This window comes from Trichosurus vulpecula, chromosome 4 (genome assembly GCF_011100635.1).
Source record: "Trichosurus vulpecula isolate mTriVul1 chromosome 4, mTriVul1.pri, whole genome shotgun sequence".
NCBI classification, from domain to species: Eukaryota; Metazoa; Chordata; class Mammalia; order Diprotodontia; family Phalangeridae; genus Trichosurus; species Trichosurus vulpecula.
Genome location: NC_050576.1, coordinates 2,624,696 through 2,913,053, shown reverse-complemented (window position 1 = coordinate 2,913,053; position 288,358 = coordinate 2,624,696). Strand labels below are relative to the sequence as shown.

The following is a 288,358-nucleotide window of genomic DNA, read 5'->3' as shown; positions in this document are numbered from 1 at the left end:
ATACTGGGTTCTGTTTCCAAAATTCAGTCTATGCCTTTCATGGTTAAGGAATTCTGTGACTCTTAATGATTCGCCAAGACAATGGAAGACAGCAAATACTGGGAATTGTAGGCGATATAAAGGAGATCAACAAAAAAATAAATAAAAATATAAAACAAAAAGTTGTCCCCACGCAAAAATAAGAGATAACCGGAGTGGACATTTATAGTCACCAGAGGAGGTATGCTAATGGTTTACTATGAGAGTTCATAAACTATTGACATTGTGGGTTTTTTCCCTTTGATACAGAAGGAAGGATCCAAATATCCCAGATTTCTGCAGTTATAATAAATCATATCTATAGCACTTTAATGAAGAAGGTGCTCTGTTCACAATAATAAAATTAGCCATGATAGCTACATGGACAAGGGATTTAAAGAGCACTATACATAACAATGGGCGCTAGGGGGCGCCATGGTGCATAGAGCCTCAGGCCTGGAGTCAGGAAGACCCATGTTCCCAAGTTCAAATCCGGCTGCAGACACCTCCTAGCTGGGTGACCCTGCTTGCCTCAGTTTCCTCATCTGTAAAATGAGCTGGAGAAGGAAATGGCAAACTGCTCTAGTATCTCTGCCGAGAAAACCCCGAATGGGGTCATGGAGAGTCAGAGAGGACTGAAAAACCAACAACAACAACCACACATGACTACAATGAGTTTGAAGACTGGCCCAGCATTCTCCACAAGTCATCTCATCCAGTCCTCACAAGGTCCCTGGGAGGTAACTGCTGTTATGATCCCCATTTTACAGTCAAGGGAACAGCGGAGGTGGAGGCCAAGTGCTTAGCCCAGGGTCACACAGCTGGGAAGGAACTGACGGAGGATTCCATCTCAAGACCACTGACACTAAACCCAGAACCAAGAGCTCTCCCCCTGCCACCCATCGTGAGCCCCTTTGGTCGAATAGCTGCATCTTAAATTAAGTCCCAGGGGTGGAGTGGACAGAAAGGGGGCTCCTTCCACTCTGGGGCCGCGCTGAACCCAAACCTGCCTCCCTGCAGCTTTCCCTCTGGGTCCTGTTCTGAGCTGTGGAGCCTCACGGAGTCTCGATAATAATGAGATAACAATAACTGGCATTTCTATCGCACTTTAATGTTTGCAAAGCTCTTCACAGAAGCTATTCCACTTGGTCCTTACAACGACACTGAGAGAGGGGTGCTATGATGATCATGGGGATGATAATCACAGATTATCACAGATGAGGAAAATGAGGCAAACAGGGACCAAGTGATTGCCCAAGGTCACACAGCTAGCAACTGTCTGAGGCTGGATTTGAACTCAGGTCTTCCTGACTCCCGACCCAGTGCTCTATCCACCGCACTACCCACTGCCTCTTATTCCCCTTCTACCTGAAAGTGCCTCATCCTTGCAAACAGTCGTCATCTCCTGGAAGCCTCCTCCAGGCTCGACATCCTCATTCTGCCCAGTCTCTGTGGCCCGGTGTCCAGGCCACTCACCCTGACAGCTGCTGTCCCAATACACAAAGGACCTGTGATTCATACAGAGGGGTGCATACACTACAGTGTCCACACTGCCTCCATCGATGCAGATGGTCAGTCCTAGGCACTGGACAAATGCTTTTTGAGTGACTAACTGACAAATTCCAGGGAAGTGTTTAAGGCACCACCTTTCTTGCCTAGGGTCCCACGGCTGATAAACGTCAAAGGCGGCATCGGAACCAAGGTCTTCCTGACTCTAAGCTCCTGGTCTGTGTTCTAGGTCACCCTCCTTCCAAGGCTATCACTGTCCTTTCTAAAAGGGGCACCTGGCAGGAAGCCAAGACTGGGAAAATGTTACCACATGCTGTGCCGATGGTGATCACAATGCCAATGACGGCTAACACTGCAAGCGGGCTTTGAAGTCTACAAAGCACTTTCCCTGTGCTGTCTCATGAGCCGGCCGCCGGCCAACTGTGAAAGTCAGGATTGACCCTCACACCTCAGGATGTCGTTCCTTCCTCCCACTGTTTTCATAGTTGCTATCCGACCACGGTCCTCAAGGTGGAGGCAGGGTGGCCTAGCAGCCAGAGCTCTGGGCCCTGAGTAACAACGTGTTGGGTTCTGCAAAATTGTCACTAAATAATGGTCACCAGCAGTCGCTGATACTTGTACTGCCACGCTAGGGTTTGCAAAGCAAGTGGCTCAGAGTGTCTGCTTCCCCGGGAATCATGTGAGTGATAAATGCCTTAGTGTGGAAGGCGGCGGACTTTGATTCAGATCCCTCCGGCTACCAGCGATAGCTCTGAAGTCGGGTTAAGCAGCAGCCGGGGAGGCAGCCCAGGCAGCAGAGCGAGGGGCCTAGAGTCAGGAGGACCCAGACCGAAATCCTTCCTCAAACACTCCCTGACTGCGTGACCTTGGGCAAGTCCTCTAACCAATGTCCACCTCCATTTCTCAACTGTAAAGTGGGGATGATTATAACGTCTACTTCCCAGCACTATCGTGAGGATCATGGGACGTAACCGCAACTACAATAATAATAATAATCGGGTTTATAAAGCGCTTTAGAAATGTTCAGTCATTTTATCTTTGCAACAGCCCTGGGCAGGAGGTGCCGTTATTATCCCCATTGTAAAGACGAGAACATTGAGGATAAAGCTTCCAGACCAGACCGGCTCTCGGTGCTGACCGTTAGGAAGCAGCTACCCCTGTGCGCTGAAAGGCCTCCAGGTGAGCATGCCATCAAAGACTCAGACAAGCCCTGACATCACAAGAGGCCATGAGGTGACCTGGGAGGCAGGCTCCATCTGACATTCAAGGCCCCTGGTCAGAGCCCTTCTCTACCGTGTGGAATCTATGTGACTTTCCAAGTCCCTGACCTTTCTGGGCCTGAGGTTCCTCATCTCTGATATGAAGGGCCGCATGAGGCGGGCACTAACTTCCCTTCAAGCTGCAGATCGATGACCCTGCACCTTTCTGGCCACAGGGACGTAGGAATGGGGCAAAACTGCAAAACAGCTCTGTGTCGTGCCTTGGGGACAGAGAGAGTAGGAGAAAGGAGGGCAAAGGGAGGGTGCTCAGAACCCCACAGATCTGAGCAAGAGAGAAAGCATGACCATAATTGTCAACCCACTCTATGATGCTCCCTCTTTATCCAGGCACCAACAAGCTGACCTGCTTCTGGAATAACTGACCCACATCCACAATGTTGTTCTCCTCACTGGGAGCAAAGCAAGCAGACTCAGGGCAGAGAGAAGGATGACAGCTTCTCCTCTGCAGGGCTGGACTCACAGGGCACCCAAAGGCAACAGGAAGCAATTTCATGGGCCACTTAGTCAGCTCACCTGGAGATTCTCACAAGGACCATAAGCCAGCAGACTCCAAGCATAAGCCACAGAGCTCATCAAAGCTTATTTCCCAACAGAGCTTGCCCTGGCTGAAGACGTAGAGAAATTCTGCAGAAAACTTGGCAAAAACCTTTGTGACCAAGTCAGCATTCATCTAGTGCGATTCTCAGTGACTTCGGTAGGAAAATGGGCACAGAGGAAACTGGAAAATGATTTGGAAAAATATAGCTTGAGGTCAAAAGATGAAAGAGGCCCTTGGATTCTAGACTTCAGAAACCTCATGCTCACAACATCATGAAGACTTTCTACCAGAAGAGCTAAAGAAGTGGGACTCAGTGATTCCATCTCATCAGATCCTCTGTGTCAGCCTCACCCCTTTCTTCCCTCCCTCCCCCGATCCAATCAGCTCCAAGTCTTGCCATTTCTCCAAGGTTGTCCCCTTTCTCTCTACTCAGCAACCCCCAGCCCCAGCCCATGTCCTCATCACCTGTCTCCTGGACTCTGGCAACCACCTCCTCACTGGGCTCCTGCACCAAGTCTCTTATGCCTTCATACAGGTCTTCCTCTAGCACAGAACTGCCCATGTCATTCTCCTGCAGCACCTGCCTCCTGTCTATGAGAGAAAACACAAACTCTTCTATGTGGCTTTTAAAGTCCTTCGTAACTGATCCAGCCATTCTGGAGAGCACTCCGGAATGGTGTCCAAAGGGCCGTAAAATTGTGCACCCCCTTTGACCCAGCAATACCACTATTAGGGCTGTATCCCAAAGAGATCATAAAAAGGGAGAAGGACCACATGTACCCAAATATTTACAGCAGCTCTTTTTGCGGTGGCAGAGAATTGGAAACTGAAGGGATGGCCATCCTTGGGGAATGGCTGAACGAGTTGTTATACCGGAAAGACTCACATGAACTGATGCTGAGTGAAGTGAGCAGAACCAGGAGAACATTGGACACAGTAACAGCCACATTGTACGATGGTCAACTTTTATAGACTTCTCTTCTTAGCAATGCGAGGACGCAGGACAACTCCAAAAGACTCAGGATGGAAAATGCTAACTACATCCAGAAAAAGAGCCCTGGAGTCTGAGCGCGGATCGAACCAGACCGTTTGCTCTTTTTCTTTCTCATGGTTTCCCCCCTTTGTTCTGATTCTTCTTTCACAACATGACTAATGTTGAAACATGTTCACCTTGATTGTACCTGCCAGCTGGGGAGGGGAGTATTTGGAACTTAAAATCTCATAAAAGTGAATGTCAAAAATTACCTCTGCATGTAATTAGGAAAAATAAAATACTATTAAGTGGAAAAAACATAAAATGCTTCATAATTTGGCCCCAAGCCTACCTTTTCCAGGTAGGGCAGCTAGGTGGAACAGTGGATAGAGCTCTGGGCTTGAAGTCAGGAAGACTCCTCTTCTTGAGTTCAACTCTGGCCTCAGACCCTTGCTGGCTGTGTGACCCTGGGCGAGTCTCGTCACCCTGTCTGCCTCAGTTTACCCATCTGTAAAATGAACTGGAGAAGACAATGGCAAACTATCTCTGCCGAGACAACTCCAAGTGGAGTCATCAAGAGTCAGACACAACTGAGAACAACAACTCCCTTTTCCAGGCTTCTTTTGCATTAATTTTCCCTATGTTCTATCCCAGGTGGCTGACTTGCTCTTCACACACAAAACTCTGCCTCATCCCTACCTCAGGGAATCCCTGAGCTCTTCCACCTGCCACAGAATGTCCGTCCTGAGCCTCTCCCCAGCAGTCACCTCGTGGGGCAACCTCATAGATGGGAAGCTCCTTGAGGGCAGGGACTGTTTTAGTTTTCATCCTTGCAAGGAGTGTGGAAGGAGCACTGGCCAGGGAGGCAGAAGACCTGGATTCAAATCCTGCCTCTGACGCTTAGTGCCTGTGAAGCCTGCAGCAGGTGATTCAACCTTCCCGGGCTTCAGTTTCCTTATCTGTCAAAAGACGGGTTTAGGTAAGATGCCTTCCAGCTCTAGGTCTGAATTTAATTAATGCTTATTGAATGAATGAATGAACGAATGAATGAATGAATGAATGAATGCATATTGAATGAATGAATGAACAAACGAATGAGCAAATGAATGAATGCGTATTGAATAAATGAATGAATGCTTACTGAATGAATGAATGAATGCATATTGAATGAATGAACGAGCAAATGAATGAATGAATGCATATTGAATAAATGAATGAATGCTTACTGAATGAACGAATGAATGGAGAAAGGAGAGAGGCAGAGAACCAATGAGGCGATCGTTCCAGAGTCCCTTAGCTGGAAGCGTTCCAGACAATGTTTGGTTAGCAGAAAAGGTCAAAATAAGGATAGAAATGGCAAGAGACTGCATGAGACATAACGGGCCCCAACCCAACTTGTTTCAATGAGCTTTCAACTCAAGCAGGAATACTGCCTCAGATGCCCATGATTTCCTCAGGAATTTTAACTGATGAAAAGCAGAGAATACAGAAAAAGAACACAGGAAACCCAGAGCTGAAGGGCCTGGCAGTCCTCTGGTCCTGCCTCCGCCAGAAAGAAAGTCCTGACCAGTGGCCATCCAGTCTCTGCCCAGAGACCTCCGGGGCAGCCCTTCCCCCTCTCCCACAGGGCTAATAGCTCAGCAGTTTCTCCTTCTAGCATGATGGCCAGTGACCCTCCCTCTGTCCTCAGGGATGGAGAAGTTTAATCCAATTTCCACAGGGCTGCCATCCTTGGAAGACTGCGATTATGTCATCCCCTCCACCCCTAAGGTCTCAATTCTTAAAACTACACATACCCTGTGACCTTAGAATTGGTCCAAACCTCTTCACATCCTGGCTGACCTTGTCTGAACTCACCAGCTTACTCATGTCCTTCCGAAAACATGGCGCCCAGCACTGGATGCAATAGCTGAGTCATGGTTTGAGTAGGACAGTGTACAATGAAGCTCTCACTTTTTTAGTTCTGAGGGCTATGCCTCCATCGAAACAGCCTACATTAAACTAGCTTTTTTGGTTACCGTGTCACTCTTTTGATTCATACTCAGCTTTCAGCTCACTAAGACCTCCAGATCTTTTTCACATAAACTATCATATAACCTCTTATCCCTCATCCTTTATATTTTTAAAGCCAAGGATAATACACACGTGCTCTCTCTTTACATAGATACACACATACATACACATATATGTTTATCTTTATTGAATTTCATCCCACTACACTTGGCCCATAGTTCTAGTCTTTGAAGACAGAGAGTTTGGAAGGTCCTCAGAGGCCATCTTGCCCAGTGTGAATGAGAGAGCCAGTCTTTGCTTGAAGACTTCCAGCCAAGGGAATAAGCCATGACCTTTCGAGACAAGCCACGGACTTTTAGGTGGCTCTGACTGATAGAGACTCTCTCATTCCTTACACTGAGCCCAAACTACCCTGAGCTCCTATCCATGGCAACTTCCCATTCTGCCTGCTGGGGCTGAGATGAGCAAGATGACGCATGCTACCACATGAGAGCCCCACAGATCTTTGAAAACAGTTATCCTGCCTCCCACAAATCCCCAAATCTGCCATCCGTCTGCCATGTTAGCCACCTCTCCTGCCCAGGATCACATCATCTGCCTATCTGAGAATTATGTCACTCCCACCTCAATGGAAGAAAACCCTCTAACAGAACATGTCCAAGGACACATCCCTAGGACATTCCCTCAGGGCCAGAGCTTCTTTATCTTTTCTGTGTCAGTGGCTTCTTAGGCAAGCAGGTGAAACCTATGGAGCCCTTCTCAGAACACTGTTGTTGAATGCATAAAATAAATACATGGGATTACAAAGGAAACCAGCCAATGATAAGGAAATAAAAGATGTGATTTTTTTCCCATCCAAGTTCACAGGCCCCTTGAAATCTATCCATGGACCCCAGGTGAAGAACCCCTGCTCCCAACTAAGGTTATTCCATTAATTATCATGCTTTGAATCTGGTGACTTAACCAGATCTGAATCCTACCAACTGTCCCTCCATCTCCCATCCAGCCATCCTAGTCAGCTCTTATCCCCTATTAGAATGTAAGCCCCTTTAAGGCAGGGACGGCTTTTTGATCTTTCCTTGTATCTCTGTCACTTAAACCAATGACTCCACAATAAATGTTTACTAAAAAGAAGTATCGTGTAGCAGATATCTTGCCAAAATCCTGGCCAACCTTCCAAGTGAGCCCTCATCTAGCCACCCTGAGGTCACTCCGGCGACCCCTCATCCAGCCACCTTGAGGTCACTCGGATGACCCCTTGTCCAGCCACCCTGATGTCATTCAGGCACACTTGTCTAGAGATGATGCCGCCATGCTGGTTCTGAGGGCTGGTCACATCCTTCTCTGCATAGCCACAAACCACCTCATTAATAACAATAATTATCTCCAAGAACATTTTCAGATGAAGCTGGAGGGAGAAAGACAATCAGACCTTGAAATTGAACGGCGCTGCTGGGTTTTTACCATGGCCGGTCTTCATCTGTGACATGAGCCATACCTCCCACCTCAGTCTGCCACCGATTCTAGACATTTTTATGTCAGACATTAACAGTGACGCTTAATGATAAGAGTTGTCATTTCTACAGCATTTTAAGGTTTACAAAGTACTGTGCATGTTTCCCCTTTTACCCTCACAACAACCTTAGAGGGAGCTTCTATCCTTGTCCTTATTTCAGGGATGAGAAAGCTGAGGCTGACAGATGAAAGGACTTGGCCAGGGCGGTCAGATTTGAACTGCTCCGTGCACTGAGCAGCCTCAATGCTTCTGTATCAAGCTGAAGTAGAAGAGGTAAGAAAGAGCCCCCAGACCCAATGCACTGAATAAAGAAAAACCCCAGAGAAAAGAGAACTCATTAGCTTCCCTCCTCCCCCAAACCAAATCCCAGCCCTCTCTTCCAATGGCCATCATTTCTGTCACAGACACATCATCCTTCCAGTTGGGCCACTGTGGCACTATCCTTGACTCTCTGCTGCAGAGTTTGAATGCTTGGCAGGTCAGCCTGAGAAAGGACCTCAGTGTCTGGTGCCCTATCCTGTCAGGTCATCTTCAGGACCTTCCTAAGACAAGTCAGATGGCAGCAATCCAGGTTCCTGGCATGGCGCTGGTAGACTGTCCAAGTTTCACAGGCATACAACAATGAGATCAGCACAAAGGCTCTGCAGACCTTCGGTTTGGTAGTCAGCCTAATGCCTCTTCTCTCCCACACTTTCCTTTGGAGCCTCCCAAACACTGAGCTAGCTCTGGCACTGCGTGTGCCAACCTCATCATCTATATGCATGCCTGTCCCTGGAAAGTGTCCTGTCAAGGTAAGGGACCTCATCCACAGTGAGCGGTCAGTAAATGCTTGTTTTGGTAATTAGTGAGAAAGCTCCTTAAGTGCAAGAAAAGATTCCACTGTTGTTTTTGTGTTACTAGTGCCTAGCTCCGTGCCTCACACAGAATAGGCACGTGACCGGCAGAAACAAATTTGCAGGTATTCAGAGACGTTTCCAAGGTATCTCCAAGAGGAGAAGAGTCCAAAAGACTAGAAGAGCAGAATTCAGCAGTGAAAGGACCAACAGCAGGCATCTTGTCCCAGCCTCTGCTGAGGAAATCACAGGTGGCACTTCCATCAAACAAGAGGGCCTTGGAGATGCTGGCAATGACTAATCCAGACACCCTTCTCCTCTCTGTGGATCTTTGTGGTCATGATCAATGCTCCCACATATCGAGGGCACGCTTGATAAAAACCTGAGAAGGCGGTGGGTAGACTTCTTCCAATCATTTTCTACATTTGGCCAAGCTTTTCTGGTCCCAAATCTAACAGAGAAATTTACCAAAGAGATCCTGCTTTATCTCCTGTTCAAGATTTCCAAGTATTTGACTCCTTAGAACAAAACACAGTCTGGCAGACTCTCCTCAGATAAGGAATCTCCCCCACACACCCTAAATCTGTTGGGTTTCCCTGCTAAAACATGGGATTAGAACTGTGATTTTGTTCAATAGTCTGGTGAGTATTTGCATTAAACAGGTAGAATAGAATCATCAAAAGCCAATTCCACTGTGACCTCCTCCATTTCCAACTTAGGCTGAGCCATGGCCCACACCCAGAGGCTCCTCAGATTGGTGTTTTCCTTAGTTCAGATACCTAATGAATTGGCTTGGCCTACACCCAAGTGATCCACCAACCTCTGCCTCCCCTGAAGCACAGATTACAGTCTCAGACCAATATGTGCAGTGAACCTCTTTCAGAATAATATTCTCTAAGTGCATAAAATAAAATACATGTGATTTCAAAGAAAGCTAGTTAAATAATAATAAGCTGATAGCTAGCATTCACATAGCATTCTGGGGTTTGCAAAGCGCTCTACATACAAATAACTTATTTTACCCTGACAGTGACTCAGGGAGGGAGGTGTCACAACTTGAGTATCACCAATTGAGATTCGATTATCAAAATGTATTTTTTTCAAAGTTCACAGACCCCAGCTTCCAAACCCTGCTCCACACCATAGCTCATATTTATATAAAGATCAAATAATTCAGTCAATGATTCAGCTTTTTAGTGTCCCTGAGCCAAAACATCCAGATGCTGGACAGAATTTTCCAGTGTCCATGCAGGCACAACGCCATCATGCTGATGCAGCCCATGGCTCACAAACCTCATAGGAATTTGTGGCTCCATCTTCCACGGGGGTAAGTAGAGATTCAGATTATCAGTGGAAACTGCAACTCCCAGGATAGAGCATGGGGCCTGGACTCAGGGGGGCCTGGACTCAGGGAGTCCTGAACTCAAATCCAGCCTTGGCCATGCACTGGCTGTGTGATCATGGGCAAGCCATCTCACCTCAGTTTGCCTAAGTCTCCTGGTCTGTAAGACAGGGACAGTAATAGCATCCACCTCCCAGAGTTGTCATGAGAGTCCAATGAGTCAATATCTGTAAAGAGCTGACTTGGCACAGTACCTGGCAGGCACTAGGAGCCCTAGAAATGCTAGTTATTATATCATCGGAGATCCATTGCCACATTACTACTGTCAAGATATTAAACTTTACCCTGTAGCCAAGAGATTAAATACTTCTCTATTTTGATGAAAAAAGAAAGAAATTATTAGCTCAATTTTGCTTTGAAGGCAGATGATATAAATGACGAGTTGGAGGTCCTGGGTTTGAATCCTGATTGTGTGCAGTCCCTTGGACAGGCCCTTGGCCTCTGGAGGTGACCGCCAAAACCTCTCCAGCTCCCAAGATGTGGGAATAGGATCCAAACCAGGCCCTTTCCCTATGGCTCAGACCACTTTAAAGATGACTTTCTCAATCACCAGAAGCAATGCATGCTAATGATTCCAAACAGCAGCAGCACTTCGGGCCTATGAATAAGAATCGGACTTTCTCCTCCTTTAGGGAAAATGCGTTTAATATTCATCGCTCTGAATTCATGCTGGACTCATCCACTTGGGGAAGAAAGAGTAAATTTGATTTTTAAGCATCTGAAGGCTAGGAGGTTTGGGGTAAATGAATCAGCCTCCTGCTCCCTCCAAGGAATTCCAATAGGTAAGAAGTGGACTGCAAATGAAGACTTGAGAAGGGAGATGGACAATGAGCTCCGAGTGGACGAGGCACCATCTAAGCCTGAACAAGAAGAACCGGGCATCGGCCAGAGCTACCACCCTGAGCGCCAAGGAGAACGCTGGAAAGACTAATACTGAGTTTGAAGTTAGAGAAAGTGGACCCAATTCAATTCAGTCCAACAGAACGAATGAGGAAAGAAAGAGGAATAGATAGATAAAAAGGAAAACAGCCTGTGATTCCAGGAGTTTACATTCGCTGAAATAACACACGTACTATGCTTTGCTCACCTTAAAGTGCTCTATTAATGTGAGTTACGGTGACTGAGGCAGCTAACGGATAGACTACTGGGCCTGGAGTCAGGAAGGCTGGAGTTCAAATCCCACCCCAGATGCTTGCTAGCTGTGTGACCCTGAACAAGTCCCATAATCTGTCTGCCTCAGTTTCCTCATCTATAAAACAGGGATCATGACGGCACCTGCCTCTCAGGGTTGTTCGGAGGATTGGATGAGATCATATTTTTTAAACATTTGCAAACCTAAAAGCACTCCATCAATGTTAGCTATCATTGTTATTATTATTAATTACCACTACTACAAGAAAGTAATACATCCACTGATGGCTACATGTAAAATACAGACCAATGAAGATCAGTAGTTTTGGGGCAGAGGGGGTAAGCACTAACCATTAGGGGGATGGCCTCAGGTAGAGCTCAGCCTACAATAGAGCCCAGATTCTAAGCCACTTATGACCTACTGGACCCTGGGCAAACTACAGACTGACCTCCTTTGGACCCCACTTTTCTCCTCTGTAGCTGGAGAAGGTTGGGCCTTGAAGGCCCCTTCCAGCTCTGAAGCCATGAAACCCTGAGCCCCTGACCATCGAGGAGGATCAGGAAGTCTCAGCATCTCTTCTGTGAATCAAGTAAAGCTGAGGAAAAAAAGGCCACTATTATGGAAGGCATGGAGAGCACTGATGGGCTCATCTCCAAAATATTTCACACGATCTCAGTGGGAGATGAAGGGACGTCTACTGACAACAGTCACACTCTCCCTAAACGGTAAAATGTGCACGGCCTCACCCGATTGTCCTTAGCGCTCCCTGGTACGATGGCAGCAGTCTCCCTCACTCCTCGCCAGGCCCTCACAGAAGGGCACAAAGCAGCCACACAAAACATGTCGATGATTACAATGGTCGAATGTTTTCCAGGGATGGCAACATGGCACCCAGTGCTGGGGAAGGCTGCAGCTAGGCTTCATCCCTGACAGACTGAGAGGCCCAGCACATTGCTACAAGTCCTGGGCAGAAGCATCTTTCAGGATGGTCCTAATCCATTTTTACTTCTACTCCACATGATTCTCTCCCCTTCCTTCTTCCTGTCCTACCCTGTCTAGAGTTTCAGCTGTGGTTAAAATACCATTTCAGCAACAAACTTCAAAATTTTGGGTGATTCATTTAGACTTGAAGCACTTGAGTCTTAAAGACCTGATTTTCTGTGGCCAATGCTTTATTCAGAGCCAAAAAAGAAGACTGACTCTGGCTAACTCCTTGGCTGCAGAGAGTCATCACACCATTTTTTCTGTTCTTTGTTAATGAATTGCAAACATTGTTCTGCCTGCTACTAGTTTCACAAAAATAAACCAAGGCTGTGGGATCATAGATAGATGGAAGTGGGCGAGAGGTTGAATAAGGGGCATTGTGAGGCTGGAGCTCCCCTAGAAATATCCAGGGGATCCAGGGAATGATGACTTAGTGTTTGGTCCTTTGGGAATGAACCATCCCTTCTGGGAAACCATTCAGGGTCACAGTGAGGAAAGGGCTTAGCTCCTGGAGATGACAAGACAGTCCATGCTGACCACTGAGCTCAAGGGTGGTGGATGTTTAAAAGGGAGTGGTCCCTCCCTCTAGACTGTTGGTCTTTCCTTCCAGCTATCTGGAGTCACTTCTCCTCAGGGCTAGGGAGAGGAACAATTTGCTCTCTTCCTCTTCCCCCAGCTACTATGTCCCCATGAGCCCATAGTACGTAAAAAGAAGTATCCTACCTGGTTGACCATGAGCCTGGGTTTCTGGCTGAACCTTTGGCTGAATTTTTGGATGAATGACTGTCTATGCCAAAAATGGATGTATCCAGCGTTGGAGGGAACCTCCGTGAGTTCGGAGGTCTGGAAGTCCTAGGTCCTTTGGGTTGAAGCCGACTGGCCCCCCACCAATGATGCCAGCATTTGAGGAGAAGACAGCCACCAACAAGAGAATGGGTCCAAGCCTGGCCTGTTTTATAAGAATATAGGAACTGGATGTCATTCTTACAGGCTCGGGCCCAGGTGAAAGAGGGAACACCTATTCACTGGCCCCACAATGAGGGTATAAGTTAAGGTACTGAGTCCTCTTGTGAGCTGTTCCATCAAAGAGCTCTGGGAGCCTTTGGGGTCTATGGTCATTTCTTTTGTGTGTAGGAAGTAAAAACCTGATTTATGCTGTAGGTTGAGCATCTTTTTTAATTACCCACTTTGGGGAAACCTAGACATAAACCACAACCTAAGCTTTAAATAATGTTCTCCAGATCACCAGAATAAGGGTTTAACAGGCCAATGGGGATAAGAAATTGGAGGCGAGTCTGCCTCTCAGTGGAGGCCAGGATCCCTTGGGACTGAACTTGGTGCAGGACATGTGCATGAATACAAAACAGAAAGACCCCTTAAGGAGAAAGAAGTAGGTGCATGGGCCCAGATGCAGTTTTTATTGTTAAATGCCCATGACTCGGGATGGTCCTTTCACTCCCACTACAGAGGTCATAGGTTCCTAGATTTAACCCTGGGAAGAACCCTTAGATATCATGTCATCCAACCCTCTCATTCCACAGGTAAAGAAACTAAGGCCCCAAGGCCTCAATTACTTGACTTATCTAAGGTCACTCAATGAATGTATTGGCTCTGACCAGGACTTGACGAGCCAAGTCCAGCAAAGCTTTCCACTGTTGATGCACACATGGGCACAAAGAAGGAAGGTGGGAGATGGCAAAGCCAAGAAACATCAAGAGTAGTTGTTCGGTTTGGCTTTGATGTAGTGTTCATTGAGAGAAGTAGTCTGAAACAAGGCAGCAAAGGCAGGTGAAAAAGATTGTGGAAGGCCTGAAGGAAGAGTTGGCATATTGTCCTTTGGGCAATAGGGAGCTAGTGAAGATTCTTGTACAGGTCAGTGGCCTGGTCATACTTGGGGAAGTATAAACGACACGATGCCTTCTACTGACTGAAGGAAGGCAATCCACCGGAACCATTTTGAGAAGAAACCCAAGAGGGAAGGGGGACACAATCATAGCCTGTCTGTACCTGGATTGTTTTCAGGGCCTCCCCCCTGCTCAGGCCAATAACACCAGCATTTCCTACCTGGAAGCTCTGGAAGAGTAGGAGATGGGCCAAACCTGAAGGAGGAGGCACAGTCACAGCAACTCTATCTTGGGGCTCTCCAGCCTCTAACAGCAGGCTAGGAATGAGGCCATCATACGTCACAATGGTAAATGGAATGATGCTCTGTCCCAGATGGAAGGTCATTCTTGGCAGCTCAACACATCATCATGGGGAGGTGGCTGCATGTGATGATACACAGATTGTTATGACCTGTGCCAATCTAACAGAGATGGATATGGGGCCCCGAATGTCCACTGGGGAGATAAATGTTGGGAAGGATAGGTGGGGCAGCTCAAATTTTACTGAGATGTGTTAGAGAAAGCTGAGTAGCCTAGTGGATGGAACAATGGTCTCAAAGTCAAGAAGACTTGGATTCAAATCAAGCAAAATCAGCAAGCATTTATTAAGTACCTACTATGTGCCAGGCACTATGCTAAGTTCTGAAGATACAAACAAGGAAATAAAACAACAGAATATAGTCCCCGATCTCCAAGAGGTCAAAGGTTGAAATCCTGCCTCAGACACTAAGCTCTCTGACCCTCTCTCAGACTGTTTCCTCACCCGTAGAACGGGGACAATAACATCCCCTACCTCGTAGTGAAGCTGTAACAATCAAACGAGATAACATCTGTCAAGTGTTCTGCAGATTTTAAAGCTCTATGTAAGCGTCAGCAGCGATTATTATTACTAAAAACAACAGCCCTTTCTTCTGTCAGCAGAATGGATTTGGCTCACTAGGGAAATGTAAATGCATGAGATGCAACCTGCCTGGGACTGGATTTCCAATGAATCTAGGCATCTTGGCCTTCACCCTGGTCACTTCCAAGCCCCTACCCAGACTTTAAAGGATTTATGGGGCTGGACATGTGGGTCACTGTGGGTAAGCTGGAGCAATGCCATCTGGGAACCATGAGAACCTCTTGGGTCCTTATGGAAGAACACTGGATGAGGATGTATTCCCACTGGTGCCATCCCATATACAAAAGTCCCTTCAGCCAGGAGGTACAGTAGAAAGAATTCTCTACAGCAAGCCAGAAAGAATGGAGTTCAAATCCAGCCTCAGACACTTCCTAGATCGTAAACAAGGCACTTCTCAATTTTTTTGTCTGTCAAATGGGGATAATAAAACACCTATACACCAGGATTGTTGTGAGAATGAGATGAGAAAATATTTGCAAAGTGCTTTGCAAATCATAAAGAATTCCATAAATGCTCGCTATTATTGGTAGTGATCATCACCAGCAGGAGCAATTGGGATTTGGAGGCCTGAACCATGCAATATTTTTGGTAATGCCAGTTTAACTATTACTTTTAATAATAAACTAATTGGTTTTAGCATTAATTAATGCCATAGTAGGGCAATGCCTTAAAGAAACCACCCTCAGAAGAGTCAGTCAAGGTCACAGATTGTGGTCAGGACACTCTGGGAGAAGCAAGGCATCCATTTTGCAAAAGTCATGCCATCATCATTTTAGAAGGCAAAATGTTTTGGTCTCAGAAGTTTAGGCTCGAAAAATGTCACAGCATAATTCCTCAAAAGATACATGCCTTTCTGGATACGTTTCATCTAAGGCAAAGCCATCAGGGTGGGATTGGAGGGAACATGATTCAAAGACTGACAATTTGGGAAGAAAGATACAACTTCAAGTTCTAACTCATCGATCTGACCATATGACCCACCAATTCAATGAATGGCCCCCAGAGTCAAATATAAAATCCTCTGTTTGCTCTGTAAAGCCTTTCATAGCCTGACTCCTACCCACCTTCCTAATCTTTATGCCCTTTGCTCCCCCTCCACACACTCTGCAATCCTGAGACACCGGCCCCATGCCGTCCCTCACAAAAGACATCTCCTGGCTGCCTCGACACCCAGAAGGATCTCCCTCCTCATCTCTCCTCCTGGCTTCCTTTAAGGATCAGCTAAAATCTCACCTTCTGCAAGAAGCCTTTCCCAGCCCCTCTAATTTCTGGCGCCTTCCATCCGTGATTAACTCCAATTGATGCCGACTTCATCTTGTCCCTTCCTAATCATTTGCAGATTGTCTCCCTCATTAGAATGTGAGCTTCCTGAGAGCAGGGACCATCTTTTGTGCCTTTCTTTGCATCCCCATTACTTAGCACAATGCCTGGCATTCAGCAGGTGCTCAGTAAATGCATCTTGACTCTGAGGAAGATGAACAAAGAATGAACTGAAGCAACATCACACTGAAGGGATTCAACAGTTGCCACGAAAAGGGCACAGCTATGTGCATTATAATGAATAGCCACAATGGGACAGGATGAGGCTGGGCTGATGCTTGAATGGTGAGAGGATGTCAATGACCTCCATAGGCTGGGAAGAGAATGGGAAGTGGCTTAATGACAGAAAAGCAAGCATCTAAGAGGGGAGCTGGATTTGAGCCAGCATGAGCAGCAAGCCTGCCTCCATTGCTGGAGCCTGAGCTATAGACATGAGCTCCATTGAAGTAGCCAAATGCAAGCTCCCCTGTATTATATTCCAGAAGCCCCAGCAGGGAGGGGAGGCTGGGAGCAATGCTGGTTCTATGTTATCAATATGCATGTGACAACTGGAGTGTTTCTATGAGATTCAGGAATCATCTGGATGAGATTAGATCATCAGTAGGAGAAAGTAATTACTTTTCTCTCTCAAATGGCAGATGAGACTTTGAGCTATTACGAATACGCTCTGGTTTACCCTGTGGCTCCAGTGGAGTGCATTTATTTTTATTCTTTCTTAAAGCAATTTCAAGAAGTGGCATAAAAGACATCATCTGGGAAATGTATGATTGGGAAAGAAAGTGGACCAGTCATACAGTGAGAGCGAGGGATAACAGATGGACAGTATGAGGGCTAGCTGGTACAGACAACTTTCTAATGGGCCTCCAGAGGCCCAGGGAGATGCTCAGAAGGGGAGTGCCACAGGGGTATGACCAGGGACTGAACGGGATGCAATCCCTACCATTGGAGGGAGCATTGCACAAAGGAGCTCATGAATCTGCCAAAATCTAGTGTTTGCAGCCATGCAAATATCAACTGAGCTACAGTGCTGAGGAAATTGGGAAAAGAAAACATGCCAGTGGAAAGCAGAAATTGTCATTAAAATGGAAAATTTAGCCAAAAGCTCTGAACATTTTTATTGGCTACTGGTACACATTTTAGCAGAGTGTGCCTTCCCATTCACTTAAGCTGAAGTCTTTTGGAATATGGCAATTTAAAAATGAAAAGTCACTTTCAAAGAAATGATATTAGAACATTTAAAACGTTCTCATGATAAGCCATTAATGTGTGTGTGTGTGTGCTTCAAATCACTGATAATAAGAGAAGCACACATTAAAATCCTGGGAGTTCCATTTCACAACCCTTAGATCAGCAAATATAAAAAGGGGAATGGCCATTGTTAGAGGGGCTGAAGGAAAAGAGAGACACACCAATATACTGTTGTGGAACTGTGAATTTGTCTGGCCATTCCAGAAAGGAATCTGGGACTACAGTGAAAAAGTCATAAAAATGTGCATCCTCTCTGATCCAACAACATGTACCTCAAAGAAGTCTAAGACAGAACAAAAGGACTGAGCCACATGTACAAAAATATTTATAGCTGCTTTTTTATTGTACAAAGAGCTAAAGTAGATATCCATCTTTTGGGGAATGGCTTAACAAATTATGGCATATGAATTAATGGAATATTATTGTTTCATATAGAAAATGATGAAAGAAAATTTCAGAGAAACCTGAAAAGACATGTATGAACTGATGCAAAGTGAAGTGAGAAGAACCAAGAGAACAATTTATACAATGACTACAAAACTGCAAAGGAAAACAACCACGAGAGAGTTAAGAACAGTGATCAATCAGTGCAATGATCAATCAGAATTCCAAAAACTTAATGAGGAAGTTTGTCACCCCTTTGGCAAAGGGGTAACAGATTGGAAATGCCAAAGGAAGAAGTGCATTTTGAGCCACAGCCACAGTATATGATAAATATACTTATTTGCTAAACAAGACGATGTTTAGTTGGGGGGGGGGAGGTGTGGGAACAACTTATGGGTATGAATGGGTGGGCATTGACATTGATGGAAGGATAAAATGAAATAATTTTAAAATGCATAGAAGAAAATGATAAGAAATTCAGAAGGTGATGAAGACAAATGGGACAGTGTTGGTACTATCATGTTCATTTTAATATATACTTTTAAATAAACGAACTGTACGTAACAGGGATTCATTGCCTCATATACAATCCTCTTTTCCTGTTCTTCACATATAGAAATGTTTGCTTGGTGGGTTCTGTTGCCCTTCTTTGTGTACCCAGTACTGGGCATGCAGTAAGTGTTCACCAATTGATTGGCTCATAACAACAATCACAAAAGCGTTCTGATGAGTTGCTTTGTTGATAGTAAGAAGGAGAGGCTCCCCCAGACTCAAAGAGACTTCTGGATGTTAAAGAGAATTGAGAGCATTTCTTTGAAGGCCATCAATTGGGTATTTAAGTACGCACTTCAAGAAATGGCAGTTATCTGCAAACATGGCGATGTTCAGCCTGGCTCAGAGCACTCTCCTGCTATTTCCTTGATGGTCTAGATTTTACAAGGGGTGAAGTATCAGTGGCCACTGACCCCTTCATTCTACCCCTTTAAGAGAGTAGGAAACTGCCCCCAAATCTTGCAGAAAATGCAACTCCTACCTGCAAATTGAATGGAACTGCTCAGCTTGCTCCGCAGCAGTGGTGGAAATCCAGATTCTGTCATAAATAGGAACATCTAAAAGGCGACGTCCTAGAAGATTGCCAGTGGTGTGAAAAATTAATAAAGGTTTGGGTGTTCTCCAGGTATGGAGAAGCCTGTGAGTACTAACTCCTGATGCCAACCCCCTATGTGCAGGAGTAGAATTCCTAGAGAGAGCATGCTTACTCCCATCTCTCTATAAGAAAAAAGAAGGGAAGCTGAGGGGGAAGTACTGTTGGTGCAAATTGCTGATCTATCAAGGTATCAGATAACTTGGGGACCGTGGTGACACTTGTGCTGGTCATTAAGAGAGCCCGTGACCTCAAGAAAATGTGTGAAATAGAATGACTGCCAAAGGCTCTGATCTGAATACCCAGCTGATGTGCAGAATGTTTCTAAATGTTGAAAAGTTGTTAAATGTAGGGACGAGAACACCAGCAAGATAAAGGGTGATTGGAGCATCCTCCCCTTCTGCGAGATTGCTGTTTTCAAAATTAATTTTATTGCAGCCAGAGATCCAAGGGGGAAGAGAAGAGAATGTCAGCTCCTTATTACAGGCAGAGCAGCACCTCATAACCTATGAATGTGGGGTCATGGCTGCCCTGGAGCTACAGAAATGAGCAACACCCAGTCTTCTGACACAGCAAAAGCACCTGTAGGTAGACATGGGAGCCAACTAGTCTATGGTTTGGTACCCGAAAGCTCGCAAGGAGGCAACAGCCCCATTCACTCCGTTGTGTGGATTTTCCCCCCACAAAAAAATGTAGCTTTCATCCTAAATGGCATGATCAATAAGCATTTATTAAGCACCTTGTACATACCAGACGCTGAGGATGGAAACCCAAAAATGGATTTATTTTTATGAAAGCAACTGTTCAAAATATAATTCTATTCAGTAAGCATTTATTATGCACTTTTCAGGTGCCAGACGCTGTCCCAGATGCTATGGATACAAATACAAAATCAAAAACAGTTCCTGTCCTCAAGGAGTTTATGTTCTACTTGGCAGAAATAGCAGGGACCCAGATATATCAATATAAAGAACAAGGCAATTTCTGAAAGAAATGTTGACTAGACACACATTCCAAGCAGGGGGCATAGCCTATGCAAAGGAAAGGAAGTAAGAGATTAAAATGTACGCTCTTTGAGGTCACTTTCGCATTTGTAGCTTCAATATTTAGCACAGCTCTTGGTACACACTAAATGCTTAATAAATGCTTTTTTTTCATTCATTCAGGAAATGCAAAAAAGAAAATAGAGTCTCTATTGGGCAATTTGGGGACTTTAAGGCCCTTGTACTTACGTTCAAAGTGACATTCTCAAGAAAGTGTGGCTTTATTACTCTCCATTTTTAAAAACTACCGCCTCTGAAGCCGCCTTTAGGGATTGGCACAGAATGAGAAGAGGGAGAGAAGGAATTGTTGGTGGCGTAATCGTCTCGGCCTCCATTCTCATGAGGTTTGGGCCACTCTTTTCCAGGTCTTCTGGAGCTCACTGAGGGCTCTGCTGAACTACTGGGATCAGAGCTGCAGGAACTGTCCAGTGCAAGCACTCACAGACCCCTGTTGGTCTTGTAGGCCATTGGCGTGGTGGTAGATGAGTCTGGGCTGTCTCCCTGACAAGGGCAGGGTCTGGTGTCCTCAGTCTCTCACACAATAATTAATTCAATACTTGTAGATTTGAGGTGGGTAGGAGGCATGGAGTCGCTGGATCTGGAGTCATAAAATCTGCATTCAAATTCTGGCTATGCTGCTTAAGCTTGGCCAATAGGGACCTTCCCTTTCTCGTTTGGGGTTTTGTTAGGTTGGGGTAGCAAGTTAGTGGGAGTTCAAAGTTGTGCCTTCTTCAGCCTCAGTCAGCACAGGGACACGAAAAGCCCCTCAATCTGGCCAACAGGCCCACCTCTTCCCCACAGAAAACCTGAGAGACTCTTCCTGGCGTAGTGGGTGAGTTTTTGTCATCTCCCAGACATCTGCCCACTTTCCAGCTCCCTTCGATTGTAATGGAACGTCAGCGCCAGCACAGCTGTCTGGGGGGCTTGTTTCTATTTGTATCCCCCAGTGCTTAGCACAGTGCCCAGCACAAGGTAAGTGCTAAATAAATGATTTCTGATGCACAGCCTGACTGACTGAAGGACGGGAAGTTCTCAGGAATGAAAAGAGATTTTAGTAAACCTATTAATCCACTTGGATGTGGCTGCTCTACAAAGAATCCTTTTATTGGGAGAGAATGGAGGCAGGAAAATGAGCTAGGAGGCTTATTACAACATCTAGACAAGATATGATAAAGGCCCGATTTAAAACTCAGATTTTTTTTAAAGCTGCGTAAAGAAAATTCAAGATGAATGATGACCACAAATGCTTGACACAGCCCAATGAGGATAGTGTCCAGAGCCAGAGCAAACCCAAGCCAGAGGGGGAAAATCAGGACAACAAAAGGAGCTGGGGCTTCAGCTACTTGAAGGATGAGAAGGAGACCAAGCAGATGGGACAACAGCTTCAAAAGGACAAGAAGGCAGTGTTGTGCAACTTCTTTCCTGCTTTTGTCTTCTCTGCATAGAGGTGTAGACTTTAAACCCGAAGAGTCAAAGCCAAACTTACTCACACGGAGTTAGAATTTTGAAAAACATAGAGGGACAATAAGAGGGAACTTAACTGCCCTTGATGAGCTCAAGCCATTTATACCTGTTGAGCTACATCCTGGAGGGAGGTCTGAAAGAACTGGAAGGGCGTGATTGATGAGGGACCATCAGCAACCTTTGAAAAATGTGTCCCAGGATTAGAGGCAGGCAAATGAATGTTGATGCAGTTAAGATTAGAAGGGAAACAGTTAACTTGGGGGAAAAATCTTTGCAGCAAGCTTCTCTGATAAAGGTCTTATTTCCAAGGTACATAAGGAACTGATTCAAGTGTATAAGAATAAAAGCCATTCCCTAACTGATATGATCAAAGGATATGAACAGGTAGTTCTCAAGTGAAGAAACCCAAGTTATCTATAACCATGGGTGGGGCATGGGGGTGGGGATGTTCAAATCACTAATTGTTAGAGAAATGAAAATTAAAGCAACTCTAACCTTCTACCTTATGCCAATCAGACTGGAGAGGCTGACAAAAATAAAAGTAACAAATATTGGAGGAGCTACAGGAAAACATGCCCATTGGGAGGAACTATGAAATGGCATACCCATTGTGGAAAGCAATTTAAAATGACACCTCAAAACTTAGGAGGCTGGGCATGCCCCTTGACCCAGAAATCCCCCCATTAGGACTCTACTCCAAAGAGATCAAAGAAAGAGGAAAGAATCCTCTACTTATAAAATTATTTATAGCAGTTCTTCTGTAGTGGCAAGTAAAGCAAAACTAAGAGGGTTCCCATCAATTGAGGACTAGATGAAAAAGTATAGATGTGTATAGATGTAATTATGGACACATGAAATTCTATTGTGCTGCAAGAAATAAAGAAAGAGATGTTTCAGAGAAACCTGGAAAGACTTATACGAGCTTATACAGAGTGAAATGAGAGCCAGGAGAACAATTTATATTAAAGCCTCAATATCATAAAAATGAACAATTCTGAAATCCTTTAGAATTCTGATCAATGCAGTAACAAACTCATTTTTAGATATGACCAATGTGGGAATTTGTCTTGTCCAGCTATGCTCATTCAATACAAGGGTTCTGTGTTTCTTTTTTCCAGTGGGTGGGGGTGGAGTGGGAAGGAAAAAAAAAGTAAATACCTAGTAATTGGGGAAAAGTTTTTGAAAAAAATGTAAACTCAGTAAAATGCAAATTCACTGAAGGCCTGGACCAGTTTCTGTTATCGATCTATCCCCAGCACATAATGCAGTACTTTACATTTAGTAGATGCTTCATAAAAACTTGTAGGATTGGATTTGACTTGACACTTGATAAAATGGAAAGATTTCCCCCCTTGATATGAGGGAAAGAGAAGAATCAGAGATGCCCCTCTATGTGACAAGGAGATCTTATATCCTGAGCTAAAATATTCTGCTGGCATCCCTTCTCCAGATAAATATTTTTGCTGCTATAGGAGCTGTAATTTTTTTAGCATGTGGAGGTTCAGAAAGTGCTTGCATCTTATACATGGATACAATATTTATGATAAAGATAATTATACACCGTACGCCCGAGTGCACCTAATGCCTCAGCAAATATGGTAAACCTTCAGATTGTCAGCAGAAGTCTCAACTCATCTAATTTTAGGCTTAGCTGAATTAAGCTTCACGAGGTTGCAAGGAGAGAGATAAGTTAGCAGAGACAGGGCCAAGTACATCCCAGTGAACACCTGGAATACAATGAGACCGAAGGGCAGAAAGATGACATTCTCGGGTGGCTTGTCGTAAGAAGGAGCCAAGACTGGCATTCAGCCCTGGCTCTTACTTTGGAGCGCCCTCCCAAACTGCCCCCAGTAGCCTGCCCTGTGGTGACTGACTCTACTGATAAGGAAGGAAGGAAGGCAAGATGGAAAATGCACATTGATTTTTTTTTTCCAAATGACACTTGGATGCAAGAAGTTGTATTGATTTCACTCAAACTGGCTTGAGACATAAGTGGAGTTGGTCATATCAGTCTAACAATAACAATAATTAATAATAACCGCCATTGATATAACCCTGTAAGGTCTGCAAAGGGCTTTACCATGTTACCTCACTGAGGCACCAGGATCAATCTGAAGAGATAAAAATAAAAATCTGGATAATCAATCAACAAGCATTTATTAAGTGTCTACTATATACCAGGGACTGGGGATACGAAGAAGGTAACACTGCCCCTACCTTCATGAGCTCACATATACAAACAAGAAATGTTCCTGCTTCTTACCTACAGCACAGTAGTACTGCCCGGTCACAGTGCTCTATGGCACAAAGGCAGAAGCTTCGGAAATGGGGGCCAGGAAGCCCATTACAGACCATCTAGTCCTAGAATCATAGAGCTTGAGCTGCCAAGTGACCTCAGAGGCCAACTGCTTCATTTTACAGATGAGAAAACTGAGGCCAGAGAGAGGAGTGAAAGGCAGTGCTAGTCATAGACTGAGCCAGAATGAGGGGGCCCAGAATCTTGCATTTTTTCAGGAAAAGAAACAGGCTCAGAGAGGCAAAAGAATTTAAATGAGGTCACACAGGTAAAGGGCAGAGGCAGACTTCTAGCCCACGACCTTCACCTCCAAACTCAGCCTTCTTTGCTCTGTTCCTCTCCCCCCAGGTCAGACCACTGTCCCCTCCCCTTTCCCAAGTCAGGCCACTGTCTCCTCAGCCCAAGTCAGACACAGTCTCCCGACTCTCAGTCCAATGCCCATTCCACTTCACTACCCAACTCGGGGATGAGAGATAATTAGGGATGAGACAATGCTGTCTTCACAGTTCTCCATCCAACCGACTCTTTGGGTTTAGGTGCCTCCATGACTCTCACCCTCAGCTGACACTCTGGAAAACAAATCCACAATCTTTCTAAGGCGATGTCCCCAGGTCCCTCCCTTGCTCAAAAGTCTGCAGTGACTCCCTACTCCCTGTGATCTGTGAATTCTGCTTCCATTTTAATAGCTATTTTGCTATTATTGGTTTCCTTCAGAATCCTATGTATTTTATTTTATGCACTTACAAAGATGAATCTGAGAAGGGGTCCCTAGGCTTCACCAGACTAAATTGGCCAGGGGTCCATCACATAAAGGGGGTAAGAACTCCTGCTCCAGAATAACAAATGACTCCCCTCAGCATTTAAAGTCCTCCAAAATCTGGCTCCAACAGACCTTTCCAGGCTCAAGTCCTATTATCTTCCTTCACAAACTCCATTTTATAGATGAAAAAACTGAGGTTCCGAGATGCGAAGGGATCCAGAATCACAGGGGTAATAGTATCAGAATCTCCTTCCTTGAGTATAGTGCTCAGCCCACCAAACCATGGCACCTCTCTGAAAATGAGGAGGGATCTGACCCAGGCTCTCCCGGAACCACACCACCCTCTATCCACCATATCACTGGGAATGTCTGTGATGTAAAAACAAAACACAAAAAAAGAAAAACTATCAATGAGACACTTTCAGGAACTAGAACTTCTGGATTTCACCATTGTTCATCCGTTCATCAAGGATCGTACCTTCCAGGCACATGTGGCTTCAATCCAGTAGAAGATTTAATTCCCTCCAATAGATCATTTTATTCCACTAAACACTTCCAATCAGGCATATTATTGTGTCAGTCCCAAATAAAATGAGTTGAAGCTTGAATGTTTTGGTTTAATCACAGGGCAACCTAGCTCGCCCCCGGAAAGAGAAGGAGTTAGCATCTCCTAATAGGGCACTTTCTAGGATGAGACCGGCCACTACGTGATAAATGAATCTTACTATTGACTGGACACTACACTGGTATTGATTCAGGGAATGAACTGCAGGATGCTTAATGACATGTCAACTGTTCATTTACCGATACATATTTTCTAGAAAGCCATCACAGAGTCTCAAGAATTCCTATGAGCCGAAAGGGAACTTGGCTCAGATCAAAAGAATTGGGGGGAAAAGCCACCTAGGAAAATGAACTTCCCTGTCCTCTGTTCTGTGGGGATGGATGGATCATGTAAATGCTGCTGTCTCATTCAGTGCAACAGGGGCTGCTTTGAAGGGATCGGTTCTGTTTGTTTTGCTGAGCTATGCAACCTCTGGGCTGAACCAACGAGTGGAGGAGAGCAGACAGTGAGGAGGAGCCCTGCTGGCTAGCTCTGTGCTGACTGATCGCTGTAACTCCAACCACAGCAGACATGAAAAGACTTTAGGACCTGCAGAAGCACAAGCCAAGACACGGCAGGGTTACAGGTCCAGAAAACCAGAGGGTCAGTTGGACACCTCGAAGCTTCCCGAGATTGAAGTCTTCTCAGCCTGGCTATATGTGACTTGCCTTCACGTGTTCTATGGTCCTGCCAAACTGGCCTTTTTACCTATACCCTAAACAGATCAAAGTTAGTCAGCAAGCATTTATTAAATGTCTAATAGGTCTCCTCCTTCACTGCGTGGCACGTGAAGCAGAGCCCTTCTCCTTGCCAAGGCAAACCCCTGAAGACTCCCGCGGATCAATCCTCTCTCATCTCCAGTCCTCCAGCATATCTCCCCCTCCATTGCCTCCCACTCTCTTAACCATCTTGGTTTTCTCCCTGTTTTACTCCCCGCTGCCTACAGCATGGCCATACTTCTATCCTTCAAACTAGCCTTCACTTGATCAGTCCATCTCTGGCACCTGACATCCTATCATTCTCCTCCCATTAGCAGCAAAGCTCCTTGGGAAAGACATCTAAAATCAGCTCTTCTTCCATGCCTTTTCCTCTCACTCTCTTCTTTCCCTGCCATCTGCCTTCCACCCTCATCATTCAACAGAAATCCCTCCCTCTCCAATTACCAAGGATCTTTTAATCTCTTTGTTTTCTCAGCCCTCATTCTTCTTGACTTCTCTTTGACACAGCTCATCGCTGGATCCTTCATCAGGTGACCAGCAAGATGTGAAGGACTTTAAAAGATAAACTGAGGATTTTATAAGAGAAAGACTCTCAGATGCAAAAAAATTACAGCAGATTTTTTCGCAGCTGCAAAGAACTGGAAAGAAGGAAAGCTCATCCATTGGGAAATACCTGAACAATTATGCATTATGGATGTAACAGAAGATTATTTCTCCAAAAGAAATGAAAAAAAAAAGATAGTTGAAAAAAAAAACAACTACTTGGCAACATTTGTATGAACTGATAATGTTTACAATAAAAATAACTACTAAAGAAAAACAAAGCTTCAGAACTGATCCATGCAACCCCAACCACAAGCGGAGGACCAATGGCGAAGTTTGCTCAGCGTGTCTTGATAATAAGGCTTTAGACTCAAAGCGCAGAATGAGAGGAGATATTGGGGGGCGCTAAAGTGCATAAAGCATGCGACCTGGAGTTGGGAAGACTCATCTTGAGTTCAAATTTAACCTCAGAGACTTCCTAGCTGCGTGACCCTGGGCAAGTCGCTTCACCCTGTTTGCCTGAGTTTCCTCACCTGTAAAATGAGCCGAAGAGGAAATGGCCAACCACTCCAGGATGTTTGCTAAGAAAACCCCAAATGAGGTCACAGAGAGTCAGACGTGACTGAGCAGCAACCAAAAGCAGAAGGAGATATCCATCTCCCTATGCGACCAATGCGACCATTTCTTCTGCTTGTAACATTTGGTACAAAGGTATGGTTTTCTGATGTCTTCACTGGAGGGCGGAAGAGTCAAAGAAGGCAGCGCGCAGTAGGCATGCTAAAGAAAAAAAGAAGGTGCTCCTTGAAGTAGGCACACTTAGGAATGCCCAGGAGAGAACAGAAGGGAACAGCCCAGCAAACCATCGTGAAAGCGCGCGTTGAATTTGTTACATGCGTGCGATGTACACCTGAATGTGACTTAGATTTAAATGTGCCCAGTGAAACGGGAAATCAAGCTGTGTACGCGAGGGAGTTCAGGCTCAGGGACACTCCTCTTTTTTCTGTTCTACTTTGAATACAGAGATGGTCATTTTATTCTGTTTGTTAAATTCAGACTAAGAAAGATTTGAAACTGGCCGTCTTGCTGTTCCCCACATACAATATTCATCTCCCATCTCCGTGTCTTTGAACGAACTGTTCCCCATGCCTGGAAGGTGCTCCATCCCAATGCCCTCATCTAAACTGCTTAGAATTCCTAGTTGCCCCTAGATTCTACTTCTGAACTAAGGTCTTTCCTGACTCTTCCAGGGACTCTAAAAAATTGTCTAGTATTTATTTTGAATATAATTTGAGAGTCGGTGAGCACAGTAGCTAGAGCGACTCCCTCCGGGTCTGTGAAACCCGAACCCAAGACCCATCTCAGAGTCCTCCTACATGAAGCCTTTCCTGAATCCCCCAGGGTGACTTCCCTCTCCCAAAACCACATCTTATCCCTCTTTATCTATTTTACATAGTATACGCTTACGTGTTCTAGCATGCATGCTATCTCCTCACTAGAATATAAGCTCCCGGAGAGGCAGAATGGTGCTGCTTTCACCTTTGTGTCCCCCATGCTTAACATAATGTGTGGTTCAGTCGTTTCGGTCACGTCCGACTCTCCGTGACCCCACGTAGGGTCTTCTTGGCAGAGATACTGGAGCGGTCTGCCATTTCCTCTCCGGCTCATCTTACAGACTAGGAAACCGAGACAAACGGGGTTATGTGACTTGCCCAGGGCAACCGAGCTAGTAAGTGTGTGAGGTTGGATTTGAACTCAATTCTTCCTGGTTCCAGGCTCTTTACTATCTGCACTATGGCGCCCCTTAGCTGCCCAGTGCTTAACACAATGCAGATCAAATAGTGCCAGCTTCACGGTGCCTGCCGCCTGCTTGAATGAGTGATTGACTTGACGTCTCAGTGCCCAGAGTCAGCTCCCCAAGACTCTAGCCCTGATTCCTCATCAAGGCTTCCTTGTTGTAGTAAATCCCACCTCCCACATTCTGTGCACACTTACTTTGGAACAGAGGGAGGCAGCTGGTCTTGCACAAGCGCCCGCGCACACACACACACACACACACACACACACACACACACAAGGATTGATGTGTTACTATATTAATGAGCTGTTTAACTGTGAAGATGCCTCTCCTCCCTGTGTCTCCTATAAACATGGAAATGTTTCTCTGAGTTAGAAAGAGAAGCTTGAAATGACAATCAGCCACCTAAAAACTAAGGCTCCCGCTGAGGCTCGCGGGCCCTGCAGTGAGTCGATGTAGTTTGAGAGCTGGAGCCAATCCAGTCCTGCAGCAACCACTGGAGTGGGGGGCAGGAGTGGGAGAAGGGAGGGAGAAAGGAAGGAGAAAGAAAACCTCCTCCTTCTCCCACAGCCCACAACCCTTTGAAACAGCCACACAGCCAGGAGAAGACCCCGTAACCAACAAGGAACAGAGACCCAGCCCCTCGAGGGGGCAGACACAAACACAGCAAAGGGACCCTGGCAGCCAAGGAGAGAGCCAGGTCCAGATTCAAGACAGTGTGGGCCTGATGACCAAGAGTCAAGCTGTGTAGACCCTGGGAGTCCTGCTGAGCAATCTACTCAGAAGGGCTGCATTACCCAGAGGAGAAGGTGAGGACGACCCAAAGAGAGAAGCACCAGCGAGGACAGCCATCCATGAAGACGTTAGGTACCTGGGGCACATGGGCTGCCTATGCATCTGATTTACCGGGATCGGACTCCAGGTTCTCCCATTGCTCCACCTCTTTGTGGGAGACTGTGCCCCAGATTTTGGTGACCCCTGGCCTTGCTGTGCCCTATTAACACTATTAGCCTTCACTTTGAGCTCTCTGTGTCTGCTGACTGCTGTTCATGGGAAGCCCAGCAACGAGGGTCACGAGCTCTGCAGTTTTCGGGGTGCAGACCTACAGGGCCCTTCAACCTACAAGAAACAACATCCTCTGGTGACCCAGCCCACGGGCATGAATGCAATTTAGGTAAGCTGCCCAGAGGAGCACTACGTGAGCTTGGCGTCTGAGCCGGCGGAAAGTAACTGTCCTGAGGGCAAGAGCTGTTAGTGTCTGTCTTTGCCTCCCTGGCAGGAAGCGCAGTGTCCGGCGCTGAGGAGGAGCTTAATAAATGTTCATTAACGGACCAGAGTAAGTCTGCCTGCGCAGAGAGGGCTGGAAGTCTGAACACGAACAACATCCTCGTATTGTGCCACCAGCCACCACAAGTGCGTGCAGGAAGATGGCACTGGTGTTCGAGGCGCCTTCTAAAACAAAAAGGATGATGATCACTGGCATGGATGGAACACTCTAAGGGAACAAAGCATTTTACATGTTCTCCCTTACAACCTCACAATAACCCCTGGGGGGGGGGGGAGGTGCTATCATTATGCCCGTTTAACAGGTAAGGAAACTGAGGCAAACATGCTAAGGGGCTTGCCCAGAGTCCCATAGCTAGTGAGGCCGGATCTGAATTCAAATCTTCCTCTTTCCAAGTCCTGCGCTCCTTCTAATTCGCCAGCTAGTTATGCCGTTTGGAGGGAGAGGGGCAGAGGTCCCGAAGAGCACAAGATCCGCCTTCTCCTGGGTTTAATCTGTTGGTCTTTTCCATTTCTCTGATTCTCTGAATTAACTAGACCATAACCTAATCAAAAAAACAAACCCTCAATGTATTCACCGTGGGTCCATCTATGTGACTGATCTCAGTTCTTAAAGACCGCCCCAAATAATTTCCGTTGCTGGCTACATTCACTTTCAAAGACAATTCTGCAATGACAGATTCGTTAAAACGTCTCTTAAAAACTAACATAACAGTCTAACATCGAAAGCACACCGTTGCCCAACTCCAAAGATGTTCATTTACATGACGCTCTATTAAGGGCTTCTTCTATTTAATGAACACTAAAAACATATTTACATAATCTTCGTTTTGAGCGGGCCTGAGATGCATCTTAAGTAGTGGACAACTACAAATGTCTTGGGTAGTATGCCATCACATATGTATTTCTTTGGAGCTCGTTTTCTGTGGCTTATTAAGAATAACTAGCTAAAAACGTCTAACTAGCAAATTAAAAGTGTTCCGTCTAAGATGAACCATCCAAGTCATTTCATTGTAACAACAGCTCACACGGAGAGCACAGATCACTTCTCTGGGTCACCCTGGGAGGCAGGTGCTAGTACCGTGTCCATTTAATAAATGAGAGAGTGAGCCTAAGAGAGGTGACTGGCTTTCCTGGGGTTGGGAGGTATCCGAGGCAGGATTAGAACCCAGGACTTGAAGTCCAGCCCACTAGCCACAACACCAGGTTGCCTCCCCTTCCCATCTTTTATCTACTGCTACTTTCCTCCTCCCTCTCACCAATCTTTTCTGCCCCGACATTGAAATAAGTACAAGCACACGGAATCTCCTCTGCAGCACCACGCCCCTCCATTAAGAACGGCTCTGCTAATAAAGCCCTCGGCAGACACATGTCTAAAGGCAGGACCACTGGGGTCACAGTTGGCAACATGGTGTAATAGAGTGAGGGCTGCCCAACCTCCATGTTGGCTCTGAGACCCTGGGCTAGTCACAGAATCTCTAGGAGTCCCGGTTTCCCCAAACGCCTAAGGAGAATGATACCTGTCACCCCGGCTTCCCAAGGTCGGTGGGAGAATCCCAGGAGGGCTCCCTGCAAGGCTCGATGGGATTGCAGAGCTCAGCCCTGCTCATTTTACAAGAAACAGGCCAAGAGAAGGCACTGCCCCTGCTCCCGGACAGGTTCTAAGTGGCAGGGCCCATATTCAGCCTTGGGTCCTCAGATTCCAAATCCATTGCTTCTTCTGTTAACGTCGATGCGACAATAAAAAGCCCAAGGCCCGCTGGACAGACAGGACAGGCTAGCCAGGTACAACAGGGTGAGGCTGAACAGCAAGCCCACCCCCTCATTCTCAACCCCAGCATTCTCTTGGAGGAACAATGCCTGCGATAGAACATGGAGATATGCAAGAAGCCACCAGCCAACTCAGAAGCTAAATGCCTAGAAAGGTAGGGCACAAAGCCAGCTCCCAGGTTGACTAGGCCTGGTATGTTGTGTCTCGGGTAGTAATCTAATAAACCGCCTTTTAGAGCTGCAGCCCAGGAACTGAACTTCCAGAGAGAGATTCTGGAAGGACCTAAGCAGGGCTTGTCTTCCATGGGACAGCCTATGGCGGATGACAAGGTCAAGGGCTTTCCCTGCCCATAGACACAGCCTGAGCTTGAAGGAGCCATGGGGGAGGATGAGGAGTAGACCCACTGTCCAGGCCTAGAAGTCTTGGTGGCTCAACACATTGCACTTTTACAACTGAAACAAAATGGAGTCAGAGATGTAAGAAGAAAAAGCCATTTTGTATTGTTCAAACCCAAATATAAACTGCATCCCTTGAAATGAAGCTAATTTGAAGGAAAATACACACACATATCTGTATTTGTATGCATATATGTGTGTGTATACGTGTGTTTATATAATATATGTGCATATGCATATATAGTGTTGGTAAGAACACTCAGAGGTAATGTGTCATGAAGTGGACAGCTGGCTGGCCTCAGAGTCAAGAAGTCCTGGGTTCAAGCCCTACCTCTGACCCAGAGTGGGCAAGTCTCAGGGTACAAGTCACTCTCCTAAGACCAAGTCACAGAAGCTACAGGTCTGCGTTGGTGAAGGAAGTTTCCACCCTGGAAATTCCCATACCAGTAAAATCACAGGTACAGACAAAAGTAACCTTTTTTTCATCTAAGTACCTACTAAAACCATAATCACACAAATTCCTGTTTGCCCGGGCTGCCACCCACATTGTTAAAGGGCATCCCCGCATCAACAGGACCAAAATCAGTTGAAACATGTAAGTCCCCTTCAACATCATTTTAATCCTGAGATTCCTCTTACCCAAGAGCTGTAGAGAAAAGTGTGCATTTGCATTGAACGATTCCGTTGCTGGGCACTGTGCTGAGGGCTGGGCACACAAATGCAAGGAGCTTAAGCTCTAATGGGGAAGACACCTCACAAAGGAGAGCAGAAAAGTGGGGGAGGGTGGTACTAGCATGGCAGCATGATCGAGTCCAGCCCAAGGAGCACGGCTGGTTGGAAAGGAAGAGAGGGCTGGCTTGGGGCCCTTGTTAAGTGGAGGCTTTGGGAGGAGGTTTTGGCTCCGCCCTGCAGTCCGGGGGCAAGCCTGGTGACATCTCAAAGGATACGCAGTCTCCTGGGGCCATGATGGGTCCAGTCCGGAAGCAGGCAGCTGGTGGGAAACAAGACTGAGGGAACTTCTTCCCTGAATGTCCAAGTGAGCTAACTGCCGTTTCTAATATTGAAGGAAAAAAATATGGAGAAATTACGCAAAAAAAAAAAAAAAGAATTCTTGAGAAAACGGATGAGGGAATCAGCTCTCGTGTCTGTGGAGAAGCTGGCAGCTGCAGCGTATGGCTAGAGGTGATTGTGGTTTGAGCTTTCTCACAAGTGATACGTCGCTGAAATATTTAACTGCGTCTTTGTTCAAACAATCAAACATTTATTGAACACCTACTGTATGCCAAGCACTGTGCTAAGTGCTAGGGATACAAAAAGAACCAAAAGACTGCTCCTGCCCTCAAACAGCTTAGTGGGAGAAAACACGCTAACAAATCCACACAAAGCAAGCTATGCAGAGCTACGGAGAAACCGGAGATGATTAACAGGGAAGGCACTGGAATTAGGAGGCGTTGGGAAAGGCTTCCTGGAGGAGGCAGGATTTTAGTTGGGATTTAAAAGAAGCCAAGGAAATCAGTGGGCAGGACAGAGAAGGGAGAGATTTCCAGGCTGGGAGACAGCCAGAGGAAATGCCTGCATCTGAGAGAGAGAGAGTGCCATGTTCATGGAATGACCAGGAGGCCAATGTCGCTGGGTCCAAGACTACTTGGGCAGACATAAGGTATATAAGGGCATGTAAGAATGCTGGAAAGGTAGGAGGGAGCTAGCTTAGGAAAGGCTTTGAATGCCAGACAAAGCATTTTGTATTTGATCCTGGAGGAACAGAGAAGCCCTGGAGTTTATTGAGTAGGGGGATGGCATGGTCACACCCAAGGTTTATGGGTCACTTTGGTGGCTAGATGAAGGAAGAGACTCAGGGCAGGCAGACCCTGACCCCAGCAGCTATTGCCACAATCCACATGTGAGGTGATGAGGATCTGCACCAAGGTAGAGCCTGTGTCGAAGAAGAGAAGGGGTATGTTAAAGGGATGCTGAAGGTGAAATCGATAAGCCTTGGCACCAAACTCTACATGTGAGTGACAGATAGTGAGGAGTCCAGGACGATTCCCAGTTCGTGAGCCTGAGGCACTGGGGGATGGCGGTTCTCTCTACAGTAACAGGGAAGGTGGGGTGGGGAGGAGGTTTTAGGGAGGAGGGCAATGAGTTCCATTTTGGACATGTTGAGTTTAAGGTTCCTACGGGACATCTTGTCTGAGATGGCTGGAAGGCAAAGTTGGAAATAGAAGACTGAAGGTCAACAGAGAGGCTGGGCAGAACAGGTGGATAGAGAATCATTAATAGAGAGATAGCAATTAAATCCATGGGAGCTAATGAGGTCATCAGGGGAAGTAGTTTAGAGGGAGAAGAGAAGAGGGCCCAGGACAGCATCAGAGAAGTAACAGGAGAAGTAGGACGATGGTGTCCCAAACATTTAGAAAGAAGGGAGGACCAAGGAGGAGTGGGCAACAAACATTGTCCACGGAGCAGAAGGCTCAAGGAGAATGAGGACTGAGAAAAGGCCATGGGATTGGGCAACTAAGACATCCCTAGCGACGCTGGAGAGGGCACTTTCAGTGGCATGATAGTCAGAAGCCAGATTGTAAAGGATGGAGAAGCAGGAAGGCAACGTGAAGACTGGTGGAGCAATTGATAGGCCAAAACCGATATATGCTACATACGAGGTTCATCAGAGCCGAAGACACACCACACACACACAAACACATGCACACACACACACACACAAACACATGCACACACACACACCACACACACCACACACAAACACACACCACACACACCACAGACAAACACACACCACACACACACCACACACAAACACACACCACACACACACACCACACACAAACACACACCACACACACACCACACACAAACACACACCACACACACACACACACCACACACAACCACACACACACCACACACAAACACACACCACACACACACACCACATACAACCATACACACCACACACACAAACACATGCACACACACACCACACACACACCACACACAAACACACACCACACATACCACACACACCACACACACACACACCACACACAAACACACACCACACACACACCACATACAACCACACACACCACACACACAAACACATGCACACACACACCACATGCGCATACACACACACCACACACGCATACACACACACCACACACACATACACACAACACACACACAAAACCACACACACCACACACACAAAACACACACACCACACACGCATACACACACCACACACACAAACACATACACACACACCACACACACAAACACACACAAACACACACCCATATACACACACAACACACACACAAACACACCACACACGAACACACACCACACACAAATACACACAACACATACACATACACACAACACACACACACAAACACACACACCCATATACACACCACAGACACAAACACATGCACACACATCACACACACAAACACACACACACCACACACAAATACACACATACACACACCACACACAAATACACACAACACATACACATACACACAACACACACACACACAAACACACACACCCATATACACACCACAGAAACAAACACATGCACACACATCACACACACAAACACACACACACCACACACAACCACACACATACACACACCACACACATACACCACACACAAACACATACACACACACCACACACAAACACACAACACACACAAACACACAACACACATACCACACACATACCACACACCCCACACACACAAACACATACACCACACACACACACACCACACACACAAACACATACACACACCACACACACAAACACATGCACACACATCACACACACAAACACACACAAAACACAAAAACACACACCACACACACAAACACATGCACACATATCACACACACAAACACACACAAAACACAAAAACACATGCACACACACAAACACATGCACACACACATACACCACACACAAACACACAACACACACACAACCACACACAACACACACACAAAACACACACACACCACACACATACACACACCACATACACAAACACACACCCATATACACACCACACACACACAAACACATGCACACACAACCAAACACACCACACACAAACACACCACACACACACACCACACACACCACATACAACCACACACATACACACACCACACACACAAACACATGCACACACACACCACACACAAACGCACACCACACACACCACATACAACCACACACACACCACACACACACAAACACATGCACACACACCACACGCACGCGCACACACACACACACACACACCACACACAAATACACACACCACACACACAAAACCACACACACCACACACAAAACCACACACACACCACACACGCATACACACACCACACACACAAACGCATACACACACACCACACACACAAACACACACACCACACACACAAACACACACCCATATACACACAAACACACCACACACACCACACACACGAACACACACCACACACAAATACACACAACACATACACATATACATACAAACACACATAAACACACACACCACACACACACACCAAAAAACATAAACACACACACCACACACACCAAAAAACACAATCACACACACGAACACACACATCCATATACACACACACAAACACACACACATATACAAACAACACACACACAAACACATGCACACACACCACACACACAAACACATGCACACACACACAGCACACTCACGAACACATACATACCCACCACACACACACAAACACACACCACACACACAAACACATGCACACACACACCACACTCACGTACACATACATATCCAGCACACACACACAAACACACAACATACACAAACACACCACACACATAAACACACCAAACACACACACCACACACATACACAAATACACACAACACATACACATACAAACACACACATAAACACATACCACACACACACCAAAAAACACAAACACACACGAACACACACACACACAAACACTTTGCAAACTTGTAAATTCTACATAAAATGTTGACCATTATTAATATTTAAAACCCCCATGTTACAGAAAATCAAAAGAACATCACAATGAAATTCTTTAAAGGAATCTAAATTTTAAATGAGCTTATTCACCAAATTCACCAAGTGTTTGTCCCGTTTACTGAACTCGTGCCCCTAGAACATCAAGAGATCTAGAAGAGGGTGGCTAACATCTGGAATGAGATAGTGGGAGAGAGCGAATGAGAGAGAGGGTAGTGAGGACAAGAACCTCAGAGGAAGAGAGGGAATGCTTGGGTCACCGTCTGTGTCGCCAAAGGAAAGATCTGCTGCCTTAAGACCACAGATGAGCCGATACAAAGAAATCTTTTTCACTGTCATTTTAACCCCCTAGGGTCGCAAGACTTCTCTTCCTGTTTTATCTTCCTGTTTTATGATTTGTGAATACTGAACAATCGGCAAAGTTGTTAATTGGTAAGTGCCACCTAAGTCGGCAGGCTTCCTCTAATTTCACACTGAAATATTAGCACAAATGCTTCCCCATTTCTCAAGTGCATGTCTTTCTAATAGTGCCTATATATCTTCCAGCATGTTACTGCTACTGGAAAAAAAAGGTTTTTTTATATTTTCTACGTATTATTATTATTTTCATAGAGTATATTAAAGCCCTGCTAATGTCCCACTCTGATGCCTCTGGCGGAATTTCAGGCCATCCCCTCAGGCAGATCCTGGCCACTCCTAGGACAACCTGGAAAGGTTTCAGCCACAGGTGCAAAGATGGCTTGGATGTCTGCCTGAGGGCCAACCTAACAGTTCAGAAGGGGAATAATTCATGCTTCTGCTGCTGCTGCTAAGTCCAGTCCAAGTGACCGTGACAGATACTTGAGGGGGGCTGGCTTCTAGCCATGCAGGACTGGGTCACATCTGAGTCCTCTCATTGGCTGTGGAGCCAGACTGGATGACTCAAAGGTTGCCGAATCAGAGCTCAGTGGGTATACATGAGGAACAACCTGCCCCTTTGTCCCTTTTCTCCTTCTTGCTGTGGCTGAGGCAGGACCACTGAGGCAGGGTTCAGTCAATACCTTTTACAAAGCCTCATTGAGTCACGCCGCTCAGTAGGAGATGGGAAAGGACTAATGATATAGCCCCCACTAGGTGCCTGGCCCTACCCTAAGCACTTTACAAATATTATCTCATTTATCCTCACAACAGCCTGATGGGCAGAGGCTGCTACTATGCCATTTTTACAACTGGGGAAACCGAAGTGAAGTGACTTGTCCGAGGTTTCACAGCTAATAAGTGTCTGAGGCCAGATCTGAATTTGAGTCTTCCAGACTCCAGCAATGGGAAGCTCGGTACCAGAAGTATCCAGCCCAGGATTACCTAGAACGCTGAGAGTAAGCAGCAGCTGCCTTTCTGGGGTCCACAAACCAGAGAGTGAGGGGATGGCCCCAGAAGGGTGTAACTCCAAAAACAATAGATATGGGAGCAGCTGGGTGGTGCAGTGGATAGAGCACCGGGCCTGGAGTCAGGAGGATCTGAGTTCAAATGCGGCCTCAGACACTTGACACTTACTAGCTGTGTGACCCTGGGCAAGTCACTTCACCCCAATTACCCCATAAAAATAGACCAGTAGGTAGTTAAATAGATAGAAAAAAAACAATAAATATCAATTTCAACAAGGCAGAATAAGACTGGATGACTTCTTTGCAATTAAAGCAGCCCGGAAGGACAGGACTCAGCTGGAAGCAGACGGGAAGCTGCCTGCGGGAACTCTGAAGGGGACATTCGATGCAGAGCCAGGTTGGGTTGGAGGCCCCCCGAGGTCCTTCTCAATGGAGAGCCTAGGAGCCCATAAAGGGATGGAGGAAGCAGGGCCCTGCCCCTTGCTCTGGTAACCCGTGAGCCACGGCTTGGCCTGAAGTCATGGTCGCAGTCACACTCCACCTTGGTCAGGTGCTTCGTGGCTTATAAAGTGCTTTCCCATCGATGATGGAGAGGCAGCCCGTGGTGCCACGAGGGCTACACCTAGAGGCGACTGGGGAGACCTGGGCTGAAATCTCGCCTCTGAGCCTCAGTTTTCTCATCTGAAAAATGGTAATAATCCAATATTCCCTAGAGTCCAACTCCATTGACAGAACGTGCGTTCATGGAGCACTTTGCAAATCTTAATGAACATCTGAATGTCTCTCCTCTGGTTGTTATCCTCCCCCTCCCACACACACCAGGCATACACAAGTGCACACACATACACAAGCATACCTCAGGCACACACATGCACGAGCACGTGCACACATCTGCTCAGCTGACTTCCTCATGCCTGGGTGCCTCCCACAGCCCCCTGGGGTTTTCTTCAGCATCTAAGAGTCTTCTCACCTTCAGACACTGTTTTGATGCTAATCCATCTATTTTCATCACTTCCATTCCGTCGTGTGTCCCCGCTATTGTTCTCGTGGGGCTCACCTGAGATATTAATGCTCAGCGTGGGTTAACACCCTTTCTCCTCCAGCTAACTGGGATCTCATGAAACCAAGCTGGCTTCAAAGCCAAGCAGCAGAAAGGGGATCTCCAAGGCCTCCTCCTCCTCTTCCTCTGTCCCTTCTTGGTCCTTCCTCCGGACTCTTCAAGGCCTTCCACCTCTGCAGAGTTCTCATTGCCTTTCATACTCCCACGCTTTCTCTACCTACAGGCAGCTAAGAGGCACAGTGAGGAAAGTCTTGGTCTTGAAGTCAGGAAGAAAGACCTGAGTTCAAATCCTGCCTCAGCCACTTACTAGCTGTGAGACCCTGGGCAAGTCACTTGACCATTATCTGCCCCAGTCTCCTCATCGCCCCCCGGGCTTACTGTGAGAAGAAAATGAGATGACAGTTGTAAAGGGCTCGGCACACAGTAGCTGTTTAATATGTTCCTGGTTCCTTCTTTCCCGTTTCTAAATGCAAGCTCTTATGACGATGATGATGTCACGTTTGAAATGCACTAACAACCAAGCACATGGGTCACCATAAATGTAGGAGGCGGCAAAGGAAACTGATATAATTGGAAATGGGTCCGCTTTGGAAAACTTCAGGTTTGAAGCTCTGCAGGGAAGAGAACCGGCTGAACGAGGCCCAGAGTGCTTGGCCAGCCCCAAATATCATAGGGGCCTGGAATGGAAAGAGACCAAAAGAGACTGGAGATCTCACATCCAGCTCTCCTGTGGTGGAGACGGTGAGGCAGGGAGAGAGAGCCAGACCTGGCTTGCCCCCACTCCCCCGACAGACCCGGCCCCACTCCCCCGCCAGACCTGGCCCTGGCCACCTGGCAGCCCTCCCTCTCCATCTCCCAAATGAGAAGAAACAAACACTCAAGGGTGGCCCTCCTCCCCACCCCAGGCTGTGGAAGGGTTTTGTTTCCTGTTCCTATACATTAACTTAATCATGTGCCCCAGTGTCTCCTGGAAAATGCTCCCGAATTTACTGGGAAGTTAGGGTGTGGTCGTCTAATAAAAGATAGGTTTCCTCCCTCCAAGCAGGTTCTGATGGTGGAGTGGAAGGAGCTGGGCATTTAGAATCAGGGCGCCTTCTAGGCATTTACAAAGCACCTACTATGTGCCAGGCAGTGTGCCAAGTGCTTTACAAACATCTCATTTGGTCCTGACAACCACCCTGGGAGGCAGGTGCTACTATCACCCCCATTTTATAGTCGAGAAAACTGAGGGGATTTATGCAGGACTACACAGTAGTAACTGTCTGAGGTAGGATTAGAACTCAAGTCTTCAGGTAGGGAGGCCTCCATGTTGGGGAGTAACCTAAAACATACTCAAATAGGCATTTCTGAGACAATATTTAACCCTGAACATCAGTTAAACCTGCAAGGATAATTTGCATTTAACCACCCTTAAAATGACACCTGCTATTACAACCTGGTATTTCTACTGCATTTTTATTATAAATGTTTTATTAAAGGCTTAATATCGAACATCAATACAAGCAATTAAACTTGCTTAATAACCGTTTCCATTGAAATGCATTCATTTAAATGCTAAAGCATCCTAATGCATTTTCAATCCCTCCTTCCAATTCCTCATTAGGATGTGCCATTTGTCCATTCATTCTCATTCCCTTTTCCTCATCTGCATTCTTATCTAGCGTGGGCTCTATTCTTCTAGACCAGGACAAGTACCATTCCTGGAAGTCACCACCAGACACCATGGACCTTTCCAAGCCCAACCCCCATTGCCCCTTTGCCACTGGCTGAGGGGCGCTCAATCCCCCTTCATCCTTGTCTCAATCAGAAGCAAGCCAGGGTCCACTCCACCCTGATCCTCGGATCTTGGCCAAAGCCCATCGACTCTGCTGCCGCCACTAGTGCCTAAGGTCCTAGGGGCTGGTTGCCTTCTCTGCTATTTTGTCTGCCAAAACCTAAGGCCCACCTGGCCTTCGTCATAGTCTGGCCCCTCCTTAGTGTGATGACTCCTGTAATTAGAATCTGAACTCCCAGATGGTCTTCACATTCAGTCTGCATCCTCATCACCAATTGCAGAGCTAGTAGCAGGAACCCCTTAGTCACTGCTTCTCTACTCAGTTCTGGATTTGATGGTTTTCCTTTGCATGATTGTATCCCTCATACTTGTCCATCATAATTGCATCATGATATTCCATGGCAGTGATGGACCACAATCCATCTCACTCTTCTCCTACTGCTGGACCTTTGGTTGTTTCTAGTTGTTTGTACTTATGTATAAAGCTGCTGTGAGGATCTTTGAAAAGAGCTTTGATTTTTTTCTTTTAATAACACTTCCAGGTTATATTCACTCCAATGGACAAAAATGGGTTCATGACATTTATTTTTAAAAGCCAAAAGCTTTAATCTTAGTTATACAAGCCTGGCTCAAAGGATGGAAATATTGAAGCCCATTTCAATCTTCCCACCACAAAAGGAAATACTTCTTCAGGGTTTCAGAAAAAATTAAGTAATGGGATTGAGGCATTTCAAACACAGGAAGGGGCCAACTGAACGGTCTTCCCATTGGGGTGGGGGTGGGAACTCTTAGGAAAAAGATTTTTTCTATGCACGGTTTCTACCACTACTTTATTTCCCCCTGATGTTTCTATCTTTAGATGAGAGAGAGAGAGAGAGAGAACAAATGATAGAATGATGGGCATGCAGACCAGCAGGATAATAGGCAGAGATAGATAGACTGATAGATAGACAGATAGATAGAGATGACAGAGACAGACAACAGATAGTTGATACAGAGACAGATAGAGCTAGACAGAAATAAGACCCACAGAGAGACTTTCTAACCACTCAAGACATCAGCCATCTCAAAACAACAATAAAACAAAGAACATGGAATAGCGATTTTCTCCTGTGGCTAGTGAATCATTTTTTTGTAACAAATAGATTCTAGTAGTTGCATTTTATATACGTGATGCCATTTGATCTCTATTGCCTTCCTGCCTGCCCTGCCCCCTATCCATGTGTATGCATTCATGTGCACACACACACACACACACACACACACTGGGGGTGGGAGAAGGAAAAGGAGACAGAGGCTCTCTCTCCTTCCTTCTCAGAGGTTTAGGTTAATCACTCTCATCTCTATGCTGCCAGACCTAGGAATCATCCTGGATTTGGAACCAGCTCACTAGTTTATAGAAGACCCACAAGTTGAGACTGAGTCTATTCAGCCAATCTCAACTCACTGGCACACCTTATTAAAATGCCTTTGGCTGGGGCAATGCTTAGGCTCTGTTCATGTTTAGTTCATAGCTTTGATTGACTGATTCAATCAAGAAGTCCAAGGGTCTACTCCTAAATCCTTACAGGGGGATTTTAAGAGTCATTAGGGGTAACGAGTGAATATGTTCCAGATATAAGAGCATATCTGGGCAAAGGTATAAAGACCAGGGATGGACTGTCACATGTGGGGACCAGCTAACAAGATGTTTTGTCTGGAACAGAGAATTGTGAAAAGAAGTAATATGAAATAAGACTGGAAAAGTGTAGGACTTTCTAGACCAGGCTGGGAACTGTTCATTTTATCCTCCAGACAAGAGGGAGCCTCTGAAGACTTTTTGATAAGGGAAGTGACACGATCATATATGTGTTCTAGCGATATCAATTTTGCAGCTGTGTGGAACATGGATTAGAAAGCAGGAGACACTTGAACCACAAGGAACAGTTAGGAGACTTTCAGCTGATGTTAAACCTCAAACATATGAGGCCTCAGAGACTCATGAATCCCAGCCACGTAGCTCCTCACAAGCAGCCCCACAGTCTTCATTGTGACACATGAGCCAATGGACTGCGCATAACAGATTCTCTGCCAACGGATAGAGACACTATTTTCAGAAAAATGTAATGCACCATAAAATTAATTCAAATAATGGAAGGAGAGGTCAGTCTGAATTAATGAAAAAATCTACTGATTAAGGAATGTATAAAGAAATACAACTGTATTATTTTCAAATGATATGTAAGTGCCTATGTAACCATAGACAAGCCTCTCTGTGCCTCAGTCTCCTCTGACTCTGAGCACCAGCTCAGGCTTTGATTCCCAATCCAGAGTCCTCATCTGAGCCTTTTGCTGAGGAGGCATCCTGCCAAGCCTACTGCCAATAACGAAGAATCATTTAACATGTTCTTGGGAAAAAGTGGGTGCGTCAATTCAGCAAGCATTTAGTGAGCACCTACTATATGCCCTGCACTGTGTAGGCCCTGAGTACGCACAAAACAAAAGACATGGAGGAGAGGGACAAAGGAAGAATATCCAAATCATGCAAAGAATAGTGGCCAATCTTTCTGTAGGTTTTAAGGATTACAAAGCGCTTGGCAAGTATTATCTCTTTGATCCTAAGTTTCTAAAACTCATTCATTGGAGACATCCTAACAGAAGGGGCATACGAGACTCAAAGGGAGACATGCCTTTTGGCTGGAGAGCATTGAGGAAGGCTTCACGGAGGAGGTGGTGCCTTAGTTGGACTGGGAAAGCAAGGAAGAGGCTCATCAGAGGAGATTCCAGTGTCAGCATGAAGGACCTCGGAGGGCTTCAATAGAGAATGAGGGAAGGAAGGAATTTCTAGTTAGTATGAAGACTGTTATCTCACACAGTAGCTGGCACCCAGTAAGCACTTAACGTTCCTCCATTGGTGAATTGATTAATATGCCACAATAGATACAGTGCTGGACTGGAGCTGGGAAGCCTTCCATTTGAATCTCAACTCTGATACTTAGCTACCAATAGTATGAAGAGCCTACTATGCACCAGGCTAAGCTAAGCCAGGCTAGGCTGCTGTGCTTAAGCACTTTCCAGAAATCATAAACAACTTTCAGTTTCAGACATAATGACCAGGTTGGTGGTATAAGCGCCACTCAGGTGGAGATGGCCAGGGAGCAACTGGAGATGGAGGATGAGAGCCAAGGGGAGAAACTGAGGCTCCAGGAGTGGTCTGCATTGAGATGATCACTGGAACCATGAGAGCAGATGAGATTGCCAGGCAAGAAGTAACAGAAGGCAAAGAGAAGGCTGAGATCAGGGGCCACTCCCACCTCCCCATCTTGGGGGAGACTCAATGTTTCCCATTCTGGCCCATAAGCTGATTTATCGTGTGTGCGTGACACATTTACTCCTGTCAGAGGGGAGCAGAACACTTCAAGTGTAGGCCTTCCTAGTAGAACTCTTGTTTTTAATACCTAGCAGAGAATGGGTGGGGAAAAGGAGCTGGGAATGAGAATGAAGGAGACGAGTACTTTGGAGTCACCATGTGTGCTGAAATAGTAGGGATTCCTCTTGTGTAGAACAGCAGATGGGAGAAGGAATCCTGCCTCTCCCTTGCTCTCCTGCCCTCCAAACCCCCCACCCCCTCTCCTGTCCCCCACGCTCTCTTACCCGTTCTCCTTTTTTCCTGACCCCCAAACCCCTCTGTTGTCCTCCAAACCTCCCCACCCCCTCTCCTGTCCCCCTCGCTCTCTTGCCCCCTCTCCCTGTTCTCCTGCCCCCCCAAGCTCCCCACCCCCTCTCCTGTCCCCCTCGCTCTCTTGCCCTGCCCCAACCTTCCCCTCCTGACTAATGCTCTGCAAAAGGCCATAAGACAATGAGGAGTGTTTCCCAGGTTGTATTAGCAATTTTGATTTGAAGATCTTTCCCACCCATTAATAGGCCATGTTATCTGCTTACATCACAAAAAGCCTAAGGTACATGGTGGGAGGAGCTTCCTGACAGGAAAAGGAAGTTATGACAGAAAATGCTGAGAAAGAGAAAGACAATACGGCTGCTAACGGCTGCCCTCGTGATTATTAGAGCTGAACAAGCTGACTTAGCTGTGAGTTTGTTTTGGGGAAGACCCCAGCAAGGGGTTGGAGACGTTTTGGGATGGCGAGGCTCCAGGCTGTGATGCAGTGTTTTAAGTTCCTTGCTGTTATGATAAAGTGGGCCGGCTGGCTGTGGGAGCTGAACATTTGGCTATGGGATATGATTTTCCGGTGTCTGAATACATGGTTTACTTCTACCTTCTCTGCAGAGAGTCTTGTACACTTTGTGATACAGAACCACAGAGGCATTTTGACAATCATCATCTACGTTGTGGTTATTGCCTTATTGTTTCCCAGGTATGCAGCATCTCCTCTCCCAGAAGGCATCTGCTCCTAGTAGAATCATAGATTTCGGGCTTGCAGGGACCTCACAGGCCCCCAGCTCAAGCCCCCTCATTTTGTGGGCAACCAAAGGGAGGCCTGAAGAGTTCAGTGATTTGCCAAAGATCTCCCAGTTAGGATCAGAGGTGGGATCTGCACTGGATCTTCCTGACAGCCCATAAGGGCTCTTTCTACTGCACTAAACTAGCTCTTACCTCATAGGAAGGAAGCTCCTTGAGAAGAGGTCTGTTTCATTTGGCTTTTTGCAGCCCCAGACCAGAAAACCTGGCCCACAACAGGCACGTGCAAGAAAGCTCGCTGCTCGATGCATTGACTGGTCCAAGGTGCCTCCCTTCCGTTACCTCTCGTTCTTTTGAAGCCTCGTCTAAGGACAGACTGATCTGACCAAAGACTTTAAGTGGGTTGTTGGTGGCAGAATGTGTTCACTCTCTCCAAGAGATCTCTGCAATACAAGAGAGGGTTCCTTGGCTCAACAGAATGGGTGTAGAAGTGGCAGAACCCCAAGAACTAGGGGGGAGTCTTTCAGGGGAGCCACTCGATCTCACACCATCCAATCACACAAAGACCATGAGTGTCACAATGAAATGTACGTGTGCACCTCATGAAATGGGACAATCTCACAACTGGAAGAGGCCTCAGAATTAATACAGTTCAACATCCTGCCCAGTGCCTGACTCCTTCAACATCTCTAAGAAGTGGGTATCACAACTCTAGTTGAAGATTTCTAGTGATGGATATAGATCATTCCAACACTGGAAACCACTAACTGCTAAAAAGTTTTTCATCATACAGAGTGGATCAAAAGTCTTAGTGCAGGTGTAGCTTACAGATCATTCTCCCCAGGTGTGAGCTATACCTGCACTGAGACTTTGGGGATCCTCTGTATTGAAAGTGTGTTCCCTTATAACTTCTATGCTTTGGTTCTGACTCTCGCCAAGATCATAGTCAGCTAAAACCTCCCCAAAACCCCCACTCCCCAACCAGTACTTGCACAATTGATTTTTTGAACCTATGTATGGAACTCTATACTTCTTCCAATTGAATTTCATCTTATTTGCTTAGACCAATCATTCCAACCTGCCAATCTTTGTAGATTCCGATTTTGTCTCTGCCTCTGACCCACCCACTACTCTGATGGGTTAGTTTTCATCATGTCTTGCCAGGAACCTGGCACACAGTAAATGACTAATAAATGCCTGTTACATGACCTACATCTTCACCTGTACTTCATCCCAGCCACCATACACAAGCCAAGTTTCCTCCACCCTGGGCACCATCCCCACCTCCTCTGCAAACCAGCCTAGCCCTTTCTCGCCCCCACTCTCCACTTCCCTTTTATGTGTTCTCTTCCACCTTTAGAATGTAAACTCCTTGAGGGCAGGACCTGCCTCGATTTTTTTGTACTCATACCCTCAGTACTTAGCAGGTGCCTGGCATATAGTAAGCATTTATTAAATACTTTGTCTATCATCCGGGGTCTCAGCTATTATTTTTAGCTTTGCGTCACCTGCCAGCTTGCTACCATGAGCTCTATAACTTGGTTAGGGAACAATAATAGTAATAATCCCTAGCATTTCTATAGTGCTTTGAAGTTTGCAAAGTGCTTTCCAAATATTGGGTCATCTTGTCCACAACCTTGGAAACAGAGACATCATTATCTCCATAAGTTGCCCATAGTGAAACTAGGCCAATCTTGAGGGATCATGGGTGCCTTCTGTAAGTATTTGATCACAAATGAGCTACCTCTCCAAAAATCTGTTCTGGAATTTTTCCAGAGCTGAGTCCCACACACCCTGGTCTAAAGTCTGAAGAATCTGTTTTCTCTTCCTCTGGGAGGACCAGGGTGGCAGTCACTCCCTCCCACTTCCCTTCTTCCACATTGCTCAAAGATCAGCCACAGTTCCACAATCATGTAGACCTGACTCATCAGGGCCAGGTGACTTGGCCTCACGAAGAACAGATGCCAATATTGCCAGTCTTGGCACCCATTCCTCCCAGCCACACTTGGTCAGTCCATTTTCCATCAGATCCTCTCTCTAGTAACACCAGCTCCCATGTGGGTGGTATTTGAGATGGAAAAGACAGCTACAGAGCAGGAGATGAGTAGCCACCTTGTCTTTGGCATCCTCCATCATCATCTCATGTAACCCAAATGGGTGGCCTAGCTCATCTTTTGTTTTCTGTGTTCTCAGCAGAACTTTTTTAAGGCTTTCCCTTGGGTCCTTAGCATTCCCCACAAGCCTCAGCTTATCCTGGTCTCTGGGCTTCCTGAACCACTCTTAAAGAGCCAGGTCACCTTTTGTGCTGTTCTCTGGCTGGGCATCTTTTGTACATGTCAGAAGGCTCCCAGCACAGCCAAGTGAGCCTTTAAAAGCTACCTTCCCTCTTCCAGAACAGGATTATCCTCAACTGGGTTGACAGAACTTTGCCCACAAGAGCCACCCATTCTCCTTGAACTGTCTTTCCTCTGTTGAGTCTCAGGCCAATGTGATCATGCCTATATTGTTTTTGCTGAACTTTTAAAAATCTATTTTCATAAAGACACATCAAAATTTACCTTCCCCTCTTTGGTGCTAATGAACTCTAGGATGAAACATTCACTTTCTCCCAGGGTTCTCATCATTTCTCATTTCACCATATTTCAAACAGCCTCTACTTTAACATCTCTAGTGATGGGGAACAGCCCACCTCATTAAGCAGCCTCCATTCCATCTCTGAACAGCTCCTGCTGTGAGAAAGTCCTTCTTCATATTTAACTATAATTTCTTTGCTATAATTTCCATCATTGATCATGGTTTTTACCCCTCCCCCACCAATCTTGGGATGTAAAATAAGGGTAAGCTTTGTTCCACATGGACAGTCTTTCAAACATGTAAAAGCAGCTAAGAAGGTTTTTACTCATCTGTATAAATGTTAGGCAGCTAGATGGTACCATGGATAGAGCACAGGACCTGGAGTCAGGAAGATCTAAGTTCAAATCTGGCCTCAAACGCTTACTAGCAGTATGATCCTGTGTAAGTCACTTTGGTCTCAGTCACTCATCTGGAAAATCGGAATAGAGTACCTACCTCAAAGGGCTGTTGTGAAGGCCAAATAAAATTAGCATACATAAAGCACTTTGTAAATTTTAAAGCACTACGTAAATGCTATTATCATTATTATGATTTTCTACCCTCCACCCCACCTCCAGAATATAAACTCTGTAAGGGCAGTGCCTTTTTCATTTTGATTTTACGTCTCCAGTTCCCCATTCAGTACCTCCCACCTAGTCGGAGCTAAAATGCTTGCTGCCTAGGAAGTCAGGAAGTTTAGTGAAAAGAATACTGACTCAGGAGGAAGAGATCTGGATTCCAATCCTGCCTTGGATGCTTCCTGCCTGGGCATGGTCTTGGGCAATTTACGTTACTTCTTAATGTACCTCAGTTTCCTTATCCAGAAAACTAGGAGGCGTAAATAGTTAGCTGCTGATATCCACTCCAGCTCTGAATCTGCAATCCTCAAAGGAACCATGTATAGAAAAAATATTTATAGCAGCTCTTTTTTGGTGGCTAAGAATTGGAAATAAAGGGGATGCCCATCTATTGGAGAATGGCTGAACAAGCTGTGGTATGTGATTGCGATGGAATACTACTATGCTAAAAATGATGAGCAAGATGCTTTCAAAAAAGCTGGAGAAGACTTTCTGAACTGATGCAAAGCGAAGTAAGCAGAACCAGGAGAACATCACACATAGTAACAGCAATACTGTACAATGACCAACTGCAAATGACTTACTATTCTCAGCAATACAGTGATCCAAGACAATTTCGAAGAACCCAGTTTCAAGTCTTGTCTCCAAGACAAAATCTTGTGTGATTGTGGCCAAGTGTAGCCAGAATGGCCTTTGTTTTCTTTGAATGACTCAGCTTACCTCATTGAGCCTCTGGACACTGTGGCTTGCTCTTCCGGGGCAGGAGGCCCAAGGAGCATTCCAGGGAAGCAGACAACTTCCTGTGTGATGAGTCATGGGGCTGGCTGAGGGGAGGTGTTAACGGCTACGTTAGGGGGAGGGGCCAAGTCAAGAACCAATCGGCCCTGGTCGTTCAGGCGGTGCTTGATGATGTCAAAAAAAAACTCTATAAGAGGGGAGAGGACAGCTTGAAGATCCTCTCTCTTCCTTTTCCGGTTGGAGCCAGCGACAGTTACAACGACAGTTACAGAGGCAGTTACGACAGTTACGTCAGTTACAGCCACAGCCACAGACACAGCTGAAGCAGGAGCTGCCAGTAGCAGAGCTAACCTACGGGAGAAAGCTGAACAAAGACTTCAGGCCATTACAGCGACAGTTACAGCGACAGTTGGAGCCAGAGGCAGTTACAGAGGCAGTTACGACAGTTACGTCAGTTTCAGCCACACACACAGCTGAAGCAGGAGCTGCCAGTAGCAGAGCTGACCTACGGGAGAAAGCTGAACAAAGACTTCAGGCCAGTGGGTAATCTTACTACCATAGAGGGGGAAACATGATTTTGCTTTACGCAATCATGCTTCTCTGTAGCCTCCTGGTTACTCTTGCAAGGCGTACTTATTGGGCCTGGAAGCTTTTGATCAACATATCAAAATGGGGTTGCTGGTTCATGGGTTGGTTACTGTGGAGCCTAAATAAATGTTTTGATTCTTCTGCCTTCTACTTTGAGAGTTTCTTATATCCGGCGATTCCGAACGTTTCAGACATGTTTATGATCCTCTTTGAGATTATAAACTCTGCCCTCCTAATACATTTGGCGACGAGGATGGGATCGCTAGGTATAAGATCTCTATTTAGAAGCAGAACAATTCCAGAGGAAGAGATGAATATCCCAGGATGGGAGGATCCATTTTATTCCTCCCTAGCAAAAGAATTGGCTAAAAAAGCTGGACCCTGTGAAAACTGGGAACCAAGGCTACGGAGAGGAGATCCTAGGGATTTGGAAAAGTGTTTACAAGAAGTTGGGATTCAGTCAGGGGCATCACTATCTAGGCAAAGCTGGATAGTGTTATCAGCCTACCGGCTAGTATACGAAAGATTGAGATTAAGTGAAAGACATGGGGGCACTCCTACCCCACAGGAAGAAGGGGAATCTCAGATAGCAGGAGACCAAACTGACTCAAATGAGAACTTTTCTATTAATGTGGCTAAGAGCAACAGGAGACCAAAAAAGCCCAGAGTGCATTTCAACCCAGCCCAGAAAGAGCCTGACTGCCTGCTTCGTCCTAGCCATGGTGGCAGAGGAAGTGAGTGGGGAGAGAATGAGACAATGTTAGGGGCTGAGGCACAAAACACTACTGGGGTTCAGGATGTGCCTCACACAGAGAATAGGAGATGGTTAAATGATCAGACAAGGGCTCGACCCATACAAAGGAGGAAGACAGAAACCCGAGGTGAAGATTCAGTTACAAGGGAAATTCAGGAAGATTTCTCACCGCAAGAGGTCACAGATATTTTGAGTAGATTCAGCCAAAGAATAGGAGAACCATTGATATCTTGGATGGTAAGACTCAGTGATCAAGGGGCCAGTGGAATATCAGTAGATGGGACAGACTGCATGAGATTCATAGGTATCAGCCATGATCCTCTAGTTCAACAAGCTTTTAGGGAACATCATCAGCAAGGAGATGGTGATAGCAGGACTACTCTGTTGGCATTAGCCGCTGTGGGATGCAATAAGAGATATGATACTGATTCTATGTGGCCCACTGAGCACAGACCCTGGTATTCACTTAGAGATTGTATCATGAGACTAAAGGAGGAGGTAATGAAGACTGCCATTATGATAGGAACTGCAGACAAATATTACAATGATCCAATGGGACTGCCTCATAGGAATTTAATAATTAGGACAGCTCCCCCTGCTTATAAACAACTAATTTTGAATTTATTACTTGGAGAAGTAGGGAGCCGTCTTACAACAGTGATAAATAAGATTTTACAGTTATATGACTTAGGTGACTGGGGAAGGGATAGATCTCCTCGAGAGAGAAGAGTGAATAACCAGCAAACTTGGCGCCAAAGGAGAGTAACAAGGAAAGAAATGTTTACTGCTTTATTGAGAGCAGGGGTAGGTTTTGAAATGATAGATGGAATTCCAACCAATGAATTATACAGAATGTATAGAGGACTTGATAACACGAGAAATAGGGAAATAAGAACTGCTCCTGCAAGCCCACAAGCCACTCAGACTGAAGGTGACCTTGTGTGATTAACGGATGAAAACTTGTACATCTGGGGAAAGGCTGGGAGGACAATCTTAGTCTCTATCTAGGATGGGATCCTCTTGGCTTCCTCATTATGTTCCTTTTGAAAAGAAACATTTCCCACCTGAGTTTGGCTCTGATGTTGGATCTTTGCATAACTGAAATCTCAACCAAACTTGAGATGATTTTATTTGAAGAATTATAGTCCATACTTGTCTATTCTTTCTGTCCTTTGTTTTGGCTAACCTTGTTGCTAGTTTTGTTTCCTTCAGGCTTAAGCACCCTGCACTTTCCGGTGACTGCCTAAGCATGTAGCATTCTTGGAATTCCTGCCAGCTCGTTGAAGAAATGACCTCTGGAATGGGACTTTTTGGGGGCAGGGCCATCTCTACATCCAATTTCAGCATGAAGAAGCTATGGAAAATGAGACCTTCACCCCTCACCCCAAGATTTTGAGCCCCAATCGTTCAAGGGGGGTGGAAATGATGATAGTGTTCTGTTTACTTATTTTGTGTTATCCTTGCTGTGTTGTTTTATTGTTATGATATTATTGATCCTATGTAATGGATACAAGGATTTAGGGGTGGACATTTGAATTATTAATAATTATTTTGGGGATGATTGATTGAAGAGATTATCTTGCTGGGACCTAGGGGTGGATCACATTTGAATCGTAAACCAATATTTAGGAATGTCACCAAATGATATGTTTTGCTTTATAATGAATGATATGTTTTAGTTTCCTTTGTAATTGGATCACAATGTATGTTCTAGGATACATGGCTGATTAGATTATGTATCCTATAACAAGGGGTGGAGTGTAGCCAGAATGGCCTTTGTTTTCTTTGAATGACTCAGCTTACCTCATTGAGCCTCTGGACACTGTGGCTTGCTCTTCCGGGGCAGGAGGCCCAAGGAGCATTCCAGGGAAGCAGACAACTTCCTGTGTGATGAGTCATGGGGCTGGCTGAGGGGAGGTGTTAACGGCTACGTTAGGGGGAGGGGCCAAGTCAAGAACCAATCGGCCCTGGTCGTTCAGGCGGTGCTTGATGATGTCAAAAAAAAACTCTATAAGAGGGGAGAGGACAGCTTGAAGATCCTCTCTCTTCCTTTTCCGGTTGGAGCCAGCGACAGTTACAACGACAGTTACAGAGGCAGTTACGACAGTTACGTCAGTTACAGCCACAGCCACAGACACAGCTGAAGCAGGAGCTGCCAGTAGCAGAGCTAACCTACGGGAGAAAGCTGAACAAAGACTTCAGGCCATTACAGCGACAGTTACAGCGACAGTTGGAGCCAGAGGCAGTTACAGAGGCAGTTACGACAGTTACGTCAGTTTCAGCCACACACACAGCTGAAGCAGGAGCTGCCAGTAGCAGAGCTGACCTACGGGAGAAAGCTGAACAAAGACTTCAGGCCAGTGGGTAATCTTACTACCATAGAGGGGGAAACATGATTTTGCTTTACGCAATCATGCTTCTCTGTAGCCTCCTGGTTACTCTTGCAAGGCGTACTTATTGGGCCTGGAAGCTTTTGATCAACATATCAAAATGGGGTTGCTGGTTCATGGGTTGGTTACTGTGGAGCCTAAATAAATGTTTTGATTCTTCTGCCTTCTACTTTGAGAGTTTCTTATATCCGGCGATTCCGAACGTTTCAGACATGTTTATGATCCTCTTTGAGATTATAAACTCTGCCCTCCTAATACACCAAGTCACTTAACTCCTCAGTGCCCCAACTCCCTAAAATGAGAAGTTATGGAGGAGTTGCCCCATTTACATAAGTGGGGGGAGTTTTCACTTTGGGAGTTCCCGTTTACCAATAAAACCATAATTCAGAATAGACACATACGTACACACTTGCACATATGACAAGTACGTACATGTGTACATCTGTGTGCATATACATATACATATATGATTTCATCTTGCATCAATGTAGGGAGCTCCTCATGAGGGACTTCCCCTGTTAGTGGAGGTCCCCTCTGTTTCCGTAATTCAAAGGGGTATGTATTGCACTTCATTCAGTGTATTAGCCTGCAATTTCATTAGCTGCCGCTAGGGGAAACCACAGCACATAGAGCACTAGGTCTAGAGCAGGGCTTCTTACACATTTTTCCATTCACAACCTCCTCTCCCTGAGACATTTTTGTTTGGTTTTGGTTTTGGTTTTTTTGGAGGGAGGGAATGTAGGGCAATTTGGGTTGAGTGACTTGCACAAGGTCACACAGCTAGTAAGTGTGTCAAGTGTCAGAGGCTGGATTTGAACTCAGGTCCTCCTGACTCCAGGGCTAGTGCTCAACTCACTGAGCCACCTAGCTGCCCCCACCCCAAGACATTTTTTATGTCACCCCTCCCCCATATAGGTGTATAAAATAGGTACAAATCAAATATTAGTTGATAATAAATCATAACTTTATTCCAAAACAATTCTTTGGTATCCATATGATTTTACCATTTATTAAAAACAGAAGCCAATTTGCATACTAATGAAATGGATGTGCTTGTTTATTTTTACATAAAGAACTAAATCTTGGTGGATATTTGACATGGCAGGACACAGAGCATCTTCAATGTTTTTCAGAGTTGATCAGTGTTTTGACTTTAGAATCATCAGTGCTGAGAATGCCACCTCACATAAATGCATAGTACAAAATGGCAGAAGGATGTATAGGGCCATTTCAGAAATTGTTGTAATTCTTTCCTAGTCCCGAGGCAACATTCATTATCAATGAATGATTCTGTAGGTACAGTAAAAACACTGCAGCTCATGACATCCAGTCATCTCAACTCTGAGCCGAGGCATTTCTGGCAGCATTTGTTGGTGCTGCTTGGCCTGAGGGCATGTTCAGTGCAAAGTATGCAGGCTGTGTGTTCAAAACCAAGGTTCCAGGGAAGTTTGAGATGCAACATGGGCAAGAGCTGCCAGAAACACCTCAGATTCATTACTCATTTCATTTTGAATTAACTTTTGGTCATGTTCAGATACCTTTTACTGTTGCCAAATTTTTCACAACCCCCCACATTCAATTCTGTGACCCCATATGGAGTCAAGACCCACAGTTCAAGAAGTTCAGGCCTAGAGGCAGGAGGACCCTAGTTCAACTCCTTTCTTAGACACTTACAAGCTGTACGACTGAGGGGATGTCACCTCTAAATGCCTCAGTTTCCTCAACTGTAAAATGGAGATCATAATAGCACCTATTCCACAGGCTGTTGTAAGGATCCAACAAGATATTTGTAAAGCACTTGGCAAAGTGCTTAGCATATAGAAGGCACTTAATAAATGTTTAATCTATTCTAATTTAATTCAATGAGCATTTATTAAGCACTTACTATGTGTCAAGTGGCAGTGGCTAGTAGTAAAAAGGCACAAACCCAAAATATTCCCTGCCTGAAAGAAGCTTACATTCTATTTCAGGCATATCAAAGGGCAGTGCTTCTTAAATTGTGGGTCTCGACACGATATGGGGTCATGTAACTGAATGTGGGGGTCTTGAAAAACTTGGCGACATAAAAATGACCAAAAATTAATTCAGAATCAAATGAGTAATGAATCCAAGGTGTTTCTGGAAGTGCTAGCCTGTGTTGTATCAAGCAATTTCATGGCAGCCTTGGTCCTGAACACAAAGCATGCCCACTTTGCACTGAACATGCCCACAGGCCACATAATGCCAGCCAATGCTGCTGAAACTTACAAAAGGGTGCCAGTGGACAAAGTTAAAAGAAATCTCTAAATATGATCAAGATATTCATGGAGGGAGAGAGCCCTAACCACTAAGGGGGCAGACTTCCCATAGGAGTTGGGACCTGAGCTAAGACTTGAAGAAAGCTCCAAGGTAAGGAGGATATGGATTCCCAGAAGAGGGGCAGCTTGTACTAAAGCTGAGGTGGGAGGTAGGATGTCATGTGCCAGAAGCAATGTATCAGGTATGAAGGGGGAATGTTGGGAAATAAATCCAGAAAGGCTGGAGCAAGATTACAGGTGATCTCAACTGGCATTCATTCATTTGTGTGTTAAAACCACTTGAAAAGCTGCCTGTACTTATGAAAGCACAAATCAGCATACGGATTGCCAAACTGAGGACTCTTGGGCAACAGACAATTACTGAAGACTCTTGAAGAGGGGAATGACAGGCACATCAGAGCTATGCTTTAGGAAAGTGTGGAGAGAATTGGTTGGACAGGGAAGAGACCAGACTCAGGGAGAGCAGGTGGGAGGGGATGGCAAGAAGGCCCCTAATGAGGGGATGGATCACGTGAAGCAGAAAGGGGAATTGACAAGATATTGGGGAGGTAGACTTAACAAGATATGACACTTGAGATCAGAGCTAAGGACCAAAGGAGAGTGGAATGAGGTTGGGGACCCAGTTCTTAGAAAGACAGTGAGGTTGCCAAAAGAAATGAAAGAGAGGGGGCAGAGCCAAGATGGCAGTTGGAAAGCAGGGATTTGCCTAGGGCTCTCCCCCAGGACCCTCCAAACACCTATAAAAATGGCTCTGAACAAATTCTAGAACTGCAGAACCCACAAAATAGCAGAGGGAAACAGGGCTCCAGCCCAGGAGCACCTGGATGGTCGATGGGTAAGGTCTATCACATGGAGCTTGGAGTGGAAAGGAGCAGAGCCCAGCATGAGCCACACCCAGACCAACCAGACCGGGAGCCAGAAGGAACAGGCCCTAGCACCCTGAATCAGTGAGCAGCAGCAGGTACCAGACTTCTCAACCCACAAACACCAAAGACAACAGAGAATGTTAGTGGGAAAAGCTGTGGGGACAGAATGAAAGGAGTTCAGATTCAGCCACTACCCCGGGGGCAGCAGAGGTGGTGCAGCTCTGAGGACAGAACTACAGCTCCAGTTGCTTCCAGCCCCAGGTCCACCTGGTGGGAGGAATTGAGTGGCGGATCAGAGCAGGAGTGCAGAGCCTGCTTAAGATCTGAGTCTCACTCCGGGTTGGTGGTTCTTGGGGGAGGAGAAGCACTGGTGTGGCAGAGCTTGCTGTGTAGAAATAGCTCTGTAAACAACAGCACATCTCCTCAAGCTTGGAACAAAGTACTCTCTACTCCACAAGCAGTCATACCCCGATGAAAAACTCAAGGGTCAAGTAATTGGCTAGGAACATGGCCAGGCAGTGAAAATGGACTCAGATTCAGACTCAGACCTTGGAATCTTTCTTTGGTGACAAAGAAGACCAAAACATACAGCCAGAAGAAGTCAACAAAGTCAAAGGGCCTACAGCAAAAGCCTCCAAGAAAAATGTGAAGTGGTCTCAGGCCATGGAAGAGCTCAAAAAGGAATTGGAAAAGCAAGTTAGAGAAGTAGAGGAAAAATTGGGAAGAGAAATGAAAGTGATGCAAGAAAATCATGAAAAACAAGTCAATGACTTGCTAAAGGAGAACCAAAAAAATACTGAAGAAAACAACACCTTAAAAGTAGACTAACTCAAATGGCAAAAGAGCTCCAAAAAGCCAATGAGGAGAAGAATGCCTTGAAAAGCAGAATTAGCCAAATGGAAAAGGAGGTCCAAAAGACCACTGAAGAAAATACTACCTTAAAAATTAGATTGGAGCAAATGGAAGCTAGCGACTTTATGAGAAATCAAGATATTATAAAACAGAAGGAAAGGAATGAAAAAGTGGAAGACAATGTGAAATATCTTATTGGACCTGGAGAATAGATCCAGGAGAGATAATTTAAAAATTATTGGACTACCTGAAAGCCATGATCAAAAAAAGAGCCTAGATATCATCTTTCAAAAAATTATCAAGGAGAACTGCCCTAATATTGTAGAACCAGAGGTTAAAATAGAAATTGAAAGAATCCACCAATTGTCTCCTGAAAAAGATCCCAAAAAGAAAATTCCTAGGAATATTGTTGCCAAATTCCAGAGCTCCCAGATCAAGGAGAAAATACTGCAAGCAGCCAGAAAGAAACAATTTGAGTATTGTGGAAACACAATCAGAATAACACAAGATCTAGCAGCTTCTACATTAAAGGATCAAAGGGCTTGGAATATGATATTCCGGAGGTCAAAGGAGCTAGCATTAAAACCAAGAATCACCTACCCAGCAAAACTGAGTATCATGTTCCAAGGTAAAATATGGATTTTCAATAAAATAGAGGACTTTCAAGCTTTCTCAGTGAAAAGACCAGAGCTGAATAGAAAATTTGACTTTCAAACACAAGAATCAAGAGAAGCATGAAAAGGTAAACAAGAAAGAGAAAGCACAAGGGACTTACTAAAATTGAACTGTTTTGTTTACCTTCCTACATGGAAAGATGATGTGTGTAATTCATGAGACCTCAGTATTAGGGTAGCTAAAGAAAGAGAGAGAGAGAGAAGGGGGGGGTGCAGGGTGAGTTGAATATGAAGGGATGACATCTAAAAAAATAAAATCAAATTAAGGGATGAGAGAGGAATATATTGAGAGAGGGAGAAAGGTATAGATAGAATGGGGTAAATTATCTCACATAAAAGTGGCAAGAAAAAGCAGTTCTGTAGGAAGGGAAGAGGGGGCAGGTGAGGGGGAATGAGTATTGTGGAAGGATTTTGCATAATGATACACATGTGGCCTATGTTGAATGACTTGCCTTCTAGGGAGGGTGAGTGGGGAGGGAAGAGGAGAGAGAATTTGGAAGTCAAAATTTTAAAAGCAGATGTTCAAAAAAAAAGTTTTTGCATGCAACTAGGAAATAAGATATACAGGCCATGGAGCATAAAAATCTATCTTGCCCTACAAGAAAGTAAGGGAAAAGGGAATGAGGGGGAGTGTGATGACAGAAGGGAGGGCTGACTGGGGAATGGGGCAATCAGAATATATGCCATCTTGGAGTGGGGGGAGGGTAGAAATGGAGAGGAAATTTGCGATTCAAACTCTTGTGAAAATTAATGCTGAAAACTAAAAATATCAAATAAATAAATAAATACAAAAAAATGAAGGTGATCTGGAGAGGACAATGGGTTTTGTTTTCAAACCCTGTATTTGAGGTGCCTCCAGGACACCCAGGTGGAGACAAGCAACTGGCATTTGAAGGACTGGAGCTCTGGGAAGAAATGAGGGCTGGATTTATTCACCTGAGAATCACAGGCAGGGAGGATAATTAAACCCACCAGAGCAAGTGATATCTCTGAGGGAGAAGAGGCAAGACTTTAACCAGTTCTGAGCTTTGAGGGACACTTGTGCTGAGGCTTGACACATGGATAATGATCCCAGAAAAGAAGCCTTAGGAAAAGCAGTCAGCCAGGTAGGAAGAAAAGCAGGGAAGGAGAAAATCCTGACAGCCTCTAAAGCCACAAAGAGATCAAGGAAGGAGAGCTAAGAAAAGACCCTAGGAGGTCACTGGCAACCTGGGTGAGAAGAACTTCATTAGAGTGGGAGGTGAGAAGATAGAAGCCCAAAACAAGGATGCACAGCTTTGCTTCAGTTTTGGTCTGTGAAGGTGAGAAATGACAGAACAATAACTTATGGAGGTGGGAGGACCAAGTGGAGGCTTGTAGTTTTTAAGGATGTGAAGACCTGGACATGTGTGTAGATAGCAGGGAAAGAGCCAATAAATGGGTAAGGAGAAACTGAGGGTGAGAGAGAGGGGACATGATTGAAGGGTCCAGTTCCTGGAGTAAGAGAAGATCAGTCACATACCGGATCGAAGAGAGAGAGACCCAATGATGCTAGAGAACGGTCTGAGGTACAAAATAGGGAAAAGATTTTTTATCAGTAAAAGAGGATACAAGATCCTCCACTGAGGAGGAGAGTAATATACTGACCCTTTTGGATCTTTCTTCCATCATTCATCTAAAGCATTACTTCTCCCCCAAGTTTGATATAGTCTATACATTTGATAAGCATGCCATCTAGGTCTTCTTCCAAGGCACTGATCAAAATATTAGACATAGTAAGGTTAAAGAGCCTTTTGGCATTCCACTAAAGACCTTCTTCAGGTTGTTAGAGATACATTATTAAACATTTGACTTTATTAAATCGGTTCAGAATATGCTTAACTTTACTATTATCCAGCCTACATCCTTACATTTTTTTCCTCATGAATATCATGGAACGACTTCTAAATGCCTTCTTAAAATCCAACTCTGCTCATCTAGTATATCTCCATCCAAAAACAAAACAAAAAGGATGGACATCACACCTTCTACATCTTCATCCAAGTCACTGATAAATATCTTAAAGAAAATGGTTGTACTTGAAAGTTAGGGAGGGTGTGGTTCCAATCACTGAAAACCTTATGTTTTCATTTTTAAAAATAGATCTGGGGTCTCAGATTTCTGAAAGCTCAATATGAAACAATTGTGCTTCCCAACTTTTAAAAGGGAGGGAGTTTGGAAGGACACCTGGGATGGTCCCTTGTACTCTTCCCTGATCAGACCACATTTCAAGCCTTGTTTTCAGTTCTGTGTCCCAACTTCTAGGAAAGCCATTGGCAAACTGGAGCATGAGTGGAGTAGGGCAGGAATATGAGGGAACCAAAGACTAGGTCATATAAGAACCTGTTGAAGGGACTAGAATGCTTACCTTGGAGAAAAGAAAATGTAAAGTGGGAAGACAAGCCAGATGCATCCTCAAGAAGTTAGAATTGTCCTTTTGATGGGAGAGGGCAGACCTGGAGTAATGGCAGATTAAGACTTCATATGAGGAAAACATCCTAATACTTAGAGCTCTTTGAAAGTCGCCTGGACTGGCCCCGGAGGCAGTAGGTTCTCCCTTCTTTGGGGTCTTGAAGCAAAGGCTGGATTGGCCACTTATTGGCAATAACAGAGAAGATTTGGCCAAGTTGCCCTACCTCCGTTAGACCCCGGGGGGATTTTCCAATGGATTCCTTCTTAGAAGCCTCATTTTTAAAGGGTGTAATGATTTGAGGAGTCTTTATTCTACTGATGCTGACAATGTTTTCTGGATTGTTATAAGACATTTCCTGTTTGTGGACTTGAGAGATTTTTGACATAAATGCATCATAAACACTAAAATGATAAACATTTAATTTGCCATGCTGGAAAAAAAATGACTTCTTGATGAGGTGTCCTGAATTAATGCTATCACCCCCTTGAGAAATACTGCCAACTCATCTCATTTCACTGTTGGTGTGGAGAAACTGCATTTCCCTTAAGCCAATTTCTGTCTGTTCTAGATATGTGCTCTCTATTGCTAGGATTTGGGAAGCCAATGAGCAGCTTGCCTGTCACTGGCTTCAGGGAATGGCCTCCCCCTCTGTGTGGTGTAGCTAAGCAGAGATGTGGCTTGCTTAAAAAGATAACCCAAACAGCATGTAATATCTCTAAGTTGAATAGCTCTCTAGCCAGCCAAGTTCCCAAAGGCAGCCCCAGCCAAACCAGGTAGAGAAATGTGCACTTCCACTAGCCAGCTCAACCTTGGTAGCAGCTCACTTGCCATCAGCCAGTGTTAGCTCAGAAATAGACTTAGGAGGAGGAATTCAGCATGCCCCTCGTCAGCTGTCACTGGCAGATAGGAACCGAGAATCTTTCAAACCAAAAATGTTCAATGGAGGCAAGTTCTGGGACTAAAACGTTTCCAGTATGCTCCTGTGGTTTCAGAAACACAATAACCATTGCCGTCCTGACATAGGGGGATTCCATGGACAAACAAAAGATCTCCCTTCTTCCAGGAAAAGTTAAATGAGCTGATAAAACACCTGCCATTACAGGAGAGAGGATGAAGCATAAGGCAATGGGAGTTTAATCTTATTGGTCTCCCTTAAAATGAGACAAGGCACAAGAAAACCTCATTTCCACAACACTGCAATGGCAGTCCTTGAAAAGCATGTCACTGAAGCTCCCTGACACTAATTCTTCCAAGGGAGCAGTTAACCCTTCCATGATAGAACTGTAATCATCTCTGCCCTTCACTCCACAAACATAGGAGCTAGACTGAAACAACACAAACTCCCTCTCTTGGCATACAAGGCAAAGCCTCCTCTTGTATTTTTTAATGAAGTCTCTCCGACTAGAGCTCAATCCTCCTGAAAGTCCCTTTATATGCCTTCTTCTCAAGCTTCTGCCTGAAGAAGGTTCATTCTAAGGCTTATACGGCCATAGAGCAGCCCTAGAAAGGACCTAAAAGATTATCTGATCACTTGCTTCATTTTACCTTCGAAGACAAGTGACTTTTCCCAAGGTCACATGAGTAATAAGTGGTCTAGCCCACTCCATGCCATGTCCACTCATTTACAGGTGGAGGTGCCTACAACCAGTGAGTGCTAGGGCTGCCAGATTCCTCTTACTCTCCGGGGGAACTTCGGAAGGTTTTTCATGTTTTGAAGGTGCAGGCAGCAGCCTCTCTGCCCATGCCCAGGCCCATCAGCAGATGTCCTAAGCCTGTTTTCCTCATCCTGCCATATGGCTCCATGGAGAAAGGAAGCAATTCCCTCCAAGACCAAAGTGTAGCTGAGGCTTCTCACCAACCTGGGTCTCAATGAAGTGTTTTACAGAGCGTGAAGAGGGTTGTGGAGGAAGTTGGTGCCTTGCTGTGCCTGGGACATTTTGAAGGTCATTTCTCACAAAAACAAGAAGGTGAAACTAACAGAGTATCAGAGGAAACAGAGGAAGTTAACAACTTTCAAGGCCTTTTTCTCCATTAACTATTCTGCTGAACAGTTATTTAAAGCACTTTAAATGTTCAAGACCCCAAGCTACACTCTGGGGATACAGAGACAAAGAAAGGAAACGGTCCCTTCCTCCAAGAAGCTTACATTCTACAAACACTGATAATTAAAAAAACCCAACGAAACAAAAAACAATCCAAACCTTTGCCGGGGAATCGTAACGCAATCGTGTAGTTTCAAAAGAAAAGAAAGCCCTGTCCAGTTGTGGCTTCCCTAGGTTTATGACTCAAGAGCGTAAAAGCCTTTTCCCACAGTGGAAGAGATCCTCAGGGGCAACTGAAAATCCAGCCTGAATCCAGGAGATCAAAGCTGTGTCCCTCAGTGACCTTTGGAGTGAAGTGGGGCTCGTTCAAGTCGAGATCTGATTGGAAAAGCAAAGCTCAAAACCTCCATCCAGCTGGACCATCTTCCTGGTGAGCGGCAGCGCCCCCAGTCCTGCCCTCAGCCCTCTTCTCTCTCCACCCTCCTCAGCAGGTCCAGAGCCAGCCCACCAGGTCTGGCCTCTCTCTCACTATCCCACGACGCAAGAAGCCTGTATAGATTCAAGGCGGAGGGGGTAACCCCTTCGGGCTGACCCGCCCCCCCCCGCACTAACCTAGGTTTCCTTGCCCATCTTGGTGAGGAACCCTCAGCAAACCCCTCTCGTCTCCTCGGTGCTGCAGATCCCCGCCTGGGGTTGGCTGCTTCCCCAGCGAGCTGCCTGGCTGGTGGCGGCGTCCTCTGCTCCCCAAATCTCCTGCCCCGCGCTCCCCGACGCCTCACCTGTTCTGCACGGGATCTGGCACCCCCACAGCCCTCTCTAGGCAGAGGACTGCCTCCATACAGTCAGGAGCCGCCTCCCAAGACTCACGGGCCAGAGGCTTGGCTCCACAGGACTCGCTGCCCCCGCACCCTCCCCAGCCCCCGGCGCCGGCCCCCCTGAGCTCAAGCTCCAGAGCGCTTCCCCCTCTGAGCACGGGCCCCTCCCCAACTTTCCAACTTTGGGAGCCTGGGTTCCACACAACAGCAGCAAGGGGACGGGGGCGAGGGGAGGGATGCATCACTCTGGGGCTCATCTGGAAAGGTCGAGGGACAACAGCAGAAAGCAACACTCCTCGCTCCCCTCCACCGCACACCCACGCTCCGGATCAAAATCCTTGGCCCCACAGCGAGCTCGCTCTTCTCCTGCCTGCCAGGAAAAGCCAAGCGGAGGCAGCATGGTCCAGGATGAAGCTGAGCGAGCAGCCTGCACAACTTCTCAGGCTCGGGAGGGAATAGGAGCAAGGAGTCACCGCGGCCCTCCGGCTTGCGAGGAGCGCTAGATCCTCCACGCCAGGAGGGTGGAGCTTGGGCAGAGACTACTGGCCCCTAATCTCTCTCCACTGCCCCAAGAAAGGCAGGTGCAACAGATAGCTAGGGGAGCGCGATGCGGCTGAGGCCGAGTTCCCAGAGACCTCTATGAATTAAAGGGATGAACCTTTCTCTGAGTCTTGTTCCGGCGCCCCCGGGAGACAATTAATGACCTCACCCCCCCCCACACACACACACACACCAAGACGAAAAGCAAACTTCCCCCTCTGCGCCTTTGCACGGCTGGAGCGGCGACTGGCAAGAGAAGGCTGAGCGCCGGGGGTCTGCGGGGCGCTTTGGGGGCTCGAGAGCGGAAGCGAAGACTCACCGTAGTTGTTGGGGCGCTCCCGCTTCTTTGCCCCCATCTCTGCCCCCAGGCTCCCCGTGGGCCGCTGGCTGCAGCTCCGGGAGCTCGCAGGGCTGGCACGCCTGGCTCCCTCGCCCGCTCCGCTCTCTGCCCACGCCTCGGGCTCGCCTCGGCTCGGCTCAGCGCGCTCTTTGTAGCTGTGATGGCATCCGCGAGGCAGAGGCAGCGGCCTCAGCTGGGCTAGCTGCCCGCCTCAGCCCCGTGCCCACTCGGCTGGCGCCCCCGAGCTGCTGCCACCGCCGCCCGCTTCTGCCGTTGTTGATGATCGTGCAGATGCTGCTGCAGCCTCTGTTCCTGCCTGATGCTGCTGTTGCCGCCGCTGCTGCCGCCGATTCTGCTTCTGCTGCCGCTGCGGGATGGAAGGCCGATCCCAGGCTCCAGAGCGACTGGCCCACACTGACCTCCCTCTCTCTATTTCCACACCTTTCCTCCCTTCTCTCCCTCCTTCCCCTAGCCTCCGATGTGCCGTCGGAACTGAGCCACCTACTCAGATCAGAGCTGTCGCCGTCACAGAGTAGCTGGGGCAGCGTGGGGTTGGGGGTGGGGGGCTGGGGGAGGAGGAGATGCTATGATTCGGGAGGCAGCGGAGGGGCAGAAGAGAGAGGGAGGGCCACAGCAGCCAAGGAGGAGGAGTGGGGAGTGCGGAGGGGAAGGAGAGGACCTCGTGAGCCAGAGGGAAAGCTGAGGGAGTGAGGGCCGCAGAAGTTGAGGGAAAAGAGGAAGAAAAGGATGAGGGAGGAGGAAGAGGCAGGAGGAGGAGGAAGGCGGAAAGAAGATCAGGAGGAGGAGAAGGGAGGGGGAGGGAGAGGAAGAGGGGAAAGAGGAGAAGGAGGAAGCATTATGAGCTTGAGGGGCAGCAGAGGGAGGGAGAGTGTCAGCCGCAGGATCGAGAAAAGAAACACGCAGCACGTAACAAGGGGACCGGATAAGTGGAAGCGACTCCTGCAATCCGCGGTAGGAGAAGGTGGAAACTATGGAGGAGTGGAGGGCTGCTGCGCAACTGAGGACTGAAACAAGTTGGGCCACGGCCTTGGCACGATTAGGTAGTCCTACCCCCTAGCCGCGACTTTACAGGGCCTATCGAGAATCGGGGATGAGCTTGGTGTTCTCCAGACAGCTGTGCCTCCACTCGGAAGAAAAAAAAAGCCGGGTAGAGAGTCTAGACCTGGAGGAATTTAAAATACGGATCAAACACCTGGAAAAATGACCCAGTTCTAGCCTCAGAAAGTTAATAGCAGAGGCTCAGGGCAGTTCCCCTGGGCCAATGGAAAAGGAAGAAAGAGTTGATTTTATCAGACCTATATTACGGAGAAGTCGGGCCGGGGGGGGGGGGGGGGGGGGGCGGGGCGGAGGAGACACATTTTCTTTGAATGTTTATCAGAGGCCTTGTTACTCCTTTCTGTGATTAAGAAAGTTGGTGTTTGTCTGGGGGGAGCTGTCCTTCTCTGTCTTGCTGATTCCCCCCCCCAAAAAAAAGAAAGGATTTTTTTTTTCCGTGTCCCACCTCTTAAAGAAGATCGGGACAGACATCGACTGGGGAAAGGCTGAATACATTGTGGTCCATGAATGTCCTGGGGTATCCTTTGCCATAAGAAATGACATGTGTGATGAAGACAGAACAAATGCAGAGGGAAGTCCAAGGCCAAGAAAACAACATATGCCTGACTCCACCAATATACATGGAAGGAACAGCCACGCACCAAAACCCAAAGTGATTGTAATAAAATTATAAAGGTCAATCAGTGAGGAGTTACGAGAGGCCAACCCAGCTCTCCATGGAGGTGGGCGGGGAGGGGGCGTCAGCAGGTGTTACCATCGCCCTCGTTTGCAGACTCTTCCCCATGTGTTGTTCAGATGTGCTGATTTCGTTTCCTCTTTAAAATACTGTCTGTAATAAGGGATAGCTGATAATAACAACCATAACGTTTACGTAGAGCTCTGAGATTGGCAAAGCGCTTTACAAAAAATATTCCGTTTGTGCTCGAAACAATCATAGGAGGTAGGTGCTCTTATTGTCCCCATTTTACACATGAGGAAACGGAGGCAGACTGAAGTGACTTGCCCAGGATCACACAGCTAGGGAGGCCACCTTTGAATTCAGACTTTCCTGATGCTAGGTCCAGCCCTGCTGCCACCTAGCTGCCTAAGGTCCTCGGAGTCTTAATGAAGAGCTTTTCAGGCTTATTGGTTTAAAGCTGCATTAAGACTTTTGGGACACCTTGTATATAGTTATCTCGTTTATTCTCACGACTTCTATGGAACGGGCAGCGAGATAGTCTCCTCAGCTGATAACTGAAAATGAGGCCCAGCAAAATGGAGGGAGCTGGGAGCTGTCCGTGGTACTAGGACTGCTTAATAGCTAGCACTTTCTCTTCCCGGGCACTCTCTCACTCACCCTCTCTCTCTCCCTCTCTCTATCTCCCTCTCACTCTCTCTCTCTCCCTCTCTCTCTCACTCACCCTCTCCTTCTCTCCCTCCCTCACTCTCTCTCTCTCTCTCTCTCCCTCTCCCTCTCTCTCTCTCTCTCTCTCTCTCTCTCTCTCTCTCTCTCTCTCTCTCAGTGTTAATCGATGTCTTCTGTTTCTTACATCATCATATTATCTGCAAAGTGCTTCGAAAACCTTAAGGTGTTATGTAAATGCTCATTATTATTTGCTATGATTGTGAAAGCACTTTGAAGTACTATAATGCAAGATATCTGATTATGTTCACTTATACAGGCACAAATGATGACTTCAATGCAGAATAGAATGCACAGAATTGACAGAGAGGGTTTGAATTCATCTTTAAGAGAATATGGGGGCAGAAGGCAAGATACATTCAGGAACTTTATGGACACAATTACAAAACACTCTTACACAAATAAAGGCAGCTCCTAACAGTTGGAGAAATATTAATTGCTCATGAGTAGGGTGAACCAATATAATAAAAATGACAATACCACCTAAATTACTGTATCTATTCAGTACTATGCCGATCATACTACTAAAGGATTACTCACTAGAACTAGAAAAATAATGAAATTCACAAAGAAGAGCCAAAGGTCAAAAATACCAAGAAGCTTATTGGGAAGAGTGGAAAGGAGAAGGGGACTATAGCAGGAACAGATCGCAAACTGTATTACAAGGCTGTAGTCTTCAAAACAACTTGATGCTGGGTAAGAAATAGCAAGGATGATCAATGGAATTGATTGACTACACAATATACTGAAGCAAATGAGCACAGTGCTGGAATGTTTGATAGACCCAAAGAATCCAGCTATTGGGACAAAAACTATTTGAAAAAAACTGTTGGGAAAACTGGAAAGCAGTCTGCAGAAACAAGATACAGACCAAAATATACCAAGCAAAACAAGTTCCAAAAGGGTATATGACTTAGACAGAAAGAGTGATATCAGAAGCAAATTAGTGGAATATGGATGAATTTTCTTGTCAGTTCTATGGATAGGGGAAGAGTTCATGACCAAACAAGAGATACAGAGGTTTATGGGAGGTAAGATGGATAATTTTAATTACATAAAATCAAAAGTTTTTTCCCTCACAATCAATGCAGCTAAAATTAGAAAAGAAGGAAATTGGGGAAAAATCTTTGCAGCAAGTTTCCCTGATAAAGGTCTTTCTAAGATATATAGGAAACTTGTTTCAATTTACAAGAAGAGCCATTCTCCAATGACAAATGATCAAAGGATACAAACAGGCAGTTTTCAGAGGAAGAAATCCAACTTATCGATAGCTATCTCTAAAAAGTGTTCTAACTCACTAAGTGAGAAATGCACTTTTAAATAACTATATGGTACTACCTCATAACCATCAGATGGGCAAAGTGGACAAAAAAGGAAAATGACATGTTGGAAGGGCTGTGGGAAAATAGATACATCAAAGCACTATTGGTGGAGCTATGAACTGTTCCAGTCATTCTGAAAAGCAATTCGAAATTATGCTCCAAAAAAGAATACCCTTTGGCCCAGCCATACTGCTACAAGGTCTATGCCCCAGAGAGATTGAAGGAAAAGAAAGAGGATCTATGTGTACAAAAATATTTATGCAGCTCTTTTTATGGTGGCAAAGAATTGGAAGTTTAGGGGGTACCCATCAATTGGGGAATGACTGAATAAGTTGTATGAATGTGATGGAAATCTGTTGTGCTATAAGAAATTATGCAAGGAATGGCTTCAGGGAAAACTTGGAAGACTTGTATCAATTGATGCAAAATGAAGCAAGCATAATTAACAAAACAATTTATAAAAAAATATTATAAACACAATCAACTCTGAAAGATTTACTAAATCTGATCAATACAATAACCAACCACAATTCCAGAGGGTTCAAGATGAAATACGCTATCCACCTCCTAGGTGATGGAGTCAAAGTGTAAACTGAGATGTATCTTTTGGGGGCTTGGTCAATGTAGGAATTTGTTTTGCTTAATAATACATCTTTGTAACAGGTTTTGTTTTTCTTTCTTTCTCAGTGGGAGTGAGGATGAGTGAGAAGGTGAGAATGTGGACCTGAAAATAAAATAAAATTGATGTTTTTATTAAAGGAAATATCTAGGATCGAGGGCATGCCAGGCTGCCTTGCTGGAAGCAAGAAAACCAGCCAGAATCCTACTGAGCAATGGATGGCATGAGCTCCAATTCAGTACAGAGACAATATAGCTTGGATCTTTGTGTAACATGAATGCTGTGGCCCCCTCTCTCAGGGCCAGGCCTGCTACAACTCCCCCTTAGTGGAAAGGTCAGGTGCCCTGAGAGAGTGAGAAAATTGATTTCTCTGCCATTGTTAAATTCTCAAGGCCTCACTAGCTGTATTCCCTCCCCCATTTGTCAGGAGCAAGTGACTAGCACTCAATTGCATGGAACCATTTAACATGGAATAATTTTAATAAGGGGATACATATTTCAAAAATAAGTACAAACAAATGTACAAGCATTTCCCCTTCAGGGGCATAATTTCCCACACACCATCTCAGTCTCAGAGAGAGGATTAGTCCAGTTCCTACATTGCATTGGTCCCACTAAGTTCATGTCCAGATGCTGAATGACTGACAGAAGAGACCTTGTGTCCACTTCTCCAGCAGGGGTACAGAAGATTACTCCCAGAAGATCAACCCTTACTCCTAGACATATGGGGAGAAACCCCTGGTGAGGTGTGTACCACAGTGTCTTGCCTAGGGCACTGAATGGTTTAGTGATTTGTCCAGAGTCACACAAAAGTGGGACTTGACCCCAGATCTTCCTGAATCCATTTTGAATCTCTAACCACTACACCACACTGCATCTCTGTAATGGAGGTTCAGATAAAACATCTCAGTGGTTTACTAAGCAGTCCTTATGAATTGCTGGGGCCAAAACAATTTGCCACCAGATGGTGCACCTTTGTGATAGGAACCATTGTACAATTAGCTAGGCTAGATCCTGGATGACACAGCCACTTCACCATCAGCCCATATTTGACTTTCTTATATGTATGCCTTCTCGACACACAGACATCACCCTTGTATAGGCTCTCATAGCCTCCCCCTGCTGGTTGGTCTCCCTTTCTCAGAGCTCTCCCCGCTCCAACCAAGCCTTCACTCTGCAGCCAAAATGATTTGCCTGAAGCACAGGTCTGCACACATCTTCCCCTTGCTCAGTAAATGCCAGTAGCTCACTATTACCTCCAGAGTCAGATAGAAAATGTTGTTTGGCATTGAAAGCTCTTCACAACTCAGCCCCCACCTAGATTTCCAGACATCTCATACTTCATTCCCCTTCAGGCACTCTATGATCCAACTCCATGGGACTCCTTGGTTTTGGTCATACACCATCCTCCATCTCCCACCACCCTATCTTTACATTGGCTGTCTCCCATACTGGAATGCCCTCCCTTTTCATCTATGCCTCCTAGATTCTCTAGCCTCCTACAAGACCCAGCTTAAATCCACTCTTAGTTAAGACACCTTTCCCTCATGGTTCCTCCCCTCACCCCACCTTATGCCTTCCCGTGGAGATTACCTTTCATTTATACTAAATATATCTTTTATGTAAATAGTTATTTGTGTGTTGCCTACCCCCATTAGAAAGGATGTGAACTCCTTTAGGACAAGGACTGTGGTTTTGCCTTTCTTTGTATCTCCAGCCCTTAGCACGGGACCTAGCATATAGTAAACCTTTAATAAATGCTTCTTGACTGATTGAGTATCTGTCTAGAACCTGTCAGACTTTGCCCTCTGCTGGTATAGCTCCTAAGAAACAAACAAACAAAAATCTCCACTCAGTGATTAATAGTAGAATTTTATATATAACATACCTATCTGCACATATACATACACGTGTGTATACAAACATATGTATATTATGTATATATGCGGTGTTGTGTCCTACTCTTTGTGACTCCATTTGGGGTTTTCCTGACAAAGATAGTGGAGTGGTTTTGCCATTTCTTTTTCCAGTTCATTTTACAGAGGAGGAAACTGAAGCAAATAGGGTGAAGTGACTTGCCCAGGGTCACACAGCTAGGAAGTATCTGAGGCTAGACTTGAACTCAGAAAAATGAATTTTCCTGACTCCAGGCCTGGCACTCTATGCACTGTGCCACCTAACTACCCTATGCATGTGTGTGTGTATTCTAAAAACTACGACATAAGAATTATGAAAGATATTCATTCATTTGGTTACTACTTATTGAGTTCCTACTATGTGCAGGCCATCATTCAGGTCACTGTAAATACATACAAAGTTTTCACAAGAAAATAGGCCATAACATATGCACCCTAAGTGGCTAGCATCCTGTCCTACACAGTCTTCCAAATCAGGTTTGACCAAGTTGGGTTTCCTCCAGGAAATGGTCTCTAACTTTCACCACAGGAAACTATATTTTTAGGTAACATTAATTTGTCATCATTGGTATATTGTTTTATAAATGTTCTTGGGTATTCTTCAAGTAAAGCCGTAAGACACTTGGGTGCAAAGATTGTGTCCTTTTTTATTTTGCATGCGAGTCATCATTGTCACGTGTATATGATTAGCATAATTATTAATGTACCTCCAAGTGCTCTCCCATATGCTGCTATCTCGATTATTCTCACAGCTTTTAGGAGATAGAGTGAGAGAGACATTCTTCTCTGCTGATAACGCAAGCTGAGGCCTGCAGAAGTGCAGGGAGCTGTCACAGGTCTGAGGAGCTAGAGAGCCCATATTACCTGGGCTTTTCCCCAAAGCTGTCCAAGTGCTCCCCGTAGATTATATGTTTACAAAGGATTATAGATTGAGATCTAAAAGCAACATTCAGAGCCTTCATGGGCCAGGAGTTTTTAACCTGGGTACATGAATTTGATTTTTAGAAATGTTGTTAATTTTATTTTAATAGTCCTATGTATGTTATTTTCTGCATTTAAAAACATTATTCTGAGAAGGGGCCCATGGGCTTTACCAGACTGGCAGAGTAGTTTATGACACACAGAAACGTTAAAAGCCCCAATCTAGTACATGTCTTTCATTTTACAGAGGAGGAAAGTGAGTCCTTGGGAGGCTAAGTAATTTATCCAAGATCATACAGGTAGTGATACAGATGAGGCAGGATTTGAACCTAGGTCCTCTGAGTCTAGAACTAATTCTCTTTCCACTATGCTATCATGAGGGCAGAGCTAAGATGGAGGAGTAACAGGAAGAAGTATAGCCCAGCTCCTGCAATGTACCACAAATATCTCGATAACATACTGGACCCAATCTTCTCACTATGATAAGTTGCCTCTCATAATAATTACTTTTCTCCTCCATCATTTATTGGGGAGCGGGGGAGTTGCCGAGCGGGAGGAAAACTTATCTTTTTAACATCAACATATTCCTGGAGATTCTATAAGGCCGAAAATCACAGATTGTCAAAGTCTCAGAAAAGTTAAATTGTGAATGGCCAAAGGGCACTAGACAGAAGTGTAGTAGTTGGAAGCAACCTACATTGTTTTACCTGTGATGATTTGTTTGCAAGAAGTAGCATAAAAGACATTATCAAAGACATGTTGGCCATAAAAGGTAAGCCAGTCATGTTTGGAGAATGAGGAAAAATGGATATGATCCTAAAATACTCAAAGATCCAGGGGAGGGCTTCCAGTGTACTGGACCACCATGACTATCCCACAAGACAAAAAGGCACAGATCACTTGTGATTTCACCAATAGAGAGAGTATCTACACCAAGCAGGGCACAGAGTTTTCAGATCAGTCTGGCAATCTGTGAGCAAGCTTTGTAAAGAACCTAACTGTGCCAGCCAGATACAAAGAATGATCAGTCCCTATGTGCAAGGAGCTTACATTCTGAAGGGAGAGCTAGCAATGACATATAAATATGGGAAGAACAAATGTGAAAAGGATAAATAAATAAATGTAAAGTAACTGAATGAAAAGTTGTTTGTGAGAAACAGAAGGCACTAGCTGCTGGACAGATTAAAAAGAAAACTTCAGAAGGAGAGAGCAACTTTATTAGGTGGAGGGAATGAGGCAGCATAGGCCACTAGGTGGTACCATAGTTCACAGAGTGCTGGGGCTGGAGTCAAGAAAACTCATCTTCCAGAGTTCAGATCCAGCCTCAGACATTTAGTAGCTGCATGACCCTGGGCAAGTCATTTATCCTGTTTGCTTCATTTTCCTCATCTGTAAAATGAGCTATAGAAGGAAATGGCAAATCACTTCAGTGTCTTTGCCAAGAAAACACCAAACAAGGTTATGAAGAGATGGGGATGACTGAAAACTACTAAACAACAATGTAACAGACTATTCCAGCCAGCACAAGATGGAGCATTATGTGTAAAGACCAGAGACAAAGCTGGTATAGCCATATCTCAGAATGAAGGAGCAGAAGTAGTGTTCAGGCTAGAAAGATCGGTTGGAGCCAAGGTGTGAAGGGATTGTCCCTTCAAACAGGGGCATGCACATTTTATCCTAGAGGTGATAGGGAGATGCAGAAGAAGACTGGGTAGGGGAGTGACATGGCCAATATCCACTAAGGAAGAATGCACAGGCTCCCAGAGGGGTGTGGACATGCCATCTCAGAATAGGCAGGTCTACAGTCTCCATAGCATCAGAGATTACCCAAAGACTGGATGAGTCTGACTCATCATGACTTGTGAAGATGGCCTCCCTAGCAACTCAGGCAGATGTTTCCAGGTTGCCTGCTGCTCCAAGAGCCAGCAGAGACCAAACACCACAAAGTAAAGCAAAGTTTCATCTCATTTGAGTCCCTACTACACTTGGGTAAAGCCAACTTCAGTGTTATGGACATGACATTTAGTGGAACTTATTGGATGATGATGAAACAATTCTGCCCAAGGTCTTTTGCCCTATAGGAGGTATCTGTATGAGTCCTTTGAGAGGGCAACCAGAGGGCTGGAACCAGAGGGATGGACATGTGTCTACGTTATTGGCATCCATCACAAATCATCCTATCCCGGGAAAGGAATGGCCTGTGCAATGAGGGATGGTCAGGTTAGAAGAAAGGAAGACAGAATGCTGATGGTCCACATGCCCAAGACGGGAAATGAATTTGTTACTCAAATTATACTGAAGGGCAAGATGAAAACAGAATTCCCCTAAAGAGAATATGATTGCCATTAATTGTACACAATCACATTTGCAGTCAAAAGGTTGAAAATATGTCTTATAATGCCCTATTATGGAACATCCTGAAAAATCTTTTTAGCAGAAATGTTTTCTGTTGAGTGCTTAGCCCTCAATTAAGTAATTTGGGGAAACTGGAGAATAAAAAGGTTCTGATGACTTGGAACTATTTGAAAGTCAAAAGAAATGAAACTTTTCCCATTTAAAAAAAAAACCTTATCATTTTTAAAACATTTTTTCTTTGAAATGAGGACAATTGCCCAAGCCCACCTTATTCTGTAGAGACCAGGTGACTGGAGTGATAAAGAACAGTAGGATGGAGTGAAACAAGGTATCCCACTCAACCTATATTCAAGGGAAAGGGACTAAGCATTTATACAGTGCCTACTATGTGCCAGGCACTGTGCTAAACACTTTTTACAAGCATGATCTCATTTGATCCTCACGACAGCTGAGGAAACTGAGGCAGAGGTGAATTACCTTACCCAGGGTCGCCCAGCTAGGAAGTTCCTTGGGGCAGATTGGACTCAGGACTTCCTGACTCTATGCTCTATCCATTGCACCAGCTACCTACAAAGTCCAAGATTCAAAGAATGTAAAGGATGGTACGCAGAAAAGAGGGTCATAAAAGGTCACAAAGGCAAGGAGAGGAGGGACAGGATTCTACTACAACCAAAAACACAACTTCTGAGTTGGAGCACACCCCCAGCAAACAATCACACAGACACCCATTTCTCATAGAAATGAGTTTTTTCTTGTTTCATTTTGGTTGAGTTCTTAATTTCATCTTGGAATTTAATGAATTAATGAATTTAATGCTTAATGAATCCTTCTGTGACTGACTTTTGCAGGGGAGAGTTCTATCTTTAGCCAAAAGTCCCTGAGGGACTAGGTTTCCATGAGCATTTGGTTAGGTCTTATGTGACCATAAGTGAATCTGTTGGGGCATGGAGGGCTGCTTTATTTGCTGCTTTACAACAATATAAGGTGGGACTGGGCTGCCACCAATAAGGTATCCATGCAGGGCCAAGGGGGTGGTTTGCTACCCCAGCCCTAGCAGCCCTTTTTGGTTTAGTGAAGTGCTCATGGGAAGCCCCTTAAGTGGAGCTCTCTGCTGAAATCAGGGAACAGGTGCCTTTGCAAAGTGCAGAGTCAAGTTTATCTCCTACATGACGGGTCATGACATCTAAAACTACCACCATCCTCAAGGAGTTTCTTTTCAGGCTTCTCCTCTGCTATCAGTGTAGTAGCAATTTAGAGTTGAAGATCTTCCCCACCCATTAATAGGTCATGTGAGCTGCTTACATCACAGGAAGCCTAAGTGGTGGGGAGGAGCTTCCTGACAGGAAAGGGGAGTTATGTTACAGGAAATGGAGAGAGAGAGAGAGAGAGAGAGAGAGAGAGAGAGAGAGACAGAGAGAGGGAGAGGGAGAGAGACAGAGAGAGGGAGAGGGAGAGAGACAGACAGAGAGAGAAAGGAAGAGAGGGAGAGAGACAGAGAGAGAGAGACAGAGAGAGAAGGAGAGAGAGAGTGGGAAAGAGAGAGAGGGAGGGGGAGAGAGAGAGGGAGGGGGAGAGAGAGAGGGAGGGGGAGAGAGAGAGAGGGAGAGGGAGGGAGAGGGAGGGAGAGGGAGGGAGAGGGAGAGGGAGGGAGAGGGAGGGAGGGGGAGAGAGAGAGAGAGAGGAAGAAAGAGAGAGAGGGAGAGGGAGGGAGAGGGAGGGAGAGAGGGGGAGAGGGAGGGAGGGGGAGAGAGAGGGGGAGGGGGAGAGAGAGAGAGAGGAAGAAATAGAGAGAGGGAGAGAGAGAGCATGCAAGTGGGAGCAGTTATGGCTGCTAATGGCCACCCTCGGGATAGTTAGAACTTAGCTGTACTGTGAGTTTGTTTTAGGGAAGACCCCAGCAGGGGGCTGGAGAGGTTTTGGGATGACCAGGCTCCAGGCTGTTATATTGTGTGTGGAATGTTTTGCTGCTGTGATAGACCAGATAAACGGCTTGTGGGATGTGGTTCTCTGGTGTCTGAATAAATGGTTGACTTCCATCTGCTATGTGGAGAGTCTCGTATACTCGGCAATACAGAACTACACAGGCATTTTGACAATTATCATCTCCATTGTTATTATTACCCCACTGATACCATCAGCCACTCCTGCTCCAGTGGCATCTGCTACCAACTCCAGCAATCAGTCAGATCTCAGATGGCTTTGCTGGATTCCTAAATCCCCTGGGCACTCTAGGTCACAAGGAAGAAACACACATGTGGTAGCCACAGTCTAGACAAACGGTCCCTGCCCTATCCCAGCCACATTTCCCAGGCATTGACTCAGAGCAGTTTGAAGTCAATCCCCACCAGGAAATAAGAGACTAAAAGATTCATTTCCTTTTTATATGCAAATTAAGTTCCAGCTCAGTCCTTCGTGAGTCACCAGTCTTTCCAGTTCCTTAGCCAATTAGCAGACTTCATCATTTCATAGTTCCAGCCCCCCAGTCCCAAATGACTGAAAACAGGCTCCCTGAAGGTCCGGATGATGGACTGGAGCCAAGCAGCTAGTATCGGTGTAAGCTGTGTTACTCACCAGTGAGTGGGAGATATCTCATGTGAAGACTTCACAGAGGGAGAATATAAAAATTATTTCCTTCTTTCCTTCTTAAAGTAAGTGGAGTTGAAGGAAGAAGGGAGGGGGAAATAAAAATGGACTCAGGATTTAACCTTACAGGGAGTTGATCACCTAATTCTTAGGAATTCAGGACTTGGGGCAGTGAGGACCCTCCCTTGCTCCTTCTTAGTGCTAGCACAAAGGTTTCACCAAATTAAGGCATAATGGACTACATACGCCTCCTTTGTTTCCTACTCCAGGAAGGCTCCCCCTCCCCTCCCTCATGCCTCCTCTCTACCTTAGTCATATTACTGCCACATCAGCAGCTAGTTGCTAAATAAGGAGATATGTTTTGGGATTGGCAGTGCTTGATTTCCTGGTTCTTTGTCTAGCTTTTCGAGCCTAGATTGTAAGCCCACCTCCCAGCCAATGGAGAGGAGGGATAGTGGTGAGCGGGAATCTTTTTGCGTTAGGATATAAATTGTTCTCTTGCCTTTTCTAATTTGCCTCCTTCTGCTAGTCCATCCTAGTGGAGGTGACACCCCTTTCTCATGAGAATTGAATAAAATAATTTCTGTTCTTACCATGAGACTCCTCTTTATTTCATAAATTTTATATTGGTAAGGGTCTTGTAGCGCACACACCAGGAAGACAAAGCCAAGCCGGCTCTAAGACCCAGGCTCTCATTGGGTGGTCCCCCCATTACCTGAATGGTGCTACATACTCATGACACCAGTATCAAAGCAGATTTGGAAGGTGAACTGTCTTCTGGGCATGTCCAGTCAATCCATGGAGCAGTTCAAGAGTTGGTGTGGAATCAGAGAAGAAAGGATGTAAGCTTGGGAAGCCCAGTGGTTTGTGCATGAGTCTAGAGCACGGCGAATGAGCCTGTGTGAGAGAAAGAGGTATCATGAGATACCTGGAGACAGAGCTGAAGCAGCCCCTGCCCCAGGTTAATCCTGGTGGGACAGTGTGTGCAGCTCTAGGCACCAGTGACCACACATGTAGCAAAACCAGGTAGGAGAAGCAAGAGTTAAGAGCATTCATCAGATTTGATCTTAGGCTGTTTATTTGAACTGGAATTTCTTCTGCTCCACCCCTGATCTGGATGTTGGCACAAGGAGGAAAAGAAGAATCACAAAGAATTAGGAGTGAATGCCAGTGAGCTCAGTTCAATAAGCACATATTAGCCAGCATTTTGTGTGCAAAGCTAAAGCACCCTAAGGTATGAGACAGAAGTCACTGGAGAAGTGGTCATTCCCTAGAGGAGATAATCTACATCCACAGAAGCAGGAGACAGAGACTGGATTTGAGATTCCACAGGTCTAGGGAACTCCTGGGTGAGAAGGAGGTGAGGTCCCCTCAACAGAGACACATCAGCACATTCTCAGCAACTTAATGTGTTGGAGGGTTGTCTAGGGCCCTGAGAGGTTAAGCCACTTGCCTAGGGTCAGCATATGACAGAGGCAGTACTTGAACCCAGGTCTTCCCAGCTTCAAGGTTAAAAATCTATTTCATAAAAGGTCCGTTTCCCTCCTCGTAGGATCATATTTAGTTTTGCTACAGAGATTATTCTTGGTTTTAAACCTTCATCTCTTCTCTTTTAAGATACCTCTCTCCTCCTTTAGAGTGGAAGCCACCAGGTCTCATGTGGCTACCTAGTGCTTGAACTCTTTCTTTTCAGCTATCTGTAGTATTTTTTTCTGTTGCTAAAATTTATAAATGCTTTAAAGTTTGCAAAGTCCTTTAAAAATATCTCATTTTATCCTCAGAACAACCTTGGCAAGTAGGTGTTTTCATTATCCCCATTTTACAGACGAGAAAATGGAGGCTGGGGAGTTAAGTGAATTTCCTAAGATCACACAGCTAAGTGAGTATCAGAGGCCAGATCTTCCTAGGCCCAGTACTTTGGCCACTGCACCCCCCACCCTCCTCTTGGGGCTGGAAACTCTGGGCTTGGGTTCAACTGCTACTGGAAGTTTTCACTCTGGGGTTTCTTTTAGAAGGTGACTGGTGACTGCTTTCTAGTTTCAGTTCTATTTGTATTCTCATTCCAAGAGCTGTAGGTAGTTTTCATTTATAACTTCTTGAAAACTGTTATCCAAGCCTTTTCTAGTCATTATTTTCAGAAATTCTGATAATTAGTAGATGATCTCTCCTGAACGGTTTCCAGGTTTGCTGTTTTCATATTCGATTTCTTTTCCATGTCTTCTGGTTCTTCAATCCTTTGATTTTGTGTGACTATTTCTCATTGTCTCATCGAGTCATTGTTTTCTGTTTGCTCCATTTGAATTCTCAGGGTCCAGCTCTCCAGAGATGTTCTCTGCTGTCTGTCCGGAGGAATCCCTTCTGCCATCCTTGTCTTCCTGGCCATTCCATCTGGTATCTCAGATTCCCCTCCTCCCGGGCACTCTCACAGTCCTCGTGGCCAGGACAGGTTTTTTGCTCTGAGGCTGTATGTGTGCTTGTTCAGGTTTGCTCTTCTCTGCAGGGTTGACCCCTTAGGTAGCTTTCAGTCCAAGATATTTCTTCACAGAATTTGGCGTTTTCTTTGGTTTGCTCTTATCAGCAGCCTTAGTGACTACACTGGGGCTGTGATGGGGAAAGAGGAGGGAAACTGCTTGGTCAAGCTGCACTCTTGGACTCCAGAGTGCTCTGGGAAGGCCTTCCTTGGGCTTGGCCACCTCTCCTGAGTGTAGAATCACAGCCCAGGCTGTCTGGATGGCTGGCTGGCCTGAGGCAGCTGGGATGGCAGTCAGGGTCATTGTCTACTGTAGCCACTCCTGGCATTCCTTTTCTAGAGGCCTTTGGATCCTGCGGAGCAGGGACTTGTGCCCCACCCCCACTCAGGAGTCTGTTTGTTCTTCTTGTCTGTCTAGGTAAACATCACTGCCTCTGTGTTAGTCATACAATCCCTTTTTCACAATGCTCTTACAACTAACTGCTGGCCAAATTAGAGGCTATTTGGTTTCCTTTTCTACATCTCCAGAACCAAGGTATCAGCTATCCAAGGACTACAACACGTATGTGCATGTGTGTGTGTGTGTGTGTGTGTGTGTGTGTGTGTGTGTGTTCCTATTGGGTTTGACCTCTTAATTTCTTTTAAATTCTGCTTCAAGTTTTGTACCTGAATTCTTTTCTAGCTCATACAATATGCTCTCATGCCTTCACATTGAGACATCTCCATTTTTTGTTTTTTACTGTTAACCATGTCCTTGTTAACCACATGTCCTTGGAAAGGGAAGTGTGAAGATCTCACATTTTCACAGAAATGAAAAGTGCAAAGCAACTTCAAAGGCATCTGGTCCAAGGGTGTTTCACCTTTGTGGTCCCGGACCCTTAGGCAGCTGGTGTGGTGCAGCCTGTGGACCCCTCTCAGGATCACAATTTTAAATTAATAAAATAAAATTCATGGGATTACAAAGGAAACCAATTATATTGAAACATAGTCATTCATATACATATGTGTATACGTATGTGTGTATGTATGTGTATATGTACATATGCGCACTCTATATCTATATCTATATCATCTACTACACATACAGGGTGTTGCTAAAGTCTGGGCACATAGGCAATTGATGGCAACGTGAAGTTATTGCATTGAGTTCATGTGAATCTTGCAAAGCGCGTCAACCTTTGCATCACAAATGAATTGAAGATGTTATTTGTTAGTATTCCAATTAAATAAAATGTTGTCAAAAATTTCATTCATTTCATTTCTTGAAAATATGCATTTTGCTTGTGTGTCCAGACTTTAGGAACACCCTGTAGTATACTATATACTGTATGTATGTGCTACTGTATGTATACTATATGACTATACATAGACGCACGCACACACACACCCACACACACAAACACACACACACAAACACACACATAAAGAAACAAGTTCACCACTTCCCTCCAGCTTCAGAACCATCCAACTGGTTCCTGTCTTCTGTTTTCCTTAGGGCCCCTTCCATTCCTCATGCAGAACAGCATAGACTGCAAGGTTGGTATCCAAATGTTCTAGCTCTGCTGTCATGGATAAAGAAAATAGTCGACTATAGAAATCTCAACAGATATTTTCCATTTCTCTCTACTTTCTGCCCTCCTTCCAAATTCTCTTGACATAATCTGATTTAATTGGGTTCCCACGTGAAGGTTTCTGCAAATAATTTCTTTCTCCACTGCTTCTCACTGCTGTATTAACAACTAGCTTCACAGCATCATAGCTGTTGAGTAATGAGGGACTTGACTCAATCAATCAATACACTTGTTTTGGCTGTTTAGATGTCATCATGTTCAACACCTTCATTTTATACATGAAGAAACTGAGGCCCAGAGAGGGTCAACATCTTCCCCTGAGTCATATTGGCAGAGAATGCCAGTGGTAAGGATCAAACTCAAGGAAGCTGGTTCCAAATTTGGTGCTGCTTCTTGCCATCTCCTTCCTCAGTAAGATTTTACAGCTGAGTTGGTATTTGACCTGGCATTGACTTTGGCTGCCATGTATCTGTTTGGCAAGTAGAAGAAAGAATTCGGTTGCTGAGATAGTTTCCAGGCTCTTTTAAGATCCTTATAGTAACAACTGCTTTATACAGGTTAAATTTCTATCAGAAATGGAAATAGCCCATGTGGATGCTTACTTCTTCACCTCAGTGATTCTCCTAGGATGCTCTGAGGACCCCTGGGAATCTAAGAGCTCCTCTCATGGGATCTGTGAGGTTAGAACTTTTCATACCGATACTAAGATGTGTTTCCATTCCTAATATGGCAAATATCAGCTCAAACCCTAAGCAAGAGCTCTTCGGAGGAAGGCCCTCAATCATTGTTTAGTGTAAAGGCCCCTCCTGAGGTCAAAACATTTGTTTCTAATATCTGTTTGTACTTATTTGCACAAATAGGATAATGAAAATATTTATTATTAAATGCATTTCCTCCAATTCTTGTAGTCGTCTAATACTGTAGGTCATAGCAGCCATATCTTGACCTTCATCTCATTTTTATTTTTTTTTTAATTTGCTTGTGATCTTTAGCTTTGAGCCAACAAGTTGATGGTCTGACTGCCCAATAGCTGGTTCAGAAATGACTCCCAATAATTACTTATTTCCTCTATAAAAATTCAGTAAATATCTTCTGTAAAAACGTTATTTGGTGTTCACCATATCTAATGCCTTAACATTCTCTTCTTGAAGAAAGTATTCATAGACTCAGCAGGAGTCGTCTGGTTAGCCTTTCAACCTTTGACCTCTTTCCTTTCTTGATTCTCACTTACATTTTCCAAAATTGCCATCCTAAAATTGTTCCCAATAAGGTTTTAAAGACCCTAAAAATGAAAGTACAGGTAAATTGAACTTGGAGGGAGGGTTCAATTGATTTTTTCCGCAGAGTTTCTCTAATTCCATGTCCTCTACGGCAGAAGTTGGTTGATAGGCTGAAATTACTTCCCTCTGAGGTTTTTTGTTTTGTTTTGCTTATGCTTCTTATGAGTACTGTGAGGCAAAGTTACCAAGTATCCCATAAAATTATGTTCTTGTTACCTTCAGACACATTGTAAAATCAAATCCACCAACTCCATTATTTGAATCTCCAAAGAGAACCCAAGAGCCAACCTATTAAGCCTCCACTGAACTACTGGAGATAGTGTGTATAAAATAAGTATGCTCTAGTAACATAGAAATAATTCACACTGAAGCAGCTGAGCAGTGTGCCATGGATAGAGCCCTGATCCTGGAGTCAGGAAGACAAATCAAATGCAGCCTCAGTAATTTGACCCTGGCGAGTCACTTCACAGCTGTCTGCCTCAGTTTCCTCATCTGTAAATGCAGATAATAATAGCACCTGCCTCCCAGGATAATTGTGAGGATAAATCAAGATACTGTTTGTAAAGCATCATGTAAATGTGTGCTATGATTATTGGTGTAGCATTCTAAGCCCTGCTCAGCACTTTGCTCACATTGACATTGTGTGGTGCACGGTGTAAGTATTCTTAGGACCACTTTATAGATGAGGAAATGGAGCCTCTGAGACATTAGATGACTTTCCCAGGGTCACGCAGCCAATGAGTATCCAAGGTGGGATTTAAAGTCAGTGATCCTAACATAGTCCAATTCTCTTTCCATGACACCATGCTGCTTTATAGAGAAGTTATTCCATAACTACTCAGTGAATTGAACTGAATATCACATTTCTGTCAGACACAGTTATAGCCCTCCCATATGTAACATCCAATAATGGGGGGAGGGCCTGGTGATATTTAAAGCTGCTATTCTGCATTAGAATGATCTTAGCACATCAATAAAATACAGGCAAGAATCTTAGACTTGCCTACAGCCCTGGAGACCAACAAGGTCAAGCATCCTTAACCTGGGGTCTTTGGATGGCAGGGGTCCATGAGCTAAGATTGAAAGAAAAAAGACACCTTTATTTTCAGTGACTTCTCTCTGGAATTTAGCATTCCCTTCATCTTGTAAGCAACAAAACGTGATTCTGAGGAGGGGCCTAGAAGTTCCACCTGACTGCCAAAGGGATCCAAGACCCAAAAAAGGGGTAAGAAACCTGGAACAAGGCCAGCCTCCCTCCCTGATTTACAGACATGGAATCTGAGCATCCATAAACAGCATCTCTTCGCCCCCTCCTGGCTGTTTTAGCAATTGCTCCTTTCTGCTCCCACTTCTGAATGCCAGGTATTCCAACTTCTTAGGGAGTATAACTTGCTGCCAAAGGCATCTGCAGAAAAGTGCTTCAAGCAGCCTGTTTTATGCTTTCGAGTCCAATACTGAGGAAGACAACAAAACCCTTTCAATGCTAAATCATGTTTATCCAAGCAACTAAGAAGCATTCCCAGGTTTGCAGAATATCAGAGTTGAAAGTGCTCAGAAGCTGTAGGATCCAGCCCATCCATCCCTGCAGCCTTTAATCATGGTTGACTCTGGGCTCCAGATGCTGCAGAGGGAGCTCAGAAGCCATGGGATACAGTCTGTCCATCCCTGTGGAACAGCCTCTATACATGCCTGACTCTTTGAGAATGAAGGACAAATAGCAAGCAAGCTGGTAAGTATGAACCTAAGCAGGAGACTTTCTCCAATTGGAAGCAATTTGTTTTCTTTTAAGAAGGAAGGCCTGATAGTCAGATTTTCCAATTTTTTATTGACATATTATTCCATAAATAGGTTTCACATCTCTCACCAGAATTAAAAATATTATCTTTATTGTTACTTATTCACATTAAAAAAATGTCATGCTCTTTGACCCATTAATACCAGTACTAGGTCTGTATTCCAAGGAGATCAAAGAAAAAGGAAGAAGACCCATTTGTACAAAGATATTTATAGCAGCTCTTTTTGTCATGGCAAAGAATTGGAGATTGAGGGGATGCTCATCAATTGGGGATAGCTAAAATTGTAATGAAATACTACCGTGCTGTAAGAAATGACAAGAGAGATGATTTCAGAAAAACTGGAAAAGACTTAATGCATTGATGCAGAGCAAAGTGAGCAGAACCAGATCAATGCACACAGTAAGAGCAACATTGTGACGATCTTAGCTACAATGATCCAAAACAATTCCAAAGGACTCATGATGAAAAATGCTATCCACTTCTAGAATGAGAACTAATGAACTCTGAGTGCAAATCAAAGTATACTTTTTAAACTTTCTTTACTTTGCTTGCCTGGGGAGGGAGGGGCAACATGACTAATATGGAAATGTTTTGTATGATTTCATATATATAATTTATATCACATTGCTTGTCTTCTCAATGGGGGAGAGGGCTTGAAGGGAGGGAGGTAATTTGGAAGTTTAAAAAATGTTTAAAAATTAATTTTTAAAAATTGTCATGAACAATGTGTTGTAGAGCTAGATTCCACCTTTTCTTTGGTCTTTGAGCTCTTTGAGACAAAAACTGGGACTATGTGTCAGCAGATAGCAACAAGTTAGTACCTTTTTTCTTATATAATTCCAAGTAGTTTTCAGGAAGAGTTGGAACAATGTGCAGTTTCACCACAAAGAATTCTAACATGCTTGTCCTCCCAGAGCCCCTCCACCATTGATCATGAATGAACAAGTTCGTGGAAAGCATTTATTAATTGCTTATTATGTGTCAAGAATTAGCATAAGTGCTGAGTATACAAAAGCAAAAGTGATACAGTCCCTGACCTTGAGGAGCTTTCATTTTAACGGCAGAAGACAACACATAGAGGGAAGTAATGCCCAGGAAGAGTTAAGATCTGGGAAGTCACAAAGATGGCGAGGAGAACAATTGAGTGTGAAGTGTGAAGCCAACAGTCCTGCTGATTTGATTACAGTTCCTCAGAGCAAACGGTGAGATGGAGGGAAATGGAGTGCAGAGTACAGGAGTTATGTCCATCATTTATAAATTTTGTCATTTTGATGAGTGTGAGAAAAGATCTCAGAATTGCTTCATTTGTATGTGTCTTTACATTACCTGTTTTTCATGAGGTTGCTGATACTTTACATTTCTTCTTTTGAAAACTGATCATATCATGAGAAATGGCTTTTGATCTGAGATTGGTGTCAGTTCCTCTGTGTGTGTGTGTGTGTGTGTGTGTGTGTGTATAATAAAGTCTCCTGCTTAGATCGATACTCACTTATCAGCTTGCTTGCTATTTGTCCTTCATTCTCGAAGAGGACCATGACATCTGGGAGGTGATGTCATGACACACAAGTGAATTCCATTTAATGGGAGTGGGCTGTGCAAAGTCATCAGCCTTACTTTTATCTCCAGAGCCATCTGGGTCCAGTGGTGAGATATAGATCAGGACAACCTGAGATAGCCCAGGAGGCTTCCTTTTTGGCATTAGGGAGAGTTTAACAAAGTAAACATATGACACTATTCAAAAATTTTTCCAGTGACATGTTTGAGTTATGATCCTAAATGCTGTTTGCTTAATAAACTATAGTTGAACATTTAGAGCTGATAATAGTTTAAATGTTCACATGAAATCCTTTCCACAACTCTCATTTCTTTAGGTTTAATTGCATTAAATGAGATTCCCCCCCCAAAAAAAAAGAAACATATATTGCAAAAAAGGACATTATTAGCTTTTGACAATTAGAGTTCTGATCAATGTCCACACAAATGAGTCCCCCTTAATGCCTCCTGGGCTGGACTTGCAATCTGTTTATCAAATGCTTCTACTACTTCTTCTTTCTACTCCAACAGTTAATTAATAGTCAAATATTGACTAAAAGTCTGCCCTGGGCCAGCATGGTGCTCTTTACTGAAAAAACAAAGATAAATCTAAAATAGCTCCTGCTCCCTGGACACTTCCATTCCAATGGCCCTTTATCATACAGTCCAACAATAATATCACTTCTGTTTCTTCCTCCTTTGATCTCATCAACTTCCCCCCATTCTACATTTATTTTCTCAACACATTTACCAGACACTAACATCTATAAGACATTGTACCTAATTCCCTTTATCAGGAAGATAATAGCTTCTAATATTGAGGGCCTAGGGGGGGGATTTAAAGTCTGATTTTAATCCCTTTATTGAGTACTGTGGAACATTTAATACCATTTTATGTCATTTTTAATTTCAGTAAGACCCAAGGCCTGAATTAATGAGTAACTGGAAGAAGAGCCAGGACCTGGGCTTCTTTGTTCTCTGAAGTTTGCTCAGGAAACACCCTTACCTCTGTCAACAAGGCCGGATCAGACTGACCTAGGGACATTCTTACCCCTGTTAGCCAGTAAAAGATGGGACTCTAACCCCAAGAGAGACTACCTCGCTTAACATTCTACGGGTATATACTATGTTATGGAATGTTAATGAGACACAGAGACGCTGGGTTGTAGTTTTAACTGACCTTTGTCAACACAGTATCTTTACAAACCTATTCCATTAAGGAAAATCCTCTTCTTGTATCATGGTTAAACATACATGGGGATCATAAAAGTGAGGTAACACAGACTTCTGAGTCTGCTAAAAATAATGTATATAAGTTTTCTCTTTCCTTTGTTCAGGCAGTCAGATTCAGGTCTGACTCCGTGCATGCATGTATCCACTAAGTTTAAAGGGAATGAATAAATAAATAAGAAATATTCATTTTTTTTCTATCACCTAGCTTGTTTGCCTCCTTTAGCCAAACTTTCAGGTTTATCAGTACTGATAATTGATCATTACCCTTTAAGTCAGCTCAGGTGCTTTCCACACCTGTATAAAATGCCTTCATAGTCAGTCAATAACAAGCATTTATTAAGTGTTGACTGTAAGCCAGTCACTGTACAAGAGCTGGGGACACAAAAACAAACAAAATGAAGGACAAGACAGTCTGTCCTCAAGGAGCTTCCATTTTAATGGAGGAAAATGATGCATAAAAGGAAACAGTGTTTAATTACTTAGTAGTTTTTAATTGGACTTTATGGCTCACAAGTGCCTGTTGCATTCTTAAAAATGCCTTGAACCTGATAAACCAAGCTAAATTTAGCTAAGCCCACAGTAATTTCTTTGCTTTGAATGAAGATGCAATGACAATTTTGTGGGTGAGTTTTTATTTTCTTTTTGTTCCTTTAATTGGCATGTAAATAAGACTGCTCCTACTATATTTCTCCATATAACGCAAATCCAAATATGAAGGCAATTGTCAAGCAATAAAAGCTTGAATTACTTAATAAATGAAGCTAGGGATACATTAAGCAAGTTTAAAAGCAAATGAGTGAGATGCTGGGTCCCCTGAAATGAAGCCTAGGCTTCTGCGGAGCTTCGCTCTCCAATGAATCAGCAAGTTTAATAGTGTAGGCCCAGTCTAGCTGATGACTTCATGCTAACCTGTCTCACTGCTCATTAATCACTACATATCCGTAGCTTTCCTGTACTTTCAATAATCACCATTCTGAGAGGAAGAGCAGTACTGGCAGGTGGTCACTGGCTGTCACAAAGGGCAGAGTCATAGAGAAACCCCCAAACGCCATCAGCAGCTGTGCACTCTGCCTCACCCACTCCCCAAGAGGGAGGCCGGCACCAACTTCCCTCCATGTTCTTGAGGAGTTGAAAGGGTCTCACCAACACCTTCCATTTGAGTCTCCAGTCCAGCACAACACTCCTGTCTTAGCTGTCAGTGACTAACAACCCAATCCCACTTAACCAATTACCTCTGATTGACTTTCATGAATGCCTGTTTCCTTTAATGAAAGAACAGAAGAACACACTTTTCCTCTAGTACCTGGGTTGCAGACTCTCCCTTCTTCCACCTTGGTATCTGGAGGGAAGGCAATCACACGCAGCTTTCTACATAGCCTTGGTCCTGCCCAGTTCCCATCCCAATGAGGCATCACTGCTGGATGAGCCCTTGTCTTGCCTGCCCCAAGGCTGGGCCCAAAAGGCCTTTCTCTTTGGGGCATCAAAGCTGAACTCACCCTGCCTGGGTGGGCCTCCCAGACCACATCCCTCCAATTCCCATTGCCCAATGGCCTTTGTACCTTTCTGTTTTAGGAGAAGAACAAAGGCTCGTCTTCACAGGCCCCCGGGCATCGTTGCCTGCCTTCTCTGCTTGGAACACCACAAGAAGGAAGAAGTCAGAGCCAAAGGAGTAGTGCTAGGCTTTCGAACACCACCCACCTCTGGCTGCTTGGCCAATCATGGACTCCTCCTCTTCAGGGAGGATGGCATGTCTACACATGCTCCAAATGCACATGTGTATAAATGTGTGTTACATGCATGTGTGTCTGTATTAGGAGGGCAGAGTTTATAATCTCAAAGAGGATCATCCATATGTCTGAAAGGTTCAGAACCGCTGGATATAAGAAACTCTCAAAGTAGGAGGCAGAAGAATCAAAGCATATATTTAGGCTCCACAGTAACCAACCCATGAACCAGCATCCCCATTTTGATATATTGATCCAAAGCTTCCAGGCCCAATAAGTACACCTCACAAGAGTAACCAGGAGGCTACAGAGAAGCATGATGGTGTAAAGCAAAACCATATACATGCTTCCCCTCTATGGTAAAAAGATTACCCACTGGCCTCAAGTCCTTGTTCAGCTTCCTCCCATAGGTCAGCTCTGCTACTGGCAGCTCCTGCTTCGGCTGTGGCTGTGGCTGTGGCTGTAGCTATAGCAGCCTCTGGCTCCAACGGAAGCTGTTTTTAACCATCCAGCTTCTGCGGGGATGTAAGGTACGCCGGGGAAAGCACAGGTTCTTTCCATCAGCTTAAGCAAGGGAAGCAAGGTGAAGGGGCCGACAAGCTTACTCCAATCCAACATACAAACAGCATTCAGTTCAGGGGAAAAAGCCAAACTAGTCAAGGGCACTTGTTGACTAAGTGCTAAGGAGCCCGTTTTTTGTTGCCAACACAGTTTCTTCACACATTTATTTACATAGGGCATAAATGTACAGTGAATAAATACATATATACAAGGTAGTTAAATACAAGACAGTTTGGGAGAGAGGCCACCAGTAGTTGCAGGGATCAGGAAAGACTTCATGGAGAAGTAGATGCTTGAGCTGCCTTTTAGAGGGATAGCAGTTCTGTGAGGTCGCGATAATAGTGGCATTCATTCTGGGCTATGGGACAGCCAGTTAGCTAGCCACTATGCATTTATTAAACACCTACTATGCACAGCGCAAGGCGCTGTGCCACACACTGGGATACAAATATGAAAAAGATAGTGCCTATCTCATAATCTAAAGAGCTTCCCGTCATTTGGGGGAGACAAAGGAAGTTGAAAAAGGGAGAGGGGAGGTACATAGCCAGGGGCAGGATGGAGATGTCCAGAGGCTTGTGCCCCATAGTAAAAGAAGAGATGGCCGATCTGGGTGCCCTCCTTCCAAGGAAGATCTTAGAGGAGCTCCCCATTAATCGGAGGGGTCCTGGAGACATATGGCACTGGGGAGGTTTGAGTTCCAGGACATTGCAAAGTCAAGATGGGAAAACAAGAGTTATGCAGGAGGAACAGAGAGGCCAGTTTAGCTGCACCTCAGAATGAAGAAAGGACAGGAAGTGATATCCAATGAGTGTGAAAAGATTGGTGAGAGCCAAGTGATAAAGGGCTTTCCAGGCTAAACAGAGGTTTACATCTGATCCTAGAGACAAGAGAAAATCAGTAGAATTCCCAGAGGAGGGGAGCGCCACGGTCAGATCTGCATGGAACAAAAGTGACTTTGGTGGCAAGGAGTGGGGAGAGCCTTGAGGCACAGAGACTAATCAGGGAGCTGTGGCAATGATCTAGGTGACAAGCGAGGAGAGCTGTGTGAGTGGAGAGGAGGGGCCAGATGGGACAAATGTGATGGAGGGAAAATGCATATGTGGAGTGAGAGAGAGTGAAGGAACCAGGCTAATTATGAGCCTAGAATGCTCGAACCATGGTGGTATCTTCAACAGAACTAGGGAACTGGGGAGGTTTGGAAGAGGGTGGGTTTGGGGGTGGGGAGGGCAGATAATGAGTTCAGCTTGAGTTTGCTTTGCCTCTGTAATATCCAGTGTGAAGCATTTCTTCATGAGGGGTGATGCCAGACTGAATTTCAGGGGAGAAACAGGGGCTAGGTATGGGTAAGTCATCTGCACAGATGATCAGAGAGTGGAGAGGGAGAAGAGCTCCGAGGACAGAGCCGGGGGACCCCTCACAGTGAGGGGGCATGATGTAGATTCCGAGCTGGCAAAGAAGGCTGAGGAGCAAGCAGTCAGAAAGGCAGAAGCAGAACTAGGAAAGAAGGTGTCATGAGAGTCAGGGACCAGAGAGTGTGCGGACAACAGGTGGTCAACAGTGTCAAGTACAGCTGACTGGTTGGAAAAGTCGAGGTCCAAAACATGCCACCACTTTTGGCAATTACAAGATTGTTGATAAATTTGGAGATGGAAGTTTCATTTAAGCAATGAGGACAAAAGTCAGGCTTCAAAGGTTTTTGGAAGGCAGCATGTATGGACCCCTTGGGAAGTCATTTACCTGAGACAAGGGAGGAGAATGGATGACAAAGCACTTATTAAGGACAAACAACTGTGTTCTATATATTGGGGATACAAATAAAAAGGAAGGTGGCACCTGGTCTTCAGGAGCCCACATTCTAATGGGGAGGGGAGGAAACACATGGCAAGGTCCTGTGGTACTTGGGGCACACCTGCAAAGTCGATGGTGAGACATCTAAGTTCACATCACCTCTGCTGATAAAATCCTATCAGTCCTGATGTTGAGCCTCTGAACGGTGCCGAGGGCTTTGGTGGAAAGAACTTTCCTTTCAGCATTGCCTCCCTGATGACTTTGGGGACTGGTTTGGAAGTAGGATAAGTGATTTGGGGGTCACTGCAATCTCTAAGGTACTTGGATTCCAGCTCTTGGGCTATCTCCATCAGAATCAAAAGGAAGTGGTTGTGATAGTTTGGCTTGCCTTCCCCACAGGTGGCACCTAGCACTTAGTGGGGATGGGTGGTCCCTTCCCTACAAGAACTACTTCCCCAGATGATGCCTGGCAGGACTGGGCTAGAAGCAAGACTAGCAATCTGGGGCACTCAGTCACTTCTGGGACTCTTGGGCATGCCAGTCTATTGGTAGAAGTTGGTATTTGTGTTGTGATGGAAGATGGGCTCCTTCTCCAAAGTGACTGTTCCCCTCAATGATGGCTTCAGGGCTCAGGATAGAAGCAAGGCCAGTTGTCTGAGGGCCATCGATATTTCCAAGACTCTTGGGTTTAAGTGTGGGATACTTCACTGGGAGCAACCAGTGTAGAAAACTTTTTTGAGAAATTTGATTGAGACAGGGAAGAGAGATAGAGGGTGATAACTTGAGAGGATGCTAGGGTCAAGTGAAGGGTTTTTTTAAGGATGGGGGAGACTTGGACATGTTTGAAAAGAGGAGGGAAAGAACCAGAGGAAAAGGAGAGGTTGAAAATGTGAGAGACATAGAGAGGGAATCATGGAGGCAATTTGCTGGAGAAGATGAGCATATGGGATCAAGTAGCAATGTAGAAGGATTAGCCTTGGCAAAGAGGATGGCTGCTTGTTTGTCAAAGACTGTGGGAAGGAAGGGAAAGAAGGGACAGTGGGAGAGGGGTTTTGAGATGAAGAGAATGGGAGGAAAGTGAATTCATGTTGAATGGCCTCCATTTTCTCAGCAAAGTAAGAGGCAAGATCCTTAATTGAGAGAGAATGGGGGTGGGGGTGGGGGAAATGTGGGAAGCTCAAAGACAGAGAATTCAAGATGGGAGGCCCAAAGAGAGAATTAAAAATGGGAGGCCCAAAGAGGGAATTAAAGGTTTGGAATCACTTCTGTGGGGAGTAAAAAAGGAATCAATTAGGGAACATTAAAAGGAATGTCAGGCCTTAGCAGGGGCCCATTGAGGTTGGCTAACATGAATTTGTAATGGGTCCAGCCCATATGATTGACTCCAATCCATTCTCCACTCAAATTCATCTTCCTAAAATGCAGCCCTGACCTTTTTATTCTCCTACTTAATATACTCTGATGGCTCCCTACCACCTCCAGGATGAAATATAAAATCCTTCAGCCTTTAAATATTACCCCTTCGTACCTTCCCAGTCTTCTTACACCTTACTCCCTTCCTAGTACTCTGGAGTGACAAAGGCCTCCCTGCTGTTCCTCAAACAAGACATTCCCTCTCCCAGCTGTATTTTCACTGGCTGTACTACATGGCTAGAACTCTCCCCCTCTTTATCTCTGCCTCCAGCATCTTGGGCTCCTTTCAAGTGCGTGGAGGAGGCAGATGGAGGCAGTAATCCAGGGCTAAGGTCTTCGAAGAGATGAGAGGTGATACTAATGGGAACAATGGATTTGGAAGTCAAAAACAGTGTCAAAGTGCAATGGCTAACTATAGGCCTGGGACTGAGTAGAGAGGGGAGGGAAGTCTGAGCAGGGCTAATGGCCTGAGAAACACTCAAGGGACAGGTCTAGGAAGGGGGAGGCAGAGGCAGGAGTTTGGGTCCAATAAGGGAATGTCAGAATCTTTGATTATGGAAATGGAACACACCTGGGTGATGGCATGAAGGAGCAGGTGACAGGAATGAAGGAGGCCGAGGCATCACCAGGTTCAGGAGCTTAAGGGAATTTCTATGTGAATATCAGAGTCTCTTAGGAGAAGGGCAGAAACTGGAGAGGAGAGAAAGATGAGTGAGGCCAATGCTGAGCTCCTTAAGGAACAAGGGAGAATGGCCTGGAGATGGTATATCAATGACCAACATAATGGGACTGAGTGGACATCTTCCACTGAGCAGACTTCAAAGGAGGAGAGATTGTGGAAGAGGAGGGTAAGGGAGAACATGAAAGCAGCAATGAGGCCAGTTAAGCCAGCACTGAGATAACTGCCCATCCTGGCTTGGGTTAGTGAAGGATGGAAATTCCTACTGAGGCCTAAACAGGATAAGGAATTTGGGGTAGAGCTTGATCAGAGAAAGAAAAATATAAAAGCCACGCTCCTTACCGTCTGATCTCAAACTTGATAGCTAAAGGTCATCTCCCACCTCCTTTTTCTACCTATAAAAAGGCATACTCAGTCTGAAGGAGTATGGAAGAGAGAGGGAGGGGAGCATCTGCATGGAACTAACAATAATATAGGCCACTGATGTTATTAGTGTTTTAGTCACATCCGACTCTCCACGGCCCCATTTGGGGTTTCTTGGCAGAGATACTGGAGTGGTTGCCATTTCCTTCTCCAGCCCATTTTACAAATAAAGAAACTGAGACAAACAGGGTGAACTGACTTGCCCAGGGTCACACAGCTAGTAAATGTCTGAGGCTAGATTTGAACTCAGGGCTTCCTGACTCCAGGCCCTGTGTTCTACTCATTGTGCCACCTAGCTTAACATAAGCTCTTACCCAGAACCAAAAACCTGGGTTTACAGAGACTGTGTTTGGTTTTGGAGGCTTTCCAATGCCTGTTTATTTGGATCACGGCACCGCCATGGGCTTACATGAGGCATATCAGAATTGGGCTCATTTCTAGTGTTCATCTAGGTGTTTTCGACTCCCTTGAATGCTCCCAAGTTAGCAAATCGAGGAACAAAGGAAACATTTATTCTACTGAATAAAGAATTCAAAAAAGGCACATAATAAGCATTGAGAAAAGGCCACTGGCCTCGGCAGTTCAGAGATCATTGGTAACTTTGCAGACAGCAGTTTTGGGGGAATGATGTGGTCAGAAGCCAGACTGTAAGTGGTTAAGAAAATAGGCAGAGGAGAGAAGGTGGAGGCGCCCATTAGAGGCGGCTTTCTCAAGGAGTTTAGCTGCAAAAGGCCAAGTGGATGTGGGATGAGTAGGGGGATGGGAGCACCAAGTGGGGGGGTTGAATATGGAGGAGATGTGGGCATGTTTATAGGGAATAGGGAAGATTTCAGAGATGGAGAATGAACATTAGTCATAGAGTGGGAATGGCAGAGGGAGCAATCTGTTGGAGGAGATGGGATGGAATGGGATCCCTTATATGTATTGAGGTGCTGACCTTGGCTAGAAGGATGACCTTGTCATGTGAGGCTGCAAGTCATTCCCAACCTTCAGGTAAGACACCACGCTAAGCTGGGGAAGCATTGCTCTAGGTCCTTGCAATACATAGGACACTCAAAATATTTTCTTGGATGCCTGGAAAACACTGGCATTCTAAACGGTGATCTGAGCTCACCTGTCACTCAGAAAGGCAGACTAGCTTAAACTACATCAAAGCCACTTGGGGTTGGTTCCTTATTGCATCTAAGTCTGGGGCAGACCTGCAGCCCAGAGGGTTCTCAGACAAGCTATTTGGACTCATGCCATAGTGAGGCAAGCAGTAAAAGTACTCTCAGAATTGAAGAAAAAAAAAATGATCGTGGATAAGCTCCTTCAGAATGCTCTGGGTGAATTGCTAAGAACCAGTATTCTGGTGCAGTGAAAGCTAAAGCAGCCTGTAGGGGCTATCCCAGGGAATATAAGAATGCCAATAGAGATACCATTCACATTAGCTTCCATACTTACAATCGTCAAAGTAATATAATGATGCTGGGACTTGGCACTCAGGGATGGGGAAGGACTGACTGTTCCTATGTTCAAGAGTGGGGTCTGTAAGTCCATTCTCCTCAAAGCTACTCACAAACCCCTACTGATGACTTTATCTTTACAAATTAGCTAATAGAAAGCAGTCTAAATACTCGAGGAGGAAGATGGGGAAGCCTGTAGCCTCCAGCAAGGGCCAGGACCCTCTGGCCACCTAGAATCTGGCTCACACATCTGATGTACAGTTACAGTCTTGAGCAGAGACTTTGGAGGAAATATTTGAGCAATGGGCATGTTTGGTTCCATGTCACCCAATACAAATAGCAGATGTGTCAGCTATGTGAAGGGGATGACCCATACTCTCTTCTATTTCACTTTTTGGATCATTGTTTTAGTACCTTAAATGTTCATAAGTTTTTCATACCCTGAGGAGTAGAAGTGCTCCCTTTTGACCAAAGAATTTTCTAATTATGTTCAATTGTGTAAGGAGAGGAGTTTTCTTTGTCCAAGTATATCCTCCAGGGACTGAAATAAAAGCAGTTACATATTCAATAACGCAGATCTAAGATTAAGGGGACACCAAGTTTTGGTTTTTTTGGTTCTTTTAATCCTTAATATTTAAGACTATGAAGAAAATAGTGAAATAGTGAATGAAAAGTTGTTGGGTTTTTTTTTTCCCTTGGAGGAAAACACAGTACAGTGCTGGGGGGAGGTGGGGTGGTGGTGGTAAAGAGATAAAGAGGGCGGGAAAGAGAGGAGGAGAACAAATATGAACAGCTATCCTTCACTATATAGAAACTCATAGGATAAATGTTCAGACCCCAAGAATTAGAAAATTGATAAAGAGACACATTCTACCCTCTCTCTAACTTAGAGAAATCTTGAGGTAGCAGATTGTGTTTCCTCACTTAGGAATTCTGTGCTCAAGTGACAAGAAACTGCTTTACTCCAGTGCTGTGCAGACTTCCCAGCCTCTGGCCCAGGAGGTACAAATGCCAATCCATTCAGATTTTCTGGCCTGGCAGTGCTCAAATTAGTATTTGGGCGGTACCAAGGGATGCAGGAGAACCTCATCCCAGGCAACATCCCAGTTGGGGCTCTCACTTTCCCACTGACTCTTGTTTTTGAAAAATAGAAATTGTTAGTAAAACAGGTTTCAATAAATCTTGCTTCTTATCAGGAAAAAATATATATATATATACATATATATATATATATACATATATATATATATATATATATATATATATACACACATACACACACATAGTCAGCTAATAAACACAATTGGCTCAAAGCAAGATATTTAATGAGATGACAGTATAACAACTATAGATACAGAACAGGACCTACTCCAACAACAGCTCCAGTCCAACCCCTGCTTCTCAGCTTCCCCCATTACAACGGAAGCTCCTTGAGGAGTGGATTGTGAACTGATCCAACCACTTTAGAGAACAATCTGAATTATGCCCGGAGTTATTAAACTGCCTATACCCTTTGACCCAATAATACAATTACTAGGTGTATTTCCAAAGATTATTAGGGGAAAAGGCAGGAACCCATATGTCCTGAAATATTTATGGCAGCTCTCTTTGTGGTGGTAAAGATGTGGTGCCCATCAATTGGGAAATGGCTGGACAATTTGCGGTATATGATTGTGACAAAATACTACTATGTTGTAAGAAATGATGAGCTCAAAGATCTTAGAAAAACATGGATAGATTTGCATGAAATAATGAAGAGTGAGATGAGCAGAACCAAGAGAACATTGTCTATAGCAAGAGCAATATTGTTTTAAGAACGACTTTGAGAGAATAAGTCCTTTTGACTACTACAAATACCCAAATTAACTACAAAAGACCTAGGAAGAAAGACACTATCTGCATCCAGAGAAAGAACTGATAAATAGAAGTATGTATAGAATGGTTTTACACACACACACACACACACACACACACATGCACACACACACATGCACACACACACACATATTTGTGTCTAATGACAGCTATCAGTGGGGGGAGTGGGGGGAAGAAAAATAAAGAAATTTATGTAACTTTATTATATAGTTTTTAAAATAGCAAGTTGTACATAATAAATTTGCAATTTCATGGGCAATCATCTTTTTTATTATACTATGTTATGGAAATGCTTGTTTTATTCCATAAATTAAAAATAAAGAAATAAAAATTATAAAAATAAATTGATTAAATTAATTTTAAAAAGAATATAAGCTCCTCCAGGGCAGGGAGTGTCTTTCTTTTTGCTTGTATTGGTATTCCCAGCCCTTGACGCAGTGCCTGGCACGTAGTGGGCACTTAGTAAATGCTTATTGAGTGGACTGGTGTGCGTACACTTAAAGCACAAGGAGCTCCAGCAGCCAGGGCCATTCATCCTGCACCAAGGGGCTGCACCAAGGCCCTTTCTCTTCTCACAGAGGCCTCCACTGCTCCCCTTTATGTAACGTTAACAACCACATAAGAACATCCCCCAGATCATGGCTGATGGAAATAGTGCCAATGCTATGGACACCACCCTTTGCCTCTCACATGCCTCTATTATATTGCCTGGGGCATAGTAGGCCCATGATTAATGTTTGTTTATTGATTGATTTGGAGGCCGCTAAGGGGGCGCCACAGTGCACAGAGTGCTCGGCCTGGGGTCAGGAAGACTCATCTTCACAAGTTCAAATTTGGCCTCTGATGCTTCCTAACTGTGGGACCCTGGGCAAGTCACCTCCCCCCGTTTGCCTCAGGTCCTCATTTATAAAATGAGCCAGAGAAGGAAATGGCCAACCCTGCCAGCATCTCTGCCAAGAAAACCCCAGACAGGGTCACAAAGAGTCGGACGCAAATGAAAAACAACGAAACAAACTGATGGATCAACGTGAGGGAATATTAGTGCGCAGTAAGGAACAGCAGTAATTAATGACTCACTAAAATGAAGTTGAACCCTGAGTAACTGGAAAAACCAGTAAGGGTCCCTGGGCAGAGATGATGAAACAGTCCTCTTCTCTCTCATGGCAGACATGGGGCTAGGACCAAGTGCTGTATCCATCGTCACTCACAGACACCTGTCAATATTCCTCCAGCAGAAATGTAAAGTAGAAAAACTGTGAAGTACCACCTCACTCCCATCAGAGCTGGCTGTGACAAAATGGGAAAATAATAAATGTTGGAGAGGATGTGGGAAAACTGGGACACTAAGGCACCATGCACCATTGGTGGAGTTGTGAACTGATCCAACCATTCTGGGGAATAATTTGGAACCATGTCCAAAGGGCTTTAAAATTGTATATACTCTTTGACTCAGCAATATCATGGTGGGCATTTCTCCCAAAGGTGTCACATGAAAGAAATGATTATTTTTCCTCTCATATTAAATAACCAATTGTTAAATTAGAATTCAGGTCTTTTTTCCCTTTATTCCCTCATTCAGGGACCAGCCCTTGTAGGTCAGTCAGTCTCTGAAGGATCAGGCTGATGATGAGATTGGCTTAATCTCTGTGATTCTCCTCAAATTTGGGAGGGGCTTCATCCAATTAAGAAATTTTACTTCTGATTAAAGTGTAAATATAATCCAATCTAGGTGGATTCCAGCCCTAAAAGCATTAGGCTCAGGCCCTTAGGAACCCCCACCCCCATAGTTCAGCTTGAATGGTCCGGGTGGAGATAGATGCCTTTGTCCAGGCAGCTGGAAGCATGTGAGTTTCAAGATCAGGCCACCTTCTCTGCAGGAGGATCTGGAGGCTTTCAGCCCACCTGTTCTTCTATCTCCTCATTAATTGTTCACCAATCAGGGTTGATCTCTGCCTGTCAAGGGCACCCACTTTTCCAAAGTGTTCCAAAGCATTCCAAAGCATTCAATGACATCCATGGTCTTTGTCTTTGTTTACCCAGAGAGACCACTGACCATCAATTTATTGATTATATGCTAGCCTAATTAATAAATCGAGTATTAACATTCCAGAAACTCTGTCTCTCAAGCTTTTCATTCATCACAACAAAAAGGGGAAAAGGATCTACATGTACAAAGATATTTATAGCAGCTCTTTGGTGGTGGCAAAGATTTGGAAATTGAGGGATGCCTCGATTTGGGAATGGCTGAACAAGTGATGGTATATGATTGTGATGGAATACTATTATGCTGTAAGAAATGATGAGCAGGGTGCTTTCAGAAAAACCTGGAAAGACTTATATGAACTGATGCAAAGTGAAATGAGCAGAACCAAAAGGACATTGTACAGAGTAACAGCTATGGTGTATGATGATCAACTATGAATGACTAACTATTCTTAGCAAAGTCTCATGCTAAAAAATGCTATCCACCTCCAGAGAAAGAACTGATGGAGCCAAAATGCAGACTGAAGCATAATGTTTTTCACTTTCTTTTTTTCTTTCCTTTATTTTTTTCAGTCCATGTTTTTTACAAAATGACTAATATGGAAATATATTTTGCATGATTATACATCTATAACTTACATCAAATTGCTTAACCCCTCAGGGAGAGGGAAGGGAGAGAGGAAAGTAGACAATTTGGAACTCAAAGTTTTTTTAAATGAATGTTAATTGTTTTTACATATAATGGGGAAATAAAAATTATTTTACTTTATTTTATTTTTTATTAATTAACTAATTTTTTTTAGTTTACAACACTCATTTCCACAAGTTTTTGAGTTCCAAATTTTCTACCCATCCCTGTCCTCCCACCTTCCCCCCAAGACAGCATGTAATCTGATATAGGTTCTACATATACCTTCACATTTAACTTCTTTTCCAATAATCAAATTGTAAAGAAGAATTATAAACAATGAAATGAACCATGAGAAAGATGTAACAAAACCAAAAATAAAATAAAATAAAATAAAAAGAGAGCAAATAGTTTGCTTCAATCTGCATTCAGATTCCATAATTCTTTCTCTGGATGTTGATAGCCTTTTCCATCATGAGTCTTTTGGAGCTTAGAACCTTGCATTGTTGAGAAGAGCCAGGTTTATCAAAGTTAGTCATTACAGAAGCAATGTGTCTGTGGTTGTGTACAATGTTCTCCTGTGTTCTCCTGGTTCAGCTCTCTTCACTCATCATCAGATCATATAAGGCTCCCCAGGTTCTTATGAAGCCCATCTGCTCCTCATTTCTTCCCTTCCAATAGAGCTGTTTTTTCTTGCCACTTTTATTTGAGATAATTTACCCCATTATATCTCTCCCTTTCTCCTTGTTTCAACAATCCAGCTAGCAGCTTCTGTGGGGATATAAGATCTACCCACAGCCAGCACCCAGAAAGCTGCCAACAGCATAGGTTCTTTTGATCTGCTTAACTAAGGAAAGCAAGGTGAAGGGGCTGACAAGCTTACTTTAATTCAGCATAAAAATATCATTCACTTAGTTCAGAGGAAAAAGCCAGCACCCTTAACTTCAGAGCAAATAACAAACAAATTACAAACATCAACAGACAGACCAAATACAGATTCATAGTTACCAACATCTAGGTTCAGCCCGGGAGCTCAGAACAAGGGCTGGCCCAGAGTCACTCACACCACCACTGCTGTGGGTAAGAGCTCCAAAGAAGAGAAGGCCAATCTCTGGTTTTATATCTTTTTCAGCACATGCGACTCACCCACGTGACCTAGAATCATCACAAAGAGGCAGACATAAACCCATTGGTCTAAGAGCCTCTGCTCTCCCAGACATGTAAACTAGGCCCTCCCTGGAGTTAGTCCCACCTTGGGCCCCACCTTAGTTGCCAATCCACACCCACTAAGGTTTTACACCTAATAAGGGTTTGGGCCAGGGGCTTAGCACCTAGTAAGGCTCAATGAAATACACTAAATTACTCAAAGGGAACAAAAGCCAAACTATTCAAGGGCACTTGGTTGAACTAAGTGCTAAGGAGCCCATTTTGCTTACCAACACACTCCTTCTCCCAATATATTCCTCTATCATACCTTAATTTTATTTTATTTTTTAGATATCATCCCTTCATATTCAACTTACCCTGTGCCCTCTGTCTATATATATGTATATTCCCTTCAACTACCCTAATACTGAGAAAGGTCTCATGAATTGCAAATATCATCTTTCCATGTGGGAATGTAAACAAAATGATTCAATTTTAGTAAGTCCCTTATGAATTCTCTTTCTTGTTTACCTTTCATGCTTCTCTTGATTCTTGTGTTTGAAAGTCAAAGTTTCTATTCACCTCTGATTTATTCACTGAGAAAGCTTGAAAGTGATCTATTTTATTGAAAATCCATATTTCGCCTTGGAGCATTAAACTCAGTTTTGCTGGGTAGGTGATTCTTGGTTTTAATCCTAGCTCCTTTGACCTCCAGAATATCATATTCCAAGCCCTTCAATCCCTTAATGTAGAAGCTGCTAGATATTGTGTTATCCTGATTGTGTTTCCACAATACTCAAATTGTTTCTTTCTGGCTGCTTGCAATATTTTCTCCATGACCTGGGAACTCTGGAATTTTGCTACGATATTCCTATGAGTTTTATTTTTGGTATCTTTTTTAAGAGACAATGGGTGGATTCTTTCAATTTCTATTTTACCCTCTGGCTCTAGAATATCAGGGCAGTTTTCCTTGAGAATTTCTTGAAAGATGATGTCTAGGCTCTTTTATTGATCATGGGTTTCAAGTAGTCCAATAATTTTAAAATTATCTCTCCTGGATCTATTCTCCAGGTCAGTGGTTTTTCCAATGAGATGTTTGACATTGTCTTCCATTTTTTCATTCCTTTGGTTCTGTTCTATAATATCTTGATCTCTCATAAAGTCACTGGCTTCCACTTGCTCCAATCTAATTTTTAAGGTAGTATTTTCTTCAGTGGTCTGTTGGACCTCCTTTTCCATTTGGCTAATTCTGCCTTTCAAGGCATTCTTCTCCTCATTGGCTTTTTGGAGCTCTTTTGCTATTTGAGTTAGTTTATTTTTTAAGGTATTATTTTCTTCAGTACTTTTGGGGTCTCCTTTAGCAAGTCATTGACTTGTTTTTCATGAGTTTCTTGCATCACTCTCATTTCTCTTCCCAATTTTTCCTCTACTTCTCTTACTTGCTTTTCCAAATCTTTTTTGAGCTCTTCCATGGCCTGAGCCCAATTCATATTTTTCTTGGAGGCTTTTGATGTTGGCTCTTTGACTTTGTTGACTTCTTCTGGCTGTATGTATTGATCTTCTTTGTCACCAAAAAAAGATTTTATACTCTGAGTCCATTTTCACTTCCTGTTCATGTTTCCAGCCAACTACTTGACCCTTAAGCTTTTTGTCAGGGTATGACTGCTTGTAGAGTAGAGGATGATTTGTCCCAAGCTTTAGGGGCTGTGCTGCTGTTTTTAGAGGTACTTCTACTCCATAGTCACCACAAGCTCTGCCACACCAGTGTTCCTCCTCCCCCAAGAACTGCCAACCAGGACCACAACCCAGATCCAAGCAGGGTACAGCAAGAGAACCTTCCTTTGTGCCCACAAAGTGTTCCTTGCACTCCCTCTCTGATCTGCTGCTAGATTCCTCCCACAGTGTGAGCCAGGGACTCTAGAAGCAGCTGATACTGGAGGTCTGGAAGAAGCCACAGGAGCTTCCTGCTGCTGCCACTTCACCACCTCTACTGCTGCTAGGGCTGGGGAAGACCATGCACTTCTCTCACCCAGATCAAGCAGATTTCTCACTAACCTGCTCTGTTAAATTTGGCACTTGTGGGTGGAGAAGTCTGTTAATTGCCACAGCTCAATGATTCATGGCCCTAAGGCCTGCTCAGCCCCACTCCTGGTCTGGTTGGTCCTGGTGCGTCCCATGCTGGGCTGCACTCTGCTCCCAGCACCATGTGATAGACCCTTCCCAGTGACCATCCAGGCCATCTTGGGCTGGAGACATGTTTCCCTCTGTTATTTCATGGGTTCTGTAGCTCTAGAATTTGTTCAGAGCCATTTTTTACAGGTGTTTGGAAGAATTTGGGGGAGAGTTTAAGCCACCCCCACTCTCTTTCCTTTTCTAAGGAGTGTAGCTGAGGTGAATGAACTAGTGTAGACAAATTCATCACTTTTCGAGGACATATCATCCGTTTTTAAACAAAGGATTACCAAAATGGGGCCACAAAAACCAGGACAATGCCCAGACATACCCTCTACTTATACAATTTGACAGCTTTAAAACACAAAGACAAAAACCTCTCACCTGTATTTGAACCCCCAAAACTTGGCCTTGAATCTAGACTTAATAGCCTTGTGATCCTGGGAAACTTGATTTTTCTCTCAGCCTCAGTTTCCCCATATGCAAGATGGGTGTGGTAGGGAGAATATCAAATACATGGTGAATGAAGGATAAAGCATTTCTTAAGTATTTACCATGTGTTAGGTACTATGCTAAGAACAGACTACTCCCTGGTCTGAAATTGCCACCATTAATCACTGCGCATTGGGTTTGACCATAAGGATCCCTGATAAAACGTAGATATTATCCAAGGGGAACCAGAGAGCTGTCAGGATCCTAACTCCTCCCTACTCACACCCCTCCAATTAGCACATGGGTATTGATAAGCTCACCAAAATGGCAGTGGGTTGTATTGAAAAGCATAAAGAGTAAAAAGGAGGAAGAATGAAGGTTCCAATCCCCTTGGTTAGAAGGTTGTTGTTGTGTTGTGTTTGTCCATTCTCGAAGAGGACCATGACATCAGGGAAATGACATGACTTGCAGTTGACTTTGATTTGAGTGAGGGAGGGCTGTGCAAGGTCACCAACCTCACTTTCTCCTCCAGAGCCTTCTGGGTCCAGTGGCCTGATATTCACCAGGATGACAGCAGATGGCCCAGGATGCAAAGGGAGACCCTGGCCCTTTCAAACTAAGTTCTTTCCAGGTTCTCACTTTGAGTGAGGTAATGTCCATTCAGTGTGAATAGGCCTCTTGAAGAAGTTAATCAAGGGATGGCCCCTTTAATCAAAACTCAAAAAAAAAAAAATCACACTGGCAGTGGAAGTCCCTCAGGGTTCTTGGTCAAAATAGAAACAGTTACTATTCGGTATTTACATTCTCTCTGTGCTAGGAGGTTAGGGAGCTATTGTCCAGTCTATGAGCTCCAGAGTGAACTGGGTTTAAGGCTTCCTGCGTCAGAAAGGGCAATCAAGATTCCACAAGCTGCCATATTTAGACTGCTGTTGCAACATACTTGAATGAATGAATGAAGGAATGAATGAAGCATTTATTAAGCTTTAATGATGCAGAGCACTGCGCTAAGCATTTGGGATACAAATAGAAAGTCTCCTTTTCTTTGCTACATGAAGCATTCCCAATTCCTTCAGCTAATCCTCCTTTGGCATGGACTCAGGCCAATCGAATCTTCCCTGGGTGTCCAGGCAGAACAACATTGAGTACCTAGCTGGGTCCAGAGTAGAGAAGAGAGAGGTGGAGAGAGGAGGTGAAGACCTTGGTCCCCTCTGAGGCGTACCAGGGGAGACCCGGCCAGAGAGGCTCATTTTCTCACTAGGGAGGTGAGACAGTGACTTACACTTTATCCCAGGTCCCTAATCCCTTTGGGAAGCTCTCACATGCTCTGGAAGCTTAGAGGCATATACACATACACACATAAGGACTACATATGTATAATATACCTGGATTATTTGTGTGTGCACATTGTGTGCCAGGCCCTGTGGTAAGCACCGGGTAAGCACAAAAAGAGAGAAAAGACAGCGCCTGCCCTCAGGGAGTTCACAGTCTAATCAGGGAGAAAACGCACAAACTGAGTATAAAGGTACACACAGGAAGCTGGGTAGCCTGCCCAGCACAAAATCCCCCGGACCTACTTATCATCTTTTCTCCTGATTCTCTGAGACAGTGAAACTAAGGAAGTCAACACCTGTGAAAGAGGAGAAACCCCAAAATAGAAGACACGTGGGACAGATCGGTGATAACCACAGAAGGCAGGCTTACTGATCGAGCGGGGCTGGGAGAGGCCTGTGGAAACAAAGTGGGAGTTTGGCTGAGACCTGAAAGAAGCAAGAGGATCCAGAAAAGGAGCCCAGGAGAGCGAGAATTCCAGGCATGTGGAACAATGACAAGGATAACAGCAATTAAGACGACACTATGATAATGATAGATGTAGAAAAAAAGCTTTTACAAAACAAGGAACTCACAAATCATCAGAATAAATTGGTCTTTCCTCAAAATGGTTAACAGAATCTTCGAAAACCAAGAAAGAGAATAATCCATAATGGGGACCCACTCGAGGCCTTTCTCATTCGATATCTAGTTTTCTTTAAAATGTACATGGAAAGAATATGATGGATTCAGAGAAATGTAGCGAGGCACACAGGATATGCATATATAATTAAATTAGCATGCAGAGTACAATTAGCTATAGTTAGCAAAATAGGCTACAGAGTAAAATGAGCATGACCCTGAGAACAATTTACACTAGGACCATAACAATGAGGTGAAGAGAGACAATTCTAATAGGTCTCAGAAACCTGACCAAGAATGACACAGATGAAATGCTGACCCCAGACAGGGAAGTGATGAGGAAGAGACCCTGACCCAGATACGCCCACATGTTTCCCACAGGTGGCCAGTGTGCTGAATGGCCTTTGAATCTACAAATTTGTTATAAGGGGAAGAGTTTCTACTTGGTTGGCTTGAAAAGAGAGGATGTGGACATAAACATGAAAAAAGTATATTTTATTCATCAAAATTAAGTCAAATCCAAATGACCAAGGAAGCTTAGGAGATTTGTGGATATCCAATATTAAAGTTTTGATAAAACATTAATTTCAAAACTACATGCTCCAAAGAAAAAAAAAAGAAGGAAATTGTAGATTTTGAGCTAAAATGGCCCTCAGAGGTCATCTAACACAACCAGCTCTTCTTACAGACAATGATGCTGAAGGCCAGAGAAGTGTAGTGCCTTGTCCAAAGTCATTCAGATGGTAGGTAGTGGGGAAGCTGGGATTTGAACCAATGACAGTGCCCAGCACAGACATCCTAACTATTAAGCCACACACAGATTTCTTTGTAAATGAACAAACTGGCTTCTGGGCTACAGATCAGTTTTGTTGGCGGGGAGGCAGGTGGTCTATGTGTTCAGGCAGTGTGATTTCATTATCCAGAGCACAGTTAACCTCAGTGAATTATTAAAACCAAGTTTCTGCGGTTTTAAAGCTAAGAAACAGACTCTACCCCTAAAGTAACCCAGTTGGAGGGAGTTCATAGACAAGATATGTAGCAAGGCTTTAAAGAGAAAATTAATTAAATGAAATCATATTTGTAAAGCACTTTGCAAACCTTAAAGCATCATGGAAGTGTTATTGTTATTAGTAAATGATAACAGATGTTGACAAGATAGACATTGTTCTGTGCTTGACCAAATACCGGAGGTGCCCAGAAGTACTTGGCACCTACTATTGCTTTAACAAAATTGAGAGGCAGTTTATAGTCACCTTCAGAAAAGAACAAAGGACAAATAACAGCAACTTCATTTTCAATAATTTATGTCTCTCTGTGCTTTCTAAATTCTTCGTATTGATCATTACTTAATGTTGAGTTACTATTCCGTTCCTTCATATACTATTTGTTTAACCATTCCTTAAATGATGGACATCTTATTTCTAGTTCATTACCACTGTAAATATTTATATACATTGGACCTTCTTTCATGGCTTTGACTGCCTTGTGGCCTATCTCCAGCAAGATCTGAGTCAGAGATTTGAGTCATTTCCTCACCCAAGAACTGCTCAGATGGATCACAGTTCCACATTCTCTGACACTGACTAGCCCCATCGTTTGACGTCTGTGAATTTTCCAGTTATACGAATTCACATTTGGATTTCCATTTCTTATTGGTAATTAGGAGGATTTCATACCATTTGGTTTTCAATTTTTGTTTTGAGGACTTGCTCTTAGCTCTTTGTTGTGTTATGGGGGCCTTCAGATCATTTAAGAGATTCGATGCATTTTTCCCCAGTAACAGCTTCCTTGCTTATCCTTTCATTGATTTTACTCATGCGAGAGCTTTTACAAGTTGTGTAAACAAAATTCTCTGTTTTATCCTTGCTGTTAAGAAATTTTTCCTAGCCATGGCTTCTTTGAAAGATGACTATTACGGTTCTAATTTTTGTTAATGGCAGGACCGTTAAAATTCAAGCTTCCTTTCTATTTTGAGCTTTTTTAAAGGGGTAGTTTAAACCCAGTTTCTGCAACATTGCCTTCCCATTTTCCCAAAAGCTCTTGTCAAATTTATTTCTGAGAGTTTTTCCTCACATAATTTGTAGAACATTGGATTGTGTTCAATTGCATTTGAGTCAGTTGTTTGCATTTAATAAGCAGTTATGTCTAATTAGTATTTCTCAAAGATCACTTTACCTTTACTGTAGTGTACCTCCAGACCCTTCCCTTCACCACAACAGCAATAAAGCCCTTGGTCCTCAGAGGATGGGACCATCAAAGAGTTGTTTGCAAAATAGAAAACAGGGCATAGTTTACAAGGTCTCTTAAGACTATGAATTCAATGAAGGCCAAGGGGCTGAGTACACTTTGTCCCAAGATGAGATGATGATTCAAGGCTTGCTGGTAGAATGTTTAACTAGGAGCTGACAATCCTTTCAGATTATTTGAACCCCAATAATTTCCAAAGCATCCAAATTGCTTTTGCTCTGCTCTAAAAATGCCTCTTTCTGTGTCAGCAACTTCAAAGACCAGATAAGATTGACAAGGGGTATCTTTCCTGTTGGTGACAGGATATCTGCAACCAGAACAGTGGGATTCCTCTTATCTTGATATTGTAGAGACATTTGCATCTTGGGATCATAAACTCTAAGTGACCCTACCTTGTCAATCGTCTTGTTCAACTAAGAACTTCCTGTCTTTGATATGGAGGTCATAAACTGGAGTTGGGATTGTTATTTAAACGTTGTCTTTCTTCTTCCAGGCAATCAGAAGTTTGCTTCTCATTCCATGATCATGTATCTGCTAGCTTCAAGGGAATAAACTATATGAACTTATACATCGCCTAGCCTGTTTGCTTCCTTTAACCAAACTTTTAGGTCATTGGAGCAAAGAACTGAGAGAAAAAAATTCAGTTAGAAGAGGGGAAAACATGTCTAGTAAGAAGACATATTCACTGCAAGAAAAGAAAGCCAAACATTCCTGGTGCCTTACAGAGAACAGGAAGGCCTATAGTATAAACAAAGTGACTGAAGCCTGCATTTCCCCACTGGGGCTGATTCAAAATACTGGTACTAAGGTGATCTGTGTCTCAGGCTTCTGAAGTCTCCATATTCTAGAGGGGTACACAAAGAACAAGAAGCTACTGGGTTCATTCAACAAGAAGCCACTTTATTGATAGAAACAGTACAAATTTCAAATCAGGTTGCATTTAATCTTCTTTGAAACACTGAAAAAAAAATGTCTGTCTCCAGATCATTACATCATTAATCTCACAATAGCATTTACAATATCCTTACTGCTGTTCTTTAGGGCTTGGAGAGCTTTTGCTCTGGATACATTTGCTAGGGACATGACGGATTCTATGCCCTTAACTTACACACCTGTTGTGTCAACCTCTTCCCTTTCCACAGTTGGAGCGTGTGTGCTTTCCTGTATGTTTGCAATGGCTTCACCCTGAACTATGAATTTTTCAGCAGCTGCTAACAGTGCCTGCTGAGGGAGATCCTCCATCTTGGCTTCCCCAAAGACTGTGTAGGTCTTTGGACCTGGGATCTTGTAGATATCCAGCTTTGAAATCACAAAGGATATTCTCCGATTTCTGATGGTGACTCCAGGAACCCCCTCACTTAGTGAAGTCCCAGTTTGGACACAGCCTTTTGTGTTTTCTTTTACTGACTAGCTCTTCATCCATCTCAGGGGCTGCTGCCAGCTGGGCCTGTTGTGTTGCCAGGGTAGAGTCCTGGTACTGAGTCATCGCTGTCAGATTCTGTTCCAGACCCTGTCTTAGGCTGAGGTTGTGGCAACTCTTGTTCTGTGGCTGGGACTGTTTCTGTAGCTTCACGAGGCATTTTGTGAGGGAAACATGGTGTTTCAACAATCCGGCTAGCAGCTGTTGTGGGGGTGAAAGCCAACACAAGCCCAACAACAAGAATGCTACCAGCACACTGCAAAAGCACAGGTTCTTTTGATCTGCTTTAGTAAGGAAAGCAACGTTAGGGGGTTGATAAGCTTACTTTAATTCAGCATACAAACACCATTCACTTAGTTCAGGGGAAAGAAAACCAGCACCCTGAACTTCAGAGCAAAATGCAAACAAAGTACAAACACGGACAGACAGACCTTGTCTGATTCAAATCCCAATACATAGTTACCAGAGTTTAACAAAGTCCCAACATCCGGGTTTACAAGCTGGAGGGCCCTTAGCTACAGCTGCCCGGAGGTCTCTGCATCAGCGCACCAGCATGAGTGAGAGCCCTGCACAAATGGCACTGTCTTCTCTTCTTAAAAAGTTTCACACGTCATCGTCATCTGAATGACCAGAACTTAGGCTCTTATGATTGGCTCTGGAGTTAGCACCTCCCCTTAGTTAGCCCCACCTTGGGCCCCACCTTAGTTGCCAATCCACACCCACTGAGATTTTACACCTAATAGGGGTTTGGGCCTGGGGCTTAGCACCTAGTAAGGTTCAATGAAATACACTGAATTAATCAAAGGAAACAAAAGCCAAACTCTTCAAGGCCACTTGGTTGAACTAAGTGCTAAGAGCCCATTTTGCTTACCAACACACATGGATCCAAGATGGGGGCAGAAAGAGATCTGTAGAGCAGGAATTCTCTCTCTCTCTCTCTCTCTCTCTCTCTCTCTCTCTCTCTCTCTCTCTCTCTCTCTCTCTGTTTCCCCATACCTCCCACCCCACCATGGATCCCTTTGGCAGTCTGATGAAATCTATGGATCTCTTCTCAGAATAGTGCTTGTTGGCTTAACTCATAATTGAAGAACATTCTTACCTTCAGTGAACACTTGCCCCATATGAGTTCTCCATAAAATAGTCTTTTTGGCAAGTGTATGTTTTGCATTCAAACAATGTGGCCAACCTACCAGAATTGTGCTGCCTGAAGCAGAGTTTGGAAAAAATTCAGACTCAAACAGTCTTCCAGTCAAGTGGCAAAAAGTTTATTGTAATGCTCATATAGTGGGCAGAGCTCCTTTAGGGAACTCAAAGCCTAACAAGAATGATGCTAAAGCTTACAGGAAAGGTACAGTGAATTGTGTTGCAAATATGCTAATTAGGTGGTAACATACAGTTTCTGTACCTTGGGCACAGGCATCATTAACTACTGGCATAACCTTGGTGGGGGGCTCCTAAGGGGTGTGTTTTTGGTCTGTTAATATCTGTAACAAGATAGCCTCAGGAGCTACCATCTAAAGCTTGACCTCTGAATTGTATATGGTAACTGTGGGAATCAGTACATGATAGTCCTGCTGGTAAAAGATATCCTGTTCATACAAGAGAAATTCTATCCTGGTCAGCTTGTTCCTGTAACAGGGAGAGATTGCCTCACTGTGTCCACTCATGAGTTATTGCCAGAGATAGGGTCTTTGGGTTGGAGAGTGATATGGTCCTAGAGCTGCGGTCCAAGCATAAGCACCTCATCAGAGATATACCTACCACACTGGATTCCATAGAGAGTGACTACAATACAGGATGAAAAAAATAAGAGATACCCAGTAATTCCTATTGAGAAAACCAAAGTTGCAAAGTATTCAAAATGCAAATCTAGCAGAAAAAAGAAACCTAAAACAAGACTGAATGAATTAAAAAGACTAAGTGCTGATCGAGTGCTTACATCCCGAGAGAGGATGGACGTCCCTTCCAAGCACAATCTCAATCTCAATATCTCTAGTGATATTCACTATCTCCATCTCAGTGATGGAACAAAGAAAGTCAAGCTCAAGTTTTGAGTGTTCAAAAAATATTAATGCCCTAGGGAAAAAATAAGGTGGAAGAAGAACTATATCCCAAGAATTATGACATCATAAGAGAATATTATAAAACTGAGAGAGGAACAAGAAACTCATAAACCTTGTTCTGATCTGTAGCAAGCAAGGAAAGGTATTTGTGAAGGTGGGGGAAGAGTATAGTGGCAGATATACGATAAAGTAAACAAGGGATTTAGCTGGGCCAGGGATTGGAAAAGAAGGGTAAAGGTGATGAGCGGACAGCCACAAGCAAATCAAACTAGTATTACAGAGGGCTGATTAAGAAAGGGAAAAAATGGAAAGGGCTAGCTAGATCCAAATATTCAAGTAAGGGATAAGCAAAAAGGGGGAGGATAAAGGGCTGGGATTAGGTTGCTTCTAGAAATATGAAGTATAGGTAACTGATGCTGATTTCATTTCTTATTTTTTCCCTCTTTCTCTTCCCTCTTTTTTTTTAATATTTATTTTTATTTTTAGTTTACAACAGATGGTTCTACATAATTTTGAGTTCCAGATTTTCTCCCCTCCCTCACCGCTCCCTCCCCAAGATGGCATGGAATCTCATATAACTACCATGAATGACTTCGCATTGAATTAATTTATACACTAGTCAAGTTGTGGAGAAGAATTATGACCAATGGAATGAATCATGAGAAAGAAGAAACAGAACCAAAAAAAAAAAAAGAACAATCCAAAAACAAAAACAAAAGAGAAGAGAAAAATGCGAGCATGAAGTGTGCCTCAATCTGCATTCAAACTTCACAGTTGTTTCTCCGGATGTAGATAGCATTCTCCATAGTGAGTCCTTTGGAGTTGTGGCTGCACCTTGTGTTCTGAGAAGAGTGAAGTCTGTCAGGGTTGGTCCTCACAGAATCCATATATCTGTGGTTGTGTACAGTGTTCTCCTGGCTCTGCTCTGCTCACTCAGCATTATGTCGTGTAGGTTTTTCCAGGTTGTTATGAAGTCCGTATCATCCCCATTTCTTATGGCACAATAGTATTCCATCACCTTCATATACCACAGCTTGTTCAGCCATTCCCCAATTGATGGGCATCACTTTGATTTCCAATTCTTGGCTACCACAAAAAGAGCTGCTATAAATATCCTTGTATATATGGGTCCTTTTCCCGCTTGTGTGATTTCTTTGGGATACAACCCTAGAAGTGGTATTGCTGGGTCAAAGGGTATGAACATTTTTATAGCCCTTTGGGCATAGTTCCAAATTGCTCTCCAAAATGGCTGGATCATCTCACAACTCCACCAGCAATGTAACAATGTTCCAATTTTCCCACATCCTTTCCAGCATTTATCATTTTCCTGTTTTGTTATTTTAGCCAATCTGACAGGATAGATGTGATATCTAAGAGTTGTTTTGATTTGCATTTCTCTAATCAGTAGTGATTTAGAGCATTTTTTCATATGCCTATAGATAGCTTTAATTTCTTCCTCTGAAAACTGCCTGTTCATATCCTTTGACCATTTCTCAATTGGGGAATGGCTTGTGTTCCTATATATTTGGCTTAGTTCCCTGTATATTTTAGAAATGAGGCCTTTATCAGAGATACTAGTTGTAAAGATTTTCTCCCAATTTTCTGCTTCCCTCCTAATTTTTGTTGCATTGGCTTTTTTTGTACAAAAACATTTCAATTTAACATAATCAAAATTATCCATTTTGCATTTTGTAATGCTCTCTGTCTCTTGTTGGGTCATAAATTCTTTTCTTTTACATAAATCTGATAAGTAAACTATTCCTTGCTCTCCCAAATTACTTATAGTATCAGCCTTTACTCCTAAAACATGAACCCATTTTGAATTTATTTTGGTATATGGTGTAAGATATTGGTCTATGCCCAGTTTCTGTCCTACCATTTTCCAATTTTCCCAACAGTTTTTGTGAAATAGTGAATTATTAGCCCAGAAGCTGGCCTCTTTTGGTTTGTCAAAGAGTAGATTGCTATAGTTGTTGACTTCTCCATTTTGTATTCCTATCCTATTCCACTGATCCACACCTCTGTTTCTTAGCCAGTACCAGGTAGTTTTGATGACTGCTGCTCTGTAGTACAGTTTAATATCTGGTATGGCTAGGCCACCTTCTCTAGCACTTCTTTTCATTAATACCCTAGATATTCTAGACTTCTTGTTCTTCCAGATGAATTTTGTTATAATTTTGTCCAGCTCTGTAAAATAATTTTTTGGTAGTTCAATTGGTATGGCACTGAATAGATAGATTAATTTAGGTAAAATTGACATTTTTATTATATTAGCTCGGCCTAACCATGAGCAACTGATATTTTTCCATTTATTCAGATCTGACTTTATTTGCGTGAAAAGTGTTTCATAGTTATGTTCATATAGGCCCTGGGTTTGTCTTGGCAAATAGACTCCCAAATATTTTATAATGTCTACAGTAACTTTGAATGGAATTTCTCTTTCTATCTCTTGCTGTTGGGCTTTGTCAGTAATGTATAGGAATGCTGAGGATTTATGTGGGTTTATTTTATATCCTGCAACTTTGCTAAAGTTGTTTATTATTTCAAGTAGTTTTTTACTTGATTCTCTAGGATTCTCTAAATAAATCATCATATCATCTGCAAAAAGTGATAATTTAGTTTCTTCTTTTCCTATTCTAATTCCTTCAATTTCTTTTTCTTCTCTTATTGCAACAGCTAACATTTCTAGTACCAAATTGAATAGTAGGGGTGATAATGGACATCCTTGTTTCACCCCTGATCTTATTGGGAATGCATCTAGCTTATCCCCATTACAAACAATGCTTGTTGATGCTTTTAGGTAGATGCTATTTATAATTTTAAGGAAGGTTCCATTTATTCCTATGCTTTCTAGTGTTTTTAATAGGAATGGGTGTTGTATTTTGTCAAAGGGTTTTTCTGATTCTATTGAGATGATCATATGGTTTCTGCTAGTTTTGTTGTTGACATGATCAACCATACTGATAGTTTTCCTAATATTGAACCAGCTTTGCATTCCTGGAATAAATCCTACCTGGTCATAGTGTATTATTCTCGTGATGAGTTGCTGCAATCTTTTTGCTAATATTTTATTTAAAATTTTTGCATCAATATTCATTAGGGAAATTGGTCTATAATTTTCTTTCTCTGTTTTGACTCTACCTGGTTTGGGTATTAGTACCATATTTGTGTCATAAAAAGAATTTGGTAGGACTCCTTCTTCACCTATTTTCCCAAATAGTCTACAAAGTATTGGAATTAGTTGTTCTTTAAATGTTTGATAGAATTCACATGTAAAACCATCTGGCCCTGGAGATTTTTTCCTAGGGAGTTCATTGATGGCATGCTCAATTTCTTTTTCTGAGATGGGGTTATTTAGAAATTGTACTTCCTTTTCTGTTAACCTGGGCAGTTTATGTTTTTGTAGATATTTGTCCATGTCTCTAAGCTTGTCAAATTTATGGGCATACAATTGGGCAAAATAATTCCTAATTATTGTTTTGATTTCCTCTTCATTAGAGGTGAACTCACCCTTTTCACTTTTGATACTGGTAATTTGATTTTCTTCTTTCTTTTTTTTAATCAAATTGGCCAAAGGCTTATCAATTGTATTGGTTTTGTCATAAAACCAGCTCTTTGTTTTATTTATTAATTCAATAGTTTTCTTGGTTTCAATTTTATTAATCTCTTCTTTGATTTTCAGAATTTCTAATTTGGTATTTAATTGGGGATTTTCAATTTGCTCTTTTTCTAGCTTTTTCAGCTGTATGCCCAGATCATTGATCTCCTTTTTCCCTATTTCATTCATGTAAGCATTTAGGGATATAAAACTTCCCCAGCAACTGCTTTTGCTGCATCCCATAAGTTTTGGTATGTTGTTTCACTATTGTCATTCTCTTGAATGAAGTTATTAATTGTTTCTCTGATTTGTTCTTTGGCCCACTCCTTCTTTAGAATTAGATTATTTAGTTTCCAATTAGTTTTTAGCTTATTTTTCCATGGTTCTTTATTAAAAATGATTCTTATTGCATCGACTACTTCTGCCTTTCTGCCCTGGATTGTGAGATTTTTACGCCCTAGTACATGGTCAGGTTTTTGAGTATGTGCCATGTACCACTGAGAAGAAAGTATATTCCTTTTTATCCCCATTCACTTTTCTCCAGAGGTCTATCATATGTGCCTTTTCTAAAATTCTGTTTACCTCCTTAACTTTTTTCTTATTTATTTTGAGGTTAGATTTATCAAGTTCAGAAAGGGGGAGGTTGAGGTCTCCCAATATTATAGTTTTGCTGTCTATTTCTTCCTGTAACTCCCTTAACCTCTCCTCTAAGAATCTGTATGCCTTACCACTTGGTGCATATATGTTAAACAATGATAGTGCTTCATTGTTTATGGTTCCTTTTAGCAGGATATAATGTCCTTCCTTATCTCTTTTAATTAAGTCTATCTTTACTTTTGCTTTGTCTGAGATTGGGATTGCTACACCTGCTTTTTTTACTTTAGCTGAGGCGCAATATATTTTACTCCAGCCTTTTACCTTTACCCTGTGTGTATCCCCTTGTTTCAGATGTGTTTCTTGTAAACAGCATATTGTAGGATTGTGGTTTTTAATCCATTCTGCTATCCGCTTCTGTTTTATGAGAGTGTTCATCCCCTTCACGTTCAGAGTTATGATTTCTATCTGTGTGTTTTTCTCCATCCTATTTCCCCCGTGTATGCTTTTATTTCTCCCTTTCCCCTTCTCCTCCTCAACAAAGTTTTGCTTTTGACCACCGCCTTCCTCAGTTTACCCTCCCTCTTTATTCCCCTCCCTTATCTTACTGTTTCCCTCTTACTACTTCTCCCCTCCCTTCTGACCACCCCCCTCCCTTTTTCCCCCCTTCCCCTCCTACTTACCGTGGGTCAAGTTAGATTTCTAAACTTATCAGGGTATGTTATTCCCTTCTCGAACCAGATCAGATGACAGTGACGCTCAAATACTGCTCTTCTCCCTCCCTTCTTTCCCTCTACTATAATGTTTTTGTGCTTCTTCATTTGGTGTAATTTACCCTTTTCTACTACCTCCTTACCTCTTTTCTCATAGCCCTCCCTTTACATCTCTTACTTTTGTTTTTTATCTTTACATCAGTTAATTTATACAGGCATTCACAATCTATGTGTATCCCTTTCAATTTTCATAATAGCTGTACCATTCTCAAGACTGACATATATATGTATATATATAAAACATACATAATACGATAAAATCCCACATAAAGATGCAAACAGCTTGCCCTTATTGGTTAATAAGGTTTGTGGGGGTTTTCCCCCTGGTTACCTTTTTGTGTCTCTCTTGAGTTTTGTATCTGGAGATCAAATTTTCCATTGAGTTCTGGCCTTTTCATCAGGAAGGTCTGGAATTCCCTTATTTCACTGAATGTCCATCACTTTGCCTGAAAAACTATGCTTAGTTTTGCTGGGTAGTTGATCCTTGTTTGTAGTCCCAGCTCTTTTGCCCTTCGGAATATTATATTCCAATTTCTCCTGTCTTTTAATGTGGAAGCTGAGAGATCCTGCGTGATCCTTACTGTAGTTCCATGATATTTGAATTGCTTCTTTTTGGCTGCTTGCAGTATTTTCTCCTTTAGTTTATAGTTCTGTAATTTGGCTATAATATTTCTTGGTGTTTTCAGTTTGGGATCTCTTTCAGGGGGTGATCGGTGAATTCTTTCAATGACTATTTTGCCTTCTGGTTCTAGTACCTCTGGGCAGTTGTCTTTGATAATTTCTTCGAAGATACTGTCAAGGCTCTTTTTTTCATCGTGGATTTCCGGTAGACCAATAACTCTTAAATTGTCTCTCCTGGATCTATTTTCCAGGTCAGTTGTTTTCCCAATCAGATATTTCACATTTTTTTCTATTTTTTCATTCTTACATTTTGTTTTACTACCTCTTGGTGCATCATAGATTCATTAGCTTCCACTTGCTCAACTCTAATTTTTAATGAGTTAGTGTTTTCATTTTGCTTTTGAGTCTCCTTTTCCAATCAGTTGATTTTGCCTCTCAGGGTGTCATTTTCTCTCTCTAGATTCTGAATCTCCGTAGCCATTTTGCCAATCTTATTCTTTAGGGACTTGATTTCATCATTGGATTTTTTTTTCCATTTTCTCCATTTTTTCTTTTAGTTCCCTAATTTGGTTTTTAAAATCCTCCTTTACCTCTTCCAGTAATGCTTTTTGGGCTGGAGACCAGTTCACATTATCTTTCGAGGTAACTGATGTATCTACAGTATCATTGCTGTCCCCTTCCATATTGGTATTTTGATCCTCCCTGTCGCCATTAAAAGAATCTATTGTCCTCGGGGTTTTTTTTTTTTTGTGTATGTTCTTCTTCATGTTTGTTGGTTTGCCTTTTCCTGGCTTTACAACAAATTTCTGTCTTTGGGGCTCAGGGCTCTCTGTCCCAGCTTTCTTATTCTGGGGGTTGTGAGTCTAGAATTATAGCCTTCAGTTTCCTGAGGTGTGGGGGAAGGGTCTGGCTCCCTGATTTCTCCCTCCCTATGGGTGCTCTGCAGCACTGTTGCTTTTCAGCAATGGTCTCAGCTCTTTGTTGTTTGAGCTGATGTCTGACACTTCCCCTGGGGGAGCAAGATTACCTCCGGGCTCCTGGCGTTGACCCCTGCCAAATCTGCCCCTCTGAGACTGATGAACTTCTACTATTTGACCACTGAAGCCCCACTTCTTTCTGCTCTGTTCCAGGGTTCTTTTTTTTCCCCCCGAGGAACTCTCTGGGTGAGGGGGGAGGGATTAGAGCCATTTACCTGGTCATTATGTCTCCCAGAAGCTCAAGAAGCTGCGATCAATTCCTCCAGGCTGCAAGCCTCAGGACTTGGTATTTTCCCGGCCGGTGGTGTTGTGCTGCCTCTCCTTACTTCCACAGAATGCCGTCCTGTGTTGGGAGGCCTGGGGATCTCCGCCACTTTCGGGCGCCCAGCTTTCTCCCAGCCTGTCTCCCACGTGGATTTCCCGGCCAGCCATTTCCGCTTTGGTCTGGAGCAGCTCCGCAGCCGAGCACTCTCTGAGCCTACAGATTCATGCCTTTGGCCTTTCAGACTCCCCCGGCTCGGAAATTTGCCCCACTCAGACTGCTCGCAGTTTCTGACTCTCTCAAATCTGCTCAAATTCACTTTTTTATAGGAATCTGACAGACCTTGTGAGAGATCTACGGTAAGACGCTGCCTTCATGCGGCCATCTTGGCTCCACCCCCCCCTTTCTCTTCCCTCTTAAACAAGGTATAGAAGACTAAGAAAAGAAAGAGTATAACACGATTTTATGGAGACAAAAACAAACTTAATCGTACCCATGAATGTGAATGTTATGAATTCCCCCATAATAAGAAAGTGGGCATCAAACTATATCAAGAAGGAAAACTCAACAATGTTGTTTACACATAACCCACTTAAAAAAATTCATAAGGAATTGCAATGAAAGATTGGAGTGGAATTTATTCAGCTGTGTTCAAAAAAGGAATGGTAGTCATTATTTTAGATATAGCATACATACATATATGTTATATATAGATATATGAGAAAGATAAGCAAGGAAACTATAATATACTTAGAAGCATTATAGGTAAAAAGGTTATTATTAATATTAAATATACATGTACCAAGTTGCATAACATCTAAGTACCCAAAGGAAGAGCTCATTGAACCACAAGAAGCTCCTGATAGTAAAACAATGATTGGCACAGACTTCAGCATCCTTTATTCAAATCTAAAAGAATAAAAAAAAAGAATATTTAAAAAAACATCTGAGAGGGCCCAGGACAGAGCATCAGGAGACCCTCATGATTAATGGGAATGATATGAACGAAGATGCAGAAAGGGAGTCTGAGAATGAATGAGTGGCGAGACATGGAGAAGAACGAGAAGTGAATAATGTCATAAAAGTGAGGCTGGTGACCTTGCCCAGCTCTCCCTCACTCAAATCAAAGTCAACTGCAAGTCATGACATCATTTCCCTGATGTCATGGTCCTCTTTGCGAACAAAGGACAAACACAATGTCATAAAAATTGAGAGAGGGACAGTATCAAGGAGATGAGAATGATTGACGGTGTCAGAAGCTACAGAGGCAAGTGAAAAATGTTTTTATTTGGCATTTAAGATGCTGTCTACCTCCAGAGAAAAAACTGATAAACAGAAGTGTGCACAGTATGTTTCTACATATATTTATAAATCTGTGTCAAATGGTAGCCTTCTCTAGTCTGAGGTGGGGAGGGAAGGAGGGAGACAGTTTAGAACTTAAAATGTAAGAAAAAAATAAATTAAACTAAAAAAAAAAGATTTGGTATTGAAGAGATCATTGGTTACTTGGTGGTAGGGATGAAGTTTTTGCTGAATGACGAGCCAGAAGCCAGACTGCAAAGGGTTTAGAAGAGAGGAAGGGGAGAGGAAATAATTGCATCTAGGAAGGGAGGCTTTCTCCAAGAGCATAGCTGAGAAGGGGAGGAGAGATATGAGACAAGAGTTTTCTAAAAGCAGAATTGGTTCCCTTGTGAGGTGGTAGAGTCAACTCCCCCCCTCCCACCCCACTATATAGTTCCTGAATCTAAAGTATAATGGTCACTTTGAAGGCTTTTTTTTTTTACTGGGTACACTAATTCAGTTAAGGGTGGACTTTGAGGTTTCTTCCAATGTTGAGACTCTGTGACCCAGATCATTAGGGGTTTTGAGTCAGTGGCAATAGCAAGCAGCAGCACAGAAGGGACTCTGAGCCTGTCCTATCACATCCCACAGAGCAGGGCCAACAATGTCTACAATTCAGGAAAGGGGCTAAGGTAAGCCTGAGGGCTGGGTGCCAAGGCAGCCATGGTGCGCAGCAGGAAGATCAGGTTATCAACTACTGTCAACTACAAGGGGAAGAAGGAGAACAGCACCTGATATTTAAACTAATTAGTTTCCCAGGTATTCTTCCTAGGAAAGCAAACAACAGTAAGACAAATAAACACAGGGATAAATCTACAAACAAATATTAGGATGAGACTGTCATGTGCTGGGAAAGCTAACTGAAGGCAAAGATAAGAGACAGGAGCTTCCAGGAGCCACAGCCACCAGGTCTGACCACAATGAAACTTAACTCAATCCATTCCTATTGTGAGCCTCTTCTGGTTAAGATGCAAAGGGGTTCTGGCAGAGCAGAGGGGGAGCATGGTGGAGTCTCAGGAAGACTCAGTTCCCGCCCCTACCTCTCACATAGCAGGCTCTAAGATCCTGGTGAGAAGGTGGATTCACTGAGGACCCCTACTCAAGCTCTAATCAACATTAGTCTGTTCATTATGATTTACAATGGGCCATCTCCAATGTCCTGGTGAATATCAGGCCACTGGACCTGGATGGCTCTGGAGGAGAAAGTGAGGCTGGTGACCTTGCCCAGCCCTCCCTCACTCAAATCAAAGTCAACTACAAGTCAAGTCATCATTTGCCTGATGTCATGGTCCTCTTTGAGAACAATAAGGGGTAATGATTGTTAGCAATTGTTTTAATATATGCATCTAGTCAATCACCTAACACTAGGTATAAGAATAAGCAATGTGTTGATCCATACTTTGTTAAAGTCATGTAGGAATATCGATTCTAATAGGAAGGACCTATAATAGGCCTCACACTTTAATGTCGTGCTCATGACTTGCTATCTAGCTATGGAGCTCGCTTGTGCAACCACAAGAATGCTGATAGAGATTTCTCCAAACCATTTTGCTCTCATTCCACGACCAAACCAAGCACAGGTGGGGCCATGGTATGGAAAATCCCCTGTCCCCTCCAAGATGTTCTTGGAGCACAGGTCTAGCTTGTACCATCCCCCCTTGCCCAACCTCAGGAGTAGTAGTGACAACCTAGTCAGTGGAGATATTTCCTGCTTTGCCCAGCCTGTGACCCTGATGATATGTTTTGTTTATGGATCATATGTCAACCAATGGAATTATTCTGTATTTGGTACAGCTGTTCTTGAATGTCTTCTCAAGGCCATGTGTGGCCTTCTAGGTCCTCAGGTGTGGCCTTCTGACAGAGTCCAAGTTTTCCAGAACAAATTCTTTTGTTAAGGGGATTTGTTCTGTCCCCTCCAAGATGTTCTTGGAGCACAGGTCTAGCTTGTACCATCCCCCCTTGCCCAACCTCAGGAGTAGAAGTGACAACCTAGTCAGTGGAGATATTTCCTGCTTTGCCCAGCCTGTGACCCTGATGACATGTTTTGTTTATGGATCATATGTCAACCAATGGAATTATTCTGTATTTGGTACAGCTGTTCTTGAATGTCTTCTCAAGGCCATGTGTGGCCTTCTAGGTCCTCAGGTGTGGCCTTCTGACAGAGTCCAAGTTTTCCAGAACAAATTCTTTTGTTAAGGGGATTTGTTCTGTCCCCTCCAAGATGTTCTTGGAGCACAGGTCTAGCTTGTACCATCCCCCCTTGCCCAACCTCAGGAGTAGTAGTGACAACCTAGTCAGTGGAGATATTTCCTGCTTTGCCCAGCCTGTGACCCTGATGACATGTTTTGTTTATGGATCATATGTCAACCAATGGAATTATTCTGTATTTGGTACAGCTGTTCTTGAATGTCTTCTCAAGCCCATGTGTGGCCTTCTAGGTCCTCAGGTGTGGCCTTCTGACAGAGTCCAAGTTTTCCAGAACAAATTCTTTTGTTAAGGGGATTTGTTCTGTGAAGTTTAGATTCAGTCAAAGGGTTGCACCTGAAGACCTAGAGGGCCACATGTGGCCTCGAGGCTGCAGGTTCCTCACCCCTGGGATATCTAGCCCTATAAAAAGAGGGCCTTGGCTGGAGGGGTATCGCAGACCCTGAGAAGATCTGAGGTCCATTTCATTAGAGGGGGCCACGGACCGTTTAATCACCTTCCATGGGCTCAGAGCCCTGCCTCAGTCTCTTTTATTTTAGGTCAGACAATTTTAATCCCCACCTGGGCAAGTCACAGAATTAGGTGGTGCCCTAGGCAGCTCTCTGCATCCAAGACACAAAAAAAGTGCTCAGCTGCTTTGGTAGAAGGAAGTGCTTCATGGCAGTGTCTCAGAACAGTAAAATCACAGGGCTGGTCTTAAAAATGAAAACAAAACCAAACATTCAGAGATCTGATAGAATAATGAATTAAAACAAGTCCTGCCCAATAGGGGAGGAGCTGTAATACAAGATCAAGCCCTCCTACCTGTGGGGACTGTGAAAGGGTCCAGGTAGGAAGAGGCCAGGAGGGGTGGAGTGGGGGGGGGGGGAGGCAGGCTGATGCCAGGGAAAAGGGCAGGAGCACAAGGCTTCCATCCTAGCTCTGCTGCACATGAGCTGGGTGATTTGGGGTGAGACGCCTGACCTCTCTGGGTAGGTTTTCTCTGGAAAACGAGAGGGCTGATGTCCTTTCCAGCCCTAAGACCAGGAGACGGCGGCAGTCTGATCTGGGCTGGGTCTAGAGGACCTGAAGAGTGGGATGTGACACGGCTGGGAAAGCAGATGGGTGCCAAGCTAAGGGAGTCCTGTTATCCTAGAGCCCTTGTTGTGGTTATCTGTCCTTTCTTCTCAAAGACGACTGTGACATCAGGGAGGGGACACCATGACATGCAGGTGATTGGACTTAAGTGAGGCAGGGCTGTGCAGCATCACCAGCCTCACTTTCTCTTCTGGAGCCACCTGGGTCCGGTGGCCAGAAATGGATCAGGACGACTGGACATGGCCTCGGATGCAGTGGGAGACCGTGGCCTTTTCAAGCTGAGCTCTTTAACAAGTCTTGGTTTGACGGAGGCAACACCCATTCAGTGATCGAGGCTAGGTAAGAAATGAGCCAAGGCATGGCCCTTTTACCTAGGGGAAGAAAAATCCACCTGAGACAGAAACCTCAGGGTTTCCAGCCAAAACAAAAACAACCATTATTTACACTCACTCTGAGCCTCCAGTGCCCAAACAGTGACTACCAAGTGGTCCAGACTTGGGGTTAAGCTGTGGTCCCTCAGGGAAAAAGGTTCAGAGATTAAACTTTTACATTTCCCTTGGGCAGAGCGTCTGCAGGTAAGGGGGCAATAGCCTATGTGGACAGAGGGAAGGGAAGAAAGAAGGAAGGAAAGAAAGGAAGAAAGAAGGGAAGAAGGAAGGAAAGAAGGGAAGAAAGAAGGAAGGAAAGAAAGGAAGAAAGAAGGGAAGAAGGAAGGAAAGAAGGGAAGAAAGAAGGAAGGAAATAAAGGAGGAAAGAAAGAAGAAAAGAAAGAAGGAAAGAAGGGAGGAAAGAAGGGAAGAAAGAAGGAAGGAAAGAAAGAAGGAAAGAAAGAAGAAAAGAAAGAAGGAAAGAAGGGAGGAAAGAAGGAAGGAAAGAAAGGAAGAAAGAAGGGAAGAAGGAAGGAAAGAAGGGAAGAAAGAAGGAAGGAAAGAAAGGAAGAAAGAAGGAAGGAAAGAAAGAAGGAAAGAAAGAAGAAAAGAAAGAAGGAAAGAAAGAAGAAAAGAAAGAAGGAAAGAAGGGAGGAAAGAAGGGAAGAAAGAAAGGAAGAAAGAAGGGAAGAAGGAAGGAAAGAAGGGAAGAAAGAAGGAAGGAAATAAAGGAGGAAAGAAGGAAAGAAAGGAGGAAGGAAAGAAAGAAGGGAGGAAAGAAGGAAGGAAAGAAAGAAGAAAAGAAAGAAGGAAAGAAGGGAGGAAAGAAGGAAGGAAGGAAAGGATCCCCGCCCACGCGGACCCTCCCAGGGCGGGGCTGCGCATCTCTCCCCGCAGGCACCCACAAAGACACCCCAAGACCGTGACGTCACCTCCCACACAGTGGGTTTCCGAGGCCTGGGGGGTTGACGGGAGGGGCGCCGCCCTTAAACCCGGGGTTCTTCCCTCCAAAACAAAAAATCAAACAATTTCTAAAAACTGCTTCGGACGGGGCCCGAACTCTCTAAAGGTCAAAGGGCTCACCGTAAAGGGTCAAGTCCAGCTCTCTCCCCCCCACCCCCGCCAAGGTCAAGGCCCGCCCCACGTGACCCCCCCATGACCTCTCACCCAGATTCCCGCCCTCGCCCCTCCCCCTCCAGCTCCTGTTGGTCTGGGAGACCCCGGATCGGCACCCCACCTATCTCCTTAGGGGCCTGCCCCTCCTGGACGACCCCTCCCCGCAGTCCGAGCCCTGGAGGGTCGCACCAATGTGTGTATTTCTTCCCGTGATGGGCGGGGAGCCGGGGTGCGGGGAAGTCCTCTCCCCAAGGTGGGTGCGTCCCTGTCACATTCCCCCGGGGCATTTTGTCCCCCGGGGGGGGCCGGTCACTCTGCCCAAGAACGAAGTGGGCGGAGCTCTGTCTCTCCTCGTCCAATCGGGTCCCGCGGTGGTCGTAACTCCGTGCGGCCATCTCGCGCCGGGGGCGTGGCCCTTGCCTCCAAGGGCCTCCTCTTGCCCCCTCCCGTCCCTCCCCCTCCTCCTCCCCGCGGTGGGCGGGGCCAGGCGCACCTCGCTCTTAAGGTCTGTCTTGGGCGGTTGGAGGCCGAGCAGCGGGTCCGAGCGTAGGAGGAGGCTGAGCCATGGCCGCGGCAGTGCTGATGCGCGGGGTCCGGGTGAGGCTGTGGGCCCCAGGACGGAGCAGGGGGATGGGAGCGCGCCCTGCCCCCAGCGCCCCCATCACCCTTCCGACATCTGTGCGCAGATCCCCCTGCCTGCCTTCGCCCCCGACTCGTCTCAGGGTCTGGGACCCGGGACCGCAGGAAGCCGAGGGCCTCCGGGGAGGGGTCTTCGGGCCTGGGATTAGGAGTTGAAGGGACCCTTGCAGGCGGCGCGGACCGAGCCTTTCCTTTGACAAATGGAGAAACTGAGGCTGCCCAGGGGTCCTCCTCCCGTTCCTCCTCCTTTAGGGATCCTCCCCCGGGCAGCCCCGAGGTCAGCTGTCAGCGCCCTGCCGGCCAAGCCCCGGCCCTTTGGACAGCTCTGGGCGCTGACCTTGGGCCGGACTTCGGCTCTCTTCGTGGGGCGGAGCCGGGCGTGGGGGGGGGGAATGCGGGGAGAGGGAGGGGAGGGACGGTCAGCGGGCCGGAGACCCGCTCAGAGAGCAGCGCGGGCTCCGCCCCCGCCGGGTGATCAGCCCGCTCCCTCGGGCTCGGGAGGCGGCCGCCGGGTGCCTGTGGTCAGTGCCGGGTGTCCGAGCCCCCCACGCTCTCCCCGCAGGCGTTGCAGGGCAAGTGTCCCGGCTTCTGGAGGGCCCAGCACACGAGGGCGCAGCCCACCGCCGGGCCGGCGCTGGGCTTCAACTTCGGTAAGGACACGGGCTCGCGCCGCGCTGGTGCATGCACGGGCTGTGGGTGCAGCCCATCACACCCCCGCATACACACCCACCGCCTCCCACGTGGCTCCTGGTCTTGGGGTTGCGGAGCCTGGGCTTTGGACTGGAGCCAACATTCCGCCCCCCACACACCCTCACATCCACCCACTCTTCTGAGCCTACCAGCTGCTGGCTCCGCTCCCGCTGCCCTCCCCACTCTCCTGACAAGCAGCCCCTTCACAGGTCAGAGAGCGCCCAAAGTCCTTAGGAATGGGGGGAGGCAGGGAGAGATGGGGGGCCCTCGGCCCCCAGGAGCCCCTGGCACAGCCGGCCAAGGGGAGGAAGGCCAGAGTTCTCACGGAGGAGCTCCGGTTCTCTGTCCCAGCCAAGGAGAATCTCATTTCCCACCTTTCCTGGGTGGAAATCTGCACCTGAGCAGAGTTCTAAATTGATGGTTTGTATTTCACCACTTTCTTCTCCGCCTCCACACCCCTCCCCCCTCGTGAGGTGCCCTGCATGTCTGGGGAAAAGGGCAGTGTCAACATCCACAAGCATGTATTAAGCACCTTCTGCCTGCCAGACCCTGAGCTAAACGAGAAAAGTAAAGCCCTTGCCTCCAAGGGGATCACCATGTAATGGGAGACTATGTAGATGAGATCTCCAGACCAGAAATTCTGCTGCAGGCGGATGCAGCCAAGGAGGGGTTTGAGCTGAGCCCTTAGTGAGCAGGAGTCTGGCATGGTGGGGAGAGTTAGCTTGGAATCAGAACACCCCGGTTTTCTCCCCCATCTATAAAGCAGATAGACTATCCGGAGGAATTAAGTGGCCAGCTCTTACTATGGTCCAGGGGCCAGGAAGCAGGATGTCTGGGCAAGGTTATTGGTGTGAAAGATGATCTTCAACTCTTCCAGAAATATTTGTATTAACCAGAATAAATCTCCGGTGGAATTTCAGAAAATAGGACAAAAGAGAAGTAAAGCATTTGGATCACAAGGTGCCTAGTGTTTGGTCACTGGGGATGAGCGGCCATCAGGGCCAATCTCCTTCCATGTGCCTCCATAACGGCCCTCTGGAGGGGGAGGCATTTGTGGGCTGGGAGGCAGTCAGTCTGGGGCCTCCATCTCTGCTCTTCTCTGAAAAGGAGTGAGAGCCATCCTCCCCTCTTGGCACTTCCCAGGGCAGCTTGTCATCCCCAGAGTTGCCTCCCCAGAGTCAATAAGGAAGGGACGAAATTGGAATGCGGTTTTTTGAACAAGGAAGTGACAGGACACTGATTGGGTATAATGCCATGGTCAGAGACGTTGGGCAGAGAGAGGAGTGATTGATGCAGATGCAGATGTTGATAGGCATGCTTAAATAAACAGGGTGGTCTCAGTCTGCTGTAGGGCTCGGGGAGGTATTTCAGGGCCACTTCAGCCCCTAAATGGATTCTTCCCTCTTTGGACAGAGTTGTGGTTCTCTAGGTAAGGAGAGAGAAGTGCTTGTCTCTTGGGCAATTTTCCAATCCAAATAAAGACAGTTGGGAATTGTCCAGGGTTCTGTATTACCTGTTTGGCATTGTCTGTGTTACAAGTGAGAGTTCAATGTTTGGAGCCTGAAAAGATGGGAGAAACTCTATTAATCCTTTATAACTAGGCCTCGCTTTCAGTAATGGCTGTTTTAGTGTGTCAGACCTTTCTCAAAGCTTGTCTTAACTAGAGACCCTCTGTTTAAAATAATCTTGGAGGGACAGTCTTTGGGGTGCAAAGGGCTATTCCCTACGTGGTCTTTCAATATTGGGTGTTCCAAGAGCTTCAATGCCTTACCCTGGCATGAAATACCCTCTGTAGTCTTCTCTCCATGCCTTTCCCCCACCTCTCTGTTCATGACATCCAGGACATTTCATGGCCCCTGCCTCCAAATCCCTGCGCACACTGTTCTCCCAGCCTGCAGTGGGTCCTTTCCTTTTCTGCCATCTTTCCAGGCCCTGCTGAAGGGCCTCCTCCTCTGGGAGTCACTTCCCTCACCATCTGAATTCTTGGGGAGGAAGAGACCTTGGGGTTTGTCTTGTCTGGTGCTAGTCTTAAACAGATGAGGTCATGTGACTTGTCCAGGCACCCGCAGGTGGGTGTCCAGCTGGCCTCTTTCCATGACGCTTCCTTCCTGTGACACGGTCCATTCACTGCCAGGTGTCTTGATCTGGTGATCTGTGTACGGGAGCCATTATTAAATATCAACCTGTTTTCCCATGAGACTTAGCAATTGTGCTGGTTTATAGCCACTCTGTGCCTCCTCCTCCCAGAGAGATGAGCCCCAAAGGCTCCTGGAAGGCATATATTGTACTTGTCTGTGTCTCCGGGCCTGGCATTCTAAGTAAGCAGTCCAGAGTCTCTGTTTAGCGAAGCAGTAAGAATTAGAATGAGGCAGCTGGGTGGTAAAGTGGATGGAACACTGGGCCTGGAGTCAGCAAGACCTGAGTTCAAATGTGGCCTCAGACACTTCTTCCCTACCTGTGTGAACCTAGTCAAGTCACTTCACCCTGTTTGCCTCAGTTTACTCATCAGTCAAATAAGCTGGAGAAGGAAATGGCAAAGCAAAACACTTTGCTAAGAAAATCTCCAGTGAGGCCATGAAGAGTTGGACATGACTGAAAAATGCTGATCGGCTATGATTAGAAGAATTGGTGGATTGTTGTACTGTGGTGTCACTTCATGATACAAGGATCGTTGCATGCTCATCTTGGTGTAGGATAATCCCGGATGGGCTGTTAGGGCAGGTGGATGCTCCAATCAACCAAAGATGCCCCTTGTGCTCGCTGGCCCAAGTACCCACTTTGGTCTGTGGTTTCTTCACCCTGTTGCATTGGCTTCCTGGTCAGGTGACCACATTTGTGCTATGGACCTGCCCTTTCAGCACCCAGAGTTTTTGCAGGGCCTCCATCCCATCCCTGTTTGAGCCCTGCCTCCTGGGCCTCCTTTAATGTTTACCAACTGATCTCCCTGTAGAGCTCACCGAGCAGCAGAAGGAATTCCAAGACACAGCTCGCAAGTTCGCCAGGGAAGAGATCATGCCAGTGGCCGCTGAGTACGACAGAACTGGCGAGGTCAGTGCGGGAGCCCTGGACTTGACAGAGGCCATGGTCTGAGCACAGGGGAGGGTGAGATTTGGGCTCTGTTTTTACTTTCTCCCTAACTCTTTTCTTCTAGTATCCTGTTCCTCTTATAAAAAGAGCTTGGGAGCTCGGGCTGATCAACACACACATTCCAGAGAGTTATGGTAAGGTGGCTCCTGCCTTTCTTGAATGAGTGTTCAGTTGTCAGGGTGAAACGGGGCAGGGAAACTAGGACAGATGCATGGTTTGCACCTTCCTGAGAATCTGCCTGGGAGATGGTGATCCCCAGATTAGAGGGCAGCTCCAGATTCCACCCAGAAACACAGGATAAGTGCTTGCTGTTTGCCAGGCTTGAGTAAGTAAGATCATGTGGGTCACACCTGAAAAGGTCTGTTAAGTCTCCTAACTGAGATCTCCATCTCTGTCTCTGTGTCTGTGTCTCTCCTTCTGACACTCTGTTGGTCTCTGTCTCTATTTCTTTCTGTCTCTTTCTGTTTCTATATCTCTCTCCCTACCCTCTCTCCCCCTCTCTCCTTCCCTTACTCTGTCTCTGTCCCTTCATCTATATCTCTTTTTGTCTCTGTCTTTCCATCTGTTCCTCCCTCCTTCCCTCTCCCTTTCTCTCTCTCTGTCTCTCTCTGTGTTTCTGTCCTTCTCTATCTCTGTCTCTGTTTCTCATAGATGGTTGTATACGTTCCTGTGGTCAGAAAATAAATGTCCCAGAGACTATCCTGGTAATGAACTTACCCCCACCCTCACCTCCCAACCCTGATCTTTCGTAGAGTCGTCCTCAGGCAGCAGAAACACTTGCCTATACTCAAAGACTTAGACCACTTTAGTGTGGGGGCCACAGCCAGAGTGGAGAACTCGTGCTGGTGTAGCCTTCAGGAAGCAGGCTCGCCTCCATGCCACAAGGAAGCTTTGGAGTAGGAGTTTGGTAACTGAGTACCACGGAAAGGCCAAGTCAGATATCCAAAGTGGGAGTTGCCTACACTTTGACTTTGAATGATTACCTTTAAGTAATCGAATGGTGACAGATGCATGTTTTAGGTCAGGTTACAGTGTGCTTGACCAAATTTGTGATGTTATCTCTGCCAGCCTGAGTCTTAGGGAATTGTCGGGGCCTGACTTCCTCTCTCTGGCATACAAGGACACATAATACATGTCGAGTGGGGCGTGGGAGAGGGATAGAAGGGACAGTGAGACTGAGATATTGAATAGGATTTGTCCAAGTTTTGTTTTTAAAGTTCTGTTCATTATTTGCAGTATCATAAGGTTAGGCAAGAGTATATCAAATCCCATAGCTGCAGTCCCTCTGCAAGAAATGCAGTGTTTTTATTTTTGTTGGATGTAGTTTGTATTTGGCATTTAAGGCCTTGTTATTTCTTGTTAACTGTGATTTTGGATTGAGTTTTCATCTACAACAAGACAGTTTGCCCAATGGGTGACCGAGTGCTTCCAAGCTATTCCATCACAGGGGAAGCCTGGCCTTCTAGAATGAGGACTGGGAGCCTTGAATCTCGGCCTGCCTCTGCTGGGCTCTTCCATGGGGGAACGGGAGCAAGGGTCAAGTGCCAACCCTTGGAAGCACGGCATGAATAGAGCGCTTAGCCATAAGAAGGGACTTTGCCTTGGACCCCTTTGGTCCTCACCACATCTCCTTCGGACCATGTTTTACCAAATGCAGCTGCAGAGTGGCTTGTGGGCCCCAGGCAGGCCCGGAGGCCGCCATCTTGTTGTATTGTGGGTAGGCTCTCCTTGCATCTCTGCCACATATAAAAAAACAGGTGACACCCAGGCCAATACCTGGATTGTTCAGCAAACACAAAAGAAAAAGATTAGCTCAGAGGACAGAAGACCTGAAAGTGTCTGTGTGCCCTTGGGGTCATGCTGGGCCTCTGCTGGCTGGCATTCCCAGGGCACTATAAGGCTTACCGACCCCATTTAAAGTTGAGGAAGCTTGGGACACAGCCTTGTTGCTGGTAAGAGGCTGCTTGTTAGATCTTGGGGTTCTCTGCTCCACTGTCTTCACTGGGTCTGAATTGTGGTCACCAGCCCTGTGAGGTTGGCAGGCCTCACAGAGCCCTGTCTCTGAGGCAGACATCCCCTGGAGAAGCTGCTCAGTGTCGGGCTTGAGCCTCACCTCACGGCCTTGACTCTGGAGATGGCCAGGACTGGCCTGGCCTCAGTACGTGGGGAGGGGCCTGTGGTGACCTTTGTCCCACTTGTTTCCAGCCTGAGCTTTGCCAGGGCCCCACCTATTTTGGAAGCTGATTCTTCAAACATGTTGACTTTACTGGGAGTAATTACTCTCGTCTGAACCCATGTTACCAGAGATGCAGCCAGAAACCCTGGCCTGTTGTGCTGTATTTATATTTCATATTATATTATATTAACAGGTGGCCTTGGCCTTGGGATTTTTGATGCTTGCCTTATTACAGAAGAATTGGCGTATGGATGCACGGGCGTTCAGACTGCCATTGAAGCTAATTCTTTAGGAGTAAGTTCCCTTGTTGTGACTGCCACATCGTGGGGGGAAGTGGGGGTGAGGAAGAGCCTGCCCTGAGATTACAGGGGATGGTGTGGGATCAATTGCAATTTCGTTTCTAAAGTCCTCTTTTCCTGTTGGCATATTCCAAAGTTGTAGGGATGTATCTGTGGGAAAAAAGATGTTTTTAGACCCAAGGGATTATAAATTCCACTCTGTGATTTATATTATAGTCTCTAATAGAGTTTGGCCTGCTGAAAGTTTACACTCCTATAATCTCTTATGATCCATTGGGGTTTTTTAATTGTATGGCCTCTCTTAAAATATTCTAGCATCATAGATAGGCTTCAATTTAACTTGTGATATTTATGGCTGAAGAATTAACCTGCTTGTGGGAGTCCTGGTGGATCCTGGTATTTCCCCTGTGGCCAGGTCAAGACTGCTCCTCTCTGGGCACCTTTTGGGAGCCACTGCCCTACCTGGAGTGTCCGCACTATGTTTAGCGGCTTGGTTTGGAGCTCTCTCTGGCCAGTGTGGCCTGGCCAGCACTGGAGTGTGTGCCCTCCCCACAAGAAGAGGCAGCCTCATTGGAGGGGTGGCTTTGCTGTGACTTTGGCCATTTTTATGAAACTCCAGTCTCTAGAGTCTGGTGGCTATACGGCTTATTGTCACCAGCCACAATGCAGGAAATGGTGTGAAGTGCTTGCCTACTATCCTCCCACATGTTCAAGCCTTCCTCCAATTACCCAAGTCTGTTAGAGTGGTTTCCTACATGGTGTCATTCAGTGATGGAAGTTGCCTGGTGGTTTGGACTCTGTGGGTGGCGTGGGTGTCCTGGGACCTCCCTGGGGGTATGGCCAGTTCTACCTCTGTGTTCACTATTTAATGGCACATGATCCTTTTTTAAAATGGCCTTTTCTCCCATAGCAAATGCCTGTTATCATTGCGGGGAATGAACAGCAACAAAAGAAATACCTCGGGAGGATGACCGAGGAGCTGATGATGTGTGTGAGTTGTTACTGCTTGGGAACATTGACTCTGACGGTGTTCATTAGTGTCTGTTTTTTAAAGAGAGCTCACCATTAATGTTATTCAGATAAGAACAGTTATTGGGGTTGTAGTGTGAATTCAAATGTAACTCCTGCAGAGGATGCTGCCGTTCTGGGCAAACAATCCCAAGTCCAGGTGTGGCCCAGAGTCCACTCTTCAGGGTCCTTCATACCCACTTCATCCACACGTACACTCCAGAGATTGCTCAGCACAAGCTGGATGTAGTCCTTCCAGGCAGTGCGTCCATTTGTACCTTGGGCTCCTTGCCTCCCAGGTAGTATTTGTATACTTGGAACTGGGGGGTTAACTTGTGTCTGTGTGTGGAATGGGATTGGAAGTTTTGGAATAACAAGGGACTAAGATTAAATTCAGACATGGAAAGCTATCCATTGATTGAAAAATTGTGGTACTGACTATGAAGCTGAGCTGGGCCTCAGACCTCTAGTCTCCATGCCATCTGGCCCACCAGCCCACCACTGAGAAGCGTCAGAAGTAGGGTTCGGCCCCTGGCCTGGGATGCCACCCTCATTCCCACCCTCTTTTAGCAGTAGAGCAATCATTGAACTGAGGCTGAGAGAATTACCCAGAGAACTGAGGGGTCCAGTGACCTCTCCAGAGTCAGGACTTAGCTCAGGTCTTCCCGGCTCCACTGAGTCGCACCTGCTTAAATGTCCTTAGAGCCAGAATATTGTTGGAATTAGGGAGGCCTCTCTCTCTCTCTCTCTCTCTCTCTGTCTCTGTCTCTCTCTCTCTCTCTCTCTCTCTCTCTCCCCCCCCCCTCCCTCTCTCTCCCTCTCTGCCCCTCCCCCTCCCCCTCTCCCCTCAACCTGCGGTGGTGAGCTGGGGCAGTCTGGTAAACTTGGGGCAACCACCTCCCAGGCCCCTCTCCAGGCTTCCTTGCTCAGCCAGTCGGACTGGGCCAGTGCACCCTCGACCTCCACATGCCGATGCCCTCCCAGGAGCCTTTCCTAAAGGTTCGCTGTGGATATTCAGCCTCCCCCTCTAAAATCCTTGATGCCCTTGTGCATAGACCTTGGGTCTGTACTTCCTTAGGTGAGGTCAGCTTCTCGAAAGCCCAAACTGTCCTATCTTTGTGGGCCCACGGCCTGTTTGGCTAGTCTCTCGTGAATGTTTGTTGAATCAAATTGCCTGAATGGTGATAAGAGTGCCCTGGAGTGCAGCAGCTTAATAATTGACAGTGTCACAGAAGCTGAGGACTCAAAGGGAGCTGGGTGGCCATCAGGCTGTCCTTCTGCCTGAGGGGCTATCCCCCCACCCGTGTCTATCCCACCTTCTGAGACCAGCGCAAAGTGGGGGTGGGGGTTCCTTATGCTGTTCCATCGCTCACATCAGGGCCTTCACATACATGACAGCTCTCCACTCTCCTCTGAGCTAAGCCATCTCCACTGCCTCCAGGTCTTCCCACTTCCTGACTGCCTCCTCTGGACACTGTCTACTTGCCCAGGGCCTACCCCAGTGTTCCAACATGCAAACCCTGCCAAACTGGGGGAGGTAGGCATACAAGTGGGAGCCCCTGAGGGCAGTGTGAATGAGAGGGACTTTGGGAAGGAACTCTTCATTGCTGTTCCAAGCCATCATGGTCTGCAGCGCATATACACACAAGTCCGACATTTTGCATTCTGGATGAGACTGGCTTTATGAAAGGAAAACACCCTTGTTGGGGTTGGAAGGGGAAGTCTGTAACTGTCTAACCATCTCTTGGGGGGGACGTAGTTCATGTTCTGGGCCTTGGATGAGTCTGAGGGAGGAGCCAGAAGCTGAGGATGTCAGAGGAGGTTTGAAGGCCCCTGTGCCTTGGGGTTCCCATCAAGGGCTTGAAACAGCCTCCTGTTGCTATCTCGTCTGTCCCCCAAACTTTGCAGGGGCACAATCCTATCTTAATTGCTTGCTAAGTTGAAATTTTGCTTATAAAATATTTGATCAGATATGGGCTTGTAATTTAGGATTTTAGAATGAAAACCTCAGGTTTCTAGGGTTAGATATTGTGGTAGAGGCTAGGGGACAGGGCCTACGTCAGGAAGACCTGAGTTTGGATAGGGCCTTGGATACTTGCTAGCCGTGTGACCTTGGACAAGTGACATAACTGCCGGCCTCAGTTTCCTTATCCCTAAAATAGGGATCATGACGGTAGCCACCTCCTAGGGTTGTGGGAATCCAATGAGATCCCATGTGCAAACTTTAAAGGGCTGTGGAAATACAAACTGATTTTCATGATTGTTATCTAGAACAGCAAGGGCTTTAGACTTGAGCTCCATCTCAGAATTGCTTTAAATTGCATTTCACCTATCTAAGTAGTAGTGATTTAGAGCCTTATTTGTATGGTTCCAGATTGGAAAGGACCAGTGCACAGGGAACTCCCCAACTAACTCCCATTTTAAAAGGAAACTCCCAGAAGATGGAAATGAGGCCAGGGAACGAGGGACAAGTAGAAGAGGGTGGTGGGGCCTCTGAAATAGGAGCGAGGAGTGCTATGGCTCAGAGAGAGGCTGAAGTGTGGGAAGCTCGATAGGGAGGGAGGCCCTCTGCCTGGGATGGACGAGGCCACGATTGCTCAAACCAAGAAGAAGGCAGGGGCTCCCCACAACTTTGCCTATTTTCTCCTCCAAGGAGAATGGCCTTTTCAGTACAGACAATGAAACAGGAATAACTAACAGGGAATTTATACCTGAGAGAGGTAAAGCAGTAGGAGAGAATCCAACTTTTCCTTCACGAATTGAAGCTAGCTGGCCTGCTTATACCACATTCTCTGTTAAGAAAAAAGTGACCCATGTGATGGATGGACTATTGCTGCCAGGAATGGTTGAAAGAATAAGGGAAATGGGAGCAGGCCCCCCAGATTGGAGAAGGGCCGATGTCCTCGTTTTTAAAAACCATGGACCCGAAGCAACAGTCAACATCATGTCATAGGGAACCTAGCCATCTCATCTTGCAGTGCCTTTCCAAAAAGGCCACAGTGAAAGTAAGCCTAGCTTTTGAAGGAGCGTCTGCTGAGGTTTCTTACCACTCTCAAAGGCTGTGACTCTGCACTTGGTTGTCAGGAATGCTAAAGGCCACAACTGGCATGAGAAGGCAAACAGCATGGGCTGGGAAGGGCAGGACAGGATAGCAGATAGAGCTGAGGACCAGCAGAGAGGGACAGGACCTCTGAGGGGCCAAAGGACCAGTGTCTCTGATGAATTTGGGTGCCCTTCCTTGTCTCGAGACTACATTTCCATGTTGATGATAGAGAGGCCTCTCTGCCTCTGGGCTGCAAGGCTGGAGATGGACACAGCTGCCAATGAATGCAAAATAAAGAGATGTTCGAATTAGTCTTCACAGAACTACCATCACTACGGACACCAGCATCTCAGCAAGATGAGTGCCCCTAGAGACAGGTGGACCCAGAAATGAATGTCCCTCTAAAAAGAAGAGAGAAAACTCAACGTTTTCACAAGCCTCCACATGATCCCCTTTTGGGGCTGGGCATGTGCCAGTTTGCCACATTAGACTTATTTGACAAAGAAATGCCCAGCAACTCTTAGGTTTTTATTTGGCTTCCTGTTAGTCTAGATAGCTTTGGCATTTCTTAGAACATTTTCAATTGATTCCAACAATTAGGGTTTTTAGGCCCATCTAAGATCTTGACTTGGAAGGACAGGGTATGTTTCCTTAGATAGCACTTGTAGGATTCCCGATTGTCATGTTTCACAATTAATGTGTCCTCACTTTGATGTGTTTGTTTTCAAGGCTTACTGTGTAACAGAACCTGGAGCAGGCTCTGATGTGGCTGGTTTACAGACCAGAGCAGAGAAGAAAGGCAATGAGTACGTTATTAATGGCCAAAAGATGTGGATAACCAACGGAGGAAAAGCCAACTGGTGGGTTCATTGGAAACATCTGCCTCGCTTGCTTCTCCCTTGCTTCATGGTTGCCCTCAGATCCCTCTTTCCCTCTTCCCCTTTGTCCCCTGAACTTGTCACAAGTTCATAGTGCAAGAAGGGTGACCCAATCCATCACTTGGCTTTGACGAACTGACTATCCCAAGGCAAGGAAGCCAAAAGGATTTGGTTTTTGTTTCTCTGAAAAGAGGACACAAACACAAGGATCAAGCATTTATTGGATGCCTCTTAGGTTCTAGGGGAAACATGCTGACACTTGTACACATTCACACACACACACACACACACACACACACACACACACACACACACACACACTCACACACTCACACACTCTCTCTCTCTCTCTCTCTCTCTCTTTCTCTCTCTCTCTCCCTCTCTCTCTCTCCAAAATAAAAGCAAAGCCACTTGAAGCATGAATCCCACGAGACTTAAGCAGGAGTAGACGTCCAGTGCCCCACTCTGGGCATGGGCCCCATCTGCCATGTTCAAGTTGGCCTGGTTGGAATAGCAGAGACTTTGCCTTCCCTCCGCTGCAGCTCACACCTGATGAGTCATGCATTTCTTCTAGGTATTTTCTTTTGGCTCGGAGTGACCCTGATCCCAAGGCGCCTGCTAGTAAAGCCTTTACTGGATTTATTATCGAGGCAGACACCCCAGGAATCCAGATTGGAAGAAAGGTAAAAGGCAGATGTCTGCCTACAGTTAATGGCACAAATGTTTTATTTTTTATTCAGAATAAATTTCTGTCGCAGATTGTCTTTAGGTTGAAATGAAGAGAAGTCTTGTATCCGTAAACAGGCCCAGCTCCTTCAGTCCATTTTCCTTGTACCCTCCCAGAGCACATTCTAGTTCCCCAGCACTTAGTTGGGTAAATCTGTGACCTCTCCTAAGTGTGGGCCCAGACCGTGGCCTAGTCAGGCCTTATCCCACGTGGTTCTTGCCTGTGTCTTCCCATTACCCTTGTTTGTTAACACGAGATTTGCTGTGTCCAGCCATTTCCCTTCTGCTCGCCACCTGAACTGCTTCCTCTCTCTCCAAGCACTCGTCCTCGGTGGGTGGTTTTTCAGCACGTTTTAGTGCCCAGAACACCCACTCACCACGCTCACCTGCAGATGGAGTTTTCTGAGACTAGATGGTCCCTAATTCTCAGTCATTGCTAAAAGAATGGGAGCGTCTGAAAAGAGAAGCTTTTTGTCCAGGGGGCAGCTTGAGACTGCCAAAGCTCTGTCAGGTTTCTCTCCTTGGTTTTGGGGTGCTGGGCCCAGCTCCTTCATATGCCTCTCTGTCCTAACTCCGCATTGATTGACTCACTCCAAGAGGGACCCATTCAGCTTCCTCCTTCCCTTTGCTCTGATGCTTGTGTTGTTGGAAGCCCAGTCTTCTGGGACGAAGCCAGCAGAATGTCATCTGCAAACAGAAGCCTCTTAGGAGTGGTGGTATCATTAGGAGACTCCCAGGAAGTCTCCTACAATTGCTGAGTGCCTTTGGGGAGCACACATCTCCTCGTGTTATGCCTTGTTCCATATTCCTAATCAGAGGATTGTTTAACGGTATTATCTAGTGGTTATACATATGTGTGGAAGATAGACTTCAGGCTGTAGACCCAAAGGGCTTGTGTATTTCCTAAATCACTATTTTTGTTGTTGTTTTTGGGGGGGAGGCAGGACAGTTGGGGTTAAGTGACTTGCCCAAGGTCACACAGCTAGTAAGTGTGTCAAGTGTCTGAGGCCGGATTTGAACTCAGGTCCTCCTGACTCCAGGGCTGGTGCTCCATTCACTGCGCCACCTAGCTGCCCCCTCGTGTATTTCCTAAACTCAGTCAGTGGTATGGCTCTAAAGATGGAATTTGCCATTGAAAATTGACTACAAAAGCCTGGCAGTGCCCTCCTTTTCACCAAGAACACCACTGAATCCTGGACAAGGACTTTATAGGTGGGAAGGCAGGCAAGTAGATAGATGCTGGTTTCTTTTCAGGGACCTCTTTTGGTAATAATACCATCTTGGGATCATCTTCCCCACTTGGAAGGCTTGAACATTGATCTCGAGTACTCATAACCTTGTTACCTCCATCAGACTTTGGTCATGTCTGGTTGTTATCCCACCTAGCTTATCGCTGCCAACCCAAAGAGGTGTTACCATAACAGGACACAGTTTTCAGTCATCACTCACCAAGCCCTTGTTAAGGGCTTACTTTGTGGCAGCCCCTAAATATCCCTGTCCTGGCCCCAACAGCTTCCATTCTGATCGGGGAGACAGCGTATCTAAGTGAGGATGTGCGTGATAGAAGACCTCAGAGGAGATGGCTTCAGCTGGTGGAGGGATCAGGGAAGGCTCTGTGGCGGAGGTGGCACAAGCTGAGTCTTCAGAGAAGCCAGGGATGCTCTGAGGTGGAGGCTGGGAGGGAGAGCCTTCAAGGCATAGGGAATAGCCAGTGTGAAAAGGTGGCTATATAGGAGGAGTCAGAGAGGAAGGCCCCCAGAATCCAAAGGCCCAGTGTCCTACAAACTACCCTCCAGAGCCACGTTCCCATCCAGTACTTGTACTCTTGTCATCGTTAACCCAGGTAAGACTTTGCACCGGCTCATGTTCAACTGGGCCCATTGTTGGAGGCTCTCCTGATCGTTTTGGATCAGGACTCTCTCCTCCAGGATATTTGCTGTTGCTTAAAAATCCACTTAGCAACAGCCTATCAGTTTTTGAGAGGGCATTAAATAATTAACCTATAGTTCTTTTCCCAGAGCTTTCTCCATTTAGAAGACGGACAGTGTATTGAAGAAAATAGTTTCAAAAACATTCCTTAGTCAATGTCTTTGGTTGTCCGCGTCCTTTTCAGGAGATGAACATGGGCCAGCGCTGCTCAGACACCAGAGGGATCATCTTTGAAGATGTGGTTGTGCCCAAAGAGAACGTCCTCATCGGGGAAGGCAGTGGCTTCAAAATTGCAATGGGTGCTTTTGATAAAACCAGGCCTCCGGTAAGGAAACGTGGGGCTCGGCTTTGTTTTTGCTGTTCCCTGGTTGTGGTGCCGCTCGGCTGGGCCTTTTTAGCTCCTCAGAGGGTTCTGTGGGCCTTGGCTGCATCCCGGCCATCTTCATTCTCATCATTTCCCAGAATGTTGCTCTCTCTGCTGATTCCTAAAAAGTGGGAGGGGTGGCAGTGGTGAGAAGGTGAATCTAGGGGGCGGGGGGAGGGGGTCTGGTCTCATTGATGGAGTCATTCTCCTCCTGGTCAGGCAGAGGATGACTTCTCCTTCGTTAGGAAGGAGGAGCTTTTTCTTGAGGTCTGCTTTCTGAAATGAGTTGATAACACTACTAGAGGGACTGACTTTTGCCCTTCTTCACCTTTTGAAATCTACCCTGGACGACCCCCTCCCCCCCCCCCCCCCCCCCCCCCCCCCCCGCCAGCCTGATCGCCCCCCTGACAGTGGACTGACAGTGGAGAGGCCCAGGGAGCAGCCTCCTACAAACAGGAATCTCCACCTTCATGTGTGCAAGGAAGAAGGCTGCTGGGGGCTGAGCACCATCACACCATCCCCTCCCCTTCCCATTGAGCCTGCACCACAAATGGCCTCTGGCCCTCCCATGATAGAACCTGGTGTATCTCTTGTGTTTAGTTTGGGGTCACCCAATGAGCAGCTTTTTAGTTTATTTTTTAAATAGTATTTTTCCCCAATTATATGTCAAGACAGTTTTTAGCATTCATTGCCACAAGATTTTGAGTTCCAAATTTTCTCCCTCCATCCTTTCTTTCCCCTTTTCCTAAAACGGTAGACAATTTGATATAGGTTACATATGTGCACTTATGTAAAACATATTTCCATATTAGTCACAGTTGTGAAAGAAGAAACAGACCGAAAGGAAAAAAACCCACGAAAATTAAAGTAAGTGAAAAAAGTCTGCTTTGATCTGCATTCAGACTCCATGGTTCTTTATCTGGATGCAGATGGCATTTTCCTTCATGAGTCCTTTGTACTTGTCCTGGATCAGTGTTGGTGAGAAGAGCGGAGTCATTCATAGTTGATCATCACACAGTGGCGATGGTGATAATGTGTCCGATGTTTTCCTGGTTCTGCCCATTTCACTTTGCCTCAGGTCATACTATAAGTCTTTTCAGATTTTTCTGAAATCTGCCACTCTTCATTTCTAATTGTTCAGTAGTGTTCCATCACATTCATTTAACACAGCTTATTCAGCCATTCCCCAATTGATGGGCATCCCCTCCATTTCCAATATTTTGCCACCATGAAAAGAGTTACTATAAATATTTTTGCACGTGTAGGTCCTTTTCCCTTTTTTATCTCTTTGAGATACAGACCTGGTAGTGGTATCGCTGGATCAAAGGGTATTGAGCGGCTTGTTAAAATGACGCCTTTCTTTGGTGTTGTCTCACAACCTCAGGTCGCCGCTGGTGCTGTTGGGCTTGCACAGAGAGCTTTGGACGAAGCTACCAAGTATGCCTTGGAGAGGAAGACCTTTGGAAGGCACCTCGTGGAGGTACTGCCACAAAGTGACAAAAGACCTTGGAAATCACCATGTCCACTCCCCCGGAGGAGAAAAGAGGCCCAGGGATTTGTCCTGGGGTCGGCCTCCTTGCAAGCATCTTAACATGTCCCCAGCTGCTCAGGAACATTTATTTTTAGTGGTGACAGGAGGTCTCAGGGAGACCTGGGGCAGTCAGAGGTCATGTGGGTCCTACCCCAGACTGACCACAGGCAGCTCCAACAGCTGTTCTCAGGCTGTTGTTCAAAGGGTTTCCCCTGGTACTGTGAATGATGCCTTAAATTGAAGCTCTTTTCCTTTTGAATTCCTTGTGCCTGTTTATTCGTATTTGATTCTTTTTCCAGACAGGTTATAAGTTCCTGGGGAAGTGGGTCTGACATTTTCATACTAGAGCTGATCCTAGTAAAGTCAGTGTAGCTGCTGAATATTGACCTTAATCACCTGCTGACTTCTGACAGAGGTGACTGGTGCTCTTTCCAGAGAGCCAAGGTGACTAGACTTTCTGTGAACAAAGAAAAGGGGGCATCTCTTTCTCTTGATTCTCACCTTCAGTTCGAGGAAGGCAGGCTTATTCACAACACAATAGAACTCAATACAAGTGGCAGCATTGGCAAAGGGACTAACACAAAGGGTGTGACTGTCTACTTGAGCTCAGCTTTGCAAGCTAACAAGCTTTACCTGTTGCCAACACCTGCTGCAGGTGCTGAGGGCAGGAAGACAAATGGCCTTGAGCCCCATGGGGGTCGGGCCACTTTGGAATCAGTTGTCATCCTTTGCCCAAGAGGCCCTGCAACTGGGCAGAGGAGCCAGAGGGCTCCAAGAAAGACCAGCCCAGAGGACACAAAGTCAAATCCCTTAGGTGGGGGAAAGACTCAGGTGACTCATCCAAGTAATGGAATATTGGGGATGGGGGGTCAGTCTGGTAAGAAACAGTGTCAGGGGTTCAGAGGAGTGGGGCCAGACTTAGAGGGAATGAGGCAGAGTTTAAAGAGGCAAACCCAGGGAAGCAGATGCTCAATGACCACGGCAGGTAACAAGAAGAACCCTGAAGCAAAGGTAGAGAAAAGTAGAGAAAAGACAGAGCTGGGCACTTATCTTAGGACTTTGTTATGCAGGGTTCTCGAGCAGGAGAGAGAAAAAAGCAAAACACAAAAAGAATAAATTGCTTTAAAAATTGTAACATACAGTTTAAAGATTGTTCAGAATATAAATTTACGTATAATCTTTTTTCTTGGTTGTATATTGAAGTATTTAATTGCTAGTGGTCGTTAAATTCATGCATATTCATGATTGTAGCCAGAAAAAAGTATTCATTAGCATTTTTTTCATTTTGTGTTTTATCTCAAAATTATTTAGACAAGTAAGGGCTCTTGTGCTCTTGTTTCCTTCTCACTAACCTTAGCACCAGGCAGTGTCATTTTTGCTGGCTGAAATGGCTATGAAGGTGGAACTTGCTAGATTGGCTTACCAGCGAGCAGCGTGGGAAGTTGATTCGGGGCGCCGCAATACCTACCATGCTTCTATCGCCAAGGCGTTTGCTGGCGACATTGCCAACCAGCTGGCTAGTGATGCTGTGCAGATTTTTGGAGGCAATGGATTTAATAGTGAATACCCAGTGGAAAAACTAATGAGAGATGCCAAAATTTTCCAGGTAAGTTTTTTAATTAGACATTGTTTTAGAGTAAAAGTCTACCAAATTGACCAGTACATTTCATGTTGTTTAAGAATTAAATATCATATTTTAAATTAATTAAAAGTATTACTCTTCCCAGATTCTTGAGTCAGTAAATATGGGAAGAAATTGATTCAGTGTTGGCTAAGTTCAAGTCTTTAGTGATAGACCTTACATTGGAACATCAGTGATTCCTGACCTCTTTGGAGGTCTTCCCTTTCACTTTGTTACATGGTGGCCAATGGGGGCCCTTAAATTTTAAAAAAATACAAATTAAATCTGTTTGCGGAATGACTTTGAGAAAACTGGGGTTTTCTAGGCTGTTGTGAAAGCAGCTTCAGCAGCCACCTTGGATCAAGAGGGTTCACAGGATTTGCAGAAGGCACAGAGGAATGGTTTTCTAACTAAGAAATCAGTGCCTGGATTGTTGGACAAAACGCCGACCTAGGTGACTTCCCCTTTAGCATTTGGAGCTTTGACACATACATAGGAGTAACTGCTGTGGAAAGCAACTCCCGTTGGGCCAGCCCCTGAGGATACTGAGGCGAAAAGGGCAGGGCCTGGCCTCCCAGAGAAGTCTGGCGGATTCCTGGGACTAGTCCCTGGGGATGCTGGCAGTATCGTGGTCGGGCACAAGCCCCAGAGCATCACCCAGAACCCGTTCTGGGCATGAGCAAACAAGTGGCAACGTTCCCCTTCATTCCCCAGCAGTAGTAACCCACAGGTGACCCTCCTAGCAGAGGATGTAGGAGCTCCTGATAAGTCTCTTCCTTTGTAAAGTGGAGGGACTTGGCCTGGGTTCTCTCTTGTGGCCCCTTTAGCTCTAACACCGTGGGAATTCTATCGGCACCTGGCTGGTACAGGCAGTCAAGATGCAGGACAGTGTGTCAGTGGCACCGATTACTCATCAGTCTGATATTTTATGTGAATTTTCCACATCTGTGTCCGCCTCTTTGTGACCCATTTGGCATTTTCTTGGCACAGATACTAGAGTGCTTTGCAGATTTCCTTCATCAGCTCATTTTACAGATGAGGAAACTGAGGCAGGCAGGGTCAAGTGACTTGCCCACAGTCACACTGTTAAGAGTCTAAGGCCAATTGAACTTGTGAAGTTGAGTCTTCCTGACTCCTGGCCCAGCGCTCTGTGGACTACGCTGCCCCCCAGGTGCCCTCAGGGCAATATGAGTGCTGGGTATTCTCTTGTATGTTGTGTATTTGGGGAGCTACCACCTAATGCTGAAGAATAATGAACGTGATCTCACAGGGCCATAGATTGAGCACTGGAAGGAACCTTTGAGGGCATCTAGTCCAATCCCATCATTTCTAGGCAAGAAACTGAGGTCTGAGATAGGAAGGAAGCTCAGGTCTCTAGACATTTGACCCCCAGGCCATGTGCCATGGAAATGACCCTTTGTACAGTGGTCCCTCTGAGGCTTGCCTTTACCACCTTTGCTGGTTGGACTGGCTTGGTTCATTTTACTTGTCACTGTCTGGTGTTTGCGTCTCTTCTGTGTGTACTTGGGCCTCCAGGAGTAGCTGTGGAGCTCAGCCTCCTGGCAGTCAGGTGGCCACTTATCACTAGGTGAGACTGGAGATTAGGATACCTTGCACCCCAAGTGGCTGTGGAGGCCAGGTCTGGTATAGCAGAACAACAGCGATCAAGGGGAAGGGAAGCCAGATGGTAACTGGGCAGATTGGAGGAAGGATGGCAAAGGGATTCCCAGGCCCCTCCACTCGGCCTGGTGACACTCGTTCAAGAATGTTCACTCATGAGGAGCAGTTTGGAATAGAAGAGTGGAATAAACAGTTCCACAAAGAAACATGGGGGTTTTCCCCCTCCTACTTTCCCCCTAGAGGGCACAACCATCCTCCCAGTCCCTGAGGCTCCTGACCTCGAGAAAGCCTGGATTCCTCTGTTTTCACCCTCCAAATCCAACAAGGTGCCAAGGCCTGTCCATTTCACCTCTACAACATCTCTCTGACACACCCCCTTGTGTCCTCTGACTTTGCCCCCACCTTAACGCATGCCCTCATCACCCACACCTGTACTGTGGCAGTGGCTGCTGGTAGGGGTTGCTTGCCTCAGTCTCTTCCCACTCCAGTCCATCCTCCAGCCACCAAAGCGCAGGTCTGATTATGTCACACACACACCCTTCCTGCTCAATAAACTCCAGTGGCTCCCTGTTGTCTCCAGGATTAAATGCAGAATGTGACTTTAGGGGTTCAAAGCCCTTCACTACCTGCCCCCTCTTCCCTTTCCAGTCTTTTCACCCTTACTCCTCACCACATATTCTTCAATCCAGTGACATTTGCTCCCTGGCTGTCCACTAAATAAGGCTTTCCAAATTTTGGCTCTGGGCATTCTCTCTGGCTGTCCCCCATGTCTGGAACACACTCCCTCCTCGGCTCTGACCACTGTCCTCCCTGGGGTCACTGAAGTCCCAGGTACAAGTCCTCTTCATTCCGGTGCCTTCTCTTGATCATTGTCTCTCTAGCTGGTGTGTATGCTGTCTCCTCCGTTAGAACGTCATTTCTTTGGCCTTTCTTTGCATGGGCAGTACCTAACAGCCCCTTAATAAATGTTGGTTGAGTCCGGAGCTGGAAGTGCCCTCTGTCGGGCACTGAGGTGAAGGGCCTTGCCCAGAGTCACAGACAGTCAGAAGGCAGGGACGAGACTTGAAGCAGGTGTTCTTAACTCTCTTTCCTACAGTATGTTGCCTCTTTTCAGCTGCATGAAGGGCCTTTGGTGATTTCTGTCCCCCAAGGGACAATATTGATATGTTTCAAGTTTATCTTCCATGAAAAGTCGGTCAGTTTGGTGATTCTCATTATGTTCGGATGTCAAGAAAAACTTTTCATCCAGATCCTTTGTTTGGGTTTTTGATCACTTCGCCTTGTAAATATGAGAACAATAAAACTGTTTTTCAGTTTTTAAAGCAAACATTTCCTAGCGCTCCTTAGGTGCTACCTGGAGATTTTCAGTGGTCTTTCCAGATGAGAGGTGTCGGCATTATCACAGTAACGAGGAACCTCCCTGTTTGATTTTAGCCTGGCTCATTTTGTTTTCAAACAGCTCCTCAAGCATGAAGTATGTACTTAGAATAGTCTTCTGTGGTGGACTTTATCTGTTTACCATATTATTGTTCACAAAAGGGGAAAATGATATTTCACAAAAAATTAAATAACTGTAGAGAGTCACTAACACGCTTCCAACGAATATATTCTTTCAGATTTACGAAGGGACAGCTCAGATCCAGAGGTTGATCATAGCTCGAGAACACCTCAACAAGTACAAGAATTGAAGAGAGCAGCCCGACCTGCGGCCCCTCAGCTAAGTAACATCAGATGATAGAAAAGGGAAAATACTTGGATGGGATTGCTGGTGAAGTGAAAAAAAATTAGAAATGTGATTTGTTCAACCCTAAGTAAGAGATTATAATGGCAGTTTTATATTTTTTTGCTCAACTAGAAAACTTTGGCAAGTATTTAAAAATACTTGTGTTTTCTTTCAACAGCACTTATATTTATAAAGCATCAAGGAAATGGTGTTAATTATATAGAAAATTGTCATTTTAAAAACTGCAATACTGAAAATGAAAACTTCTAGGATTTCTAGCATCTGATTGCCTAAACTTTGAAAGGAAGGAAGGTGATCTTATCAACATTAAGACTTATGACCTTTCTTTCTGCCTATTTCTCAGGTAGTAAGGCTTACACTGCTCACTGATTCTTAATTGTTACATTCAGAGGTACAGTCATTTTACCCTGACAAGCTCCAAGACTGGCAAAGCAGGAAAAGTGTAATCGCCTAATACTAGTAAATCATCTGTCCGTGTCCATTGGATGCCGTCCAGACTGTCCAGGTTTTTACTGTTTGTCTCTGTTAGGCTGTGATTGGAATGGGGCCTCCTATCAACCCTGGGCACAGGAATTCTGGCTGTGGTACCCAGTATGCCAGTACCTAGAGTCAAGAGGAAATCTGACTCAGTGCCGAACCAATTTCTTACTTGCCTTTTTTTTGGGGGTAGGGGTTAAGAAAGCTAACTTTATTCTATATATGAGACTACGTCAATCTCTTAGTACCTTCTGTACACCGTCTTACTTTACGTGCACCTATTTTGATAGGGAACTCAATCTCTCCAATGGACAGTTGACAGTGAATTAATATTCTAGGCCTATTTTCTGATCTTAATTCTTATGAGTATGTACTTAGAGAAAAGTTGACCTGTGACTGCATTTGTTTTGATTTTGAATTTAATAAACATATCAGGAAAAGATACAACCCATTTTACTTATTAAATTGTTCTTCTAGACCATTGTCTCTGAATACGTAAATGTTATGAAATAATGTAGGAACCAAAATTTGTGAAATGTCATATTTATAATGCCTAAACATCAAATATTGGATGGCCTTGTAATGAATTACCAAAATAAAATTTTCACAAACATTTTTCATGCAGGGTTTTTCTATTTAAATTATTTTCTTTTAATTATAAATAACATGCCATCTCATCTCATTTTTAAATGCAAATTCAGGTTTGAAATAGCTAAATTATTTTTGATGTGTTTGTCAGCACTCAAAGGTAACAAATATTGGATATCAGTGTGTATAAAACTATAAATCAAATGAGAATGTATGTGATGATACTTGAAGAGCACACAGTAGGGTTTTTAAAGGACGGTGCTGCCTTTGCCATATTTTAAGATCCATGAAATTGAACTTGTACAATGTAGAAATCCATGCTAGGCTGTGCCTCCCCCATAGAGGAAGGCCTCAAGAAAAGCAGGAACTGTTTGGAGGCACTGCCAAGCAGGACCTTGGGAACATCTTAGAATGTGACTAAAGTCACTTGGGCTTCTAAGGGTTCTGGGCTCCAAAATGACCAGAGCAGCTTCGAGAGGAGCCAAGAGGGCCTCAGTCATTGCCCCAGAGCCCCCTGTGCTCAGTCAGGTGCCTGAGGAAGAAAGAACTTGGCCCCAGGAGGAGCTTGGGTGGAGCTTCTGCCCAGTCTGGGCTCCAGGCAGAGCTCTCACAGGTACTGGGGCACTGTCCGTGGCAGTGGCTCTGCTGGCTCTGGGAAGTTTGAGATTCTGAAACTGAAGTATTTATACTGGTGGCCCACATAGTGCTGCCAATTTAATGAGCCAGACTTCTTAGAACCCATGTTCGTAATTACAGTGTGTACTTATAGAGTGGCTGGTGGGTGCCAGGCACTGTGTTAATAATAAAAGCCCCGTATTATCTCATTTGATTGTCACAGCAACCTAGGAGGAAACTCAGGCAGAAAGAGGTGAAGTGACTTGGGTAGGATCATGGCCACTGAGTGTCTGAGGCTGGATTTGAACTCGGGTCCTCCTGACTCCAGTGAACCACTTCACTGGGAATAAGATCACTCAGTGTAGCTGAGTTTCAGATCTCACCTAATGGAAAATTCTTTAATTCTCTAGTGCCACAGGCCAGGAAAAGGATGGTGGTGGAAATGGTTTTGGCACCTTCCCAGGGTCTTTCTCCCTTCAGAGGCCTGGAGAGAGGTTGGAAAAGCTCTCATTTGCTGCACCCATCCTCAGGCAGACCAGAGGTCTGAGTCATTTGTCTGTACTGATGAGGAGAATCCCATACAATTGGGACTTTGAGACAAGGTTCACAGAAGTTTGCAGGAACTTTTGGCTTCACGATAGGCCAAGTTCCGCACTTTCAACAGCGGCCCTCAGCAGAGTCAATGCTCCAATAAACCAGCTCCAGGTGAGGCAGAAATCGGAGTCTCTAAGAATAGTCTAAAGACCCGTTAGTTTTTAAAGACATTAATTTTTTTTTTTCTATTTGGACCTGCCCTCTTTGGTTCACAGTATAAGGTGTAAGAAAACCCCGTTTTTCAAATTTGTCAGGGCAGGGCTTGATGATAAGTGTTCCTCCTTGTGAGTGAGTCTGAAGGGAGTCCTGACCCAGTTTGATTCCTCAAAGCCTGGCTTTTCCCATCCCCTCTCTAAGGGAGGAGATTCCCCCGTCATTCCCCATTGAGGAATGAGCAGGGAGGTGAAATGCCGAAATTTTCAGTAGGGAGAGGTAGGCTTGGAGGCCTCTCCCAGATGTCTGACCCGCCCAGCCCAGGGCTACTTCAAAGATAGACTTGGCTATCAGGAGGACACAAAACTTAGAGCCTAGGAGTGGGGCAAGGTGGTGGGGGGGGGCGGTGAAGAGTATGTGTATATGTGCATACAGGCATGTGCACATGCATGTGAATGGGGGGGGCGGCACAGACTGTGTTGCTGCCACACTGGAGATGCTGACTTACTACACACACCCTCCCCCTTGGATTCTGCCAGCATGGTCACCCAGCCTGCCGAGAAGATCTTGGAGGTGCTCATGACCCCTCTTGACCTAGCTGTATTGTCTCCAGGAGCGAGAAGAATGGAGAAGCCCTTTGCCGAAGTCTGCTGGGGCCCACTCTGCTCGGCCGTCAGCTGGTGCCGTGTGGCATCCACTTCTGGGCTCAGCCCCAGCTGCCCTCTGACCATGCTCCCGGTGCCTCTTCTCTGTCCAGTGGCCATTCTCAGATCTAGAGCTTCCTATTCTCTCTGTATCACCTCCACTGACATTGCCCTTTCCCATGTCTCCCCCCCCCCCCCCTCCCGTGACTCCTTCCTGCTCTAGGGCAGGTGGCATCACGGCCGGCCCAGACCTTCCTCTGTTCTAGGCTTTCTTCTCATGTGATGCTGTCCCTTGGATTTCATCAGTTCTGGTGATGCAGTTGTCATGGTGAAGCTGCAGAGCCAGCCCCCATCTGCCACCTGGCCCCAGACTTCCAACCCCCATCTGCCTCTTCCACCTGGATGTCCCAAAGGCATCTCTAAACCAACTCACTGAAAACAAGTCATGATTTTCACTCAAAGCCAGCCCCTTTCTCGGTGTTTCTGCTCTTGTGAAGGACACCATGATTCCATGATTCCATGATTCTTGTAGAGACCCGGGTGTGAGAGCATGGGCTCCCTCAGTCCCTGCTGCCCTTCCTCTCATTTAGCCATCGGTCAGTGGCCAGCCTCCCTCATCCCCATCCCCTTCTCTTCTCTACCCCCATCCCCAGGTCAGTCCCTCAGCTCCTTTGGTCTGGCCCAGGCAATCACTGTCTGGTGGATGTCTCTCCCTCAAGATGCCAATGCCAAATTCTTTTTTCAAGCATAGGCTTGGCCCTCAGCTCCCTGACCAGCTCCAGAATCTGCAGGGACTCCACTCAAGCATTCCAGAAAACTCCTCTGCCATGGTTTTCCAGGCCCATTCCAGGTCACTGGCGCCACACATGCCATCACACCAAAGAGTGACATTCCATCTCCTTCCTCCCTGGAGGACATGCCCAATGTATCTGGAGTGCTCACCTCCTCTCAGGAGTGCTGGCTTTCTTCTTCACTTAGCCATGGCAAGTAAGGCCCAGTGACCTACAAGGTTTTCTGAAATGCCTGGTTGCTAGCCTTCCCTCTCCCCAGAAACAAAAGGACTTTGTACATACTTTATGCTTCTTTGGTCACAAGTTATATCTGGAGCTGTATTTGCCCACCACCCCAGGCCCCCCATCGAAGCTCCTTGAGGGGATTGCTTAGCTCCTAGCACCAAGCTTTGCAAATAGTAGGCACTTAATAAACAAATATGTGAAATTGAAAGCACCAAAGATGGACCCGAAGCAGGCACTAGAGGAATGCAAACACAAGACAGGCATGCCCTGTAGGGACAGCAGCAGCAGGAATAATGAGACGTCATTGGAAACTGGCAGAGACAGGTAGGAGGGCATACACCGGGGAGAAGGGCAGCTCCGCCTAATGAGGAAAGATGTTCCCTCATGTCTGACTCTGCGGGGCCCCATCTGAGGTCTCCTTGGCAAAGATGTGAGACTGGTCTTCCACTTGCTTCTCCAGTTCATTTGGGGCAAACAGGGTGAAGTGCCCTGCCCAGGTCACACGGCTGAGTCTGAGGTCAGAGTCGAACTTGGGTCTTCCTGTTTCCAGCCCTGGCACTCTATGTCCTGAGCCACCCAGCCGCCCTGGCCTGGCTTCATAGGCGTGGGATGATCGACTAAAGGGGCGGGAGATTCGAAGCCCCCTTCTCAACAGCCCATTGTCTTGAGGAAAGTCCCGTGCACATTTGGAGAGGGGCGCTTCCTTTGGAACGTGCCCTGGGCTTTACTCCTGCTCCGGGCACTTTCTGCTTCTGGGACCCGCGCAGGGCGCCTCGAGCCTTGCTCAGCCTCAGGGTCCTCCTGTGCGGGAGGAGGGGCCGGACGGGAAGGCCTCCTGGATCTATCAATGACAGGGACGGCTGCGTGGACGAAGGCCTTCCCAGTGACCATGGGGGGAGGGGGTGGAGCCTTCCCCACAGTCACGCAGGCTGCATTTGAACCCAAGCCTTCCAGACGCCAGGCTCAGCGCTCTGTAAACTTTGGCGTCCCCTAGCGGCCACAAATAGAATCCTAAAGCCATAAACGAGCCTCTGTTTTAGGTTACCCCAGAGACCGGCCCTACGCCGGAGGGAAACTACCGGCGTCCACGCATGCGCCCGAGGCCTTTCTGAGCAGGCAGCGGCGCGGACACCTCGAGGAGCAGGGAGGTCCTTCGGGCGGGAGGGGGCCACCTACGCCGGCGGCGCGATTGGGGCCTGCGTGCGTGCTGACGCAGGCGCCGAATGACTTGGGGTACCGGCCGCTGTCCTCGCCCTTTCCTTCCGGACTCCGCCATGGTGAGTCTCGTTTCCCCGCCGGCCCGAAGGCGGCTCGTGGGCCGGGCCTGGGGCATTCACCGTTCCGGCCTCAGCTGCCCCGGGCCGCCTCCCCGTGGGTGGGAAGAGCCTCGGAGGAGGCGGTGGGCCGCTCCAGGGCCTTGGGGGTGGCTGGGGCGGGGTGACCGCCTCTGTGGGCGCCATGTCTCCTCGGGGGCCTGTTGGGGGCTGGGCCGTTCGGGGCTCCAGGCCCCGCGGGTCCCCGAGGCGGCGGGAGGACGGTCGTGGTGGCCGCTCGGCCCGGGCCGGACGCCGCAGAGCTGGCTCGCGCTCAGTGTGGTCTCGTCCTCGCAGGGGACGCCCGAGAAGGACGTGGTGCTGAGGCCGGACGCGCCGGACACGCTGCTGCTGGACAAGCACGCCGGCTACATCTCGTCTTACGGGGCCAAAAAGGACGACTACGTGCGTGCCTGCCTCCGGGGTGGGGAGCAGGGGGTGGCGCCCCAAGCCGGCCACGGTGGAGGTCGATGATGCTTGGCATGTATTAGCTGATGGGCGCTGATGCCGCTTCCACGCGAGCTCTAGAATTACTCTGAGACCTCGGATCGAGCGGCTGGCCTTTGGGAAGGGGAGGGGGCAGCTTCTCTGCAGACGCTGGAGCGCCGCCGACACAGTCTCTGGCTTGGCCTCCGGCACCTAGGAGAGGTTGAAGGTGGCCTTTTAAGGGAGGGGAAGTAAAGGCCTTTAAAACGTTGTTAGTCAGCTGTACGTAAAAACATTTTGAACGTGGAGTCAGGAAGACCTGAGTTCAGATTCTGCTCCCAGTGCATGTCCCGTCTTCGGGGCAGCTTTGTACAGCCCCGGAGCAGGAGGTAACAGCCAGAAAAGCTAAATTTGAGCAGATACCAGATCTCTAAGCATGACTGACACCTTTCAGCCTGACGTGGTGCCTTTGTAAATTCCAGTGTCTTGATCGTTTTGTCATTAAAATTTTTGATAAGTCCCTTAATATTAAATAAGAAAACCATCTGACTGTTCTAGCTAGTCATTAAAGAGAAGGGTAAAGGGTTTTTTACAATTGCGTTAAAATTTGGGGAAGAAAAGCATTTTTTAACGTAGGTAAATTTTGGCTTATTTCTGTTGACGTTATTATTAAGCTTTACAGCGAACTCTTAAACGTTTGCTTTGTAGTAGCTCAGTCATTACCAACTCTTCATGACCCCATGTCGGGTTTTTGTGGCAAAGATTTTAGAATGGTTTACCGTTTTCTTCTCATCTCTCATCTCACAGTGAGGTGAACAGGGTGGATTGCCTTGTCTAGGTTCGCACAGCGAGTTAGTGTCTTTAGGGCAGACTCCAGGCCTGTATCCACAGCACCACCTAGGCACCCACACCAGTAGTTAATGAGTCATTTGCTAAGGCAAGTTTCGAACCTTCCAAGAAGTCACTTTTTTCAACTCCCTAAGCTTTAAAACCAAGGAAAGGAGGATTCCTCTTAGCAGAAGAAAGGAAAGAATTATGATGTGTGCTTGACTCCCTAATGGGATAATTGGGACTTGTCCAGTGAGGTCATCATGCTAGAAAGATGAGTGCCTTTGTCCTGCAGATTAAAGGGGCTCCTGGTGACTTTATTTGCGGGGGTCTTTCTCTGAACCAAATTAATGTTAGATTTGAACCTTAATTTCCTTATTTTATCCAGTAAGTTGCAAAGTCCTTGAGGGTAGAAATTGCTTTTCATCAATCTTAGTATTGTATGTATTCTGTAGTACCGAGAATCATAGCTAAAATTGAACCTTTTCAGGTTATTGAAGTCTGTGTCAGAAAGTGAATTACTATAAAACACATCCGCCCTTGGAAACAAAATGGTTACCATGTTGCATAAACTATATACAGTAGTATCAATGTGCCATGTAATGCTATTGTCTAATATGATACAATGTGAGTAATGTACACTTCAGGAATACTGTATGTCTGAATACTTGAGGATGAGTGGAATCTACTGGGGACTAACAGTGATGGATCTAATGGGACAGCTTCATCGGATGAATCGAGAGGAAATCCTCACATTCATAAAGGCATGCCAGCATGAGTGTGGTGGTATCAGTGCCAGCCTCGGCCATGATCCTCACCTTTTGTACACTCTTAGTGCTATTCAGGTAAACATGGTCCCTTCCTTTTTTATTTGAAGCCTGGCCCTAATTCTATCTTATCAGTTTAGATGGCCTAATAGTCTTGGACAATTTTTACGTAAGGCTGTTTTGAAATTAAATCTGTTACCTTCAAGGTCAGTGATGTGACGGCATGTATTAGCTGAATCTAAAGTTGATGCAGATCACTCCTTTAGCTCTAGAATTACGCTGAGACCTTGAAAATTAATTTTGCATGATAACTTTCATCCCTAATGAGACGTTCCTTAGATCCTAATGTGAAGTTTTACTCTCTCCAGTTGATAATTAGAATAATAAAGTAGCGAGGACTGAGAAGTAGGAGGTGTAATTCTTGTGGTCCTAGTTCTGCCACCAACTTGCTGTGTGATTGTGGGCATAACTCACCCTCTTTGGGACCATCACACTTTTTAGTGGAGAACTATGGCATGACTGACATGGTTATTTGTAAGCAAGGCACCTTGAATCTCTGGAATAAGAATACAGAAAATTACTGAAAACAACAGAAGTCCCAAGTCTTCCCTCACTTGCAGAATTCAGGGGAAGAGAAGGTCCTTTTCTGAACTTGTTTCCTCTTTAAAATGGTGGCATTCTGATTAGATGATCTGAAGTTGAAATATCCTGTTAAGAGGATTGGAGTGGACACCTGATGACCACAATGTTCCCAGCAAGTAGAATCCACCACGTGGATTAGTTCCCCAGTGGTGTGGGCTCTTTGGTTTTCACTTTGTATGCCTAGTACTTTTGTACTAAGTAGGCACTAAATAATTGCTTAAAAATTAACTGAAAAATGTGCTCTTTTCTTTTAATTCTTAATAATCAAAACAGGAAAAACAGACAGTCTTTAAGATGCATTGGAAAGGGCCTAATTAAATTTCAGAAAATTGGGCTGTTTGTAAAGAATGTTGTGAAGGTCATTGACGTCAAATTTAGCAATAACTGCACTTTTTATTTTGCAGATTCTTACTCTTTATGATAGTCTTAATGTTATTGATGTAAATAAAGTTGTTGAATATGTGCAAAGTCTACAGAAAGAAGATGGGTCCTTTGCTGGAGACATCTGGGGTAATGCCTTTTATGTCAGTTAAGCCATAATGACCAGGATTGCACTGTCAGAATAGACCTTGAGTGCAAGTAAAGAGTACATTTAGAAGCCAGTCCTTTTTTCAATAGGTGTGAAGAGAGAAATTAGTATTCTTGCTAGGCTGCTTTTCAGCTTGTTATTAGGAGCTGACTTAGCAGGTTAATGTGTCCATGTGAATGTGGGACCTTAAAAAGAAATTAAACTTTTAAAGTTTGCCATCTTTTCAGGTCCCACTAAGCAGCTGGTCTGTTTGGAGCTATGTCTTGTCTGCTGGAAGTTCCAGCATGCACTGTAGTAATTATATTTCATCATACGTGAGCACTGGATCAGAGGGGGCAAGTCTAGGATGATAAGGTAGGTAAATTTCCCCCCTGATATTTGGTGGCTTTGTAAAGTTTCTTGGTATTTTCTTTTTAAAAGAATCTGCACTGGAAAGGAGGGAATAGAAATAAGAGAAAACTTTACAAACTTGCTGAATATTTGAGTGAAGAGGGAAAGAGAAAGCATTTTACCTTAGAAATGTAAACTAAATCCTTTCACCTTGCTGACACAGTGCAGGCTGTGCTGTCCAGGAAAGGGATTGACTGGGTACCAGCTGCTTGATGGGATGTGAAAATCTAGTTTTGGGGGGTAGTTATCCCTTCCTGTGCTCCCAAGACATTTTTGAATTTATTCTAGGATTGCTCTGATTAGCTAGCTCTGTGGCCTTGAGACTAGTCAGAGCCTGCCTCCCCTAACCTCCCAGCCTCCTGAGTGTCAAATAAGATGGTATGGTGAGAAGAGTTTAGTGCAGGTGCTGTATGGACTTGAGCTGGGGACCGGATTGGCATTTTCAGTTTTCCTAACTGGAGGAGTGGTGGCTGTGGAATATGGAAGGTAGCAGATGTTAATCTAATGTGATCCTCGAAGTATTTACTGGGTTGTTTAAATTCTAACGCCTTTTTTCCCCAGGAGAGATTGATACAAGATTTTCTTTTTGTGCTGTGGCAACGTTAGCCCTTCTGGTAAGTTTTAAATACTGTATCGGAGTGATGAACTTTAATATCTGACCTGTCTTTGAAATTTCATTGAAAAAAACTTTCTGTCGTGTAGGGGAAGCTAGATGCCATCAATATTGAAAAGGCAATAGAATTCGTTTTATCCTGCATGAACTTTGATGGTGGATTTGGGTGCAGACCAGGCTCTGAGTCCCATGCTGGGCAGGTAAGTGATTTCCCACTAGTGCTGGAGCATTCAGGCACTATTCCAAGTCACATGATGTGCTTTTCAGTGGTAGAGCTTTTTTTTTATACAGTTAACTAAATTTCATCTATTTTTCTGGAATTGGCTACCACCCCCTTCCTGGGTTAGATCCTACCATTCCTAGCAACCAGAAGCACTTTAGCAAGCTGGTTTAGCCCGTGGCAGTGTAGGTGACTTAGGCGGCAGGAGCTCTTGTCACCTTGTTTCTCTACTGAAAATCATGATTATCTTCATATTCCAGTGGTTGTAGAGTTGGATGTACACAGTACTAGACATTCCTACCTATATTCAAGTGTACTAATTACCATTTAAAATACATTAAGATACAGGGGGGCAAAGATGAGTTTGTGCTGACAGGTCACAAATCGTTGAGTAAAATTTCCTCTCTGGGGCTTAATATTTAATTTTCTAAGTCATCCCTAATTTAGCAGCAATCCTGTAGTATGGAAGTCAAAATAAAGTTTATGGACATGAACTTTATGTCTGTAATTTTAGATCTATTGTTGCACAGGATTTCTGGCTATCACTAGCCAGTTGCATCAAGTCAATTCTGATTTGCTTGGTTGGTGGCTTTGTGAACGCCAGTTACCATCTGGTGGACTCAATGGACGACCAGAGAAGGTAACATAATCGTTAGAATCCTAAGAATTGGCACTCCCCTGAAGAGCTTTCCCTTGACCCCTTTTGTCTTATCTGTCAATGGAATTCAGAAATAAAACATCACCTTAATGCTTTTACAACATAAACCCATTTTTTGAAAGCTGGATTTTTATATCCCATAAAGGATATTTTGTTACATTTTAAATATTGGTAGAGAGTTGTCCCAGGCGTGAAGCTGTGGTCCACCTAGCATCCAGTTTTGAATGTAATTGCTAGTCCCCCTCCCTCTCTAGTTCAAGTTGATCTGCCCCTTGCCTAGATTTAAACTCTTACTACCACCTTTCGAGGCCTCTAGAACCAAGAGTCATCTTCATACCAAATAAGTCTTGTGCTTGGAGGAGCTTTTCTATTCCCTTTCCCTTGTAATTCTTAGCTGCCCGTTGTGAATATCAGGACCTTAAGAAAGGCCCTATCTTAAGCAGTTTCGACATTCAATTTTAAGGGGGCTTAGAAATTTTTCCTTTTGTGTGTTTTATTTTTCGCTGGCTATTTTCATTGGCCTATTAAATCTACCAGTTTCTTAATACTTAGCAGATTTCTCATCCATCTGGGTCATTGGATTTGGTAAAGGGATGCATAGTTGTCAGAAACAAATGTTCATACCTTTTTCCCCACTTCAGTTACCAGATGTATGTTATTCTTGGTGGGTCTTGGCTTCTTTGAAAATAATTGGAAGGCTTCACTGGATTGACCGAGAAAAATTGCGCGGTTTCATCTTAGCTTGTCAAGATGAAGAGACTGGAGGATTTGCAGATAGGCCAGGGGATATGGTGAGTTCTCCCCATGGTTTTTGTGTCATTTCCGGAGATGAAAGTAAAGTGCTGAATTTGAAGAAGTTGGGAAATTCTCAAAAGCATGAGGTTTTTGTTATTTAATAATTAGTGTTAACTACTATATATGGCCATGGAGGAGGCCCTCCCTCTCCAAGTTCTTGAATTGTACAACAGGATGAGGAGGTAGCCTTCGAAATTCTTTCTTTTTTTTTTCAACAAATTTCAATACAAATTTTTTGTGGGGGCAGTGGGGAGGGGAGATTTACCTTACTACAGGGCTGTTCACAAGTTTAGACAGAACACATGGAAAATTAGGCAAGATAATGCCATTGAGAGTATTATGGATTTAATTCACGTACCTACTTAAAATGGTATAATTAGACATTTCTAAACAGTGATGTGATTTGGGCTGGGTGGGCAGAAACCACTCTTGGAAAAGGCTATGGGGCTGTAATTCCTCAGGGATTTATTTGCTAAGGAGATTGAGGTAAAGAAAGCTTGCCGTTTTAAAAGTAACATGTTATGTCAAGAGTACAACTTGTGTATTTAGGTCTTTTGGTTTATACCAGAATAAATTTTACTTAATTAAATGGACTGGTTTCCTCTATGCCAGAATTTGTTTAAACTGGTTTTTTTTTTTGTTTGTTTGTTTGTTTTTTTTGGCAGGGCAATTGGGGTTAAGTGATCTGCTCAAGGTCACAGCTAGTACATGTGTCTAGTGTCTGGCCGCATTGGAACTCAGGTCCTCCTGACTCCGGGGCCAGTGCTCTACTGCTGGGCCACCTAGCTGCCACTTAAACTGGACTTTGTAAATAACACCTACACCTTTACTTTAATGTTACTAGTTTACTTTGCAGAGCTTTACATGGCTTTCTGGGGGTCTTTTGTAGCTGAACTTGTAAATTTACCAAAGAACTGTGTGGTTACTGACCTTGCTTTCTTCCCAAATAGGTGGACCCTTTTCATACTTTATTTGGAATTGCTGGACTTTCTCTCTTAGGAGATGAACAAATCAAGCCAGTCAATCCTGTGTTTTGCATGCCTGAGGAAGCACTTCGAAGAATAAATGTTCAGCCAGAACTTGTGAACTAGACTTGTTCTACTCCATGAGACTTGTATTTTTATCATCTTTGATTTTTCAAATATGCATATGAATATAGCAAAAAAGATGAGCATTTTGGTGAATTGGTCTTATTTTGTACATTGTGGCAAATTAATTTTAATAAATTATATAGTTATATATTTATGTTCTATATATATTGTAAAAAGCAACTTTGTTCTAATACTTCAGATGATTCACTGTAATGCTATCTAATTCTTAGTGCAATAGGTTAATGGTACTTGAAGCATGTGATGGGTCATTTCCAGAAGCAGGAAAAAACACTAGCTTAGTGTTGCAGTATTTTATGCATGTAATGCCTTTGGAAATGATTGCCAAGTTTTAGAATTTTTGATGTGTAAATAATATGTCATTTTTAGTTGCTCTTCACAAAAGCCCACCATAAATGGAAAGCCCTTCTTTATGTGAGCTTGAAGTCTTTTGTCATTAGCATTCTTATATAAACTTAATGATGTAACCTCTTTCACTTGGAAAGGGATGGATTTGTTGCATAGACTTGCAACTGTAAATGGAGTAGGAAAAGTTATGTACTTGCCCACATATATTGCATACACTTTGTACATGTCTCAGAAAGCTGTCCAAACAGTAGTGTGTTGAATGATTTTAAGCTCATGTGGAGATAGTTTTCATCCTAGCATGGAAAAATTTGAGAATAAAATGTGCCTACTCCGGTAGAGATTTTGTGTCTGCCTGGATTGTTGTCCATAGAGAATATCCAGGTTTCACATGGACTGGTGTTGGCTGCTGTCATGCTTTCAAGGAGGTTGCTTTAGGGTAGATGCATCAAAAGTGCAGAACATTTTGTATAACCTTGCAATCTACCTCAAGATGGTCCTGTTGGAGGACATTTATAGAGGAGGATGCCACCCCACATCTCATAGCAGTGACTGAGAATTGCACTTACTGATGAAACTACCTATGGTTGGGTAAGTTGGGTTGGGAAGACTGCCTGGTCTGGCATTGCACAGGTGTAATAGTAATGAGGCCTAAAGACAGTCCCGGTGAGAGCAGAATGGAAATTGGGATATGTTAAGTACAATATTCACATCAACAGTCATTATTTACAAGGTGGATTTTCCTTTCCTGAAGGTGGCTTCACCTTGATATGGTTCTTTTAGTCTTGCAAAACAAAAAGGCCGTTTTTTGCCACTGAATCACCCTAGCAAGGCAATCATTCTAAAATTGTGATTTTTCCTATCCACTTGGAACTAGAAAAGCAACCTAGTGAATTTCTAATTAGGCTTGTTGGCCAGCCAAGATCAATGACCTAACTGGACCAAACCAATGTCAGGTAAACCAGTTAAGACCATGTAGAGCATCAGGGAAGGTAAGCAAAAACCATGTAAATAATGATTTAGAATCAGCAATATTTTTATTAGAAAAATTCAGTTGTGTTACAACAATTGAGTATGGGTAGCAGCATCTCAATCAGCGTGTGGTCCCCAGTTTAGAGAGAACACTGCCCTTCATGGTTTCTCACTCACATTTTCCTTTTTATACTTAAGTTCCATATTTGAATGTCAGTATTTCTATTCAGCTCTAGTCTTGTCATCAATGCTTGAAAGTCCGTTCCCTATTCCACCCACTTGTCTCCTGCCAATATAAAGTTTTGCTGGGTAAGTTATTGATCACTGTAATTCTAGATCCTTTGCCTTTTAGAGTATTCCAAGCTTTCTGTTCTTTATTGTGGTGACTTAAATCTGCACTCCTAACTGGCTTCATGGCACTTGAATTCTTTGTTTCTGGCTGTTTGCAGTGCTGATTCCTTTACCTGGGAGCTCTGGATTTTGGCTGAGATTGGAGGTTTCATTCATTTTGGGGTTTACCAGGGCAGTTTTAGGAATACTTAAAAATGTCTTCCATGTAGTTCTCTGCTTAAATTACCCCCCCTTGATCTGTTCTCCAAGTCAGTTGCTTTTCTTCCGACATGGTATTTCATAGCTTGTCCAATTTTCCAGGTTTTTTGGCGTATTTTCTGACTTCTCACGGCATCCTTGGCTTCCATTTGGCCAAGCCCAGTTTCACCGCAATCCAAGGCTAGGCGGCTCAGTAATGAGCCTCAGGGCACGTGGCTACCTGGGACGCACAGCCGGCTCCTCCCCCACTGGTCACGTGCTTCCTCCTGGAGCGCCCAGTCCAAGATGCTTGGCCTTGTTTTTCTGCTCCAGCTGTGCCAATGACTGACCCAACTCCTGATTCCCCTTCCGGGTCTATTTCCGCCTCAGCTGGGCGTGTCCTTGGCGTCTCGCTCCAGCCCAGAGGCCTGGTGGGAGGGGGCGGGGCTCCGTCGCCGGGCGCGGCCATGTGACCATCTGCGCCTGCGCCCTTAGCTTCTCCCCGGTTCGGGCCCTCCGTGTGTGACGCGTCAGAGAGGGGCAGGGCTCCCACGAGAAGCATGTCTAGGTCCGAGGCCCCGAGTCCCTCATGTTCACGGCCGTGGGGCTTCCCCTCACCCGCGAGAGGGCTCCAGCCTTCGGGCCCTCGGCAGACTCCGGTCTGCGGCTCGGCCGAGCGCGGCCGGCCCTTCCCCGGCGGCTGCAGCTCCTGGTCCGGGCCCGGGCCCAGCAGTAGCCCCGGCCCCGCGTGGTGGAGCAGCAGCGGGCCCAGCCCCCCGGCCAGCGCCCCCGGAGCAGGTGGGGCAGCTGCGCCCGGCCCTGCCACGTGGTGCCTGGGGGTGGGGGTAGGGCCGGGTGGGGCTGCTGGCGCCTCCCCAGATCCCCGCCCCGCTCCGCGTTGACCCCGCCCCCAATGCTATTCAGGGTTGGGGGGAAGGGCAGAACAGCGAGTTCGAGGTCAAATTCATCGGTGGTCCGAGGGGCAAGAGCTCTGCGACCCCAGGTCCCTTCTTAGTAAAGTGGGGACCTCCTGGCGGAGGGGTGGGTGAGGGAGGGGAAAGCGGAGGAGGCCTCTGGAATAACGGGATTGTGGGCGCACAAAGGAAGCGGCTCTAACCCTAACCCTAAATGCGCTAGGATGAGGTGTAGACGGCGCGAGGAGCTCCCTTCGAGTGCAGAGTGTGGCGCCCCCCGGCCCTCGCTCGGCCCCTCCCCGCGGGGTCACCCCGGGCCCCCAGCCCTCCCCCCCCACACCGGGACGACCGCGGGTGCTGCTGGGGCATCCGCCCATCCTGCAGCCAAAGCGCTGGTCCGGGTGTCCTTAACCCCACGCCCGGTCCTTCCAGCCTCATTAAACCCATTATCAGCCTCCCAGGAGCAAGGGGCATCATCTCCCCGCCCCAGACGTTCCTCCCTGCGCAGTCGATAGGGAGTAGTGAGCATTCCACACCGGGCACTGTACGAGAGCCAGGAGTCCAAAAAGTTCTGGCCAGTGGTGAGCTGGACCATGTGCCCCGCGCTGTGCCCGGCTCACAGAGAGAGGCCGAGGATAGTCCCTGAGCTCAGAACACCGTACAAAGACGAGCCAGAATATGGTGGGAGTAACCGCAGAACAAAGGCTTTAGAGGCGCGAGGGAAGGCTTCCTGCAGAAGCTGGGGAGGTCAGTAGTTGGGGTGGAGGAAGAGCGTTGTAGGCCCGGGGGATGGCCAGGGACGTGGAACAGCCAGACCGGGGTCGCTGGATCCAAGAGTGCGGGCTGCCGGGTGGTGAGGTGTGAGGAGGCTGGAAACACTGGAGCGACACAAAGACAAGAAAATTTCTGTCCTGAAGGAGGTTTTACGTTCTGATGGAGGAAGACAGTGCCTAGAATGAAACCGAAGAGGAGAGGGAGAAGGTGAAGGTACCAGTGGGAGGAGCAGAGAAATGGAGACCCAGCTGACCTGTGGGTCCTCTCAGTGCAGGGTCTGGGAATAGCCACTGGATCAGAAGGGGAGAGCTAAAGGCTGAGGGTATTTCTATTGTCCAAATTCCAGGGCTGGAGTGGGATTCCAGAATCATGAGGTTCTTGGGGCCTGGCAAAATAGCCTGGGGAGAAATGAAGATCCAGGATATCAAAGGATTTATTTAGTGTATTTATAGTCTGCAAAAGAATGGGGGGAGGGGAGGAGGAAAGCTGTCAGAAGTCTCTTTTTGAGCCCCAACTGCCTGCGGTCAATCAATCATAAACATTTATTTAGTGTTTACTATATGCCAAGTACTGTGTTAAGTGCTGGGAATACAAAAAGAGGCAAAAGACAGTGCTCTCAAGGAGCTCACACTCTAAGGGGGCAAACAATATGTAAATATATACAAAGCAAAAAGTAACCGAGGGAAGGCGCTGGAATGAAGAGGTGTTAGGGAAGGCTTCTTGTACATGGTAGGATTTTAGTTGAGACTTAGAGGAAGCCAGGGAGGTCAGTAGTTGGAGCAGAAGAGGGAGAGCATTCCAGGCCTGGGGGAAGGCCAGAGAGAACGCCCAGAGCCGGAAGATGGAGGTGACACTATTTGAAAAGAGTAAGTGTCAAGAGAGTAAACTGTAAGAAGACTGGAAAGGGAGAAGGGGCCTAGGGGATGAACAGAACATTTTGTATTTGACTCTGGGGGTGATAGGAAACCGCTGGAGTTTACTGAGTGAGGGGGGGACAAGGAGAATCACTTGAGTGGTTCAATGTATGATGAACTGGAGTGGGGGAGACTTGGGGCAGACCCCAACTTGGGGTAGATGTCAGCAGTTTTCTTCTCCCGTATTTTAAAGTTTTAAAGACCTTTTTGATTAGCTTTGCAAGACTCCTGCAAATATATTCTCCTTTTAAAACTAGATTTTATTGATTACTTTTGTTTTTACAATTCTGTGTCTTGTTCATACACAGTTTTTTGTGTGTTGTCTCCATCATTAGACAGTGAGCGCCTTGAAAACAGAGACTATCTGTTGCCTTTATTTGTATCCCCAAGGTACCCTGAGCACCAGAAGCAATTCATAAAATTTGACTGACTGGCTGACACCTCCGATTTCTCCCCTTTCTCCTTGGTTTGATACTGGTCAGCTCTCTGACATGACAAGGCTCTAGCCTTCCCTCCATCTTAGATTTCCTGTTGAAGCCTCGATTCTTTTTCCTCTTGAAACTTAATTCTCCATAACAAACTGTGGAGATGGTCTTGGAATCTCTTCAGTTCTTTCTCCAGGAGAGAGATCAGCCTACATGTGGAACACAGATAGTAGTCACTCTGTTGTGCAGAATTACACACACTGGCTACTTCGTGCAGTTTCTCCTCTCAGTAATGCTTGAAATTTTCATTCTCGTATTTTGAACGATTTGTGGGTACAGTTGAGTTATACCCAGCTGTTTTGAAAATGTGATTTTATTGCACTGAAATTGACATGTTAAGGAACACTTTGAGCATAAAACAATTTTGATTTGCTTAATGCATGATGTCAACTCATAAGCTAAAACTTTTCTGAGGCCCCCTTCCACAAGCCAACTTCAGGACTTTTTCAGGGTAAAGTGCCATGTGTATTGTATTTCTTCTGTGTACAGAAATGGGGGTGGCTTCCAGAACTCTCCCTCCCACCAGTTGCCACTTGCCCAACTCACAAAAGACTTTTCCAGCCCAGGGGGCAAGCCAAGCTGGGCCTGAGGTTGCAAATGCTGCCAGGAGTTACTGTAGTAGTTTGTATTCCTTAACTATTTAATGTATAAAACTGTAAAACCATTTTTATTAGACTCCTGTCACCGACAAAGTTTTGGGGAATTTTGCTCCCACCCCATTTTTTCCCACAAGCCCTTTCATTTTTCTTGTATGATTTTGCCTAGCACAGTGCTTTCTGAGCGCATGTGTGGCATGTGTCCAGTTAGAAATGACTATTTAAACCCAACCCTAGGTACTTGGTTACAGTTTTTACAGATAAAATCACCCCTTAATAACTTGGCAATCTTGCTCAAAACCTTTTTAGTTTTAACAACTCCATAGTCACTTTTTGCCTTATTATCACGCAGCCTCTTATCTCTCACCAACTTACCGCACCCAACTATTCACTCGTATTAATTCACTTTACTCCTTCATTTTTGTGCCTATTTTACCTCTCCTTGTCTTGCCAACCATCTTATCCTTTTGCAGTCGACTTCTTAATGTTCTACTCCCTATTTTCCCTTGATCCTGCAGTAGAATTTGGACCAATATCTGTGCTTAGAGAGTTTTCTTGTTTGATTTTTCCTCAGTTTCTCCCAAACAGAGAAATTCCTCTAGATTGGAGAGAGGATTTTCTGGCCAATCTGCCAGAGATGACGAGAGAGAGTATGGGATCAAGGCCACATGAAGAATTGGCCTTGTTGAGGAGAAAGATTACCTTTCTTGGTCAGAACCTGGAGTAGAGGAGGAGAGAGCCAGAGATGTTAGGGGCTTCCCAGACGTGGAGAGGGGGATTTCTGCTAGTGGTGAAAAGAGCATGAGGTTCTCAGCTCAGATGGTAATCCTACGAAGATTTTTTATCTTAATGGATATGGCTAATATTGTAGTATGCCTTCTGCTTTTCAACTTCTCAGTGTTCAGGCCTCAGAAACTCTCCAGATTTTTATGCGCTTTAGAGAGAGCTGATGAACGTGATCTCAAAGTCTAGGGTGAAGCTCTGTGGTAAGGCAGATGATATTTGAAACCCATTTTAAGCTTTGCAGGAATATCAAATTGTGCTGAAAGCGAGTTATCGAATAGAATTAGTAAGTCATAATGTCCCCAAAGAATGGAATTCTTCCTTTTAGAGGCAGCTAGGTATTATAGTGGATCAGACGCTGGGACTGGAGTCAGAAGACCTGAGTTCAAATCCAGCCTCAGACATTGACTAGGTGTGTGACCTAGGTAAGTCACTTAGCTGTCCTCTGTTTGCCTCAGTTTCCTTAGCTGTAAAAGGGGGTAGTAACAATAGCACCCACTTCCCAAAGTTGTGAAGATAAGATTTTTTTTACTCTCTTAATTATTTTATTATTTAATATTTTAGTTTTCAACACTGATTTCCACAAGATTTTGAGTTACAGATTTTCTCTCCATTTCTACCCTTCCCCCACTCTAAGATGGCCTATATTCTGATTGCCCCATTCCCCAGTCAGCCCTCCCTTCTGTCACTCCACTCCCTGCTTCATCCCCTTTCCCCTTACTTTCTTGTAGGGCAGAATAGATTTCTGTGCCCCATTCCCTATATATCTTATTTCTCAGTTACATGCAAAACAACTTTTTTTTTTTGAGCATCTGCTTTTAAAACTCTGAGTTCCAAATTCTCTCCTCTCTTCCCTTCCCACCCACCCTCCCTAAGAAGGCAAACAATTCAACATGGCCACACATGTATCATTATATAAAAGACTTCCACAATACTCATGTGCAAGGCTAACTATATTTCCCTCCCTCCTATCCTGTCCCCCTTTATTCAGTTTTCTCCCTTGACCCTGTCCCTTTTCAAAAGTATTTGCTTTTGATTACCTCCTCCCCCATCTGCCCTCCCTTCTATCGTCCTCTCTTTTTTATCCCCTTCCCCCTACTTTCCTGTGGAATAAGATACCCAATTGAGTGTGTATGTTATTCCCTCCTCAAGTTGAATCCAATGAGAGTAAGATTCACTCATTCCCTCTCACCTGCCCTCTCCCCTCCTCCCACAGAACTGATTTTTCTTGCCACTTTTATGGGAGATAAATTACTCCATTCTCTCTCCCCCTTTCTCCCTCTCTCAATATATTTCTCTCTCACCCCTCAATTTTATTTTTTTTAGATAAAATCCCTTCATATTCAACTCACCCTGCTCCCTCTGTCTACATATATATATATGCATATATATGTGTGTGTGTATATATATATATATGTATATTCCTTTCAAGTCCCCTAATACTGAGAAAAGTCTCATGAATTATACACATCATCTTTCCATGTAGGAATGTAAACAAAACAGTTCAACCTTACTAAATCCCTTATGATTTCTGTTTCTTGTTTACCTTTTCATGCTTCTCTTGATTCTTGTGTTTGAAAGTGAAATTTTCTATTCAGCTCTGGTCTTTTCATTGAGAAAGCTTGAAAGTCCTCTATTTTATTGAAAATCCATATTTTGCCTTGGAGCATGACACTCAGTTTTGCTGGGTAGGTCATTCTTCGTTTTAATCCTAGCTCCATTGACCTCTGGAGTATCATATTCCAAGCCCTTCGATCCCTTAATGTAGAAGCTGCTACATCTTGTGTTATCCTGATTGTGTTTCCACAATACTCAAATTGTTTCTTTCTGGCTGCTTGCAGTATTTTCTCCTTGACCTCAGAACTCTGGAATTTGGCAACAATATTCCTAGGAGTTTCTTTTGGGGATCTTTTGCAAGAGGCAATCAGTGGATTCTTTCAATTTCTGTTTTACCCTCTGGCTCTAGAATATCAGGGCAGTTTTCCTTGAGAATTTCTTGGAAGATGATGTCTAGGCTCTTTTTTTGATCATGGCTTTCAGGTAGTCCAATAATTTTAAAATTATCTCTCCTGGATCTATTCTCCAGGTCAGTGGTTTTTCCAATGAGATATTTCACATTGTCTTCCATTTTTTCATTCCTGTGGTTCTGTTTTATTGTATCTTGATTTCTCATAAAGTCACCAGCTTCCACTTGCTCCAATCTAATTTTTAAGGTAGTATTTTCTTCAGAGGTCTTTTGGACCTCCTTTTCCATTTGGCTTATTCTGCCTTTCAAGGCATTCTTCTCCTCATTGGCTTTTTGGAGCTCTTTTGATATTTGGATTAGTCTATTTTTAAGGTGTTATTTTCAATACTTTTTGGGGTCTCCTTTAGCAAGTCATTGACTTGTTTTTCATGAGTTTCTTGCATCACTCTCATTTCTCTTCCCAATTTTTCCTCTACTTCTCTTACTTGCTTTTCCAAATCCATTTTGAGCTCTTCCATGGCCTGAGACCAATTCATACTTTTCTTGGAGGCTTTTGATGTAGGCTCTTTGACTTTGTTGACTTCTTCTGCCTGTATGTTTTGGTCTTCTTTGTCACCAAAAATAAGATTGTAGAGTCTGAGTCTGCATCCTTTTTTGCTGCCCGTTCATGTTCTCAGCCAACTACTTGACCTTTGAGCTTTTTGTCAGAGTATGACGGCTTGTAGAATACAGAGTGCTTTGTCCCAAGTTTTAGGGGCTGTGCTGCTGTTTTCAGAGCTGCTCTACACCATAGTCACCACAAGCTCTGCCACAGCAGTGCTCCTCCTCCCCCAAGAAGTGCCAACTGGGATTGCAACCCAGCTCCAAGCAGGGCAAAGCAAGCCCTATACTCCCGCTCTGGTTTGCCGCTTGGTTCCTCCCACTGTGTGAGCACTGGAGGTCCACTGCCACACCACCTCCGCCACCCCCAGGGCTGGTGGTCGGACCGCTCTCTAACCCTTTGTAGCAGTTTACCCATTAACTCGCTCCATGGTCTTTGGCGTTTATGGGTTGGGAAGTCTGGTAACTGCTACAGCTCAATGATTCATGGCCCTAAGGCCTGCACCTGTCTACTGGGTCTGGTCTGTCCTGGTGTGGCCCATGCTGGTCTGCGCTTCACTCCCAGCACTGCAGCAACCATCCAGGCTGTTCTGGGCTGGAAACCTGCATTCCCTTTGCTATTTCGTGGGTTCTGCAGCTCTAGAATTTGTTCAGAGCCATTTTTTACAGGTGTTTGGAGGGATTTGGGGGAGAGCTTAAGCAAGTCCCTGATTTCCAGCCGCCATCTTGGCTCTGCCCCCTCAAAAGATATTTTTAATGTGCTTTGCAAACGTTAAGATGCTCCATAAATGCTAGCTCTTATCTGACTGTAGTACACAATATATAGTTGTTTAAATTCACCATGACCGTATGATTTTGTCGTATGAATTTAAGTTTTTTAAATCTGTTTGTTCACATTTTATTTTTCTCTACTTAGATTCATACTTCGGGGACAAAAGTTCTTTTGCAGAAAATATTAGTGCCTTAAATTTTACCTCTGTTACAAGTTCATCTTCAGCAAGAGAGAGCAGTTTTGCTCAAATAATAAAGACGCCATCGGCTGTTTGCAATCCTCCCAGACCGGGTTATGGAAGTAAGACACCTCAGATGGGACATTCAGGTAAAAAGCATAGAATGTGAACCTATTCTGTTAACGTGTGACTGCATTTCCATAGAATCACAAACATCCAAAGTAAATGGTGATGGTGGCGGAAGGTTTGATTTCTTATGGAGTGTTGAAGCAGGAAGTCAGACTCAATCGCCTTTCTTCAGAGACCTTCCTGAGAGTGATGATGTTTGCTTTAAGCCCAAATAATGAGCTTTCTGTTATTGCTCAAGCAGAGGCTGTCAGGCGCCCTAGAAAACGCAGAAAAGAATACTGCTTCCAGGTCTAAGTTAATGGAAGCTACTTCCTGTGAAGAACTGACCACATGGGTAAGCTGGAGAGGAACACATAAGCATGGGAGGTCCCTCTAGACTCTCTAGCGGGGCAGCCATGCTGGGCCTCCAATTATTAGGTGCTCTCTGGGTCCCTCACAGCTCCAGATTCTGTGATTTGGCGGCTCTCTGGGGAAGAGCCTTTTGCCAAAATGGAAGATGGGAGCTGGTCATCTCGAATCTTTCTAGAGTGTTCCACACGCTCCTCCAGGAAGGGCTAGAGGGACTTCAATAAAAAATAAACTTAAAGCAACTAGCCAGTTACAAAGTTTCCAAAACATATATCCTCCTTTCTTCATTTCAGCAAGGAGGCCTGCCATGTCTGGTTTTGGGTTTGTTTTTGTTTTGGGAAAAGCAAGTTCCAAAACAGCAAACTACTTAGGATCCTAGTTAGATTCATACTTTGGGGACAAAAGTTGTATTGCACAAGGCGAGTGCTTTTAGTGTCACTAAATAGATGCCTGGGAGAAGTAAGAGTAGGTAGAATCAGGGCCTTGCTGCCTCACACTGTGGGAGAGCTGCCTTTCTTTTTGCAGATGTTAAATAGAGTTGACTAACAATTTTGAAAGTAAAAAGAACATCATCGAGTCTTAGAAGGGACCCCTGCCTGCACAAGATGCCCTGACAAATGGTCATGCTTGGAAATCTCAAGCGAATGAATGAACTGAACGAACGAGCACTTACAAAGTGTCCCCTTGGTGCTGGGCACTGTGCTCGGCACTGAGGGTACAGAGAAAAGAGAGAAACGAGACTCTGCCCTCAAGCTGCTCACCAGAGAACACGCACCTATATGTCATGAGGAGATTCAAAGTCACCTCAGAGGGCAAGCTAGCCACTGTGGGGAGCAGGAGAGGCCTATGGCCGTGAGTCTTGAAGGAAAATTGATGTTCCATTGAGTGGAGGTGAGGGCAGGACCGTAGGCAGCTGCCACAAGTCGAGTCCAGGCCACAAGTATTTATTAAATGATTGCCATCCCTGGGCAGGCATTGTGCTACGCCCTTCCAATGCAGTGAAAGTCACACTGACAGGGAAGAAGGTTGTAAACAGCTAGGTACATCTGAGCCAGGCGCAGAGTGGAGGGAAGGCCTGAGTCCAGGGGGACCAGGAAAGGCTTCCTGTAGGAGGTAGGCTTTGAGCTGAGTCTTAGAAGAAGTCGGGGAAGCCAAGGGGTCGGGGTTAGAGGGCTGAGCATTTCAGATATAGGGACAGTCAATGCAGAAGTGGGTGATGGGTAGCGATGCGGGAGGAAAGTAGAGTCTGAGGAAGGGGGCAAGGAGACAAAAGACAGAAAAATTAAGAAGAGACAGGTCATGCTGGGCTTTGGGTTCCAATGGAAGGAGTTAGAACCTGATCCTGGAGGTGACCAAGAGTCACTGGGGCTCATTGGCTGGGGCTGAGGGTGGAACTGGTGACAGGGCCCGACCTTGGCTGGCTGCTGAGAGTAGAGGGTAGGTTGGTGCTGGAGCAGTGGGTTAGAAGGCCCTGGCAGGAATCCCAGGAGAGGTGAGGAGAGCCAGGGGTGCTTGGAACCAGACATGAGAGTTGCTGTGAAGGTGGAAGAAATGAGATTTGGCAGCAGATTAACTATGAGGGCAAGGAAGGAGGGGAGCCTGACACCAAGGTGGGAAGGGGGCGGCTAGAAATGGGGGGGTGAGGCAAGGATCAACCGGTCAGTCAATCATCAGGCAGTTATTAACTGCTTCCTATGTGCCATGCACTGTGCTAAATACTGGGATCCAGTCAAAGAATGGTAAAGATAGGCCCTGCCCTCAAGGAGTTTGCGATCTAATGGAAGGCAGTGAATACAGATGAAGAGGAGGATTGGGACGAGCTGTAAATGCTTGACCTAGGTGTCCAAAGAGCTTGTTCATTTTACTTAGGGACTGTTCATATTGTCAATGTAGCCCAGCCCCTTTGGGCCAGAGCTTGTAGTGGACCTCTACTCAGAGTTCTTAGATTTGTTCTTTCTCATCTTCCTGGCCAAGGAACACATTTGAACTGTGTAGCTTTTGGGTTTGAGTCTGTGGCAGCTTTCAGCTGGAGAGTGACAAGGTAGAGAGGGAGGCAGTAATGCTCTCCATTCCTTACCAAAGGAGGGGCTATGTGTGGGGTGTTCAGGGAGGACTAGCCCCTCTGGTGTGAGGGCTGCTTATCCACCCTTGGGGTCCATCTGGCACTCACCTCTCACCTGTGGCTCCAAGAAGCTTAGCACGCACAACAGCCACACCCTGGTAAGCTGTCTTGGGAGAGAGGCTAAACTAGGTTGAAGGTAACCTTCAGGCCTCAAACCGGCTGGTGAGATAGGGGGACGTCTACCCCAAGCGTGTGGAAACTCTTCCATAGACAGATGAGAACAGTTTGTTCTGGTGGCCATGAAGGTGGCTGAAGAGGGTATTAAGGAGTGCCTAGAGCTTGGTCGGACGGCTAAGATGCCAAGGTCATCCGTTGTATCCCAAGCTGTCGCCAGTCGTCCTGACTTTTGTCTTGCCACTGGACTTCAATGACTTAGGAAGAGAGCGAGGTGGTTCTTCATCTGGTTTTGTCTGAACTTGACCAGGCTTCCTGTAGTTCTTGTCATTTGTCAATATAAAAATTCACTTGTAGTTGTCGTAACCACATGCTAAAAGTCCATGCTTTAAGGCTTGTTTTGGTTCAGTTGTCTGTCTCTTAATAGTTACATCCTCATCTGCCATCTCAACTCACTCGGATGCCTCAGTAATTGTCGCACTTGTTGAAGGCAGAGGGCTTGCCAGAGGTGAAATTGGGATAGCCAGCATCGATGTGAAAAGGCCTCAGGTTGTGTTGTCCCAGTTTCCTGACAATACAACATATACCAAGGTAAGTCTGGAACAATACCAAAAGTTGACACTGAGAACTCTGACATTTTTCACGTACATTCTTTGGGAATCAGTTGATTTACTGGTAGGATGGTAATCATGATTTCTTGGGTACTGATCACCTACTTTGAACTAATTGTTTTTAAGTGCTGGCTTAATTTATTAAAAGCTTTAATTTTGGTTCAGAATTTGATTTCATCAGTGGGAGACTCACTCCAAGCTCATCAGTTGTTATTGTCAAGCTCAGGCCCTCTGAACCCCTTTGGTATGTTATGGGCATGTAGGCAGCAATAGGCTGGTGAGTCCTAAGGAGGGAACCTTTTTCAGAATCATGTTTGTAAAGGCATGCAATAAAACATAGAGGATTACAAAGTCAGTCTGCTAGTCAGTCAACATTTATTAAGGGCCTACTGTGTGCCAGCCATTGTGCTAAGTACTATGGACACAAAAAGAAGCAAAAGACAGCCCCTGCCCTCAAGGAACTCAGTCTAATGGAGACAACATGCAAACAGATAAGTACAAAGCAAGCTCAATACAGGATAAATAGGAAATAAGTAACAGAGGGAAATTGCTAGAATTAAGAGGCTTGAGGAAGGCTTCTTGTAGGAGGTGGGACTTCAAGGAAGCCAGGGAGGTCAGTAGTCAGAGCAGAGGAGGGAGAGCATTCCAGGCATGGGGGACAGCCAGAGAGAATGCCCAGAGCAGAGAGTTGGTGTGCCTTGTTCATGGAGCAGCCAGGAAGCGACTGTCACTGGATAGGAGAATCCGTGTAGGGGAGTCTGGTATAAGAAGGCTGGAAAGACAGGAAGGGCTTGGAACATCAAACGGGATTTTATATTTGATTCTGAAGGCGATGGGGAGCCAAAAGGAAATCGATTCTGTTGAGGTAGATGTGTCAAAATGCTTTAAAAAACCCCCAAGTTCATGGAGCCTGGGTTAGGCAGCCTGCCCCAGAGAATGTCCTGGGTTGTTGAGGAGTCCAGTGACTTGCCCACAGTCATGAAGCTGTCTGAGGCAGGAAGTGAACCCAGGTATTCTTGACTTCAAGGCCAGTAAGACTGTATCCTCTGTGCCATGTTGCCTCTTTCATACTAAAAAGTATGGGCTAAAAGAAAGATATTGGGCTTGTGTTTGAAAATTTCCAAATAGCTCTTGAAATTTTAGATTCTGAGATTTAATACTATAAATTAAAATTCCCTACTGCTCTTGGTAACTAGGGAGCTGGGTGGCATAGTGGGTCAAGTACTGAACTTGGAGTCAGGAAGACCTGAATCAGAATTTTGCTTTGAAACTTGTGAACTCTGCGACTTAACCTGATGCAGCCTCACTTTCCTCATCTGTAAAGTGGAAATAACCATGGCACCTTCCACATGTTGTGAGGATCAAACCTGGTGACTTACAGAAAATGCTTTGGAAACCATCGAGCGCTGTAGGTGCTGGCTCTTCTTATGAACTCGTATTACGTTGCTTTGAGGAGGGGGCTGTCCAGAAGTAAGAGGGCTCTAAAGCATGAGTCTTCCCTTCCAGAGCACCTTGTTGTAGTTCACTCATTTTGTAGAAAACAAAACTAAGGCCTGGGCAGCTGAGTGGTTCCCAGGGTTCAGCTGGGGCAGCACCAAGGCCAGAGCACAGATTCCTGGATCCCCAGGGTGCTTCTGTTTCTTGCGGCTGTTGCACTTTGAGCATTCATTTACCTCAGCCGTTTGGTGGACTTTTTATTTCTCACAGTAAAGGAAATGGGCAGGAGTCATGTCACAAGAAGACTGCTGCCAAAAGGTGTGCACGTGCTTTATTTACAAGACAGCGACTTAAGGGCCTCGTGGTTCTTCCTTCCTTTTCCCACATTCCTTTATCAAGTTGAATTTGACCTAGATTTTGGGATGCCTACTGTGTGCTGGGGGCTGGGGCTAAAAGACAGGATCGAAACCGTCCTGGGAGATGCCACGTGGGAGCCACCCCTTAGGATGAACGTGGAAGATGAAGGAAAAAGCATTTATTCAGCCCTTGCTACTGGCAGGGCTGACCACAGAGAAGAAAGACAGAAAGCCAAGACTGTGCCTGCTCTCAGGAATCCCACACTCCAGTAAGGGGAGAACACACAAGACCGGCTTCAGCTGCAAGTAGATGGGACTCAGTGTCTTTGATGCCATTTTTCCCTGATAGAATCTTACTCATTTCCAGTACCATTGGATGGAGCCAAGGACTTTGTTGTTGATTGATGTATTACATTGATACTTTATGTAGTTACATGCTGAGGATTTTCTTAGTAGCTGTGATGGCTAAGGAGGCCAGGACTGAGGACTGATGTCCTTTCTCCTCTAGGCTTACCAGTGGAGCTTATTGGCAGTGGGACTAGGTTGGTAAGATTAGGGGGACCCTATTATTCTGGGGACCTTGGACTCATTTGTTTTTGTGTATTGTGTACCTGATGGCTCCAGAGAAGAGAGGGAGGCTGGTGACTTTGCACAGCCCTCCCTCATTTAAATCCAGCTATGACAAGTCATGACATCTCCTTTCTGTTCTCATGGTCCTCTTCGAGGATGAAGGACAAACAATTGTGTACCTAATTGCATTGACTGATCCACCTCTCTATTTTTTACCCAGTACCAAGATTGCCTTAATGACTATAGCTGTGTAATATGGTTTGAGATCTGGTACTTTGCCCTTTGCTCCCACTTTTTTTCCTTGTCTCGTCATATTCTTGACCTTTTGTTCCTTCAGCTGAATTTTGATACAGCCTGTCTCTGGCCCTTCTTTTGAATTCCATGTTAATCTTTAAGTTATTAATGTATTTTCTGCAAATGACATATTGTTAGATTTTACTTTCTAACCCTTTCTGCTTCCCTTCTCCTTTTCATGACTAGGTTGATCCTTGTGACTTTTCCTTCTTCAACTGCTTCCTGTCTCTTTTTCCTGCCTTCCCCTTTCCCTCTTCCTACTGGTCTATATCCATGTTGATTATATTTCTACACTAAACTCTGTGTGGGTTTTCCTTTACCAGGTTTAGATAAGAGTGAGCTCAGGAGATGCTTGTTCCCTCCACCCTTTCCTGAATGTTTGTTTACTGTTCTTTTCATGCACCTTATTTACACAAACTAGTAAATTCCTCCCCCTTCTTTTTCTCCTTTATTTTCTGGTGTATTCTCTTCTCTCTCCCCTCCTCCCACCTTCTCATCTGTTTAAACTAACAAAACATATCCAGCCCTAACTCTTTCTGTGACCAGTAAAAAGATTAAGATTCTGAAGAGAAATTTATTTCTTCTCTTCCTGTTGTTTCATCATTGTTTAGCCCTTCCTAATGTTCAAATGTATTTTTCTACTGGCCCTGGACTCAGGAGGACTTGGGTTCAAATCCAGCCTCAGACACTTGACACTTACTAGCTGTGTGACCTTGGGCAAGTCATTTAACCCCCATTGCCTTGTGTTCCCCCCAAAAAAACCAAAAAGGACACGTGCAGAAGATAAGCTAGATGAGAGTAGCTTCCAGAGAGTGCAGCAACTTTGGGAGAATTGGCTCTGAATGGAAAGGTGACCAAAGCGGGACAGAGGATGGTCAGAGATCAGAAGGATTATGAGGAGACAGTGACCCCTTGTGGCAGCTGCCTCATCCTTATTTGCTTCTGGAGAATGACCTCTTGACTCGAGTAGACAGAACAGAAAATGCCTAATGTTAGCCAAGATAAATGAAGAAAGAATGAGGGAGCGCCAGTGCCATGAGTGGATCCAAGTCACCTGGCCCAGGTGAGCTACATCTTTGGGTCAGGGTTGTCTGCACATGGATGACGTCAGGGTACCCTGAGATATCCAAGTACGCGCGCTGCTCTAAGCGATGTTCCTGAGCCTCTTGAGGCAAGCTTTCCTGTTACTAACGAGTAACATTTACGTATTGCTTCGAGATTTACAAAGAGCTTTCAGCAACCTGGTTAGATTGATATCTTAAATACTGTTTCCCCGTTTTAGAGATAAGGAAGTCACGGCTCCTGTATCTCACGTGGCTCACTCCTGGTTACAAAGCTGCTAGAGGAGCCGTGTTTTGTTAGGTCTTCTCACTCTAAGAAAAATGAACTTTTCCGTATATCCCTCTACTTATCAAATTCTGAAAATGATACCTTTTATAATGAGTAAAATCCCTGTGTGTACTGAAAGCCTCATGTCGGAAGGTAAGCAGCTGCAGCACCCCTCTTCCCAGCCCCCAAACTTGGAAATGATCTTACTGGACTAGAAAAATTTCTGTTGTCCGTATTTGAGCTGTCTCTGTACATCCCAACAGCATGGAATATAGTGACCTCTGTGCAACCCTAGTTAGATTACTGGAAGTGGAAGAGACAGAGTTAAAATAGAGTATAGGATGACTTCCTTAAAACAAACAAAAACAAAAGCTAATCTAAACAAGCTGGAACCTGTTCTGAATGTGTGATGAACCTCGTTTCAAACTATTTCAAATAGAATGTAGCCTAAGTTGATTCATGGTGATGTCAGTTTATGTTCACATAAGATACATATGAAAGATATTTTAAAGCAGTGGGAAAGTTAGTATAATTAGTGGAAATGCAAGTAATTGTTGTTTGGGTTTTTAAAGGCACCTCTTCAAGAAAATGAAATTTTTTTGTGATTCAGAATATACCTTAAATTTATATTTTAAGAAGTTGTTATGTAAACTTTTCCAGGTAATTACTAAGCTAAAAATTTTAGCACCGTTGGAAATAATAATGTCGAACACTGCCTGTGTTGTGGGGAATTCAACCAAGCTCTTCACCATAATTACAGAGAACTTCAAGGTAAAATTAAAAAAAAAATTAGTATTTAACAGGGATAAAGCAAAAGATACATAAAGCTCTATCTTTCCCTTTAAGAAGTACACCCGCTGGTAGCATGCATGTGAGGTATGATGGATTGTAGCAGGGGTAATGGCCGGGCTCCCTATTCTAGGTATAGGCCCCCTTTGCTTAGACCATGGGCTTCTGCCTCTGACCTTCTGCCTGCTCTCAAATCTTATCTCACAAAATCTCAGGGCAAGTCAGAATATTCTTCCACTTTAACCTATTGGAGACTCCTGGGTTGGCTTGATAGCTTCAGATGTCTTCAGATGTTTGAAGGGCTATCCTATGGAAGAGAGATCCAACTTGAGCTGTTTAGCCTTGAGGGTAGAATCAGGAGCAACAGGAGAAGGCAGCAAAGAGGCAAATCTAGGCTGGACAGAAGGAAATCAGCATATCCCGAGTGGGCTGGGCTGCCTTGTTGGGGAAGGTACTCTCTCCAGGTATGTTGTGATGAGAATTCTTTTGGGGGGAGGGGCTGGATTAGATGGCTAATAACATCTTTTACAATTCTGAAATTCCATGATTTTTTGATTGGTACTTTTAGGAATATTTGAGAGCCGTGTAAAGAATGTTTGGAGTTAGGAGGGAATTACAGTTGTCCTTGTGGGAGATGATGAAGGCCTGTGACAGTGGAAAGAAGGGGATAGAAATCAGAAATATCCTGGAAGCAGGATTGCTGAGACTTGGCCACTCACTGGCTATGGGTGTTTAAGAGGAGAGCAGTCTCAATCCATAGGCATGTATTGTATCTCCTCTGTGCTAGGCACTGTGGTGGGCCTTAGCTTGAAAGGAGAGAGCTCAAGGGATGGGGTGTCCGTGGTCCAGTCAGGCTTACCATTGGTCAGGCTCTTGCTGTTTGACTGGCTGACCTTTTTTTCCCCTCAGTCCTGCATCTCTAGGGCACGACTTGTCAGGTCAAGTCAACAAGAGTTTTGAAGTGTTTGGAATGTAAAGAAAGGCAAAAGCGCCCGGTCCCTGGTTTCAAGGTGGGCACAGCTCAGTAGGGAGACATTCAGACAGCTGTGGACAAATGATATGTTCAGGACAAAATGGAGGCAGTCTTAAGTGGGGTTTGGTGAAGGCTTGAAGAAAACCAAGGAAGTCAGAAGGCAGAGACAAAAAGAGAGAGAGTTCTAGGGGTGGGGGACAGCCAGTGAAAATCCCCAGAAATGGGAGTGAGAGTGTCTTGTGTGAGGAACAGTAAGGTGGCCAATGTCCTTGGACCACAGTATATGGTAGGGAGTAAGTTTAAGAAGGCTGGAAAGGTTGGAAGTGGGGAGGTTATAGATTTTATATTTGAACCTGGAGGTGATAGGGTGTCATTGGAGTTTATTGAATATGGGTGTGACATGGTCAGACCTGGGCTTTCAAAAGATCGTTTTGGCTGCTGAGTGGCAGATGAACAGGAGCCAGAAGAACTTTGTGGCAGGGAGACCAAGCAGCAGCTATTGGGATAGTTTGCTAGTATTGTTAATAGGCTGTTGCTTGTCCTGGCGATTCTTCTTTGCTTAATATGCTCTAGCCTCTTTATGTCTGTCTTTGTGGAGCCTGTAGAGATGGGTGTTCTAGGACCAGGAGCTATGTAAGAGGGGGAGAAGAGAATTGCCTGATCTCCAAGCCCTGGTCTTTATTACCGAGAATACCGTTGGAGCAGAATCTTTTTATTCTCTGTCATAGGAAGGAGAGAAAATTCTATTTCTAATAGAGATGGAGTAGTTCACTTCAAGATTTATATGTTGGACAATGGATCCTTTCAATCCAAGTCATTAAACGTTTGGACAGTATTTAAGCATCCCATCCATGTACTTACATGGGCTTGAAAGTACAGCTGTTGGGGGTACTAGCGTTTAAGAATCTATTTTCAGATCATAACTTTCTTTCAGAATGTGACTTTCACTACCATTCAAAGGAAATACTTCAATGAAACCAAAGGGTTAGAATACATTGAGCAGTTATGCACAGCAGAATTCAGCACTGTCTTAATGGAGGTTCAGTCCAAGTAAGTATCATTTAGAAACAATATTGATTTGGCAACTTAAAGTGAGTGTTGACATTGTCTCTCACCTCAAGTTCGTAAACCTCTACTTCCCTGACTTCTACCTTGCTCCCCGCTCAGCCACACACGGGGATGGTCAAAGCCTTGACTTTGCTGGCATCCATTGCTGTGATAAAGAGCTCTGAGGCTTCTCTGTCCAGCCAGAAACTCCTATCGTTCATCTCCCTCTGGGCTTTGCTGCTCTTAAACTTCCCCTTAACCACCTCAGGCCTGTCTCTGCCTTTTCGGGCTCCTCTAAGCTATCATCCCTACTCTGGCTGCATCTGCCTTCCTGTATCATCTTGGTCTTATCATTAACTAGTTCAGTTTTATACTGTTGTCTCTCTCCAGTTTCCCGGCCTCCTTGTCCTGTTTCTGCTCATGCCTTGCTAACTGCCAACATTTATTACCCCTTGCCATATTAACCAACCAATCAATCAGCAAATATTTACTGAGTGCCTTCTGTGTGCCAGGCACTGTGCTAAGTGCTGGGCATTCAAAACAGAGGCGAAAGGGGCTTACAGTCTGATGGGGGAGGCAACATGCAAACAGTTATATACAGAGCCAGATAAATACAGGATAAATGAGAAATAATTCACAGAGGAAAGACAGTTCTGTCCTTCTGCTCCTATGCTGTGGAATCAAATGTTCCTAGGGGAAGTCACCTAACATGTCAGCTGGGTCCACTATAGTTTTTTTGTGACCTAATTTCAACTGGGCCGTCATTGCAGCAAGGCAAATCTTTGATTCTTCTGTAATTTGGGAAAAGATGATGAGTCCTGTTCTGGTCACGTTGAGTTTTAACTATGTAGGGGATATCCAATGGGAAGTGTCCAATAGGCAGTTGGTGGTAGAGGACTGTGGCTCAGGAAAGAGTTTAGGACTGGAATGTGAATTTGGAAGAGAGAGAGACAGAGAGATAGAGACAGACAGACAGAGACAGACAGAGGAGAGACAGAAAAGGAGAGAGAGATGAGAGAGACAGAGGAGGGAGGGAGGGAGGGAGGGGGGGAGAGAGAGAGAGAGAGAGAGAGAGAGAGAGAGGGAGGGAGAGGGAGAGGGAGAGGAAAGATAGAAGAGAGACAGAGACAGAGAAGAGAGGGAGAGTGAGAGAGTGTGTCACTGAATCTATGAGAGCAAACCAGATCCCTGGGAGAGAAAAGGGCCTCGTCTGGAGCTTTGCAGGGATGCCCATTCAGGAGGCTAGACATGGGCGATGAGCTTGAAAAGGCAGTGGAGAAGGAAGAGCTAGACAGATGAGAGGAAAACCAGCAGCAAGCAGCATCAGAGTGCAAGGAAGTAAGTGAAGAAAAGAAGAAAGGTGAGAAGGAGAAGGAGATGAGGAGTGTAGACAAAGCTTTCTGATTTGTTTTTAGAAGGATGTTGGAGAGTTGGACATTGTCTCCAGTAAGAAGTCCACAAAGGTAGACCAAAGCACGTTTTCACCAAGCAAGATGACAGTTTATTAATAGGGTACCAAACCTGTTAATAAAGGGGTCAGTGACTTGCCTCACTTTGTGCCAAAGACCCCAGGATGAAGACGTAGCTCATTTTTATAAGGTTAGAACAGAGAACGGAGCAGGGAAGGGGACATCGTGAGGTTGTGGACAGCACGATTGGTTACATGGCTGAGGGGAGGGGTTGCAATATGATTGGTTGGAAGTTGGCAATTGAGGGGCTACAACAGCCTCCTCCTTCCCTCCTGTGACTAAGAAGTGTGTATTATTTGAATCCACCTGCAAGGTTAAAAGATAGGCCAGACCTCTTTGGATAGCAAACCAGATGTCCTTGAAGGATAGCCTGGTGGTGTAAAGATACTAGACTTCCTTATGACTGCCCGTGAATTCCTGGAGGCCAGGGAAGGACAGTGATTAGCAGGAGAGCTGGATTTCTGAAGTGGACCTTTTACAGGGCAGCTGAATTTCCACACCACATTCAGAGATAAACATGACTGAGGCAGTTACAGGACTAAGACAATTGTAGCTAGAATCAATAAAAAACGATACAGCATCAGTTCAATCTTCTCAATATATTTATGGGCAACTGAGGAGCCAGAAGATAGTGATGGGCAATCTGGGAGAAAGGGGCTGAGTGTGGGGTCAGTCCTGTGGAAAAGATGGGAGGGAATGGACTCCAAGGTGTATGCTGAAGGCCGGGCTTTGGGGACAGAAGGGCCACATCTTCATTGGAGTAAGGGGAGAGGGGGCCTTGAGAGGACGAGTCCAGGAGAAAAGGGGAGCTCAGTGGGCGGCCTCTGCTTGGTCAGTGAGGTTTAAGGCAGTGTCATGTCCTGGGAGGGACAGCTGCTGGGATGGTGGGGGAGGCCCGAGGGCAGTGGCTCATGTGATGGCGACACACAGATCCTGGGACAGAGTCCGTCAGTCCATCAGTCAGTCGGAGAACATTTAGTTAAGAATTTCCTCTAGGTTACCTTGCTTCAGGGAGGTCCCTGGGAGGCGTCATCAGTTTGTGAAGGAAATCTCTTTTGTCCTGAAGACTCGTAGAAGCCTCTTTGTGTTGCTTCTCTTTCAGGTACTACTGTCTGGCAGCTGCTGCTGCTCTGCTGAAATATATGGAATTTACTCAGAATTCAGTTTATGCCCCAAAGTCACTGAAGGTTTGTTTCCAGGGCAGTGAGAAGACAGCCATGATAGATTCCTCATCTGCGCAAAACCTCGAATTGTTAGTTAATAATCAGGATTGCAGGTAACATTGTTCCATTTTTGAAAAGCCCACAGTATCCTTGTTTAAACGTATTTGCCTAAGAATATTTCTGATTTAAAGTTCCTTGAACTCTTTAGGGAATGTTTTGTAAATACATTATTTTTATCATCATTTCATACTCATTAAACTTTCTAATACATAGCTAAGCGGCAGGCTTCAGATAATGGAGGAGTCGCTGATCAGTGTTCCTCCGATCCAGGCAGTCCCTGCTCCTGGAGGAGGATGGTCTGTGTTGACCGAAATGCTGCAGCTTCTTCAGGCAAAGGAACTGAAGCCCCTTTTATAAACAATCTTCCGGTTGTTTGGTAGATTAGTGAAGGGAGTGGTCTTAGGCCACCACGGCCGTCTGTTCGATAAATTTATGAAGCAAATGAAATAGGAATAGCCCAGGAATAGCCCAGCAGAGTGTGCAGCCTCAGGGCATATCACTGTTTACCAGGCCTTATTATTTAAGGGATTAATTTTTACTTTGGCTTGTGTCATTATCTTCCCCAAACATCTATTCAATGCATAGGCAGTAGGGGAAACAGAAGAATATGCACACACACACGATCCATGTATGAACACACGTGTGCATGCATCATACACACTACACAGAGTTTGTAGAGTGAGGTTGATCAGAAGGAAGTAAAGGCCAGGTGTGTCTGTACTAAGAATGAACATTAGGAATCAGATGCTTTAGGCAGAGCTGTTGAACAGTCTTCATTCTTCTAAGGGTTTGCCCCGAGTGAAGAGCTGATCCTGGGCCACTTACTGTGTCCCTACTATTAGTCAGTTAGAGAAACGAAGGACCAGAATTGTTCAGGAGTTTAGAGATTATTAAAATAATCACGCCAAAATTGAGTCATTTAATTTCTGCTAATGATGAGGATTTCTAGCAGCCTCACAAGGTTTTACGTGATCTATGAAAAGGTTTTTTTCCCTCTAGTAATTATTCTACTGAAGCGATCTATATTTAATGGCTCAGACATTTCTTTTTTTGAAATAAACTCTCTAATTATACTCTGCTCCTAGCTTCTTAGAGTGTTCGCATTTGTACTGGCTTCAATTGCAAAATATTATCATTGATTCTGTGCCATAATCTGTGGACTTTCATGACCTGGAACTGCATGTACTTGCAAACATGGCAGATTATGATTAAATAAGCAATAATAATAACTAACATTTGCATAGTGCTTCCTATGTGCTAAGTGCTTTCCAGTAATGCAGATGAATAGTTTCCCCAGAAACTTAAATGAATTTTTCTGGATTTTTTTTCCTTTGCTGTACTGAGTGTAATCTCCTTCCTTATGTCTTCAAAGGAGCAGCCACACTCTGTTTGGTGTTCTAAATCACACCAAAACACCTGGAGGGAGCCGAAGACTTCGCTCCAATATCCTGGAGCCTCTAACAGATGTTGGAACCATCACCATGAGACTCGACTGTGTGGAGGAACTTCTCCGAGATGAGGAGCTCTTTCTTGGTCTTCAGACAGGTAAAGGTGCATACTCTTCTTCTTCTTCTTTTTTTTTGCTTTTTAATAGTTTATTATTTAATATTTTAGTTTTCAACATTGATTTCCATAAGATTTTGAATTACAAATTTTCTCCCCATTTCTACCCTCCCCCCACTCCAAGATGGCATATGTTCTGGTTGCCCTGTTTCCCACTCAGCCCTCTCTTCTATCACCCTACTCCCCACCCCATCCCCTTTCCCCTTACTTTCTTGTAGGGCAGGATAAATTTCTATGCCCCATTCCCTATATGTCTTATTTCCCAGTTGCATGCAAAAGCAGCTTTTTTTTGAGCATCTGCTTTTAAAACTTTGAGTTCCGAATTCTCTCCCCCTCTTCCCTCCCCACCCACCCTCCTTAAGAAGGCAAGCAATTCAACACAGGCCACACATGTATCATTATGCAGAACACTTCCACAATAGTCATGTTGTGAAAGACTAACTGGATTTTCCTCCATCCTGTCCTGTCCCCCTTTATTCAATTTTCTCCATTGTCCCTATCCGTTTTTAAGTGTTTGCTTTTGATTATCTCCTACCGCTATCTGCCCCCCCACTTTTTTATCCCCTTACTCCTACTTTCCTGTGGGGTAAGATACCCAATTGAGTGTGTATGTTATTCCCTCCTCAAGTCAAATCCGATGAGAGTAAGATTCACTCATTCCCCCTCACCTGCCCCGTCTTCCCTTCTAACAGAACTGCTTTTCTTGTCACTTTTATGTGAGATAATTTACCCCATTCTCTCTTTCCATTTTTCCCTCTCTCAGTATATTTCTCTCATCCCTTAATTTTATTTTATTTTTTTAGATATCATCCCTTCATATTCAACTCACCCTGTTCTCTCTGTCTATATATATGTATATTCCCTTCAACTACCCTAATACTGAGAAAGGTCTCATGAATTACACACATCATCTTTCCATGTAGGAATGTAAACAAAACAGTTCAATTTTAGTAAGTCCCTTATGAATTCTCTTTCTTGTTTACCTTTTCATGCTTCTCTTGATTCTTGTATTTGAAAGTCATATTTTCTATTCAGCTCTGGTCTTTTCATTGAGAAAGCTTGAAAGTCCTCTATTTTATTGAAAATCCATATTTTGCCTTGGAGCATTATACTCAGTTTTGCTGGGTAGGTGATTCTTGGTTTTAATCCTAGCTCCTTTGTCCTCCAGAATGTCATATTCCAAGCCCTTTCTATCCCTTAATGTAGAAGCTGCTACATCTTGTGTTATCCTGATTGTGTTTCCACAATACTCAAATTGTTTCTTTCTGGCTGCTTGCAATATTTTCTCCTTGATCTGGGAGCTCTGGAATTTGGGTACAATATTCCTAGGAGTTTTCTTTTGGGGATCTTTTTCAGGAGGTGATCAGTGGATTCTTTCAATTTCTGTTTTACCCTCTGGCTCTAGAATATCAGGGCAGTTTTCCTTGAGAATTTCTTGGAAGATGATGTCTAGGCTCTTTTTTTGATCATGGCTTTCAGGTAGTCCAATAATTTTTAAATTATCTCTCCTGGATCTATTCTCCAGGTCAGTGGTTTTTCCAGTGAGACACTTCACATTGTCTTCCATTGTTTTTCATTCCTTTGGTTCTGTTTTATCATATCTTGATTTCTCATAAAGTCACTAGCTCCCACTTGCTCCAATCTGATTTTTAAGGTAGTATTTTCTTCAGTGATCTTTTGGACCTCCTTTTCCATTTTACTAATTCTGCCTTTCAAGGCATTCTTCTCCTCATTGGCTTTTTGGAGCTCTTTTGACATTTGGGTTAGTCTATTTTTTAAGGTGTTATTTTCTTCAGTACTTTTTTGGGGTCTCCTTTAACAAGTCATTGACTTGTTTTTCATGGTTTTCTTGCATCACTCTCATTTCTTTTCCCAATTTTCCCTCTACTTATTTTACTTGTTTTTCCAAATCCTTTTTGAGCTCTTCCATGGCCTGAGCCCAATTCATATTTTTCTTGGAGGCTTTTGATGTAGGCTCTTTGACTTTGTTGACATCTTCTGGCTGTATTATTTGATCTTCTTTGTCACCAAAATAGATTCTATACTGTGAGTCCATTTTTGCTGCCTGTTCATGTTTCCAGCCAACTACTTGACCCTTGAGCTTTTTGTCAGGGTATGACTGCTTGTAGAGTAGAGAATACTTTGTCTCAAGCTTTAGGGGCTGTGCTGCTGTTTTCAGAGCTACTTCTACGCCATAGTCACCACAAGCTCTGCCACAGCAGTGCTCCTCCTCCCCCAAGAACTGCCAACCAGGATTGCGACACAGATCCAAGCAGGGCACAGCAAGAGAACCTGCCTCTGTGCCCACAAAGTGTTCCTTCCATTCCCTTTCTGATCTGCCGTTTGATTCCTCCCACTGTGTGAGCCAGGGACTCGGGAAGCAGCTGATACTGGAGCTCTGAAAGCAGTTGCAGGAGCTTCCTGCTGCTGCTGCCCCCACTACCAAGCCACCTCTGCCACCCCCACAGCTGGGGCTAGACTGCTCTCACCCCTGTCCAGCAGATTTCCCACTAACCTGCTCTGTTATCTTTGGCATTTGTGGGTGCAGAAGTCTGTAAACTGCCACAGCTTAATGATTGATGGCCCTGCGGCCTGCTCTGGCCCCCTCCCGGTCTGATTGGTCCTGGCAAGGCCCATGCTGGGCTGTGCTCCACTCCCAGCACGTTGTGATAGCCCCTTCCCAGAAACCATCCAGGCTGTCCTGGGCTGGAGACCTGCTTCCCTCTGCTATTTTGTGGGTTCCACAGCTCTAGAATTTGTTCAGAGCCATTTCTTACAGGTGTTTGGAGGGATTTGGGGGAGATCTTAAGGAAGTCCCTGCTTTCCAGTCACCATCTTGGCTCCGCCCCCCCCATCTTATTCTTCTTACATAAATGCAAGTTCTAAAACTATCCTGGGCCTAGTGAAATGTCTCTCTCCCCCTCATCCCACTTTTCTACTTTTAAATTAGATAAGGTAGTTTGGGGCTGCACTCTAATTTCTGAAAACACTTCTCTCTTAATTATTATGTCTAATACTACACAGCACTTTTCACATACTATACTTCATAGCATCCTTCAGACTACTTATTTTTACTGGCCTTTGAATTCTCCTCCCTGGAGATCCTCAGTCATCTGATTTCTTCACTGATATTCTAGGGCTACTGAGGAAGAGAAAAGAGAGAAAATCGTAATCCAGGCATATTTTTCCCGGTACAAGTCAGTTCTGTACCTCACCTGGGTCCTCCATGCCCCACATGCTTTTACATTTTGCTCTTAGAAAATTGCCACATCTCCAACAGCATCCGTTAGAAGCTTCCCTGTTCTGTCTCTACGGTTACGGCCGATGACCTGGCCGGCCTTTTGTGTTAGTTCAAGTCAACAAACGTTTGTTTAGTGTCCCCATGTGCAAGAAATGTTGGGGATATGAGGACAAAATGGTTCACTGTATATGTCTTAGGGGAAGCTTAGAATACTCGGTTTCCTTTACTTCTTATTCCAGTTATTTCAAGATTTCTGGACACAGAACAGCTGCTTTCAGTTCTCGTACAGATTCCAAAGCAAGACACGGTACAGTAACATATGTCCTTAAAAAAAGTTTCACTAATGCCTTAGAGTAATAGTTGAAAGGAACCGACATGTTTTATTAAAATCACCTGGTCTTAATATCAGTGTTTTCTCCTTGTTCTTGGGATGGAAAAAGGAAATGGTGACTTTTAAGTTAAAACACCTGGTGTAATTGAGGATTCCAGCATCCTGGTCAAGCAGATGTTCTATCGAATGAGTTAGCTATATATGACCTACATAGATGACTCTTTTTCAGTAACCAGTTAAGAAAGTAAAAATTATTTAATCTTCCTTCATTATTTAGGATGTATTTTAGGATTTTACAATGTCTCAGGTCATTGTGGACATCAATACAAAATTGTAATATTTCTGTGTATGTACATGTTTATGTATGTGTGTACAAATTTGAAAGTATTTATTTTTTGAAATATATCTGAAGCTAATTTTTCTTCCAAGAATCCAGGTTTGGTAAGAGCCCACTGTCAGTGTGACTGACAGAAGGTCTCCAGTGGAGCGCCCTGGAGAGTCTTACTTGGCCTTGTGTTACTTAGCATTTTTTTCAGTTACTTGTAGAGACATAGATAGTGCTATCATCAGACTTGCACATGATGCAAAAGTGGGAGAGAAAGCTAGCACTCTGGGTGACAGAGTCAGAAGTCAAAAGAACCTTTTATATATATATATGTATATATGGGTTATTTTATTTTTAGTTTACAACACTCAGTTCCACAAGTTTTTAATGAGTTCCAAATTTTCTCCCCTGCCCTCCTCTCCCCTACCCCTCAAGAGGCCTGTGAATCTGATATAGGTTCTACATATACCTTCACATTAAACTTATTTTCCCAATAATCAAGTTGTAAAGAAGAATTATGACCAATGATGTGAATCTGATATAGGTTCTACATATACCTTCACATTAAACTTATTTTCCCAATAATCAAGTTGTAAAGAAGAATTATGACCAATGAAATAAATCATGAGAAAGACAAAACAAAACCAAAAATAAAATTAAAAAAAAGAGGGAGCAAATAGTATGCTTCAATCTGCATTCAGACTCCATAATTCGTTCTCTGGATGTGGATAGTCTTTTACATCATGAGTCTTTTGGAGCTGTCTTAGGACCTTGCATCATTGAGAAGAGCCAAGTCTATCAAAGTTAGTCATCACAGAAGCAATGTGTCTGTGTTGTGTACAGTGTTCTAGTCAAAAGAATCTTGCACGACAAAGTTCGGTAAGGCCAGATGGAATGCTTTGCAAGCATAAGTTGGAGAGGCCTAGCTAGACAGCAGGTTTTTTGGAAAAAACCTGGAGACTTTTGTGGTTTGCAAGTCCAGTGTGAGTCAGCAGTGGGAGGGAAAAACCAAAAAAGCCAGCAGAATTGTGGGCTTCATTAGCAGGAGCATCCATCCAGGAAGGTGCCCTGCCCTCGTCATGCTGTGTCTGGAACCCTGTGTTTATTTACAGTCATCAACCATCATTTAAGAAGGACCTTGATGAACTGGAGGGTGAAGGAGCTGGGCAGAAAAGGAGGTGAAAGGGCCTCGAGTCCATGGCACACGGTGTGTTTAGCCTGGAAAAGATTCAGATAGACCAGAGAAGGGCTGTCAGGTGCCAGAGGAGGGCTTGGGCTCACTCTGTTCAACCCTAGAAGTGTTGAAGCCAGGAGTGTTGGGGGAGGCAGCAAAGAGCCTGATTTGGGTTTGGTGTCACAACAGCTTCCTTACGATGAGAGCTCCCCAAAAAAAGGTCTGTTGGAGCCTCCTCAGGGGCTGCTGGGGTTGGCCTCCTTCAGTGGCTTGAAGCAGAGGGCACTTGACTGCTTGTCCTGTGAACATGGTCCTTTGGAGAGGGGCTGGGCTGGGTGGAGTGGAGGAGGCCTCAGTTCTCCTGTTTTGTCATTCTGATTCTGAGAGGTCTGGTATCTAGACTGGTATTAATGACCTGAGGAGCATATATGGACATGGGGAGAAAGGTATCAATATAAATATTTTAATTAAAGAACTGGCAAATGTTTTAAAAATATTTTAGAAGTTATCGATGTCTTCTATCTGTTAAAAAAAAGGAAGATGACTTAGCACATCAGTGTTTTCATATCTAGATGCCCAGGAGGCTGATTTGTGTTTGGTGTACTCCTATTACTTTGTAGATTATGGATTCTGCACATCCCACATACACACCAGAAAATAGCACTAGGTAATGAAACCTGTCACAGGGTAGGCAGAGAAGTAGATTTTGCCCTTGTAAGTTTGTCACATGTTTCATATTCATTCAGAAGGACACAAACCAACAATAAGGAACCCTGAAAAACTCAAGATCTTCGAGAAATGAGAGTCAGGCATTTTTCTGCTGTTTGCAAATCTAATTAGCACAGTCCTTGTTGGTGCAAATTTCTCTGAAGAATCCATAGATGATGTTGGCCTTTTGATAAAATTATGCAAAGTTCAGTTAATAGAAAATTGAATCAATTTTACACCTCCTGTTTTTATTCACTTCCACTTAGGATCTTTTAAATGATTGTGCTCATGATTTATGATTTTAATATTTTTTAACTCATGGGCATACCGTTATTTTAATACCATTATATTATATTACTTAAAAAAACTTAGAGGAATGATAACTCAAAGTATCTCTAATTTCAGATACTGTCATGCCATTATTGCTTTTTGAATCGGCATATCCACAACAGCAAAGATTTTCTGACTTCAGTCTGACAGGCCGTTCTTTCTGTACTAGATGCAAAAGCAGAGAGAGTAGTGATTCCTAATTTTAACAAACATCTGGCTGTCGGTGCATTTTTCTTTTTGTATATGGGAAAAGAAGGCACAGAGTTTGGGAAAAGTCCTGAGTTGTATTCTGACAGCAGAAAGTCCTTGGGAAGTTTTCTTCTGTTACCACAGAGACATGTCAGGGAAAGTATGGGTGGAGAAACCCCAGGAGCACTTATCCCACTACATGTCTTCAGGTTGGGCTAGAAGTAGTGCTATTCCAAAGGCTTTGGGGTCTCTGTTGGGGTCTGAGGACATATATTGATCAAGGGGCTGGTCAGGTTGGTTTGAGTTGCCTGTTCTCTCTCTCTCTGTCTCTGTCTCTGTCTCTCTCTCTCTAGCTCCCTCCCTCTCTACCTCTCTCTCTCTCTCTCTCTCTCTCTCTTTCTCTCTCTTTCTCTTTTTCTCCCCCCCCCTCCCTCCCTCTCCCCCTCCCCATGCCTTGATGCATCCTCTAGGCTGGCTGGCTTACTCAGTACCTGGTATAGTTTGGGGATGATTGTCCCCTTGCTTCCCTGAGGGCTCTGAGGGCCGGGCAGGAAGCAGGATGGTGTTCTGGTGGAGCGCTGCAACTCCCAGGGCTCTTGTGCTCATCTGCTTGTTGGTGGAAGATGGGATTTGTGCTTGTGATGATGAGTGACGTGGGCCCCATCTCTCCTCAATGGTGGCTGTGGGGGGCTGGTTTGGAATTAGGTCTTTGGTGTTTTGTGGGATTTTCCTTGATTTCCCCAAGGTTCTTGCCTTCAAAAACAAGAAAAATCATTCCTACTCCCTCCATTTTATTTGATTCCTTTGATAACCCTGGCTGAGCCCGCAGTTCTTAGGGGACCCTTGTATTACAATTCCTCCCATTAGAATGTGAATACCTTATCCTTACAAGGTCTTTTTGGATTGCTGACTTGTCATTTCCTGGGAGAGGGGCTGAGTTCATGGTCTGCTCTGAGCAGATCCATCCTGGCTGAGTCTCTCTTTCTGAGCCACTGGCCTGAGCTGAGGCATCCCTGTGCTGCCGACCGAGCTCCGAGTTCTAGGTGCTGAGTCTTGGCAGCTGGATTCTCTAGGAGACCCCCAGTGTTGGCTTTGGAGTGATCAACATTGGACATCCTGAGGCTGCCAGCCTTGCCCCAGAGCTCTAGGAGCTGAGTCTGTGCTCCTGCCCTGCCTCATTGCATAGTTCTTGCCTTGGTCACTTGCCTGTTGGTCAAATTTGTGATGTTGGGCTGAAAAGGTGGCCCGCTCCAGTCTCTCCTTCATGTTTCCATTCATTCCTGGATCTGGGGTTCTTAGATGATGACTAGCTAGTTATGAGGTGGAGTACAGAGGAGCTGCTCTACATGGCTCCCTCTTCCTCTTCTAGCTTGACTGTCTACCCATCAGAGAGTTTTGGAATAGTTGGAAGCAGACGGATCATCTTAGGAAATGTCTCATTTAGAGAATTCTCAGTTTTAAGCCTAATTCCCTGTTTTAACAATCCGGCTAGCAGCTTCTGTGGGGGCGTAACATCCACCCACAGCCAGCACCCAGGAGGCTGCCAGCACGCCGGGAAAGCACAGGTTCTTTTTATCTGCTTAAACAAGGAAAGCACTGTGAAGGGGTCGACCAGCTTACTTTAATCCAGCATTCAGTTAGTTCAGGGGAGCATACAGACAAGCATCAACAGACAGACCAAACACAGATTCATTCACTTACTTCAGGGGAAAAGCCAGCAACCTGAAGTTCAGAACATTCATTTAGTTTGGGCGAAAACAAAACCAGCACCCCGAACTTCAGAACAAAATACAAATTACAAATATCAACAGACAGACCCAATGCAATTCATAGTTACCAACATCTGGGCTCAGCCCGAGAGCAAGGGCTGGCCCAGAGTCACGCTTGCCACTGCTCCCTCGCCAGCCGGAAAAGGAAAGAGGAATCTTCAAGCCGTCTTCTCCCCTCTTACAGAGTTTTTGACATCATCAAGCGCCGCCTGAATGACCAGGGCCGATTGGTTCTTGAGTTGTCCCCTCCCCCTGGCGTAGACTAGGTTAACACCCAATAGGGCGTGGCTCTGGAGTGAACACCTCCCCTCAGCCAGCCCCACGACTCATCACACAGGAAGTTCTCTGCTCCCAGGCATGGTCTCTGGGCTTCCTGCCCCGGAAGAGGAACAGCAGGCCCAGCACCCAGCAAGGCCCAATGAGATAAACTGAGCCACCCAAAGAAAACAAAGGCCATTCTGGTCACATTCCCAGAACTATCTACTGTGTAATCCAAAGGTAATTCTAGCTCCTGGTCATCTCTAGGCAGTTTGAAAAGAAGATAGTCTTATTTTCCCTGTTTCCAGCCTTGGCCAAGCACCTAATTTATACCAAATGCTGCACTAGGCAGTTATGGTTGCTATGTTTGTCCTTTGTCCCCAAAGAGGACCACGACATCAGGGAGATGATGACATGACTCGCAGTTGACTTTGATTCGAGTGAGGGAGGGCTGTGCAAGGTCACCAGCCTCACTTTCTCCTCCAGAGCCAACTGGGTCCAGTGGCCTGATATTTACCAGGAAGACTGGAGATGGCCCAGGATGCAGTGGGAGACCCTGGCCCTTTCAGGTTCTCACTCTGAGTGAGGTAAGGTCCATTCAGTGAATAGGCCTCTAGGCAGTTATGGTAGTTACACTTGGAATAGAATACAAAGCACTTACACACTTGCCATGTTCCAAGTACTATGCTTAATGCTCAGGGTACAAATACAAGGAAGCAAGATGTAGCAAGCCCTCAAAGAACTTGCATCCTAACAGAGGAAAGGGAGACATAAAGAGGAGACAGAAAATGGGGGGACATACACGGTGATATGGAGTAGAGTGAAGTAGGGAGGGGAAAAAGCGTTTATAGAGTGTCTACTGTATGCCAGACACTGTGCTAAGTGCTTTATAGATATCTCACGGGACGGGTGGTGGGGAGAGAAAAGGGGACCCCGGCAAGATTAGGCAGAAGTTCTCAGAGTTTATAGTCTCATAGAAAATAAGAAACCAACATAGTTATGTTTCACACAACATTTCGTGATAAATTGCTTTAGAGAGTTACATGACAAAGTACACCAGGATCCAAGTTAAAGCTTTCCTTAAATTTTTTTGGCCTCCTGAGATAAGGGGTTCATTCTTTCTTATTCACCTTTTCTGTTCTGGTTTAGGCCAAATGTTCTTAGAAGGATACCACAAGTCCTCGAGGTTCTAATGTAATCTGACAGGTTGGGGTAGCTTTTCTAGTGCTATTGGGCTCAGGGGTCTTCCCAATGTTGACTGCTACTTATTACCACTCTTTTCACATAGCTGATTAATACCAATTAGCTTTTAGAAAAGGATGTTTAGAAGAAGTGGCAGGAGGAGTTTTCTGACCCAATTTTCTTGGTTGTGTGATTTTCTTTAACTTTATTCAGTAATGTGTGAGTTAAGAAGTGGAGGTGGGGAGGGGGATGGCAGAGCCTCCATGATAGAGGGAAACCAGGAAGTTGCCTGAACTCTCCCCAGTTTCCCTTGGAAACAGCATTAAATCAAGCCCCTAGACGGATCCTAGATCCACAGAACCTACAAAAAGACAAGTGAAACAACTTTCTAGTTTGAGATAACTTAGAAGGACTTCAGGAAAGATCTGTCTCACTTAGGTAAAAAAGGAGTGCAGCCCAGTGCAGGTGGTGTTAGGGCAAGCTAGTGGGAGACTCTTACCCCCAGCATAGATCAGCAACTGAGGCCTCTTGATTCTGGCTTATGCCAGTCGCACAGCAGGTCAGCTGGGAGGCCTCCAGCCCCAGAACCCAGAGCAAAACAGGCATGACTAAGCTGGGTCACCCCAGAGCAGTGGGCAAGCCGCCAGCCCCGTAGGCCCTGGTGCAGAAAGACAGTGACCAGGTCCCTCACCCCCAATGCAAGAAGCATGATATAGTGTCCCCTATAGGAGACACTATATAGGAGGAGCAGAGTTCAACTTTTAAAAATGAGGAGAAAAAAGAACTATGACCAAAGAAAGCTACTGTGGCAACAGGGAAGATCCAGACTCAGACTCAGAAGAGAAAAACAACGTCAGAATGCCCTCAAAGCCTCAAAGGGGAATATGGATTGGTCTTAAGCCCAAAAAGTACATTTGGAAGAGCTCGAAAAGGATTTTAAAAATCAAGTAAGAGAGCTAGAAGAAAAATTGGAAAAAGAAATGAGAGTTATGCAACAGAGTTATGAAAAAGAATCAATAGCTTGGAAAAGAAAGCACAAAATTTGACTGAAGAAAACAATTCCTTAAAAAGAAAAAGAATTGTAAAATGGGAGGAAAAATCCATTGAAGAGAAGAACTCCTTTAAAAGTAGAATTGGCCAAATGGACAAGGAAGCATAAAAACTAACTGAGGAAAATACTTCCTGAAAAATCAGAATTGGGCAAGTGGACACTGAGGGCTCTATGAGACAGTGAGAATTAGGCAAACACAGCTCTGAAGGACTTGTGATGAAAAATGCTGTCCCTCCTTAGGGAAAGAACTGATGGTGTCCAAATACATACTGAAGCAGTTTTTTACTTTATTTTTCCTGAGTTTTTTTTGTCTGTGCTTTCTGCTACAACATAACTATTATGGATATGTTTTGCATGGCTACACATGTATAACCTATATTGAATTGCTTGCCATCTCAATGGGGAGTGCGGGGGAGAGGGAGGAAGTGAGAAAATTTGGAATTCAAAGTTTTAAAAATGAATGTTGAAAATTGTTTTTACATGTAACTGGAGACAAATAAAATACTAAATGAACCTATTAAAAAAAATCAGTCAAAACAAATCAAAAGAATGAAAAAAAAAAGAAAATGTTTGGAAAAAGAAGTGACATAGAAAATAGGTCTAGGAGAGATAATTTAAGAATTATTGGACTACCTGAAAGCCATGATAAAAAAAGAGCCTGGACAGCATCTTTCAAGAAATTATCAAGGAAAACTGCCTTGATATCCTAGAACCAGAGGGTAAAATAGTCATTGAAAGAATACACCAATCACTTCCTGAAAGAGATCCCAAAGTGAAAACTCCGAGGAATATTGTAGCCAAATCCCAGAATTACCAGGTCAAGGAGAAAATACTGCAAACAGCTAGAAAGAAACTATTTAAACATCAAGGGGCCACATTCAAGATTACACAGGACTTAGCAGCCTTCTATATTAAAGATCAGAGTGCTTGGCATATGATATTCTGGAAGGCAAAGGAGCTTGGATTGCAATCAAGAATCAACTATACAGCAAAATTGAGCACAATCTTTCAGGAGAAAAGATGGAAATTCAGTGAACTAGGGGACCTTCAAACTTCCTGATAAAAAGACCAGAGCTGAGCAGAAATTTTGGTCTTCAAATACAAGACTTAAGAGAAGCATAAAAAGGTAAACAGGAAAGAAAAAAAAGCCCTGTGGTATTCAATAAGGTTAAACTGTTTGCATCCCTGCATGGGAAGATAATACTTGTAACTCTTAAGAATTGTATCTCTATTAGAGCAGTTAGAGGGAGTATGCTTAGACACAGGGGGTGGCTATAAGTTGACTTTTATGTAATGATAAAAATACATTTTATTAAGGAGTGACAAAAAAAAGAATTGTAGTGGGAGAAAGAAGGAGGCGGATATATTAGGAAGGCAGAATTTATGATTTCAAAGAGAATCTCATATGTGCCTAAATGGTCCAGAACCGCAGGATATAAGGAATTCTCTAGGCAGAAGGCAGGAGAACTAAAGCATGTATTTACACTCCACAATAACAAGCCCACAAACCAGCGTCCCCATTTTGATATTTTCATCAAAAGCTTCCAGGCCCAATAAGTCCGCCTTACAAGGGTAACCAGGAGGCCACAGAGAAGCGAGATGGTATAAGGCAAAATCGTATACATGCTTCCCCTCTACGGTAAGAAGATTACCCACTAGCCTCTAGTCAGCTCTGCTACCGGCAGCTCAGCTTCGGCTGTAGGCGTCTCTGGCTCCAACCGGAAAAGGAAAGGAGGATCTTCAAGCTGTCCTCTCCCCTTTTATAGAGTTTTTGACATCATGAAGCGCCGCCTGAACGACCAGGGCCGATTGGTTCTTGACTTGGCCCCTCCCCCAGCGTAGACCACGTTAACACACCTCCCCTCAGCCAGCCCCACGACTCATCACACGGGAAGCTCTGGTCCTGCCCCAGAAGAGCAAGCCCCAGCATCCAGGGAAGCTCAACGAGGCGAGCTGAGTCATTCAAAGAAAACAAAGTCCATTCTGGCTACAGCAGAACGGGATTAAATTATAATCACATGACGAGGCATGGAAGACCTCTTACAGCAGAGGGAAAGAAGGGAGGGGTGAGCATTGTTTGACCTTTACTGCCATTGGATTTGGCTCAAAAAGGGAATAACACACACTAAGTTGAGTAAAGAAATCTATCTCACTGTATAGGGAAGTAGGAGGGGAAGGACAAAAAAAGGGGAGAGATAATAGACGGGAGTGCATGCTAAGGGAGGCGTAGTCAGAAGCAAAACACTGGTGAGGAGGGACCGAGTGAAAGGAGAGAGAGAAGAGTATAAATGGGGAAAATAGGATGGAGGGAAATACACAGTTATCAATCATAACTGAATGGGAATGGGATGAACTCTCCCATAAACGGAAGCAAATAGAGTGGATTAAAAACCAGAGTCCTACAATATATTGTTTAAAAGAAGCGCATTTGAAGCAGAGGGACACACAGAGAGTTAAGGAAAAGGCCGAAGCAGACTATTATGTTTCAGCTGAAGTAAAAAAAAAAAAAAAAGGCAGGAGTAGCAATCCTGATCTCAGACAAAGCAAAAGCAAAAATAGATCTAATTAAAAGAGACAAGGAAGGTACAATAGACAATGAAATAATAGCAGTTCAAAACATACATGCACCAAGTGGTATAGCATCCAGATTCTTAGAGCAAAAGTTAAGTGAGTTACAAGAAGAAATAGAGAGCAGCACTATACTAGTGGGAGACCTCAGCCTCGACCTCTGAGAACTAGATAAATCCAACCACAAAATAAACAAGAAAGACGTTAAGGAGGTGAATAGAATTTCACAAAAGTTAGTTATGATAGACCCTGGAGAAAACTGAATGGGGACAGAAAGGGATATACCTTTTTCTCAGCAGTACGTAGCACCTACACAAAAATTCACCATGCATTAGGGCATAAAAACCTCACAGTTAAATGCAGAGAGGCATAAATATTAAACACATCCTTATCAGATCATGATGCAATACAAATTACATGTAATAAGGGCCCATGGAAAGAGACTAAAAACTAATTTGAAACTAAAAAATCTAATTCTAAAAAATAAGTGGGTTAAACAACAAATCACAGAAACAGTCAATAATTTCATCAAAGAGGATGGCAATAAATGAGTCCACATACCAAAATTTATGGGATGCAGACAAAGCAGTACTTAGGGGAAATTTCATATCTCTAAATGTTTACATGAGTAAAACAGAGAAAGAGGAGATCAATGAAGTGGTCATGCAATTAAAAAAGCTAGAAAAATAACAAATTAAAAATACCCAATTAAACACCAAAGTAGAGTGCTAAAATTCAAAGGAGAGATTAATAAAATTAAAATAAACTATTGAACTAATAAATAAAACTAAGAGCTGGTTTTATGGAAAAACCAATAGAATAGATAAACCTTTGGTTGATTTGATTAAAAAAAAAAAAAGAAAACCATATTACCGGTATCAAAAAATGAAACTGAAACTTCACTACCAATGAAGAAGAAATTAAAACACTAATTAGTAGCTATTTTGCCCAACTGTATGCCAATAAATCTGACAATCTAACTGAAATAGATGAATATTTACAAAAATATAGATTGCCCAGCTTAACAGAAGAGGAAATAAAATAAATTACCCCATTTTAGAAAAAGAAATTGAAGAAGTCATCACTTAGCTCCCTAAGAAAAAATCTCCAGGGCCAGATAGATTTACAAGTGAATTCTACCAAACATTTAAGGAACAATTAATTTCAATACTATATAAACTATTTGGAAAAATAGGTGAAGGAGTCCTACCAGATTCGTTTTATGACACAAACATGGTTCTGATACCTAAATCAAAAATAGCCAAAACAGAGAAGGAAAATTATAGATCAATTTCTCTAATGAATATTGATGCAAAAATTTTAAATAAAATATTAGCAAAGAAACTACAACAAATTATCATGAGGATAATACACTATGACTTGGTAGGATTTATACCAGGAGTGCAGGACTGGCTCAATATTAGGAAAACTATCAGCATAATTGACCATACCAATAACAAAAGCAATAGAAATCATATGATTATCTCAATAGATGCTGAAGAAGCTTTTGACAAAATACAGCACCCATTCCTATTAAAAATACCAGAAAGCATAGGAATAGAAAGCAATAGGATTTTTCCTTAAAATGATAAGTAGTATCTATCTAAAACCTTCAACAAGCATTATCTGTGATGGGGATAAGCTAGAAGCCTTTCCAGTAAAATCAGGGATGAAACAAGGATGCCCATTATCACCACTATTATTCAGTATTTTACTATTGCTTTAGCAATAAGAGAAGAAAAAGCAATTGAAGGAATTAGACTAGGCAGTGAGGAAACAAAGCTATCACTCTTTGCAGATGATATGGTGGCATAGCATACCAACTAAAAACTACTTGAAATAAATAACTTTAGCAAAATTGAAGGATTTAAAATAAACCCACACAAATCACCAGCATTTCCATATATTACCAACGAAGCCCAGAAACAAAATAGACAGAGAAATGCCATTTAAAATAACTGTAGACAGCATAAAATACTGGGGAGTCTGCTTGCCAAGACAAACCCAGGAATTACATAAACATAATTACAAAACACTTTTCACACAACTGAAGTCAGATCTAAACAACTGTAAAAAATATCAATTGTTCATGAGTAAGACTGAGCTAATATAATGAAAATGAAAATTAATTTACTTACTCAGTGCCATACCAATGAAACTACTAAAAATTATTTTATAGAGTTAGAAAAAATAATAACAAAATCTATCTGGAAGAACAAATGGTTAAAAATATCAAGGGAATTAATAAAAAAAATTCAAAAGAAGGTGGCCTAGGCATACCAGATCTAAAACTGTATTATAAAGTGGCAGCCATCAAAACTATTTGGTATTATAGAGTGGTAGATCAATGGAGTAGCTTAGGTACACAAGACGCAATATTAAATCTACTGTTTAATAGACCCAAAGACTCCAGCTTCTGGCATAAGAACTCACTATCTGACAAAAAATACTACAGCTTCTTGGAGCCACAGGTGAGAGCTGGGTGGCAGATGGACACCAAAGGTGGAAAACAGCTCTGAAAAGGCTTGGCAGCCATCACACCAGAGGTGCCAGTCCTTCTGGACACTCCACACAAGCCTAGGGGTAGGCCTGTACCAGTGTGGTGAGGAGTGTATGAGAGAGATGTTCTAAAGGCAGAATCACAAGACTTGGCAACAGGTTGGATGTGGAGGATGTGTGTGAGAGAGAGAGAGTTAGGCCATTTGATTTGGTGATTAAGAGGTCATTGGGAACTTCAGAGAGATCATGATAAGGTTGGAAGCCAGACCCCAGAGAATTGAGAAGAGAGTGAGAGGAAGGAAAGGGGATGGCACCAATTGTGGACAGCCTTCTCAGGGAATTCAGCCTTGAAAGGGAGGCCAGGTATGGGATGTTCCTGAGGATGGATGGATCAAGTGAGGAATTTTGAGGATGCGGGAGACACGGGCCTGTTTGTAGACAATAGGGAAGCAGTCAATAGACAAGGAGCAATTGAAGATTAGTGAGAGAGGAGGGATGACAGAGGGTACAGCTTTTAGAATACTGCCATTTACACTAAATCAAAATTGCGGTGCAACTCAGGGGAGTAGAGAGATGCAAGATAGATCTAAGCAGACTGAAGGACGTTAACAGCAGTTAATTATAAGTCAAAAGTGCTACAAAAGATGCAACAATTTTTTTTTTACTGGAAAAAGAAGTGGTATGATTGCCTAGCGAGAGCGTAGGATAGCAGAGACAGCCTCTGTGCTGCAGCAGTGCCCTCTTATATCAGGGGGCTTACAGGAAGACACTTGGCTTGTTGGATGAAACCCCAGGCAAAATTGTGGGGAGGATACGCATAGGAGTCAGAAGAGTGAAAAAGGATGAATAGATATGTTTCTGTACTTCCCTGGAGGTGGTGACAGAGTCACAAATGTGCCTTATTGTGTGTGGTGTGCTACCGGGGATGCTGAGAGACTTTATAGAGAGACAGCGAGCTGGGCAGAATCAGGATATGTTTCACCAGCCATGGTCATGGTTGAGTTAAGCTCTCAGAAGCTCCCTTTTTCACACCTGTCTATTTAGAAGGTGGCTGTAAAGATAATGCTTTAGAAACATTAAAGTGCTGTGCATAAACAAGAAGTTCTTATCAAAGGTGGAAGCTCAGATCATATCTAAAATGCTACATACACACCATTCATGTCCCTCAGCAATCTTTTCGTGTATTCTTACCTTCTCTTCTCTTGTGAATTGTAAGCATCCATCTCTTACTGTATCACTCTGCCTGCTAAATGACATAAAACTTCTCTCCTATCTTGGGTCTGAAGGTCGAATTGTATGATCAGGTAAAACTTGAGGATGACCTAAATGAGCTCTGGTGTGGGGCGAGTCGGCTGAGTTGAATTCTTGTTTCTTTTGTTTCAGAGTGAGCCATTTCCGAAATGTATCTCTCAATTTGAAATACAACTTTAGTCTCTTATTACACAACCAAATTCCATCCTTCTCTATATCCCCAACCTTATTGTTTATAAGCATTTCATTAGTAATATTTATTTTTATTGTAAAAATAAAAATCCCCTTCATTTTTGAGATTTGATATAACATAAAATTTAAAAATGCGTATAATGTTATTCTGGTTCTTCTCACTTCACTGTGCATCAGTTCATGTAAATCTTTCCAGGTTTTCCTGAAATCATCCTGCTTGTCATGTCTTCTAGCACAATAGTATTCTATCACAATCATACGTCGCAGCTTGTTTAGTCATTCCTTAACTGATGGTGATAGTGGATAGAAATGCATATTTTAAATCTTCATGATACTTCCAGATATTTTGGCCAACTTTCAGACTTGATTAGATACTACATTTTAAAACTATTGTAGCAGGAGGAGTGGTAGCATGGACATGTTCTTGTTCACTTGTGTTCACATTATTCATATTATCTTCATTCTGTTGTCTTTCCAGGATTCTTTTTAAGCCACTTGTCCATTTTCTAAGGCTTAATTTAGCTTAAACTAGACAGTAAAGTATATAAATCCACTTAACTGGGCACACAGTTTGCTTAAATGAACACAATAATGAGGGTACCTCTCTCTACCCCTCCATTTAGTTGAATCCCTCGGGACACCTTGAATATTGTGTATAATGTGTTATCACTGCAGAGACAGACTGAGTGAGGCTGCTGGTGTCCATCCATTATTAACGATTGATAAAGCTTCATTTCTTCTAGAATTTTTAATTTACTTCTTTTTATAAGCATTTAATCTGTACTTCTTACTGCCTTCTCCCCACCCAGTTGAGCATTTAAAAAAAAAGAAAAAAGAAAACGCCTATTACAAACATTCAGAAACCCAAATTCCAGCCCATGTCTGGAAATGTCTGTCTCTGCATTTTGAATTTACCTCCTTTTTGATAGGAGTTATCATTTGTAAAATTAAGGTAAATTGAGAGACAAGGTTCTGAGCATGATCATTACTTATTAGGCTAGTGGTAACCTAACCAGTAAATTGGGTCAGTGGCCTCTGTGGACAGTCAAAGATGAGGTGCAGCTTGTTAGCCTTCGTATAGTTTTGGGAAATACAAGAGAACAAAGACCAGAGTTGGGTGGGTGGGAAGGCAATGTAATTGGTTACAGGGCAGATAGGAGTGTGGGGGTGGGGCAGGGAGGATACAACATGATTGGTTACATTAAGGATAGCTGGCTAGCACCCACGAGTCCAGTAACCCCACTACTCTGACAGTTAAGGAATGTAAATTGTTTTATGGAACACATCTGCCCCTTGTAATCTTTGCGAGGGGATCAAAACTACCAGACTCGCTGTCTCCTTGGAAGAGATTAAAAACTCCCCTAATTGCACAAGGAGAGGCAAGGACAAATGACATATCTTTTGGGAATCGTACCAAATTAACTTGTGGGGCTTAACACTAACAAACAGATATCATGCTAGTATCCCAGGGGCTACCAGCATGAGAAATAGCAACTTTTAATTATAACTTTAAAAATGATATTTCATTTTCCCCAATTACATGGAAAAACAATTTTTAACATTTATTTTTTTTAATTTTGCATTCCAATTTTTTTCCCTCTGCTCCCCTCTCCCAGAGACACCAGGCCATTTGATATAGGTTATACATGTGCAATCATGCAAAACATATTTCTGTATTAGTCCTGATGTGAAAGAAAACACAGGCTAAAAAAAGCATGAAAAAAAGCAAGTAAAAAAAATGAGGCAGACAGGGTTAAGTGATTTACCCAAGGTCACACAGCCAGTAAGTGTCTGACACTGGAATTGAACTCATGAAGAAGTCTTCCTGATTCCAAATCCAGTGATCTATCTACTGTCCCACCTAGCTGTCCTCACTAATTCAGGAGCAGTGAAAACTTCCAGGCCACCAGACTGAGCTATGAAAGCAGCAGAAGGATGTAATGGGACAGAAGCTCAGGCCAGTCACTCCATGCCCCTCACCCCTAACTGTGCAGAACCAAGTGGGCAGAAAAAGTAGCAAATGAAAGAAACTGACCATACAGTGACAGGGAGTTTAAGACACAGAAGAAAATAACTTGAAAACACCCACAAACAAAACCTCAAAAAAAATGCAGACTGGACACAAGCCCAACAAGAATACCTAGAAGAGTTAAAGAAGCTACAAAATTGTTTAAAAAAAAAGAAACTAATGAGAACCATGGAAGAAAGTTATGAAAAGTGAATTAACAGCTTAGTAAAAGAGATGCAAACCTTACTGAAGAAAATGTAAAATATCTAATAAGAAAAACTATTGACCCGGAAAACATATTGAGGAGAGAGATAATTTCAGATCATTGGAATCACCTGAAAACCATAAACAAAGGGTTCTGAGCACTGTATTTCAAGAAATCTTAAAAACGAACTGCCTCACCTACCCAGCAAAACTGAGTATCATGCTCCAAGGCAAAATATGGATTTTCAATAAAATAGAGGACTTTCAAGCTTTCTCAGTGAAAAGACCAGAACTGAATAGAAAATTTGACTTTCAAACACAAGAATCAAGAGAAGCATGAAAAGGTAATCAAGAAAAAGAACAAGAAAAAGAAATTGCAAGGGACTTACTAAAGTTGAACTCTCGTTTACATTCCTACATGGAAAGATGATGTGTATGATTCATGAGACCTCAGTATTAGGGTAGTTGAAGGGAATATGAATATATATATATATATATATATATATATATATATGTGTGTGTGTGTGTGTGTGTGTGTGTGTGTGTGTATAAGTGAATGTATATGTATGTATATACGTATGTGTGTATATATATGTGTATATGTATATATATATATATATATATATATATATATATATATATATATATATATATATATATATATATATATAAAAGAGAGAAAGAGAGCGGACACAGGGTGAGTTGAAGATGAAGGGAAGATATCTAAAAGAAATAAAATCAAATTAGGGGATGAGAGAGGAATATATTGAGAGAGGGAGATAGGGAGAGATAGAATGGGGTGGATTATCTGGCGTAAAGGTGGCAAGAGGAAGCAGTTCTATGGGAGGAGGGGAGAGGGCAGGTGAGGGGGGAATGAGTGAATCTTGCTGTCATCAAATTTGGCCTGAGGAGGGAATACTATACATACTCAATTGGGTATCTTACCCCACAGGAAAGAAGAGGGAAGAAGATAAAAAGGGGGGGATGATGGAGGGGAGGGCAGCTTGTTAGCCTTCGTATAGTTTTGGGAAATACAAGAGAACAAAGACCAGAGTTGGGTGGGTGGGAAGGCAATGTAATTGGTTACAGGGCAGATAGCAGTGTGGGGGGGGGGGGAGGGAGGATACAACATGAGATAATCAAAATGAGATGAGATAATCAAAAACAAACACTTTCAAAAGGGGACAGGGTCAAGGGAGAAAATTCAATAAAGGGGGATGGGTTGGGAAGGAGCAACATATAGTTAGTCTTTCACAACATGAGTATTGTGGAAGGGTTAGACATAATGATACACATGTGGCCTATGTTGAATTACTTGACTTCTTAGGGAGGGTGGGTGGGAAGGGAAGAGGGGAGAGACTTTGTAACTCAAAGTTTTAAAAACAGATGTTCAAAAACAAACAAAAAGTTTTTGCATGCAACTAGAAAATCAGATACACAGGCAATGTGGTGTAGAAATTTATCTTGCCCTACAAGAAAGGAAGGGAAAGGGGGATGGGAGGGGAGGAGGGGAGTGGGGTGACAGAAGGGAGGGCTGACTGGGGAACAGGGCAACCAGAATATACGCCATCTTGGAGTGGGGGGGAGGGTAGAAATGGGGAAAAAATTAAAAAAAAAAACGAACTGCCTAGGGCTCTTAGATCAAAGGGCAAAGTAGAAATCGAAAAAGTGCACTGCCCTGCTCCTCAAAGGAACCCCAAAGTGACAACTTCAGGAATACTGTAGCCAAAGTAAAGAGCTCCCAGGTCTAGGAAACAGAATTGTAGGCAGAAGGAAATAAATAAAATACTGTGGAGCCATAGTTTGGATCATAGAAGAATTGTGATCTACTGCAATAAGGAATTGGAAAACCCTTGGAATATGATGTTCCACAAGCCTAAGGCTAGGATTCTAAACAGCTAGGCTTATAACCAAGAATAACCAACCTCGAAAAACTGAGGGTACTCCTACAAGGGAAAAAATGGCTTTGTAGCGAAATAAGATAGCTTCCAAGCATCACTGATGAAAAGACCAGAGGCGAGAAGGAAGTATAAACCCAGGATTCAAGAGACATAAAGATGAGCAAGCCATCCTAAGAGAATAAAGAAGGTTAAACTGCTTACATTCTCACACAGAGCAGAGTGTTGCCTGTAACCCCTCAGATATTTATCATCACGAGGAGTCTTTGAGGCAGTCTGATGTATGTAGGGATTATGGGTATGATTCCGTTATTTTTACATGATCTCAAAAGAAGGGAAAGGTAGGGAAGAGGATTTGCCCTGGGAAGGTGAGGAAGGAGGGATAAACTTATCTCATGAATGGAGTTATGCATGGAAGAGTTTGTGCAGCAGAGGGACAGTTGTAGGGGTGGAGCAAGCAGCATTTGAAATTCACTCTCATCTGAACGGTTAAAAGAGGGGAGAATACACACACATACAATTGGGGACAGAAATTCATCTAACCCAATAGGAAAAGGGGGGGGCAAGAATAAGAGAAAGCACAAATTAATGAACTCAGCAGTCAGAAGTAAAAGAGAGGATGGGGAAAAGAGAAGAAAAAGTAAACACAGTTAGCAGTTGTAACTGTGAATGTGAATAGGATGAACTCACAAACGGGAAGAGGACAGCAGAGTGAAAGGAGATTGCAGATAGAAGCCAGAACCCAGTAGTCAGTTGTTTACCAGAAACACACTTGAAATAGAAAGACACACAGAGTTGACATAAGAGTTGGAGCAGAGTCTGTTGTTGTTCTTCTGAAGTAAAAAAGGGCAAGGGTAACAACAGAAATCTTGCAAAAGCAAAAGCAAAACCAGACCTAATTAAAGGAGATAAATAAGGAATCTGCCCTTTGCTAAAATTACCATAGACAGTGAATTGATATCAAACTGTACATCTCTACATGAAATAGCACGGGATTTAAATTCTTAAAGAAAAGTTCATGAAGGAAATACAGTAGTATTTCATAGTGGGGGCCTCATGTTACCCTTCTCAGACCTAGACAGATCTAACTCTAAAATAAAAAAGAAAAAAATTAATGAAATGAATAGAATTTTAGAAAAGTTAGATATGATAGACCTCTGGAGAATACTGAATAGAAATAAAAAGGGACCCTCACAAAAGCTGATCATGCCTTCTGGCATAAAAACCTCACAAAGAAAAGCACAGAAGCAGAAATATTAAATATTTCTTTTACTAACAATAATACAATAAAAATTACATTTAATAAAGGGTTTTTCCAGCATAGATTAAAAATTAATAAGAACTAACAATCTTTTCTAGAGAGAATGTCAAGGTCGATAAGATTCCGTTCCTCTAATAGTAGGACATGCATCTCACATTTATGATACCAACGACTAAGTTAAATTTTACTGATGGTTACAAAAGCCTGATTTTTATAACTGTCTACACCTTTCTCTACTACTCTGCCCAGCTGCATCAGTGGGAGAGAGCTGCATAGGACTAAGGACTATTTTGTGTTCTTCTCTGTTTCATGGGTCATGAATGAAGTCATGAGTGATGACTTCACCAAGTGGCCAGCCCCCTAATCAGAAGCCTATTTGTAGATAGCTCAGCTTGTCCTCAGAAAGTAGCCTCAGAATACTGGCAAGACAGTGGTCACAGTAATTCCAGAATTGTACAACCTGATAGAACTCGGTATAGACTTCTAGCTCCTGAGGTCACCTTCATGCAGTAGAACACTGGAGTAGGACTTTGTGGAGGAATTTTCTTAAAAGTCTCAGAATTGAAATTAGAATATAGTTGGGAGTTCACCTGGATTTAATTTTCTTAGTATTAGATTTTCAAGACAGGATTTTTCTCACCACACTGCCCTGGGGACCTTCTCTAGAGTAACTTTAAATGATTTTTGAAAAATTAACAATATTTATAATATTTTGTAAATATGATATTGTAACATTTATAGTACTGATAAGCAAAAATACTTCCATGCTAAATATTGTTGAACCAACTGTATTTGTGTTTTTCCCCAATAGGTTAAAGCAGCTGAATCAAAGATAACAAATTTAATTTACCTAAAGCATACTCTAGAACTTGTGGATCCTTTAAAGGTAATTTTCAGAAATCATAAAGCCATTTTATAGTACTGTTCTCCGATGTTATTATTCACCACATTTCACAGATCTAAGAGATTTATGTAGGGCTGGATAACTAAATAGTGTGGTATTTACCATATATATTGGACTGAAATCCAGGCTAATAGAGAATGGTAGGAATGAGAGTCTGAGCATGCGCTTCCCTTCCAGAAAACAAATAGACAAGGACTAACAGGAAGGAAGTGGAAGGGAAAAGTAGAGGAGCTCCCACATTTAGCTCTTTCTTCCTGCAGAGAGCATATCTTAAGCAACTGTACAAATGCATCATGCTAGATGCTGAAGAATGCCCCAATGCACACAGCCCTCAGCTCTCAGGGACCTGATGGTGTTAGAGGGGGAGTTAGAGGGGAACGGCACATAGGTGCCTGGTCACTCAACAAGCATTTACCAAGTGTTTACTCCATAAGGGCACTTTGCTAAGCTAACGCGGTGGGTGCGAAGAAAGGCAAAAACAGGCCCAGGTTCCAAGGAGCGTACAACTTATTAATAGCCAGGTAGATATAAGCTGTATACAGGGTGAATGGAAAATAATCTGAAAGAAGAAGGCATTCATGGCTGAGGGCACCCAGAAAGTCCTTGAAGGACACGGGAAATGAAGGCGTGGAGGTGATGGGGCAGAGTGTCCCAGATGTGGGAGGCAGTCAGGACAAAGACACAGAGGTGGGAGATGTAGCATGGTGTTCAAGGCAAGTGGGCCGATGTAGCTGGTAGGAAGGGGACAGGTTATGAAGAGCCTGAAATATGAAACAGAGGCTTTGAATGGAATCCCTGGGTGACCCTGGGCAAGTCACTTAGCTTGTTTGTCTTAGTTTCCTTATCCATGAGGGGATAATAGCAGCAACTCCCTTCCCTTCCAGGGTTGTTGTGAGGACCAAATGAAGTAGTGATTATGGCACACTTAGCACAACCCTGGGCACATAGAGATGTTAGCTCTTACTAGGAAGTTACTGGAGCTCTCTGGGGAGAGGAGAGTGACCCCTGGGAAAAAGTGGCCAGAGGAGGCCATGAGACCAGCTAGAAAATGCCAGGCAGGAATAGAGGTGGTCATGGCCCCAACTAGCATCATGCAAATGGAGAGGCGACACGTGGGAGAGATGGTGGGAAAGCAGAAATGACTGTCAGAGGGCCAGTAGGACTGAGGATGGAAAGTGTTACTCAGGCCTGCATAACCGGGAGGATGGAGATCCCCTCAGCACTACTGGGGAAGGTGGGAAAAGGGAAGGATTGGGGAGAAAGAGAACGAGTTCTGTTTTGGACAGGAGTTTGACTTGCCAGTGGACATCCGATGTGAGATGTCCTGAAGGCTGAGCGACATGAGCTCAGGAGAGAGATGAGGGCTTGAGATTAGATCTGGTAAGCCACTGGTGTAGATATGATTGTTAAATCTGTGGGAGATGGCCAAAAGGAGGCGTGTCCAGCAGGGGTTCTTAACCTGAAGTCTTTGGTAACTTAAAAAAATACTTTGATCATTTCAGATGTAATTAATAGGCTTTATAATTTCAGATGTATTCGGTTTTGGTATAGTGGCTATTTCAGTATAATTGGCTTCCTTCCTTATGTATTGTTTTGTGCATTTGAAAATATGACTCTGTGAGGGGTCCGTAGATCTCCCTGGGCTGGCAAAGGCGGCTATGACCTGAAAATGGTTAAGAACTGATAGGGAGAAAAGAAGAGGCCCCAGGACTGCACTGTGGTGGGCAGCCATGGTGCTGGATGAAGATCCAGAAAGGAGGCACTGAGAAGGATCCAGACAAGTAGGAGGGGGCCTAGGAGGAAATGGAGCAGGATGGTGTAGCGGGGAGCAAACCGCCCTCAGTGTCCACAAGAGCCGGCTTCAAGTTTTCGCTCTAAACACGTGAGCCTGTCGCCAAGACTTCATTGTGTATGCGTTTCCATTACCCATCAGTAGGAGTTGTTTCTGCTCATAGACTTCTATGGACCAGGCGAAGCGCAGATCCGAACCAAAAAGGACAGAAAAAGATAAGGGGCCGAACAGAATGGGGTCCGAACGTCAGAGCTGCAGAGTGCTGTCCGAGGCAAAAAGAACGTGCCTTTTGGCCAAGGCGTCCGGGAAAGCTTCTTGGGAGGTTTTCAGTAGTAGAGTTGGGGACATGGTTGTTCTAAATAGGAGATTTAGAATTGAGAAGGGCCTCACATAGAATTTAATCCTGCCCACTCATTTTATAGGTGAGGAATGGGCACTGTCAGGGGCCCACTGTCAGATTGAGTAATAGAGGACATAGGTACAATTTGAACCCAGGCCCTCTGACTGCCAAGCTGTTGTTTCCTCTTACACTATATCCCCGTAGTGATTAAGGCTTTGAAACAGAGTAAAGAAAGTAAAATACCAAGTGGCCTCAGGCCTGAATGCCCCTTCCCTTCTACAGGGCTAGCACACATTTAGGGTTAGAATCCGCACCTGGGGCACACGCATTCTGACGTGGACAGTTACAGTGGCAGCTTTGGCAGATGGAAGGTCTACAGCCTTTTCAGAAGAGCTGCCACTGGGACCAGAGAAGAACGTTGCTAGAAGCTCGGGCGAGACACGTCTTTCTTTTCTTTCCGCCCTCTTCTGTGAACGTTACAAAGTTTCCCTAAACTGAAACAACAGAAACAACAACCGTCGCTTTTGCGTCATTATCTGTGACGCCGTGCGCTCCAGTAAAGTAAGGAAGCACAGACCCCTAGGAAACGACTGGAGAGGAGTCATTTGGAGCTCTGGTTGCGTGAGGGACAAAGACCCCTACTGAAATTAACCAAGACAAGGACCTTCGTGCCTCGAGAGCAGAAAGGAGTTTGTTACTTTCTCCCGAGAAAGCGAACGGCCCTCGTGGCTCAGAGCAGCCCGGGACCGGGGGTACGAGGTGGGAGCCGCCCCCTCAGCCTTTTATCCCTGATGCGAGGCCCCTCCCCCTTCATCCCATTGGCTGGGCTTCAAGGGGGCAGGTCTGTCTCACGAAAATCTGCCCAACGACAGGCTTTGCTGTTTGTTTCACCATACAAGGGAATAAGATGCGCAGGGTGGGAGGAAGAAATCCGCAGACAAGGGATGGGGAGTCTTTGATAATTTGTTTCTATTTCGTGCTCAAACAGGGTCCCCGTGACTGGGGGAGGGTCGAGTACAATACCGGGCGTGCTGAAAAACAGGCTTTTGCAAAGTTAGCTCGCTGAGAGTGTTGCTGCTTTGTGTGTGGGGATCTATCTGGGTAGAATGGGCACAAGAAATTATTAACCCTTTGAGGAGATCGTCCCTCCCCAAATGCGAAGGAAGAATTGGATCTGTGCTAAGATAATGGTAGCTCGTTCTTGATTTATTACTAATATTTATGCATTGTAATCTTAACATTTTTATTTAATAGGCAATGCTGAAGAAGTGTAACACGCCCTTATTAAAGGCTTACTGCAGTTCCTTAGAAGACAACAGGTATTGTTTCAGCCTCTACTCAATGAGCATCTGATTTTTCTCTCATTCCTATGGCTGGTTTTGAATGTAAGGATAGTTATTTAGACTTTATGTTGTAATCACTCCATTTTTGATTTAATATTTCTTTTAAATGTTCATTTAATTTAAAATCATATTTTATATCTTGAGTTGTAAGCATAATCCCTGGGAAAATGGATCCACTATTTGTTTGCGCTAACGGGAAATACAGATTTTGTGGAAAATGGAAGCTACAGACTGTCTGAAAGTGCTCTTTTTAGCCCTCAGAAGTTTCAAACTTCTTCATAAAATTCGACAAAGTTTTATAACTCCTCCTCCACATGGCAGCTGTTCACATATCTGAAGACAATAATCATGTTTGCCCAAAGAGTTCTCCAGGAAGCTCCAAAACTCATCCTAGTTTGGTATGGTTTGGAAGCCCCCTCAGTATCCCTCTGGATTACCACAGCTTCTCAATGACCTTCCAAGACATACTACTGCCCTTACAGTGCCCTCTGAAGACACATTCCAGCCTACCCCTCATCTGCCTTCCCCTGTTAGCAGCCAGATTCCCAGCAGGCGCTGTCTGAGCAGGCTGGGGTGCCAGGTGGACTATTAGCCCCTTGTTGTGCATCTAAAGATGTCCCTAACTGATCTCTTGGCGAGCCTGCAGTACGCTAACACCACCATTCCACCCTGTCTTGAACTTGTGCGCATAATTTTTGACTTTATATCATACAACTTTATATTTGACCCTGTTACACTATGTCCTCTTCTGTTAAGTCAGATGTGGGTTTCACAATGGCGTGGAGGTGCCACTGGGTCGTCCGAGGCTCTGAGTATTGTCCTGACGCCAGACTGGGTCTGGGGGAGAAAGCCCGATGACACGGAGAGAAGGCTGGCTGTGCACATTCTCGGCCTTCTCTAGTGATGGCAGAGAAGGGACTGAGGAGCACAAGGATGACCCTACGAAAATGTCTACAAAGTTTTTCTGTGTTGGTTCTATGAGTCAATTGTTGGGTCTCCAGGCATTTGTTAAGTGCATACACATTTGAGATCCTTACTCAGTAACTGATGAGTGGACATCCTAGCAGAGGAAGTGAATTGTATGAGTCCTGACACTCCTGATATAATAGAAGCTTGAAGCTAGAAGATGTGTTTCAGCTAAATGGAAGGGTGGCGCACAGGTTCTCCTTGTAGAGGCAAATCAAGGAGTTGGCTGAGCTGGTTTTTTGCGTCAAAAGACTAAAAGAAATAGCATTTCAGGAGATACCTACTCATCCCATCTTGGAAACACTCATGACAATACACATTTGCAAAAAGACCGTGATGAAAACAATTGGAGTTTATGGGTCGGCAACTGTTGTTAAGGATGGAGAAGTAAAGAAAGTCTATGAAATATCCAAGAAAACCCGGCTGAGGAAGGAAGGGGCTCCTCTAAGACTAAAATCCTGAAGACACAAAAGGAGAACATTCCCATGAAGAAGCAGAGTAAGGGCTTTTTGAAGAGATCCGGGGGGAGGCCAGGGAGCATCCTCCCTTCACACCATCATCGCTCCATCACTTCCCCCTCTTCCCTCGCCAACGCCTTCGTTCAGGCTATCGCCTGCGGTCTCACAAGGTCGCGCTGAGTGCCCTCTTGCCCCTTGCCCCTCCATCCCTCACAGAGCTTCCTCATTGATCTTCTTAAAGCCCAGACTTGATCAGGAAACTCCGGGCACTGTGGCCCCGAGGACACCCTCCAGATTCTTGTCTTGGCATTCGAAGCCCTTTTAGTCTGGCTCCAGTCCACCTTCCCAGGCTTGTCACACAATGAACTTCTTTGGGGACTCCATAGTGTGACCAAATGAGCTTTAGCAATAAGCATTTATTAAATACTCACAGGCATCTGGATGACGCAGAGGGCTGGACCTGGAGTCAGGAAGACCCGAGTTCAAGTCTAGCCTTAGACCCTTCCCAGTTGTGTGACTCTGCGCAAGTCGCTTCCCCTCTGCTGCCTCAGTTTCCTCATCTGTAAAATGCGCATCATAATAGCCGCTACCTCCCGGGGTTGTGCGGATCAAATCAAATGTAAAACTCTTCACAAACCTTGAAGTGTTACAGGAACGCTAGCTGTCAATACTGATTGTGATTTACAATGATTTACAATTCAGTAATAATTTAGAGGGTCGTATCCCAGAGAGATCACACAAGCGGGAAAGGGACCCACACGTACGAGGATATTTACAGCGGCTCTCTTTGTGGCGGCCGAGAATTGGAAATCAAAGGGATGCCCATCAGCTGGGGAACAGCTGAACAAGCCGTGGTATATGAAGGTGATGGAATACTGTTGTGCCATAAGAAATGGGGAAGATACAGACTTCGTAACAACCTGGAAAAACCTACACGACATAATGCTGAGTGAGCGGAGCAGAGCCAGGAGAACGTTGTGCACAACCACAGATGTATGGATTCCGTGAGGACCAACCCTGACAGACTTCGCTTCTCTCAGCAACCTAAAGGTGCAAGGACAACTCCAAGGGATTCACGATGGAGAATACTGTCTACACCCAGAGAAAGAACTGTGAAGTATGGAGGCATACTTTATGCTCACCTTCCCACCCCCCTTTTTTTCTCTCTTTTGTTTTTGTTTTTGGAGTTTTTTTTTTTGGTTCTGTTTCTTCTTTCTCATGATTCATTCCATTGGTCATAATTCTTCTCCACAACTTGACTAGTGTGTAAATTAGTTCAATGTGAAGTTATACATGGAAGATATATGGGATTCCATGCCGTCTTGGGGAGGGAGGTAGGGAGGGAGGGAAGAAAATCTGGAACTCAAAATTATGTAGAACCAAGTGTTGTAAACTCAAAATTTAAAATAAAAAAATTAAAATTAAAAAAATAATAATTTATAATAATAAACACTTAACGTGCTAAGGATATAAAGAAAAAGCTTAAAACAGCCTTTGTCCTCAAAGAGCTCACATTCTAATGGGGAAAACAAGATGTATAAAAGTGTGTGTGTGTGTGTGTGTGTAGTAAATAGGTGTATGTATATAATTATACATACACATACATATTGTGCCAGGCACATAGTAAACACTTAGTAAAGGCTTCTTAATTTGATTTGTTGACATAGTGACAGAAGGTAAGCCCCAATAGAGAAAGAAGGCACCCAAACTGGGGGAGGGAGACAGACTAGTAAAATCCTCCTTTGGAGAAGACATTGACTTCGCAGAATCACAGAATTTGAGAGTTGTTTAACCTAACACACACAGAAGAATGAATGAGAAAGGCTTATTAAATACCTGATGCTGTGCTATGTGCTGGAGATAGGAAGATTTTAAAAGAGGCCATCCCTGCCCCCCAGGTAACTTGTTTTCTAACAGGGGAAGACTACATGTAGGGGCGGTATGACCGGGGGAAGGGGAAAAGATGAAGTATTACCTCTCTGTTCCCAGCAGATGTGCTCCTCATACTGAAGCTAAGAGTGCCTTAATTTTCTTGTCTGCTACATCACACTACTGATTCATACCAAGCTTGCAGTCCCTTGGAACCCCCAGATCTTTTTTTTTTAAATTCAGCCTATCTTGTACTTGTGAAATTGATTTTTTTTGTACCCAGGTGTAAGATTTATCTTTATTAAATTTCATTGTACATTAGGCTCAGTGCTCTTACCTGTCAAGATAGCTTTGGTTCCTATCTCTGTTAACTACTGTGTTTGCTATTCCTCTCAGCTTTGTGTGATCTAAAAATTTGGGGAGCATAAAAAGATCCTACATGAAACTGAATCTCCATGTTTTTTTAAAAAGAATATTAATAAGTTCAAAACTCTTTTACTTGTCTGTGCTTCCATCTGAACTTCCTTCTGTTCTGTGCATTGTAAAAGAGTGTTGCATAGCATTCTTTTTTTGTTCATCACTGCCTTTTCCAATTAACCAACGAAATAAAGGAAAAAATCCTTTGTGACTAATAAGCATAGTCAAGCAACATGTATCTGCCCAATGGTTCCCCATGGCCACCCGGTGACTGTATAAATACATATAAAGAAATGGCTATTTTTGTACCTTGTGACCATCTCTTCTGGATCAAAAGATGGGTAACATGTTTCATCATAGACTTCCTGGAGACAAGGTTGGCCATTGCATTGGTCAGAATTGAATCTTTCATAGGTGTTTTTCTTTCCAATATTGTTGTCTTTGTATAAGGTGTTTTCCTGGTTCTCCTCACTTCCTGTTGTCATTTCATGCTACTCAGGATGCTCTGAGATAATTTCGTATGGCACAATAATATTCTATTACATTAATAGACTACAGTTTGTTCATCTAATTGTCTTGAGAGGGCATCTAAGCACCGTTACCTAGATTCTAGTTCTTTTCTTTTGTATCCATTTTTAACTCCCCTGCTAAGATCAGAAAGTTTGTTTTGTGACTGTTCCTTCCCTAGTATTTTCTTTCTCTTAATGCCACTACTCCTTTCTGATCTCTCCTTGTTTTTCTGTTGAGTTTGATGTATTTCTACACCAAACTCTGTGTGTGTGTGTGTGTGTGTGTGTGTGTGTGTGTGTGTGAGACTTTAAGCCTCTTTTGTATGTTTCAAGTAAGAATGAGGTTTATTTGATGCCCACCCCTTTTCCCCATGTTTGAATATACTTTTCAGGCATTCCAGTTAAGAGAAATAGCCAGTCCTGTCCCCTTCTTCTTCCTTTTATACTAATGTATTCCTTCTCTTACCCTCTTTTCTCTTAGCTCTCAGAAACAGAGCCAGTTTGCTCCCAGGACCTCTGCTTTTCTATTTAATTCACTCACTACCCTTTGAATACATGAAGGTTCTAAAGGGATGCTTGTTTCTTCTCTTTTTAAAATGCCAGCACTCCATCATCACACAGCTCTTCCAGTTACTTAAAGACATTTACCTTTCTAGTCATTTTTAATTCCTTTGGTAAGGAACAACGACAGCCGAAGAGGAGACCTAGAAAGGTACATTTATGAAAGGTCCATTTTTACCCCATAGGACTAAATTCAGCTTTGCAGGGTTATTTGTAGAATTCCAGAATTTCCTCTTATTCTTAGTAGAAACTATGAGGTCTTGTGAGATCTTGATTGTTGTACCTCATATTTCTTGATTTGTTTTTGGTCTGGTGCGAGAAGGAGAAGGGAATAAGTATGGCTGCAGGTCCTACTGTGTGCCAGGGATTGTGCCAAGTGCCTTTTACATGCAGTGTTTCATTTGATCCTCCCAACCACCTAGGGAGGTAGATACTATAATTAGCCTCATTTTACAGATGAGAAAACTGAGGCAAACAGCAATGAAATGACTTGCCCAGGGTCACACAGCTGCTATGTGTCTGAGACTATATTTGAACTCAGGACTTCCTGACTCCAGACCCACTGCTCTGCACAGTGGTGCCCCCTAGCTGCCTCTGGTGCAGTCTTCAAGAATTTGCTGGGATAGGTATGCGGGAGTCATTTGGCATGACTCCTGTCGTGCAGTCGTTTTGGCAGGAAGCCTCCAACCTTGGTGATTAATAATAAAATGTTAGCTCACGACCACGCACGGATTCCTGGGGCGGTTGACTAGATATTTCTTACCATATTGAAATTTAACACATATTAATAAAACTACTCTTAGAGTTTGGCCAGCCAGCCAGCTCTGAGTCCATCTTACTGGACTGTCTGCTATTCCACATCTTTCTATATTCTGCACAAGAAGGGCATGAAATAGTTTATCGAATGCAAGGTGACCTCTGACCATAGCATTCCTGTCATCCACTAATTGAGTGATCCCATCAGAAGAGGAAATGAGATTGGTCTGGCATGGGTTGTCCTGTGTGAAGCCCTGCTGGCTCTTAGCAGTCCAGGTCTCGATGTTCATCGGTCATTTCCCCAGTGGCCTTACTAGGAACTTTCCTGGGCATTGAAGTCAAGCTCTCTAGCCCATAGTTGGCAGTCTTTGTTTTCTTCCCTTTTCTTTGAACAACATGCACCTTCTTTTAGACTTATTGCGCTACCTTCTGTCATTCTCTATGATCTTCAAGTACCATTGACAGAGGCATTTTTCAATGCCAAAGGATAAAGTTCATCTGCATCAGGTGACTTGAATTAATCAAAAACAGATACTTTCTAAATATCTCCTTCCTTATCTTAGATGTCACCTTTGTGTTTGCCATTTTTCTTTTGTCATTTCCAGGGCAAAGATCCTTTTTTGCAGAGAAAATAGATGCGAAATTAAGCCTTGGGCAGCTTTTCCTTCTCTGTTAGCAGTGATTCTCTTCTCCAGAACTCCTAGCAGTGCTCCAATCCATTCTTTGACCCAACTTGTTCCCCACTCAAGCTAATATCTGTTCTGTTTTTGGCAGAGTTCCATCAGATTTCTGGGTACACCCACCCACCCCCCACTATTTTTGTATCAGGCTTCTGGGCCACTTTGTGATCTGTTTTCCCAAATCATCATCTAGGCAATCTATGATCTGCTCCAGGGGCAAAATAACTTCTGTTTCTCCCTTCATTGATCTTTACTCAAACACTCTCGGTCATTCATCCCTTCTCTGATTTCTGGATTTCCTCGAATGAATATATCTTGTGGATGAAAAACGCTGCTCATCCCTTTCCCATCTCCCCTGCCCTCTTTACCTACTCTGGTTCTTTTGAATAACGTAGTCTCATTCAGAGTCGTGGTCTAGTCACGGATTTTATCCCACTAAATGTCACTGATGCTCGTGAAGTCGCATTTGTCTCTTTCCATTAGACCCTTCGTTCCTCTTCCCTGTTGCCTGGACTTTGGTTATTTGTTTATAGACATCTGAGACTATTGCCACATGTGTTGGATTGTTGTCTTGTGTGAACTTTTCATCGTTTCATCTGCTGTTCCTTTTTGTAGCTGCTCTTTGGTATCTTACTCTCGGGATGTACATATATATATATATATATATGTATGTGTGTGTGTGTGTGTGTGTATATATATATATATATATATATATATGAATATACACACACTTAATATCTGTATGTGTTTTCTCCTCTTAGAATGTAAGCTTCTCGAGGGCAGGGACTGTTTCATTTTTCACTTTGTATTTCTTGCACTTAGCACAGTATCTAACACAGAGTAGGTATTCAGTAAATGCTTGTTGATTAAACTGAAATTTCTAAGAGACAGATTTAGGCTTGATGTCATGAAAACTTCCTAAAATTTGGGCTATCCATAAGTGAGTGGACTATAAGGATAGTAAGTTCCCCTTCACTAGTTATTCAGTCAGAGGCCAGATGACCACCTTGCCACTGTGTACTGGTGGGATTTCCTTCTGTATATGATTTGGACCAGATAGCTGCTAAAGCCCCTTCTGATTCCCAACTTCTGTGATTCTGTGATACCCTTCACATGAAATAAATGTTTAATTTGGTACTTAGTGACTTTAGGGGAATGTGGCGAAAAATGCTTTGTACAGTGTGGTTTAGGAATAAGAAGATGGTTCAGAGGCTTATAAACTAAATAAGGCAGAGAGGTGGTACCACCATAGTGCACAGGGTGCTGGGCCTCAAGTTAGGAAGGCCCATCTTCCTGAATACACTTACTAGCTCAGAAGCTTACTAACTGTATGACCTTGGGCAAGTCACGTAACCCTATCCCCCTCGGTTTCCTTATCTGTAAAAATGAGCTGGAGAAGGAAATGGCAAACCACTCCAATATCTTTGCCATGGGAACTCCAAAGGGGGTCAGACATGACTAAAACTGAAACGACTGAACAACAGAAGAATAAAAACAAGAAGTTATGCCATACAGTCAGTGTGCATTTATTAATGACCTACTATGTGTCAGGCATTGCTAAGCATTGGGATACAAAAAAAGGAACCCTGCCCCCAGCCGCTACCTTCAAGGAGCTTACAGTCTGATACAGGAGGCAAAATTCCGGCAATTACGTACAAAGAAGATCTATATCAGATTAATGAGAGCAAGCTGAGAGAAGGCACTAGTATTAAGGGGCCTGAAGGTGACATTTTAGCTCTGACCTGAAGGAAGCCAGAAGATGGAGATGAGGAGGAAGAGAGTTCTGGGCTTGGGAGGCAGGAGATGGAGGGTCTTGTGTGGGTACTAACAAGGAAATCATAGAAATTTTTTCTTTCTGGATATTTTTCTACTGCTATATACACTAGTTTATTTGTGATTGGTTAGGGTTTTCTGAATAAACTGTCGCACCATCAGCGAGCCAGGAATGGAGATGAGGAGTGAGGCATGCCAGGCCTGAGGGGCTGCCTGTTTGACATAGCTGACAACAGCAGCGATGATAACTAGCGGTAGCACAGCCCTTAAAGCTTTCAACGTCTCTGACAAATAGGACCTCATGTAATCCTCACAGCAACCTTGGAGGTCGGAGCTCGCCCCACTTTACAGCCCAGGAAGCTGAAGCAGACCTGCTTGGACGTACCTAGGAAGGATCTGAAGCCCAGTTTGAATTTGGGTCTTTTTGTCTCCATGTCAGTGGTCTCTCCATTGCACCATCTAGTGACATGCATAAAGAACTGATAATTACACCAACGATTACATTCCCTATGCAAATGCAATCAATGTGGAGACAAAAAAGGTGCAGAAACCACCTTGATCCACCCTTAGGAGGAAGACGCCAGCCAAGGATAACACAGAATATGTACTTATGTGTAAAAGCTTAAGAAATATCATAGTGGGAAATTAGAAAGTCAAATTGTCTCATAAAAGATTGAGAAGCAGTGGGAAGACAGCTGAGTTTATAAAAAGCTTGTTGATCTGTAAACCATCCCAAGATCGTTTAAGGAGGAAACCCAAAGGACAAGAGATAGAAAGACCCTCGGCTCCTTCCATGGCAGTGGAGCCGCCATCTCTCCCATCATCATCCGTCTCCTGCTGCGTGAGTAGGTAAAGATCATGCTGAAGAAAAGACCAGCTGGCCTTGAGCCTCTGTATATGGAGGAGGTCCACCTGGAGGGTGTTAAAGAGCTGATTCTTAAGGGAGCTGAATGAGGGCAAAAGACAGAAGCTTAGACAAAATGACAACAGTAACTAAGGAAATATTGATAACTAATGACTCCTTTGCCTACTTTCACCTTTCTGCTAAATTTTCATAAAACAATTTATAAAAGCATAGAATCTGAGAGTGGTCAGGAATGTAAAGTCCCTGCTATCTGGTACGAACTGCATCTCAAAGAAACCCTCCCTGAGCCATACCCAGCAAGTGGTTCCTACCTCTGCTTACAGACCTTCAACAAGGGGGCGCTCTGCCTTTTGAGGGGGCTCGGGCCACCTTTGGAAGCTCAATTTGTTAGGAAGTTTTTCCCAACAGAAAGCCTCATTGGGTCTCTTTTCAACTTCCCTCCTTAGTCCCAGTTCTGTGCCAGGGGGATCAAACAGAGCAGGTTTGTTCCATCTCCCACATGATGGCCGTTCAGATGTTTTCAGGTAAATCCTGTGGTGTTACCTATGGAGAGGAAGCACGATGTCAGGGAGACGTTGGCTCAGACCTCCTTCTGCCTCCAGCTTTATTACTGTTTGAAGTCATCGAACTTCTCTGAGACTCAGGCTCCTGCAAAGCTCTGAATCATAGACAAGTTGGGATTCACATTGAGGGAGAGCGTTCTCACGGTGAAATTACAGATCCTTGGGATATTCATATTTCATTTTGTATAGCTGATTTTTGAAAAGCCTAATGTTGGCATATTCACAACTATAACTTGTCATGTTAAGTTTTTGCTCACCATGTATTTCAAAATAATTTTTTTTCTTTTATGATCACTAGTAAAAATTTTTTATTGCTTGCCATTTACTATTTGTCTACTTAGAAGACTTAAAAGCACATGTTTTTGCTTATTACTTACAAAATGCTTTTTAAGGTTTGGAACGATACTTGAAAAAATTAAAACAGTTATTAATGATGATGCAAGATACTTGAAAGGATGTCTGAACATGAGGACTCAGAAGTGCTATGCAGTGAAGTCAAACATAAATGAATTTCTCGATATTGCTAGAAGAACATACACTGAAATTGTAGACGACATAGCAGGTATTTGATTTTTTGTGGAGACAGACATTCATAATGTTTTTTCTTTGTTTTATAAAACTAAAAAATTACCAAGACATGTTATGCTTATTTGCTAGTGAAGAATGACCAAGAATATATTAAATTTAATTTTAACTGCCCATATAGATAAGTTAATTTTATTTTATTTCTTATAATGCAGTATATTGATTTTTATAGATAATACTTTAATAGGGATCTTCATAATACACTCATGAGTTGCAGAGTATGTATACAAGGGCTCTCAATTTTTCAGTTAATTTTGGTAGAATGAAAGCTGTGTACCGACCACTGTGAGGTGATCCTGAATAAGGAGGTACCAAGAAAGAGCATAATTGCTGAGAGGATCAAAAGTCAGGCAGTTCATTACTCAAAAGCATGCAGGGTGTGTGCCCTTGGGTGTACAGGGGTTCCCGACCAGGAGCCGAAATCCTCCAGGTATTGCCTTTATGTCTGGTGGCTGTTGCAGGGCAGATTTAGGGACTGAGTAGAAAGGGGGTGAGGGTACAGTCAGCAGGTGGCCTGGACTACAAACTCATCTTCCCAAGCCCAGAGACACTGTGATTAGGGAAGATTGCTAAGCTGATGCTTCGGTCACCCTGCCTTCCCAACCCACCGTGTCCTGACCATGCTAGTTGTTGAATCATGGAGATTTCTTGTCATGTAGGCAAGTCAGTCAGTGGTCACACGTGGAATTGCCCATGTGAGCTAGATGTACAGTAGACTGGCCCTTACACTCTCCATGCTTCGTTTCCATGTAACACCAAGAAGAAAAAAAACCCATTAACAGATTGGATGAAAGAATGACGTGACTTTTGGTGAGGTGCCACTGGAGGCTTTTTTTAAATGACAGAAATTGATGACTGTACAATGTAAATTAGCTATTAAAATATATAATGTGAAATCCATATTATTCATGTAGCCGCCACAATGTCTGACTAAATCGTTGGGTCTCCTTGAACAAATGAGTGTAGTCGCACAGCAGATATTAGTACTGAAGTGTTTAAACAAGCAAAGGTTATCTTAAAAGGAGAGTTGCTCTGACTTATGGTGGAAACAGGGGGGTCTTTGAGAATTAGCATAATTTAGTGTCTAGAGCACTAGATGAGGAGTCAGCTGGGGGGACCAGGGTCAAATCTTGCTTCAAACACTAACTACGTGTTCGATCCCAGGCAAATCATTTAACCCTACTCTCCCCTCCCCCTGTGGCAGGTGGAAGATGAAATGACTGAGGAAGACAAAGGTCTGATCTGAGCATATTGATTTAGTAAGCGATGGATGGCAGTTGCCCAGCTTAGGCCTGGACTCCAAATACAGGGGGAGACAGACTTTTATACATCAAAAGAAATCAAATAAAGCCAATTAATTAAAAGGAAACAATACAGCATTAGGTAATCTGATAGTTCTAATTGGAGGAAAGATAAGGGACTCACCAAATTTGAAGGGAGAGTGAATGGGTGCAATCCCTGAATACAGAAAAAGAGGTGTCCCCCTCCCCCAAGCGTCCATAAACGATCAAAGGAACGTGGAAACAATAACTGATTGACCGGCATGGGCCGGTTTTCAGATGACACATAAGTTGCTTGTGATGTACAACTGAGAAAACTCCTCAGCTCAACCTTTGGATCTACCGCAGGTTTGGTCAGCATAACCCAGGTCCTTGGTTAAGAGTGTCTAAGCAGCAGGTAGAGGGGTCCAGCTTCCCAGACACACAGGGCTAGGCTCAAACAATGCAGTAAAGTTTTCTCCAAATTCTCACAATTGCATAAAGTTTTCTCAAAAGACAGAAGTTGGACTGGACCCAAAATTGAATAGAAAGGGAACCGAACCAGATCCAGAACTGAGTCACAAGATGGACCCAGTGGGGTTCACTTGATTCCCACAATTAACCTAAGCCCTTGCTGTCCAGATCCCCTAAGTTCCCTCACCTCCCATTCCCAGTCCTGGGAAACCAATTAAATTCAGTTTCCCTCACCAGGGAAATGAGGGCAGTTGGACTTTAGCATCTTCTGAGGTCCCTTTTGTCTCTTGATCCGTGATTGTGTGAGACTGTGATTCATAGGATCACGTATGTAGAACTGAAAGGTCACATCTGAAAATCAGTACTTTGGGCAGCTAGGCGATAGAGTGGGAGAGTGCTGGACCTGAAGCCAGGGAGATCTGAGTTCAAATGTGGCCCTGGACACTTCCCAGCCCTGTGACCCTGAGCGAGTCACTTAACTGCCTGCTTCAGGTTCGTCATCTGTAAAAACAAGGGCGACGGTAGCACATCCATCCCACGGTTGTTACGAGGATCAGATGAGTTAATATTTGTAAGGTGCTTCGAGAACCTTAAAGGATTCTAGAGCTGCTGTTATGTATTCTTGTTATTTTTTTATAGGACACCAGCAACCGAACCACCCGTAGGCTTCATTTCAACAATCACTAATGTACATAATAGCCATCCCCTCCACCCAAATAAAAACATTGGTGTAGATAATAAAGGGCAATAGGCAGCTTTTTTAGCTACTAAATTGTATTCATCCAAAAAAGTTTTCATTGCATTGGTTTTTTGAAGTTCTAGTCATGCAGGGATGGGGAACCTGTGGCCTTGAGGCCTCATATGGTCCTCTAGGTCCTCAAGTGTGGCCCTTTGACTGAATCCAGGCTTTACAGAGCAAATGTTGAGGACCTAGAGGGCCATGCATGGCCTCGAGGCCACTGGTTCCACAGATTATTGGTCTAACTAGAGGACAGGCCAGAGCTATCACGGAGCTCATCTTGCCCAGATGGTCCAGGTAACAGGCAAGTTGAAGCCTGGGAATTGTAGCCCAGAAATGAGGAAAACTAGGCTTCCTTTGCTTGAAAGGATTCTTTGGAGCAAAGGGCCTGTGCCTCCTGAAGCCCACAATGTTCCCAAGTGTGACCTGAACCTGACTAAAATGTAATTGGGAAGTATTTAACACAATAGATAAAAATGGAGTCAAACATGATAGATAATATTAGCATGTGGTTTCTAAGTATGTCCATGGTCCACCGAGATCCTTAGCTAGGGGTTGGCTGCCCATGTCTCTCGGAGATCCACACTCCTCCTTAGAGGGCTGCTTGTTTTGAGGGAACAGCTACAAAGGCGTGACCAGCTTCGGGACTGAGGAAACTTCCTGATTGTCACTTTATGGAAGCCATTTACTTTTCCTTGCTCCAACTTGGATCAAATGCCTCAAGTGTGTGGAATTGAGGTTGACAAGTGTCAGTACAAGGAGGGAAAAATGTGCCTATTTTGGCATGATTTTTGACAAAAATGGGCAATTTAGAGTGGAGCGAGTTAATTATTTGCCCTTGGCCCTGTTCTTGGCGACACTTTTATCAGCAGTTTTGTTGAAGGCATCAGTGGAACATTAATCAGATGTGCAGCTGACCCAAAGTTAAGAATGTTGAATGGAACAGGATCAAGGAGAGACACCTATTTAAAACAACTAATTTCTGAAAATTGGTAGAGGACATTTATTATTTCGCAAATTTCATTGTTAATGCTTTGTGCAGTGTTTTTTAAACCAAAGATACTATTCATAACTAGCAGAGAGAGCATAAAGATGCCAAGTTTGATTACCTTTTGAGGGGGGAGGGGAAAATCTCCCCTCTCTTTGAAAAAGTGCAAATAGGTAACTTTGTATGAGGATTTTTTAAATGATAGTAAATGTCTTACTATGACTTATATAAGAGATTTCTAGTATTTTAATGCATGATAAATTGAAATGTGGTTTTTCAATGGGTATATAACATTATAGAAGAATGTTTTCAAATAGATTCTGAAGTAAACAATGGACCTTTCTTTTTGTTGATACTAGGAATGATAACGCAACTTGCAGAAAAATACAATCTGCCTTTAAAGACGAGTTTTAGCTCTGCTCGAGGATTTTTCATTCAAATGAACATGGATTGTACATCACTGCCCAGCGGTCAACTTCCCTCTGAATTTATTAAGGTTCATTTTGAAAATGATTGAAATAATTGTTTTAAAATATGGATTATATGCGTATATTTATAAGGCATTGTCATGTTACAAAATTTAGACTTGTCCTTTAAATACGTATTATGAGATGTATACCATCTTAGATCTCTGTCTGCTAACCCACTCCATTCAAGTAAAGAACCACTGATTTGCCACCTGAGCTAAGAGGGGTGTTGCCCCCAGCAGCTGCTGTGGGGAGCTGTCTTATCTACCGGGAGGTTGACATTGACTGCCCACCACTCAGCTCATTTCACTTAGGCAGCCTCCTCCACGTTATGTACATTTTTTCTTTGGCCCAATTCCAATTTCCCCCTTCCTTTTAAATGTTTACTTATTACCTGCTTTTAATTCTGTTTATGAGCTAAAAATCAGCCCAAAACATCAGCTTTAGAGATGCAAGGGAGCCTAAGGATCTTACTGAGTCCCAGGGACAGAGGAGCGCCGGCCTCAGCTTAGACCAGCTCATGAGAACCAATTGCTACAAATCAAGGCTTGATTGATTGTTTTGTTGATTGTCTAGACTTAAGAAAGTGATGGAGAAAATGTGAATGATGCAGGTTCAGCTTTAAAATGTACTATGAGATATTTTTGTGAAGAGCAGGTTGTTAAACTGTTATCAACCCACGGATGCCCAGAGAGACTGATTGGCGTGTTGCCCATAAAGGTCAGAACTGGGGTGAAAACTGAAATCTTTACTCCAGATCGCATGCTTTCTTCACTCGACTGTGCTGCTTTCATTCACCAATCTATCAACAAGATTTATCAGTGCTTGAGGAGGAGGGCTGAAAGAAGGCAAAACAGACATGAAAGGCTTCTAACATGTGTGCACCCAGATGGGCAGGATTCAGTGACTAGATGTGGTGCTGGCCAAGGGATAGCCCTGAGACCGAGGGAAGGTTGGAAGGGACTAGGTGGCCAAGATGCCGTCATGGTGACGGGGGCCTGACACGTGGGATTGGGGGATGGGGGAGGGGTGGTAACATGGTCAGACTTGTCCTTTTAGAGCGTGGTTGTGGCCAGCATGTGGAGGACAGGTTGGAATGGGGGAGACAAGGCAGGGTGATAGATGAGAAGCAGCCTAGCTGAGGGGTGAGGGGGCCTGAACCAGGCTGGTGACTATTCTTTCCACCTGTGGAGCCACCATTTTGGCCCAGGCCGTGTTGTCTCTCACTGGGACAACTGTGTTAGCCCTTTCTTTGATCTTCCTGCCTATGGTCTCTCCTCACTCCTGTCCATTCCCTGCGCAGCCACTAAAGGGATCTTTCTAAAGGGTGGGACCGATCTTGTGCCCCTCCAGCTCAATAAATTCCAGTGGCTCCCTGTTATCTCTAGAATCAAATCTAAATCCTTCTCCTTGACATTAAACTCTTGCATAGACAGTCACCTTTCTGCCTACCCAGTCTAATGACACATCATTGCCCTCTGTGCATTCTGTGATCCAGATACACGGGCCTTCTCTGCGTCCCAGACAAGTCACCGGGCTTTCCTTGGCTATCTCCCGTGCCTTTTTTTTAACAGTTGTAAAGGAAAACATTGAGAAAAAAAGATTTCTGCTTTACCCGAGGATGCACAATGGTGAGAGCTGGTTTCCGGGTCCTTGCCGTCTTGCAGTTGCCCAAGAGAGCAGGATTAACTGAGGCCTGGAGTATTGGAAGGCCATCGGCCGGGTTCTTGAGTTTTCCAGTTATGTTTCAGAGACGTTGTGCCCTCCCCTGGGAATTCACAGACTGTCATGTTTGCCACCTCATCATTGCTCACAGGCAGCTCCAGGGTGAAAACTTCTTGATTTAAAGTATGGGCTGTTAGACAGTTAGTCTGTGACATCCATGGCAATTTCAGGCATTTGTTGACAAAAGTGTTTCTTATCCATACCAATCATGTGATCGGATGATAAATTTGATTTAGTCATTTTATCGAGAAATTCTTTTGTTCTGTATCTAGCTAGGCCAGCTTTCTCTCTCAGTGGTTGCCTTTCAATCTTTCTTTTTATTTACTAGGAATGTTTTTAATGTAATTGTAACTGAGTGGCGAATTTTAACATTTAATTTCCATTTCTTGGCAGATTACTAAAATGAAAAACACATACAGCTTCACATCACCAGATCTGATTAAAATGAATGAAAGATGCCAAGAGTCGCTGAGAGAAATATATCATATGACGTACATGTAAGAGAATTTCAGATATTGAAGTGTTGAACTAAATTGCATTAGTTTCTTATGTTAATCTTAATGATTAATAATGTGAATAATGTTCATTTCAATTTATTCTTATTTGGTTGGAAACGATGAAGAATTATGATTTGTTGCAAGTAGAAAATAAAATGTTATCCAACTAGGTCCCACTAAAAACTCTTAAGACTGTATAAATGTGTGGAATCAAACATATTCCGTATTATTCAACACACATTTATTTAATCACTTGCCATGTGCAGAGCTTTGATCTGGTCATTGGCTACACAAATGCATATGTAAAATGCCCTCATGGAGAGGAGATGTGTATATTTAAATATATTCAGATTTTGGTTTGAGAGGTAGGTAGCTAAGCAGTTGAGCTAACAGAGTCCTTCCCCTCAAGGAGCTATAGTGGCCCCCATCAGTGCAGAGCACTGTATTACACATTATTATGTGAGAAATGCATTAGACCGTCTGATGAAAGGGGCTATTGCCAAGGCTTCCTAGAAGAGAGGGGATTTCCATTTGAGCTTAAAGGATAGGTAAGAAATCAATGTGCAGGAGCTGATAGGAAGACCAGGAGGTGTGAGAGGCAGGAAGTCCTCTGGCCTGGTTGGAACATGCAGTTTCTAAAAGAAGGTCAGGTGAGATCAGACTGGGAAGGTAAGCGTGGATCCCGAGTGCCTGCATAGTGGCGTGCATTTTATTCAGGAAGCATCAAGGAGCCACAAACTGTTCTTGAGCCAAGGAGTAGCAGGGCCAGATCTCTGTGTAAGACTTCATTTTTGTGGCAGTGATAAGGAGGATACATTGGGAGAGGGAGACCGTGGAGGCAGAAAGATGGAGAAGGAGACCTAGAATGGTCCCTCTAGCTAGGAGCAAGTACCCTTGTGTAGTACTGAGTATACGGTGGTAGCCGTAGGCACCCATCTTCCCTTAGCAAACCCCTTTCCCTTGACCAGGCTGTCCCCTTCAGCTGCTGTCCGCTGGCTCTCCTTGCAGTCACAGCCAAACTCTTAAAACAAACAAGAAATACGCATGCCCATTCCTCACATTTTCTTACTTCTCACCATTTCTCAAACCCCTCAGTTTGGTGTCTGAGGCTATCGTGCCTCTGGAGCTGAACTCCAAGGATTACCAATCGCAGGCCTAGTCTGACTGTGGACTGTAGCCTGGGCAAGCATCCCCTTTGAGATGGGAGCAGAGGAAAAGGCCCATGGGTCATGCTTGGCCCACAGTGCTCTGGCACACCCGGCTGGTGTTCTGTCTTGTCTCTGGTTGTAGCAGCAGGAATAGATTGTGAGAACTATGGAAGAGCTGGAGTTGTTATTACAGGGTAACTAACTGACAGTGAGCCCCAGCAGTGGCTAGGCTGCTGGGAGGGAGAGGCAGCAAGGCCTGAATGGAAGTCCGGACTCAGACACTTCCTAGCTGTGTGACCCAGGCTAAGGGCCTTCACTTCTCTCTGCCTCAGGTGTTCTCATCTCTAAAATGGAGATAAGGAAAACTCCTATTCCTCAGGGTTGTCGGTAAGATGGGATAGTGTTTGTAGAGCACTTAGTAATAAACCTTGAAGCGCTATCTACACACTAGCTTCTGTTCTTGACGCTTTGCTTTTGTGTTTGTCTTTGAGAGGTGAGGGAAGGGGAAGGTTCAAAGACAATCACAGATTGCTGAAATAAGAGACCCCAGGAAGGAGACCAGGTGAATAGTACTACCATAGACAACAGTGGGGAGATGGGAAGATGGATGAACTTAAGAGAAAAATGATGGGAAAGAGGGATAGATTCTCAGTCAGGGATAAGAGCATACCTACCGGGGGCCAGTGAGGTTGTATTTGTCTGATGTTTAGGAAATCTAATTAAACTGAAGAGGAAAGCAGAAGGGGAATACTGTCCACAAATACCCACCGAGCCACAGAATGGGATGCCCCAGAAAGTAGCTGTAAGAAGAAGAATAATTGAGAAGCCCCGAAATTCACAGGAGAATCACAGCAAGGAGCTCCTGATAAAACCCATGGCTTCGAATGTCTGTACAGATGCACAGAATTTAGGCCTTGAGCAAAATGAGTCCAAGGCCCTAATGCAGGAAGGACAGTCTATCTCATGGATATTGCCTTGACAAGAGTATGTATGGATAGGAACAGGTGAGGTAAAAGGGATGTGAGGGGTAGCATTGTCTATGAAGAAGATGTGCATTAGGGCTCATGGAGAGCATGTGGGTAAAGGTTAGCGTAGGCAGAAGCAGAAGCAGGTTTGTCATCAGTGAGTACTGGAGGTCACCTGGACAGAAAAAGGGAAATATATGCATCCAGGAAACAGCACAAACTAGGCGTGGAGAAATTGGTGATAGAGTTGTGATGGGACTCCAGTTATCTGCAATGCTGTCCCTGCCAAAGGAGAACACCCGACAATCTTTTGTCTTAATGACTTTTTTTATCATTTAAAAGATGTAGGAACCAACAAGGAGCAGTTTTATTCTGGATTTGGTTCTTGTCAACAGAGAGAAACTGTTGGTTGGGGTGGAAATGTTAAGAATATTGGAAGGAAATGATGACTTGAACTTAGATTGTGTGATATAGCAAAGGAGAGGAACATTAGGTCTAGTCTAGCACGGGCCCTCCTAGATTTGTGAGAGCAGGTTTCAGAGTTTTATTCAGGAATATGTCGTATCCTGTGGACTAAAATTCTGTGGGGAAAATCAGCCCAGATGTGGGAAGTTATCAAGAAGAAATTTCCGAAGACATAAAAAGAAGCAATTCTGATGGCCAGAAGAAGAGGCATTGTCTGCAGCCTGATGCTGATGCATCAGGGAGCTTGCCAGCCAAGCCAGAAGATGGAACCAAGGATGAGTACTGGAGTGTAGAGCAGCCCTATGGAACCACCATGGAACAGTGTCAAGGATCCCATAGAATGAGCTGGGACTGGTGATAAAGCTATGAACCCAAAAGAGTAGGATTTGAGGGTTCGTTGTTTGTTTGAGCTGTGCTGGGGAAAAGAGGAGGACAAACAAAAAATGGTTGGGTTGGATTGCTGCTTGGGGGTTGAGTCACCGTCATTATCTCTAGCAAAGAGAACATAGCATTGCTCACTTATCACTTTACCTCTTTTTTTGTCCCATCAAGGAGAATGACCTTTGTACTAGAAAAGAGAATAAATGCGAGTAATCAGGATGTGGTCTTCAAATACTCTTGGAGGGGCCAGGATGGTTTAAGCCGCTGAGCCCGGATGAATTTTGTCCTTAGGTACCGATGCTGGTTAGTGCGATGGCTAAACATCCGTCAATGGTGTCTGAAAGATCATGGAGGCACGAGGGCTACCAGGGGGCAGGGAAAGGGCAGATGTCAGCTTTATTTTTTTTTTAAAGGAAGAGAGTCAAGTTTCAAATGAAAGGCCATTGAGTTTGACTTTTTTGACTTTGATTCTTAGCCAAAGCCTAGAACATATGATGAAAATCCTCTTTTTTCCAGATTGTTGGTGGCCATCTAAAAGGCAGCCCTGATTCCAGAAAGCTCATGTGGCTTTGTCAGGACAGGCCTTCTCCATCCACCTTGATTTCCATTTGGGGCATGTCCCTAAACCAGTCGCTGTAAATGCAGTTTACAGTGTTCTTGAGCAGAGGAAGGAGTGGTCCAGATGTGATCAGATCGGGGCAGGCAGATTCAGCAACTAGACTCCCCTGCCTCAGGGAACTTGCATAAAGTTTTCTGGGAGAGTGGCCTTGACCTTGTGCTGCTTCCAGTGGCATTTATTAAGTACCTGCTGTGTGCCCTGGGCATACAGAGAAGGGCAAAAAACAGTTCCTGCCCTCAAGGAGCTCACAGTCTAGTGCAGGAGGCAACATTAAACAACTGTGAACAAGCAAGACATAGACAGCATAGACTGAGGATACATGTTTCAACAATCTGGCTAGCAGCTGTTGTGGGGGTGTAAGACCAACCCAAGCCCAACAACAAGAATGCTACCAGCACACTGCAAAAGCACAGGTTCTTTTGATCTGCTTAACTAAGGAAAGCAAGGATAAGGCGTTGACAAGCTTACTTTAATTCAGCATACAAACGTCATTCACTTAGTTCAGGGGGAAAGACCAGCACCCTGAACTTTAGAGCAAAATACAAACAAAGGACAAACGTCAACAGACAGATTGTCTGATTCAAATCCCAATACATAGTTACCAGAGTTTAACAAAGTCCCAGCATCCGGGTTTACAAGCTGGAGGGCTCTTAGCTACAGCTGCCCGGAGTCTCTACACACCACCACAAGTGAGAGCCCTAAACAAATTACAAACATCGACAGACAGACCAAATACAGATTCATAGTTACCAACATCTGGGTTCAGCCCGGGAGCTCAGAACAAGGGCTGGCCCAGAGTCACTCGCACCACCACTGCTGTGGGTAAGAGCTCGAAAGAAGAGAAGGCCAACTTCTGGTTTTATATCTTTTTCAGCATCAGGGGTGAGTCACACATGCAACTCACCCACGTGACCTAAAATCGTCACAAAGAGGGGACTTAAACCCATATGGTCTAAGAGCCTCTGATGTCCCAAACCTATCACTCAAACTCATGTGTGTACTAGGCCCTCCCTTACTTAGCCCCACCTGGGGCCCCACCTTGGTTACCAAGTCACACCCACATAGGTTTTACACCTAATAGGGGTTTGGGCCTGGGGCTTAGCACCTAGTAAGGCTCAATGAAATACACTGAATTACTCAAAGGAAACAAAAGCCAACTAAGTGCTAAGAGCCCATTTTGCTTACCAACACAATACACCACGGAGGGAAGGCTCCAGGATGAAGGAGCATGGGGAGAGACCCCTGTAGAAGGGAAATTTTAACTGGGCCTTGAAGGAATCCAGGGAAGCCAGGAGGTAGAGATCAAGCAGGCAGGCATGGGGGACAGCCCGAGAAAATGCCCTGAGTCAGGAGATGGAGGTCTTGTGTGAGAAACAGGCCGGTGTCGCTGCATAGCAGAGTGGGCACTGGGGAGTGAGGTGTAAAAAGGGGTGTGTGTGTGTGTGTGTGGGAGTTATGAAGAGCTTTGAATGCCAAAACAGAGAGTTGTATATTTGATCCTAGTGGTAAAAGAGAGACCTTGCAGTGAATGGACCTGGGGAGGAGGCCACGTGGTCAGAGCTGCATTTTAGGAATATCAGTTTGACCACTGAATATAAAACGTATTGGTGTTGGGAACCTAGGAAGTCTTTAATCATCCCGATGTAGAGGAAGGTGGTGAGGGTCTGTGCCGGGCAGCAGTACTTTGAATCTGCCATCTCAGCAGTCGTGATTGATGATAGGTCTGCTTTCCTGTGGCTGCTGGGGTAAACAGGATCACACTTGCTTGAAGAGAGTATGGACACTGGGGAGTGGACTTTTCTTTTCTTTTTTTTTTTTGGTATTTTATAATTTTTATTTAATATTTTAGTTTTCAACATTGATTTCCACAAGATTTTGAGTTACAAATTTTCTCTCCATTTCTACCCTCCCCCCACTCCAAGATGGCATATATTCTGAATGCCTCATTCCCCAGTCAGCCCTCCCTTCTGCCACCCCATTCCACCTCCATCCCCTTTCCCCTTACTTTCTTGTAGGGCAGGATAGAAATCTATTATTTCCCAGTTGCATGCAAAACCAACTTTTTATTTTTGAGCATCTGCTTTTAAAACTTTGAGTTCCAAACTCTCTCCCCTCTTCCCTTCCCACCCACCCTCCCTAGGAAGGCAAGCAGTTCAACATAGGTCACACATGTATCATTGTGTAAAACACTTCCACAATACTCATGTTGTGAAAAGCTAACTATATTTCCTTCTATCCTATCCTGTCCCCCTTTATTCAATTTTCTCCCTTGACCCTGTCCCTTTTCAAAAGTGTTTGCTTTTGATTACCTCCTCCCCTACCTGCCCTCCCTTCTATCCTCCCCTGTTTTTTATCCCCTTCATCTTACTTTCCTGTGGAATAAGATACTCAATTGAGGTTGTATGTTATTCCCTCCTCAAGTTGAATCCGATGAGAGCAAGATTCACTCATTCCCTCTCCCCTGCCCCCTCTTCCCTTCACGCAGAACTGATTTTTCTTGCCACTTTTATGTGAGATGATTTACTCCATTCTCTCTTTCCCTTTCTTCCTCTCTCAGTATATTCCTTTCTCGCCTGTTAAATTTAATTCCTTGGTGGGCTGGAGCGATCGGGTGGCTGAGTGGGGCCGTGGCGGCTGCGGCCGGAGGAGGTGGCCTTCCAGGCGAGCGAGCGTCAGCACATCCGATACAACCCGCTGCAAGATGAGTGGGTGCTGGTGTCCGCTCACCGAATGAAGCGCCTCCCCAGTGATGTCGTGCCTCGGCATGACCCCCGCAACCCCCAGGCATTGGCATCAGGCCAATGGCGAGGTGAATGCCCACTACGAGGGCACTTTCCTGTTCAACAGTGACTTCCCTGCCCTGCAGCCTGATGCCCCCAGTCGTGGACCCGGTGATCACCCGCTGTTCCGAACTGAAGCTGCCCGAGGAGTTTGTAAGGTCCTGTGTTTCCATCCCTGGTCTGATATCACGCGGCCGCTCGTGTCTATACCTGAGATCCGAGCTGTCATTGATACAGGACCTCAGTCACGGAGGAGTTGGGTGCTCAGTACCCCTGGGTCCAGATCTTTGAGAACAAAGGTGCCATGATGGGCTGTCCCAACCCCCACCCTCACTGTCAGGTGTGGGCTAGCAGCTTCTTGCCAGAAATGGCCCAGCGGGAGGAACGAAGTCAGCGGGCCTATCAAAAGCAGCATGGAGGCCCCATGCTTTTGGAGTGTGGGCGTCAGGAAGCTGAGAGAAAGGAGCGGGTGGTCCCAGAAAGTGAACACTGGCTGGTGCTGGTGCCCTTCTGGGCTGTCTGGCCTTTCCAGACGATGTTGCTGCCACGGAGACATGTGAAGAGGCTCCCAGAGCTGAGCTCTGTGGAACGACATGATCTGGCCTGCATCATGAAGAAGCTCCTGACCAAATATGACAACCTATTTGAGATGTCCTTCCCGTACTCCATGGGCTGGCATGGTGCCCCTACTGGGGCTGAGGCTGAGGCTGACTGTGACCACTGGCAGCTCCATGCCCACTACTATCCACCACTACTGCGATCAGGCACCATCCGGAAGTTCATGGTTGGTTATGAGATGCTGGCCCAGTCTCAGAGGGACCTGACTCCAGAGCAGGCTGCAGAGAGATTGAGGGCCCTACCAGAAGATCATTATAGGCTTCAACAGAAGGACTCGTCCTGACTGTGGCCCTCAGGAGGAGGCCACAATTAGGACTGGTTCCAAGCTGTCTTCTACCTCCCCCACCCCCAATTTGCTTCAACCCCCTTGGTCTTGAATTTGCAAATACATCTTTTGTCTCTGTCAGACAAAAAAAAATTTAATTCACTTTTTTAGATATCATCCCTTCATCTTCAACTCACCCTGTGCCCTCTGTCTATATTCCCTTCAACTCCCCTGATGCTGAGAAAAGTCTCATGAATTACACACATCATCTTTCCATGTAGGAATGTAAACAAAAAGTTCAACTTTAGTAAGTCCCTTATGATTTCTCTTTCTTGTTTACCTTTTCATGCTTCTCTTGATTCTTGTATTAGAAAGTCAAATTTTCTATTCAGCTCTGGTCTTTTCACTGAGACAGCTTGAAAGTCCTCTATTTTATTGAAAATCCATTTTTTCACTTGGAGCATTATACTCAGTTTTTCTGGGTAGGTGATTCTTAGTTTTAATCCTAGCTCCATTGACCTCTGGAATATCATGTTCCAAGCCCTTCTTCGATCCCTTAATGTAGAAGCTGCTAAGTCTTGTGTTATCCTCATTGTGTTTCCATAATACTCAAATTGCTTCTTTCTGGCTGCTCTCAGTATTTTCTCCTTGACCTGGGAACTCTGAAATTTGGTGACAATACTCCTAGGAGTTTTCTTTTTTGGGATCTTTTTCAGGAGGCTATCGGTAGGTTCTTTCAATTTATATTTTACCCTCTGGTTCTAGAATATCAAGGCAGTTTTCCTTGATAATTTCTTGAAAGATGATGTCTAGGCTCTTTTATTGATCATGGCTTTCAGGTAGTCCAATAATTTTTAAATTATCTCTCCTGAATCTATTTTCCAGGTCAGTGGCTTTTCCAATGAGCTATTTCACGTTGTCTTCCATTTTTTCATTCCTTTGGTTCTGTTTTATCATATCTTGATTTCTCATAAAGTCGCTAGCTTCCACTTGCTCCAGTCTGATTTTTAAGGTGGTATTTTCTTCAGTGGTTTTTTGGACCTCCTTTTCCATCTGGCTAATTCTGCCTTTCAAGGCATTCTTCTCCTCATTGGCTTTTTGGAGCTCTTTTGACATTTGGGTCATTTGGGTTTTCTTCAGTATTTTTGGGGGGTCTCCTTTAGCCAGTCATTGACTTGTTTTTATTGGTTTTCTTGCATCTCTCTCATTTCTCTTCCCAATTTTTCCCCTACTTCTCTAACTTGCTTTTCCAAATCCTTTTTGAGCTCTTCCATGGCCTGAGCCCAATTCGTATTTTTCTCGGAGGCTTTTGATGTAGGCTCTTTGACTTTGTTGACTTCTTCTGGCTGTATGTTTTGATCTTCTTTGCCACAAAAAAAGGAATCTAGAGTTTGAGTTTGAGTCTGAGTTCATTTTCGCTGCCTGTTCATGTTCCCAGCCAACTACTTGACCCTTGAGCTTTTTGTCAGGATATGACTGTTTGTAGAGTAGAGAGGACTTTCTCCCAAGCTTTAGGGTCCAAGCGCTGCTGTTTTCAGAGCTATTTCTACTCCACCGTCACCCCAGGCTCTGTCACAGCAGTGCTTCTCCTCCCCAAAGAACTGCCAACTGGGACCACAGTCCAGATCCAAGCAGGGCACAGCAAGAGAACCTTCCTTTGCGCCCAGAAAGCGGTCCTCGCACTGCTGCTCTGATCCGCTGCTAGATTCCTCCCACCATGTGAGCCAGGGACTCAGGAAGCAGCTGATGCTGGAGTTCTGGAAGCGGCCTCAGGAGCTTCCTGCTGCTGCCACTGCCACTGCTGTACCACCTCTGCCACCCCCAGGGCTGGTAGCCGGATCGGTCTCAACTAGACCCCGCAGTTTCCCACTAACCTGGTCTTTGGCGTTTGTGGGTTGAGAAGTCTGGTAACTGCCACAGCAAAATGATTCATGGCCCTAGGGCCTGTTCTGCCAGCTGACTCCCAGTCTAGTCTGTCCTGGCGTGGCCCACACTGGGCTGCGCTCTGCTCCCAGCACCGTGCAATAGATCCTTCCTGGCGACCATCCAGGCTCTCCTGGGCTGGAGACCTGTTTCCCTCTGCTATTTCGTGGGTTCTGCAGCTCTAGAATTTGTTCAGAGCCATTTTTTACCAGTGTTTGGAGGGATTTGTGGGAGAGCTTAAGCAAGTCCCTGCTTTCCAGCCGCCATCTTTGGGAATGGACTTTTCAAGAAGTTTAGCCCAGAAGCTCAGAGTTCCTGCAGTGAAGCAGAACAGTCTCCCTACCCTTTGATGTGGCTGCCTGTCAGAAATACTCCCAAGCCCCTCCACTTCTCAGACTTTCATCTAGACCAAAGATCGGTGCTTAGAATCTCAGCCCAAATGGGACAGAGTCATAAGGCTCCTGGCCCTGAGTCTTGGACAGCATTGCCTCGGACTGCACTCGAGGCCCCTTTTGTCTCACATGGAGCTGCTGCCTTATGAGGTTCCCATGCTGCCTTCCAAAAGCAGGGAGTTGCCCTTAGGCTTCAGAAATCTTCCAGTTCTTCAGAGCTGCGTGATCCCGACCCAAGGCCCTTCTGTGCCTTAGTTACCTCGGCTGGAAAATGATAGGGTGGGACTGGATGACCTTTCCTTCCTCCTCCACATCTACTAGGATCCGCTAGATTCTCCATCCGTAATGCAGGGATGCTAAGTGGGGGACTGGGAGTTGAGAGAGGGAGATTGAGCAAGAGAAGGATTCATGAGGTGGAGAAGAAGGGCTTTGGAGGAGTAGCCCCCTCTGCTAAACGTGTGCGTCGTGAGTTTGTAGGGAGCCAAAGCCATGTGGTTTGGGGAGTTTTTTCTCCCCGAGCAGTGCCCCACAGCCCTGGATAAGCTTATGAAGTTGTGGGGAAAGAGACTCAAGGCTGAGGATTCATAGCTTGGGAGCAGCAGGTCGAGGGGGTGGGGTGAGGAATTCTAGGCCAGTGGCTTGTGAAACGTTCAGTCTGTACACCACCAGCCAAGGCCAGGAAAGAGAACAGTGAAGCCAGTCATGCCAGCAATGGAACAGGGCAAGGGGGATGATCCCAAGGCAATAATAAAGGCAAAGGTTAGGCTTAATATGAGTGAAAGGATAGTAGAATGGAGGACAGGATTGTGTGGTCAGCACTGGAAATTCAGGCCAGGCAGTGCAATCCTCATGGTGGTGAATGGTAGTAGCCATTAGATTGTAACAGACTTAGAGACTGCAGTTTAAATAAATACATAATTACAACTGACATAAAAGATAAACATCACCTCAAGTCAATTTGCTAATGGCTCTTCCTACTCAGAGATTTTATAGATTATTATGACTATTTCACAGTTCTGCATTTCGGAGTGAAATAGGTGACAATCAAATGTCTAAAAATAAGAAACATCGAGCATACTTCTATAAGACAGACAAAAAGGTTTCCAAAGTCATGGAACACTTTGAAACAACAACCCAGGGCATCTGTGGATAGATTTCAGAGGATCCGTGAGCTTGTTTTTTAAAATATTTTGATTCAGTATCATTGATTTCTTTTGTAATCCTCTGTACTCTATTTTATTCATTTAAAAACATATTCTTAGAAGAGTGCCCAGGTTTCACCAGACTGCCCAAGAGGGAGAGGGCACAATACACAGAGAAGGTTAAGAACTCTAGACCTTTAAGGCTCCCAATCCATCTATAAAATGCTTTGATTCTAAATATTGTGAATTTGGAATTTTCAAATGACTGAGCTGAATCTTAAATAGAAAGTTTTACTAGTATTCCATTAGGGGCACTCTTACATACAAGAATATAGTAATAATATTACTAGAAGCAGCATGATATGATAGGGAGAGGATTGTGTTTCTAGTCTGAAAGAGCGGGTTTCAAATCTTGCCTTTCTGACCCTGGGCAAATTTGTTCACCTGGGTTTTAGGCAACTCCTTAGTCTGATCTGCTGAGTCCTAGAAAAACAATAATAGCCCACATTTACACGGCACTTTAAGGTTTACAGAGGGCTTTACATGTATTATCTCATTGACAGAGTCAAACAAAGATTGGTTGAGATTTGCTCAGGTGGAAAGAGTTTCCCCACTGGGAAAAGTAACAAATCCAAAGATCTTTTATGTATTCATTAATAAAGCTAGATATAAGAATATCTATGGCAAAAAATTAGATACTATTTCTCCTATAACAAGTGATCTTTCTTTTAAATTCTGAAATGAACAAACACCAAGTAATCGTAATACTTTCATGTGTACTGCCCATTGGAAAAAGAGGCATGAATTGTCCCATAAAATCGCGAGTGTCTAATAAGAACCACTTGCTCCTAGTTTTAAGGATATAATAAATTAAGCCTGTAACTTTCACAGCTGTCCTGTTTGTGATTCCGAGGGTCTTCCTTGTATTCTGTGGATTTATAAAAGCTTCAGGGGGTCTCTTTTGTTTCATTCCCCATTGCTTCCTTTCTGGCTCAGAGCCACTTACCAAGCCACCCAGGGTTCCTGGTTCAAAAGGATGTTTCCTTCCCTCTGACAATCAGTTTGATGTTATGTGAGAGTTATGTGTCATTCTACATGTTAGCTCTAACACAGAGACACTAAACCAAAGATGTTGTTTGCAGGGTAGTGTGCCAGCTGCTTAGTGAGATCTATGAGCACATCCACTGCTTATACAAACTCTCGGACATTGTGTCCATGCTGGATATGTTGCTGTCATTTGCTCATGCCTGCACTCTTTCTGATTATGGTAAGTTACTATTTTTTTACTAAAAGATTTAATTTCTTTTTGTAAGCCTCCACTTTAAAAGAACAGGCTAGAACAGGTGTGACATATGTCAAACAAATTCTCTTTGTCTTTGGGTTTCCAGACTTTGACATAACATGTAGATATGGGTTTCAACAACTAAATATGTTATAGTATTTCAGGGAATCTTTGATCTCCTCGATGTAGGCATTCTTCCTAATGACACAAACTACCGCCTGTGTTTACCTGTCCATCTCTGTGACTCTTGTCTATTTCATTTTACACATTTGTCCCCCCAAACTGCCCCAGGACCAGATGGATTCACAATTGAATCCTATCAAACTTTCAAAGAATGATTAATTCTAATATCACCTAACCTGTCTGCAAAAATAACAAAAGAAGAGATCCTACTAAATTCCTTCTGTTGTACAGATATCGTCTGACCTGGGAGGGTCAGAACAGAAACTATAGACCAATATCTCTAATTACCATGGAGTCAAAATTTTTGAATAAAATATTAGCAGAGACTGAAACAACATAGCATAAAGATTATACACTCTGATAAGGTAACATTTATGCCAAGAATGCAGACTGGATTTAATATGAGGAAATGTATACACTGAATTAGGCATATTAATAACAGAATAAAAACCAACAGATAGAAAAAAAGCTTTTGGCAAAACACAGCACCCATTTCTGTTAAAAAAACATTAGAAAACAGGAAAAAGCAGACCTTTTCTTAAAAGGATTTAAAACCAAGGAGCTCCCTTTATCTCTAATGAAGATAAAAATGAAATCTTTTCCAGTAAATTCAAGGACACAACAAGCAAGTCCATTGCCATGCTTTCTATTTAACACAGTACTACAAGTACTGGCTCTAATGAAAAAAGAACTTGAGGGAATATGCGTTGGTAAAGAGGAAACAAAATGATCCCTTTTTGCTCATTGTATGATGGTATACGTAACCCTAAAATGCCAACTAAAATTAATTGAAACAATTAATAACTTCAGGAAACTTGCAGGATAGAAAATAAATCTATAAAGATCATAAGCGTTTCTGCATGATAGCAATAAAACCCAGCAGGAGGGTATGAAGAGGTTCTATTTAAAATTACTGTAGAATATATGAAATACTTGGGAGTCTGCCTTCCAAGAGCTATATAAGAACTAAAGAAATAGAATCGTAAACAACTACAGAAATAAAAGACTTAAATAATTGAAAAAAATATTAATTGCTCATGCGCAGGATGAGCCAATATAATAAAAGTGGCAGCGCTACCTAAATTAATTTACTTATTCAATGCCATACTAATCTAACTGCTGTATAGCACTGGAAAAAAGTAACGAAATTCATATGGAGGAAAAAAAGCTTAAGAACTTCAAGAGAAGTAATGAAAAGAAGTGGGAATAAATGGGGGCCTTGTGGTGCCAATGTCCAACTGCACTGCCAAGAAGCAGTCATCACAGCAATCTGGTAGTGCTACAGATACGGGCACTATGCCTCTACTAGGCGGATACCTACCTACCTGTATGCAAAGAAAGAGGAAAAGTCCTTAATGGGCAAAAACATGTATAGTAGCTCTTTGTGTGATGAGAGAAAAAAGAAAACCAAGGGGATGCCCATCAGGAGGTCTTGGCTGAGTAAGCTGTGGCTTATGATTATAATGGAGGATCGGTGTGCAGTAAGAAATGAAGACGTGGAAAGGGACTGAAGCGGAGTGAAGGGAGCGAGTTCTGCTAGAGCACCGGTGCTATAAAAATGATCAATCTGGGGACTTGGGGTATGCCAATGAAGGATGAAATGAGGAGAACCAGGAGAAAGATTGATGCTGTACCAAGACACTGAGGAGACAGACGCCTTTGAAAGCTGTAGGAGCGGTGTTCTATGTGAAGATTCTCTGTGATTCAAAGCATGCTGTCCCTTATGGGGGTCATGGATTTGGGTTATAGAATGAGATGCCAGTATCTTTGTAAGCAACTGTTGAGGGAATTTGTTTTGACTATTTGTTAACAAGAATTTTGTTTCCTTTTCTTTCCATTATCAATGGTATTGAGAAGTGGGAGAAAGAGAAAATAGTTTCTGTTAATTTAAAAAAAACTAGAACTGGAGGGGTTTGTTACAGATGTGAAACATTGCATGAGCTTTCAGATGAGGTAACTGTATTAGTTTTACTTAACTGTTTTCCTTTGTTCCAAGGACCTCCCAGAAAGGAGAAATAGTCTGTAAAAGTTTGTAATGTGAAAACAAAACATCAGTAACATTTAAGGTTTTGAAAAATAAAAGCAAAGGAAACTTTTTCTATAGCAGTTTTCTGATCACCAATTTTGGTAACACTTGGAAAAAAGGAAATAAAATTGACTGGCATGAATTATTCTCTTAAAAAGTTATTGGGTTTTTTTTTTTGGAGGGGGAAAGGCAGGGCCATTGGGGTTAAGTGACCTGCCCAAGGTCACACAGCTACTAATTGTGTCAAGTGTCTGAGACCAGATTTGAACTCAAGTCCTCCTGACTGCAGGGCCAGTGCTCTTCTCACTGCACCACCTAGCTGCCCCTCTATCGTTATTTTTAATATCACTCTCCCCGTGTCCCATGGTTTTTTTCTCGCCCTGTTGTCTTATAGAAGCATAGTTACTCCTCCCACATGCGCTTCCATCCGGTGACACTGGCCCCCTGAACCAGATACTCTCTCATTTGGGCTCAGCATGTTCTCTCTGCTTGTCCTCCATTCCTGGAAGGCTTTGCTCCTTTGCTCCTACTGCTGACCTCCCTGGCTTCTTTCGAGTCTCAACTAAAATCTCATCTTTCACAGAAAGCCTTTCTCGGGCCCTCTTAATCCCAACGACTTCCCTCTGTTAATCATTTCTTATTTATCTTGTATGTGGCTAATTTGTACGTAATTGTTTGCTTGCTGGCTCCCCAGTGAGACTGTGAGATCCCTGTGGCCAGGGTCTGCCTTTGGCCCCTTTTTATGTCCCCAGCACATACCACAATGTCTGACACATAGTAGGCACTTAATAGACTGAGTTAAGCAGCATTGAACTAATAGGACTTTTTCTTTTTTTTTCCTATAATTTTTTATTGATGCCCCCTTTTTTTTTAACAGAATTTTCATTTCCAAATATTTTTTCCTTAGGTAGCAAAGAATAAAAAAAGAGAGAGAAAAAATCAGTTTGGTAAAACTAGCCAATTCATCCACACAATCGGATAACAAATGTAGTTTTCTACACCATCATCTCTCACCCCTGCAAAGAAGGGAAGGAGGTTCAATTTCTCCTCTTCTTTGGACCAAGCTCAATCTTTATAATTACACACGTTGGTTTCTATTTTTGTTGTTGCTTTTACAATGATGGTGTGACTTTGTTGTGCAGTCATTTTCCAGTCACATCTGACTCTTCTTGACCTCATTAGGGATTTTCTTGGCAAAGATACTGGAGTGGTTTGCCATTTCCTTTTCTAGCTCATTTTACAGATTAGGAAACTGAGGCAAACATCTTAATTATCAAATTATCTTAATTTTTTTAGGCTGGTGATTTATCCTTGCATTGATCAGAGTTCTAAAGTCTTTCAAAGCTGTTTTTCTCCAAAACGTATTATATAAATTGGTCTCTTAGTTCTGCTCACTTGTCTCTGCACCAGTTCATAAAGGTCTTCTCAGTTTTCTCTGACATTTTCCATTTCATCATTTCTTATGGCAGAATAATACTCTGTTACATTCATATACCACAATGTGTTTAGTCATTCCCCAGTAGGACAGCCCCTTAGTTCTCAATTTTGAACTCCCACCAAGAGAGTTGCGGTAAATATTTTTGGACATATAGCTACTTTTCCTTTTTTATTTTTTTGGGGGGCATAGGTGTAATCGTTTCAAAGCTTGAATATTACAGCACTGAATAAGCAAATTAGGCAGCATTTCATTTTTATTATATTTGTATAACCTACCCATGAGCAATTAATATTTCTCCAGTTATTCAAGTCTGTCTATTTTTTCAGGGTTTTTTTTAAGTTAGATTCATATAGTCCCTAGTTGAATCTTGGGAGACACATTCCCAGGTACTTGTTGTTTCTCTGGTTATTTGTAATTGGAGCTCTCCTTCTAGCTCTTCTTGATGGCTTTTACTGGTTATCTTTAGATAGGGAGGGAGAGATTGAAAATAAGAGAGAGAATGGGAAGGACAGAAAAAGACTGTGTCTAAGCCCTCTTCCAAATGACAGCCTTTCAGTTACTCTAAGATAGCTCTCATCTCCTTCTGGAATGTTCTCTTCTTGAACTGAACATTCTCATTCCCACCAACTGATCTTTAAGTGGCTTGGAATAGAAACCTTTCATTTTCCCAGTTGTCCTTCTCTGGAAGTTCTTCTGCTTAAATTGAGCTGCCTAGAACTGAACACAGTGCCCTCGATGTGAGGCGAGCTGGGAAGAATAGAGCAGGACCGTTACCTCCTTATTCCTAGAAACTCTGTCCTAACATAGCCTGAAGTTACATGATCACTTTTGGCTACTTGAATACGCTGTTAACTCATATTGACCTTACAGTCCACTAAAGGCCCCAGATCTTTTTCAGATAGACTGCTGACTAAATGTGCTGGCTCCATCTTGTGCTTGCACTTTCTTAAATTCAAGGGTAAGACTTTCCTTGCTATTAAATCTCAGGTCATTATTTTCAGCCTGTTGAGAACTTTTTGGATTACAATTATGTTATCTTCTGGATTAGCTGTCCCTCCCAGCTTTGTGTTGTATGCAAATTCAATAAGGGTTCCAGATGTGGCTTTATCCAAGTTATTGATAAAAGATGTTAAACAGCACGGGGCCCATCACGAATCCCTGGAGCGCCCCATTGGAGACCTCAGAACCATCAATGACTTCTATGTGAGTCTAGCTGGGTGGGATACCATGGCCTAAATTTCTTTAAGGGCAAGTGAGACTGGGAAGAATGGGAAACTCCCAAGACCAAATTTTGAATAATACCCAAATCATTCCAAGGAGGAAAAAAGGAGAGCTATCCAAACAGAACTATGTGGACCAGTTGACAGCTTACTTAAAAACGCATGCCTAGAAGGCAGAAGCTGGCCATAAATGGCATGCTTATTGGGAGGTGTAACTGATAGAACTGGACTGGCACAATGCCCTGGATCTAATAAGGGGAAGTTTAGTAGGATCAAAAAGTTGTCTTCAAAAGTGCAGGATTAGGGAGCTGAGGAGAGACTGTCAGTCCTCTGGAACAGACCTGGAGGTTTTAGGAGACCCCAAACTTGACGTGAGCCAATAATTTTAGAGGTGAGAGAGAGAGACAGAGAGAGACAGAGACAGAGACAGAGAGAGAGACAGAGAGAGAGAGAGAGTGACAGAGACAGAGAGAGACAGAGAGACAGAGACAGAGACAGAGAGACAGAGACAGAGACAGAGAGAGAGAGAGAAAGAGAGAGAGAGACAGAGAGAGAGACAGAGACAGAGAGAGACAGAGAGAGAGAGACAGAGAGAGAGAGAGAAATAGAGAGAGACAGAGAGACAGAGACAGACAGAGAGAGAGAGAGAATAAGAATATCCAGTAAATTGTTCCCTTCTATTCTGCCCTGGTTAGACCACATCTAGAGTACTGTGTTTGGTTCTAGATACCACATTTTCAGAGCATCTGGATTGGTAACCCCACACCATAGACTTAAGGAAAGTTAAACTGAAGGAAAGGGTAAAAACCCATCTAAAGCATAAAATGTCCTTTTGTGTTTCAAAGAGAGCTTATTCATAGGATCTTAGGTTTGAGCTAGAAGAGACCCCAGGGGTCACCTAGTGCAAACCTTTTGCTTTTCAGATGTGGAAACTGAGGCCCAGAGAAGTCAAGTGGCCCACGGTTACACTCGTCATAAATGGCAGAGCTAGGAGTCAGCCGTGACTCCACATCGGCTGTTTCCGCTCTACCACATAGCCTTTTTTTTTTAAATATAGAAAGGAAAAAGTCTAAATGTTCTATGTTGATATTTTAAAATCTTCCTTTTTTCCCTTTAGTTCGACCTGAATTCACTGACACATTAGCCATCAAACAGGGCTGGCACCCTATCCTTGAGAAGATATCTATGGAAAGGCCTGTGGCTAACAATACTTACATTACCGAGGGGAGCAATTTCATCATCGTTACTGGGCCAAACATGAGTGGGAAATCGACATATTTGAAGCAAATAGCTCTTTGTCAGATTATGGCCCAAATTGGTAAGTGACCATTTGTTCTATGGATGCTCACCTTACCGTCTATCTAAATCCTTTAGTGTCAAAAGCTTAACTTCTAGGCTTCCAGAAACAACTTGAGATCACTCCTTTTATGTAGAATTACAGTAACTGTTCTTAGTAGTCCTTGAATACTCCCTACTCTCTCAGTAAGCATTTATTGAGTTCTGCCTGTGTACATGGGACAGACCACACTGAGAACTGTAGAAGGCTGCACCAAAGCAGGGGCCCCCCTCAAGCTGCCAGTCATCCACAGCCACATTTGGTAGCTGGTTCTGGTCAGTGCAGGCATTCATAAAGGCTTGTCTTTTGGCTTCATTGGTGATTCCTTAGTTTCCAGTGTCTAGTGTGAAACCATATGACCTCGGAAGTTTCAGAAATTTAGGAGAGTCACAGGAATCTGGAACTCAGAGTCTAGGTCAGGTGTCTCAGTGTAGTGTTGATGCCATGAGGAACAGTGAATGATCCAGGACCCCAGCCCAGTGGAAGCTGAGATGACAGACAGCTTATCCAAGAGTCATGCCACATGTGGATATGAACTTGGTGGGACCAGCCGTGTCCAAAAAAAGAGCCCAGACATCTTATTTCAGGCAATTTTCAAAGAAAACTTTCTAGATCGCTTGGAACCAGAGGGGAAAGTAGAACCTGAAAGAAACCCCTGGGGTCACCTCCTAAGATAAACTCCAAAATGAAAACTCCCAGGAATATCACAGCCTATATCCAGAACTTCCAGGTCAAAGAAAAAATACTGCAAAGAAAGAAAGACTTTAAATACCCAGCAGCCACAGTCAGGGTCCCACAGGATTTAGAGGCCACCACCACGAAGGAGCAAAAAGCTCAGAGTATGATATGTCAGAAGGCAAAGGACATGGGGTTACAGCCAGGAGTAACTTATCCAGTAAAACTAAGTATAATGATACAGGGGAAAAAATGGATTTTTAGTGAAATAGAGGACTTCTCAGAATTCCTGGTAGAAAGGCCAGAGAGGGCTGGAGAGAAACTTTGAAGTACAAACACAGGAGTGAAGAGAAACATAAAACCAAATAGATAAATAATCAGTGATAACTGACTAAACAAGCATAGACTGCTTCCATTCTGATATGGGGTGGTGATCCACATGCCCTCTCTGAGCCTTGTCATCACCAGGGGTCCTTGAGAGAGTCTCATTACACAGAGCCTGAGAGAAGTTCTCTTGCAGCCTGATGAACTTAAAAGACTAGGGAGGAGAGGAAGAAGAGTGGGCGGCGGGGGGGGGGGGGGGGGGGGACAAAGTGTGAGGTGGAGAAGGGACAGGAGGGTTGGGGGAGTTATTTAACAAAGTTAGGGTATGCTAGTAGGCATCTAAGCAAACAGTAAAGGTATGGGGGAGTGGCTAAGTCCTCTGAACTGGTCAAAGGAGGGAAAAATACACACATACAAAGTTGTATACAGAAACACATTTCATTCATCAGGGAAATGAGAGAGAAAGGGGAGAAGGAGGAATTAGAGTGAAGGTAGACTAAACAACCTTTAACTAAGGACATACAAAATTATAACTGTTTGATGTGACAAAGAAAGGAAGTCTCAAGGGGTGCCCATAAATTGGGAATGGCTGGGCAATGTGCTATGAGAAATGGTGGAGGGGGTGCTTTCAGAGAATCTTAGGAAGGTTTACACGAGCCAACGCAGAATGAAGTGAACAGAATCGGGAGACCAGTTGTTCAGTGACAACACGGTAAAGACAAACAGCTTGAAAGAATTAGGAACTCTTCATGACCAGCCAGGATTCCAGGGGACTAAAGATGAAGCATACTCCCCGCCTCCTAACTGGGAGATGAAGGACTCAGAGTGGAGGGGGAGATGGGCATTTTTGGCCCATGGAGAGTGTGGGAAGGAGCTTTGCTTGACGATCATGTTTGTGACATTTTGGAGGTGGGAGTTGGGATGAAAGAGTGAGAAGGCAGATTTTGGTGATTTTAAAATATATAACTTTAAGAAACAGAAAATGGATAACTTTGGAAAGAACTGTTTCAGTCGAGTGATTGGTCAGAAACCAGATTGAAAGGGCTTGAGCAGGAAATGAAGTCACAATTGTAGACAGCTCTTTCATGTTATTTGTCAAGGAAAGGAAGAAATGTAGAAGAGTGTAAATGGAGGGCGGGGTCAGGGGAAGAATTTTAATGAGATCTCTGAGTGTTTATAGCAAGAGGAAAGCCAGTGTGACGATCACACACACACACACACACACACACACACACACACACATGCCCATACGCAATACACACGCACATACACACACAAAACACACACATGCCCATACACAACATATACACACACAACACACACATACAGAACACCGCCCCCCCATCCCTCCCACCCCCCCCCCCCAACACACAAAGAGATTATGCCAATAGGAAAACGATTGACTGGAAAGGCTTCTGCAGGAGGCCAGACCCTGGGCACAAGAATCGAGAATGATGTGGGAAGGTTTTGAGATCGGGCAGACAGGAGAGAGGAGCGCTGAGCAGAAATCCTCTGTCTTCTGGGGAGTGAGTGGGGAGGTTCTCTGTGCAGGAGGGAGAGGAAGCAGTTGCCTGGAGGCTTGAGCAGAGAAGGCCTGGGACATGACGGAGATGGGAAAGGAATTGGCAGCAGCATTAGGGACTTGCTAAGGTGAGATGAGTCATTTAGTAGATTGTAGATAAGGTGACAGCTTCTTAAATTTCAGCATCAAACTCTCGAACATGACTATGCCAAAAACACCCGTAATTTTAGACACTCCTTCCCCTTGGGCCCTCACACAGCAGGGAGCTGGCACCCCTCAAATCCATAGCTTACAGGTTCCCACCAATATATGTACATGTCAGTACTAAAACAAAAGACATTGAATCAAAGAGCCCAGAATAACAAATGATGTGAAAGGTTATCCCTGCACACACACGGGCACATTGCCCTATGGAGGAGGGACATGCATGTAGCTAACATGGGTACACACATGAAGGGCAGCTTGTAAGAAACATGCATCTAAGGCATGTGCTTGGCCGAGGCAGTTCATGTTGTGGAGCTCCAGAGCCACATGTGTCCTCTGGCAGTGGCCCTGGATGGGGATTGTGGCCCAGCTGTACCAGGAATCTCTGCAGCCTGCCGGCTGCCCCTGGGCATGGGGGTGCCGAGTTTACTGTGCTGGTCTCTGCTCACTTTCTGGCCTTCAGCCAGGCCCTGACTCTTCTGTTACCAACCCTGGCTGCAGCTGCCACGGAGCCTGAAAGACGTTTGGTTCCTGGAATTGAAGCCCACAATGTCAGCACAGCCAGGCAGCCAGAGAAAACCAGCAGAAACTCCACGATGAGATAGTTAGTCCTTTGGATGAACGCTTCTGCTAGTCTTCCTTGAAGTCTGTGATCCTCGCTGTCCAGCACACTTGGCTTAGATTCCTCAGTTCCTGTCAGAGTCCATCCCTCGGTGTCAGTCTCGTTCCTAAACAGCATCTCAAGGCCTCATCCGAGGACAATCTGGGAGGAGTGGTGTGGTGGCAGGGAGCGAGGCTGCCCTGAGCAGTCCCCACAAATATTCCCCGAGGCCAAGGACAGGAGGTGCAACCAGTGAACAGAGCTGCCATGCTACCTTCTCTCTGCCTCCATGGCTGCCCATTTGGTACTGATCTGCCCCCAGGGAGTGCAAAGGAAGCAAGAAGAGAAACAGGTCAGGAGGCTGTGGATGTGCAAAGTGGGTACCTTTACCTTCACCTTATGTGTGAAGGAATCCAAGAGAGTTGAACTGACTTTGCCAGGCTCCATGGCTTACTACCAGGAGAACAGAACTAGAACCCAGCCCCAGACCCCCAGACTTCCCAGTGGAATAAAAAGATTGTACCTTCCCTTTGTGGTTACTTACCCAGTGATGACTTCAGATATTCAGTTGTCAGAATACACATTTATTTTCCCTTATTGTTTGATATTAGACAACTTTAGATCATTAGTGTAAAACAAATTTTTCTTTTAAAACTTATCTTAATTTTTCTTAGCTCTTTCCTAATACAATTATACATTTCCTGATATAATTATATAGCTGGTATTCCTGGTTTCTTTAAAAAAAAAGAGGCAATAGGCAGCCTTGGAGTTAGGGAGATCAGGGTTCAGGTTCTGACTCTAATGGGTTGCAGATGTGTGACCATGGGCAAGGGCCCCAGACAATGATGTAACCCTATAAAATTACTGACAAATTGTGTGTATCAGTGGAAGGAGTGCCCTATACAGATGAAATCTCATTTCATCTGGTGGACCCTTCGAGGACAATTTTTTAAAAAAATGTTGCTTTTAAGCCTTTCTTAGGCTTGTCTCTTGCCAGCTTGGACAATGAATTTATGAGGGGAAAAGCTTATTCTCCTTCAGGATTTAATGAGCTACTATTTTCTCTCTGATGTTGCCCATTTGTATTTGAGGATGGAATTTTTTTTTTCCCACAAATTTGAATGCTGACCATTTTTTATATGCAGATAATGGCATGCCTTTATCTTCCAGTTGAATTAAAGTGCATTTTGTGGTCTCATTCTTTATACAGAGCAGGTTTATATGTTGGGCCGTTGCGATCTGCTTTCAAGAGAGGGATATAAAACCTGGTGGAGTTGACATCGTGTCCTCAGGGGCAGTAACTTTGTTTTATGGATGAACACTTAGTGGGTTTTTCTTCTGACATTCTTCTGCTGTGTAGTAGGCAATGTTTCCTAGTCACATTTGCTATAACATTTTTGAATGAAACTTCATTTGCTCTTCTAAAATGAATTTCTTCCTTTTAAAATTTTTTTCCTTTAATTTTCACTTCTTTTCATTCTTTTTCATGTAACTAATACCTTTAAAATTTGGTCTCTCTAAGTATATATATTAAATCTTGTGCCATAGAGAGGAAAAAAAGTTATTACTAATTTGTTTTTTATAAAATAATTTTTTTTGCTTTGAATGTATGCATACGTAACAGCTTTTCTTAATTTTCCAGGTTCATTTGTCCCAGCAGAATATTCTTCGTTTAGAATCACTGAACAAATTTTCACTAGAATCAGTATGGATGATGCTCTAGAAACAAATTCTTCAACATTTATGAAGGAAATGAAAGAGGTACCAAGTTAAATCCTTCTGATATCAGGAACTGATTGGATTCAGCTTTTAGATAGTTGGGTGCCATTCAGTGGACTGGGCTCCTGCTGAAACAGGCTGAACGCTAAGAGGCAGAAGGTGGTCCAACACAACCCCCTCATTTATCAGTTAGGTGACACAGCGTGTGAGAGAAGATACCGTCATTTAGTTAGAAAGCATATCCATTTTTTATGGAACATGCAAAAATAATTTGTTTCCCCAAAACACACTTTCTGTAATTACTTATACCTTTTACGTTGTTCTTACTTGGCTTGATTTTAAAATATTGGATTGGTGGCAAGTGTCTTTTAATTGTGCTTTAATTTGCAGTGACAAAACTTTCTCTTCTCTTAAACAGTTTTGCCTCCTTCACCTCCCTTTCATGCACTGGCTGAGTCTCCAGTCATCTGAAAGAATCGAAGGGCAGTCAAACCGGCCTCCTTGGCCAGCCCCGGAGGCAGGAACCATTTGGATGGTTTCTGACTGTGCAATTTCCTGCAAATGTTTTAGCTTCACTTGCATTGCAGGTGTATGTCATTTATACAGCATGGATTGACTTATTCTCTGCTGGGGGTGTGAGTTCATTCATTCAAAAACATTCTGCACCTGCTGTTTTTAGAGGTCTGTGTTAGGAGCTAGGGAATACGCAAAATCTGGATGAGATGCGGGCCCAGGATTCCTCGACTTCACAGTCCACAGATCAGACAGCATTGCAGGTTACAGTTAGTGCCTCAGAAAGGGGCAGAACCAGCTTCTTTGTAAGGCCGGGGATATTAGCTGGGCTCGGGTGCCAGAAAGTGGGCAGGACTGATGGTTGGCCGGGAACCTTGACCACCAGGCTTTGGAGCCAGGGAAGGGCCTAACCAGCTCTAGGAGTGAGGAAGATTATTTCAACATGATTGTGAAGGACTCCTCAATCGTGCATTTATTAAGAACCTGCTATGTCAGGCATTGTTCTAGGCCAGGGCATCTAGAACATGTGCATGTCATGGACAGATCCCTCGGGCAGTCAGCCTGCTGAAACCGACAGATCCCTTCTCAGGATAATAGTGTAAACGCATAAAATAAAATACGTCGTGTTACAGAGGAGGCCGATTACAATTAGATCCACTTAAAACCCCCAACAAATTCCTAGACCCTCGTTCTCTCGGCTAGGAAACTCCCCAACCTCCGGTGATTTAGATAGAAGGCGCCCCCTCTCCCTCCGTGCCCCATAGTCCCACTCAAGCTATTCCTCTCCCCACCTCCTGGCACACACAGTGAAGAAGCTCTTTTGAAAACACCTACAAAATCATGAAAGTGAGCCATCTCTTAAGGGCCACAGTGACTGGGGAGGATAGATGAATCTCTCCCTTTTAAAGAACAGAGGCCCCGGCTTGGTTATCCACCCCTTCCTGTAGACTGCTCTGGGTGGCTGCTCAGTCTCCGATGCTTTGTAGACTGTATCCCTGGCTTAACTCAGGCACCATCCAAGGACCTGGCCACCCCTCAGCATGCTTCCTCTCTCTCACATCTTCTGCCTTCGAGGGAAGAACGCCTGAGCTTTCATTCACAGGGTCTCCAAGGCTCGGGTACATCGAGTCCGGTCCCTGGGATCGACCTTTTCCTGTGTTTACTCTGCGTCAGCATACTTAATGCAGACATACCAACACCTGTCTGTGATAGACTAGGAGCTCCTTCAGAGCAGGGATTGTGTCATTCTTTGCACTTGTGTTCTCAGTGCCTAGAACAGGGCCGGGCACATAGGGAGCACTTGACTGATTCAGTCATTGATTGAGAATGAGTGACTGATCTTACTGACTGTCTTCCATGCTTGGAATACTCTTACTTCTCTCCAAGGGAATCCCTGGTTTCCCTTCAAGATCCCTCTCTAGATAAGGCCTGTCGTAGTTCCCCCAGCCTTCCTCCCCAAGTTGCCTTGTATATGCTTTAAAAAAATGCCCATGTATGATTTTTCCCATTAGAATGTTAGTTCACATAGGTTTTGATTTTGTCTTTATCTCCAGGGCCTAGAACCATGCCCAGCACATGGGAAATGCATAATAAATAGCTGATTCGTTGATTGATAGTCTGTGCCTTTAAGAAGCTTAGTTTAACAGGAAAATAACACGATTCATGAAGCCTGCTACATCAGATTATGGCTGCATGATGTCACAAATAGAATGGAATTCTTTTGATAGAGAAGCTGATCTCTCTCCTGTAATGATATCACTCCATGAATAAGACTTGTATTTGGTGTCCTTTTGAGAAAGTCTTCTGGGTTTGTTGGTTTGGGGATTTAAATTGGATTGGGTTAGCCGTGAATTTCCATACTGGTATAATTTTTCCTGTAGTTGTCTTTGCGGTTATGCTAGTTTTAACTATGTTAAAATAAATTTGAAAAGTCAGATATTTAATGATAGAAATTTATAAGTCATTAGTATCTTTAGTCCCCCCTCACTTAGCATAAAATGAAATTTATTGCTTTATTTTCTTCCACTCAGTCTAAGACACTGTAATTTAAATGTTGGCTACTTGCTCTTTGTGTTGTCTCTTGCACACATGCAGTGCATTTTATATGCCCGTCAGCCATTAATATTCTAATTACCGTTCTAATTATTGGCCTCAAATTTAAGAAGAAAAGTAATCGTTTATTCTGTGGCAGATTTCTCAGTAAAGCTTCATTTCAGATGAATTAATAATCTGTATTTTTTCTAATTTTGTTTTTTATCATCCTGACAGCTTCGTTGCTGAAGTGAGTAATCTTAAAATATTTTTCCCTAGATAGCATATATACTCCATAATGCTAATGACAGATCACTCATCTTAATTGATGAGCTTGGCAGAGGTACTAATACCGAGGAAGGCATCGGCATTTGTTACGCAGTCTGTGAATATCTGCTCAGCTTGAAGGTACTCTTCTATGTTTCTTATATATTCATTCATTACTTTTTGATGTAACTTGTTTCATCTGGACAAGCATCTAACTGGCTTTAATGGACATTGCTCACAAATAAAGTCCCTTAGCAATCCTGGGTAGTAAAGTATCCCTTAGCGTTTCATCAGATAGCATAAAACTTCTGGAGGTGGCTGAAAAATGTGAACTCCAAATTTCACTTCTTTGATAGAATTGTTAATAAGATAGTAATAGTGGGGATAGAAAAAAAATAAGAATTATAATTAATTTACATATTGAGTAATGAGCCTTAAATTAACAATGGGCTCATAGATTTAGACTTCTGCTGCTTTTGAGACATTTAGTCAAGTGGGGTTTACTAGAGTTGGTACAACTGATTTAGGGTGTGAAATTTGCAAAGTGTTAGTGTTTGATAAACTTCTAACCTCTTTTGGTAGCATGCTTGATCAATGTACTGTTATAACCAAAGTTTTCTTAGGTGTTTTCCTGTTAGTCTATTTAGTTTTATTTGTATTTCTGTCTCCTATTTGAGTCTGATAGTTGTTCATTTCTTCAAGCCTTGCTGATGAGCTGAGCGTGGGACTTGAAATCTGGGAGACCTGGTTTCAGATTCTACGTTTGAGTGGGTCACTTGCATCTCTCTGTCTTAATTTTCTTGTCTGCAAACTGGGGATAAGTATATGAAGCGCTTCACAAACTTAAAGATCTACAGAAATGCCCGTTATTTGTATTGTGGTGTGAATCCTGGATCGGTTTCTAATAGATTATTTTCTTAGGATCTTTATTTGGCCATATTCATGAGAGCCATTTCACCTGTCATTTAAAAACAAATGATTCACCGCCCTCCCACTGATAAACTCTTTAATGACTCATCACTCACTTCTTAAAGCCTTCCTCATGTGTCCTGTCTCTGCCTATGATGGTGGTGGGGAAAGAAGGGGATTCATTATAAAGGAAACATGTACAGAATGTGAAAGGAAGGTTTAAACATTTTAGTTTTTCAACTAGCATCTCCTCTGAAGTTTAATTAATAATTCACTTCATCAATAACCTTACATGTGCAGAACATGAGAAGAAAAACAGGATAAATATAAGTAATAATAACAGATAAAATCTATATAGCAAACTCCTTTACATCTGTTATCTTTCGTGTTTCCCAACAACCCTGAGAGAGGGAGGTGCTTTGATTATCCCCATGTCATGGAAGAGGAAACTGAGGCAGACAGAGGTTAATTAACTATCCCAAGATCCTGTGTGTTTGAGGAGGGATTTGAACGTGGGTCCTACTGGACTGATAACCAGCTGGTTCCCTGTACAATGAAAGAACTTAGTCTAGTTGGAAAGGTGAAGACACAAATAAACATAATAGAAAACAGAATCCGATAAATGCATAAGCAAATAGGAGATACCGTGGAGTTAGGAGGTGGGAGAGAGTCTTCACCTCTATCCTTTGGAAGAGCTGCATTTGGGATGTCCCATCCACGTTGTGGATGTGGCACTGGCTGGGGGGAGGCAGGTAGTGAAAATCCACCAAGAGGAAGATTTCAAAAGGCATAGGGAGACCTGCAGAAGTGTGCTGAGGCACCTGCTTTCTAGGGTTGACAGATGTAGTATATTTTCAGGAGGCATTTATAGATGAAATATATGTGGGCTAAAACATTTCCTTTTAGGTTATTGAGAAACATCATCTTTTTTTCCCCAATGATTTAACATAGATGTGTTTGTTCGCATGGGTCTATATGTATGAGGAAAGAGAGATAGATTTTGAGTTAGGACAACTTTGGTGCGCATGCTTTGATACCCCCTGGCTGGGGGAGTGGCTGGCAAGTTACTGCCCTTCTCAGGGACCCAGACAACCCTCCAGGACCTTGATCTGGGGATGCACTCTGGTAGAGAGGCAATGTGTTGTAGAGCACCTGGAACCTAGTGGGCCCTTAAGAAATGCTGATGGATTGGTTGGTTTGGTACTGGGAAAATCCCAGTGAGATCCCAGGGCTTCTACCATCCCATACACACACAAATACACGCTCGGGAAATGTTGTTTGTTTAAGGGTAAACCGTCCAAGTATGTCATAATAGACAGAGCGCGATTCTCCAGCCCTCACTTACGTTGGTGGATTACGGTCGAGGGACTATAAAATTCTTGTTTGCTTGAATGGAATCACTTACTTCGTTTGACAAGGCCTAATGTGGAGTTTCTGGTCCCAACTGCAGGCGTTCACACTGTTTGCTACACATTTCCTGGAGCTGTGCCAAATGGATGTCTTCTTTCCCAATGTTGAAAATATCCATTTTGAAGTGCAACATGTGAGAAGCAGCAGAAGAAACAGAGATTCAATCACTTATACCTACAGACTTTCTAAAGGACACACAGAAGAAAAAAATTATGGTATTTCAAATACTTTTGTCCACATAAATGCTCTGAAGATGGGATGGCCAGCTTCAGTCAAACCCAGTTGTTCCTGAGCTAAGTGTGTTTTCTCTGGGCTAATTTTTCTTGTAAACGCCCAACTTTTATTTAAAGAATTTAATTGAATTTTGAGCCTTTGATGAACCATGTAATCTTGTGTAAACACTTAAAGCATCTATAAAGTTTCAGACAAATGCAGTTTATCATAGACTAGAAGAAAAGGGGCTTGGAGCAGTGGACTAAGAGCTGGCCTCTGACCAGAGAGGCCTGGTCCCGAAGGCCAGCCTCTCACACACACCCTCAGGGCTCGGGGTTAAAAAGGCCCTGCAATACGCCCCAAGGCCAAAGCGGATTGTTTAACAAATAGAGACATTTAACAGAACAAACAAAAATACAGTAGAACCCAGACGTTGTTACTAGGGGGAATCCTTGTGTCCAGATTAGTGGTTTGGGACCGCTGCTCCAGGCCCGCATCTCTTGAGCTGATAGTTTTCTGTAGCAGTTAAATCATAGATCTAGTGCTTAAGGTGTTTCTAAATGGAAAATTCCTGTTCCCTACACCAAGTTTTGACAGCAGGGGCCGGATATCGGATCTGTGTCCTATTCACATTCCCCAGTGCTCTAATATTTTATAACATAATTCCAAAGGGAATAAATGCACAAGCAAGTGATGGAATATTCTCAGACTAGAACCGATGTTTCCGTACCAAATTTTCCATGTAACAAATACGTAAGACTAGAGAGATGAGAGAGAGTTTCCAATCTTCTTAAAAATCTGAGGTTTATTAGTGCAAATTATTTTAGCTAAGATTATGACCCATTTGAAGAAAAAAATCTCTGACATGTATTTTTAAATGTCAGACAAAACCATCATGTTGGCCTGTACAAATGTTGCTTCATTTATTCAGAATGCATCTGGTCGGGAATCCTTGCACTAAAAAAGATCAGAGATCTTGTATTTGGAGGACTGTGTTTAAGGCTGGTGTTCTTAACCTTTGGGTGCATCGTAGACCATTTGACAGTGACCTGAGGACATCTTCTGAGAATAATATTTGCTGCCTACATTAGTAATAAAAGGAAATGCTAAATTTAAGATGGAGCTTAGCGAAAATTAAGTTGTATTTTTTTCCATCTAAGTTCACGGACCTCCTGAAATCAATCTTTAATCTTGGGGAATCTGTGAACCTCAGGTTTGGAATCCCTGGTTTGAGAGAAGGCTAGCAATAATTTTTCTCTCTTACGATATAGAAATATTTATCTCTTCTTACTGGGATTGCTTCAGGGATGCAGGAAAGGGGGTAGGGTCCCCCAAATCTCCTCTGTCAGCCCATCCTCCCAGATCTCTGACAGTTGAAATTAGGACACTTCCATATATATGCACAGATCTCCTTCCTAGGTCCCACTGTATTGCTCACTCCAAACCTCATGGATGAAGAGAAAATGAGACTAAGAAAAGATTGTGTAGACCTATTCAGCAACAGACTTGAGCTGCCTTCAGAAGGAAGGACAGGAGAATTGAGGGGAAGAGACAGCCTAGGTGAGAGAGAGAGAGAGAGAGAGAGAGAGAGAGAGAGAGAGGTGGAGAGAATGAGAAAGAAAGAATGAGAGAGAATAAGACGTAGAGAGAATGAAAGAGAGGTGAAGAGGGAATGAGACAGAGAATGAGAGCGATGGAGAGGGAGAGAATGAGAGAGGTGGAGAGAAAGAATAAGAGAGAATGAGAGAGAGAATGAAAGGGATGGAGAGAGAGAATGAGAGAGAGAGGTAGAGAGAGAGGTGAGGAGAGAGAGAGAGAGAGAGAGAGAGAGAGAGGGAGGGAGGGAGGGAGGGAGGGAGAGAGGGGGTGGGGCTCCCTAGGAGACCTAGCAGAGTTCCCCTCTTTGGTTGTCCTTAAGCAGAAAACCTGCACAGAGTGTTTGCTTCCAGGTCTGCTAAGGGCCTTGGAGTGCAGTGGCCATTCTTGTGGAAAAGGTAGAGATAGTCTTGTTGGACATGCTCCGTAGGAGGGCAGAGGAAGTGTCTTTGTGAGTTTCACCCCTTTGTTATCCTGACTTCTATCTGTGACCCGTGGCCTTCTTGGAGCCCCCCAGAAGTGAAGAGCCTTGTGCAGTTTCTACAACCCCCGTGTGTCAGAGCCAGGACTCAAACCCAGGGCTTCCAGACTTCAGGGCCAGACCTTTGTCTACTATGCCACACAAAGCACAGGTCTAGTTTTTTTTAATTTTAATTTTTATTTTTAGTTTACAACACATGGTTCTACATAATTTTGAGTTCCAGATTTTCTCCCCTCCCTCCCCCTTCCCTCCCCAAGACGGCACAAAAAGACCATTTTATTAGTTAACATTGACCAGTATAAATAACTAACTCCAGTCCTGGAAATAAGGCATGGCCTCATTTTTATATTTCCAGGGATCAAAGCTGCAGAAGCATCATCACTCCCACAGTCGATTATCTCATATGCAAAAGAGATTAGAACTCAGATCACTAGGCAGATGATGGTAAGTGTACTTTTTTAGCAAAAATAATTCTTTTATCCCCTAAAGTCACATGAAATGTTTTCTCTTCAGATCATCATAGCTTCTAATTGGGTTATGGGTTGTTTAAAAATAAATAAATATACAATTAGGTGCATTAGAATCATTTGGTTGAACATTTATATTAAAATTCAGATTTGACACTATGGACTTATTTTTTAAACATGTAACTTTATTTTAAAGATATTTCTTCATCTAGAGTTTCCCTTTAGGAGGAAGGTGAAATGTGAGCCTTCTGTTTGAAGGAGAAGCTGCTCTCCATAAATAGAAGAACTATGTGCAGAAATTGTGTTCAGTCATAGTTACCAAGGGGAGAGAGCAACTGCTCCGAGCGAGACTGTGGGATGTTCCTCACCCGTCCTCATCTCGCTTTTCTTGGCCAGCCTACCCTTGGCACCTTATATATATTTTTTCATTTTTCTTTCTCTTTTTTAATTTGATTGTTTATTTTTAGTTTACAACCCTTAGTTCTACATGTTCTTGAGTTTCAAATTTTCTTCCTTCCCCTCCCCTCCCTTCTCCCCACCCAAAGCGGCATGCAGTCTGATATAGATTCTACAAAAACCTTTGCATTAAACTTATTTACACAATTGTCAAGTTGCAAAGAAGAATTATGACCAACGGAATGAATCATGAGAAAGAAGAAACAAAACCTAAAAAGAAGAGAAAAAAGAGCAAGTAGTATGCCTCAATCTGCGTTCAGACTACGCAGTTCTTTCTCTGGATGTAGCTAGCTCTCTCCATCATGAGTCCTTTGGAGCTGTCTTTGAGCCTTGTATTGCTGAGAAGAGCCAAGTCTATCAAAGTTAGTTATCACAGTATCCATATGTATGTGGTTGTGTACAATGTTCTCCTGTTTTGCCCTGCTCACTCAGCATTGTATCGTGTAGGTTTTTCCAGGTTATTATGAAGTCTGTATCTTCCCCATTTCTTATAGCACAATAATATTCCATTACATTCACATACCACAGCTTGTTTGGCCATTCCCCAATTGATGGGCATACCCTCCATTTCCAATTCTTTGCCACCACAAAAAGAGCTGCTACAAATATTTTTGTATATATGGGCCCTTTTTCCACTTGTGTGATCTCTTTGGGATACAGCCCTAGCAGTGGTATTGCTGGGTCAAAGGATATGCACATTTTTATGGCTCTTTGGGTATAGTTCCAAATTGCTCTCCAAAATGGCTGGCTCTGTTCACAACTCCACCAACAATGTATTAATATTTCAATTTTCCCATATTCTCTCCAGCATTTATCATTTTCCTGTTTTGTCATGTTAGCTAATCTGACAGGAGAGATGTGGTACCTAAGAGTTGTTTTGATTTGCATTTCTCTAATCAATAATGATTTAGAGCATTTTTTCATATGACTATAAATAGCTCCAATTTTCTTCCTCTGAAAACTGCCTGTTCGCATCTTTTGACCATTTCTCAATTGGGGAATGGCTTTTATTCCTGTAAATTTGGCTCAGTTCCCTGTATATTTTAGGTATGAGGCCTTTATCAGAGACATTGATTGTAAAAATTTTCTCCCAATTTTCTGCTTCCCTCCTAATCTTTGTTGCATTGGCTTTGTTTATACAAAACTTTTCAATTTAACGTAATCAAAATTATCCATTTTGCATTTTGTAATGCTCTTTATCTATTGTTGGGTCATGAATTCTTCCCTTTCCCATAGATCTGATAGATAAACTATTCCCTGCTCTCCAAAATTGCTTATGGTATCAGTCTTTATATCTAAATCACGAACCCATTTTGACTTTACTTTGGTATATGGTGTAAGATACTGGTCTATGCCCAGTTTCTGCCCTACCATTTTCCAACTTTCCCAGCAATTTTTGTGGAATAGTGAATTCTTAGCCCAGAAGCTGGATTCTTTGGGTTTATCAAAGAGTAGATTGCTATAGTCGTTGACAACTGCATCTTGTGTACCTAACCTATTCCACTGATCTACCACTCTGTTTCTTAGCCAGTATCAGGTAGTTTTGATGACTGCTGCTTTATAATACAGTTTGATATCTGATATTGAGTCTGTATTGGGGTTTCATAATACAGACTTATAATATCTAGAGTTTTACAGGTGTTTTTCTGGGTTCCATTCTTATAAGGACAAGCCACTAGTACACCTGAATAGGTGTCAGTACAAGTACATATAAATTTGCATCCTTTATCTTGGGATAGTGGTCCAATATAATATATTTGCTACATCTAGGCTGGAACTTTTCCCCTTGTTATTTCTCAAGTTATTACCTGAGGAACTGTCCATTCCTTTTCCAATTGACATATATGAAATTCCTCTGTTATTTGCTTTAACAATGAATAAGAGATACTAACACCTCAATCTTGTGCCCACCGGTGTGTGGCCTGGACCCCTAAATGTCCGGCTGTTTGGTGGACCCATTTTACTAGTACTGGATCATCGGTTGGTGTCAGAGTAGGGACAGTATGTTCAGTAGCAATCTTTGCTAGTCAATCAGCATGTGTATTGTACTCACGTTCTGGCGTAGTGAGGGGCGCGTGAGTGTCTACATGAAAAACTGACAAATTAGTAAGCAAGGACATGTCCTATATATCTTCCCATAATTCTTTGCCCCAAACTTGTTGACCATGAATTTCCCAATTTTGATGTTTCCACATTGGCACCTGTGTAGCTAACCCATTGGCTACTGCCCATGAATCAGTGAATATGTGACACTGTCCTCCTTTCTCTGTTTTAACAGCTTGATGTACTGCCTAGGTTCAGCATATTGACTACTTACACTTATCCCAGTACTTTCCACAGTTTTCTTAGTATATGGGTTATAGGCTACTGCTTTCCAGTGTCTTTTATGGCCCAAATATTTTGCTGTCCCATCAGTAAACCATGCGTGTTTCTTTTGTTCTTCAGTCAGTCCATTATATTCATCATTCCATTTTACCAAGGATTGTATCACCTGTTGCCTTGGTTTAGGGGTTTTGTCATTTCCATCAGTGTCAATGCTTGCAATAGATTCATGTGGAACAGAACCTCTACTTTTGCCTGTCTTCGATCTATTCTGAATATACCATTTCCATTTAATTATGCTAGCCTCTTGCGCATGTCCAGTTGTGTGAGATGCTGGGGTACACATTACCCAAGTCATAATTGGGATTCCAGGCCTTAACATCACTTCATGGCCCAGCGTCAGTTGTTCAATCTCCACCAAAGCCCAATATGCAGCTAATAACTGCTTTTCAAAAGGTGTATATTGTAGTCTAGGTGAAGGTAGTTTCCTTGACCAAAATCCTAAGGGTACATTTGGGCTTTGTTGTTTCTGCCATAAACTCCAATTCACATAGTCTTCTTGTACAGTCACTTGTAATTCCACTGGTCCACTTTGCATAGGGCATAAATCCAGAGCCAATTGTATAGCAGCTTTAGCTTCTTCAAAAGCTTTACTCTGTTCAAGTCCCCAATCAAATTCATATTTTTTCCTGGTAACTTTATGTAAGGGTTTCACAATTTGTCTGAGATGTAGAATGTGGTGCCTCCAATATCCAAACAGTCCTGTGAACTTTTGTGCCTCCTTCTTATTGGTGGGGTTAGGAAAATCGTGAATCTCTTGTTGAGCTTGTAGGAGAATTTCTCACAGTCCTTTATTTCACTGTATACCCAAAAACTTTACAGTTTGAGCTGGTCCTTGAATCTTTGCAGGGTTAATTTCCCATCTTTTGCTTTCCATATGCTCAATTAAAATCAAACTCTTCTCCATGTCTTTTACAGTTTCTCCCTGTGTCAAAATATCATCTATGCAGTGGGGTAAGCTGAACACCAGGTAACTTTAATTCATCCAAATGTTTGGCCACAATCCTATGACAAATAATTGGGCTATGCAGATATCCTTGTGGCAAGCATGTGAAAGTATATTGTCGGCCCTGCCACGTGAAAGCAAACTGGTCCCATTGTTTTGAGTCTGTTGGGATTGTAACGAAAGCATTGGCCAAATCAGTAACTGCGTACCAAGTCCGTCATATTTCTGGATCCTTTCTATTAAAGTAACAGTATCTGGAACAGCCGTATATGAGGATGGAGTCACTTTATTCAGTTATCTATAATCTGCTGTCATTCTCCATGTTCCATCTTCTCACCATCCAAGATATTAATGATTCTCCCATTCTCTGGGTGAACCTACTCAAGATATCTGTGATTTCCTGCTATGTAAAATCCTCTAAAACCAGCCTAAACTGATTAGTATCACCTTCTGTTTTCTGCCTTCTCCACTCTATGAGGTACACTTCTCTTTGAGAAGCCTGGTGTGATACTGTCTCACTCTCTCGGGGAGAAGTACCATACGACAAAGTATTGCCTCATGCCTGTGGTTCTGACATTGTATCTTCCTGTCTAGATTCTCTGCCCCTGTTACCATGGTAACCAGACTGCCTGCTAGGCTCGATCTTGGCTGAACTGAGGTACAGTCTTGACCTCCTTGGCTCCCTCTGCCTTCCAGCTGAATTTACAACAAGGCTGTTAGCTTCCTGCTGTTCTACCACCTGAGTTTCTCCATCTTGCTGTGATCTAGGCTGAGTATTCTCAGACATTTCAGCAACTGTCGGAGCCTGAGCTTTTTCTTGTAATAGCCTGTCTCTGCTTTCACATACAATATGATAGGCTGTGAGTAAGAGATCCAGTCTTGCCTAGAGATTGTTCTTGGGATCCTCATTCCTGGCTCAACAGTAACCTCTCTGAGGCATTGCTCCAAATCTCAGGGTCCTCCACTCTGTAGCTTCTGCCTCCAGTCCTCACAGAGACCATTCCTTTGCTACGGAGCAATAAGTTATATCCTCCCGTCCTGGGACCACCATTTCTTCTTCTAAAGCCTTTCTACCTCTAAATAGAGATCTTATACCTTGCAATCCCATCCTTCTAGTCACCAAACGAAACAGTAAGGCCATAAACACAACATCAACAATAATCACGAATATGTCTGTGTAGCTCTGTATTGCAAGGTATGAGAGACCCTTCATAAAGAAGGCAAAAGAAGTATAATGTTTATTCAGACACCAGAAAATCATATCCCGTATCCAAATGCTCAGCTCCCGCAGCCAGTCAGCCCACTTTAGCACAACAGCAAGGAACTTAAAACCCGGTATAACAACCTGGAGCTTCGCCGTTCCAGAACCTCTCTGACCCCCTGCTGGGGTCGTCCCCAAAACAAACTCACAGTACAGCTAAGTCAGCCTGTTCTGCTCTAACAATCACGAGGGCGGCCAGTAGCAGCCATTACAGCCATTAGCAGCCATAACCTCTCTCTCTCTCTCTCTCAGCATTTTGGGTGACATAACTTCCTTTTCCTGTCCGGAAGCTCTTCCCACCACATATGTCTTAGGCTTCCTGTGACATAGGCAAGTCACATGGCTTATTAGTGGGTGGGAAAGATCTTCAAATCCAAATTGCTACTACAGACTACAGCCTGCACCTCTTATTGGGCCAAATTTGGTCTTTGCAACTTCACAGCATTCAAGTTCGATTATGTGATTACTGTTGTCATTCCATTTAGACCACTGTAGTTCTGGTTTATGTCTTTCCTTACCATTCATTCATGTACCATGAGTTGCTTGGCTGTCCCCCAATAGATGGACATTGACTTTGTTTTTGAGTATCTGTGGCTACACAGAGAGAGGGCTACCGTAAATATTGTGGCGGCTCCATGTCTCACTATGCCAATTTCTTTTTTTTTTTTAATTTAACTTTATTTATTTAACATATTTGGTTTTCAGCATTGATTTTCACAACAGTTTGAATTACAAATTTTCTCCCCATTTCTACCCTCCCCCCCACTCCAAGATGGCTTATATTCTGGTTGCCCTGTTCCCCAGTCAGCCCTCCCCTCTATCACCCGCTCCCCTCTCATCCCCTTTTCCCTTCCTTTCTTGTAGGGCAAGATAAATTTCTATGCCCCATTGCCTGTGTATCTTATTTTTTAGTTGCATGCAAAAACTTTTTTTTTTGAACATCTGATTTTAAAACTTTGAGGTCCAAATTCTCTCCCCTCTTCACTTCCTACCCACCCTCCCTAAGAAGTCGAGCAATTCAACCTAGGCCACACATGTATCATTATGTATAACCCTTCCACAATACTCATGTTGTGAAAGGCTAACTACATTTTGCTCCTTTTCAACCCATCCCGCTTTATTGAATTTTCTCCCTTGACCCTGTCCCCTTTCCTAAGTGTTTGTTTTGATTACCTCCACCCCCATCTGCCCTCCCCTCCATCATCCCCCCCCACCTTTTATTTTTTTTTATCTTCCTCCCTCTTCTTTCCTGTGGAGTAAGATACCCAACTGAGTATGTATGGTATTCCCCCTCAGGCCAAATCTGATGAGAGCAAGGTTCACTCATTCCCCCCTCACCTGCCCTCTCCCCTCCTCCCACAGAACTGCTTCCTCTTGCCACCTTTACTTGAGATAATCCACCCCATTCTATCTCTCCCTATCTCCCTCTCTCAGTATGTTGCTCTCTCATCCCTTAATTTCATTTTATTTCTTTCAGATATCTTCCCTTCATCTTCAACTCACCCTGTGTCTGCTCTCTCTCTTTTACATATATATATATATATATATACATATATACATATACATACACATATAAACAGACATATATATATACCCATACATACACATACATACATATACACATACATATATACATACATACACATTCACTTATGTATATACATAAACATATATATATATATGTATGCATATTCCCTTCAGCTACCCTAATACTGAGGTCTCATGAATCATACACGTCATCTTTCCATGTAGGAATGTAAACAAAACAGTTCAACTTTAGTAAGTCCCTTGCAATTTCCGTTTCTTGATTACCTTTTCATGCTTCTCTTGATTCTTGTGTTTGAAAGTCAAATTTTCTATTAAGTTCTGGTCTTTTCACTGAGAAAGCTTGAAAGTCCTCTATTTTATTGAAAATCCATATTTTGCCTTGGATCATGATACTCAGTTTTGCTGGGTAGGTGATTCTAGGTTTTAATCCTAGCTCCATTGACCTCTGGAATATTGCATTCCAAGCCCTTCGATCTCTTAATGTAGAAGCTGCCAGGTCTTGGGTTATTCTGATTGGGTTTCCACAATACTCAAATTGTTTCTTTCTGGCTGCTTGCAGTATTTTCTCCTTGATCTGGGAGCTCTGGAATTTGGCAACAATATTCCTAGGAGATTTCTTTTTGGGATCTATTTGAGGAGGCGATCGATGGATTCTTTCAATTTCTATTTTGCCCTGTGGCTCTAGAATATCAGGGCAGTTCTCCTTGATAATTTCTTGAAAGATGGTATCTAGGCTCTTTTTTTGATCATGGCTTTCAGGTAGTCCAATAATTTTTAAATTATCTCTCCTGGATCTATTTTCCAGGTCAGTGGTTTTTCCAAGGAGATATTTCACATTGTCTTCCATTTTTTCATTCCTTTGGTTCTGTTTTATAATATCTTGATTCCTCATAAAGTCACTAGCTTCCACTTGCTCCAATCTAATTTTTAAAGTAGTATTTTCTTCAGTGGTCTTTTGGACCTCCTTTTCCATTTGGGTAATTCTGCCTTTCAAGGCATTCTTCTCCTCATTGGCTTTTTGTAGTTCTTTTGCCACTTGAGTTAGTCTATTTTTTAAGGTGTTGTTTTCTTCAGTGTATTTTTCAGTATTTTTTTGGGTCTCCTTTAGCAAGTCATTGACTTGTTTTTCATGGTTTTCTCGCATCCTTCTCATTTCTCTTCCCAATTTTTCCTCTACTTCTCTAACTTGCTTTTCCAAATCCTTTTTGAGTTCTTCCATGGCCTGGGACCAGTTCATGTTTTTCTTGGAGGCTTTTGTTGTAGGCTCTATGACTTTGTTGTCTTCTGTAGGCTGTATGTTTTGGTCTTCTTTGTCACCAAAGAAAGAATCCAAAGTCTGAGACTGAATCTGGGCGCGTTTTCGCTGCCTGGCCATATTCCCAACCAACTAACTTGACCCTTGAGTTTTTCAGTGGGGTATGACTGCTTGTAGACTAACGAGTTCTATGTTCCACGTTTGGGGGGGAGGTGCCAGCTCTGTCAGACCCGCACTGCTCCTTCCCCAAGAACCCCCAACCTGAACTGGGCTTAGATCTTCGGCAGGCTGTGCACCCCTGCTCTGATCCACCACTTAATTCCTCCCACCAGGTGGGCCTGGAGCCGGAAGTAACAACAGCTGTAGCTGCCCCACCTCCGCTGCCCCCGGGGCTGGAAGCCGAACCGCGAACTCCTTCCACTCCTGCAGCTTTTCACACTAACCTTCTCTGCAGTCTTTGGTGTTTGTGGGTTGAGAAGTCTCGTAACTGCCACAGCTCACATATTCAGGGCGCTAGGGCCCCCTCCGCCCGGCTTCTGGTCTGGATCGTCCACGCCGCTCAGGCTGGGCTCTGCTCCACTCCATTCCCAGCTCCCAGCTCCCAGCTCCGAGCTCCGTGTGGGGTAGACCTCACCCAGAGACCATCCAGGCTGTCCTGGGCTGGAGCCCTGCTTCCCTCTGCTGTTCTGTGGGTTCTGCCGTTCTAGAATTGGTTCAGAGCCATTTTTTATAGGTTTTTGGAGGGACTCGGTAACAGAGCTCACTCTAGTCCCTGCTAACCAGCTGCCATCTTGGCTCTGCCCCTACTATGCCAATTTCTGATGGCTTTCCTTTTCCTTTCTGAAATTAAACTAAGTGTGAGCTGCTGTTTTTTCAGGCGTAGCTTGGTTAAAGAAAGTTACTCAAATAAAAATTTAAAAATTGTTATAAAGTCATAAGAACTCAACGAAAATTTTACTTCTAGGTTTGACAAAAATTGCTACTTGTTTAGGTCTTGAGCTGTTTGAAAAGAGGAGCCTGCATCAAACAGCCTGTTGAACTCCTGAACCCTTGAAAAGAGATTAGCCAGAATACTGCCCAACCTCACTTGATAAAATGAAGCTCCTACTGTGCACGTTATGACCATCATGTGTATTTTTAAGGAACAGCAAAGCCAGAGCAGCTCTCCTGAAGTCGCCAGGCAGAGGGCTGTGTACCAGCTGGCCACCAGGCTCCTTCAGGCGGCCAGAAACTCACAGCTGGATTCGGAGAGCTTGCGCCTCTACTTGAGAGGCCTCAAGACCCAGTTTGAAGCAGCTTTACCTGCGGCTGGACCAGTATCAGAAGAGCCTGAAGAAAGATAAGTTACATTCCCCAAACCATTTACATTTAGATGAGAGGAACTCGAATTAATTTTTCCCAAAGCAATATTAAATGACAATCTTTATCGAATTTTTGTATTTTTCATTTGTAATCTGCAGCACATTAGCCCCTGGATTTTCATCTGAGATAAATTTATCTTTTTAATAGAATGAATTTTACATGTATTAGGCAAGTAGGTGGCACAGGGGAGTCCTAAAGATCTGAGTTCAAATCCAGCTTCAGATACTCACTAGCTGCGTAACCCCAGGCAAGTCACTTCACCTGCTTATCTGTTTCCTCATGTGTAGAATGTCAGTAAAAGCAGCACCTGTGACAATAGTACATCAGGGTTGTTGTTGGGGTCATGCTTAGCATGGCGCCTGACACAGAGTGAGCCCTGTACGAGTGTTTGCCGCATTTAGAGAAGTCACCTTTAGTGACTTACCCATGACACATGCATACACTTTATTTGAAACCTTTCATTTGAGTCTTTACTGTTTCCAAGTGTTTTTTATTTGTTATTACGGTCAGGGTGACCAAGAGGCCTGGGGATGGAGAGAACAGAGAGGCGCCTCAGGGTCGGGGAGGAACAACTTGAAGCCCTGCCTCGGACCCATCCTGGCTGTATGACCTTGGGCAAGCCACTTCTCAGGGTGCCAGACTCCAAGTTAGAGGGCGGGATTTTTCTGCTGGGAACTCATTATACTGAGGAAATCAAAGGTCCCGCCCAGCATTTAGTAACATTTGTCCAGAGCTCTGAGGATTGCAAAGCACTTCGTAGACCTGGTAGGTGAGCGCAACTGTCCTCTTTTCTCAGAAGAGGAAACCATGCCTGAGGGCAGCTGAGTGACATCCTCACTGGGGGCTCTGAAGCCCGGGCATGGAGTTAGGGCCTCGGGATTCCAGGGGCAGCAGGGCCCTAAAAACTAATATGTGCGTCTGAGCATAGGCACGCTTACAGGCTCGTGATGAAGAAGCCGCAGCTTCTGACTCGGGGAGGCCACGTGAGCCTTTCTTATCCACGTCAGCGTGGAAGTCATGCCCTGTTCTGAAATGAGACCCCTCCATAGGTGCTGATTCAGAAATTCCTTAATGGGTACGTCAGATATCTGGGAAACCCACCCGGGATGAGCTGTCCTATAGCTCCTCAAGGTAGCATTGGGATCTTTGAATCCTCTCATTGAAGTTCCTTACAGGCTTTAATCTGTGATGAGCATGTCCTCTCTCTCTCCTCTCTCTCTCTCTCTCTCCTCTCCCTCTCTCTCTCGTGCGCACGCGCGCACACACACACAAAAGGTACCATTTCAGTCGAGTTGAGTGCTTCTGGGTGGGGAATCATCAAAGTGACCCATTTTGTCTTCCCGAAGCCCCAGATTATTTTGTTAAACTCTCATTTTCAGATAGGGAAGTTTGGGTTAGGTGGACAGCAGACAATTAGTGAGTAAGAGAACATCAAAGGGAAATAGACAAAGGAAAATGGCAGATTTTTAGTTGATCAGCCACCATAGAGAGGCTGGTCTGTCAAACCCAGCACTTTGCTAGATGTACATATAGACCAGAGACACAGAGTCCTAAGACGGGGTTGGGGAGCCTGCAGCTGTGAGGCCACATGTGGTGCTGTAGGTCCTCAGGTATGTCCCTTTGTCTCTGATACAAGTGACACAACCTTCATGAGAAGTTTAGATTCAGTCAGTTTAGTTAGAATTTCATTTCAATGTTGGTTTATAAATGTTAACTTTTTAAAAATTTCAACATTGTGTTTGTTGTTTATTAAGTGCTGTTCTTATAATTCTAAGCAAATACCACTAGCTAGGTATTTGAATAAATGACTTTTTAGTCAGATGAAATATGACTTTTATAGCTGTAATTAATTTAATTTCAGGATTTAGCATATTTTAAAGCACATAGTTCTGCTACTTAATTTTATTTCCTCCGTGACACATTTTGGGAAGCGAGTGTATTAGACTGTTCTGGAATTTGACATTATTTAATAAAGTCTATCTTTGTTTTAATTCATTGCCTTTGCTCTTAAATGTTCTTTGTATAGAAATTTCTTAAGCAATTATCCACAGAAAAGAATTTGGTCCTGTGACAAATTTGTAGCAGTCAGTGGTCTTTAAAAAAAAATCAATACGGTGGCTTTAAAAAGGAAAGGACAAGGAGGAGTTAAGGAAAGAAAATGGGTGAGTGGGGACAGTGGGAGTGTTCGGTGTGGTAGCAGTGTTTCAGCTTTCCTTTGGGGTTGACACAAAGGTCAGATCCTACCAGACCTTTTACACTGTATATGTTGTGAAAGTCCAGTCTCCTAATAGAAAAACAAACAAAAAACCTGCAGCCAACGGACTGTTTTTGTTTTTATTTGAAATTAGTATTACTCTTCCACTGTCATTGAAACAAATTGTTTTTTATATTGACCCCTGAAACGATCAAAGACCAATTCATTTATAGCCTAAATGTACCCAGAAAATCAACCAAAGCACACAGCTACATAAATTATTCCATCGGCAAGCCTAGATTAAAAACTAAACCACAGAGATTCCTTGGCCTCCTACTGTCTTTGTGTACGTAGACGTCATGTCTCCACCAGTGTGGGCTTCCTTGTGTTGCTAAGTGACTTTTGCATGCTCGGCTTGATAAATGCCCACTCAACTGCATTGAATTTGATTGCAGTTTTCAGTCACCATGGCATCTATAATATGTAGTTATCGTAATGGTAGATTTGTAGTTTTGTAAATCAGGTACTTTGCTATTTTAAAAGATCTATAATTTCACCCTCATTGGTCCATCCTGCAAATGTGCAGTTCATATTCCCTCAGCACCTTTATTAGAGGATATTGTGAGTTATCATGGCCATGAAAATTCATCACCGAGTAACTGACTCTTTGGTCACAAACCTCTCCAGTCTTCCCTAGACACAGTCCATCTTTGAGCCCACACTCACAGTGTTTCCAGCTGGGTAGAATATCTCCCTGGTGCTCTATTGGTAAAGCATTCCAAATTGGGATCTTGGGTTTGGTCCTGCTCCCTGTTCCTTACCACTATTTATGCCGTATTCCAGGTGTATCTCCCAGTTCTGAAGGAGGTGGAAAATGCGAGGAAGCAGTCTGTATGCTGTGAGAAACGAACATTTCTCTCTTATATTTAATAACTAATTATTATATTAGGAACAAGGTTTTTCCCCTTTTCTACCTCCTCATCCAGGAAGCAACCAAAGCAGGAAATTTTTTTTAGAGATTTACCCAGGCCAAGATCTAATCAGACAGTAAAAGAAATAGGCTAATAGGTGTATTTCTGCTCCTTGTGTTTGCACAGATTGGCATGGGAAAATGTTGATTCTCCCAATTATTAAGACAGGTAATAGGGAAATTGATTTCTCTTTAACCAAGATTTGAGAGACCTGAGTCACATGCTGCAAGATAACCCACCTCCCATTTGATTAACTGATCAGATGTGATTAGGCACCCCCCCCCCAGGAACACCTCTTCAAAGGGCATAAACTGTGACCTCACCACCATTAGGATTCTTTGGTCTAAAAGACCATCCTTTTATTAATAAACTGGTAGCCTTATTAATAAAATGATTAAGTTACCCAGAAACCATGTCTCTCTTTTTAACCATCACAATACAATCTCTCTGAATAGATCTATTTATTCAGGGACATATGAACCAGCTCCAAGAACATTTGACTTCAGCACAGCAATCACCATGCTTACTACCCCCTTTTATATCAAGATCTCTTCATAAATACTTGCAGGGCATCAGTTTATAGTTGGGTGACTGAGGCTGCCCGATCCCACTCTGCCCACCCTGTTCCTGCAGTGCAAAAGGGGAAGATAACTCAAGCCAGCTGTCTCACTTCTACTCCTCCTGGCAGGGAGGGAAGCCCTGGGCACCTGCCTAAGTCAGGCATTTGGAAGTCACCAGCAGAGAGCAGGTAGGTGTGGTGGCAGAGAAGAGTCCACCAGAGCAGTCAGTGCATGTCCAGTGTCCATCCGACGCACAACGTAGAATGCTTGGCTGCCACTGTGTTCTTTCCCATTGGGCATACGGTGAACTTCCTATAATCAAGAAATGTGTGATCCAGAAGGAGAAACATCTTGAGCGGAAGGGGGTCCTCAGAGGCTGTCCTTCCCAACCCTACTATTTACAGAGAAGGAGACTGAACCCCAGGATGGCTAAATGATGAAGGAGGTCCCTCGGGTCGTGAACATCTGAGGCCGTCATCTGTCCCCGGTGCACTCTTCACTGCATCAGGGCAGAAAGACGGAGTTAGTCTATTATGTAATTCAGTCACCAGCCATTTTTTATCTGCCTTCTGTGGTCAAAGCACTGTTAAGGTAATGTGTATGTTCCTTTATGGGTTAAGAGGAGGCTCATTTAGAATGCTATACCTAAATTGCCCAATGAAATATTCATTGGGGTACACATTTAGATGACTTAAATAGAGTAGTTTATTCACTTCTAAGCATATAAAAGACAGGCATCATTAAAGAATTGGAGATAAATCATGGAGCCTAGAAGGAGGAGAGGCCTCAGCCAGCCTCTGCCAACATTCCCCTCCAAACAACTTTCACATAATGCCTCAGATCAAATTTTGGAGCAGCAGAGCCAACACCATCCAGAGGAAGACAATGAGGAGGCCCCCAGGAGAGGTCTATGACATTGGGATGGGGGCAGGCCCAGAGCATGGCAGAACCCCAGTGGTGGGCCTGAGAGGTGGCTGCACCTGCACCAGGAGTGCTCAGCCCGTAGGTGGTAAGGGAAAGGAGATCACAGGGGACCCTTTACCGTCACTGGGTGCAGCTGGTGCTGATTTGCAGCTCTGGGCTGCAGTTCCAGGGCTTGTATCTGCAGAGGAGCAGGGGCCATTCCTGGGTAAAGACCAGAGCACAGACCAGGAGAGCAGTGACCACAACTCTCCTAGGATCACACCACCATGGAAACACCAAAAACTTGCAGGCCCCAGAACTAGGTCTGGAAACAGCAGTGTGAAAAAGCCTGAAGCTTGGCCCAGGACCTCCCACCTCCAGGTGAGCAAGAGCCCGACTTTAACATAATGTTCAAAGTGAAGAAATAGACTGGGAAAATGAGCAAGCAACAGCAACAAAAAATAACTTGACCAGAGTTGGAATGAGGGGCTGGAGCAGAATCTGCTTCAGCTGAAGTGAAGAGGGCAGGGCAGGCATCATGATCTCAGGCAAAGGAGAAGCAAAATTATACCTAACTGGCAAAAGGTACCATAGACAGTGAAGTAGTATGAGAAGATTCTAGAGAAAGGTTTTTTTTTTTTTTCTGATTAAGGCCTCCTTTTTCAAATATATAGAGAATTGAGTCAAATTTATAAAAAAAACAAAGGAGCCATTTCCCAGTTGATAAATGGTCAAAGGCAGTTTTCAGAAAGAGAAATCAAAGCTATATATCGTCAAATGAAAAGATGCTATAAATCACTACTTTTTAGGGAAAGGCAAATTAAAACAACTCTAAGATACCATCTCACATGTGACAAATGACAAATGCTGGAGGGGATGAGGGAAAATAGGTACATTGTTGGTGGAGTAGTGAACTGGTCCAACCATTCTGGAGAACAATCTGGAGCTATGCCCAGAAGGCATACCCTTTGACCCAGCAATACCACTACTAGCTCTGTGGCCTAAAGAGATGAGAGGAAAAATATTTGTAGCAGGTCTTTTTGTGGTGGCAAAGAATTGGAAATTGAGGGGATGCCCATCAGTTGAGGAATGACTGAGTAAGCTGTGGCATATGATTGTGATGGAGTGCAATTGTGTTTCCTTCCCTCTTTCCTTCCTTCCTTTTTTCCTTCCTTCCTTCCTTCCTTCCTTCCTTCCTTCCTTCCCTCCTTCCTTCCTTCCTTCCTTCCTTCCTTCCTTCCTTCCTTCCTTCCTTCCTTCCTTCCTTCCTTCTTTCTTTCCTTCCTTCCTTTTTTCCTTCCTTCCTTCCTTCCTTCCTTCCTTCCTTCCTTCTTTCCTTCCCTCCCTTCTTCCTTCCTTCTTTCCTTCCCTCCCTTCTTCCCTCCCTTCTTCCTTCCTTCCTTCCTTCTTTCCTTCCCTCCTTCCCTCCCTCCTTCCTTCCTTCCTTCTTTCCTTCCTTCTTTCCTTCCCTCCTCCCCTCCCTCCTTCCCTCCCTCCTTCCTTCCTTCCTTCCTTCCTTCCTTCCTTCCTTCCTTCCCTTCCTTCTTTCCTTTCCTCCTTCCCTCCCTCCTTCCTTCCTTCCTTCATTCCTCCTTCCTTCCTTCCTTCCTTCCTTCCTTCCTTCCTTCTTTCTTTCTTTCCTTCCTTCCTTTTTTCCTTCCTTCTTTCCTTCCTTCTTTTCTTCCTTCTTTCCTTCCTTCCTTCCTTCCTTCCTTCCTTCCTTCCTTCCTTCCTTCTTTCTTTCTTTCCTTCCTTCCTTAATTCCTTCCTTCATTCCTTCCTTCCTTCCTTCCTTCCGTCCTTCCTTCCTTCTTTCCTTCCTTCCTTCTTTCCTTCCCTCCTCCCCTCCCTCCTTCCCTCCCTCCTTCCTTCCTTCTTTCCTTCTTTCTTTCCTTCCTTCTTTTCTTCCTTCCTTCCTTCTTTCCTTCCTTCCTTCCTTCCTTCCTTCCTTCCTTCCTTCCTTCCTTCCTTCCTTATATGGAATATATTTTTCATGATTTCACATATATAATTGCTTTGTTTGCCTTCTTAGTGGGTGGGGGAGGGATATGAGGGAGGAAGCAAATCTTAAACTCAAAATTTAAAAGAAAGAAATACTAAAAGTCATTTAAAAATTAGGGAGAAACAAATGTATCGATTCCTAAGTTCAGGTGGTTCTCCCGGGGATCAGGAATTGGCAGTGAAAGTATCCATTTGGGAGCACTGTTGTTATTAGGTCAGCTCTGATGGCTGTTTAAGAGTAGCATAAATGAAAAAAAGAGACAATAGAAAACCACATATGACTAAGTGCCAAAGTATGTCTCACTGACTGTCATTGTCAGCGGGGATAGTCAGGGAAGGCTTCTTAGAGGTGAGACTCGAGATGGGCCTTGGAGTCTGCGTAGAGTGGATACTGGAATGTGAGTTAGATTTAACATCAGCAGCGTCATGAAATACACTCATCCGCATCTGGCTCGTTTCCCTGTCACTTGGCCAGCAAAGGCATCTAACCCAACATGTCCACCAGGTGGCGGTCTTCTCCAGCCATGGTCCAGGCCATCTCAGAAGCTCCAGCCCTAAGCAGGAGATGCTCCTCTCCCCCTCTCCCTGCTGACCCATGAGGGGTAGTCTCCCCCACTAGCTGGTTTCAAAGTGAGCCAGGCTTACTGTGCTTCACAGACGTTGCGTTGTGTCTATCTGGTCGTTTTTACAGACTGAGGGTCTATGGGCGCCATTTTCCCAATGGCCGGTGCTCCCAGCTTTGCGTCTTGTTTTGGCTATTCTCAAAATAATTCAGACTTTTTCTTTTTTATTAATTAATTATAACTTTTCATTTACAACACTCAGTTGCACAAGCTTTTGAGCTCCAAATTTTCTCCCTCTTCCTCTCCTCCACCTCCCCCAAGACAGCATGGAATCTGACACAGGTTCTACATATACCATCACATTCAACTTCTTTTCCCAGTCATCAAGTTGTAAAGAAGAATTATGACCATGGAACGAACCATGAGGAAAATGTAACAAAATCAAAAAGAAAAGAAAAGAAAAGAAAGAGCAAATAGGAGACTGAAGCAAACCGTCTGCTCTCTTTTCTTCAGACTTTGCCATTATTATCACACCTGTTATGATGATCTGTGACAAGTGATCTATGGTGTTAATACTGTCATTGTTTTGGGGCACCAGCAAGCAAACTTGACTGGTGTGTGTGTGTGTGTGTGTGCGCGCTCTCCCTTTCCTCGGGCTCCGCTATTCCCTGAGACACAGAATAGTGGAATTGTTATCCAGGCCTTTTCAGTCCTGTTTGTCTCTTTGCGAGCCCATTTGGGGTTTTCGTGGTGCGCCATCCCCTTCTCCGGCTCATTTTACAGATGAGGAAACTAAAGTAACCAGGTTAATAAATGTCTGAGGCTGGATTTCCACTCAGAAAGATGCCTCCACCGCCCCACCCAGCTGCCTCAATATTGAAATGAGGCAAATTAATAACCCTACAATGGCCTCTAAGTGTTCAAGTGAAGGGAAGTCAATCTGTGAGGCAGACTTCATTATTATCTTAAGAAACTGCCACAGTCACCCCAGCTGTCAGTGACCAGCACCCTGATCAGTGAGCAGCCATCAGCACTGAACGAGACTCCCCACCAACGAAAAGACGATGACTCGCAGAAGGCTCAGGTGATGGTTAACACTATTTTTTGCAATAAAATATTTTTTAATTAAGGTAGGCACATCTTTTAGTCAGAATACTATTACACGCTTAATAGATTACAGCATAGTACAGATATCACTTTTATTTGACCCGGGAAATAGACGGTTTGGGTGTTGCTTTATTGCGATCCTCTGGGGGGGGGACGGTCTGGAACCAGATGGGCACTCCACCTGTATGTGGTGGGCACTGCTTGTAGAAATGATATGAAATGGAACGGGCGAGATTGAAAGGGGTTTCCCAGGCAGCGTCAGGGCATAACTGTGTAGACTGGTATAATTCTCAGATTCTAGAGCAGCAGGCTGCTTCCCTCCCTCCCCCTCCCCCCCAGTGCATTTGGAATACAGACAGGGATCCAGGACTTCAGTCATGTGGATACTGAGAATGGATCCTGGATGGCTTTACATGGTAGAAAGTATTTTCCAGGCAAAGGGAAGGGACATGCTGGGATTTTCATGACTTCTAGTATGCCTGTGTATGGCACATTCAGCTTCTCCGTCCTTTTCTACTTCCATGAGGAAATGTATTAGAAACACTTGTTAGGTGGTATTGAAAAGGAAGAGAAACTGGATTTCTTCTGTTTGGCCTCAGAGGACAGAGCAGGACTCATCGGTGAAAATGGCCAAGAAGCAAACTTGAGATTAATATCAGGGAAATTTTTCCTAATGATGAAAACTGCCCCAAATGGAATGGAGTGCAATGGGCTGCTTTGGGAGGTCTTCCAGCAGGGGCTGGATGACCACTATAGCCTATGCAATATTCTGTTATGTACGATAGCACATATAAGGCCATACTCTGGTTGGAGTGGATGTGGCTTGGACTGCATGACCTGTGGGTGCCGTCCAACCAGTGAACGCTGTGACCTGGGAGCAGAAAGGGAGAAAGATGAGGCGGAGTGATGGAGTGGAACCCAAGGACCTGCATTCAAATCCTAGAGAGAGTTCACTGTATGAGCTCTGTGGGCCTCGTCTCTTTGATCTCCCATGTGCCCATGAGAATGGAAGCTTTCTCAGGGAAGAGGCTTGTACTTTGCATCCACAGGTGCGTTATATATCCAGGTGTGACATTCTGGTAAATGTAACCTCAGCGCTCTTAAGGGGACCTGCATCATGAAGGGCTTCTCTCTCAGTTTCTTACATCCGGACAATCAATAGAACAACCCACATCCTGATTTGGGGCCTCTGCCAGTTTCTGAGCTGCAGCCCTCAAAGTGTAACTTGGGAGCCAGCTGCAGACCACTGGAGCAGAGTGCTGTGCTGAGGGACCGGCCTGACACAGTCAGGACTTCAGAAATGCTTCATGAGGGACTGTGAAGCGAAGAGGCCGGGCCAGATGGCCCCTCCCGTGTTCTCCTTCTAAGACCTAGGACTCTACGCATCCTTAGCAGTGGGAGCAAACATCGACATTTCAATGAGGGCAAAAAGCAAATGCTTAATGATTTGCTATCCGAGGCTCAGCAGAAGGAACTGAGGCTGTTTATTGAGTAAATAAGATGACTGGGGGAAGAGAGGACAGCAGCAGCTGTCTCCTGCTCTGTGAAGCCGGGTCACATGGAAGGAATGAGGAGCGAAGGCTGACAGAGGGGCAGGTGTTTACTCGATAGAAGGAAAACCTTCCAGTTCTGGCCAGTCCCCACGCTGAAATGGGCAGCTTTGGAAGGCATGGTTGTCACAGCGTTTTGTAGTGCAGAGAGCCGTGGGTTTGAATCCGGCTTCTCTGTTGAGTTCCTTTGACCCTCGCTGAAGGATTCAGCCTCTTTTCAGTCTGTGCCATCACCTGTAACACAATAGGGATAGCAGTAGCCGACCTTATAGCTCATTCTCAGTCTTGTGGAGCATTTACATCCATTATCTGAATTGATCTTCCCAGCAGACTTCTCAGCCCCATTTCACAGAAGAGGACCTAGTGCCCATCTGACAGGCTTGTTCCACTATCCAGTATCCAGTGAAATAACCTGCATGTGCTGTAGAACGGTTACAATTAATACTCTCATCTTTATTACCAGACATTCTTAAGTGGGGCCAGATGACCCTTTGAGGGTGGTGAGGAAAACTCTACATCAGGGGTTCTTAACCGAGGGTCCGTGAACTTAAAATAGTTTGATAATTGCATGTCAGTATTATTGGTTTCCTTTGTAAGCCTGTAGATTTCATGTTACGCATTTGAAAACAGTTTTCTGAGAAGGGTTCCATAGGTTTCTGCATATTCCCATGGGGGGCCGTGGCACAAAATAAATGGAATCCCTGGCCTCAGTGCTCTTGGAGATGCCTCTAACAGTGTGATTTTGAGGATAGTGGTTCTAGTCTGTAGATGTAAGGGTTGTTTTTTTAAAAATTTCTCCATTCTGACTCTTTCACTTTTTCCTTCTAAGGTAAAATTATGTTTGGATAAATTCAATGGGCTGTCCTTCCAACTGGAAGTTGTAATCCAGGCAATATGCCTTCTTCATCCATTCGATTCTTCTGGTGTGGGTTATGAGGCTGATCAATCACTTTTGGAGCTGGTAGGGTCCTTAGAGATCCCTGAATCTGACCATCCCATTTTACAAATGAAGAAACGATAAGACTTTTAATAAAAAATCATTGGTATCAATTTATAATTTGTAATTAAGCATGATTATAAAAAAGTAATTTATAGTCAAAGTGCGAGGAGACATTCTTTTCCATTGCAATGGAATTTGGACAAATGTGATCTTTAGATTCTGTGGTCATAAATTGATAGTAATAAGGTTAATAATTCCTGTGGATTTTTAAGGTTTAAACTGTTAGGTTTAAAACGTGTATTCCTCAGTCAGCCCTTCAGGCTTGGCGGTGAAAATGGTACTATCCCCATTTTATAGAAAACTAAGGCTCAAGTGATTCAGTGACTTGCTCAGTCATCCATCTAGTGAGGGACACAGAGAGATCCAGTGCCCCCTCCCCTGTACTATGTGACCTCTCTGTGCCTGTGGGTGGGGGTGTGTGTGTTGTGTGTGTGTTTGCATCTGTATGTGTATGTGTGTATGTGTGTGTTTGCATTTTTGTGTGTGCGTGCACATGTGTGTATGTATGTATGAGTGTCTGTATGTCTTTGTATGAATGTGTCTTCATGTCTCTGTGTATGAGTCTGCGTGTGTTTATGTGTGCATGTGTGTATGTGTGTATGAGTGTGTGTGTGTATGTCTGTATGTATGTGCGTGTGTATGTGTGAGTGTGTGTATGTGACAGAGACAGAGAGAAACAGAGGGAGAGAGTAAACGCTTCCGATCTGGCTTCTGCCCACACCTTTCCACCCAAACCTCTGTCTCCGAAGCTACCAGGGGTCTTGGTCTCTTAGTTGTCACATCCAGTTCTCATTCTCCTTGACCTCTCTGCAGCCTTGGACGCTGTCAGCCACCATCTCCTCCTTGGTCCTCTCTTCTCTCTCCCTTGGTTCTCCTCCTCCCTCTCTGACCCTCCTTGGTCTCTGTTGCTGGAGCCTCCTCCAGATCATGTTCCCTGGCCAGGGGTGTCTTCCAGGGCTCTATCCTGGGTCTTCTTTACTGTCTCTGTACAACTTCCCTCAGTGACCTCACTGGCTTCCTTTACCATCTCTCTGATGACGATCCTGCCCGGCTTCTCTGCTGACCTCCAGCCTCATACTTCCATGTCCCTTTCAGACATCTCAGACTAATGTTAAGTAGACACAGTAAATTCAGCCTGGTCAAATTGGAACTCATGATATTTCCCATGAAGCCCCCTCATTCCAAATTTGCCAGTTTCTACAGAGGGCAACACCATCATCCACTTCCTCAGGCTCTCAACCCAAGTATTATCCTGAATTCCTCACAAGCCTCTCTTCCCACCCCCACATCCAACATGGTGCCAAGGTCTGTGGATTTGGCCTTTCAAACATCTCTCCTCTGGTACTCTTCCTCCTCTTCTCTGACACTGCCACCTGATACAGACCATCAACCCCTCACTTTTGGGTTATTGCTGGGGGTCTGCCTGCCTCAGTCTCTCCCCACTCCATTCTGTCCTCTCTATTCAGCCACTCCAATGATTTTCCTAATGGGCAGGTTTGATCCTGTCACCCTCCCTAATCAGTAAACTCTAGTGACTTCCTAACTCCTCCAGGTTCCAGTACAAAATGATCTGTCTGGCTTTAAAGCTGTCATAACCTAGTCCCCTCCTACCTGCCCAGTCTTTTTACACCTTACTCTCCCTACAAGTACTCTTCGATCCAGTGACCCTGGCTTCTTTGCTGTTCCACTAACAGGACCCTCCATCTCTTGGCTCCAGGCATCTCCTCTGTCCATCCCCCAGGCCTGGAACACTCTCCCTCCTCTGTTCTCCCTACTCACCTCCCTGCTTCCTCTAAGTCATAACTAAAATTCCTCCTTCTCCAGGAATCCACTTAATTCTGGGGTCTTCCGTCATTATTTATTTCATATTTATTCTGTCTGTAGCTTGTTTATATGTATTTGTTTATTCGCCTCATTAGATTGTGAGCTCCTGGAAGGCAAGGACTATCTTTTGCCTTTTTAAAAGATTCCCAGTTCTTAGCACAGTGCCTGGCACGTAGTAGCTACTTAATGAATCTTTATTGACTGTTACCTGAGAGGGCAGGAGAAGTAAAATGACAGAAGAGAGACAGACAGACAGAAACATACCTTGAGAGCAGGGGTTCTTAGCTTTTTGGGTGCCATGGGCCCTTTGGCATGGCTCTAGGGTGAGCATGGTCTGTCCAGTCCAATGTCATCGGTTGAGAGATGAGGACATGACTCCTGGGAAGGTAACACCCACAGGAAGCAAACATCAGAGATGGAATCTGGGCTTAGGTCCTCTGACACTGGACTCTGGGTTTTTCCCATGACAGAACATGACAAAAAGTATCTGACATTGATGCTCCATTATTTTATCCATTCAACAGGCTTTTATTAAGCATCTTCTGTGTTCAAAGCACTTATAAAGAAATATGAAAATTGTCAAATGAAATATTCATTGGAGTAAAAATATGAAGTTAATACAGTAGTTTATTAACTTCTGAACCATACAAAGGGTGATCATCCTTGAGGAGTTAGGGATAAAGAAGTGTATTAGCTTTCTAAATTCAGGTAGTTCTGAAGACGTACAGGAATTAGAAGTGAAAATATTCCATTGGGGAGCATATTGTTGGAGAGGAGCTGAGCTCTGATGGTCAGTCTACAAAGGTGTAAGAGCTCACACGGGTCTTTGTATCTTGTTGAAGGAATGTAATCTAACCAATTGGAAACAATTGGCCGCCTCCCCAAGCTCAGCTGTGCCTGGGAAGAAGAGAAAAAGGATTTTTACTTAAAACATTTAGATTATTCTTTATCATTCACAATACATTTGGTGAGAACTATTGGTATGCACATAATTCTGATTCAAATGCAATAAAAATACCAGCGTACATTTCTCCAGGATTCTTAACTTTGTCAAAATGCTTTCCTATCTTTTATGTAAATCTGAGTCGAAGGCAGCTATTTTAAATTCCTGTTTTGCAGATGAAAAAACCAAGGCACTAGAAATTAAAGAATTTACTCTAGATCACACAAGTGAATTAATTATAATTCCAGAACCCCAAATCTAACTCCTTTAAAAAAGCTGTAATCCTGGAAATAATTTTGTTAGGGAGATTTTAAAAATAATTTCTTAGGGATGCTCAACGAATGGAAATTTAATTAGATGTTGAGTGCTCCGAGTGTTAAATTGAAAGGGTGATCTTGTACAGCTAGAAACCAAATAAATTTATGTAATCATAAGAAAGACCAGAATGCTCCCCATTCCAGGGTTTTCTTTCCCTTCCTTTTTCTTCTCTATGGCTCAAATTAGGTATAGTGCAGTGGCTAAGGCAATCAAGATGAGCAGAGCACCAAAGCCATGTTTACTGAGAATCGAATGGCACAGACTATACACGCTACACTCTTGAGAAGTGATTATTTATTCATAAATATGTATGTATGCATATAGGAATGGGTGGGAATGGGGCTTGGGATTTCATCTGTATAGGGAACTGCCAGCTCAGGAAATTTCCTCTGCCGACGTGGGCTGTGCTTCCTCTTTACTGTACAGCCACGTGGTCTTGGGGGGCAGGGAGTTGCCTGGAGCACCGGGAGCTTCCTCTTTCAGCTCTGCCCCTCCTAAAACTAGGCTGGAAGGGACCTCAGACCTTGGAAGCCACTGAGTCCAGCCCTTTCCCTTTGCAGAGGAGCAGACCGAAGTATAGGCAAGCTAAAAGATTTGCCAGGACCATGCACACCTAGTAAGTGTCTGAAGATGGGATGTGAATCGATGTCTTCTGGCTCCCAAGACCAACCAGTGGCCCCTCAGTCTACCATGGTGTGTGTGTGTGTGTGTGTGTGTGTGTGAGAGAGAGAGACAGAGAGAGAGAGAGAAAGAGAGAGAGAGAGAGAGAGAGAGAGAGAGAGAGAGAGAGAGAGAGAGAGAGAGAGAGAGGCACACAGAGACAGAGAGACAGAGGAGGGAGGGAGGGAGGGAGAGAGACAGAGACAAAGAGTCAGAGACAGAGAGAGACAGAGACCTTCAGAGCAAGAGTTCTTAGCCCTTGTTTGTGTGTAATGGCCCCCTTTGGTGAAGCCCATGAACCCCTTCTCAGACTGATATTTGTTAATGCAGAAGAATAAAATATATAAAAGCACAAGGGAAATGAAATATATTGAAATAAAGATGTCATTTTTTTCCGTCCACATTCATGAAATTTCTGGAATTTATCCATGGATCCCTTTGAGTCTATGGACGCCAGGTTAAGACTCTAGCTGGAGAGGAAGGTGGGACTCTCCTTCATGTTGGTGATTTGTGTAGGCTGAATTTGGAGCTACCCCAATAATTCAATTTCCTCAAGCTGATCGTTGCTGCCAGTTGGTATGGATACAACTGTTTGTCACAGAAACTTGTGGTTCTGTTGAAAATGGTGGACATCGCCCAAGCCGCCTAATATAAGCCCCAGTTTATCCAAACTTAGTTTAGTTCACAGAAACAAATAAGGCAAAGTATTACTTTAGCTTCATGTTTTCTAGATCTCTAGGGTAGAGATACCCAATTTAACAAATAGTTTATTCAGAACTTATCTTTTAAAGTATTTTGGGATTATAAAATAAAGAAATTTGTTCTAAGTTACTACTGTATTGTCCAAATATAAACTTTTCTTTCTTTCCCCAGATCTGGCTTATAGAAATCTCGAGTGAAGCTTGTAATGAGTGTGCTTTTCAGAGAGATCCGTGATATGTGTATATGGTTGTATATATACATAGAAATGTGTGTGTGTGCATATGTGCATATACATATATATATAAGTACAAATATACATGTGGATGGATGGATGGATGGATAGCAAACTGATTACTGGATTCACTCAGAATTTATACAAATCAAATTTGGGGAAAGAAGCTATGGTATATAGTTATACCATCTATCTCTCTATATAGTCATATATGTATATGTATATATATGCATATACACACACATACATATATATGCATGTATGTGTGTGTGTGTGTGTCTGTGTGTGTATTTCCCCCGTTCATAGAAATCTGACCATCTGACCTCGGGGCAAGGGTAGGAAGGTGGTGGTGTTGGTCTTTAGTCAGATCAAAATCCAAGAATATTCTATAGCTTCCTTAGTGAAAGTGACTAAACCTAAAATAAGGGTATTAGTTGATTTTTGTTCTTTTGGTTCAGATTAGACATCCGACAGTTTACATAATTGCAGTTGACTTTGTGGTGTTTGTTGCTTCTTTTAAACAGACTGGTTAGATATAGGATCCGTAACGCTGACATACATCTACTTAATAACGTTAAAAAAGGAGTTGTGGACTTTGGTTTGCACATTGTCATCCGCATTTAGAAAGGAAAAAAAAAACATATGAGGCCCGGTCCTTGTTCTTAGACAGCTTAGATTTCATCCTTTTATTTGCTATTAATTTTAACAAGCATACTTATATTCTTGCAATTTAATTGCTTCTGGCTTAAGGTGAAGATGAAGACTTAGCATTCACTTCTCCTTGTTACATTTGCTGCCAACGTTAGCTGTGCATACTCAAAGAGGAGAATATTTCACTTACCTCAATTTCCCGGACTGGAATGATAGAAAGCACCCTGGAACACAGCACTAGGCACGTTTTGGCGTCTTCCCGGATGTCCACCAATTCATGATCGACCATTATCCTCACTCTGGAAGGATACAGCAGGATTGTGAGCACGATGTTGACAGGCTTTTTCTCTCTCTCGAGGATTCCGTATTGTAGGAGTATTTTTAAGATGTTTGATTGCCTGGTCTGAGCTACATAAAGCAAAGGCGTGATGCCACTCAGTGGGCTTGGGCAGTATACTGGTGTGAACGTTCTGCAAATACAAATGGAGAATACATTGGCTCTAGAAGCTTCAGAAATGCACCTAATGGCGTTATATCCAAGCAAAAATAGGGGAAGAGCAGGGGGCATTCTTCAGTATTTCGTCTGCCCAACACCTTGTCCTTGTTTGGGGCAAGAGGCAGTCTGGCCACAGTGCATCGGCTGCATTAATGGAGGCAATTATTAGGACTATGGAATTAGGGAGGAAAAATATGTGGGAACCAGGGAAGGGTCTAGTTTGCTTAACTGGTTAGTATAAGGAGGACGTAGGCTCCCTGAGGGCAAGTGGTTTGTATTTTTGTCTCTGTGTGCCCCAGCACCTAGCACACGACTGTACACATAGGCATTTAGGTAGGTGCTTAATAACTATCTGTTACTGTTATTGTTTGTTACCACTGCAGTCCTTTCCTTGCCACGATATCTCACTGAAATTTTCTGCTTCCTTCATTGATGAGACTGAATGGAACTAACCAAATAACAGGCATGTAAAAGTGTAGATTGAGAGAGTAAAAATAGTTACCTTTAAAGGATGTATATTACTAGTAATAATGCCACATTTTCCAGTTGAAAAACCCACTTTATTTGGAAACCAGATTCTAGAACTGATAGAAGAAAAAAGTGGTGAGGAGCAGAGGGCTTTGTGGTTTATTGGTTGAATTGATTTTGCCTTTAACAAAACATGTATATAACTTAAGATTAAATGGCTATTAGGAAATCTGTGGCTTTTTCTAGTTCCCCAAATTGGTCTGTCTGTCTGCCTGCCTGCCTGTTTATCTTACTGTCTGTCTGTCCATATCTATAACTCTGTTTGTCTCTGGCTGTCTTTCTGTCTATGTTGTTTATCTATATTGGTCTGCCTACCTTTTCCTAATTATGTCTATCTCTATCTATGCCTAGCTATCTGTCTGTATCTCTCTATGTCTTTACCTTTCTACGTCTATCGATTTCTGCCTACCTATGTTTATCTGTGTCTAGCTATCTGTCTATATTTCTCTATCCGGCTGCCTTACATCTATGTCTGACTGTCATGCTATCTGCCATCTATCTATCTACATACTCTGTCTACCCAAGCTGTCATTACAAGTGTGGAAGTGCCATCCATAGATAGAGTTCAGCTTCTGTCCTCTAGTTTAATGCCAGAGAAGCTTGCCCAGGAACATCCTGAGTTGAAGTGATTTGCTGTGGGTCGCTCCCTTGTAGGTGTACGAGGCAGGCCTTGGTACTGGGTGATCTTGTAGCCTCCTGCACTCTCTGCCATGTTATTGTTTATTGGCTGGCTATTCACTAGACGTCATCTTTGATTTGAGGCCAGTGATTCACCTTTAAGGGTGAAGGTCAAAGCCACTTTCATTCCCAGGTATTTGGGCAATATGGAAGTTGTTTTGGTAGGTTCAAGAAATGTTCAGCATAATGAGGCTGGTTCTATCTCTCCCAAGTGAGAAGCTGTTTTCCTCGCACTGGGTAGTTTTGTCTTCCCAGAATCAGTTGTTCACAGTTTCTTCTGGATTCTCAATGATGGCTAACCTGTCCTTGGCAAAGAGGATAACTTGTCATTTCCTGCCCCCAATGCCCTGCACAGTGGGGCAGTGTGCAGAATGGGGGAAGAGCCAGCCTCAAAGGCAGGAAGGCCTGGGTTCAAGTTATGCTTCTGACCTGGTCTGGTTGGATGAGTCTGGACCAGCCTTAGCTGCAGACAAGGTTCTGACCACACCCTGGAGATGTGGTTGCAGATGAACTCTCTGCCAGCCAGAGAATAGGATGCGATGTTTAGGATGGGTTACAGCATGTGCCACTTAGAGCCAGGCAGCTGCCTCAGCTTCCCAAGACAGTGTGAGCTGGCCCCAGCACTCCCTTGGCCAGTAAGTGGTCAGGCTGATACTTGAACTAGGTCTTGTGACTTGAAATCCATCCATCTTTCCAGCATCCATATTTTATCCCATCAAGGAATGAAGGCGGATTCTCTTTCATGGTCCTTAGCCATGGCGTTTCATTGCTCGGACTAAGGAAAGGATGCTGAGGCAGTTTGCCTTGAAAGGATCCCAAGGATTTGCCAGATCTGGACGACTCCAGGGGAAGAGAAGCCTTGTTCAGGTAGGAGAATGTGAAGGTTGACTTTGGCTTCCTGTGGTATCAGGATGTGGGGCTGGATGGTAGGAAGAACACTGAGCTCCTCTGGAATCTTGGGTCGTGGCTCCAGCTCTGCCTCCTGAGAAATCCCTGGGGCAAGTCCTAGCCTGCCAGGCCTGTGTTTCTTCATCTTCCAGAGGAGGGGCTTGAACGGAATGGGAGCATCCCTCCTCCTGACTGCTCTGCCCAGCCTGGGTCTGCAGGCTCTTCCCTCCTGTCTGGCTGGGCTTTCTGTCATTTCTGCCTCACCACCTCTGCCCGGGATCCTTGCAGGCCCTATCCTCTCCAAGCATCCACCTGGCGATGGATCCATTCCCCAGGGAGCCAACTAGCATCTCTGTGAAGATGACCCTTAACTCTGCATCTGCAAACCTTGTCTTTCTCCTGAATTTTGGTCTTGAACCAGCCACTGACTCTTCTCTGTCCTCTCTGGGTGATCTCACACGATCATCTCTCTGAAGAGATCTCCAGGCCATCTCTCCTAGATCTAAATATCTGGCCTTCACGTCCCTCCTGTCCTTCATTTCTACATCACCACCTGCATTTGGGACCACTTGAACTGCACGTCCCATAGGCATCTTACTCAAAACAATCCTTGACCTTTCTCCCCGAATGGGCCCTCTTCACTTTCCTGCCCCCCATGCTTCCAGTCATGTCCCATGTCAGGCTTCGGGGTCCTCCTCAATTGCTCACTGCCCTGATCCCCCAGAGCTGAGGACTGTTGAGTCTTGCTGACTGCCCATACAGCATCTGTCTCACAGGTACCCTGGCCTGGACAATGACTGTGGCCTCCAGGTTGGTCTCCCTGCCTCAAGACTCACTGTTTCCCTTCCAACCTCCACACAACTGTTCTCAAGCACAGGCTTGACCATGTCCCCTCCCTTCTCAGAAGCCCCCTTGGCTCCTTCTTTCTGCCAGGAAAAAAAGACAAACTCCTCTGTTTGACAGTGAAGATCCTTAACCATTGTGCCCTGTCCTCTCTGGGTCTCACGCTGTGACGCAGCCTAATCACATGTTTGCAGTTTCTGAACGCACTGTCCATCGCTTGCCTCTGCCTTTGCATGGGCAGTCACCTGAATCTGAGCTCAGAGGCCCCCTTCCTCAAATGAGTTCTGCAGCCTTCATTCTCCCACTCAAATCACCTTCTGTTTATTTGCTTAAATTCTGTATTCACTTGTCTGTGAAGAAAATAAGCTTCTGGAGGGCAAGGACTGGCCTACTCCTGGTACCTGGCACAGGGGTGCTCTGGAGATGCTTAGCCAAAATCCTTTTTGAATGATTGATTATTTGTGTGTGCAAATATGTGTGTATGTGCACGCGCACGTGTGCATGTGTGTGTGTGTGTGTGTGTGTGTGTGTGTACATATAGGGATTTTTAATTTTTTTGCCTACACGTGGTTTTCCCTCAAGTAGAATGAGCCTTTTTCCACTTCCTCTCACACCCAGTGGCCTGCTGCCTGTGTACACATTAGTTTCCCCAGATAGAACAGAAGCAGTTTGAAGGCAAAGACTCTATTTGCCTAGCGTAGTCCCTGACACATAGTAGGTACCTGATAAGTGCTTGCTGTATTAAACTGAATGGATATTGTTCTTGTAAAAAAATCCTCTGTGTGTTTATACTGTGGAAGCAGATTAAAAACTTCCTTTTCAGTTTTTCAAAAAACATTAGGAGATCTCCTTCCACTCTAAAAGCCCCGTGCTGATGCTTTTCCTAGGGAATTGGTTCTAGAGACCAAGAATACCTCAGCAGGGATGGGCGGGATGGGACTCGGAGCTACTCTCTTCCTGACTTTTCTGGAAGCTTTTCTTGCCACCAGGAGGGTGTTAGATCATGAACTGAGTGCATTTCTAATAATTAAGTCAGAAGCATTTGATAAGTGACCATCATGTGCTGGGTGAGCCCCGTTCCAGAGCTTACAGGAGGGAGATAGCTGTACTTTTGTCATTGTCGTCATTCTGTGGTGTCTGGCCGTCTGTGACCCCGTGGGGGGTTTCCTTGGCACAGATACTGGAGCGGCTTTGCCATTTCCTTCTCCAGATCATTTTGCAGACGCAGAAGCTGAGGCAGACAGGGTCAAGTGACTGCCCAGGGTCGCACAGCTAGAAGTGACTGAGGCTGGGTTTGAACTCAGGTCCTCCTAACTTGCGGCCAGCCGCTCTCTTCATTCACCACCCAGATGCCCAATAACATGTACACGGAGGGGAAAGTACCAAACTCAGATGCGGTTAATACCAAAGAAGGTGCGGAGGAACATCTGGGGCAATGAAGAAGGGGTTTGACGAGAGCCTTGGAGGGAGCTGGGACTGAGGATGGAGGAGAAGCGTCACAGGAGACTGAGCGCTGGGAGCGAAGTCCCCACGAGTGGCAGCGGGGCTTCCTGCAGAAGCTTTCCCTGTGGGACTTTCACCCCCAAATCCTGCTCTGTGGCAGCCACAGTCACACAGAGTCAAAGGGTCCCTGCCGCAACCGCAGACCCGCAGACGTGGGATGAGCTCAGGTTAAAGTCCCCCCTTCACGAAGGATTCTTCCTTTGCTCCCCTCCCCACTGTTCCCATATAAACACTGGGATAATTAACTGTTGGCACAAGGTGAGCTAATTTTGATTTACCGTAATTTGTTTTTTTCAAATACAAAGATTAATCAAATGCCACTTTGGTGCAGATTAAACTTTGAAAACTCATTTTAAACCCTGGTTTTAGCTTGGTTTCAGTATCTTTTATTTAAAGTGGCTTCTAATAGTGACTTCTGAATTAGCTTTGAAGCCATGACAGCATAACAGGTTAACATTTGTAAGGATACATATGTGTCATCTGATCTGTCAAAAACCTGAAGATAACTATAAGCAAAATATTTTCACCAGCAAGACCTTCATTCTTTTCTTTGTAAAACGTCTTAACGCTTCCTTAAGAGCTAGTAAAATGACTAATATTAATCTTGGGGAAGATGACAGCTTGTCCATCACACACATACACACACACAAAGGCCCATGTTGATATTAAAATTGTAGGAAATTGATGCTAAGAAAAAAACTGAATATTGTAGTATGTTCTAGACACAAATCTGCTAGAAATAATTTTATTGAGTTGAACATTAATTCAATACTCAAACCTTTTCTAGCAGAGAAAAGGGAATGGGGAGAAAGAAAGAGAGGGAGGTGCAGTGCTGGAGGAAGAAGAGAAGCAGTGCTCCCCCCAAGCCCTCATATATGCCTCTGCCCTACATAATCAGAGGCCATAGTTAAAGGGATCTTGGACAGTAAAGTACAATTTGGGGTTAACATTGAACAAGAGGCCATACTCAGTGCCTTCCTTGACCACTCTTCGAAAATTCCCAAGCACTCTGTAAATGTCACTTATCAATAGCAGCAGCATTTGTATTGCTACAGACTTGGGGGTAGAGAGTTTGACTGAGACCATCCCTTCCTTCCTTTTCTCCCTCCTTCCTTCTTTCCTTCCTTCCTTCCTTCCTTCCTTCCTTCCTTCCTTCCTTCCTTCCTTCCTTCCTTCCTTCTTTCCTTCCTTCCTTCCTCCCTCTCTCTTTGTACTTTTAAGGAATGGTTTTCTTTGTTTTCAAAAGCATTGCTCATTAATTATCATTGTATAAACCATGACTTTGCTAACTTTCTTCAAAGTGCAAGATGCCTAGAAATTTAGGAGATGTCAAAGTGACTAATTCATACTTGCCAGGAAACCATTGAGTTTGGTAAACATAAATTTTTGGTACTTCTATTCAAGCACTAGACAAGCTCATCTGGTGGTGATGCTGTTCTGTCTCTGCATCCCCAGTGCCTGCCAATAGTGCTGGTCAGAAAGTAGGTGCTTTATAAATGATACCTGAATGGATGTGAATCAGATGTTAGCACTTAATCTTTTTAATCCCCTGAAAAATAAATTTATATGGCTGAGCATCCACAGAAAATGTTGTTTGCAGAAATTGAGACGATAGCACCTGAGAAAAGCATGACTTTTTCTGAGTCTAGATAAACACATTTGAGAGGTCTTTAATTGTTGCAGTTTGCAGACAGTAAGTGTACAACTGTATATGACCTAGATGCCTCCTCCTAAGTGAAACCTTCCCTGATTTCTTCAGTACCTTGTATTTATTTTGTTTACCATCCTACATGTATATACATGTTGTCTCCCCCAATAGAATATAAGTTCTTTGAGGAATGAGACTTTTATTTTTATCTTTGCATCCCTAGCATCTGGCAAGGACCTGGCACATAGTAGGTACTTATTCAATACCTGCTTTTGATTGATTACTCTATTGACATGGAACAGAACTCGTAGCCTTGCAGTGGGAAAAGGGAAAGCCTCTCTTCTCAGGAGCATCTGTCTCAACCGTGATAGAGTTTGCATTTTAAGGGAAGGAATTGTTTCTTAGCCATAGGGAGTGGGTGAGTGGTTACCTCCAGATGAGGGCCAGGTTGCAGCTTCTGTCTTGAACGTAGTCCTTGGTCTTCTTCAGAAGCAGCTCCACAAAGTCAGGGTTACCTTTTCTTGCGAAGACCCAATACAGAATAGTATTCACACATATTTCAGTAAATTCAAGATTAAAATTCAGCTCAAAACGATATCCGGATTTTTCCACAAACGTGATATAATCTGTGAGTAGCAAATCAAACCCTTCCAAGTCGACATACCTCAGAATTTTTGCCAGAGTCCTGTAAATCCTGGGCTCGTAGCAGTGGTAGCCCCACTGGCCCAAAAACTGCAAGGAGGGCCTTTTCACTATCCGATCTATGAGGTTGCAGAATATATTGCTTCTTGGACAAGAAGTCTTACGACATAACTTAGATGATTTACTCATCGCTCCTTCAAAGGCAGCAGTGCAGGACTGAAATCGCAGTGGGTCATAGTGTAATCCTTCTGTCACATGTTCCAATGATGTGGCAGGCTTCGTACCACAAGTCTGAAATGCCAGGGCTGGCAGCAGCCGCTGAAATGGTCTGGGATGCGGCCATGCAGGGAAGGCTGACCTCACAATGGGGGACATTTGACATCAGCACAGGGGAAATTTGGGATATTGTTATGTGTCCTAGTGACACATTTAGGAGAGAAGAGCAGAGAAGCGATGTCCAGTACATGAAAGCTAAAGTCTGATCATTTTAACAGGAAAGTATCCAAGGCCACATATTTACTAGGGTCTTAAACAGCACACTTTAAACAAAAGTCTCATCATAAGAGAAAAGACTCACAACCTTTTTCACCAAGGGCTTTTAATTTGAGCACTGGAGTGGTGCTCACTTAAGATTTCAGGGGTAGAAATAGAAAGTCCCAGGTTGTACTTTTTATTTCTTGCTCATTTTTGCCTTTCTCCTGAAATGGGTCCACAAAGAGGCAAAAACTGTCCTCCCTCTCTCTCCTTCTCTCCCTCTCTCTCTCCCTCTTTCTTACTTTCTTCTCCATCCCTCCCCTTCCCTTCT

The 288,358-nt window shown here is 44.2% G+C and overlaps 4 protein-coding genes, 2 non-coding genes and 2 pseudogenes across 6 annotated transcripts; 6 read left to right on the top strand and 2 right to left on the bottom strand.

Moving 5' to 3' along the window:
• Positions 1 to 107,493: 107,493 nt before the first annotated feature.
• On the bottom strand, positions 107,494 to 108,086 carry LOC118848341 (annotated as a pseudogene).
• A 15,208-nt stretch (positions 108,087 to 123,294) lies between these two features.
• On the top strand, positions 123,295 to 145,371 carry ACADM (acyl-CoA dehydrogenase medium chain). The gene is made up of 12 exons (XM_036754160.1): positions 123,295 to 123,518; positions 124,123 to 124,210; positions 127,201 to 127,298; positions 127,402 to 127,471; positions 129,707 to 129,807; positions 130,723 to 130,803; positions 134,593 to 134,723; positions 135,316 to 135,424; positions 137,581 to 137,721; positions 139,145 to 139,240; positions 140,649 to 140,897; positions 144,149 to 145,371. The coding sequence occupies exons 1-12, from the start codon at positions 123,486 to 123,488 to the stop codon at positions 144,218 to 144,220; spliced, it is 1,269 nt and encodes a 422-aa protein (XP_036610055.1). The 5' UTR covers positions 123,295 to 123,485; the 3' UTR covers positions 144,221 to 145,371.
• Positions 145,372 to 149,583: 4,212 nt separating this feature from the next.
• RABGGTB (Rab geranylgeranyltransferase subunit beta) lies at positions 149,584 to 157,339 on the top strand. The gene is made up of 9 exons (XM_036755854.1): positions 149,584 to 149,640; positions 149,974 to 150,081; positions 151,578 to 151,775; positions 152,744 to 152,849; positions 153,820 to 153,872; positions 153,961 to 154,071; positions 154,606 to 154,731; positions 155,391 to 155,540; positions 156,495 to 157,339. Exons 1-9 carry the CDS (start codon positions 149,587 to 149,589, stop codon positions 156,633 to 156,635), a joined length of 1,047 nt encoding a protein of 348 aa, XP_036611749.1. The 5' UTR covers positions 149,584 to 149,586; the 3' UTR covers positions 156,636 to 157,339.
• On the top strand, positions 150,142 to 150,221 carry LOC118849310. Its single transcript, XR_005010357.1, has one exon. It is a non-coding gene; the product is annotated as a small nucleolar RNA SNORD45 (small nucleolar RNA).
• Positions 151,903 to 151,986, top strand: LOC118849309. Its single transcript, XR_005010356.1, has one exon. It is a non-coding gene; the product is annotated as a small nucleolar RNA SNORD45 (small nucleolar RNA).
• Positions 157,340 to 161,027: 3,688 nt separating the features above from the next.
• MSH4 (mutS homolog 4) lies at positions 161,028 to 264,224 on the top strand. Its single transcript, XM_036754139.1, has 20 exons — positions 161,028 to 161,052; positions 166,447 to 166,629; positions 169,621 to 169,784; positions 174,451 to 174,561; positions 176,487 to 176,602; positions 179,171 to 179,344; positions 180,664 to 180,836; positions 184,335 to 184,402; positions 204,105 to 204,179; positions 207,584 to 207,648; positions 217,482 to 217,651; positions 221,494 to 221,630; positions 223,720 to 223,823; positions 235,664 to 235,788; positions 241,788 to 241,988; positions 246,975 to 247,093; positions 249,875 to 250,003; positions 252,222 to 252,396; positions 254,827 to 254,915; positions 263,929 to 264,224. The coding sequence occupies exons 1-20, from the start codon at positions 161,028 to 161,030 to the stop codon at positions 264,127 to 264,129; spliced, it is 2,604 nt and encodes an 867-aa protein (XP_036610034.1). The 3' UTR covers positions 264,130 to 264,224.
• LOC118848215 lies at positions 224,450 to 231,082 on the top strand (annotated as a pseudogene).
• A 13,207-nt stretch (positions 264,225 to 277,431) lies between the features above and the next one.
• On the bottom strand, positions 277,432 to 287,845 carry ASB17 (ankyrin repeat and SOCS box containing 17). The gene is made up of 3 exons (XM_036753653.1): positions 287,342 to 287,845; positions 280,518 to 280,797; positions 277,432 to 277,718 (listed from the first exon to the last, which is right to left on the bottom strand). Exons 1-3 carry the CDS (start codon positions 287,740 to 287,742, stop codon positions 277,512 to 277,514), a joined length of 888 nt encoding a protein of 295 aa, XP_036609548.1. The 5' UTR covers positions 287,743 to 287,845; the 3' UTR covers positions 277,432 to 277,511.
• Positions 287,846 to 288,358: the final 513 nt, after the last annotated feature.

What these genes read in the sequence shown, in the direction of transcription:
- RABGGTB (XM_036755854.1), top strand. Translation starts at nt 149,587, where the DNA reads ATGACTTGGGGTACCGGCCGCTGTCCTCGCCCTTTCCTTCCGGACTCC. An exon ending in CTTTGCTGGAGACATCTGGG is followed by an intron (nt 152,850 to 153,819) that starts GTAATGCCTTTT and finishes TTTTTTCCCCAG; the next exon opens with GAGAGATTGATACAAGATTT. An exon ending in TGGCAACGTTAGCCCTTCTG is followed by an intron (nt 153,873 to 153,960) that starts GTAAGTTTTAAA and finishes TCTGTCGTGTAG; the next exon opens with GGGAAGCTAGATGCCATCAA.
- ASB17 (XM_036753653.1), bottom strand. Translation starts at nt 287,742, where the DNA reads ATGAGTAAATCATCTAAGTTATGTCGTAAGACTTCTTGTCCAAGAAGC. An exon ending in AACCTGGCCCTCATCTGGAG is followed by an intron (nt 280,798 to 287,341) that starts GTAACCACTCAC and finishes TTGTATTTGCAG; the next exon opens with AACGTTCACACCAGTATACT. An exon ending in TTCCAGTCCGGGAAATTGAG is followed by an intron (nt 277,719 to 280,517) that starts GTAAGTGAAATA and finishes TCTTCTTCCCAG; the next exon opens with GCACAGCTGAGCTTGGGGAG.
- ACADM (XM_036754160.1), top strand. Translation starts at nt 123,486, where the DNA reads ATGGCCGCGGCAGTGCTGATGCGCGGGGTCCGG. An exon ending in AGTACGACAGAACTGGCGAG is followed by an intron (nt 127,299 to 127,401) that starts GTCAGTGCGGGA and finishes CTTTTCTTCTAG; the next exon opens with TATCCTGTTCCTCTTATAAA. An exon ending in GAGATGCCAAAATTTTCCAG is followed by an intron (nt 140,898 to 144,148) that starts GTAAGTTTTTTA and finishes ATATTCTTTCAG; the next exon opens with ATTTACGAAGGGACAGCTCA.
- MSH4 (XM_036754139.1), top strand. Translation starts at nt 161,028, where the DNA reads ATGGAGGTGACACTATTTGAAAAGA. An exon ending in TTAATGGAGGTTCAGTCCAA is followed by an intron (nt 176,603 to 179,170) that starts GTAAGTATCATT and finishes CTTCTCTTTCAG; the next exon opens with GTACTACTGTCTGGCAGCTG. An exon ending in ATATATCATATGACGTACAT is followed by an intron (nt 223,824 to 235,663) that starts GTAAGAGAATTT and finishes TGTTGTTTGCAG; the next exon opens with GGTAGTGTGCCAGCTGCTTA.